This window comes from Choloepus didactylus, chromosome 2 (genome assembly GCF_015220235.1).
Source record: "Choloepus didactylus isolate mChoDid1 chromosome 2, mChoDid1.pri, whole genome shotgun sequence".
Classification (NCBI taxonomy): Eukaryota; Metazoa; Chordata; class Mammalia; order Pilosa; family Megalonychidae; genus Choloepus; species Choloepus didactylus.
In genome coordinates, this window is record NC_051308.1 from 21,375,044 (window position 1) to 21,663,401 (window position 288,358).

General features: G+C 38.8%; 4 protein-coding genes across 13 annotated transcripts; 2 read left to right on the plus strand and 2 right to left on the minus strand.

Moving 5' to 3' along the window:
* The first annotated feature begins 723 nt into the window (after nucleotides 1-723).
* ACTN2 (actinin alpha 2) lies at nucleotides 724-74,955 on the plus strand. 4 transcript variants are annotated; one of them, XM_037821772.1, is made up of 21 exons: nucleotides 724-1,142; nucleotides 29,798-29,912; nucleotides 30,861-30,980; nucleotides 31,762-31,848; nucleotides 37,568-37,655; nucleotides 39,381-39,459; nucleotides 42,282-42,363; nucleotides 46,014-46,099; nucleotides 47,520-47,612; nucleotides 49,395-49,625; nucleotides 51,957-52,104; nucleotides 53,744-53,894; nucleotides 56,246-56,354; nucleotides 57,642-57,782; nucleotides 59,298-59,480; nucleotides 61,614-61,748; nucleotides 62,694-62,873; nucleotides 63,499-63,645; nucleotides 66,418-66,483; nucleotides 67,710-67,868; nucleotides 72,798-74,955. In XM_037821772.1, exons 1-21 carry the CDS (start codon nucleotides 1,017-1,019, stop codon nucleotides 72,954-72,956), a joined length of 2,685 nt encoding a protein of 894 aa, XP_037677700.1. In that variant the 5' UTR covers nucleotides 724-1,016; the 3' UTR covers nucleotides 72,957-74,955. The 4 variants fall into 4 exon arrangements, with proteins under 4 accessions (XP_037677700.1, XP_037677694.1, XP_037677705.1 ...); XM_037821766.1 differs by lacking the exon at nucleotides 46,014-46,099 and adding an exon at nucleotides 44,813-44,898 and having other exon boundaries at nucleotides 866-1,142; XM_037821777.1 differs by lacking the exons at nucleotides 724-1,142; nucleotides 29,798-29,912; nucleotides 30,861-30,980; nucleotides 39,381-39,459 and having other exon boundaries at nucleotides 31,794-31,848.
* Nucleotides 74,956-92,182: 17,227 nt separating this feature from the next.
* MTR (5-methyltetrahydrofolate-homocysteine methyltransferase) lies at nucleotides 92,183-237,437 on the plus strand. 7 transcript variants are annotated; one of them, XM_037821802.1, is made up of 34 exons: nucleotides 92,183-92,470; nucleotides 92,580-92,700; nucleotides 100,309-100,523; nucleotides 116,998-117,087; nucleotides 118,547-118,616; nucleotides 120,342-120,434; nucleotides 121,891-121,997; nucleotides 124,687-124,746; nucleotides 125,538-125,632; nucleotides 131,695-131,795; nucleotides 132,932-132,993; nucleotides 135,399-135,466; nucleotides 137,043-137,122; nucleotides 139,843-139,955; nucleotides 144,168-144,308; nucleotides 147,450-147,635; nucleotides 168,837-169,016; nucleotides 170,400-170,516; nucleotides 170,828-170,968; nucleotides 179,440-179,529; nucleotides 180,614-180,766; nucleotides 181,732-181,839; nucleotides 182,952-183,052; nucleotides 203,286-203,353; nucleotides 203,927-204,047; nucleotides 209,826-209,907; nucleotides 213,081-213,179; nucleotides 214,211-214,286; nucleotides 217,009-217,164; nucleotides 218,836-219,032; nucleotides 221,850-222,050; nucleotides 222,791-222,983; nucleotides 232,290-232,402; nucleotides 232,655-237,437. In XM_037821802.1, the coding sequence occupies exons 2-34, from the start codon at nucleotides 92,667-92,669 to the stop codon at nucleotides 232,739-232,741; spliced, it is 3,798 nt and encodes a 1,265-aa protein (XP_037677730.1). In that variant the 5' UTR covers nucleotides 92,183-92,470; nucleotides 92,580-92,666; the 3' UTR covers nucleotides 232,742-237,437. The 7 variants fall into 7 exon arrangements, 6 of the variants coding, with proteins under 6 accessions (XP_037677730.1, XP_037677736.1, XP_037677747.1 ...); XM_037821808.1 differs by having other exon boundaries at nucleotides 92,183-92,464; XM_037821819.1 differs by having other exon boundaries at nucleotides 92,183-92,464; nucleotides 100,312-100,523.
* Nucleotides 114,003-114,921, minus strand: LOC119523085 (succinate dehydrogenase assembly factor 4, mitochondrial-like). Its single transcript, XM_037821848.1, has one exon. It carries the CDS (start codon nucleotides 114,859-114,861, stop codon nucleotides 114,523-114,525), a length of 339 nt encoding a protein of 112 aa, XP_037677776.1. The 5' UTR covers nucleotides 114,862-114,921; the 3' UTR covers nucleotides 114,003-114,522.
* Nucleotides 128,985-130,121, minus strand: LOC119523078 (rho GTPase-activating protein 12-like). Its single transcript, XM_037821836.1, has one exon. It carries the CDS (start codon nucleotides 129,915-129,917, stop codon nucleotides 129,240-129,242), a length of 678 nt encoding a protein of 225 aa, XP_037677764.1. The 5' UTR covers nucleotides 129,918-130,121; the 3' UTR covers nucleotides 128,985-129,239.
* Nucleotides 237,438-288,358: the final 50,921 nt, after the last annotated feature.

Sequence of the window (288,358 nt, forward strand, 5' to 3'; positions counted from 1 at the left end):
TTTATTGCTGGCAGGTGAGCGCTAACATTTCCTGCCTTTGGTTTAGTGCCTGACATTTTGATATGGTTGGCCCAAGTCCTTTGCCTTGATTTCCGCAGGTGAAGGCAGGGAGGAGAGGAAGAAGAGTGGGTTCTGTAGCTTTTAAACTTTACTTTTTAGAGGCGTGTGTGTGTGTGTGTGTGTGTGTGTGTGTGTGTGTTATCTAACGAATACGTGGAAATATATGGAAAACTTGAATATGCAAATAATATATGGAAAACTTGGATGTGTTGGGGGTGGTCGCGGTACTTCACCCAAGAGGCCGTGCCAGGGACCCCGGACGATCGATAGGTGTCCCTCCCCTCGTCCGCTACACCCACTGCAAGTAATGCCGGGCGGTGAGCCAGAAGGAAGCAGTTTCCGTGGGAGGTGTGGGCTAGCTCTGGTTTTTCCGCCCCTCTGCACATTCTCTGCTGCATTTGCACGCGGCAGAAAGGAGGTATCCGGGCAGCAGCGAGAGCTGGGACTCCTGGAGCCCGGCCGGGTGCTCCGTTCTGGACCCCACGTGGCTCGGAGCTCCCAGCAGGCGCGCGCAGGAGGCGGCCCGACGGGCGGGGCAGAGGGAGCGAGCAAGGCGGGCGCGGCTGCGGGAGGGCGGTGGGAGCGGCTGGGGTGGGGGACCAAAGTGGGGGGGTGGGGGCCGGGTGGTGCCACGTGATAGGCGGCGAGGATATTAAGCTGCGCCGCAGCTGTTCGCAGTCCGAGCTGGTGCTTCTCCCGAGACCCAGCGCCCAGGCGTGCCGCCCGGAGAGGAGCCTGCGCGAAGGTCACCCTGCGCCCGCCTGCCCGTCGCCCGCCTTCCAGCTCCCGCGCCCGGCTCACCCCGCCGCCGTCGCCTCTCCCGACCTCTGCGCACCCCGCCTGGGACACAGCCTCCTTGCCTGCGTTTCTTCGCTGGCCGGGCTGCGTCTCCATCGGTCAGTCAGTTCGTCCGCCCGTCTGAGCCCCGCCGCCGCCGCCCAGGCCACTCGAGCGCCATGAACCAGATAGAGCCTGGCGTGCAGTACAACTACGTCTACGATGAGGACGAGTACATGATCCAGGAGGAGGAGTGGGACCGGGACCTGCTGCTGGACCCGGCCTGGGAGAAACAGCAGAGGAAGGTCAGGAAGGGGTCCTGGTGTCCGCCGTCTGCGGGCTTGGCCCGTGTGTCCCTAGTCCCCTCGCGGGGCTGCGGCCCTTGGGCATCACCGACGTGTAGACTAGCTTAGAAAGCTCTTTATGGTGGTGGTGTTCTGTGTCCTCGTAATCTCGGATGCCCCATTAGAAAGAACACGTTCAGGGACAAGCACGAAACTGGGCGTCGTGTGTGTTCGTGCGAGTGTGCGTGCGAGTGTGGGTAGGTGTGTGTAAGTAACATAAGAGTTACAAAACGAAAGATACTAAAGGAAGAAAAGTGCTGTGTAAGTGTGTTTCTGTTTCTCATAGGAACCTGCATTAGACCAGAATCTGAAAGGAACTCGGGTCTGCTTCTGACCCCTTGAGTCTGTGACCTTGACCACAGAATTATACTCTCCTGGCCCCTTTATGTTTGCTTTACACTAACCTACCACTCACAAATAAAAAAAAGTCAAGTTCACATCGACATCTTTCCAATTTTCACAGGGTTTGCCATAGAGTAATTGAAAATAAAGTGTTTTGAGCTCAGTGGAGAGGGATGCTGTATGAATACCAGCTATTCACTGATAAAGTAATGATTGTTTCACATCTATTTATAGTTCATTGAGGTAAGCACCCAGGGACAAGGGAGTCAGCCAGGTTCTAAAAAACTCCCAGCCTATCCTGGTTGGCACTATTTGGGGGCTCAATGGAACATTCCACTATTTCAAAGTTTCTTCTTGATCCTCTTGGCTGGAACAAGCAGGGAATGCTCCCAGGCAGCTGGATCCCACCTCCTATTTGGGCACAGAGCCTGGCTAGGTCAGGCAGCAAACAGAGACCTGCTAGCCCAATCATGTGATGACAGTGTCATGGCAAAAGCAAAATGCCTCCATGATTCACCTTCCCCCCGCCCTCCGTTTTTCTGGGGCTGGGATAAGGTGAATTTCCCTTCTAAGGGCTTGATTTTAAGTGGGTAACCTGTGTTGATCATACATGTATGTGGGAAGAGCTAATCACTGTGGGTGATTGTGTGATAGTGTACGATGAATAGAGTGGAAAACACATATATCCCATATTTCTCTCCCAATAAATAGTATGAACAGTAAGGAGAGAGGTCCCATATTTGGATAATTATCAAATAACCAAGAGTTATGTTTATATCAAGATTTCTTTTTTCTGCCTAACCTCTGTCTTAAAATACCATTTATTACTATTATTTTTAAAGTTCTAATTTAGCTCTTTTTCAGTCTCTGCCTCAGCTTCTTAAGGCTTCCACCATGCCTACCTTTCTTGGAAATGAAAGAATGGGAGTGATAAATAGAAGTTAAGTCTGTGAAGGGAAAACAAAATAAAACCTAAATTTTTTAAATGATTTATTGTGAGGGAAACACATCACCTGAGGAATATTAATGTGTAATTCCAACTAGTGGGTGTATCATCAGTCAGCAAGAAGTTCATAAGATGTAGTTTTTAAAAAAAGTGACTAATTTTTTTTTGCAGCTTTTTTTTTTCGCTTCTGCAATTTGGATCACATTTTTCATATATGTGTGTGTGTATATATATGTATGTGTATATATATATGTTAACTCCCAAGTTTTTGTTTTAAAGATTGCTTTTTTTTTCTTATGAGGAACCATAAAAGAGGCAAGGCTATCATTTTTAAAGTAATGGTCTAATCATAGTGGGTTTTTAAAAAATTATTTTTAAGAAGTGTAGTAGAATAACACTAGATCTAATGTGAGTTTCCAAAGGGCACATTTGCCTATGTCTTATGCTAATTTAATTTTTGATCTATTCACAATATTTTCTGATTAATGGCATTGTAATTTTTTAAGTTCAGGATTCCTATGTGAATATATTATTATAATTGTATAGCACTTGAAGTGCTGTAAAAAAAAAGACGTCTTCACAATCCCATTTTAAAATAATGCTCAAGTGTTTAAAGTGAGAATTCGCTTTTTTTTCCTTTAAGATAGGTTGAATATTGTAGATACTGGGGGTGAAAAAAAAAAAAAAGGAAAAAACTACATTAAGAAACAGACCTGAAAAGATCCAGAAGTTACTTTATTTCTACTTTTGGTATAGAACCTGCTCAAGTCAGTAAAATAATATTGAACTCTGAGCTCAGTGCAGCCAGAGCAGTGGCCTCTATTTATGTCCTATGAGACAAACGGTTGGAACAGGACAAGGATAAAATGCCATTGTTTCTATTGTGGGCTACCTCTCCACACTTGCCATTTCAGTGATATGCTGGGTATGAGATCTGTCAGCAGATGCTGGTAACACATGATGACGTCTGTGCGTTTTAATGGATGTGGTGTGCCTAATTATATCCACAGTTCAGAGAGTTTCATGGGCTATGGTAATCCTTGCTCTCTGGTGTGGAATTCCTTGCTGCAGAAGGACTTAGTAAAAGAATAAGGCTTTTTTATAAAAGGAAGCAATCCAGAAGATGTTGAATTTAGCATGAGTATGTATAGGCATTTCGCCTTATCTTTCAGGGCTGTGTTTAGTTAACAGGAATAGGGATGATTATCTTTTCTGTAAATAAAACTGCATTTTACTTCATACAACTCATGGGTAGAAGAAAAACTGTAATTTTATAGATACAATATTTAAAATAGTAATGGCATGCTAAAAATACTGAAATGATGAGGCTTACTACTACAGTTAGAGAGAATGTTTTAACCTATAGGAAACAGTTAAATCAGGTTCTCTTGAACCTTTTGGAGCTTTGGTGTCTGGAAGCAGGCTTCTCCTGGAACCAAGGAACACATTCAGCTTATAACTTTACTGCAGCCTAGTCAGTTGGTGACTTGTCAGAGCAGCAATGCTGAATATGTGTGCTATCTCAAGAAGCACAATTCGTTGTCCTTAACCATCCTGGGGAGGCTAGAACAGGCCTTTTAAGGAAATAAAATGTGTTTCGATACAAAAAGGGTTCTTCCATTCTTAATATCTATATGGCTAGATGATCGGTAAACCTTTCTACTGGTTCTAGAGAAAAGAGAGTAATTTATTTATACCACATTGAGTTCTAATTGTTTTTAATAGTCCCCTAAAGAAATTCAAGCTATTTTCCACTATTTACACTTAGATGTACTGATTCACCTTGGAGTACCACTTCTCAGTTCTGTTATCCAGGCTAAAATGTTGCTCTATGGAATCAGGCTGTATGGAAGGACACGTGCAGGAGCAGCTGCCCACCAGGGTCAGGATTAAATAGAAAGCCTGGGAATCTGAGAGTTGCTCCTACTACTTTTTGGTAGAGAGTTACTGATGATTATGGCCTCAAGGTAAAGTCTCTTTTCTCGTGGAAAATGAAACATACTATCGTATACATTTTTCCTCGGAGAAAAGGCACTGATTTCTTTGTTCCAATAAGGTGAACAGTTAACAAACGGCTTTTGAAATTTCTCAGATTCCTGAGAACCAGATGAATCTCAGCTCTTCCTTGTACATTCTGTGTAATGACAATAAAGTCACCTAACTTTTTGAGCCTCAGCTTCTCCATCTATAAAATAAAGATAAATGATACCTGTTTTTCTTGTCTCAAAGGGTCTTGTCAGGATCAAATGGTTAAACTAATTTTAAGTTGAAGGGACTTTATAAAATGTAAAGTAGTCTGTAAAGGTTCCAATATTATTATCCTTGCACAGCAGATATTTTTAATTTTATAGGATGGTCTAATAACAATCAGCACAATGCATGGTCCTGTGAGGGATAATGAAGCACAAGATTTGGTGCTTGGTGAATTTCATGTACTTTTTGTTGTTGTTAATTTTTATGCATATACACATTTATTTTCTCAGAATAGAATCTTAGATTTAAATTGATGGATCAAACATATGTACTTTTTTTAGGGCTTTCAACACATATTACCTTCAGAAAGGTTATAATGATTTATTCCACCTGCCTTTGCCAACCCTGTATATGATCAGTATTGATATAATACTTTTAAAGATTGAATTTACATTCTTGAAAAATTAGAACATAAGAAATTGTTTAACATTAAGTGCCAGAGTGCTTGTTGTATAGAGAATAAAAATTATAGGAGATCAAATAAGGAAAATCATTGTGAATGAAGAAAAATGAGCAAAGTTCTTATAAGGGAGTAGAATTTGGGTTGGGCTTTAATTTGAGTAAACTACATTTTGCCTGAGTGAGAGAAGACAATGTTCCTGGCTAGAGAAATAGAGTAAAAAGCCTGTTGTGTATGTCTGTGTATGTGTGTTTGAGGGAGGAGTGCTAAGTGTAATATAATAATAAATGTTTACCTACCCCTTTTATCACTTTCAAAGCATTCCCATATCCATTTTTGCATGGGATCCTCTCTCCCACCCTGTAAAGTATGCCATCTCTGATAAAAGATGAGGGAACAAGCTCAGAGAAGAAAGGGGAAAGTAACCAAGATGGCCATACCAGGATTCGGGTCTTCTGACCTCTTTTCCATATTCTTGGATGATTCTGCTGCGCATGATGTGTTTGAGGAAGTGTGAAGAGAAGATTGGCTTAACTGAAGCTAAGGTTTCATATTCACATTTAGAGAGAACGTTGGATGGATAAAAACGGAGCCAGATTGCAGAGGGCTTTGTGTGCCAGGGTGAGTGTGGACTTTATTCCACAAGCAATGTGTAGCTCTGGAGGTTTTTTAGTTAGGAAGAGCCATGTTAAAAGTAATACTCCGTTTAAAGTAGTTTATTGCAGTCAGAATAAATTGGAATGGGTAAGGGCCTGAGGCTGGGGGTGGGGAAAACCATGGCAAAAGCCCATTATGGGGCTATCCAGATGAAGTAGTGTGGATTAGAGCTAGGAAGCTAACAGAGGCAGTAGTGAGGAAGGCTTCAATTTGAGAGTGGTCAGGAGGGATTATAAAAAGTATTAAACAATCACGTTTTCCCACTGTAGTCTGTTACATAAATCTAATTAAGCAGATATGATCCTCACCTGAACTTAAAGCACGAGACAGTGATATTGACAAGTAAGAAACAAACTAATGAGGAGAGTCTGTTTATCCACTAGTAGATTGTGTCTAGATGGAAAGTTAAATATTTACAGGATGTGTCATTATTCAGTGCAGGGAAATGAGCTGCAGTGCTGAGGTGACAAGTCTTGTGTCTACATGGCCATTATGGGGGGTGGGGGTGGGGGTGGGGGAGCTGGAGCTTCCGATAGCTTTTGATGTCCAGAGAAAGTTGTTGACAGGCAGGAATGTAAAGGAAGATTAAGTCACAGGGGAGGAGAGGTTCTTGTATGAGCCCTAAGAAACCTCTGTACCTAGAGGGACTGTTATAAATAAGCACTTGATTTGCTGTGGAGAATTGCAGGTGTAGGAGTTATAAGGTGGAAAAATCACTCTTTGTCTTTCCATCCTCTCTTGAGCAGTGTGATGTGTTCTAGAGTCTGCCCTACACCACTAGCCACAAATTCATCAAGTAAGAAACTTCACCCCCAAATAAGATTTTTGGTGAGTGTGGGAGGAGGAATGTAACCCTTAACTGGGAAACTAATTAATGCAGCTTCAGAAAACTGTCAGAAAGCACTGCAGTCAGTTGCTGCAGCTGGGAGACACCTACAGAAAAGGCACAGTTCTGGAATAGGAGGGGGAACTTCTATGATGAGCAGAGGAGTTGATACAGAATACGTTGGAGGACAGTCAGAATTGTACCACTGTTTCCCTGGAAACGGTACTAATTCTTCCAGAAAGAACAGAAAGCAGAGATTAAGGAGAAAGCTTGCTAACTGTGCTAGACAAATTTGAAAGGAAGGAAAATCTTGAGTGCAAGAATTTGGTCTTTGAAGAAGTCTGAGGAAAATTTTTTGCACAAACACTTATCTTTCTGAGCACATGCACACACATGTACACACACACGCACAGAGCCCCCCTCCTCCCCACAGTTTTCTAGATCAGAAACTAGAAGATGTTTTTTACATGCGGCTCTTTTTAAAAGGTAATTTTATTGAGATATATTCACACACCATACAATTAATCCAAAGTATACAATCATTGGTTCACAGTATCATCACAGAGTTATGCATTCATCACCATGATCATTTTTAGAACATTTGCGTTACTCCAGAAAAAGAAATAAAAAGGAACAAGAAAACTCCAAACATCCCATACCCCTTTCCCAACTCCCACATTTGACCTCTAGTATTGCACTCTACCCAATTTTAAGACTTGCAGTAGAAGTAAGTTAACTAAGATAGTGTAGTATTGTCAGAGATAGATATATGGATTAGTGGAACAGAACAAAACATCCAGAAGTAGATCCATACACACACAGACAACTGACTGTTGTTTTTGTTTGTTTGTTTGTTTTTGCTATATAGTCATACAACCATTATCAAAGATCAGGGCTACTGGATTCCAGTTTGACAACTTCAGGTGTTTCCTCTGGTTATTGTAAAACACCACATACTAAAAGGAAATAATCTATATAATGAGTCAGTAGTCACAGTCATTTGTTAAATCCTAATTTCTCAGTACACCTCTTTCCTCTCATTTGATCATTCTCTTAATCTTCAGGGATACCTGGGCAATGACCATTTAACTTCTTTGTGCTGGAATGGGGTGTCGACCTTATGGGGTAGAAGAATGAAATTTGTTGATGTTTTTGAAGAGACTGGTACTTCTGAATTTCAGGACATGCAGCCCTTTTGAAGAGCAAAATATAAATGGAGTACAAGTATGATCATTCATTCTTTCATTCATTTGACAAACATTTATTATGGTACAGCTCAGGGCCAGGGGTAGAGAATTGAGTTGACACTACCCTTAACAAACTCAAGAGTCAGAAAAGTTCAGTGAGAAGCACAGAGTGGGGACACCCCATTCAACCAGGCTGGCAGAAGGAATTAGAAAATTTCCAAGGTACTCCTCTTGCTCCATTCCATACCATGGTGAATAGAAACATTTTCCATCCAGGCACCTAACCCAGAGACCTGGGAGTCATCCTTGACAACAACTTCCACCTCTCAAACCCCTCTGGATCCTATCCCTTCCTCTTTTTATGTGCCACTGCTTTCAATCTTTCTGCATTCCCTGCCAAGATTATGGTGGCAACCTCAGATTTTGTCATGCTTCCAAAGATCATGCTTGTTTCTAGGCTTTTCTCCACGATACTGACAAGAATGTTCTTTATAAAACACAAGCCTGGGAGACGGCAAGATGGTGGCATAGAGAGGCGTGGAAGCTAAGTAGTCCCCCTGGAACAACTATAAGAAACCAGAAACAACTAGTAAATAATCCAGAATAACTGCGGGGGGACAAACGAGACCGTCTACTCATCATACACCAACCTGAATTGGGTGGAATGCGCAAGAACACAGCATAAAATCTGTACGTAAAACCTGCAGATCCAAGTCATGAGACCCCTTCCCCCATAGCCTGAGCTGCAAAGCCTCGTGGTGCCAGAGAGAAGCTCTCTCCCAGCAAGCGAATATAGCTCAGCTGAGCTCCAACTGGGGTTTTAAGTAGTGAGTGTGAACTGCTCACTACAGGTACGAATCCCCAAAAAACAGACAGAGGCTTTGGGTGATGACTGACCTTGGAGAGATGAAGGGTCGCCTTGGAATAGGTCTGAAGGGGACTATCTAGTTGTTTTTCGGCTCAGTGGAGAAAGCCCCAGTCATTTTCAGTTTCCAGGGCTCTGACTCAGAGAAGGGTGGAGACAGCACAAGCAGAGAGAGAGACCATTGAAATGCTAATGACCTCCCCCTAGGGGGTCTATCTTCTCTAAGAGGAAAGGGGTGGGGCCCTTTCCATTCAGAACTAGATCCCAGAGCCTGGGGGAACACTGCCACACCTCCTCACACTAGTCAAGAATTAGAGGCTGACAGGCATCACCTGCTGGGCAGAAAAGCACAGTGACCTGAGGCATCACAGGGTGGAGAAATTTTCTAAGACACACCCTCAGGGAAACCAGATACTGAATATTTCTTCCCTCTGGGACCTGAGCCTGTTCTGGTCTGGGAAAACCTGATTTGGATAACCAAGGAAACCATGCCTAGACAACAGAAAATTACAACCCACACTAAGCAAAACAAAGTTATGGCCCAGTCAAAGGAACAAACGTACACTTCAACTGAGATACAGGAATTTAAACAACTAATGCTAAATCAATTCAAAAAGTTTGGAGAAGATATTGCAAAAGAAATAGAGGCTGTAAAGGAAACACTGGGCATATATAAGGCAGAAATCGAAAGTTCAAAAAAACAACTAGTAGAATGTATGGAAATGAAAGGCACAACACAAGAGATGAAAGACGCAATGGAAGCATACAACAGCAGATCTCAAGAGGCAGAAGAAAGCACCCAAGAACTGGAGAACAAAACACCTGAAAGCCTACATGCAAAGGAACAGATGGAGAAAAGAATGAAAAAATATGAGCAACGTCTCCAGGTACTCAAGGATGAAACAAAGTACAAGAATCTACGTATCATTGGTGTCCCAGAAGAAGAGAAGGGAAAAGGGGCAGAAGCAATAATAAAGGAAATAATTAATGAAAATTTTCCATAGCTTATGAAAGACGTAAAATTACAGATCCAAGAAGCGCAGCATACTCCAAACAGAAGAGTTCTGAATAGGCCTACGCGAAGACACTTAATAATCAGATTATCAAATGTCAAAGACAAAGAGAGAATCCTGAAAGCAGCAAGAGAAAAGCGATCCATTACATACAAAGGAAGCTTAATAAGACTATGTGCGGATCTCTCAGCAGAAACCATGGAGGCAGGAAGGAAGTGGTGTGATATATTTAAGATACTGAAAGAGAAAAACCGCCAACCAAGAATCCTATATCCAGCAAAGCTGTCCTTCAAATATGAGGGAGAGCTCAAAATATTTTCTGACAAACAGACAATGAGAGACTTTGTGAACAAGACACCTGCCCTACAGGAAATACTAAAGGGAGCACTACAGAGTGATAGAAGACAGGAGTGCGTGGTTTGGAACACAATTTTCGGAGATGGTAGCACAACAATGTAAGTACACTGAACAAAGATAACTATGAATACGGTTGAGAGAGGAAGGTGGGGAGCATGTGAGACACCAGAAGAAAGGAGGAAAGATAACGACTGGGACTGTGTAACTTGGTGAAATCTAGAGTATTCAACAATTGTGATAAAATGTATAAATATGTTCTTTTACGAGGGAGAACAAGCAAATGTCAACCTTGTGAAGTGTTAAAAATACGGAGGCATTGGGGGAGGGATGCAGTCAATATAAACTAGAGACTGTAACTAATAGAATCATTGTATTATGCTTCTTTAATGTAACAAAGGTGATATACCAAGGTAAATGCAGATAAGAGGGGGGGATAGGGGAGGCATGTTAGACACTTGACATTGGTAGTATTGTCTGACTCTTTACTCTACTTTGATTTAAGGTTATTTTTCCTTTTGCTGCTTCCTAGCTGTCATTTTTTTTCCTCTTTCTTTTGCCTCTCTACCTTTGACTCTCCCTCCTGCCTTGTGGAAGAAATGTAGATGCCCTTATATAGATAGTGGTGAAGGTGGTGAACACATAAATGTATGACCATGCAGAAAACCATTGATTATTTACTTAGGTTGGAATGTATGGTGAGTGAACAAAACCATATTAAAAAAAAAAAATGGGTTGATGACAAACCTCGAGGGCAATATACTGAGTGAAATAAGCCAGACACATAAGGACAATTATTTCAGGGTCCCACTGATAGGAGCTTATTATAATATGTAAACTCATAGACATGAAATATAAGGTACCAAGATATAGGACGAGGCTTAAGAATGGGGAGCGGTTGCTTAGTATGAGCAGAATGTTCAACTAGGATGAGCTTAAATGTTTGGAAATGAACAGAGGTGTCGGTAGCAAGATGTGAGAACAACTAACAGTGCCGAATGGCGTGTGAATGAGGTGGAAAGGAGAAGCTCAGAGTCATATATGTCACCAGAAGGAAAGTTGGAGGTCAAAAAGATGGGAATGTGTAAAACTGAATCCTATGGTGGGCAATGTCCATGATCAACTGTACAAATACTAGAAATCGCTCCCATGAACCAGAACAAATATATGAAACTATAACTAGAAGTTAATAATAGAGGGGCATATAGGGAGAAAAGTATACCTGTTGCAAACTATATACTACAGTTAGTAGTATTTCAACATTTTTTCATAAATAGTAACAAATGTACTATACCAATACTACGAGTCAACAAATTGAGGGGGGTTGGTTAGGGATAGGGGAGGATTAGCGTTTCCTTTTCTTTTTTTCTTTTTTCATCTTTCACTTTATTTCTTGTCTGGAGTAATGAAAAGTTTCTAAAAATTGAACAAAAATTAAGTGTGATCGATGCACAGCTGTATGAGGGTACCCAGGGGCAAGTGATTGTACACTTTGGATCTTTGGATAATTGTATCTGAACAATCTCAATAAAAATGAAAAAAAAAACTTAAAAAAAAAACTTTAGTACAAGCAAACAAACAAAAAAAAGCCCAAGCCTGGCTGTGGTATTTTCTGCTGGAAGTTTCTCTATGGCTCTTCACTCTGTTCAGGAGAGAGTTTAGAACTCTGAAAGTGGTTTCTGAGGCCATGTCTGAGTTGCAGAAATGAGAACTGTAATTGTTATGTGAGTATTTCTTCCCTGTTTTGCTGTGAAAATATTTATATTTTTGTATTGATAATTATATATATAAATAATTTATTCTCAATCTGAGTTAATAATTGTCTGTATAAGATTCAATCATAGCTTCACATTAACTACTGTTCCCCATTCCCTTGAATATGAATGAGGAATATATAGATACATATTTATTTTATATGTATACATCTTTGTTCTCTTCCCTGTCTTATCCCCTTATCATATAAAATAAGCTGTATTAACTTTACATCTTAGTGTTTAAGTTGTAGGACTAGCCCCTGTCTGTATCTCCTCTTAGGTTCTTAAAGATCCAACCCTGCTCAGTGTCCCTCAGTGTGTTTTACTTGCTCCTTTGCCATATATTTAACCCCTACCTTCTCTACCCACCTTGAGAGTCCCTCATCCTTCAGGCCCTTCCTCCAAGGTCTCATAACCCTGTAGGCCTATCCTCTTAGAACCTCTATCCCTTGATGCTTTCTTTGTCTGCCCTACAACTGTGAGCAGGCTCTGGTCTCTCTAGTCTTCAGGGCCCCACTGTGCCTGCACAGTCTGCACTCACACTGAGAATTTCATATGATTCAACCTAAAACATAAAATATCTCAAAATACTAAAAGAACAATGAAACCACCTACCTTCTAAAAAGTTATTATTTTCATATCTTACTTGACTACAATACAGCAACTTAAAGGTTCCTTATGGCTCTAAAAGATAGGGACTGTTTGATTAGAAGATAGGATTTCTTGGTTCTCAATCTCAGTTATAATTGTCTACATAAGATTCAATAATAGCGTCACGTTAACTACTGTTCCTCATTCCCTTGAATATGAATGAGGAATCTTATTTCCAAAAGAGTTTAGTGTAACTAAGCATATTTGGCATTCTTTATGCTATAAATCCTTGAGCTATACATTTACTAACTCTAATTCATACTTGTTGTTTAATGTTTTTTTAAAAAAAAATTCCTTCAAGTTTTTTTTCTCAGTTCTCCAAAATGATGGAGATCTCTGAGTTGATTTCATGTTGTTTAAGACTGTTGACCCTTCAGAGACAAGCTTCTCATTTAAAAGAAAAATAATCTGCAATTTAGAATTTACACAATTAAAAAAAATCATACATGTAGATTTATTTAAATTGTACCAAAATGTGTCACCATTATTTATGAAAAAAATTCTTGTATCCTAGATCTGATTTGAAAAGACTGTTTTTTTCCCATATTGAAAACCTTTACTCACTTACTAAAAAAACTCCAGATTTATTCATGATTCAGGCAAATATAAATTTAAATTTATGATTTTATGTATAAAAACATGATTTGATTTTTTTTTTTTTTGAAGATGTAGAATACTTAATAGTGGTATGGGTAGAGAATAAATGGAAGAGATTCTGAAGGGTGGGAGTGACACAGGAGAAGAATCCATATACGCAGTATCGATACATGCCATATTCTAAGAAGTTACATGGCCTTGATTTGTCTTTTTTTAATTTGATTTTTGCTAAGGGATAAATATGCTAGGCATGCTCCCTGGGAGTTACTGTGCCTTGGGAATAGATTCTTATTAGTGTCCATTACAATGCTTTCATTGAAAGGCATGATATCTTGGAAAAGACTTCTACTTTTTTGTGATTGTGAGAACCAAATGATCAAGTAGATGAATTTGAGATTGTCTGGTGGGGAATTGGGAAACAGTAGTTAATGTGAAGCTATGATAGAATCTTATGCAGACAATTATAACTGAGACTGAGAATCAAGAAATCCTGTCTTCTAATCAAAATGTCCTATCTTTTATGAAAATCAAGGGATTTGGGGGCATACCCTTGTGAAGCTTGTTGCTGCAAAGGAGAGGCTGAGCCTACTTAGAATTATGCTTAAGAGTCTCCTCCAGAGAACCTCTTTGTTGCTCAGATGTGGCCCTCTCTCTCTCTTTCTAAGCCCACACAGCAGGTGAACTCACTGCCCTCCCTGCTATGTGGGACTTGACTCCCAGGGGTGTAAATCTCCCTGGCAAGGTGGGACATGGCTCCTGGGGATGAGCCTGGACCCAGCATCATGGGACTGAGAAAATCTTCTTGACTGAAAGGGAGAAGTGAAATGAAACAAAGTTTCAGTGGCTGAGATATTTCAAATGGAGTCGAGAGGTCACTCTGGAGGGCGTTCTTATGTGCTACATAAATATCCCTTTTTAGTTTTTAGTGTATTGGAATAGCTAGAAGGAAATACTTAAAACTGTCTAACTACAACCAGTGGCCTTAATTCTTAAAGACGATTGCATAACTATGTAGCTTACATGGCGTGACTGTGTGATTGTGAAAATCTTGTGGCTCACACTCCTTTTGTCCAGTGTATGGAAAGATGAGTAGAAAAATGGGGGCAAAAACTAAATGAAAAATAGGGTGGGATGGGGGGGGGAAGGAATGTTTTGGGTGTTCTTTCTTACTTTTTTATTTATTTTTTTTGGAGTAAGAAAAATGTTCAAAAGTTGATTCTTGTGATAAATGTACAAGTATATGATGGTACTGTAAATAGTTGATTGTACACTGTGGATGATTTTTGGGTGTGTGAATATATCTCAATAAAACTATAAAAAATAAAATAGTGCAGGATATAGTAAAAAAAAGTTAACTGAGAAACCAATCACATTAAATATAAGTCAAAATAACTCTCATTTCAATTAATGTTAGTTCAATGAAACCTCAAATGTGTAAGAATATATAAGTATTTTTGGTTGTATATAGAATAGTGTATCTTCTTTAATAATGTATGCTGGCTTGATATCATTGAATAAAATGAAATTTTAGAAAAAAAAAGTCCTATCTGTTAGAGTCATAAGGTACCTTTAAGTTATTTTATGATAGTCATATAAGATATGAAAATCATAACTATTTAGAAGGTAGGTGGTTCCGTTGTTCTCTATTAGTGTTTTGAGATATTTTATGTTATAGGTTGAACCATATGAAATTCTCAATATTGACCTTTTTGACCCCCAAAATTGTACACTCATATGGTTCAACCCAGTAAAACCACTTTCCCACTTCTGCCTCACTGAATGAGAGATCCTTGACCAACACTGCGTAATAGCCAAGCCATTAAACCACATTCTACCAGTTTCCAGTCTTACTCTAATACCTTTGGTATTGACTTGTGAAGGGAAGGGTGCTGTTGGCTTTTGAAGATGTTTAAAATGTGGGGTTTGAATTGAGGGCTTGATATCCAAGGGAAATATCAAGCAGATAATTGCAGATGAAGAATCGGAGCTCGGAAGAATTGTCAAGGCTAGAGATTTAGGTATAGGAGTTAGCTGTATTTAGGCAATGGTTGAAACTATGGGAGTGGAAAGTGGAAGATCTTCCAGGAAGGTGCTGAGGTGAGCTAATAATGGACTCCTAGATGAAGCAGTGACAGCAACTGAATGGAATGGAATGGAATTATTGCTTTTTTGCATTAAATACATGAATGATGGAGGGAGTTGGAAATTCAGACAACTTGGAACCACTTAAACTGTTAGTATGTCTTTGGTTTTCTTTCTGGAGAAATTTTACCTTGCTATTACATTGCAACTTTATCAGTCAGTCTGAATTTGGCATATGAATTTGAGGTTTAGCTACTGGAACAGAAACCCAGGGATTTGGCAGTGTGGAATGGGATATCTTTTAGCTCATGAGACAAGTTGTATTTTCAAAGGAAGTGAAAAGCTGTAAAATTATGTATGGTGTTGTGTTTAAGTCTGTGACATAAAATTCCTTATGCAATTGGAAAGATGAATGATAGGATTTATTGAGGAAGACTGTATTAAAAATTTGTAAGAACACCGAAAAATAAAATTTGTTTCATCTTTTAATATAGGATTTAACCCAAGATGGATTTTTCTTTTTCTATTTTATCATTTATAAAATTAAGGCAAATGAGATGAATTATTGTCCTTATTAAGGTGATCTGTTTTGGGCTTCTAAAAAATCATAGATGCGCCAATGCTGACACCTCTCAGTGGGCTGCACATCCCACGGCACATGCCTCCAAAACCTGCAAGACCCTCACTCGATGGAAGGGAACAACATCAGAAATTCAGGGATTTTTTTAAAGTAACACTCCATCCTAACATGGGTGGGCTCCACCACATTGGAAGAAAGTGAGGGTTGTGACCCACGGCTCCGGACAGGCCTGAGATGGTGCCCCTTCCCTCCTCACTTAAGACTCCCCCTCCCTCTTTCCGTCCCAGGGTGTGCACTGTGAACGAGCACCACTTATTCCCCTCCCCACTCCAGAGTGTGAGGTAGCCTGAGGCCTACTTGAGGCACAAACAGGAATTCTTGATTTCCAGACTGGGAGACAGCCAGGGGTGCTTGAGCCTAGTTAGATAGTGACAGTTCTTCAGGCATTTCTACCACAATATTGGAATTGAACACATTGGCCAAGTAAATTTTACAATTGGAATAGTAAAACACACACACACACACACACACACACAAACCCTGCTGCCTTTGTGGAAGGATGTGTTATGTCTATGAATTTTTAATTTCTAAACTGGTAGAATGGGAATGTCTGATGAGAATGACAGAAATAAAATAAGAGGCATGGTAAATCTTGTTATTCAGAGGTTTTCTCTAAATCAGTCTCTAGCAGTTGCTTTGTCCTGCAGAAATGCCAAAGTAAGAGGAAAGAGACCACAGGAAAAGCCAACTAAACCTCTCAAATGGCATTTCATAGGACATGCTATTAAGGGCATGTGTTTGGAATTACTGCTGGTATGTCTGAATCAGTTCCAAAAGAAGCCAGAGTTCAGGATGCCTAAATATCTGCGTCAACTCCCTTTTGGAACTAGAAAATGAGACTTTAAGAGGCAAGAGTATAGATTAGAAGTTACCGTCCTACAGGTATGATGTCTTAGGTTAGAACTGTAACGGAGTTTTAGCCTCACACATTTTGGAAAGGCAGTACCAAGAACTTGCTCTACTTTATATTAAAGAAATCCTGCTTTTCTTTTTATTTATTTAACATCTTATTAAGGAAAATTTCAAACATACGCAAAAGCAGAGAGAATGTAATGAATCTCTCCGAACCAGATTGGCCAAGGACAATTAGCCAATTTAGTTTTCAAATAGGGAAAACTAAGTCCTATGAATAGGGGATGTCAAATTCTAAAATGGAAACAAAGTTTTTATGTCTAACAAATACTTTATTCTCTAAACAAAATTATGAAACAAACTGGCATGAAGCAAAACCATGAAATTGACTGATTGGTACTTGTTGCTTTCTGCCGTTTTGGAATTCCTCCCTTCCCCCAGACCCCACAGTTCCTGCTCTGGCCGCCTCAGCCTTCTCCCTGCTGTACTGCCATACCTCAGCCCCCAAATTCTCCCATGATTTCTCATGCCCTTAACAGTATAATTGTCTATTCCTATAAACTAAAGTTTCCTAAGAGCCACCTATCCAGAGATCCCTGACATTTTAAAGATGACCTTTCAGAGACAGTACTCCTGTTGTCTAATTTTGGGAAGGACCCTAATGGTGAATTTTAGCCTTAATAGGAGATGGAATTGTGCTAAGAAAACACTTATGGCACAGGTGAGGCCTTTAATATTCTGTAACTATGGGCGGTTTACCACTATTGGTGCCCATATGTAAGGTCAACACTGATAGGGTATATGCTGTATTTAAGGAGCATTTCTCTTCTCCTGTCAAAGTATTTGCTGCAAACTGATCTTATAAACTCTATTAATAAGATTAGTTGATCTAGTCCTCTCCTGATTCCCATGAGCAATTCTTTTTCTGCTTTGGGTGGTGAGCTTGAATTGGAGACAGGAGGTGAAAACAATGTCTGAGGATGCTGAATTTGATACTGCTGCTTCTCTATTTCCTCCACCACCCCCAGAGTACAGCCAGAGGAAGGAGCTCAACAGACATTTAAAGGGTTCTTTGGGAAAGGTTATTTTTATGGGCCGTCTTGTTAGGGGCAGTCTTGTCAAGACTGCTTCCTGAAGGGGGTGGGGAGACTGGGTTTATTTAGGCACAAATCAGGCCCTCATCTTCTTAGATACGTGAATTTCCAGGGTTGCACCAGAAGTTATGGGGTACTGCATGCATGCATGCAGCAGTTCCAGGACACTTGCTTCCTTACATGATTAATTTTACCCCTAAAAGATGAGAGATTGTGTGGGGAGCTGCGAGCTAGCCACTTGAATTTGGGCAAATCACTTCATCTCACAGGTCCTCTATTCCTTTTACAGTATGAAATGATGAAAGAGGATGGAGTAACTTAAGAGGTAGAGTGACCAAACATCCACATTTGCCCAGGATACTTACAGTTTATGACTGTTGTCCCAGAATAATTATAAATAGCACCTCCTTTGACTCTCAAAAGTGGCCCAGTTTAGACTATAAACCATATTATCACCCTGTTCCGAGGAGATACACAAAGCAACCCTATGGAAAGTGAAAATAATGTTGACAAACAAGTAATTTGCATACAGTATAGTAATGTCTTTTCTCAAAGTACTGGTCTATTTCAGAACTTTAAGAAAATGCAAATATTGTTGAAGTTAAGATTGCTAATACTTTGACAAGTTTATATTCTAGGGACTAGTAATTTATGAATCCTCTATTTTATGAATCTTTTAGAAGATCACACTTTGCAGAGCTGAGGGTGTGAGCTCTCGGGAATATGAGGACAATTGACCCTGCTGGAGGCTTCCAGTGGGCAGGGTTCCATTCTGAAATGTGCGTTGCAGTGTGCTCTTGGTATTTTATGTATTAAATATATGGTTTCATAAATATTATATATACTCACACTTCAGACAATTTGATATTATTCCTGTGTACTAGGTATTAATGCTTATTTTGCACATCTGAAAAACTGAGTTAAACATTGTTTAACTATCTGAACCAAAGTCAAATCTCTAGATCTCTTCTTCTGACCTTTTGTCCTTTCTAAAAATCATAAGAATTTATTATATGTTCAGACACTTGAAAATCCAGGGGTGAAGTGGTGAAAATTTTAAAAATGGGAGGAAATGATTCTTATTTTACTATACAATGATATTGTGTTTAATATAAAATTTTTTCTTATTTATATATTTAGAAACAAGGTGAACTGTTACTATTACTTAAAGGACTTGTTATTCCCTACCAAGGAATCCTGTCAGAAATACTTGGTGTGTGACAGTAGGTTCTATTGCTGTAACTGGTATCTGAGTAACTGGATATTAAGGACTCCAAAGGATTTCTATTTTGTGGGCCTAGGGCTTGGACAATGTGCACCTTCTCCATTAGGATATTAAAATGTAATGTTGAAGCGGAGGTTTTAATGTGAAAGTTCAAAAACTCTTGAAGTAGCACTTCCTTGAGTGATTAACCTCAAAATGTAGGGTTGCTGGATTATATCAAATTTAAGTAGTTTTTTTTTTCCAATTATGAATATGGAGGATTCATGAAGTAAATCCAGCTAGCATAATTAAAGATAACTCTTGGAAGAGCAAAGAAAATAGTTTATGAATCTTAGCTAACAAATTGTATGTACTTTCCTGAATTACTTTTGTAAGATACATTTTTAAATTATTACATAATAATACATGTGAATTGTAAAAAATATATATATGGATAAGAAGTTTTAAAGAGACAATCCAGAGAAAACCAGTATTAACATTTTGCCATAATGGCTAATTGATCACTTTATGCTAGAGTATAGAAGTATGTATTTATTTTATAATATATGATGGTCTGAAACAATGGGTGGGATATAGTCAGCCCTAGGGAAATCTTGATGGTTGAAATCCCAGCCTTGGTTCTCTCCACTGTGGAGTCAGCAGTAACTTTGGAAATGCCTGGCTTCCCTGTTTTTTTTTACCCCATATGTTAACCTGAGTTTTTCCCATATGTAGAGAAAATCTGTGTACATACCTGTCTGTGGGCTGTTCCTTACTTAGAATTGTGCTCTGATCCAGGACACCAATTCAAAGAATATGTATATTACAGAGAGTATGCTGTTTCATTCTCAAATGAATGCTTAAATCCCTTTGTGTAGGCAGCTATTTATTTGGGTCCCTGAAAATAGTAACAGTATGGTGAACGTGAATTAAAGAATATTCATTTTGCTGTCTGTGTAGTACAAGCTGCTTTCCCAGTTGCAGGATGAGCTGGGGGGCAGGTGGCATCAGTGTGCCTTTTTTTAAGCTTTAATTCATCCTGAAGAACAGTATAATAAAAGTACAATAAATGTTGATATTGCCTAAAACTGAGCAACAGTTGGGTCTGCCCTGTCACATATCCGTATCTTGAACATACTTACATAGGCTCCAAGGGAACGAGTTGTTTTGGGAAGCATAGCTCAAGATCAATCATATATAAGGATGTTTGTTGGGAGCCTTAAATGCTTGCTAACCACATAGGTTGTGCCAGCTGGGAGGCTCCTGTGACCCCCACAGAACACCCAAACAGCCCTTAAGTCAGCCTCTGGCCTTAAGAAATCTTTAAGCACGAATGACTGTGCATCAGTAGCTTCTATGTGCTTCTTTGAACTTTCTGCTTTTTACCTTTTAGAGCAAAAATGACTTAGATTTTGTTTCTGAAGCTATTTAATTGGGTTAAGTTTAACTGTGCTTCAGCCCTGAAATAGTTTGAGAAGAATCTGCCTAGTCTTAACTCTTTTTTGTATTTGATAACAGTTTCATTAAGCATCATTTGTGAACTGTCATTTTGATGAGAAAATGGTATGGTATGTCTATATATATATATAAGTATATATATAATTGAAATTTTGTTCCAAGAACTTGGAAACACCCTTTGGAATTAGCATAGAGCTACCTTGGATTGCAAACTAGCATGGGGATAAATGGCTCAGAAATATTTGATGCCTTTGCTATGTTGCTTGACTCTAACTTGGGGATTATAGAGACATAGAAATGAGTAATTTCAGCTGATAAGCAAGAATTAGGAGAATGAGTAATGAGGACTCCTTTAAGTGGTAATAAAATGTTTGTAGGAAATTCACTTGAGCAAGGAACAAATTAACATATGGAAATATTTTAGTTTCTAGATAAAGGTAAGTTCTTTATGAAAAAGAGAAAAGTGTTAAATAATTCAACTGAAACCCAGTATGATTTACTGTGATTGCTATAAGAGAGAACATGGAGACACATATTGGGTTTTAAAAGGAAAGTTTGACGTAGAAAAGGAAAGCAATGAGAGTAAGCCAAGACTTAATGTCATTTTCACAGGACAAGGAAAGTATATTGTAATTTAAGATCAACAAATGATAGGCTTCTCTTAGTTCTGTGTATCATTCTTGTGTATTCAGTTCTTGTTTATTTGCCTTCATTGAAATCAGTAAAGTTTGGATTGGAATAGTGAATATTTTAGCTTTGAATGCTGACCTCTTTTTAGAAGAAAGACTAAAACTAAGTATTAAAAGATAATTCTCAAATAAAGATAAAATCAGATTTCATAAAAATACAAAATGAACATTGGGTTAAAAGTGTTATTTAATTCATTAATGAGGAAAGTCATGAGGTGTTAAAACCAGTTCAAAAGAGGACCCTAAGAATAGACACATTTATAGATCAGGAATATTGAAATGAATGTCCAAATGGAGGCAAAATGTTTTCTTCCACGGGTGGGAGAATGTGTTTGCATGTCTATAGATAAGAATTATTTTGCATTGTCTCAGTTATCTATGAGTTAAGAGTTGTAAAATGGCATAGAACAGGTGCTTTACACAGTGCACAAAATTTCCATTGAAGCCCAAGTTTTCCAAAGAAGCACAGATTTTCCCCAGAGATTGTTTAACTGAACTGTCAGGTACCATGTTATCCCTTCCATATACCATAGCTTTAATGCATTGCATCCTTTTTGTAAGTTGTGGGGGAGATTACATATATCAGAGGCCATTCCTCAAACTGAAATGAGCTAGATTTGGCTTGGCTAAAAAAAACTGAAAAACTTTGGGGTTTTTTTCCCCATTAGGCAGCCTCGGTGTTTAGCACCTTTCTCTGTATATTCTGAGCCAGTTCATGGGCTAAATAGAAGCCAGTATTAGGAGGCTGGCAGTTGAAGCCTAATTTTCACATTTCAGAATTTCTGATCAAAACCAGAACTGGGTAGAATTTTCTTTTCAGGTGCTGGGAGAGTCATCTTTAGCCTACCCACTTGAAGTATCATCTATTAGCCTGATTCTAATTTTAGATACCCTCACCAGTGAGGTTGCCTTTTATTATGTTACAAGGTATTTTTTCCAGCATTGCCACATCTTTCTTAACACTTAAAGGATTCTGCAGTTAAGCATGAAGTGACAATTTAAAACAAAACAAAACCTTGGAACTTGGACAAATACAGAATTTTGGCTCCTTGGTCTTTAAATTTTTTCAATTAAAAAAAAATCTGATTGCTTTCTTCTTTGATCTGTCCTAGAAAGTCTGACAAATAAGATCTTAATTCAGCAAATACTGAGTGCTACTATGTACCAGATACTGTCTGGACCATAAAAATCAAAATAAAGATGCCTGTTTGTACATAGTCACTTTCACCATCATTTTTTAAAATGTTCCAGTGGTGATGATAATGAGAGCTCTTGAGTTGTTTGTGGGCTTTCCTACCCCTTGATTTAAACTTTTTAGGTATACTAAGATACTGTATAGAAAGAAATCTTGAATCCTGCTTGTGGGCAATTTGTTGGAAGGAATCAATGGGGAAAAGCTCCGTCTTTTTGTTTTTTGTTTTTTTTTTAATTAAATTTATACTGATGAGTATCCTTGGTACTTAAGTTAAAGCTTAATTTTGGTGCTTGTTGAGATTCCAATTTATTTATGACTGAAATTGTCACAGTTTAAACTTGGGAGTATTGAAAATTTGAACATGTTCTAGCTCTGTGTGTGTGAATGCAGGTGTACATTGATTCAACAGACCTGTTTTATGCCCTGCTGGGTGCTGGGTTTTCTAGGTGATGCAAAAGGGAATGAGGTAGCATTGGCGGCTACTGTGTTCATTTTTTGTGCCTTTGATTCATAATATGTATGTTTGCAGGCATATAAAAGCCTGGGAAGCCAGTTATGGGTCTTGCTTTTACAGTGCAATGCAATGGAATTTCCTTTTTACAAGAATCAGTTTTAACTCTTGTTCCTGATGTGTTATGAAACAAATCCTGATTCAAATGAAATGCAGCCCATTGTTTGATTTCCCCTTGGTAATAAGTTCTTAAAAATTCACTGGCAAAATATTTTTTTATACCCTAAAACTGATGTCCTGAACATCCTTCTACCCTGAAAAAGTTAAGATATGAAAATTATGTTGTTTGTTCTTCCTGAGTACTTCCTGAAAAAACAGGAAAAGATGAAGACCTAGAAGCTTTCAGTGTTCTTAGATCACAGACCTTGAATTCTCCCTTCTGTCTATGTACAACATCATTAAATGAATTGTGCTAAGCAACAGCATGTTTATGCATAGTTACTGGAGGTGGATATTTCATATGCTCAAATAGACTTAAATCGTGACTGTAGGCTGTCTTTATTTTTCTGAGTTTAACAGTCTTGCCCAACCTAAGCAAGATGACACAATGACTTTGTTCTCTCTTAAATTTAAATCCCAAAGCACCTCAAATTTATTTGAATTGCTGCCACCAATTGCTGTTTTTGTGTGTGTGTGTTTCTATAACATTTATATTTACAAAATATTTGGCAGTCTTTTATAATCATTTCACAGCAAACTAGTTGAGTTAGGTTAAGAGTGTATTGCGTCGGGGAACAAACAAGCCACGGGGGGGATGAATTGACTTGCCCACCCCAGGCACTAAGCTGATAACAGAGCCAGGCTTCGAATTTAAGGGCTGCTGTTTCTCAGGAATTGCTTAACTGAATTGTCAAATGCCATGCTTTCTAACAGGATCTTAGAGACTAAGCAGAGTTTTGTGGGCAGAGAATAAAAGGACTGCCCTCTGTGTAGTTAGATGCCTGGTTATATAAGTTATGAGAACGTTAGAACCCCAAGTGAATTTCCAAGACATTCTGTCAATTGATTGTAGCACATGCAGGAATCTGTAGAAAGTCTTTTACGTAACATAGGTATGTCTTGCTTTAATTTAATTTTGTATTTTGTGTGAGCTGTTGGAAGGTGTACCTGGACACCTGGCAACCTGAAGGTTTAGATTTTTTTTTTCAAAATCAGCCATTGTGAGTGGCTTCTGGGTCCAGAGAACTTCTTGATGTTAGTGTGAACTCCAGCAGAAACATTTTTTAAATGTTTTTTTTTATTATTAAATTCAGTTTTATTGAAATACATTCACATATCATCCATGATGTACAATCCACTGTCCACAGTATGATAACATAGTTATGCGTTCATCACCACAATCTATCTCTGAACATTTTCCTTACATCAGAAAGAACCAGAACAAGAATAAAAAGTAAAAGTGAAAAAAAATAAAAGTGAAAAAAGAACACCCAAATCATCCCCCCATCCCACCCCATTATTTTTAAATGTTTTTAAAAAAATAATTTAGTGTTTGAATGTTTAAATTTAAGGTCTTACTGCTGATTCCTGATTTGATTCTTGAGTTGTTCATTGTTTGGGGCATTGGAGCATTTGGCAGGTGATCAACCATTGCAGTCCCCATTGGGATGTGTGTATCTTTTAGGGTCTTTTTGGCCTAGGGGAGATGCATTTTCATTTGGATTGTAAAACTTTGTGGTGAACCAATATTTTCTACTTTTGCCATATTCATGGATTGCAGGAATTTCTACCCTCCCAGAGGATTAGGCCACGTGTTCTTTATAAGGGCAGACTCTCCTTTCTTAATGCTAATGCTGAAATCACACTTAGTTCAGAGCAACAGCTTTGACCCTCTTCTCTCCCACCTTAACTGGAGATATGTTAAATTTGTGCAGTTTTCTAGAGCACCCTTACTTTTCAAATATTTAAAAAGAACCAGGAAAGGTACTGGAAGTAACTTGGTAAATTGGGAATTTGCGAAGTGGAAAAGAAAACATTATTAAAGTGAGTATTGTAAATAGAAAAATAAATGGAGCACTTTTAGAAAATCGACTTCATAGATTTGTTCTTTTCAGTAGTTTTATGTGAGAGGGTGTTCAGAACCATTGCTGTAGGTATTGTTGGCCGACCTACTATATTTCTTTTCCTCTTGATAATATTTTGAACTGTTACATAAAGTTGTTCATGACAACTGTTGTCCCCGTTTTATGGTTGGAAAAGTGTCAGGACATGAAGGACAAATAATTGCATGGTGTCAGGGTCAGAAATAGAATCCCAGATCTGAGCCATGATTGCAGGCTGGACGTGGCTCCCACCTGCCCTCCCGTGGCTCCCTCTTGGCTACCAGGACTGCTGCCTTCCTTGGTGCCGTGGTTATCCCGCCCCACAGGATGCAGGCCAGGACCAGCGTCAGGGAAGGTTCCGAGTGGGCCTCTTGTTATCTTTACTTACTGAAGAAATTAAATTATATGATACCTTAAAATCATAAAACACTCTGAGAATACCCCCAAATGGTGTTGACCTGCTAGACAGTGCTGTTTTAAAATTGATGGTTTTAAAAGGTAAAAGTTTTCAAGCCTGCTGCAGGCTCTGTCTGAATATCCCCTTATAGAGCATGTTTCCCAGCTCTCAGTAGCCCCTGTTCTGTTTTGTTCAGAAAAGACCCACGCCTGTAATCAGTCTTCATTTTAGGAAATATAATCTGAAATGAACATTTTGTGCAATTATTATTAAAGTAAAAGCTGATCATTGAGGTATAAAAGGAAATTTATACATATTGTTTTGCTAGAATTTTTGTGTGGAGAAAATGGAATAGAAAAGATTGAACAGATAGTCTTTCAGGATCTAGCCCAGCCTTAGAAACCTTACTATTAAAAGAATTAATAATTACTCAGTTGCATGAAATTGATTCATATTCATAGAACTGCATCAGACTGAGGATTGATTTTTGTTTTCCTTAACAAGGTATCCAGGTAATAATCTCTTCCAGGTAGAATTGTGAACTCGTATGGTCAAAGAAGAAGAACATAAAGAACATAAATAATCATGGATATAGCTATTTTTGGTTGAGAGCTTTTTCTTTTTTTCTCTATGGAATAGTCCACATGTAGGTTTTATAGCTATAGGCTTAATTAACTTAAAAAGAAACCAAATGAAAGCTTATCTCAGCAATTCAACAAGGACATAAACAAATTACTATTTTGCCATTAAGCACATTGTGCTGATTGTTACATAATTTCACTTTGAGAGAAGTAGTAGTCTTATAGTTCCTATCATCTAGTGACTTTGCTAGTAAGTCCTTTCATGAAAGAAAGAATGGCCTCTCCTTCCATTGAATAGGACTAAAAATTCTTGTTAACAGATATTCCTAGGAAAGTCCCTCAGCTGATATTTTTCTCCACTGTGTTTCAGTGGTTGAGAAGCATTTTGCGGGGGGCCTCTAGATTCTAATCAGGGGTATAAAGGAGGCAGAGATTTCTGATAGTTTGAAAATCCTTCCATTTTATTGCATGAAACCATAAAACTACAAGTTACCAGAATATGACATTAATCTCAGGCTTGACTGTTCTGCATCTTGTGCTTGGGGAGTTTCCATATTGGGTCCATGAAAAGCTCACGAGAACAGTGTAGACCTGTCCACACTTATGGGACTGGGCACCCTGGCCAGTGACTTACAGGTTGTAATTCCTTATGAGTTACTAATATTTGCTGCAGTTTTCTAAGGAATATACATAGTGAGGCAGTGTATTCAACTGCATGTCCAGCTTTTCCCTTAGCTCTGTCTTGAACTTCTTTGGAGAGCCACTGGAGCTTGAAGAATCTCTTTCCTTTTTGGGATAGATGTTTCTGTGGTTTTCCATCTTGATTCTCTTGTGTGTGGCACTGAAACTTTTTATGTGCCTATTTTCAAGATGTTTAGTATTTATCACTAGATGTGGAGGAGCAGAGAATAAGCTGTTCCCCAGGATAGAGGTAGAGGAAAATTAGAGATGGAAGCAAGAGAGGAGGTTGGAGGACCTCAGATGTGACTAGTTACCTTCTGGGTTGAACTGTGGGCTGTGGATTCATTGGTGTCTTTCTTTGATGGTCTGTGTCTCACTCATAGAGCACCATTTTTCTTAAGAAAGGACCTCTGGCTTGGTAATCTGGTTTGGCTTTGCCAGAAAAATCATATGAACCTGTCTTCATTCCATCTTAATTCTCCAAGATTTAGTTCCCTTGGATCTTAAAGATGAATGTTACTATTCAAACAGGAAGAGAATCCACAAAGAAGTCTTCAGATAAAAGGTGTGGGTTTTTTGTTGTTTTTCTCTCTTCCATGATTAGCAGGCTTTTCACAGAAACAGAGGACAAAGGAAAGTACATAGCAACAGTCTCTCTAGGCTGTGATAATTAAAATTGTAAATAGAATGAAAGTTAAACGTCGTAATAAAGTCTAAAACTCCTTTTCAGAGTACACTGGCCCCTTTGCAAGCTATTATTTCAGAGCTGTTGGAGTCCTTTTTTGTATTTAAGTTGGTTAGTCACCACCTTTATTGGCTCTTAGGAGTGCTCATGAAAGATAGAGAACTTCATTAGGCTTAACTCAACTAAATAAATTGATCTTTTAGTTTAAATTCATTCTCTGGATTTGGACAACTGAGTAATTACCTATGGTAAATTACCTTCATTATGTATACCTATAAAAAGGTAGTATCAAACAGACTTGCACAGTATTTCATAGTGGGTGTCAGGAAGGTTGCATTGATTTAATGAGCAGCTTTAGGGTTATATCTAGAAGTGCCTCTGACACCTTTATGGAAGGGACTTAAATAAGAATGTAACATGGGAAGGTAATTTACAACCACAATATTTGCCCATTTTAAAGTAAAATGTAAATAAAAACAAATCTATAGATATTTTGTATCATTGCATAACCCTGCTATTCTCTTGTCCCTTTCCCTCCAAAAATCAAGTGTATGATTGGCTTCGATATTGTTACTTAAAAAACAAAACAAAACAACACCCCTTAAAAGTAGTTTTGCTTGCTGAAAGGGACCTTGGATGTCTTTACTGGAAGGTTTTCATTATCTGGAAATAACCTAAATGTCTATCAGTAGGAAGCTAGTTCCGTAAACCATGATATATTCAACACAGTGGAATACTGTGTAGCCATAAAAAGGAATGGCCTGTACTGATCTGGAATGATCTAGGTTATGTATTTTTAAGTGGGTAAAAAAGCAAGGTACAAAACTATGTGTATACCATGATTTATGTTAAAGAGAGAAAAAAATGTATGTGTTTGGGGATTTATAGATAAATAGAATATCATTGAAAGGATACACAGATATCATTGAAAGGATACACAGAAGACTAATACCATTTGTTGCCTCCGGGGAGGGAAGCTGGGTAGCCAGGAGGAAAGGGTAAGCAGGAAGCTTTTCACTTTATATCCCTTTGTAACCCTTGAACTTTGAACCAAGGATATGTATTACCATCACAAAAGTCAATAAATAGCATTAATATTTAAATAAATAAATAATAGACTCTTAAAATTATCTTACTTCCAAAAACAAAACTGAATTATCTAGAGAAGCACTCTCCAATAGAACTGTCTGCAATGATGGAAATGTTCTATATCTGCACTGTCTAATACAGCCATATGTGGCTGTTGAGTACTTGAAAGATGGCTTGTGCAACTGAGGAACTGAATTTTAACTTTTAATTTCATTTTTGTTAGTTAATTTAAATAACTGCATGTGGCTAATGGCTACATAGTGATTGGACAGCTCAGATTTAGAGTAAATTTGACTGAGAGTATCTCTTCTGTGTGGACCTGACTAAAGTCTGGATGTGTTTTAGAAGAAACAATGATTAGTTTAGGCTCTCAAGGTAAAATTTATTACAGTAAAATCCTAGAAACTGCCTAGATTTTCTTTTTGTCCTAGACTTTAATGTCATCACATGTTTCCCGAAATAAGTGACAGTTAGTAATGCTTGGAGAATCCTCTTTATTACCAGGAAAATCATATTTATGGAAATGTATGTCTTTTGCAGTCTTATTTGGAAGCAGCCTACTTTTGAGAGGTTGATTTTCTAATCTGTAATATAGACCTTATTTATTTGTCCTCCCCTCAGTTTAAAATGCCAGGCAGGCACTTTGTTCTCAAGCCCAGCAGCTTGTTGACAGCTGTTGTGAGACTAGGGGACAGTTTGCATTCTTAGCCAGCAGCTGCTTGCTGCATTTCTAATCTAGTTTTGGCAGGAAATAGTGCACAAGTGGAAGCCAAGTTAAAAGAAGCTTGAAAAATAAAAGAATAACTTTGGGTGCCACTTAATATATAGTCCATCTTTCTGCTGAAGATTGTTCCAGTAAGCTGTTAAAATGGCTGGGCTGTGAGCCTTGCCCTTCCAGGGCAGGACTGTATGTAGTGGGCTTTGAAATCTAGGGTGTCCTCCAAGGCCTGGAATATACCAGTAGAAGGTTATTAGTATTATTATTTTTGAAATGAATGACTACACTGCAAATTTGTTTAATTTATTTAGTTCCTAGCTTAGAACTGATGTTCATCTAGGATAAACTCGTCGTAGATAATTAGTGTTTATGGGTCCCTCCTCTCTTCTCCTTTGTGCTGCACATTAGCACCCACTCTCTTTGCTCTAAAGTAAGATATTTTGAACATTCTTTAAGCATTATTTATTCATCCACTCTGCAAGCAAGCTTATTTTTGTTATAAGCAGAGAATAAGCACATCCTAATTTAGTCTATCTTTCTTACAGTGTTGTAAAAGGCTTTCAGAAGGTGATGGTATAGGCGTAAATGTGGTACCCTTTTAAACTAAAAGCAGAAATTCCTCAGGTTGGTGTATCAGATAAATGAGTTTTATCTCAAAAGAGTAAATTTTACTAAAATCTCACCTTTGCGACACAAATTGTTCTTTCCGTGAAACTCTTTGCTTTCTCTAGAAGGCCTGAGGAGCTCCAGCCACTTGGACTCCCCAGAATGTGTGTGGTGGTGAGCATTTTCATGAGGAGGGAGTCTGATGAATGATGGTCCTAGGCTAAGCAGTGTTTGATTTTCATTGCAGACTTTCACTGCCTGGTGTAATTCCCACCTAAGAAAAGCTGGCACCCAGATCGAGAACATCGAGGAAGATTTCAGAAATGGCCTTAAGCTCATGCTGCTTTTGGAAGTCATCTCAGGTGGGTGGAAAAACATTTTTCTTAGGTGTTTACCCCATTCCTACCCTTCAATGTTAATCAGTATTTAAGTACCTATTTAAAGATGATTGCATCAAAAGTTCCCTTTTAACCTGACTGAGCAAGAATATCACATTATTGGCAAAGAAATCCTTTTTAAAGAACAGTCTGCCTGGAGTTACTTTTCTTTTCTGAAAACAGAGTGAATTCTGTTTACATTGACTGGTTAAAATATTTGCATTCCTCACCTTGAAATAAAATAAGAGAAAGAGAAAAATGACATTTATATAATTACCTACCATTGCTGGCCTCTACGGCTGGTGTGTATCTCAGAAATCATCTTGTACCCAAAAAGCCAGTGTACGTGTTGGCATAACTCTGAGACCACGCGTTAAAATCCCAACAGGGTTATGTTTGGTCCTGAATTTCAATTGGTTGGTTTAGTCTTTAGACCCTTGAAGATGTGTGACAGAGGATTATGGCATGTCTCTTCTGATCCATAAGATCTTCATAATCTCGTGTCTGAGATGGACCCTGGCAGCAACCTCTGTGATGTGAACTAGGCTATTCTGACTTCCTCTAGTAGGAGCCAACAACTCCGAATGATCCAGGGTCACTGACCAGCTTCTCTCTTTACTCGTTTATCATTTGGCTCGTGGTCCGAACTCAACCCCGGCTCTCCCTGGAAATCTGCAAAGAATATGGCCTTAATAGTATGGCTCCGCTGGTCCATTTGATCTAGAAAGTACATATATACATATGTATATATGTACATATATATATATTTGGTTTGTGTTCCCTCTGTGTTTTGATTTAGAGAAACAAGGCACACGTCAGAAACAGTTAGATAACTATTTCCACTTTAGGAAAGCACGGACTCTGAATTTTGTATCTTCCTCTATCAAAGGGTCATCTGCTCTATGTCTACGCTATTCTTTTCTCACCCGACAGGGGAAAGGCTGCCCAAACCTGACCGAGGAAAAATGCGATTCCACAAAATTGCTAATGTCAACAAAGCCTTGGATTACATAGCCAGCAAAGGCGTGAAACTGGTGTCAATCGGGGCTGAAGGTAAAAGAGGTGGTTGATGGAAGTAGGTCCACTGCTGTTATTGACCTTAGATTGGTGGCGTGGGCCTCCAAACTGATGAATCCACACACACCAATATTTACTGTGCCCACGTGTGTCAGGCTCTCAGCTAGGCACTGGATGTGCAGAGATGAGAGCAAATGGTACAACGAATGGACGACCAGTCTCTAGGATTGTTTGTAAAGAATAGAGTAAAAGATAATACTTGTTCAAACTTATTACAGGAACCAGAAAGAACTTAAATATCACAGTGGCTCTTAATATAAACTACTTAATATGAAGGAAGCAGCCTCTTCCTTCTCCGAGAAGATTAGAAATCATGGTCAGGTTGGCAGGGGCATGGAAATGGCAGGAGAGTGGACAGCCCTGCATCTTATTATGCATAAGTGACTCAGGCAGTTGGGGAGCACTGTCAGAAGGCTCAGGGTAAAGATGACACTGAGAGTGCGCTCTCTGTATTTGATTATTTAAAACCTGCACTCAGATAGTCTTAAAGCTTTGGAAACTCCTGGGTTGTTTTCAGTGATAATACATATGCAAGCTTTGTGTTTATTATTAACTCAGAATTCATTTAAACTTGAGACATTTGGTTATGAATACCATAATTATAACTAGACACACTGCGATGCTTATAAAAAATAAACTGGTCTTTCCATATGTATATTTTCCAGTGGCTCTGAGGTCAAAACTTATACATAGGAGAATGTTACATACTAATAATGTTGTCTTTATATTAACTTGTTGTTATGTTTCTTACCCAAAGAAATTGTTGATGGCAATGTGAAAATGACCCTGGGTATGATCTGGACCATCATCCTTCGCTTTGCAATTCAGGATATTTCAGTTGAAGGTAAAATACATGCTTAAAAATCTGATCGTATTAAGGTATTCAGAGCAATTTTAAAAATTAAGCTTATAAATTAAAAATTTCAATAAGGTATTGTAAAATTGAATAGTCACATAGATGTTTGAAAGAAATATCTGTGGGTTGGAGTTTCGTGTTATATTTGTATTGGAAAAGATGCTAGCAATACTGTTTCATTCTTGGGAGTGGAATCATTTTGGAAATAATGAGCACACATTCAGAACAGAAGTCACTTAAAATGAGCATTTATTGAGCTTTTTTGCTTATGATACTAGTAAGTTCACAATTATGACAGAATTCTTTAGGCTTACAGCTGAAATACTTTTTTTGAGGTGCAAAAAAGATCTATTGAAATCCAAGTTCTTTCTTTTAAATACAAAATTTCTAGATCTCTATTGTCATTTGCCTTTTTGCCTAATAACTTCATCATTGTAATGGAATCTTAGTCTATATTATTAAATGAATCTTAGTTCCATATTTTATGCAAATGTTTAGTCTTTTACTCCCACTGCATTCCCAAATATTTTGATGAATTCACCACTGTTGAAAAGTATCAAATTGACTTTCTTAAAATTAGAACATTACCTATTTAGCCCCCGAATCATAAGACGTATAGCTGCGGAATAGATTTAAGGGCAGCCTGAATTGTTCAACTAGTCAGCCTCCCCTAATATTGTAGCCATGTTCCTGAGCTAGTGACAGGTGGGGCTATCCTTTGACTCTGAAATGTGGTCATTTGGCACACATATATCCACATGCAAAACCACAATCTTGGGAATAAAAAGCATGTCATAAATTGGTGGTATCATTTGTCATTCCATCAAGAGAAACTGTATAAATATACCAAGAAACCCCATCTATTTACCTGTGTACTACCCTCATCAACAGATATGTTAATCTCGCATTTTCGAAGTATCCTCTGACTCTGGTCTTTTAAAGTGATTTTAGTTACTAATTAATCATTGTTCATTGAGAACCTACAGCTTGCCAAACTATACCATATGACATAAAACCTGTAATACTTGATCTGCTTACCCTAAAGGAGTTTATAATCCATTTGAGATTATTCCCTTTTAACACCGAAGACTTATCACTTTTTATATACTTCTAAATTTAAATATTTAAACAATTGAACTCACTTTAAAGAACAAGTACTGTTTTTAAAAATCTTGTTCACATTATTGCATGAGCTGGACTTGGAAATCTTTTTTCCATAAATATTACAGAGGTGAACTTGACCTCAGCTTTTTTTCTGATTGACCACAAATTTCAAATTAGTGATAATATGAATTTAAAACTTTCTCTATTTCAAGTGTAGCTATGAATTTCCATTAGAGGTTTTCCCCAAAATTATCATCAAGGTGCCCAGAATAAGAGAGTTAAATCACAGTATTTTGTAAGATGCACAATAAAAGGGTATATTAACCTGCTTTTCAAAAGAACTAATAAGAATCTTTCCCTGCCGCTGAGATTATAAGAACATGCTCCTACATTATCTTCTAGAAGTTGTATTTTTTTTCACATTTTGAGTGTGGTGGGAGGTAGGGGTAAGTTTCTTTATTTTCATAGGGATATTCAGTTGTCTCAGGATCAATTTGTTGGGGAGATTGTCCTATACCCACTGTTCTTGTTTGCTAATGCTGCTTGGATGCAAAATACCAGAGATGGATTGGCTTTTACAAAAGGGGATTTATTTGGTTACACAGTTACAGTCTTAAGGCCATAAAGTGTCCAAGGTAATGTATCAATAATAAGGTGCCTTCACTGAAGGATGGCCAATGGTGTCTGGAAAACCTCTGTTAGCTGGGAAGGCACGTGGCTGGTGTCTGCTCCAGAGTTTTGGTTTCCAAATGGCTTTCTCCCAGGACGTTCCTCTCTGGCCTTCGGCGCCTCAAAAATGTCACTCTTAGTTGCTCTTGGGGCGTTTGTCCTCTCTTAGCTTCTCTGGAGCAGAAGTCTGCTTTCAAAGGCCGTCTCCAAAATGTCTCTGTAAGCTGAAGGTCCTCTCTCTGCTCCTGTGCATTCTTCAAAGTATCCTTCTTGGCTGTAGGAAGCTTGCTCCTTCTGTCTGAGCTTATATAGTGCGCCAGTGAACTAATTCAGGGCCCATGCTGAATGGGCATGGCCACACCTCCATGTAAATTATCTCATCAGAGTTATCACCTACAGCTGGGTGGGGCACATCTCCATGGAAACACTCAAAGGATTCCAATCTAATCGGCACTAAAATGTCTGCCCCACAAGATTGCATCAAAGAATATGGCCTTTTCTGGGGGACATAATACATTCAAACTGGCACACCCACTAAATAAAAAAACAAACAAACAAAAAAGAACTAGTAAGAAATTAAACATTTAAAAGGAGCAATTTCATTAGCAATGCACCTAAATCTCTTCAAGGAGATGTCCTTCAAGCAGAGTTTTCAGTGTCTAATGCAGTAGATAATAAATTTAACTTATATTTTCATTTGTTTTAGCTTTTCGGAGATTTCTGAACCTCTGTTAATTTCTGTGTGTCTACAGAAAAATCATTTTTATTTGTTTTGATGATATATATTTTGTGGAAAAAAGACTTTGTTATTAGAATTGAATTCTTTGAGGAGCTATCGTCTCCTTCAACAGAACGATGAGCCTCTTCTAAGAAAGAAAATGTGAGATTAATATATCTGTTGATGAGGGTAGTCCATAGTAAATACATGGGGTTTCTTGGTGTATTATACAGTTTCTGTTGATGGAATGACAAATGATACCACCAACTTATGATATGCTTTTTATACCCAAGGTTGTGGTTTTGCATGTGGATGTATGTGTGCCAAATGACCACGTTTCAGGTTCACCCTACACCTCTAGGGAGTGAGGGTATACCAAAATCAGGCATAGAATTGACACAGGCTTGATAACCTTTTGCTGCAATCAGCCTAAAAATGGACTTGGGGTGAGGGAAGCTTAGCTTTGACTAGAGTAAGGAGATAACCTTGTTTGACATTCATTCAAAACCTAAGAGCATTCAGATATACTCAGATAGAAATAAGGTGAAACTCAGTGACTTGTAAATCTGAACTTCAGAAGCAATATTAAAAATTTTATGATCTTTGCCTCTTTTTCTTTTCTAACCTGATAAGTTGCATTTAAGCTTTATAAGATACAACACACTATGGCAGACCAACTAGATATAGACTTCCATATTTCTACATCTACACCAGTTAATATTTAGGGAGGGTGGTATTATGTTTTTTTTTAAATGCAGTTTTATTAAGATGTATTCACACACCATACAAACAATCCAGAATATACAATTGCTGGCTCACAGTGTCATCACATAGTTGTGCATACATCACCATGATCAATTTTAGAACATTTTCATTACTCCAGAAAAGAAATAAAAGTAAAAAAGAAAACCCAAATCCTCCCATACCTCTTATTTCCCCTTGTCTTCCCCTATTATTGACCCATAGTATTGGTGTAGTATATTTGTTACTGTTGATGAAAGAATATTAAAAATTAATGTTAACTATAGTCCATAATTTGCAGTAGGTGCTGTTTTTCCTGTATACCCCTTGTTTCAGTTTGCTAAAGCTTCTGGAATGCAATGTACCAAAAATGGGTTGGCTTTTACAGTGGGGATTTATTAGCTTACAAATTTACAGTTCTAAGCTCATGAAAATGCCCAAATTAAGGCATCAACAGGACAATACCTTTTCTGAAGAAAGGCTGCCAGCATCTAGGACTCCTCTGTCACACAGGAAGGCACATGGCCTGCGTCTGCTGGTCCTTCTCTCCTGGGTTTCATTGCTTTCAGCTTCTAGCTTCGTTGGCTTCCTCTCCGAGCTTCTGTGGGTCTTCTCTTAGCTTCTCTGGGACTTTCACTGTAAGCATCTCTTAATTTCATCTCTCTGCTTCTCTGGAGCTTCTCTGAGCTCTTATCGTTTCATAAAGGACTCCAGTAAAAGGATTTAGACTCACCTTGAATGGGCTGGGTCATAACTCAGTTGAAATAACCTAACCAAAGGATCCCACCTACAACAGGTCTGCATACACAGGAATGGATTAAAAGAACATGGCCCTTTTTAGGGTACATGACAGCTTCAAACTAACACATCCCTCTAAAATTAACTCTTTGTAATAATGTCATACATTTGTTCTGGTTCATGAAAGAACTTTTTTATATTTGTACAATTGATTACAGACACTGTCCTCCACAAGGATTCACTGTGTTACACATTCCCATGTTTTAACCTCAGCTTTCCTTCTAGTGACATACAGGACTCTAAACTTCCCGTTTTCCACTGCATTCGGACACCATTCAGTACTATTAATCATTATCATAATAACATGCTACTGTTACCTCTGTCCATTTCCAAATATTTAAATTCGATCTAGTTAATTATTCTGCACGTATTAAGCAACTGCTCTCCATTCTTTAGCCTCATTCTAAATCCTGGTAACCTGTGCTAATTAATATTTTAATAAAGTCTTAGAACTTTCAATCTTTTTCCTTTAAAGAAGTTTCTAGATAAGAGGCATGAACAGGAGTCATGCAAGTTATTCTTACAGCACATAAAACTTTTGGTAGGTGTGCATTTCAGTTGAGTTATAGACCAATGGGAAGTTTGAACTAGAATGGACAGGTTGGATAAATCATTATAGAATACTTATTTTGATTTTTAAAGAATCAAGTTCAAGCCCTCCTAAGACAGAAGTCCAAGTGCTTGTAGTTCTAAATTGTTAGCTCTTAAATATGGACAAGATCATAGGTCATATAAGTGGCTTTAAGGAACTATTTGGGTATATCTAGTTTTGGGTCCTCTGAGAAGCAGTTACCAAGACTGTATTAGAAGTGCAAGAGATTTGTTGGGGGAAGCATTTGTAACCTATAGAGGGCAGAGAGCAGGAGATGGCTGGGAAAGCCATCAAGCCGAAGGGCAAGACTGAAGTCACCTGGGACTGAGCAGGGGAAGGGAGGAGTCTTGGGGAAGAAGAGTCTCAGACTGCCGTCCAGCTCTAAGGTCTTCCAGCCAGGCCAACGGGGAGCCCGTATGCCTGGATTGCTCATCTGAGGAGTCCTTAGTCGTTGGCTGGAGCACCTGAGGAGATTGGTCGCATCAGGAGTGCAGTGGTGGATTCATAAGTGTGGAGGCTGGGACAGCCAGTTATCTGTACTCGCAGCAGCGCGAAAGCTGAGTGAGCCCTTTTCACAACCACCAGCGTGGTGGTGTTTTAATTTGGTCAAAACTCAAGTGGCCAAACTTGAAATTTACCAGTAAAATCCTTTAAGTATTATAAAATCACTGGGTAAGGAAATAAATCTGAGGACATATGACCCCACTCACACAGTGAATGGCAGTTTACCAAAGGATATAAGTGACAAATAAGATGGATGATAGGTTAGTTAAGTCATAAACTACACACTTTTTAAAAAATGTTTAATGAACAAGGGTAAGTTATCCATAACCCAGAAGTCTGGTTTTAGTAATTTTTTTAATGTTGTTACTTGTGGTTGTTCCTGCATTGTCCTTTTGAAATCCTTAAATGCCATCAGGAGAAATCAGTCACTGGGATCAGGATTCCAACTCCCATCCATTTGCCAAAACTACAAGAAGAGACAATGTTTTTGGTGGTTGACCACCACAGTAATGTGTGTGTTTAGAAGGTGACTAAGCAGTGGATGTTTGCTTCTTGACACTTTTTCTTGGGTTGCATTACAGAAACCTCTGCCAAAGAAGGGCTGCTGCTTTGGTGTCAAAGGAAAACTGCCCCTTATAGAAATGTGAACATTCAGAACTTCCACACTAGGTAAGCAACCAGGATCTTCATATTCTCACTGGAATCCATGGGATATAGGGAGAACAATGTATACTTTCACTAATATTTTTCTCCTCCTGTCTAAGAGGCATTTTACCTATGAAGGAGAACTAAGTGCACAATGTCTGATGCCTTGGATCTCCCAGGGGAAAGTGATTGAGGTTTAGGATGCTGGTAAAACAGCATTGTATTATAAGTCAATAGTACACAGTGCCAGATGGTTTCTCAGAATTTTGAGGTGTAAAAATGTACCTTACTTTGACCCTCAGCTTTTGTTAGCAGAAGACAGGAGTGGCTCTTGCCTTTCAGTAGTGAAAGTCCACATACTCCCATATACAAGTTGCACCCTGATCCCTCTGCCCCAGCAGCAGTTCAAGAAAATAGAAAGACACTTAATCATTCAGTTTTGTTATGCTAGAATTCAAGAGAAGGAGGAAAATTAGTTTTGAAAAATTATAGGAAACTGGACAAAAGAAATTCAAGTATAATATGATTTTGTCATTTGCATCAGTCTTCTTTTTCATGCAGATCTTTTGTCATTGTGTATAAGTAGAAGAGTTGATTATATTTTCCCCTTTGGGTGGTGGACTATCCATGAATATAAACAGGTATGTGGGCAGCCATGGATAATCAGAGAAATAAAGGATAAAGATGAGCCACAAAGAAAAATCAGGGAGGTCTTCCTAGTGAGCAAATATTAGAGTGTCTACCAAATGTTAGGCACTGAGCCAGGCTTGACCATGCAGAGGTAAAAAGGAAGCCTTCCTTGTTCCTATGGCATCCTGTCTAGCAGGTGGCAATTGCTGTGAAGGACTGGGACCTTCTGCCAGTATAAACATCAGAGGTGCCAGAATTCTTTCTACTTACTTCTTGCTTTTCTTCCTCTGGTCCAAGTTTGAGCAACGGTATAGCCCCGATGCTTCCAACCAGGGTTTCCTTCTTCCCCTGACCCTTTGAGGAACTGAACTTCCACTTTCTGCTTTCCCTGAACCCGCTGTCACTGTCAGTAAGCTCAAAGCTTGGAGTAGTCGTAAGGAATTTGTAGTGCTGGTGACTATAGGGAAACCAAAATCCTTCCTGCTAATTGTGTTTCCGCCCCTCCATGCTCTTACCTTTTTTAAAAAAATTAACAAACTTATGAAGAAAGACAGAAGAGTATCTGGTAATAGTAGCTTTTCCAGTATACTAAGAACCCTTGGAAGAAAGTCTGTCCTGGACATTTCAGGGTAGATGTCCTTCTGTGTGTTTAAGAGGCAGACCCTCGGTAAGGGGCAAAAAAAGAAAAAAAAAGACTTGGAGAGGAGACAGTGGAGAAAATCTGGGACTGGAAGGGCATAACAGAGAACAGTAGTGATAGTAATAGAAGAACATCTTCCCTCCTGTAACTGCCGGTTTTTCCACCACAGAACCAGGCTTGGGCAGGAAACAGGGATGGGTCCCAGGTAGGGTGGGCCTGAGGCTCTAAGTGGAAAGAAAAGGAACAAGGGGATGGAAGTCCTCAGCAGGCCCAGGGGAGAAGGGTGCTAAAGGGGCCACAGAGTCTCTAAACTGGGGTAAGGAGGAAGGTACATGGGGCCTTTTGTACATTAAGTCAGACAGAAGCTAGTTAGGGACTACCCGTCCCAAATTTCAGGCAAACATCTGACCAACAGCAGAACCTTGCCACTGATTTATCTTGATTAATATGTACTCCTGTTCTTTTCAACGGTTGTGAAGCTGGAAGGACGGCCTTGGACTCTGTGCACTTATCCACAGACACCGACCTGACCTCATTGACTACTCAAAGCTTAATAAGGTCATTCTGGGTGGCCCAGCATGCAGCCTCTGACTCATTTGCCTCAGCATGCTTCCTGAGAATGCGCACATCAGCAATACCAAAAACACTGGGTTACTTCTGGAAAAAGTCACAGGGAAAGCTTATATTCTCCCAGCTAAGTTTTCATATAAAGAAAAATATGACTGGGTAGCTGGGAACTATTTATCTGTTGTAGTTAGGGCAAAGACAGGACCTAAAGCTACATCACTCTTTGTGTCAAAATTAAGACATGTTTGTTGATTTGTCTTGATTTAATATGAAAGCTCTGTGTAGTGTTTCTTAGAAATTTTACATTCCTGGATTATAAATGTGAAAAGTGAAGCATGTATTTTTCTAGGGGAAGAAAGGTTCAAATACTCCAAGCCTTTTAAAATCTCCCTTTATCTTTTCTGGGGCTTTTCAGTTGCAAACATATTTTCTGAGAACTGATTAACTTCTTTCTCACACGAGGGATACTTGCTATTAGTATAAGACATTAGTTGTAGCTTTAGAAAAGAAGTTGTGTTTTTTTTTTTCTACAGAAAATTCAATTTAGAAAGCTTTAGCTCTCCCTTAAGCTTAAGATTTAGCGTGTTTTAAGTCTCAAATTAGTGTTTGAATTCTTTCCTTAAAAGTAGTTTAAAAATGTAATGGAGAAGAGAAATAAGTATCCCCTCTGAATCTTGTGGTGGGTGATTTATTTTGCCCTAGAAATAATGACATTTAAAGATTTAAAGCTGAAAGCCTTACATGCCCCTGACAAACATTCTTCCTAGTGCTAGTTACGTCACATTTCTTTCCGGTTGCTGGTGTGCTTTAACAGGTTGCTCTACTGTATTTCTGTGCTTGAGCATGGAATCCCATCCTGCTGCATGTTGCCCCTCACCTTTGTGGCATGAATGGCTGTTAGAAGAATGTTTTTGCTTTCACTACCTTTTTAATTATCCCTTACAAACTACCTCTTTTCTGGCCTACAGGGTAATACATGAAGAATTTACTTAATTCTGAAGATGAATATTACAATACTGTAATATTACAAAAGAGAATTGAGCAACCAGAATTTCTTTGCTTTTCAATGTGTATATTTTCTTACGCCTTGAGTTAATTTGAAATGTTTCAGACATATAGACAAAGTACTTTTTCTTTCAGTTAATTTGATCTCATTTGCAAAATGAGGACATTGTACTGGGCAGATCCAGCATCATTAGCAGTTTATAATGGTCAGTTTTTATTACAAAAACTCAATGGACCTATGGTAATTCCATCCAAGATGATTGGGAAAATGATAATAGTAACAATAGCAGTTAACACTTATATAGTGCTTTACTAGACATTGTGTGTGTGTGTGTGTGTGTGTGTGTGTGTGTGTAGGCATGGATATATATACACATAAGATATATATCACAGACATATATACATATTCATTCAATCTTCACAATACGCAGTAACCTATAAAGTAGGTACCCTTATTATCCCAATTTTACAGATGAAGAAACTGAGACACAGAGAAGTTTAGTAATCTGCCAAGGTCACACAGCCAGTAACTGAGTCAGGAAATACTTAATTGCCCCATTTTATCCCTTTAAGGTTACGGTCTAAATGAGATAGCTTTCATAGTCTGAGATTTATTCATTACTCTGTGTTTTTAATGCCAGACTCTTTCCTCTTTCTTACATTTATCTCTTACTCAGCTATTTGGCTTTGCAAAGATTTGCATAAAATATGGAGCTAAGATTCGTTTAATAATATAGCTTTAGTGGCTTTCAATCAAATGATTATAGGCTTTGTTAAAACAACATTTAATTGAAAAAAAAATTTGCCTGAAATGATTGTTTACTCTGAGAGGCTAGGAAATTTATTTGGTTTCTTCATTTAGCATTGTGAATGTGTTTTTGAAGCTTGCACTGTCCAAGTGTTTCACAGTATTAAGATGATTGTGCTCATTGCATAACATTGCAGTTTTCTAAAATATTTTAATGGTTTTGTTGTTAAAATTCATTAAATTCACACACTGCTTTTCAGTTTTATTTTTCTGTCTTGTGTACCCCCATCCAATTTTAGACTCATAATGGTTAAATTCTTTAATAGATCAAAACAAGAAATGATGTCTTTTCATTTTTCAGTATTTCAGTTATATGCTTTCTGGTTAAATTTGTTTTGTTATGCATAAATATTTAACTAATTTCATAGTAAAAGATAAACATAATCTTATGAACAAAAATTTCTTCCCCATTTTCTCTTATAATTTTAAGATTATATCTCTTCTCATCTTTTAACATCATAGAAATATAATTTTTTCTCTTTATAATTATCTTGTAGCATTCTTTTGTAATCTAAAAATTTCACTTAATAGTATGTTGCTTCACTTCTCTATGCCTTAGCTTTCTTGTGTTTAAAATAAGGGTATTGGACTACATGACCTCCAAGATCCCCTTCCAGATCTGCAAAATATATTTTAGAGTGATTTAAATTTTTGTTGTTAATATGGTTGAAAATGAGCTCTGAAGTATGCAGGGTGTTCTTTCTTATCAATAAGAAAATATTTGACATTTTGTCTCCTATCCTCAAAGCATTTGTACTCTTAAATTTTTGCTCACATTTTATGAATTGGATTATGCATGGCTTGTGTGGTTTTTATATGATTTTTGATGTTTCTCTAAACCCTAAAAGTGAATGGGAAAAGATAAGAAGCAAAATTATTTAGACTATAATGATGTGGGTGGATGGAAGGGTCTCCTCCCAAAAAGATATATTAAAAATATTATTTACAAATACTGTTTAAATAAAAAAAAAAAAAACTGGTTATGTTGTTTTTCATGCAGGATGACCCAATAGGAAATATTAACCTGGCCATGGAAATTGCAGAGAAGCACCTTGATATTCCTAAAATGTTGGATGCTGAAGGTGAGATCAAAATTGTGTTTAATAATTTATATAAAAATCTCTGGACTCTAAGTGTTTACAGGAGGACTTTGTAAAACTGTACAGCAAGTTTCATCTGAAGTACTTAGGATTCCTAACAAGTTTCTGTCATTGGTCACATGAGCATTAGACAACTTCATGTGTAGCTTGTTCATAAATTATTTTTTTAAATCCTGCTCAGAAACAGGCCAACAAAACTATAGGGAAGGGGTTTAATAAAAACTACAACTTTCATTAAGAAACAATGCTTCCATGTATGATTTTCAAAGAAAGACTTCCTGTGTTTATTTTTTCAACAACATAATGTATTTTCCTTACCATATTCAGACAAGTTTAGCAAATAAATGCCTTTATGAAGTAGTTAAGACTCCACAAGGTAAAAATCCTTCCTTCCAACTAAAAGTTATAGAACTGACATACAGGATGTGGAGCATTTAGCCATCAGTGTACCATCCAAACTTTCACATTTCATTTTTAATTAGATTGGAAAGAACTTCCATATTTTTTTCAATTTGGCATCACTCATCCCCGTGATTAGTTTCAAATGCCTTTTGTGGCCTTTATATGTGATGAAAACATGTGAGTTTTACCTGTGGCACACCATTTAAAGCACGAATATGTCGAGACCATTCATTCATTTCATTTATTCATGATTCATTTTTCACTCAACAAACATTTATTGAGCACCTGCTATGAGCAAAGCCCTTTACTAGGTACTACAGGTGGTAATTAGATGTATGAGATAGGGTCCTGTCCTCAAGGAGCATATATTCTTATATTGCTGTGTGTGTTGTTGTTAATATTATTGTTCCCTAAAGGCTCATTGCTTTCTCTAATTAGTATTGTTGGGGAAAAGCAAGGAACTTGATTATAGTCGACTTCCCATTCTTCCTTATTTTTGGTGATCTTTCAATTAGGACTCTAATTTAGCCTGCTTATGAGTTTTGCCCTTTAATCAAAAAACTGTATTATTGGGTATTAACTTTCAAATCACTATTCAGAATTCTACTTACAGTTTTTCCAACTCTTAGGCAGAGGAAGTGAATAAAATGTGAAGAAGCAATCTAGAAAATTTCCTTTTCCTCTCTGTCCATCTATCCTCTCTAAGCTAAGTTTACATTGTTGTTGTTGTCTCTCCTTTGTCCTAGCTGTATGGTAAATAACTACTCAGAGTTTACCCACTTGAATTAATAGCCATGATACCAAAGAGAGGAGAAAATAGATGATATTTAGTGAATTCATTTCCAGTTCATTTAAGCCTCCCTAGTATCTTAAAATTGAGTTTCATATTCAGAATTTATTTACAATTATTATTAGGATCACCGTTATTATTATTTCTGGCATTGCTAACATTCTTCTCAGTTCTTAGGTTTTCCCTTAATCTCTGAATCCTGGCCTGGGCGTATATCCATTCTGTTTATCCTTCGCAGCTGGTGGAAAGGGATAACACTGTTTTCATTTCCTCCTCCATTGTGACACATCCCAGTCTCCCTTTATTTTGTTTCATCTTCCATTTTGAATGGTTCAGGAAAATGCTCACATGCTTTCTTATTATCTTAGTATAGTAATTTCTCTTAAGAAGCTGTTAGCAAAGGGTTAAGAACTTGACTGACTTGGGTGTGGAGCATGTTGTGTTATGAACCCCAAACAGATTCCCCCCCATAAGATACCCTCTGTATCTTTACTAGATGCATTTGGACTTACCATCACCACAGCATTATATGAAAAATTTCTTATTTCTGCTGTTTTTTAATTGTGATATCATGCCCAAATCTCCACCTCTCAGATTTCTAATCCCTTTGGCAGATCTTTGCTTTCCTGCCTGCTGCTGTTGACCTTACTTTCTCTCATTCATGTTGGTCTCTGAACCCTAAAAGGAGATTTCTAGTAGCTAATTCACCCACTCATCCATGAGCTGTTATTTGTAGTTGAACTCTTCCTTATCTTAACTATCTACCATGCTTTTAAAATGCTGTGAAAATTGTTTCCCTATTTTCCTCCACAAACCTTTTTTAGGTGAGTGCTAGGTTTAGATTTGTGGGTGCATCTGTTCTGTGTGTACTTGGAACAGGAATTTTGACGACCCCTGGGTCCTCAAAGTGTGCAGCAATAGAAAGTCCAGGGAATGTGCAGAGTGCGCATTCCCAGATGTAGTGTTCTCCCATATTCTAGAGGTCTTATTCCTGCCATGGATGTGACTCTCTTGCTAGTTTAGGGCTCTTCTGGGTTAGCCATGCCCTTCTCTTTGGCAATTCCTGACTTTTCAGGTATGCTTTCTTTGATTTGAGTAACATTTTAACAACAGTGGGAGCGTGGGGTGGAGAGTCTTACTTTGATTTCTCTGCCCCTCCCCTTGAGGCAGCACTTGGCAGAAGCAAAATCCTGATGTAATTAGAACATCCGAGCAGTAAACCTCCTTTTCTCCACACAGATTTAGTATACACTGCCAGACCTGATGAAAGAGCCATAATGACTTATGTTTCCTGTTACTATCATGCTTTTGCTGGTGCACAGAAGGTGAGGATGTAAAACATGAGTTACCTCTCACCCTTCACCTTCTGTGTCTTAATTTTTTCAATTGTTTTCTCTTTTTTGCTCTCCTCTGAGTAAGGAAACCTGTCTGGTTCTGAGAAGGCAGTCATTTGTCTTGTTTAGTCTAGTTTTTTTTTTTTTCAAAACGTACTATTTGTCCATGCAGTAGTAAGCTGTTCATGTTTGTTTTCCAGAAAATTTTCCATACTGTAACACAACTCCACATCTTTTCTAATGTCCTCTGAAAACCAAGTGACTAGGTTTCACTTGGGAATTACAAGGTATTTGTTTAACTTAATTCTGTCTATTGACTGAACCAAGCTTATGAACAAGGTTAAAAAGCAATACACCAAAAAATGGTGTTGTCAAGGTGGAGGTAGAAAGGATGTGCGTTCACATAATTCTGTTTTTTTCTCTTCCAATTGATTATTTCAACAGCTAATACAAATGGTAGCAAAAATCATAGTAAGTACAAGCTGTGTATACCCTTCTCTTTAGATGTTTTGTTACTACTGATTTCTGTAAATGGTGTGGTAAGTACATGAAGAAGGTTAAAAGATGTGCCCTTTCTAGTGAATTTCATCCTCACACAAGCCAGTGCAGTTTACAGAGCAGACAGCTAACAAATTATGAGGGTGGCAGTGGCATGGTGGCAGGAGAGATGGGGCAAGAGAGGTCTGCTGGTATTCTCAGCATTTTGCAGAGTGGCATACATTCCTCAGAGTGAAAGCAGCAGATGACGCAATATGGTCAAAAGACAAGAGCATGGGCTCTAGCAGTCACCAGGAAGCAGTTAATAGCTCTGATAGGCAGCAGGTGGGTTCCCATCTTAATGCACCGACTGTACTTTCCAAAACCCATCAAAGGGTGGGGAAGAAAACAAACCCTTAGGTTGACCATTAAAAATATGCTAGTTCAAATCATTTTGTTTGTGAACCATTTCAGTAACAGTCTTCCTGAGGTTCAGGATTGTGGGCCCATGAAACACCCAGAAATTTGATCAGTGTAAACCAATTTGATCTTCCCTTTGTTCACCCTGGTTTCTCCTCTTCATCTGTGTGTGTGTGTTTGTTTCCTGTGTTATTTTTCCCTCCCTTCAGACATTGTGAACACTCCTAAACCCGATGAAAGAGCTATCATGACATACGTTTCCTGCTTCTACCATGCTTTTGCGGGAGCGGAGCAGGTATTCAACACTCATCCATCTGGGTTGCTGTGCTGCTCTTCTGCATCGGTTTTAATTGTGTGTGTGTGTGTGTGTGTGTGTGTGTGTAATTGGGTATGTGTTTGTGTGCTTCCCATCTTACCTTGGAATCTTTCTAAGTGTTTTATAATGGCCTAATATGGCAAGTTTCAAACTCTGAATACGTTTTAAAAATAGCCTTAACAGATAGTTCCTCAAGTGTTTTTATCTCTTCCCTTCTTTAGTAAATTGTGGAAAACTTTTGTGCTTTAGAAAAAACTAGTGCCATGAAAATTGAGCCACATTCATTGAGTGGTCAAGGGAATATTTGACAAGGAGAATGAATGCCTTTTCAATGCCCTTGTTCTCCTCTGCCTAGAAATTGCCTTCATTGTTCAGTGATTTGTTCTAACATCTTTAAAGACTAATCTTATTTTAAAAGAAATAGTAAAAGGATTAACACTGTTAGACTCTCAAAAAAATGCACATTCCTCGAGACAGTCTGAGGGACATTGTAAGACAATATCCTTCAGCTTTCGGCATATTCACCTGTTCCTTTCTTGTCCCATTGCATATCTCTATTAGAGAATCCTGATAGACTGGGGTGGACCAATTATGTATTATTGCTGTGATCTTCTTAAGCGTAGCACCAGGATGAGATGATAACTGGAAATTCGCCCATAGTTAGGGCTTTAGAGGCAGGCTGTAGGCCCGGAAGCTGTGATAGTCACGTAGCTCTTAATTCCTCACATGATTGTGGTTCAAGGCCCATTGCCTTTCCTAGCCCAAGTTTTCATTCCACAAAACAAGGATAGAGAATTATTTATTATCTCAACAATTTCTTATGTAGAGTAAACAAAGTCTAAAGGCAAACTCAGCTCTGTGGAAGAAAAGGATATCATTTAGTAAGTTCTAAGTGTTCTTTTCAGCAGAATAGGTCTTCAGTGAACTCAAGTACAATGACATACGTATTCAGGACCCAGTGATTTTTGCTTTAAGTACACTAATGTTATTCAAAGAGTTTTCTACTCCATGGTCATGAGATTGATGGAGTATTCAGGTAGACAAGCAGGGATTAATGAGCCTGGTTTCCTTGACCCTTATATATTTCTGTTACTAACTTGCTTGATGTTTTTCAAAGCTTTTGTTTCAGACTAACGGTATCTCCCCATTATTCCCTTACGGTATATTCCGCCTGCCGTGTAAGTCTGTGTGAAAACTGTAAAAAAAAAAAAAAAAAGGTCTGAAATGATTCATAGTATTAAAAAGCCATACCCTCAGTCTTACTACACCCTAGCCTGGAATCTGCACCATTTTCAGCACGCCATCCTCCCTCATAATCTCGCATCCCCTGCCACATTCAGTGTTGTGTATGCATGTCCCTGTCAACAGAGCTGTCCTGTTTACCTATTGTGTTTTACAGGCCGAGACAGCGGCTAACAGGATATGTAAGGTTCTTGCTGTGAATCAAGAGAATGAAAGGCTGATGGAAGAATATGAGAGGCTAGCGAGTGAGGTAAAGGAAACTGGTGACCTGCAGTCCTATCCATACTCACCCAGAGGGTGAGGCATAGAGGGTGAAAACGGATTGTCACTGTTATTTCTTTTTCATTTCTCATCTCAGAGAGAATACAAGTAGGAAAATACACTTAATCTCAGAGGTTGTTTTATTTCATAGCAACTTAATTATTGGCACGAATGTAATCTCAATGGCCTTTCCGGCAATCCCAAAGCATGCAGGTAGTTTGCATGTTGTAAGATAGTAGACTATGATTCCATTCTCAGCTATGTATCTCCAGGGTCACACTGCCCTAGAGGGCACTGCATTACTTGTATTTTGTTTTTTGTTTTCTTTCTTGCCTTATTGGCTACTGACTTCAGTACAACACTCTCCATATTCAGAAGCCTTGCTCCACACAGTGACCCAGTGACAAAGGAACTTGCCTAGCCTATTGTAAGGATGTGGCTCAGCCTTGTGTGTGTATATAAATAAATATTTAGAGGGAAATCTGGGAAAGACAGAGCCCTCTGTCCAAGATATTTGAGCATGAGTTTCTATGGTGCCTTTCCACAGCTCTGCAGCTAGATTATTGGTTAGCATAGTACTTTTCATATTGCTCTTTTTTTTTTGTTCTTATTATAATATAAATAGCAATCAAGCAGTCTTGTCACTACCACCACACTATTTCCCTAATACAAGCTCTGGTCTGAATGAGGTGCACAGCCATATCCTGTCTAAATTGAACCGAAGCACAGGAACACATATTTGAGCCCAAATAATTTTTGCTCTGATATTTGGTCTGTACTGGGAAAAAGTATCAGGACACTGGGAATAAATCTAACCAAACTATGTTTTATATTAATCCAGTATATGATATTGAGTTTATATTTTCATATTACTACTATGGAAAAATTCAATTTGGCTGCATTGTTTTAATGCTAGTGATAAACTTCAGAGTTGAAGCATGGCAAGTACTGAAGGACAGACTGCCCTTAATAATTATATCCTTCCTTTTCTTATTTGGTTCTTTATTTATCCCCCTTAAACCCTTAAACTATGGGTACATCTCTATTTTAACTATTTTTAATCTAATCTGATGACATTTTCCAAGTGTAGGCATAACTGTAAATAAGTCGGTTTTCAACATGTCCTTTCTAAGGCCAAGAAGGTAATTCAAGAGATAGGCTGTCTGCTTCATCCTTACATTTTCACTTAAATCATGTGAGTTTTCTGCAAAACTAGATGTTAAAATATACTTTGGCGTTAAGTCAGTCTCTGGTTTACAAGATATTCATGTAGTAAGTAAATTCATTACTCTTGAGCTTATTTAATATACAAATACATTTTAAGTTAATCCCAACCCTCTGCTGATGTGATTACACTGCATTTCTAAACATGTTAGTTTTCTTCTAAATTTGAAAGCTCCATCCAGCATTTGTCTGCTATTGTCTGGTCCCTGAGTTTCCTGTTAATGTCACATTTTTGTAAAACATGACTTGTGCTGACTTCTAAGTTTTCTACCTGTGTATGGTATCGTTGGGTGATTACTAGTGGCCATGGGTGGATTGTAGATAGGCAGAATAAATGCCATGTCTGAAGACACTGAAGGTATTATTCATGCCACAGTGCATTGAGGTGCCTTTCCCCTCCTTTTAGTCAAAGGTATATACAATCACTCTTCTGTAATTTTAAGAACATTAGGTTAATCCATTCCAAGTTGTTAAAGTGTCTTTATTTTTTAATTGGAGGAAGTTTGTTGGGGGAGTTTTCAGCAATATCTTTGTGTTTGGGGAGCAGCTTTTGGAATGGATTCGTCGCACGATCCCCTGGCTAGAGAATCGTACCCCTGAGAAGACCATGCAAGCCATGCAGAAGAAGCTGGAGGACTTCCGGGATTACCGTCGGAAGCACAAGCCCCCCAAGGTGCAAGAGAAGTGCCAGTTGGAGATCAATTTCAACACCTTGCAGACCAAGCTGAGGATCAGCAACCGACCTGCCTTCATGCCTTCTGAGGGCAAGATGGTGTCGGTGAGTAGCTGAGGGAAGCCCTCTTTTATCCATAAATGCTTTGACCTGGGTCCCTTCTCTGATGTGCCACTGAGGTAGAAGCATTGTTTTCTTGAATCTTTTTCAACTACATGAATTAATTTTGGTCAGGCTACCACTTCCTTCTTGATTTCTTTTCTCCCTACCATAATCCAGTTCTTGATTACTAACTGTCATTGATATGGTGCCTCACAAAGAGCAGGCCTTTACTCAGTGCTAGATGAATGGCCCTCTTCCTCTCCTCCCCCTCCTCCATGACCTTGCTTCATTTTCCTCCACCAGATCTACCAGCATCTAAATCATGTATTCTCTATTCCCTGTGGTTACAACCTATCCCATTAGACTTTCTCAAGATCTTAGTCCTACATTTATCTCCCTCTGAACTGAATCATCCTCATAATCATACAAAAGTGCTCAGGAATCTGCCAAACAAAAATAAAAACCTCCTATGATTCAACATCTCCCTATAGCTATTGTCCTATTTCTCTGTAGCCCGTTCGCAGCAGAACAGTTTGAAAGAATCTTTATGGTACCAATTTCCAGCCCCTTACTTGTCACTTCTATTACTCTTCAACCTGCAGTAATCTGGCTTCTGTCTGCTCCTCCACTGAAAAAAGCTGTTCTTGTCAAAGTCAATAGCTTACATGTTAACTCTCCAGTAGTCACTGTTTATATTCCTGGATCTGTCAGTAACTATGACCCAGTTGACCATTGCCTCCTTCCTGAAATTCTTTCCACTCTTGACACTCCTGGCTTTCTACCTCACCAGTAAGTGCTTCTCAGTCTCTCTGGAAGACTTGGTCTCCTCTAACCCAGTCTCTAGATGTTTCAGGCTCCAGGTTTGGTCCGAAACACTCTTCTCTTGTCTTTACTGTATCCAGGTAATCTCATCCAATCCCATGGCTTTATGTTGATGACTACCAGATTTACATCTCTAGCTCTGACTTCTCTCAGTTCCAAACTCATGTATCTATTTGCATGTCTCAAGGGCATTTCAAACCTTACATATCCAAAGTAGTCCTCCCACAGTTTTCTCTCTCTTAACAAATGACATCACCGTCCTCTAAGTTGCTGAAGCCCCAAGTGTCATCCTTGATTCTTCCCTTTCTGTCACTTTCTTGCATCCAATTCCTCAGCAAGTCCCACTAGCTCTGTTTCCAGGTTATATCTTTAATCTGTGTCCTTCTCTCTACCTCCACTTCCATTGCACTATTCTTAGCCACCATTCAATATTTCTACTTGGACCTTGCAATAATCTCTTAATTAGTTCTCTTTTTTCTTTTGTCTCTGAAAATTCATTCTCCACACAGCAGCCACAGTGATCTTTTTAAATTGTGAGATCATGTCGCCTTCCTTTTCAGAACTCTTCAGTGACTTCCCAACTATTTAGATTAAAATACAAATTCATCATCCTGGCTCATAAGGCCGGAATATGATCTCACCCCTGACTCTCCCTCTCCCCCCACCTCACTGATCTTATCTCCTACCACTCTGCCCCTCACTCACCACACTGAAGCTATACCAGCCTTCGTTTGGTTCTTCCTACACCCCAAGCTAATCCTGTCCTCTGGCCCTTGAACTTGTTCTCTTGGCCTGGAGCCCTCATTCCCCGGTCCTTCACACTATAGGCTTTTTGTCTCATTGATGTCTCTGTTCAGATGCCACCTCCTTAGAGGAGTGTTTTCTAAGTAATCCGTCTGAAGGAGCCACCTCACACCAGGCTCTCAATGTCACTTGGCCTTGTTTTGGTTTTCCTTAGTAGCATTTATAACTATCTGAAATTAGCTTGTTTAGTGAATTACTTATTTATTGTCTCTCTCCTCCCACAATCATGAAAGCTACATGGGGGACTTTATAGGTATTACTTACGCTTACAAGTTTGTCACTGCCACACTCATGTCTGGCACATGCTGGATGCTCAATAAATAGTTGTGGGTGGGTGGGTGAATGGATGGCGGGATGGATGATCTCCATCCTGAGTAAAAATTGTTTGAATTGAGTCACTTTGCAGCTTTTGCGTCTTCTAGCCAGAAAATTAAAATCTTATAAGTCTTTGTCCAAATCTGGAGAAGTGCCAGGTATTTATTAGCTGAAGATAACAACTATATTGGTTTTTAAATCCCCCAGGCATAATTAAGACATTTGGAAACCAAAATAGTTTAATGGTTATTTGGAGAGGTGAGGGCAAAAAAAAAAAAAAAAGACAAGAAAAGAAAAAGGAAAATACCATGAAACACGTAGCATTTATAAAATGAAGCCCAAGAGGCCAGAGTGTAAATGAATGTCCTTTCCCTTTGTCCTCAAATCTTCCAGGATATTGCTGGTGCTTGGCAGAGGCTGGAACAGGCAGAGAAGGGTTATGAGGAATGGTTGCTCAATGAGATACGGAGACTGGAACGCTTGGAACATCTGGCTGAGAAATTTAGGCAGAAGGCTTCAACACATGAAACGTGGGCTTATGGTAAGTAGACTATACTCCGATTTGGGTTTTAAAAATTAGAGTTGAGCTTTAAACAGAAGCCACAATGTGTAATTACTAACTCTATCTCTAACTTCTTGAACCCTGTGGGCAGGTGTCCTCACCTTTTTCTGCTTTGTTCCCTTAGTACTAAATTTCTTCAACAGGTAAAGACATGAAAATTTATTTTCTAGTTGAGCAGATGATACATCTCTGCACAAAATGGTACCGGAGAAGTACTCTTCCCACCCTTACTACATGAGGCCTGGCCGCCTTCCTTCTTTCCCCACTTTTTTCTACTTGATGCAACAAGTATCTTTCTATTCCTAAAGTGTAGGTCTGGCCCTGGCACACACACAAGCTTCTGACAATTGAACAGTTATTAAATTCCACAAAGCAATATAATTTCCCACTTAGAAAATCTACTTGGAAAGGAGGATGCAAGGTATTTTTTTATAGTCTAACTTTCTTTATTTCACTTAGATTCCTCTGTTTCTTTCAGGCCTTGCAAACATACCTGTTTCCATAGCTGTGATAATTTGTTCATAATGTGTTTTGGTTATCTGCTGGACTAAATAGTAATGACCTCCTTGCTGATGTAGAAAAACAAATCCTTTTCCTCATCACATAATTATCTATTTTAAGGAAAAGTCAGGGAGCTTTCCCCTCATTCTTTGGTTGCTTTTTGCTTTATTTTTGTTCAATTGTTTATATTACATAGAAAGGTAGTTAAGATATCACACCCTGGAGCCAGATAAGGTGCTGACAGCTCTGACACCTACCAGCTATGTGCCTTGGACAAGTTCTTAACCTCTGTGTGCCTCAGTGTCCTCTAAGATGGGGATAACAGTAATAATACCCACCTCGTAGGGTTTTTATGAAGATTTAATGAGTTCATATTTACAAAGTATTTAACTCAGTATCTGGCACATAGTTAGTGCTATGTTTTGAGTGTTAAATCTATGAACATTTGCTTTCCATTTCTAGCTTTATAGAATTAAATACTTAAAGACCATCAGCCAGGGATTAAATTAAATACTTAAAGGCCATCAGCCAGGGATTAAATTTGGGTCCAGTTATGATGACCAAAGCAGTCTCTGGATTTGTTAAATATTTATGGGGAAATAGGTGGAGGTCCAGAGAGGAAAAATCTCTAATAAAAAAAAAATGGAATGTGCATTTATCTTCTGAAAGTATAGAATTCAAACAAAAAGAATTGGGGTAGGGGTGGAACCAGTGGGTAGGCAAATGGGATACAAATGGTTTGTCAAACCATCCCAGGTAGCTTTTGTGAGCTAATAATTACTAACTTAACTGAGCATCACACTGGAAAATCAGATACTTGTTTCTCAAAATTATGAATAATACAAATTCGTTTTTAGTGCATACTCAGCATGCTCCCCCTGCCTTTCTTTATCATAGACATGAGCTTTCAGGACCTAAATGGAGCTGGTACATGTTAGTGGGTGTAACAGCCTGAATTCCAGTTGAAATACTTGCCTGCCTCTTCAATACTGTCACTCCGCCCACCCCCCTTCTCTGGGTTCTTTGGAATTTTAATGATCATCAAGAACTTTGCTGATATGGAGAAGCTGATGTGTGAAATCAGAGTATTAATAATCACTGGCTACAACCTTTTCAGGCAAAGAACAGATCCTGCTGCAGAAGGATTATGAGTCCGCATCTCTGACTGAAGTCCGGGCTTTGTTGCGGAAACACGAGGCATTTGAGAGCGACCTGGCAGCTCACCAGGACCGGGTGGAACAGATTGCAGCCATCGCTCAGGAGCTGAAGTATGTTCTATTTCCAGCCCTGCAGCTGCTGACATTTAGCTGATACACTCTTTCCAGTGAACCCCATCAGGTCAGGTCGTAGGTACAATGTAAGGATTCCACAGATAGCTTCCTGAGAGTGTTATCTGGGAGGGACTAGAGAGGCCTGTCTTTCTTTTCTTGCCCTCACCTTAGAGAGAACCAAACTGGGGGACTCCATGCCACAACTTTTCTTGTGTTTTGTTTTGTTTTTTTTAACAAATAGACTGACTTCAGCTTAAAAACTGAAGTTATTTTATGGTAGGAATTAGAACTAGCATGATGAGTCTTATACATTGTTGAGTCTAGGGTGGTTTTAAACTAAGTGGAAGTTATAAGACCCCAGCTCTGTTGTATGGGAGAGACCTCCATGCAGCATTTTGCAAGCTTTTTCAAAATAAAAAGTTTCACCTCCTACTCCTTTCCCTCCCTCATTGCAATCACTGGTATATCTGAAAAATTTTTAGAAACTTTCACATGATGGTAACTTTTAAAAATAGGTAATAAAAATTTATTTTAATACATTATATTTTGAAACTCCCATGTTCCTCACTTTGGATTAGAGCAGACCCCTTAATTAACAGATATGGGCTCTTTTAAATATATCCAATTTTTTAGCCTAACCAAAAAAAAAAAAAACTCTTAATAATTTGTGGTCTTCATATGTATCTGATTTGTATCTATATTCGTGGCCTTTGTGTTGTCTTATTTCTCATGGTTCTTGAATGTTGCTCATTAACAGCTATTTGCAAATAAAAAAAAGGGATGAAAAGAAACTCAAGCTATTTAATCACTCTATAATAGTTCCCACAAGGAATTTGGAATGGTTTTAAGTATTGCCCATAAAATTTAAGTAATAATTTTATATTATTATTATTTCTGGTATCCCCAGTGCCTCTATCTCCATGTAGTCAAGAGATGACCCATATACAGAATTTAAATCTGTGCTTATCTTGCTACTGCTAATTAATGGCGCTTTCCTTTTGACCTTTCCTAAAATAATGAATTGAAGTTTTTGTGCAGTTCCCAAAGTGCATTAAAAAAACTAATTATGCACGGCTCAAAACCTTGAATTTAGGGCTGTGCAAACTACTGGTCTGTTTTTGTTGTTTTTGTTTTTTGGTTGAAACCCTAGGCACATGTATCTTAGTTGATCTCAGGCCAGTGAAGAGCATAGCTATTTAGAAAGCTGCTGTTGGCTCTGGGAACTGGACAAGCTTTAATTAGATGACAGGACCTTCTTACCCACTGAAAATATATCAGATAACACCATATTCAGTGATGGAAACAATAAAATTCAATAAGGACAAGCTTAATATTATTTTAAAAAAACAAAAGCAACAAACTACTTTTGCCTTAAATTTAAGGTTGAAAGAAGAAATAATTTAAGCTTCAGAGAAGTGGATTTGGTAGGCTAGGAGGGAACTTCCTGAAAGCTGTCTTATCTTGGATTATTTTTTAAGAAGTCTCCTGAAGATGTCCTTAAACCTCCTAACAGATGAAAATGTATCCATTTGCATTGTTTTATACTAGAATATTTGAAACTTACTGAGTCCCCTTTTGAATTATAACTAAAAGGGTGATTGGATTTTGTACAGGATTCAAACTTTTCTTCGAGATACTTAGATTAACCTTCGATTCAAGCTTTAATGTTACCTTTGAATTATTTCGCCTCACAAAGGATATATAGACACTTCTGGGGAGGAAAAGTAGATATTTAGAGAGAAACCATTTTGTTCTTTGCTTTTTTCTTTAGTGGCATAAAATAAATCAGAACATCTTTGTCCATAAGTGGAAAGGCTTTGTTCTTCTAGAAATCACTCCTGTGCTAGATAAAGTCACAGTGCCTCTGCAGGCCATGAGCTGCACAACCATGGTGCCCTTTGAGAGCAACCAAGGACACACTGCAGTGCAAGCTGATACCTCCTTCCCCTCTTGACTCATTTTGATGTTCTAGTCCCTGTGGCTTCAGCACAGCCCAAAGGACTGTCTTCCAGGTCAGATAGTTGGCTTAATTTACAGGTACATTGTCATTTATAAATAATGCTCTCTGGAGGGCTGACCAATTAAACAAAGGGAGAATAATGTTAGAGACAATTTCTCTCTGTTTAGAAATCTGTTGGCTGGCAAGAGTCTTACTAATACTTATCGTGGTTATCAGAGAATGATGATGATGCTTGCAGGGGCAATGATTAACAATAGCCTGCGATAACATGACAGTTCTCTCACTTTCAGATCTTTAAAAACAAACAAACAAAAATCATACCTGTTCATTTGAGCTAATTTTCCTCATATCACCTCCGAAAATTAATCTTTGTTTTCACTTTTAATAGTGAACTGGATTATCATGATGCTGTGAATGTCAATGATCGGTGCCAGAAAATTTGTGACCAGTGGGACAGATTGGGAACGCTTACTCAGAAAAGGAGAGAAGCCTTGGAGGTTAAGTCTTTACACACCTGTTGACATGAAATCTTTTAATAGAGGTTCTTTAATTAAGTCACTGTTATTAAATTTCTGGTCTTCTATGGCATTATGTATATAAAACTAAACAGATTGTCTAGTGAAAGGAGCCTCTAATGAAAATGGGGGAAAGAAGAGAATGGAAAGTTGGTAAGCTTTGTGCTATAATTTATCCATACAACAGTGAAGCATGCTTTTTATAAAAAAAATTCCAAGGGTAATGAGATTATGGTATAAACCCATTTTGTATCAAATAGTAATTACAGTGAATTTCCAAAAGTCCTTATATAAGAGTAAATTGAGGTGTGACTGAGTCAGGAAATCAGGAAGAAACTAACTTTAGATGTGCAAGGGGAAAATGGCAACAAATGTTGAAGCAAGGAAAAATTGATATGAAACAGAATCAGGTTGAATGCAGTCTTCTCCAAGTAGAAGACTTGGATATATAGCAGTAAGTAGCTGGTATTTTAACTGTAGCTAATTATCTCTCATCACTGAAGACTCATAGAACATCCATATAAAGAAAGAAATGTTGAGAAAGATAACCAGGCATGTAACAGAGACAGCTCAAATATTTTAGAACAGGAGAAAAATTGAAAGTAAGTGTGGAAGATTTATAGATACAAATGCTTTCCCTTTCTGCTTTCCATCACCTTTGCCATATAAAATAAGCACAGTATTATTCTCTATTGCTTGAAGCCTTGTGATTTCATATGCCCAGAAAGACAAGAGAGAATCTGTGTTAAATCCTGAAAGATGCTTTAAGAGCATTAAACTGTAGTTCCTTCTGTCTTTACTAAGTAGGTGATTTTGGGGGTGGAGGGGGCATACTTCTCTGCACACTGTTAACTATAAAATGAGGAAAATACTTTGAATTTTCTGTTATCTAGCACAGTTAAGGAATCAGATCCTCTAATTTATAAAGTACTGCTTTATTTGAAAGCAAGTTACTATATATAACATATATGGATTCTGAGTTTTCAAAACAGTAGTGTATAGTAGAGTACTTTCAATGTTTTAAAAATAAGGCTACACTGGATGTTATTAAATCCTTCTTTGATTCAGAAGACACTTAAGAGACCTACAGGGCCTCAGCCTAATCATTTGAGCATTTGTTAATCTTGTGTATACATATGTATGTTAATGAGAAAGTTGTGTTTAACCAAATGCCGGATAATAGTTTATTGTTCTGAAATACATATTGACATTTTCAAATAATTTTTAATATTTAGTCTATGATAACGCTTCCTTCTATTTAATCATCAGAGAACTGAGAAATTGCTAGAAACCATTGATCAGCTTCACCTGGAGTTTGCCAAGAGAGCTGCTCCTTTCAACAATTGGATGGAAGGAGCTATGGAGGATCTGCAAGACATGTTTATTGTTCATAGCATTGAGGAAATTCAGGTAATTGACTCTAACTCTGCACTCTTACTGCATTAGAAATGAATTGTAATTTAAACTTGGAGCTCTGTTCATTTGTATTTCTGTTTTTTACTAAGAAAATGTGACAACAAAGCCCAGATTACCCTTTGAACCTTAGATTAAAATGTGTTTTACTGCTATTTGCTGCACCCAATTAAGTAACAGCGAACACATCTAAAAGGTTCAGTTCTTTAATTTAAATAATTGCTGTATCATTAAGCAAAATATAAATGCATATACTCTTGGTGTTCTTCCTGGAAAGATACGAGTTTAATGGCTGTTGAATTAACTACTTTTCAAAATGCAGGCATATTGCTGTTTATTAAGATATAAGAGTTTCTCCGGATCATAAATCTTTGCAAATTAGCACCTTCTGCCTCTCACCAGTCCAAAATGTCCCGCTTATAATTTCTTCTGGAACTTTAACATTGTAAACAGGCCTTCTAAATGGTCATGTTAGGGAGAAGAGTTACTGCTGTCAAACAGCCAGGACCCAGTTTTAGAGACCATTGTACAGTGAATTAGATGTATAATAGAATATAAAGAGAAAAGACTTCATATCCTTTTTTCTCTAAAATAGATGTCATCAAACGGAATAAAAATTACTGAAGGTTGGGATTTGAACCCATAACTGTCTGCATGTAAGGGGAAGGAAATTACTTCCTTGAACATTGCAGTTGTTTTGCAGTCCAAACAAGGTTTCAATGGTATTTCTTACATGAACTCTTAAGAACAGATTAACAGCCTAAAATCTTTTATCTTGGAATAAGGGAGACTTCTGAGTATGCCTTGAAAGCCACACTCAACGCACCAGGTTTTTCCTTTGTTTGTTGAAAGATCTGTCGGCAGCTGATTTGTTGCAGCCCTGAAGTGAGCATTAGCTTCTCACTTGAAGGTGGTTCACATTGGCAGTGAGGTCTTTCTGCAGCTGAACTTAAAGGGCTGCTGTCTTATACAGTAGGGCTAAAGTATACGTTTGATAAATGCAGGTTTTATAGAGCCTAGAGGGAAAGAGTTGGTTTCTGTGGCCTTTTCTTTTTGAGGAGTGGGGGTGTACTTCCTTGTTGTCTTTAGGTATAACGACAGCAAATGTTATGTTCTTTTGTAGCACTACAAATATAAATTGACAATTAGAAAGGGCAGCTAAGTTAAGTTCTGCTTGTCATTGGAGAGTAAGATATAAACAGTAGCCGGAGATCAAAAGTAATAAAAGCAAACATGGTTTAAAAAAAAAAAAGAAAAGAAAAGAAGACTCTGGATCAGCTATAGTTAAGTGGCTGTTAGGCTGTTGAATAGTCCCTGTGTTATCTTTTATCCATTTTTCAAGGAATTTGACTTCGGTATACCAAATAGCTTTTCTACAACATCCAGAATTTGTTTGCCTCCAAAGATTTCTGAAATTATGAAGCTATCTACTTGTGTACAGAAGGGAATACTGAAGCCTGTAAAATTACACTAAATAAGATCAGTTTTTCTCTACCTCTATCTCTGGATTAGAGTCTAATCACTGCCCACGAGCAGTTCAAGGCAACATTGCCGGAGGCTGATGGTGAAAGGCAGTCCATCATGGCTATCCAGAATGAGGTGGAGAAGGTGATTCAGAGCTACAACATCAGAATCAGCTCAAGCAATCCGTATAGCACTGTCACCATGGATGAACTCCGGGCCAAGTGGGACAAGGTGGGTGATTTGAGGATTGGTTATAGGGTGATGGGGCCATTTCTTAAAGCCTAAGTTGAGAGAAGAGGTTTAACCTTGGAGGATTAAAGTGACCCTCTGGTCTTGTATCATGATCAGCCTTTTCATTTATCCAAATGTATTTCTAATTTCACAGGCAAAATGTGTTAAACTTTTAAATGCCATTCAGCAGTTTCTGCAGTTTGTAGAGAAAGCAAGTAGAGATTATTTTTCTTAAGAAAAACCTTACAAATGTTTGCAAAACAGGACAGGTTATGATAATACTATAAGGGAAACTGTTTTTAAAACCCCAATTGAAAATTTGTTGGAATCAGTACTTCATTAAAGAATGTTACAAGATATTGGATGGACAATATCCCAAATGTGCATGAATTTTAAATGTGGAAAAAATGTTTAGAAAACCATACTGTACCTGAGGGACTAAACTATTCCTACTAATTTGCTGCCTTTTAAATTTTGTGAACCATCCACACATTTGATTTTATTCAAAATGGGATAATTCTGGAGTAATTTATTTTCATGGGTTTACATTTTAGCACAGTCATCTCAATATGCTACTACATAGTCTATAAGAAATGTCTACCCTGTGGATTTGAGGTGGCTTACTATAAAAACCCACATGCAGCAAGCTAATTATAAACAATGAAGAAGAGAAATTTTAAAAAAATGATATGGGAACAAAGAGAGCATTCTTCTGAGAGACAGTACTGAGTTACTGTATTTGAGCTTTAAATTTAGCTCTGGTCTTCCCAGCAGCCAAAGTGAAAAGGGAAACATATTGAGCTAAGTCTTTTTATTGAAAAAAGGGAAACATATCAATTCTTAAAGTGAGACAAACTTTTCTCCTGAGTTATAAAACAACTTGGTCATGTATTTTTGTAAAATATACACTGAATAATGTCTTTAGCAGGAGTTTTGCAGAAAACACAAAAAGATTTCTGAAGTAGCTCTTTTGTTTGTTGATTCAAAGAGAAATTAGTTAAAATGTAACTCACAGGGCACATTTCTAAATTGAATGGAAAACATGTAGGCCAGGTACAGTCCTTTCCAGTGGTCCAATATTGTGTAGGAATTCAACTCATAAAAGATAGCAGAGGTTCCTAATTTTTTTGTATCATGGATCATTTCTGATATTAATGGTTGAAAATGCATAAAAATATCTGAGATTACAAAGGAAGCAAATTATATTGAAATGTAGTTATTAAAATATTTAAAAAGTTGGAATATAATTTATGTGCTAATTTATTAACACATTTAAAAAGATCTGACAGCAGTTCTCATAATATCATAATTTTGAAGTAGTGATGAGTATACATGATAAATTGAGATTCAGGCAATAACTGTAATGTTATATGAGAATGTGATTTTTATTGTGATAGAAACACAGTTAACTGCTCAGTACAACTAGATTTGCTTTCCATGTCCATAAGTGAAGGAAATGTTAAATTTCAATAAGAGATAGAGAAAATAAAGATGTCATTTTCCCTCATCCAAGTTAAGAAATTCTCTGCACTTTGGATCCAGTCAGGTGCTGCAGGCTGAGAGCCCCTGGCTGGAGGGAGGAATAGCATCCCAAATGCCGGCTCTTAAATATTCTTCATCTTATTCAGTCTTTCAGCAGGCACTAGGTGGCACTAGATTGATTGCACTCTCACTCTAGTTCATAGAGTAGGGACACTTGGTGAATTTGAAACAAGATTCATCTGCTTTAGATGCTGGATTCTCAGACAGCAAAATGGACATTCTGGAATGAGCAATGAAGAGCCCAATGTGTAGGCCTTCATAATGTATGTGAAGTGCGTGGCTCACAGAGCAGGCTCTCCAAGAATGTTAGTCTCCTCCTCCAGCCTTCTTCTTCCTTGTCCTCCATTTTCATCTCTTTCTTCTTTTTCCCCTGTATCCTCCTTTTGCTTTTGCCATTTCTTCTCTTCCTCTCTCCTTTCACCCCCTCATCCCTTTTCTCCCCATCTCCTCATCTCCACCCCACTCCACCCCCACCCCTTCCCTCCCTCCCTCCTTCCCTCTCTGCTACCCTTGGACTGTTACCTCATATCGTGGACATTCCTGTTGGACTAAAGCCAGTATCTAATCCCAGTTGTTTTGTGGCCCTGACAGGTGAAGCAGCTTGTGCCAGTTCGGGATCAGTCCCTGCAAGAGGAGTTGGCTCGCCAGCATGCTAATGAGCGCCTGCGGCGCCAATTTGCTGCACAGGCTAATGCCATTGGGCCCTGGATCCAGAACAAGATGGAGGTAGGTCAGCACTCTTCACAGAGCTTTTTAAAAGCCTTGAAATAAGTCCATTAGCTGACACAGTCATCGCAGATATGAAACACCCTATGTGATAGTTTCTGGTAACCCTGCTCAGTGCTATAAAAACACCTTTCCATTTTCACTCTGGTTTTTACTCTCTCCAATCCCTGGGCTTTTGTAGACTATGTGTATATAGGGAACTCAGTACTTCATAGTGTATGAAGGGGTCCACTGGAGGAGGAGGAGGATGTTCTTGCTACAGTATGTTTATTTTGCAATCTTGATTTTTTTTGGCCTGTACAAGACCTAGGTTTGAAACCACTCCATCACTAAGGGGGATGTGAAGAATTACACATACTCTGCATTTTGAGAACATTTAAGGAAAGGTGGTCTTCGAACAACACTAATTTCTGGGTTTATCCTATCACCAAGAACAGCCAAGAGGCATTTATTGGTCCACCTATTTCTTTTAGTGATAGCATGTTTACTTTTCCCTTAAAGTGGAAAACATCTGAAAAATAAAAGAAATTCTCCTGATGGAGAAAGCATCCAGTGGTCTTAAATCTCTCTTGCAACTCTAGTCATGCAGCACATCCCCCAGCCACCTCCACAGCAGGGCATGTACAGTTAAGGGGGATTTTAATCCTCACTGCAGTGAGGTGGAAATGACTCATTTCTTACCCCTCATGCTTTTCTCTTTTGGATCTTGGTTGACTTTTTTTTTTTTCCCATTCTGTGGGCTCACTAGAACTAGAGTTTATTTCATTCTGTAACACCACCTCCGTTGCCCACTTCATCTGAGGAAATCAAGCGACTTTGGCTGCTGCCTGGTGCCCGCTTAGTATCTGAAGTTAAATAAGGAATGATAACTTCTATAAAGTTATCTTAGAGGTTGACTAACTTCATTTTTCTCCCTGTTTTTGTGTGTTCCTTTTCATCTATCAGGAGATTGCCCGTAGCTCAATACAGATCACAGGAGCCCTGGAAGACCAGATGAATCAGCTGAAACAATATGAGCAAAACATCATTAACTACAAGAACAACATTGACAAGCTGGAAGGAGACCATCAGCTCATCCAGGAGGCTCTGGTCTTTGACAACAAGCACACTAATTACACTATGGAGGTACAGCAGCCAGACTAGCTTTTATTCTTTTGTTTCTAATTGTGACCATTTCACCTTTTAGTATGCTTTCTTTCACACACTTGTCTCTATTGTTTCCTAAGTTCTACAAGTATAAAAGTTAGGGATCTTTAAGCCCATTCCTCTCAATATATATGCAGAAGCTTTGTGAATTATATCAAGCACCATATAAATGGTAATTAGCACCAGCAGCAACATTGTTAGTCTTGTCACCACAATGAATTGATTATACTTTTACAGAGCAAGTACTACAAACTGGACTGCTTCATTTCCTCCAATTTTGCCCAATTTGATCTCCTTTGGATCCAGCAGATATAATTCAAGACCCATTCTACTACTTGGTAAATGGAGGATATTTTAGTGACAAATGGAATATACATTGTATATTTAATCCAGTGCCAGTCATCACTGATAGAACCCAGTTCTTACTTCTGAGTACTTCCTACTACAGAATCTTGCAAAAAGTAGAACAATAGAATAAAAAACCGTAGAGGAGTCTATCGTAAGCTCATCCCTTTGGATTGACTCTTTTGTTATGAAAATGAATAGACGAGATTGATGTTCTAGAAAAACTTGGAGTTGCTCATTTCCTTTTCTTCCTTGGTAGCACATTCGTGTCGGATGGGAGTTGCTGCTGACAACCATCGCCAGAACCATCAACGAGGTGGAGACCCAGATCCTCACGAGAGATGCCAAGGGCATCACCCAGGAACAAATGAATGAGTTCAGAGCTTCTTTCAACCACTTTGATAGGGTACAGTCATGTTTCTGTTATTTCAAAGGCAATACTGGGAATATTAAAAAATTGTATGAAATAATATTCATACTATCATTTTAAGTCTTAATGCCTTAAAAAGTTTACAAGGAAACAGAATGATTAGGGCCAAAGGAAAATGGTATTAAAATGAAGTGTTAATTTTAAAGCTCTGATGTTGCTTGAGGTGACCTGAAATTTGTTTGCCATTTTATGCATATCACTTAATGAACGCATTTATAGTTGATATCAAAGCTAGATTTGTTCTAAGTGAAAGTGTATCCTAACAAACTGTGGTTATTGGATTTAAGTCTTTCTAAAGGTTTAAATATAAAACTCTGATGCACTTTTCTTAAGTAACGATTTTAGGTAAAGCATCTGATGAAAATTTAACCTACTCTTTCAACATATAAAACTTAAATTTCTTTTTTAATTAACAAAATTGAGTCATGATATGTGTTAAAGAAAATGCACCAACAAAATTTTGGTAAATTTCACAGTAAATATGTATAAAAACTAAGTGCTGCTTTTCAAATATTATCTAGCAGTTTGATTTGAATAATATTGAGTAAAACCACTTTATAAGAAAATTCCCCATTTACTAATCATAAAGCTAACAGTTACTTTTAAGTCCACATTCTAATTTTTAAAGATTACTAAAAATGGACATTCTGTTTCTTAGTACAAGAATATGTTTATGGTTTGAAAATATCTGTAAATGGTTCCTCAGAGGCTTCCTGACTAAGACAGCCAGATTTGGGACTATTAAAGAATTCAGACAGTGGACTTCTCAGGGAGAAAACTGGTGCATAATTAAAATTATATACAAAGATAGATATTGAAGTTAGCATGGCTTCCACACAACTTATTATGTAGAAACATGCTATAATCTCTCACTTGACTTCAATTATTGAAGTTCAAGTCATTTTTCTCCTGTGGAGGGAAGTAATTGATCATCATCCCTGCATAAATCCATCTAGACTTGTTGGAAGATGTCTCTCACTCATTTTAGCCATCTTGTAGAAAACCACATTGATTCAAATCTAGGGTGATGAAACTTTCTTTTGCAACAAAAATCCAGAGGAGGACTATGCAGAACTTGCCAAGGTTAAATGTTTCTTTAAATTAAGCATTAAAGTACTGTGTGTCTTGGGAAAGAAACAAAGTAGCAATAGTGGGGAAGATGTCAGGGTAACTGATCCACTTCATTTCATATTCTCAAAAAATAGTAAAGATAAGAATGGGAAGGGGCACAAGGATGTGAATGTAGGGATTGTTACATAGGCGTCAGAGTTACTGAAGTATTCGAGCTTCGGTGTCACATGGTCAGAGCTGTGCTTCAGAAAAATATGCTTGGCAGTGGAGGATTGGAGAAGGGGTGAAGGAGGAAAGGGGAGTGAGCAAAGGGGTCAGACAGGATGCTCTCATATCAGTTAAAGAAGAGGAACATAACTTCTGGAATGAGGTATGAGGGCTGTGGGAATGAAGAATAGAGGACAGACCACTAATTAATTGTAATAGGAATCTGACAGAATTTAACAGGATTTAGGGGCTGAGAGGGAAACATGAAAAATGACATGGAAATCCCAAGCTGGGAGAACACTGGAGAAGGCTTAGTAAATTGGAGTGCTCATGAGCCACTGTAGCAAAGAGACCCCTGGATGGTGAGAACTATAGTTCTAATGCTTAGGGCTGTAGCCTGTGGGAGTGATCATTGGCAAGAGAGAGCCTGAGAGTGAGGGGCCCGAGTCCTAGGGAATTACTGCATTTAAAGGAGACATAAGAGCAAGAGAAGGAATATCAAGGGAAGTCAGTGGAGAATAGAGTGTCAGTCAAGTAGGGAAGCCACCCACTTTATGAATGTTGCTGAGAGGGCAGGGGGTAGTGAATAAGGACTAAGCACATAGGTATGACAGGAGACAGAGTTTATGTTCATAGAGAAGAGACCTTCTGACATTAGCCTTAGATTGGCTGTTTCATTGGCAAAGGAAAACAACAGAAAATACCTTCTATTTAATAACTGACGACTAATAAAAGTGTCTTCTCATCTTCAAATTTATATCAATGCCTGAACCTTAGCCATCCTTCCAAACCCTCAAGAAAATCTTCAGCGCAGCTATACCCTTCCCACCAAATTTAGGACTTTGCGTTAACACTTCTGTTTCAATAGAGTTTGGGTTACTGTGTGTCCTGACCTGGCCTTTTCTCAGCTCTGAAAGCTAGTGTCCATTCGGGCCTTCTTGCACACTGGTTTGTATAGGCCTTCATTTGATTTCAGATGAGGCTGAGTTTGCCACACTGAGGGGGTCACTCTATACTGCTCCAAGGGCCTGAGAGAATTTGAGGAATAACCTTCCAGTTGTTTGTGTTCTAGGAATGCTGTCATCTTTGGGGGAATTTTACAAATGATGACAACTCAAGGCCGTGAGAGCATTATAATTTCTCAGAACATTTTTGATAGGTTCTGTTATCAACACTGTATATGTTGCTACTTTTTTTTTCCTTGAATGTATGGTCTCCTTTCATTTTTGTCTGGTCTTTACCACCACCACCCTCTTTTTTTCCTTTTAAAGAAATAATTTGGTAACAACCCCGTGTTGGTTCCATCCCTCCTACAAGTAGTCATCGGTGACCTTTATGATCTCCTTGGCAGAACTCTAAGATACCCTCCTCTTACTGAATTTTGTTCATAGTAATTTTGTCACTTTACCAAGTAGTATTGTCATCTTACCTCTCATTTTCACCTTCTCTGCTCTATGTATTTGTCAACAGAGGAAGAATGGCCTGATGGATCATGAAGATTTCAGAGCTTGCCTGATTTCCATGGGATATGATCTGGTATGACAGAAATTGAAATTTTATTAAGATCTGATATTTTATTGAGATTGGATTTATAAGAGATAAATAGCATAAAGATCTTTTTATAGTGTATAGCACATTTGGGATTGGTTAGTTTTCATTTGATAAGAAAATTTTTTCTAAAGATTTGCCTGCTAGTATATAAAAATGACTTCACAGAGTTAACATGTATTTTTATTCAGTAATTGGTCAGATTTTTTCAGTGAAGGAAGAGAGAACATAAGCCTTCCTGATCATTTCTTTTTTTAATAGCTTTATTGAGATCCTATTCACACACCATACAATTCATCCCATTAAAGTGCACAATTTAATGGATTTTAGTATCCTGATGATTTTTTAAAAACTTCTTATTTTGAAATAATTTCACACTTACAGGACAGTTGCAAAAAATGCAAAACCCATACAGAGAACCCCAGCATATACCCCCACCCAGAGAGTCAAAGCCACCAACTTTCAACATTTCACTACCTTTCCCATCTCATTCTATATATCTATCTTTGTATTCCCCTATCCATCTAGCTAGCTAGCTGGATATATTCTAAAGATTTGAGAGTAGGTTGTATAATCATTTTCCTTTAACACTTAATATTTCCATGTACATTTTTGAGAGTAAAGATAATCACTTATGTAACCACTGGTGATTGTTTGTTTTTTTCTTCTAATATTTTAGTAGGTAAAAAGTTTTTAGTAATAAATCAACTAAGAAAAATTTACATTTCCCTGTGGGCTTTGATGGTCCTACTATACTCAACACTTCTCCGCTATGCACTAATGCATATTTTGAACTTAAGTGGCTTTGACCTCTTTCAGACCTTTAAAACAAAGTCTTAGTGCCATCTTCTAAACTGTCTTCTTCTATTTAGCAATATCATTCTTCTCATTTGTAGTCTGATGAAAGGCCCATCTCTGTCTTTGAATTACTCTTCCATAATTATGCTGAGGTCTGGGCAGCATGGGTCTCAGAGAGGAAAGAATTCTGACAGGAGTTCCAGCTTAATGCTACAGCAACTTTAAAAATTGTTTGATGGCAGTAAACCTGTGTCACCCAGAAGGGGAATCTTTTCCAAAGACTGAAGGGAAGCTGGGAATATTTAAATTTTCAAACAAAAGGAACTTACAGGTCAATAGATCAAAAAAATTTCAGAACCACACTGTTGAGCATTGTTAATTGTTGAAGTAAATGCTTCTTTGTAACCTTACCTCAGGGTGAAGCTGAATTTGCCCGCATTATGACCCTGGTTGATCCCAACGGACAGGGCACAGTCACCTTCCAGTCCTTCATTGACTTCATGACGAGAGAGACTGCTGACACCGACACTGCTGAGCAGGTCATCGCCTCCTTCCGAATCCTAGCTTCAGATAAGGTCTGCATTTACTGGTTTTTCTTCTGTTTTGAAAGCAACAGTCTACTGCATCATCCAAACAAAACAGAAATAGCATTGCAAATAAAAACCATTTTCAAACTAGTGCACTTTGTACAGTCTCAGCACTGAATTCAGAAAGTGACCCATAAACATAACAGCCATGTACCCAGAACAGAAAAAACATTCTGTTCCTGGCATTTGTACTTGAGCCTCACATTGAATTTTACAGAAGGAACCAATAGAGTATGTTGGGTAGTTTTTCCTTCTGATTTACTGGCTCAACTCCATTTTACATTCTGGGTTGGTAGATTTGACTCAGAAGGAAGAAACCACACAATTCATATGATATGGAGCTGGGACCTTCTCTTAAGGACCAGTGATCCTGGCATGCCCAGCCTCTGGAATGAAGTTAAATATAGCCATTCAGTCATTAAAAATCTGGTAATCTCTTCATTACACATAGCCTAGAAATTAACTAGGAGTTCAGTTGCAATTTCAGAAGTTTTGAATTTCACTTCCAGAAGAGTAACAGCATCTCAGTATGTATAAATTCACTTTGGGACATGATTCTTTTATCCTGAGTTCTAGCTGAGAGGGAAAAGAAAATTACCACAAAGAAGTTAGGATACTAGGAAGTTAGGATGCATCAGCTGAGCCATAGTCATAACTCTAAAAAAATCAGACAGGTTAAGCTATCTCAACAATAATTAAAAGTTTATTTTAAATTGAATCATTTATCATGGGGTTGGAGGCAGAGCCGAGAGAGGCCAACTGATTTAAAAGTTAAATAATCGTGGCTCATCCAAGCCCTTGAAAAATCCCTACTTTACAAATTGTAATATGGTATTTGCAATTTAATTATTTTGACTCTTCTTACAAGCCAGTTTGTTTTACCAGAAGTGTCCTATTTCCTATTGGACATTTGACATTTAAAAAAAAATGGTCCCTTGTTAAATGTCAGTTTTATTTTGTCTTAGGAGAGAAATTTTCTCAAGTAGCAATGTATTTCTAGTTTTTAAATAAACTCAATAGGAAAACAATTTCATTTTCTAAAAGCATATAGCACATCCATTAAAAAAAAAAGTCATGTGAAGTTAAATATCCCTGTTTTTTCATCAGTGTCTGATTTTTGTCCCTATCTCTTTACCTTTCTGGTATGAATTTTAGATCACAGTATTTTTAAACTCACATTATGGCTCAGTTTGAGAAATATTGCTGATAAAGCTACATTTGCCTTTATGAACTATATTAAATTTCTTCCTGGCAAAAAAGGTGAATGTAGATACACTCCTACAACTAAAACTCAGCTTTTTGTTGGTTGTCTGGTACTATGCTCATTGGACTCCCTACCTTTAATCCTTTTTTTTTTTTTTTTGAATTCAGATGTATTTTTATAAAGACACATTGTCACGGATTATTTGTTGCCGAAGGTTACACTTTATGTTTGAGAATGCTATTTTACTGATGCAATTGTTATAGTACAAATATTATAGTACAGTTACAATCTTTTTTTTTCTTTTTTTTCTTTTTAATTTTTATTGGGATTGTTCAGATACCACACAATTATCCAAAGATCCAAAGTATACAATCAGTTGCCCCTGGTACCCTCACACAGCTGTGCATCCATCACTGCACTTAATTTTTGTTCAATTTTTTAGAAGCTTTTCATTACTCCAGACAAGAAATAAAGTGAAAGATGAAAAAAGAAAAAAAAAACAAAAAAAGAAAGTCGAATCTTCCCATATCCCTAACCAATCCCCTCAGTTGTTGACTCATAGTGTTGGTATAGTACATTTGTTACTGTTTATGAAAGAATGTTGAAATACTCCTAACTGTAGTATATAGTTTGTAATAGGTATACATTTCTTCCCTATATGCCTCTCTATTATTAACTTCTAGTTGTATTGTCATACATTTGTTCTGGTTCATGGAAGAGTTTTCTAATATTTGCACAATTAATCATGGACATTGTCCACCATAGAATTCAGTTTTATACATTCCTAACTTTTGACCTCCAGCTTTCCTTCTGGTGATATATATGACTCTGAGCTCCCCCTTTCCACCTCATTCACGCACTATTAGTTATTCTCACATCTTTCTACTGACACCTCTGTTCATTTCCAAACATTTAAGTTCATCCTAGTTGAACCTTCTCCTCATATTAAGCAACCGCTCCCCATTCTTAAGCCTCGTCCTATATTTTGGTACCTTATATTTCATGTCTATGAGTTTACATATTATAATTAGTTCCTATCAGTGAGACCCTGCAATATTTGTCCTTATGTGTCTGGCTTATTTCACTCAGTATATTGCCCTCGAGGTTTTGTCATCGACCCATTTTTTTTAATATGGTTTTGTTCACTCACCATACATTCCATCCTAAGTAAACAATCGATGGTTCTCTGTATGGTCACATATTTATGTGTTCACCACCTTCACCACTATCTATATAAGGGCATCTGCATTTCTTCCACAAGGCAGGAGGGAGAGTCAAAGAAGGTAGAAAGGCAAAAGAAAGAGGGAAAAAAAATGACAGCTAGGAAGTAGCAAAAGGAAAAGTAACCTTAAATCAAAGTAGAGTAAAGAGTCAGACAACACCACCAATGTCAAGTGTCTAACATGCCTCCCCATCCCCGCCTGTTATCTGCATTTACCTTAGTATATCACCTTTGTTACATTAAAGGAAGCATAATACAATGATTCTGTTAGTTACAGTCTCTAGTGTACATTGATTTTATCCCTCCCCCAATACCTCACCATTTTTAACACCTCGCAAGGTTGACATTTGCTTGTTCTTCCTCATAAAAGAACATATTTGTACATTTTATCACAATTGTTGAACACTCTAGATTTCACCAAGTTACACAGTCCCATTCTTTATCTTTCCTCCTTTCTTCTGGTGTCTCACATGCTCTCTACCTTCCTCTCTCAACCATATTCATAGTTACCTTTGTTCAGTGTACTTACATTGCTGTGCTACCATCTCCCAAAATTGTGTTCCAAACCACGCACTCCTGTCTTCTATCACCCTGTAGTGCTCCCTTTAGTATTTCCTGTAGAGCGGGTGTCTTGTTCACAAAGTCTCTCATTGTCTGTTTGTTGGAAAAAATTTTGAGCTCTCCCTCATATTTGAAGGACAGCTTTGCTGGATATAGGATTCTTGGTTGGCAGTTTTTCTCTTTCAGTATCTTAAATATATCACACCACTTCCTTCTTGCCTCCATGGTTTCTTCTGAGAGATCTGCACATAGTCTTATTAAGCTTCCTTTATATGTGATGGATTGCTTTTCTCTTGCTGCTTTCGGGATTCTCTCTTTGTCTTTGACGTTTGATAATCTGATTATTAAGTGTCTTGGTGTAGGCCTATTCAGATCTAGTCTGTTTGGAGTACTCTCACTTCTTGGATCTGTAATTTTATGTCTTTCATAAGATATGGGAAATTTTCATTGATTATTTCCTCTATTATTGCCTCTGCCCCTTTTCCCTTCTCTTCTCCTTCTGGGACACCAATTATACATACATTCTTGTACTTTGTTTCATCCTTAAGTTCCCAGAGACGTTGCTCATATTTTTTCATTCTTTTCTCCATCTTCCCCTTTGCGTGTAGGCTTTCAGGTGTTTTGTTCTCCAGTTCTTGAGTGTTTTCTTCTGCCTCTTGAGATCTGCTATTGTATGTTTCCATTGTGTCTTTCATCTCTTGTGTTGTGCCTTTCATTTCCATAGATTCTACTAGTTGTTTTTTTGAACTTTCGATTTCTGCCTTATGTATGCCCAGTGTTTTCTTTACAGCCTCTATCTCTTCTGCGAAATCTTCTCTAAACTTTTTGAATTGATTTCGCATTGGTTGTTTAAATTCCTGTATCTCAGTTGAAGTGTACATTTGTTCCTTTGACTGGGCCATAGGTTCATTTTTCTTAGTGTAGGTTGTATTTTTCTGTTGTCTAGGCATCTGACTTCCTAGGCTACCCCCAGACGAGAACAGGCTCAGGTCACAGGAGGAGGAAATATTCAGTATCTGGTTTCCCTGATGGTTTTTCTTAGAGGATTGATACACCTGTGCTTTCTACGCGGCAGGTGCACCTGTCAGCCTGTCACTGCCTGTGTAAGAGGGTGTGGCCTGTGGCTCTCCTCCCCGAGGCTTTGGGGTCTGGTTCCGGAAAGGCAGGCAGTAGAGCTGGGCCCCTCCCTTTCCTCTTGGGAAGCTATGCTCCCTCCAGAGATGTCATCTGCAATATCAATAAGTTCTTTGTTTCTCTGACTCTGCTGATCAAAGTGTTTTGATTTTAAAATGGCTGAGGCTGTCTTTACTGCAAGGCACTGTGGGCTGAAAACGGCTGAGGTTTTCTCCACGGAGAGAGAAAGGGACAGAAAAGCTCCCAGGTTCACCTGTCAGTCAGAGATAGCACCCGATCCTCTGGGCTCCCTGTCCTGAGACAGATATGTCCCCCAACTCTGCCAAGGTCAGTTGTCACCAAAAGCCTCTGTCTACTTGTTGAGGATTCACTGTCTGTATTGAGCAGTTAACATTAAAACTCTCTGTTGGAGCTGGGCTGAGAGGGTGCTGCTCTCTAGCACCACGAGGCTTCTGTGAGGGAGGGGCTCTCTGCTCTCAGTGTGGTCCACAGTTTTACTTACAGATTTTATGCTGTGATCTTGGGCATTCCTCCCAATTCAGGTTGGTGGATGATGAGTGGACAGTCACGTTTGTCTCCCTGCAGTTATTCCAGGTTATTTACTAGTTTTTTGGTCATTTTTGGATTTCCAGGGGGGACTAACAGTCTTCCACTCCTCTCTATGCCACCGTTTTAGCTCCTTCTTTAATCCTTTTTTGAAAATTAAACAAATGTGAGAAATGTATAAGTATTAAACCTTTTATGTTCCCATTGTTTTCTGTGATTGATTTTGCAACACTTCTGCATTTGTTTCCAGCCCTACATCCTGGCGGAGGAGCTGCGTCGAGAGCTGCCCCCAGATCAGGCCCAGTACTGCATCAAGAGAATGCCCGCCTACTCGGGCCCAGGCAGCGTGCCCGGCGCCCTGGATTACGCCGCATTCTCGTCGGCACTCTATGGGGAGAGTGACCTGTGATTCTGAGGTTTTGTAATCGGTGATCCCATTAGAATGCAATAAAAGCAGAAGTCACAGATTGTTTCCTGGAAACTTTGACAAGCTTTATTAAGTTAAGGGGGAAAAATAACAATTTTGAAGCTCAGTAATTGCCAACAATGTAACTTGTCTGAAATGAAGTTTCTGTAAGTATATGGCATAGAGTGCTTCATAAATAGTTTTATTTCTTAATTTTTAGCTAAATTTAATGAAATTTCAGGTTTGTTTTGTTTGATTAACACAAAGTAAATTGCTTGAGCAGTATGAAGTTAGGAGGATCTAGGGAGAAAGAAAGTGAAAAATGTGAATATCCGAAATACCCAAGATTCAAGACTGGGTTGGGGGGGAATCACAAAATGGTAAATGTTTGATATTTTTAAAAAATGCTTCGTATCTAATATGCCTATGTCCTTAACCTTAGGGGAATATATTTGGGATACTAGTGTTGTTATTTTCTTGCTTATCCAAAGATTAGCTATATTTAAGTATAAATGGTACTATAGTTTCTCCAGCTGAATTTAATATTATGATATAGAACTCCCAGGGGAGAGAAACACACTACCCAAAAGATCTTTAGTACTTAAATTTTAAAAAATACTGATTATAGTCAGCTCTTTGTTATTTAGGACTACATAGTCCAATCAGGGGAATTGCACTGCCTTACTTATCCTTCAAAGGATGAGGAAACACTGAAGTCAGTTTAATTGCCAGAGAGAAAGATGAAGTTACTAGGTAAATTGAGTTTTTTAGAATTATTTATTAGAAGTTTTCATGCTTTTTACAGAGCTTGTTAGTACAGGTTTTCAAGAGATGACCCTATATATGTACTCTGTTTTTAAGTAAACAGGTTTCTATAGTAATTATTTATAACAAGACAAGTCAGTAACTTGTACCTTTATAGCTCTCCAGACAGAATTCTCCTCTATGCCTTTAGTTTTATGACCTGTTAAGGAGAAGCCAAAGGAGAACTTACATAAATGATAATTAGTAGGAAAGTTCTAATTCTCAACAACAGTAGAGGTAAGTTATTTCATTCTAGAACCTTTATATGTCTTTTGGCTGAATTCATTTTGTGCAGTATGGATTACTAGATGTTTTTAATAGCATTCAGTTTGTGCCTGCCTCTGTGACTTGACAGTGCATCCTAACAAATGCTGAGTCTGGTTCTGTTAGTATCTAAAACCATGCTCCATTCTAGAGGACAGTACATGTACACCAGCCATTGTCTTGATTTGTTGAGTGTTCATTAATTTTTCTGCTTATGCTCCCGTATGCTGTAACTCCCTCCTCTGTTTCTCCATCTTGTTGACAGCCTGTAGAGAATAAAGCAGAAATCCTTTTTATATCTGAGTCCCTAATTATCAGGAAATGGATTATAAACAAACAAAAGCAGTTACAAACAGCAATTAAAGTGTTACTAGAAAAGCAGTAATGTGCCTATTACCTACAGTCTGTTTCCTCAGATTTTTAAGCGTTCCACCAACAGCTGAAAATGTGATTTTTTTCCATTCATAACTGTCTGGTAATTTAATACTTTTACTACATTGGTCCATTTAGAACCTTTAAACTTTATAAATTTCATTTAATTTGCTTCATTATTAAGCAGTCGATAGTTGCCAAATTTCTGAAATATTTGAGTCCTTGAAATGCCAAACACTTTTGGGGTGGTGTTTAGATGAACTCTGACTGTTTTATTTCAAGCAGGTGCTATATTCCAGCCATAAACATTAAGGAAAAACTTGGAAGTTGTTCTTCCTTTGAGGATACTAAGGGGATTTATGGTGTGTTTTTAGGATGGCTAAAGGTAGCTCATCCACCTAAAATTTTAATTTCTTTTCAATATTCAAGCAAAAGAATGGATCAATACTATTTGCTAATAAATGAACAAAAGAAATAAACTCAGAAAAACATTTAATAAACATGTTTATACTCTAATTTTAGTATTTTTATTTCTGAAGCTGAACTATCAATTAAACTTAATTTGCAAAATAAAAAAGAATCCCTGTTATTATTATTTCAAAGAATAACCAGTCTCTTTGCTTAACCACAAATGCCCTCACTCAAAATTTCCATCATGTTTAAATAGTCTCATTTGTGTTAATATTTGCCTGTCTTAAAGAGTTAGATTCTAGCATTGTTGGGTGGAGGGTAAATTTGATATTGATGAATCAGCATTGACCACTTAGAGGTGAGGGATAAATGAATTAGGAAGCTAAATGGATTGGAAGTTTTAACCAGGAAATCACTTCAGAATCCTGAGTAGATATTAAAAAACATATGCATACTGAGTAGTAACCCAACAATTTCAAGTTGTGAAGGTCTGGACATCTGTGTTTTTTTTAAGCGCCATGGGGGATTCAACCCCCAGTTGAGAACAACTAGATTAGAAGTTAAGGAGAGGGTCATAAGTAATCAAAAAGTCTAAAACAATCACAAATTAGAAGAATCCTTACTAAAAACATTAATACTAGGACAAAACAAATGGCCAGGCAAACTTACCTCCTGGTTTTAGATTGGTGCATTTAGCTTGTTATTCTTTTCTGGATGCCTGATTCATGTGTGTTCATTAAATAAGAATCTGGAGATAAGCTCTTCATAGCCCTTAAGTGAGAGTAAACAAATCTAAATGATACAAACTTGTATTTTATGGAGATGCTAGTTGTTGCAAAACTGACAAACATTCACCCACAGTTCCCCTGGATGATGTGACAAGAAGACTGAGTGTACCCAGCTGTGTCTTTGAGCTTTCTCAACTACCCAGGAACCCGTGCAGTGGTTTGTCCTATCTGAGGCATTTTCATATTTCAGATGGAATCAGCAGAGAAGGAGACATTTTCTTTTCTTTTTGGAATTAACTCAGTCCTTAAACAACTGATAGACCATCATTCTTTTAAAGCTGCGGGCTGGAGGTGGTTATGATTTGTCATTGAGAAGCCCTTCATCATGGATCCCTCCACAGTCTTTTTAAGTCTTTTAGAAGTTATCTCTACAGAAGTTCAAATTTCTCCATTGGTAAAACAGGATGGGCAGAAGAAATGCTGGTGAGTTCACCAATGCAAACTTGCAAATCCTTTTGCATGGCTATGAACTTCTGGGAAACCACAGTGGCAGATACACAGATGCACGACCAATCAGGATAGGTGTTTTCAAGACAAACAACCAGAAATGGAAGAAATTACCTCTGTAAATAACTGTTAGAGGGAGAAAAAAGAGACTCTATGAATCCTGCATGTGGAGAAGACAGTGTCCTTGGTCCATGAAAAATGAAATTATATTATGGTCAGCATCTAATTGTATAATCTCAAAATTAGTTGGATGGCCAATGAGTCTAAACTAAGAAGGGAAGCTCTCATAAAAATTAGATTAAAAATAGTTTTAGCACCACACCTTTCACTTCAGTTGAGTATCTTCTATCCAGAACCTTCCTGAATGCTCGAAGCCTTCATGCTGCCCTGAAATTCAAAGGGCCTCTCATTGCTTGGAACTTTTCCTTTCCGTGACCTGGTCCTTCCCTGACAGTTTCCACTCCTGCATCTCCCCTGGATGCACATTAAAATCTCCAAGGATGCATATTTAAATTACTGATGCCTGGACCCCACCCCAGATCACTTAACCAGAATATTTGGTAGGGGTGAGGCTAGAAGGACACAGTCATCTGTATTGGTCTTCTCAGATTAGAGTAATGTACAATTGGGATTGAGAACCACTGCTCTACACAATCAAATCAATCTTTCTGTCCTTAGGACTCTGCTTTCTGCTCTGTGACTGTTGCTGAGATATGCAAATAAACGCAAGGAAATCTGTGTCTTAATATTAATGAGTGGCCTTAGAGAAACTGCCCACTTGTCCAGCCTTATCTTCCGCCACTGTCCAGAAACACTTCACACCCATCCTTCCTTGGACAATATTATTTCCAAAACATCATCCTTTTTTCCAGTCATTTCAGATATACCACATGTTGGAGAGGTTCTTGGCCCTTCTCCATTGGAGGCAAATCTAGTCATCCTTCCAGGTATAGTTCAAATGGTACCTCCTCTATGGGGCTTCCCCTAGCCTAGCATTAATGATATCGGGTTGTGGTTTTCAAATTGTAATACCCGTACCCAGGGTTATGTGAAGATTTCTAAGTGCTACATGGAAAAGGAAGATTATAATGCATTTCTAGACCTTCAACTTCCATATGTGGTCCTTCTAATGTCATGTGGGTCTCATTTGTCACCCCTTCAAGGGTCTCCTTTGTCACTCTTCTCCCACTTTTAAAAAGAAGAGCCCACCACCTGTCACACATTCTGATCCTTACTCTGGTATATTGACCTAAGGCATAAAAACCTCCCAGGCCCCCAAAGGGTAATTTGAAATATTATTTTGGGGAAGCTCTTATTGAGATGCTTAATCAAGGTACCATACTCCCACTCTGAAACTTTCTGTCTTTTCTTGTCTTAATCATTTTTCTGTCATGTGAATTAGGAATGGGACATTTTGGCCCTTGTTGGCCCATTCTGAAATCATATATATATATATATATACCGTAAAGTATTTGGGGTGGCAAAAATTGGTATTCATTCACTGACCTCACCATTTTCATCCCCCAGTTATTGTCAAAAGAATCAATTGCTCAAAAGGGAGATTAGTGACAGGAAAATCACCGAGCATCCATGAGAAATACTAAACATTGTAATGGTTTTTTCATGTATTTTAACAACCAATTCTTTTCAGCTATTTTCCATAATAATGCTTAGAACATATCATAGCTGCTGTAAATTTTTACATGATTTCTTTTAGATTTGGTGTGTCTTGCACAATAAGGTACTTAAAACATATTTAACAAAGCCTTTAAAATATTTATTCCAGTTACAATCTTGAATTTGTTTCATCTTAAAGTATTTAGTATCTTAGATACCAGACCAGTTAATGTTTAGCAGTCTATAATTTTCTCTTTCATTAAACACACTGAAAAAGCTGGATCTGGATGTCTAACAAAATAAATGGAATTATTTACGAATTTATACATTTTAATTTAATTATTGTCAAATATCATGTTTCAGTACATTTACTGAGGAACAGCATTCCTTTTAGCATATTCCTTGCTTCATGAATAACTTATCATTGTAGACACATCGTATGTTGCATAAAAAAATGAGGAAATTTTTCAAAATGAAAAAATTGTATTAGTACATCATTTCAATCTTGACTTAACTGCTTTTACCAGATTGGTTGCATTATTTATTTCTCAGTGATTTTTATAATATTCCTCAAACTGTGTGTTCGTAGTTACTTGCATGGATAAGTGAAGTCAGATTTGTTTTTATGGCATAAGGTAAGTCTGATTTAGCCAGTTGTTTAGACTGACTTTGGTAATTAGGCTATATCGAGGACATTTTCCATTTTACCAATTGTCTGGATCTGCAGCTCCAATGTTTTGATGGAGATATAATTAAAGTACATGGTATTATAAAAGCATTTTATTTAAAAATTTGTATTGGCAAGATGTATTGAAATTAACATTTTCCCCCAACCCTTGCTGAGTATATTGGATTAAACAGTGAGCCTTTAAGAAGAAAAAAAATAGGTATAATTCGGAGAACCTAAGATGGCAGCTATGTGAGACAGGGCAAAAAACCATCTCCATGAAAAGCACTAGATAAAAGCCAGAAAGTGACCCAGAACACCAGTTCCAGTGATGCACCAGCCGGACAAGGTCTGCAAAATCCACAGGGACTGTACATTTGGTGAAAACAGGAGTCTGCGTTCTGAAACGAGTGAGTGAGCCGGCTGAAAGTCCGGAGGTGCTGTAGTGTGGGAAAACCATGGGTTAGCGTTTGAAGATGGACTAGTTCTTTTTAAACAAAAACAAAAAAACGGGAGCAGATATGGCGGCAAAAACCGTACAGTGAAGCACAGCAGGAACGGGCTGTGCCAACGCCTCAATATCTGGTGTGGAAGATAGCCCTTCTCACACCCACTGCTAATTGTCTTGGAGCCAGGAGGGCAGAGGGGAGCCAAAAGGAGAAAGAAACCGTGCCCCTTGCAGCTATATCCCCGGCAGGCTGGGATGCTCCTGCCCAGGGCCGGAGCCAAGCCCAGAGTCGCACCAAGGGTCCCAGTGTGACAGGGAGTGTTTCCCGCAACACCATGCACACGCCACAATACCGGCCGTGGACAGTGGCCGTTAGTGCACCTATAGCTAATTGTCCCAGAGCTGGGAAGGCGGAGTTGTGCGAAAAGGGGGAAATTAACACGCCCCATTCAGCCATCTTTACAGCAGGCTGGGAATGCCCTTGCAAGGCCCGGTGGCCCAGGACTTCCCTGGGGGGCTGGCGCACACTTGTGACCTCAGCAGAGGTCCTGGAAGAGCATGGCTGAGAAGGGGGACCCACTCAGAAATCCCAGGTACCCTACGCCAATACCAAAGATTTGGGGGTCAGCGGCAGAGACAATCTGTGGCAAGACTGAAATGAAGGCTTAGACTCTTGCAACAGTGTTAAATCTCTGGGAACACCTGGAGATTTGATTATTAAAGCTGCCCTGCCTCCCTAACCACCCAGACACACACCCCACATTCAGGGCGGACAACACTAAAAACATACCCAAACTTAGTGCACTGATTGAACCCCACAAGAATCAGACCCCCACACACCACAAAGACAAAGTTGGGGAGAACTGACTTGAGGGGAATAGGTGACTCACGGACGCCATCTTCTGGTTAGTGAGAGAAAGTGTATGCCACCAAGCTATAGATCTGACAAATTAGAGATTGGTATTTTTCATATCCTGAAAGAACCCTATCAAGTAAAGCAAATACCAAGAGGCCAAAAACAACAGAAAATTTTAAAGCATATGATAAAACCAGACAATATGGAGAACCCAAACCCAAACACCCAAATCAAAAGATCAGAAGAGACACAGTACTTGGAGCAATTAATCAAAGAACTAGAGACAAACAATGAGAGCATGGCACAGGATATAAAGGACATGAAGAAGACCCTAGAAGAGCATACAGAGGAAATTGCAAGAGTAAATTAAAAAATAGATGATCTTATGGAAATAAATGAAACTGTTGACCTAATTAAAAAGATTTTGGATACTCATAGTACAAGAACAGAGGAAGCTGAACAACGAATCAGTGTCCTCGAGGACCACAGAATGGAAAATGAAAGAACAAAAGAAAGAATGGGGAAAAAATCAAAAAAATCGAAATGGATCTCAGGGATATGATAGATAAAATAAAATGTCCAAATTTAAGACTCATTGGTGTCCCAGAAGGGGAAGAGAAGGGGAAAGGTCTAGAAAGAGTATTCAAAGAAATTGTTGGGGAAAACCTCCCAAACCTTCTACACACCATAAATACACAAAGCATAAATGCCCAGTGAACTCCAAATAGAATAAATCCAAATAAACCCACTCCAAGACATATTCTGATCAGACTGTCAAATATTGAAGAGAAGGGGTAAGTTCTGAAAGCAGCAAGAGGAAAGCAATTCACCACATACAAAGGAAACAACATAAGACTAAGTAGTGACTACTCAGCGGCCACCAAAGAGGTGAGAAGGCAGTGGCATGACCTATTTAAAATTCTGAGAGAGAAAAATTTCCAAGGAAGAATACTTTATCCAGCAAAGCTCTCCTTCAAATTTGAGGGAGAGCTTAAATTTTTCACAGACAGACAAAGGCTGAGAGATTTTGCTAATAAAAAACCTGCCCTACTTGAGATACTAAAGGAGCCCTACCAACAGAGAAACAAAGAAAGGAGAGAGAGATAAAGAGAAATTTAACAGACATATAGAACATTACATGCCAAATCACCAGGACACACATTCTTCTCTAGTGATCATGGATCTTTCTTCAGAAAAGACCATATGCTGGGACATAAAACAAGCCTCAATAAATTTTAAAAAATTGAAATTATTCAAATCACATTCCCTGACCACAATGGAATACAAATAGAAGTCAGTAACCATCAGAGACTTAGAAAATTCACAAACACCTGGAGATTAAAAATGAGGGGGAAATGCAATCATTCCCGGATAGTCAAAAGCTGAGGGATTTCATCACCAGTAGATCAGTCCCATAAGAAATGCTAAAGGGAATTGTGCAGGCTGAAAGGAAGGGACACTAAACAATTGACTGAAACCACAAGAAGAAATAAAGATTTCCAGTAAAGATCACATGGTAAATATAAATACCAATACTACTGTATTTTTGATTTGTAACTCTACTACTTACTTCCTACAAGCTCTAAAATACATAAACTGTAATGATAAATAAGTGGTTTTGGACTCGATGTAAAATATGTAATTTTTGACAAGAACTACATAAAGGTGGGGGAATGGAGGAGTATAGGAACATAGTTTATGTGTCCTATTGAAGTTGAGTTGATATCAAAGAAAAACAAGATTGTTATAGATTTAAGATGTTAAATTTAAGCCCCACGGTAAATACAAAGAAAGTATCAGAGAATATGACCATAGAGATGAAAAGTAGAGTATGGGTTACGAGAAGTGAGGGAAGGGGCAATGGGGAGTTAAGAAATGAGTGTAGGATTTCTGTTTGGGGTGAAGGGAAATTTCTAGTAATGGATGGTGGGAAGGAAAGAATTGAAATGAAGGAACTGTAACCCATAGCATCCTTTGAAATTTATTACGTAGCTACTTGTTAAATTGTAATTTGAAAGCTATACCTTTTTGTATATGTTAGATTTCACAATAAGGACATAACTGAAATTCTTGTGCTATAACTCATAATAATTGCAACATTCTAAATGTGATTAATCCCACTAATGAAATGCTAGGGAGGGGTTGGAATGGGAAGATTTAGGCTGTATATATGTTTCCACAAGTGAAAAAAAAAAAAAAGTCTAAATAGATAATGACAATTAAATGCCAAGGATGATCCTGAATGGGATCTAAGGATGGAAGAGAGGAGTCTCAAAGGGACACAGTTGGGACATAAGAAAAAAAAAAGGAAATATAGAATGTAAGCTTTGTATCAATGTTGAATTTCTTGAACTTCTTAGCAGTGTTTAATGGGATTGCATAAAAGAATGTTCTTGTTCATGGGAAATGTATATGTGAATTATATTGTTTGTTCAAGGATGTGTGCAGCTTGCTCTCATATGTTCAGAAGACAGAGCAATAGATGGTGGATGACAGACAGGGAGGAAGGAAGGGAGGGAGGGAAAGAAAGGAATGGTGGTGTGACAGGATGTTAAAGTTGGTCTATCAGGGTATCGGGGGAGGGGGGTCAGGGTATGCTGGAGTTCTGTGTATGGGGTTTGTATTGTTTTTGCAACTGTTCCAGTAAGTTTGAATTTGTTTTAAAATAAAATTAAAAATAAATAAATAATAATAAATACAAAAAATAGGTATAATTCGTAGTTATTTGATAAGTCCAAGGGGAATGGCACAGCAATGGCTTGGAAGAAATCAGGATTCTTAATTGTCTGCAAGGAACAGATTTGCTCCAGTGACATGGATTGCTCACCCTCAAAACTTGCCATGTAGAAAGGAAACAAACTTCTATGTACTTTAAGCCATGGAATTTTAGGTTTCTTTGTTACAGTAGCTTAGCTTTACCCTAAATAACACAGCATTATCCTTGAGAGCTTCCTGACTTGACTGTGTACTTAGCATAATCTGTGTGGCTACATATTCCACTAAACATTTTCGTATTTCTTTTTTCTCCCATCTGATCTTTATCTGCCTTTTAATTATGGAAGATGACACTTGGTACCAAATTTAACAAATTTATGTATTTTACAAATTCTGAATATCATTTAATTTTAAACAATTTTCAGAGACTGTTTTCTCTTCACACACTTTAAAACTCTCTTTTCTGGACTGTTTGACCCTTCATTACCCATCTAACTCTTCCCCATCAGAGTAAATGAGTAGTTTTGCTGTCACAGAGTATGTGCATCACTGGGGTTAAGGTTCTTTGTCCTTCCACATTTCCCCCCCTACCAACCCACCATAATCTTTAAAATAACAATAATTTGTTCCCTTGTTATAAGTCATATTTATTGTAGAATATAACATATATATAAAAGTGATAACTTTCCAAGTGCAATTTAACAAGTAGCAAATTTCAAAGAATATTATAGGTTACAATTCCATAGTTTCAATTATCTCCTTATTATGAAACATATACAAAAAGGTAGTATCTTTCAAAGTATGATTTAACAAGTAGATATATAGGAAATTTCCACAATTATTATGAGTTATAGCACCATAGTTTCAGTTATTTCCTTATTGTGAAATCTAACATATACAAAAAGGTATAGCTTTCAATTACAATTTAACAAGTAGCTACATAATAAATTTCAAAGGATGCTATGGGTTACAGTTCCTTCATTTCAGTTCTTTCCTTCTAATTATTCTAATACCCTAGCAACTAAGAAAAAGAAAATTATATAAAGATTCAGTATTCATAATCCTTTGTTAAATTCCATCTTGTCTATTGCTAACCCATTCCTCTAGTTTAATCACTTTCCCCATCTTCAGGGATGTCTAGGCAGTGACCACCCCAACCGTGTCCCTCCAGCCACGGTCCCTCCTCCATTTTTGTCAGGTGCCCCCCACATACTGTGGAAGACCCTCTATGGCTGGTCACACCCCAGAACTGCAGTCCCTGGTGTACTCCAGCCCTTTTGTAGTTATTCTGACCGAGGAGAAGCCTGTTTCGCCTCACCTACTCCACCATCTTCATTTATTACATTTTGAGAGCATCATTTGTCAATTTTTTTTTCATGAAAGAGACAATGTGTGGTATGGGTCTTGAGAAAGGTTTCATATCTCAGATAAGAAAATCACTAACTGTCTCCCAGTATTCATTATATTCTTTTCTTCCAAATATCGCAAGCCACATGGCTGCCGAACTAGAGGCTACATTTACAACTTTTTCATTTTGAAGCTAATGTGACCACGTGATTAAGTTCTGCCTAATGGGATATGAACAAAAGCAATCTGTGAAATCTCTGGGCAACATCTTCAGAAAGTAAAATTTAATTTTTCTTTTTCCCATCCAACCAGCAGGGATCTGGAGCAGCTGCCTATGGTTCATTTGTCAAGGATAGCAGAGGTACCCCACCAGTCCTGGACTACCCACCTCTGAGAACTGTTACGTGAGAAAGAAAATACTTTCTGTTGTATCTAAGCCACAGTAGTTTGCTATAAAAGCCTAGTCTATACGCCCAAATGATAGTCACATAGCTAATAAGAAGTGGAAGTTTGATTTAAACCCATGTGAGCTTATTTCCAAAATGCAAGGCCTTTTGGTGTCTCTGATTATAAAATTTAAAAAGAATGAAGAAAATGGAGCTCATGAAAGAATATGACAGTACAAGAGAAAGAGAATGCAATCCTGACGATTTGGAGGAAATCATCATTCTGAAAATGATGTACTCTATTTCACTGATTTGATGACATCCTTTCCTCAAAATTTTTAAAAAAAACATTTCAATACCTGTGTAATATGGATGCATTTTACAATTGATGATGTCTTACAACTGCAGTCAGCTGGATGCCAGTCATAACATAATTGTGTGGAAATCTTCCATTGATATCTTCTGGTAAAATAAAGAAAAAAGCATAAGTTAATATATGTTAAGTTCAGTGAAAATAATATTGAAGCCACAAAAATCAATTCAAGGTTATATAAAGTCATGGAAGAGTGGTAGAAAGCCATTAGGAGAAATGAGAATGAGTTGAAAAGAATTAAGTAAAAAAAAAAATGCTGATATTAAGAAAAATAGGTGAGAAAGAGATGAGAGAAAACTTAACATTTCAATAGAAGAACTTAAATCTGTATCAGAAATTGGTTTTAATAAAGCAAAAATTATATTGTAAAAAATGAAAATGGAGATAAATATCACAATTATTCTAGAGATGTAGCAGAAAGCTGGAAGAGAAATAGTAAACACAGATATCATTAAATAAAACTTTCTTGAACTGAATAAGGCAAAGGGCACACAAGTGTACCTAAGGTAAAATTAATGAAAATAAACAAACACCTCAACAAATTCTGATAATATTTTTTAACTATAAAGATGGAGAAAGAAAAAAATAAAACCTACAAGACACCAAGCAAGAAAAAGAGGGAGAGAAAAAAAGTTATCAACAAAAGAATAAAAATTATCCTAGGCTCAGACTTCTCCTCTCTAACTCTAAATGCCGAAGGACAATGCAGCAATCAGGGTTTTAAGGAGAAAAGGTTGTGATTCCAGAATTTAATTTGCAGCCAGGAAGTTCATGTAAGTGAGCAGCAGAAAGACATTTTAAATATGGCAGAGCTTAGAAAGTCTTTTTCCATGTTCCCTTCTTCAAAAAAAAAATTACTTGCAACCAAGGAATGCTCTTCTCCATTCCTGCTTATTACAGTCCTATCTTTTTTTTTTTTTTTTAAACACTCTAGCTCAATCTATCTCTTCCATGAATCCTTCTCTGGTCTTCATAATTAGAATAAATTTCTTCCTTTTTTTCTGGTCAGTAGCCTTTTATTTGTATTGCCATTATCCCATTTATTATGATCTGCCTTGTATTAGTCATTTATATTCTCCTTTTAGTCTATTGTTTTTATTTGCTAAAGCAGCCGGAATGCAACATACCAGAAATGGGTTGGCTTTTACAATGGGGATTTTTTAGCTTACAGATTTACAGTTCTGAGGCCATGAAAAATGTCCAAATCAAGGCATCACAGGACAATACCTGGACTCTGAAGGCCGGCTACCAAAAAGCTTGGGCTTCTCTGTCACATAGTGTGCCAGTTTGAATGTACTGTGTCCCCCAAATGCCATTATCTTTGATGTAGTCTTGTGGGAGAGGTGTTTTGGTGCTGATTAGATTTGCTTGGAATGTACCCCACCCAGCTGTGGGTGATGACTCTGATGAGATATTCCCATGGAGGCATGGCCCCACCCATTCAGGGTGGACCTTGATCAGTGGAGCCATATAAATGAGCTGCCTCAAAGAGAAGGAACTCAGTGCAGCTGTGAGTGATGTTTTGAAGAGGAGCAAGCTTGCTAGAGAGGAATGTCCTGGGAGAAAGCCATTTTGAAACCAGAACTTCAGAGCAGACACCAGCCACATGACTTCCCAGCTAACAGAGGTTTTCCGGATGCCATTGGCCATCCTCCAGTGAAGGTACCCGATTACTGATGTGTTACCTTGGACGCTTTATGGCCCTAAGACTGTAACTCTGTAGCCAAATAAACCCCCTTTTTATAAAAGCCAATCCATCTCTGGTGTTTTGCATTCCACAGCATTAGCAAACTAGAACACATAGGAAGGCACATATTGGCATCTGCTGGTCCTTCTCTCTTAGATTTTGTTGCTTTCAGCGTCTGGCTGATCTGTCTCTCAGCTTCTCTGGATGCTTTTCTTAATTTCATCTCTTAGCTTCTGTATGTCTTTTATCCTCTTATAAAGGACTCCATTAAGAGGATTAAGACCCACCTTGAATGAGGTGGATCACATCTCAATTGAAATAACCTAATCAAAAAGGTCTCACCTACAATAGGAATGGATTAAAAGAACATGATCCTTTCTGGGGTACATACAGCCTCCAAAATACCACATCTATATTGCAAGCTCTTTGGGGTAGAAATCCTATTTTTAACATCTTTGTTTTCCCCAATGCAACGGACACAGTGTTTATTCACTTGAGGCACTCAATAAACATCTGTTTTTCTAAAGCTCTGCTGTCCATATTATGCATTTTGAGAATCTGAACAATGCCATAGGTTGCCACTTCCTTGAAATTAAATTAGTTCCTAAGAAAAAATTCTAATATTAACACACTGTAATATCTTTCCTTAAAACCATTCTTCTGTTCTTGACTCCCTGCAATGTACATTAGTTGTTTGACAAATACAATGAATGAATAATGGTAAAAATGAATATTGTAAAAAATGAGAATGGAGATAAATATCACAATTATTCTAGAGATGTTGCAGAAAAGAGAAATAGTAATCACAGATATCATTAAATAAGACTTTCTTGAACTGAATAAGACAAAAGGCACACAGTGTACCCAAGGTAAAATTAATGAAGAAAAATGTACATTATTTAATTTTAATGTGTTTAAGCAATATTTCATTTTTGTGAGACATCCAAATTAATGGTTTTAGTTTTCATAAGAACTTTTATATTGGGGTCCTTCAGATCAACTGGCCATCCAAGTATACAAGCTACCTCAAATGCTTTTTGAAGTAGATGTGATATAAATAAAAAAAAAGATGGAAAAATTAAGCTTGTGTTTGAATAAACGTTAGATATTTGTTAATCTAGTGGGTAGCACGATCTATTGGGAATCAGGTGAGATCAGCAAACATAGAAAAGTACACTGTAGTGGTATTACATACTAAATATAAGCATGTAATTTATTTTGGATTAATTCTACAGGTTAAAGAGATGATTGGCTTAAAAATCCTCTTTGTCTGTAATTTCAGAAGTCTTAAGCTTGCATCACATGATGTTTTTCCATGAGTGTTCTTAATTATATATCACATATATTATTGTCCCACTTCAATGAAAAGAAGAATCCTAGTTGAGTGTCACCAGAGGACTAGTTGGTTACCCAGACAAAAGATGGATGACTCTGAAGTCTGGTGTTGTCAAGCTATGACAGTCTGAAGCACCCAATTTCTATTATAGATACCAACTACACCTTCATCTCAGGAACAAGGTTAAAGATCTCACTAGCTAGGTGGACATTTCTGAGTTCCCTTCTCTGTGCCTCCATTTCTACCCATTACTCATCCCCACCCTGTGCCCCACATTTTCTGAGAGATGCAGTGTTTCTTTTCTAGCATCAATACCTTTAATCAAATTACAGTCAGCTTGACTTGAGGATAACTTTGTTTTATTTGATGTTAACCCAGTGAAACTTGTCTTACCATTGGCAAATAAAGGAATCAAATCTCCAATTTTAGAGAATGATTCAAAGCTTTCAAGCTACATACTTGTTAAAAGCCATCTCCCTGCTCTGCCTTTTATAAAGAGTTTGCTGTGAAAGTTGAGCTAGTAGTGTTCATTTGATAATACCCAAAAAATTGTGACTGCCAGATTACTCTAGTCATTTAGGCCTGCAAACGTTATTTATTGACCTGCCATTGTGTACCAAGTACTAGATGTTGCTGTAGATACAGCAGTGTCCAAGACAGAAAAGGTTCCTAACCTCGAGGAGCTCAGAAAGCTCTTCTACTAACAATTTGGGGCTGATATTTAGTGATCTTTCTTTAAACATTAATTTTTTATCTGTCCCAAACAGGGCAAGTAAGAATAATCTCTTATTGAAAATGCAGCATACTTAAAATTCCAGGGTGAATTAAGATGGCATTTGCTTACATATAAGGATGCAGCAACATTTTATAAACTCATGTTATACTCGAAATGGAGGCCAGTGCATCTGAGTAAAATTTAAATTATAAGCAGTTTGCTGTGTCCATTTTTCTAGGGTGAGGGTTTTTTCATCAGCTTTTCGAAAGGAAGTACAGCACTAAGGGCATGAAAGCTGAAACCAATTTTCCCAGGTTTGAGTCTCAGCTGCACTATCTGTTAAAAGTGTGACCTTGGGAAAGTTAAGTTCTCTTTACCTTGGCTTTCTGGTCAGTAAAACAAGGATTATAATAGCATCTACCTTATAGAGTCCCTCCTCCATAGCACTCATCTTGCTTTATATTGATATATTTCAATATTGTCTGTCTTCCCCCACTAGGATGTTTGGCCTGGGTCTGTTTGTCTCATCATTTTAGTTCCAGCGCCTGGCATATAAAAGTGTCAATAAATATTTTTAAATAAATGAATGAATGAATAAATGAACAAATAGCAACCCAAACAATTCATAGGATTTTAAAGATTCAACCTCTACACGCCAATGTTCCAAGAATGCTTATCTTGAATGACTCTGAAATATGTCCCAAATAGAAATCATAGGTTTCAAATTGATTTTTGGACTTCACTTTCAAAAGAGGGTCAAAAACAATAGTGGGTAGTTCACATCATATGTTTGAATCATCTCTATTTTAAAATTTGCCCTTTAAAGACAAACAAAAGTAAAATCCTAACTTAGTCTAGACTGTTGAATATTTTAAGCATTGAACATTAACCAATTTCTTCTTGTAGTTGAGACAAGAATTTGTTCTCAATTAACTTTTCATTTAGAAAATTATTTCTGATTGCCCTCCTTGCTTATTATGGAAATTTGCAGGATTCAAAAATAAGACTTTAAGAAGTGTTTGTCAGATCACTCTCCTCTCCTAATATCTCATTTTTTAAAAGTAAGATCCATTAGCGGTTAACAGTTTAGCTCTCAGTTTACCATCTTTAGCTGAATAAGTAACATATTCTTGTCTATTAAACAAAAATATTCAACCGAATTCTTAGGCAAAAGGGAGGAAGGGAGGGAGGGAGGGAAGGAGGAAGGCAGGCAGGAAGGAAGACAACAAACAAAATCCATAACCAATAAAAAAGCAAAGCCTTCCATATCTTGTTTGGACTTTCCGACAAATCCTTGCAATTAGACTCCCAAATGTCCCCCTCTCTGTCTTTTGAATACTGATATTTTCAGTATTTTTCAGTAGTTATAAATAAGTCTTTGCTTACTTAACCCATAATTTGCTTCATTGAGCTCTAGGATTGGGCTGCCTGGGTTCCCACTCGATTGCTCCCTGGTTGTATGAGCCCTTGGCACTTTATTCTTGATAACTTCTTTAAATCTCAATTTCTGGTCCGCTAAAATAGGGATGAATATGAACCCTGTCTCATAGGGTAAGATTAAATAAGAGATTACACATAAGAGCTTAAGAGTTCAATACATGATTTTTTATCCAATTAGATAAAATCCATTTCTGCATTCATTTCAGTTGAGTTATATCTAAATTCAAATGCTAGCGTAATTAGCTAGGTAAAAGATTAACTCTCTTTTGATAATCAAGAATACTTTTGGAGTGAGTGGAACAGGTGGCACAAAATGGGCCAATTGATACTCCCCAGGTGTCAAGTCTTAAAGAGACTTCAGCTCTCTCTGCGCAGAGCTGAAAGAGGGCATGAGGCCTTCCCAGGCTATTGGTTACAATAAAATAACTGCAGTTTTCATCACATTCTTTTTTACTTCCTGGTATCTGGTGGCAGAGCCATATCCTACAGACTCAGTAAGTACAGCTCATTTAGCACAATCCATATGGAAAATGATAATGGTTGTTGACCTGTATGACTTTAGGGGCAGGTTTAAATCTTCAAATTATTTGAGGATTTGAGGGAAGTCAGGTAGCCGGGCTCAACCTTGTGGCAAAGTCAGGCATCATTTAGGGAAACCGAACTGCCATTCTGACAGACTCTGGGGGTAAGAATACCTTGTTCTAGATCTGGCCCTAAGTCTATATTCTGAGGCCCCTGACAAACAAGACACAAAGAGTGACCTAATGGGTTTGACACACATAACCAAGCCCAGAGAATAATGCATAACATCGGAACACCAATTTACTACTGACCTACAGTGATAGTTGGATATTTAAGTTTACCGATCAATACTTCTAACTATGAAGAAAAACCAACTGGAAAAGACCCCACCCTCCACCCCACCCCAATAAAGTGGTTGTTAAGAGCCTCACCTCTGAACAATGTGTTTGTTAAGATGAGCTTAATGAGGGTTCGAGTCGGGAATGGGGTATGGCACACCAAAGAAAGATAGTAGGTTCTCTTCTACAGGGTTACAGACCAGAAAGAAGCTTTGCTTCCGTAGTCCCACCCCTTGCACCCCTACAAATGTAAGTATTCTTGGAACTTTTAAGTTGCTTGCATTTTAGTACTAGGAATGCACTGCCTTTTGGACATTATGCATTCCTTTACTCTTATTTATTACCCTTTTACAACTTCAAGAAAATACTGGATTTGGTCAGTTTAACCTGAGAAAGTAAACTTTTGATGATTTGCTGAGAAGAGACTGACACACAAGTCCTGGAATTTATGCTAGGAGAATATGAGGAGGGGGATGGTCGATGACTTAGGTGCCCGCAAGATGAACAAATTCTGCAGGATAGAAGATAATTTAAAAACTATCCCAGAGAATCTTAACAAGGTCTTTGGCCAATAAGGGCTGTCATCCCTCACAAGCTCTTCTTTGTTTCATACTCACCCCACCCCCTCCACTTTTTCCCTCTTCAAGTCAGCCCATCTTTGATATAAATGATTTATAAAATTAATGATATAAATAATAAATTATTTGATAATTTTTTTTAGATTTTTAAAATCAAGATATAGTTACATAGAGTAAACTAAGGATGCCATGCAAACTAGTGGGTTCTTTTTCTAAGTTTCGTAACTTTCATAATTTGGTCTCAATTTTATTTTTCTAAATTCATCTGCTTTTCTTTACATCTACCATGTTCAGTTTTACAGAACCCTCTTTTATTTTCAAATTTTCTCAATTGCTTTGTTCTACACAGAGTTTCTCCTGACTGGAATGATCTCACCTGGCACACACAGTCTTCCTTCAAGACTCAGCCCTTAAGTCATTTCTTCTTTGAAGCTTCCCCCAATACCCTTAGAGAATTTCTGCCCCCTGAACACCTTCAGTTCTTTTGGCACACTGTATTGAGGCTCTGTTTTCTTGGCCAATTATTTGTCTAATTCTGTTGTGAGTTCTTCCTCCAAGACCGGGATGGTTGGTGTGTTGTACGCAGCTTGTCTTTGTGTCGTTAAGTGACGGACGCACAGTAGGTACTCAATAAATATTAACTGTCAACAAGTGACAATATCCATGTACGTACTTCAGTTTTTATTGCTCGTTCACGTGATCTCATTTAATCCACACTACAACCTTATAAAATAGTAATTGTCCTAAGACCTCTCATTTCCTGTTAATAGTGTAAAGTGAAGACTAACAGGTTAAGTGTCTTGCCCAGCGCCAGTCAATAACTAAAACGGAAATGGAACCTCGCCTTCTTACTCCAAGTTCAGGGCTCTTGACACACCGAAGTTGTTCAGGCCAGAGCGCACTTCGCACCACGATTTTAATTTGGAAAGGCTGATCCCGCTGCAATTCGGACACTCTGCGCAGAGATGCGCAACACTACGCACTACATCCCCCAGAAAGCCCTGGAGCTAAACCTCAAGTGATTGGTTGGGATCGTTCAGCCAATAAATGTGTGACAAGCTCCTAAAGACCAATCAAAGGCTAGAGGGGGCGGGACCTCCCAAACCGGGGGTAGATTGATCCCTGAAACGCACAGCATTCTGAGTTGTCCCAAACCTCTAGGGAACTGAAAGTCCAGACAAGGCAATCCGAAGGCCACGTTGTCCTACTCTTCGGGTCCACTCCTTCGCCCTCCCAGTGACTCCGCCTTTGGCGGCGCCCGGTGACCGCTGAGCCGACGACGAGGACAAGCCGGGCAAACGAGGGAACCCGTGCGCGCCCACCTGTGGTGGCCGAGAGCTCGCCTGTCATCCCCGTGCTGCATTTGGGCCCCGCGGGAGGCGGCCGCGCGCCGAGTCCTGGTAACGGTGAGGCCCGGGCGCTGGGCGGGCTCTCGGCCGTGGGAGGGCCCTTTTGTGCCCCTACCGCCCCGGGGCCTTCTGAAGGCGTTAAAAAGCTCGGACCCCCGTGTGGCAGGCTCTCCCGGCGCTGAAGTGTGGCCATCACTTGTGGAGATACCGCCTTGCCCGCCGCGCCGCCAGCTGGAGGAGGAGACCCCACGGCATGTCACCCGCGCTCGGAGAGCTGCAGCAATCCGGTAAAGCTGCGATTCCGTCTCCGCGGTTCGATTTTGTGTTTTGTTTTGTTTTTTTGACCCACGCTGTGGCCTCGTAATCTCTTGGATAGTTCTCGTGACCCGGAGATACCGGTAAAGGTTATTCCGCTAACGCCCGGCGCTGTGGGCATCGCCTTTTGAATTTTGTGGAGGAGCCCTGAGGCCCACGTTTTTGTTGTTTTCCTGGCCGCCTTCCCCGACCAACATCCCTTTTTCTCTAGGCAGACAACCCGTCAAAATCCGCAAAGCTTCCTCTTCCCGTGGTCTCTAAATACATGCTCAGCATCAGACTAATTCTGCCTTTGCGGTTAGGCGTATTCAACATAACATTTACCAAGGCCCTATTTATTTATTTATTTATTTTGTACGATTTAACGTTCTTATTCAATAAATATTTATTGAGAACTTGCTGTGCTCAGCCGAAGAAAGTTCAGGTGCTGAGAAAAGGTAAAGAATTCCAGAGAACTATTTAAAACTACATTGAATTTTTGTTTTCCACTCGATGGGTTAGAGCAATTCCGCAAACTCCAGTGTGCCTTCAGTCACTAATGAGTTTGTTAAAATAGCGGATACGGAGGCCCCACTTGCATATACTCACTAGGTCGGGGTGGGGGGTAGTAATCTTCTTAAGTGATTTTGATTTTGGTGGCTCAGGCTGGGATCAACATTTGAGGGGAAAAAAACAAGCACAAGAACTGACTATAATTACATCAGGCTTTATAATGACCTCAGGGGTCTCCATTGTCATCCCTGATTATAATTTGGGGAAAAATACACCCTTAAAAACAGGTAAGTGGGGTAGGGGGTGTAGAGAATCAGTAATAAAGACAGCAATAGCTGTCTATGACAGCCTGAGTATGTGCAGCTCCAAGGAGAGTAAATACTAAATTGGTTGAACTACTCTGGGGAAAGTTACCAGAGATTGACTGATGACCTACTGTTTCTAGGGTTCTGATAAAAGGGATTGGAGATTGTGCTTGAAACTAGTGGAACTGTGACTGAGACACATTTTATCACTGTTGCTATAAAATAAGACATCTTTTTCAGGAATATCAAGTATTGTTTGAATAGTATCTCTTATTTTATGACCTCTTGCCTCCTTCTGTCCTTTTAATTTTAGAAAGTAAGTATGAGATTTCCCCTTAATCTGAATATAGATAGCTGTATGTGCAGTAAAATGCTTCTGAAGATTTAGAAGCCTCTGAATCCTGCCTGATCTTTTACACAAAGTGAAAGGAACCCTCTAGAGTCATTTGCATCTAGCCAAGTCCCCTTACCCCAAGGCTCACTGCACAGTTGAGCACCAAGTCAGGTTTATCTTAGTCTAGCCGGGCTTCTTATGGCACTCGGAGCCAGGCCCTTGGGGCTAGAAAAAACTTGCTTTTGCTCCTATGTGGGCAACTTGCATGTTTGAATTCCTAAAAACCCTTGGTCACCTACTGGTATCCACAGTCTTAATGAGGCATTTTAATGAAGAACTGGAAATTCCTGAATTTCATGGTTGAGTCTTAAGGCTAAATGTCCATGACCTCAGACCATGGTTGTGTCCACTGGAGAAGGAGGCTGTTGGGCCAGCAAACACCTTTTGAGAGAAAATTTTAACTGTAGCTTGTAAAGATTGCTTGGTTTCATCCTTGTTTAACACTATACGTATTGACAAGAACATAGTTGATGAGCGATTAGTGAAAGAATGAATAAATGAATCAGTGAATTGACAGTAATATATATCCAGTCCTTTCTGGCTTATTAAAGTCAAAGGGGAAATAATATATTTATAAAATGTAAATAATGCACAAGCAGACAGATGCCTACAACATGTCCCTAGTAGTTGCAAGCTAGAAATTAGAGAACCAGGAATTTATGTGAGAAGTACCATGCAAAGACTTGCAGGGCAGTAGTAAGCTGGTCTTTAATATAGGCAATGTAGGAAACGTGCTGTGAAAGCATTCTGATCACTTGATTATAAGGCAGAAAATAAAGATTTATTTTTCTTGCTAAGTGCGTTCTCCATTTAGCCCAAAGGAAATGGGAGTTCTAAGTAAATCACACCAATCATGGGGTCATTTTGTCTTTAGAGGAGATGTGTTCCTGAGTGTTCTTGAGACTGCAGTTTATTACTGAAATGTACATATTAGGGATTTATTGGCTTATGCCTTTATCTTTTCATTCTTTTGGGTGGTTCTTAAAGGTGTTGCTACCTGACTTACCTCAACATCTAATTGATGCTTTAACCAGTTAATCCCATGTCTGTTTATTCTTTGGAACACTTATTATGAATCAAAATACCATCAGTTAAGAAAATAAATGTTAAAAGCAGAAAGAAACATCACCCTGAATAAACAAACCGCATTTTAGTGGTAGATCCTCTAAAACTGTGGAAGACACAGACTTTTGAACTCACCAGCCAAGAACATTCCTTGGGGGCTCTCTCTTTTAGATTGCAGTTTCTCTGTCTGTCTGTCTGTCTGAAATATAGAAATATTTCCAAGACTGTGTTAAAACTAGTCAGCTGAATGGAGGAACTGCAAAACTATCTGTGCCTTTATTTACTTTAAAAGCGTTAGGGAGAACCTGCTGTATTCAAAACCTGACTAGTCAAGAGTAAAATAAAAGAACTAATGAACTGAATCAAGACAAATAGGAGGGTTTTTTGTTCTTCACAGTATAGCAACATTTCAGCCATTCTCAATTTGAATGCCCACTTTGTCAAGAGAAGAGATTTGCCAAGGTGATTTATTCTTAGGAGAAGGTTCTGGAGGGGCATGGTAATTAGAAGCCAGTGAAATATAACCCCCTACTGGAAAAGCGGGGGGAATATGCAATGATAAGAACAGTGTACATGTACTCAAACAAATCTTTGAGAAAGAGGGCCCCTAAGTCTCTTTAAAAGGGAAATCTCTTATATTGTCTCCTAAAGGATAAATAAGCATGTGGACAATTATGGAGCAATGGATTTTTTTAAAGGATACAGTTGCGAAGGATTGAATTTTTGTATTCAATCCATTCAAGTTCCCATTCAGTTGTTTTATTACACGTTGCTTTTTATTATTATTCCCCGTTATCTATTTCCTGAGGTTACCTCCAACTTGCTACTGCTACAGGTATCCTCTTACATGTGCTCTTATGGCCCTATGTGAGACATTCTCTGGAAATATACCCAGGAGTGAGATTGCTGGGTTTTATGCATCCTTAATTTTACTAAATTTAGTAAAGTGGTTATACCTGTCTGCTTTTCAGTAAGCACACATGAGGGTTCCTGTTTTTTGTTTGTTTGTTTGTTTGTTTGTTTTTGGTATTATTCATTCTGATAGTAGTTGCCCAAGTAAAGTGGGATACCTAGTTTTAATTCACATCTGAGAGCTAATGAGTTTGAGTATCTCTTAATGTACTTGCATGTTATTCAGGTTTCTCTTTTCTTGACTTGCTTATTTATATCTTTTACCTACTCTTTCTTTTTGATTTCTCAAGTGATTTGCTGGAGTTCCTTGTACATTTTATGTATTAGTCCCCTTCAGTTTTAGACATTGCAGAATCTTCCCCTATTCTGTCATCTGTTTTTACTTTTGTGTAGGCTAGCCTTCATTTACCTTCATTTTTATGTAAACAAATTATCTTTATTTTTTTCTTTAACATTATAGATTGGGCTTTTGTGAGTCTTATTGAGAAATCCTTCACCATCCTAACTCAGAAAAATATTCTATATTTTACTTGAATTATTTTTTATTCTATGGTTTTGTAGTATACCTTAATTAATGGGATAAGTTGCCCCTTCCTGTTCTACTTTTTCAAGGTTAATTTAGCTCTTTTTGGACCTTTAATCTTCCACATAAAAGAAACTTAACAAAATTATTCTCTAATTTTAAAAAGCCAGATGTATTGCTTGGAGTTAAAAAAAAAAATACACCTTTGGTCTTTTGTTTATGGTGACTCAACAAACAAGATCTCAGATTTTGTGTGTGAGAGGGTGAGGTTGTTTGAGGATGAACAAAGGCTTGAAACAAAGTTTGTATTTCTGGATTGAAAAGTGAGTACACCGTGAGCCTCAAGGAAAAGTGCTCGGACTTGTCTTATTCAAAGTAATTATGAATATGGGGGAAGCAGTAGAGGTACAGTGACATTGTCAGATTTGTAGTGAGTAAGGAATTGCCAAGCCAATAGGGATAAATAGCCTAGAAGAGAAGCACATGGGAAAGACTGTAGGAATTTGTACAAAGGCAGAAAACTAGAAGAGATAGGCCATGGTGGGCAAAGGTATGGCATTTTTATATGTTGTTATGTTAATTTATCCTTCTTCCTGTCCCCATTAAACAGATACGGTGTGTACTTGCTCAGTGGAGGAGATGAAAGGGGAAAGACATGTAAATGATATGATGAGCCAAGAAGGAAAATCCCTTTGCTGATGACAAAGAATGTATTGCATTGTCTGTGGATTAGATTGTGTTTTTCTCTAGAAAGTTTGAATACCTTAATAGATTCTACATGCATAATCTGCTTGCCCCCATCTTCTAGGCAGCCTTATGATCAGTCACCCACTTAAGCTCACAGGATCACATTTCAGGGTGGATTGCAGCTACATCCTTTTAAGAAGAAAGGAATTCAGTTGGCATATAGGTTAAAGTTTTTAGTTCTCTCTCTCTTCTCATTTGAAACTTATCTCCATTTAATTGTTTTCATTATCGTAGGCCCTGTGATATGGGCAGGGTTGAAGCTCTTCCTTTGTGCAGAAACATGGAGAAGCCTTGTCCAAAGTTCCATAGCTATCTAGGAGAGCTGGGACTAAATTACTCCTTGTCCATCATTAGCTTAATCATTTCAAATTCTGGATGCTTATTAGCTGATAAGATAGTCACATCGTGAGATGTCCAAATTAATGATATATTTGAATTTGCTTTGTTGACTATAGGTTGAAATGACTGGGCCATTCCCTGATGCTTACCTGCATTTCTATTATATGTATGTCATTAAGCTCTACCTTTTCTCTACATTTTCTGAAAAGTAATTTTTGTTTTCCTTTTGTATTTGAAATACCCCTGGCCAATTCATTGGATCTTAACTTTATACCTTTGGGTTTTTTTTTGATTTGATTGTTTGTTTTGTTTTGTTTTGTTTTTTGTTGTTTTTAATTAGGGAAGTGGATTTACAGAAAAATCATGCAGAAAATACAGAGTTCCCATGTGCCCTCCCTATTATTAACATTTTTCATTAGCTTGGTACCTTTGTTACAGTTGGTGAAAGAATATTGTACTTTTTTCAGGAAGTATTTTCTCTCATCTGTAAGTTCAATAAGCAAAATTAGCCCAAAAGCTGGCTTTGAAAAAGAATAGTACCCCTTAAAAGAAACCTAATGCCATTTGGGAAAGAAATAAGATATTGGCAAATTTTCCTTGAAGGTTTCAGGATGCCTAGCTTACTTGGAATAATTCAGTCAAAATAGCTCTGTAGCTACTGTGTAAGCCCCTGCTTACGTATTGTGTACCTGATACACTGGACAGCAAGACAAGGCAGAGTTAAATTTGCATCCAGTGCCAACTTGCAGACATTCATACATTACTGGTTTGGGTTTTAAATGACATTCACCTTTTCTTTCTCATCTTTTTTCCTTTTATTTTTTTATTTTTTGCCATCTCAATTCAGGCAATATGTATTGAACACTTAGGTTCCAGATACTACCTTTGACATTACTAAGTATAGAGTTAAGTTGTCTAGACAAAGTGTCTTCCTTCAGGGAGCTCTAATAGCTTAGATCCAGCCCCACTTATGAGACCTCTGCTCTTCTCTCAGAGAGCACAGAAGAAAATGTTGACCAGATGGGCTGGTATCCTTGTAGCTTGTTTTGAGTAACTTGTATTCCCTTTGGTAGGTAGTAGGGAGCTGCGGAAGGTGTTTAAGCAGGGGGAGCCACTGATATAAAATTGTTATCTAGGAAAATTCATCTGATGGTGGTGCATTGGATGGATTAGAATACAGTGTGACAAGGTATGGTGGTGATCTCTTACCTTTATAGGACATTTTGATAGTTTATAAAGCCGCTTCATGTCTGTGATCTCATTTAACCTGTAATCTGACTCTCTGAAGTATGTAAAGCAGTTATTGTTTTTATTTTGCATAGATGCAAATTGAAGCTCAGAGAGAATGTGTGATGCCTGTGATGTGCAGTAAGGGCTTGAAGAGAGGATTTTGTGCTAGGGATGGAAGGTGCAATCAACTTGACGGCGTTTTGAAGATTGAATCTATAGAGCTTGGGATCTGAGTAGATGTTGGGGGTCAGGGAGAATAAGAAGTCAAATAATATTGAGATTTTTAAGGTTAGGCTTTTGGGACAGTTGATACTATTCCCAGAAATAGGGAGATAAGACAGAAAATATAGCAAGTTTAGTTTTTGGTATTAGAGTGAGGGACAGGTGGGTATTCTAGGTGGAAATATCAGGTAGACAGTTTGGAATGTCGGCCTAAGATTGGGGCCAAGTTGTTGTTTTTTTTGTTTGTTTTTGTTTTTGTTTTGGTTAATTAGAAGGTCATTGGTTTCCTTAGAAAGTAATTTCATAGAGCGGTGGAGGAAGAAGCCACATCAAGAAAAAGAATTGGTGGTTACTGAAGTATAAATAGATGGAGGAGTGATGGGAGATGTGGTGGTGGTGGTGATCATGTGCTTCTTCCTTGGGTGCAGAGAGAAGGAAAACAGAGTGAGCAGAGTTGCAAGAGGACTTTGAAGTGGAGGGGTATAAATTTGAGGAGCTCCCAGAAGAAGACATCTTTGTGGAGGGTTAGGCAGCATCGCTTGCTAAGAGTAAAAAAGATGAGAAGGATTTGGTGCTAAAAGAAAACAGAGGTTTGGGACAGCAGACATGGGAAATGTGGAAAGGCAAGAAAAGAAGAACCAAAGAAGAGGTTCAACATTATGAATTTTCAGTATCTCTTATCAGCATAGTTTTGTGACTTTCCACTAGTGCTTGGAAATCAGAAACCAGGATTGGAAAGAGTAGGCAGTGGAGGCTTTCAGGACTAAGAATTAAGAGACGTCAGGAAGCATGGGAAAGGAGTTTGAGGGTGTTAACCAGTCACTATTTCATAGATGGAGCAGAGGTGAATAAAACCCTGTTTGTAGGCCATTATTAGTGCTGGCAGTAGGTGGGGGAGATGGTCAAAGCCAACAGCTTAAATGGCGGTTTGGAATTATTGTTGGTTTTCAGTTATCCATGCTAAATCTCTAATAAGGGAGCATTTGTACAGAATTAACAAGGAAAGAGAGCCATGACTGCTTTCTTCAGTATCCTGGCCTAGATTTGTGTCACACGAGTCGTTGCTGCCTGCTTTCCTTATCTCTGAAACAGGCATAACTACTTTTACCTTGATTTGTTGCTTCACCGTTGATTTTGTGCTGTGTACAACCTTTTATTGCATTAGACATTGTTATGATTCAATGAACATATTTTTGGTCAACATTTTTCTAATGATGTGAAGTTATGAGCGCACCTTTTATGAGTTCCATTTGCTCCCTATTAAGAATTATTATAAATTATTCCACACTTCCCCTCCATGCATCTTTTTCACTTTTCATTCTTTAAAGTCAGATTTTTACTTTCTTTAAAGCAGGTATGAAGAAAAACCTGCAGGATGAGATTGAAGCCATTTTGCAGGAGAGAATTATGGTGCTGGATGGAGGGATGGGGACCATGATCCAGCAATATAAGCTAAATGAAGAATGCTTCCGAGGACAAGAATTTAAAGATCATGCCAGGCCACTGAAAGGCAACAATGACATTTTAAGTATAACTCAACCTGATGTCATTTACCAAATCCATAAGGTAATGTATCCACAACTTATTGAACATACATTCTGTCATTCAATGAGCTGTTTTGTATACCATGAGCCAATTACCATGCCCACTGCTCTGGAGGATATAGAAGAAAGAGGTGATTTATTCAGAAAACAGGATGGGGACTCAAATAAAAGTCATGCACTGTGTTGTACACTCGGGATAATGAGCTGAGGAAGGTCCATTTTCTGTCCCAGAGGCATTTACACTCCAATGAAAAACAAAAAAGTCCTTGACAAATTAGGCTTTTCATATATACACTATCTTATTTAAGTCACTAAAACAGCCCTGATGAAGAAAAAGCAGAAAGGTGGTTATTAGTATTCTTATTTTGTAGGTTTGGAAACTGAGGATCACAGACATTAATAGCTTGCCCTGTATTATGAAGGTTTACTGACTTGAAATCCCATGTTTTTTCATTCCATTTTTCTGACTCTGATAAAAGTGACTAGCCAAAAATAAAGAGAACAGAGCAAATGTTCCAACCCAGCTCTTGAAGGGCTCGGGTCATTGCAGCCCTAAGACCAAAGAACATGCCAGGCACAGAGTCAGAGTCAGACATGGGTTTATTAGGACTTAAGAACAGGAGAGGTTCCTCAGTGGTGGCCATCCTAGGAAAATGGAGTTAGTGCTCCTCAAGGGCAGGGAGGGCTAGGGGCAGTTTATAAAGGTTTAGGACAAAGACATTCCATTTCTGTGAGAACAGTTTCAGCAGCTTGTGACATGGGTCTAGAGGTTTGTTATCCACAGTGACCAGGGGAGCGGAGTTTTAATGCTTTGTTTATGATACTGTCTGTACATTCTTTCCCCTTCTGAGGTGGTCTCATGACCTTTAATTTCTGTTCCACTTAGGCAGGCAGCTATGTGCAGTGATTTACTCTCAATAGGGAGGGGGAACTCAGACCCTGGGTCCCCACAATCCACCCCCACGCAGCAGGCTATGTTGACCATAGGACAGACGTTGCATCCATATGCCACAACAACAGTATAAGAGACAATAGAACACTGAGAGCCTCACACACAGAGATAACGCTTCAAAGAGATGCCACCATGGCCAAGAAGGGGAATTAAACCATTTAGACAAGGGGTCTACTGATAGTTGATCAGTATTATATATGTGCTCTTGCATGTGATTTAAAACTTGTGAAACATTGTGCAAATGATCAGAAATATATGCACAGCACTGCACATTAAGGCACAGGTGCTGTCTTGTGCTGCAGTGAGGATATCTAAGGCCATTCTGTTCTATAAAACTACTTTTCTAAGCTGTGTGATTTCTTCATTTAGCAAGGATATAGCTTATTTGGAATCATTAAGTGCTTGGGCAGTGTAATAAGCTAGAGCTGCCACATGTTTTTCAGTAACTATTGCAGCTCCACCTGGTGCAAGAATGGCTAAAGGACACCACCACCAGGGAGTGCATTTTATTCTATATCTAGCTTTGACAATTTCCCAATTACTAGGAGTATAGGGTAAAGAGTCATATAAGGTAGCAGGGACATAGGGCTGACCCCATATACAATGTCCTGTCCAGTTATAAGGTAAACATAGGGCCAACCATATTGCCCATAGGTCCATAGCCATCTCTTAGGGGAAGGCTGTGCCCCTTGTTGGTGGTGGTGATATTTTGCCTGTGGAAAAGACTACTGTTTTGTAGTTTAACATTAAAATTACATAATTTGGGGGGTAGCCACCCCACATCATGAGTTCCATCAAGTCACTCCATACAGATGGGGCAACATGGTCTACTGTTACAGCTTCTGCAATCAGCCACCCTAAACCATCATATACAGCATACCCAATACGGGTCGGGGCTTGTTCACCTGTTCCTGCACAAGGGAGGAGATGTAAGCCCCAGTCTCATTATAGGATGGTAGTTGGATTTCAGTTTTAAATGAGAAGATTATTTTCCAGTTTTTCTGATGCACTGAATTCTGCCAGGCTAGCAAGGTATTCAACGCAGTCCAGTTCACAGGGGTCACAGTCCAAGGAAGGCTGGTAGCTCCTGAAGATGGCAAGTCCACGCAAAGCTAACATTGGGTTTGATTGTGGGCATGAGTTACTGCTGAAGCCCACTGTAGGAAGGTGTTTGCTAGGGCACTATGGGCAAAAAGAAAGATGTTTATGGGGAATAATAAGGGATAACTCCTGCTGATCTAACAATATACATGCTAGCGTTCCATTGGTTGATAACAAAGTACAAGGGAGAGGAACATTATGGGGAGGTTTAAATACCAGATATCCCCCCCCCACCAAATCTTGAGTGTCTTCTACCATTACATCAGTTGTTAATCTGGGCATAGGAAGGGTCCACATAGTCATGTATAAAGTTCCTGTGGAAATAGGAAGACCCCAATTGGTGATAAAGATTTTAACAGACATTTTGTGTATAAACTGAGGTTATATTTCAATATTTGGGGTAACTCCTATTCCCCGGGGACCTAGGATTCCTAACCAACATGACTGCATAGGCAGACACCAAGGTCAGTTGACCTTGCTTTCCCCATTTTGTATGGTCTGAGGTACAGGCAATAACAAATTATTATCATTTCCCCTTTTAGGCTGTATAGTGACTGGCCCTTTAATTTGTATTCTCAATACCTGCTTGGGTCTTTCCATTAGCATTTCAATAGGAGCTGGGGCTGAAGCTCAAGGTGTTGCCTTTAGGTGGGTTAGGGCCTGATAAAGCCTTTTAGTCCACTACTACAAGGCTCTCTTCTCATCCTTAATCTATTCCTTTAACAAACCATCATTATTTCAATAAGGCCTGCACTTGTGGGATGGTAAGGCAGATGGAACGTCCACATGATGTCCTAATCCATGGCCCAGGATTGGGCTATTTGTCCAGTGAAAGGGGTCCCCCAGTCACTGTCTATTTGTGTAGGTATGCCATATAAAGCACTCATTCTTTCCCAACAGTGGATTGTGGCCTGTTTGTTCACCTTTCCCACCAGGAAAGCTCACAAAAGTCCTGTCAGTAAAAGCATACCCTGAAAGCAGAAGGGGACCGATGTAGTCCACTTTGCACTGGGTCACCAGGATTTGTGGCCAGCTGATGTGTCCCATCTGGTGTGGTAGTCTACATGATTGACACAGGGAGCACAAAGGGCACTCTCTAGCGATGTCCACTAGCTGCTGGCACATGATTGGCAGCTGGAACTGTTGGGCCATATGCCACAGGGTTTGATACCCTCGGTGTCCGCTTTTCCAATGAAGCCATTTCGCCGCTTCCCTGGTTTCAGCTATGCTCCTCTGAACCTATGTGAGTGCATCTGCTTCCATATTCCTGGGTAACATGTTGGGACTGTGGGCAGACATGATAGACAGTTACCTTTTGTCATTGGCAGGTGTCCCAGATGTTTTTCCACAATTCTTGTTCCCGGAGGGGATAACCTATGACTATCCATTGTTCCTGCTTGCAGGTTGCCATCCAGGTTGTAAGGCCTTTGTAAATAGCCCAGCTGTCGGTACAGACAGTTAACGTGTCTCCTGGTTAATACACTAATACCTCTATACTGCTCTTAACTCAGTTCATTGACTGCTTTGCATAGTGCCTGTCTCCCACCATATAGTATCAGTACTGGGTTGCACTGCCGCAACTGTCCACATGGGAGGCTGCCAGCTAATGGATCCATCAGTGTACCAAGCAGTCTTGGGAATGACACCCATGCTTTCTGTAGCGGGCATTTCAACATCTATTTCAGATGCAGGATCTTTAGCTGTTAAATGTTCTATATAGGACACTGGTCTGAGAATCTCATGCATTTCTGCACTTAGAGGACTGGTATTGAAAATGCAGCGCTTTAATAGGTAGGCTTTCCATTTGGTCAGTGTGCTTAGTTGGGCACTGCCAGAGTGTGTCTAAGAAGCCATGTCAGTTATCCATCCCTGAAGAGGGATGGCTGTTTTCAAGGTGACTGTCAGTCCCTCCATTTGCAATAAGGCATTGTATGCAGCACATAATTGCTTTTCTAGGGGGCTGTATCTCAATTTTGCCCCTTCCCATATTGTGACCAAAAGCCAAAGGGCATTCGTTTAGAATGTTACCTCTCCCACAGACCCCATCCAAAGCCAATATCAGTGCTGGCTACATCCAATTCACAGGGCAGGTCTGGATGTATGCCTGCCAGTGCTTGTGCCTTTGCTGTTGCCCTCTTTGCCTTTTCAAAAGCATCCTGTCAGTGGGTATCCCATTCTCTGAGATGGCCTTTCCTAATCAAAACATACAAAGGTTTTAACATTTGGGCTAAGTGAGGAACAAAAGGTCTCCAATACCCCAACAACCCCAAGAAAGCCATTAGTTGTTTTGGTGTTTGTGGTGTGGGGAAACACTGCATCTTATCAATTACAGCAGAAGGTACAGTTTTTGTCTTAACTGACCATACAGCACCCAAGAATTTGACAGAGCAGCCATGGTCTTGCAGTTTGTCATGAGTGACTGCCCTTCCCCAGCTCTCAAGGTGAGATAGTGATGAGCCTGAGGCGGCTTTTAATTCTGAAAGAGTGTTACTGGTTAATATGACATCATCAATATAGTGAAATACAGTTACACTTGGAGGACTTTTCCACTTAGCCAAATCCTTTGCCACAAGACTGTGGCGGATGGCCGGGCTATGTACATAGCCTTGGGGAGCACACTGAAAGTCCATTGTTGGCCTCTCTAAGAGAAGGTGAATACAGGCTAGCTTGATTTTTCTAGGGTGATACTAAAGAAAGCATTAGCAAAATCTAATACAAAATGATATTGACACAGTTGTGTACTAATTTCTTGTAACAAACCAGTGATGTTTGGGACTGCAGCATATAATGGTGGTGTTACTTTAACTCCTGATAATCTACTGTCATATGCCACATTCCATCAGGCTTTCATACTGGCCAAAAGGACCACTGAAAGGCCTATGGGTGGGTATTATTATCTCTACCTGCTCCACCTCTTTGATAGCGGCTGAGATTTCTTGGTGGCTTCCCTGAAGTTTATATTGTTTTGTAGCCATGACCCTCCAAGGTGGGGGTACTTCTACAGGGGACCATTTTGCCTGCCCCTTTAAGACGGCTTTGATCACTACACCAGAGGCGGAATTCCCCTAGAGGGGTATGCAATGTGGCATTCTGTAGAAGATCAATTCCTAGAGTGTATTCTGTTATAAGGGAAACATATACCCTATACACTGGGGGGACAGTCTCCCAATTTGAAAGTTAGACTGTGCTGCTTTGCCTGGATCATTTCCTCCCCATAGCTGTCTATTGCCAGAACTGGCCCGTGGAATCAGGCTGCATTACCATAAATTAAAGTATATTTGTCTCCCGTATCTACTATTGCTGACACTTGCTGCTGGCTTGTAGGGGACCAGTAAATGATTAATTCTACATGTGACCTCTGATCCTGGGGTTCCCCGGCTATTGTTCGCATCTGGGGATCCTGACTTCCCCAATATGGAAGAGGGAAAGAGGCTTGCCATGCCTCTTCTGGGGGAGTGGAGGGCTTCTGGGTTCAGGCTCTGTATGAGTTAGGATTCTCTAGGGAAACAGAACCAACAAGAGGTATCTATAAATATAAGATTTTATAAAAGTGTCTCAAGCAACTGTGGGGATACATGAATCCAAATTCCATAGGGCAGGTAGCAACTTGGCAACTCTTGATGAACTCCTCAGGAGACGCTGGCTAGCTGAAGAAGTGAAGGTCTTCTCTCTTTCTCTCTTAAAAGGCTTCAACTGATTGAATTAAATCCAGCTGATTGGATTCTCTCATTGCAGAAGACAACCCTTCCTTGATGTAATCAGTCACAGCTGCGGCCAATTGACTGATGATTTAATAAACCAGCCTTCTGGTTTATTAATCAGCCACAAATGTCCTTGCAGTAAGGGTTAGGCCAGTGCTTGCTTGACCAGACATCTGGACACCATCAACTGGCTGAGTTGACACATAAACCTAACCATCACAGGCTAAGAAGGGTGGTTTCTTTCCTGACTTCCTTTCTCCTTTGGAGGTTTGGGAGCTCACTTTAGTAAATCTTGGATCCTTAGGCAGTTTGCTCCATAGTTTTACCAGGACTACATCAGGTTGCCTATCTGTAGTCCATATCTCTTTGCCTTCAGCAATGAGATCTGCTTACATCTGCTTGTGAGATACTAGATTAGGGCCTTCATGCCCCTGGGAAGACTTTTCAATTGCCCTTACTCTGTCCCTTTTTTCCACAGCCTCTCTGCCTCTCCAAGGTCGGCTATGACTGGAGCTGCAAGGGAAACATGCTGTCCTACTAGCAGATTTAGGATAGACAAAAGAGGCCCTTGGTAATGGTTGGGAGCAGTTTGCAATACCATGTCTTTCATTACTGTGTAAAAACTTCAGTGTCAGGACCTACGAAAGCCCAAGCATAAATGGCGTGCTTCATTCATCTCTTCCCTTAAAACATCTTGAATCTTCTCCATAGCATGCCTGTGGAGGGGTATTGTGCAGTGTGTCCCCTTCATTAGGACATAATAGCCTTACACCCATCAACCAGCTATACCAGTAAGGAGGTGGTTTTTGCATTAGCTGAGGTAGCATACTAATTCACTCATCTCCACTGCAGAAAGCACCACGCCCTCTGTTCTAGTCTCCCATGACCTCAGAATCCAATTGGGTAGGGACTCCTTTGTTTTTTTGTCTATACTGCTGCCCTAAATTGTCTAGTTCAACAGCAGTATAGTCTCTTAGTAACATGTAATTTCTGATCAGGAGGTTGGAATTGCTGAACCCCAGGGGGTTGATCTTGTGATGTTTTCCATTTCTGTTGTATTATGGGTCACACCTGTTGGGGCTCTTCATCCTCCTCTACCTCCCATTTCTCTTCAGAGTTTCTGGGGTCCCACACTTTGGGGTCCCATCCTGGAGTAGCTAAAATCCTCTGAACTCGAGCCCGAGGCAACTTATGGCCTTTGACTCAGGTATATCTGCATCCCAGAGTCTCTAACTGATCATCCACTAGGAGCAGGCATTCAGTCAGAGAGTCCTTCATTTCTGCCTGAGCAAGGCACATATTTCTTTCTAGTTTTATTTTCTCCTCTAAACTGCACAGTAGCTTTTGCTGCTTGTTCTGCCTCAGTGGCCATCTGCAAGGCTCCTAATGGGCCATGTTATAGCTGCCACTATTTGGTGGTCTGTTTTGTTCTTACTCAAATTTAGTTGTCCTGCTATCTGTTGCAAAACAGCAGCCCTGCTGGAGTTTTCAGGGCATCCCTATAAACATGCAGTGGTCCCTATTTGTCCAGGAGGGCAGCCACCCTTTCCCACATGGACAATATAGGCCAATTTGGATTTCTCCCATGGATTCTCCCTTCTCAAGACTCATGCCCGCTATGGCTGGCAGCTCTTTGGTTTCCTGGCTGGCTCGGCAATTGTTCTAACCCAGCTCTTGAAGGACTTGGGTTGATGCAGCCCTCAGACCAAAGAGCACAGTAGGCACAGAGTCAGACTTGGGCTTATTAGGACTTAAGAACAGGAGAGGGTCCTCGGTGGTGGCCATCCAAGGAAAATAGTTAGTGCTCTGCAAGGGTGGGGAGGGCAAGGGGCAGTTTATGAGGGTTTAGGACAAAGACATTCCATTGGGTGTGAAAACAGAGTTTCAGCAGTCTCCTGACACAGGGATCTGGAGGTTTGTTATCCAGGGTGACTAGGGGAGGGGAGTTTTAATGCTTTGTTTATGATACCTTCTGTACATTCTTTCCCACCCCTGGGGAGGTCTGATGACTTTTAACTTCTGTCACCATTATGTAGGCTGCTACATTTGACTTTTTTAAATTAAAATAAAACAAAACAAAGAGTAGAACTAAATTGTTTTATAGGTTGTCAAGGGAATTTCATAGAATTATCAGACTAGAAGAGATAATGAGGTGATTTAATTGTTTTCTTGATCAGGAGGAGAAAGTATATTTACCAGTCAAGTGAGATAGTTTTATCTTCTGGAGAAGGGCATTGTTAAAGGCATTTCAGACTCTTAAGAAAAAAGAATTACCTAAACAAATCACTTAGTGATTAAGTGAGTCATTGAGTGTGGAAGGGGTCATTTTGCTAGATGGGTGTATCAGTCAGAGGTCTCCAGAGACATAGAACAAATAGGGTATATGCATATAAATTCAGAGATCCAGTGCAAGGAATGGGCTCATAGGATTGTGGGAGCTGGCATATCTGAATTCTGTAGGGCAGGCTGGAGGCTGGAAATTACAGGAAGAATAATGTTGAAGTATTGAGTCTGCATTCCTTAGGCTGGAAACTTAGGAAGGTGTGGAGGGTATAGTCTTGAGGCAGAATTCCTTCTGATCCCTTGAGCCCACTGTTCCCACTCATAAAACTTCCACATTACTAATGGTAATCAATCTCCTGTGCTTAAAGTCAACTGATTATAGATGCTAATTCCACTTACAAAATACTTTCATGAGGCAACTAGGCCAGCGTTTGCTCAAACAACTGGCCACCATACCTACCCAATTTGACACATAAAAGTAACTATCATGGTGGTGAAATCTTTGTTCTAATTATGAGGTAGAATGGTTTTCAGTTGAAGAAAAACAAAGAATGCATTTCCGTTGGTCATCATAGGAATTGTAGACATTGGAAGATTTAAAACAGGTCATTGAAGAGTTTTTGTTCTGCTGAAAGAATGGTAGCTGATTTTTTCTACTAGGCCTCAAGAATGTGTAGTCAAATCCCGCTTTAAAATCCCAATGTATTGCAGATTTGGAAGTTCATCATGGGTATAAAATGTTTCACCTTGTTATAAATATCAATTGTTATGATGAAATTATAACATTTGATACAACATGCCATATGCCTTATTATTATTCACATGGATTATCGCTACAGTGTAACTCTGAGGACAGAAATTTATCTGTTTTTCACTGCTGAATCCATACTACCTAAAATAGTATCTAGCACATAGTAAGTACGAAGTAAATATTTGTTGGAGGAACGCATTCTTGTTGTATGGATAGCTATATAGATGGAACAACAATGATCCCATGATAGGTGCATAATTTAAATACAATAAGGTCAACCTGACTCTCATTCCTGTGGGAATACTTAATAAATGGAGTTCTTTGAAGGCAGGGGCCGTGTTGTATTCATGGACAAAGAAGGGGAAAAGATTGGATTGTTCTCAAAATTAGTTGTTTCTGGAGAAGTTTAGTGATTGTAGATCAGAGCCCTTTATGTTTAATTTTAATGGAATGTCCAGATTTTATTCAAAATGTCTGTTACCTATAGAATTAGCTGTTATTGATGTCTTCCATTAATCCTAACAACTTTATCCATGAGAAGACTGTAGAGCAGAGAAATTAAGTAGCTTGACTAGATCACACATTTTTTTTAAGTTGGTGAGAATAGGTGTTTTAATTTCCTTTAGCTGCTAAAGCAAATACCATACAATGAGTAGGCTTAAACAATGGGAATTTATAAGCTCCCAGTTTTGAGGGTAATAAAAGTCCAGATCAGTGTGTCCTCAAGGTGATGCTTTCCTCCTGAAGACCCTGGGGCTGGCTGCTGGCAAGCCTTGCTCCTTAGCTTGTCATCTGGGAAGGCACATGGTGGCTTCTCCTGGTCTTTCCCTTCTCTTCAAGGTTCAGCTTCTGGCTGCTCCCTCTGTGGCTTTCTCTCTTTATCTGAATTTCATTCTCTTATGAAGGATTCCAGTAATAAGATTAAGACCCATCCCGATTGAGGTCTTTACCACACCTTTACCAAAGTAACTTCAATCCAAAGGTCCTACTTAAAATGGGTTCACACCCACAGGAATGGGTTAGGGTTAAGGACATGTTTTCTGGGGTACATACAGCTCCAAACCACCACAAGAGAATTGGAATCCACGGGTGTCATATCCAGGAGCTCATGGGTAGGGAAATTGAGACAGGAGAGAAGGTAGAGAAGGAGAGTGAAGAGCTAAAAAATAGACTTTTTAAACTTCATATTATGGAAATTTTCAAAAGTATGTAAAATTGGAGACAATAGTAACCAGAAATTTATGAATATTTTTCCCTTTTTAAAAGATAAAACGTCATTGTAAAAAAAAGTCTCATTAGAAAAGCATAGAAGAAAAAATAAAAATTGCTTGTAATAGCAATATCAAGGCAGCTACCATTCACATTTTTTAATTTGTATTTTAGTCTGGTTTTGAATACTTAGATTTTTAAAAATGAAATTGGGATTACATTGCTTCATACTGTTTTTTTGTTTTTTGTTTTTTTTTCACAATTGATATTAAGTATTTATTAATCATAAATATTTATCAATATTCACAAGAACACAGCCTCACATTCATGGATAGTACAATAATCTTTATAATTCATTCAGGTCAAACATTCCAAGCTTAGTGAAGGTGGGGCAGCTTTAGTTCCAGTATTGTGCAGAGATAGATGCCCACCAAAAAATACTCTTCTCAGGGCTACTTGTATGTCCAGGAATCTTAATTATATCACTCTGCTTGCTCCATATCTTCTTGATCAATGTCCAGGGAGGATTACAGCAAAATCAGAACATGTTTGATCATGGAATGAATACTTAATTAATAAATATTCCACAGAGTCAGTTTTGATTTAAAGAGGTGAAAATTCAGGTATTTGAAGAGTCATTTAGTACCAAAAGCCCCAGAAGTGGAATAGTCTCACCAAAGTTATGAAATTCCCTTTGGTTTGTTTGGGGTGAAGTACCTGTAATGCATTTAGTCCTCAGCTGCCTTCTGGAACTGTTCTTAAATGCAAATCAAACCCACCAGACTTTATGCCAGGATGGGAGGGGCTCTGTTTCATTCATCATCAAATCTGAAGAGCCTAGCATAGTATCTGGCACAAAGTGGGCAACTGACATTGATTAAGTGAATCAGCTGAATGAATGAACTTTCCAGGCACTTTGATACATATACCTTCATTTTACTTTCCTTCCTAATTGATCAATCAACATTGGTTAATTGCCCCCTGCCATTCTTATGCTGTACTTAAAAAAAGTACTCTTCTGAAATTATTAAAATTGCTCACACATCATTAACTGCTATTACAAAACTTGCTCACTGGAAACTACTCTAGCCATCCAACTAATATTTGTTATTAGATACCAGAATATGGCTTTTAAATTTGTTCTTAAAAGTTCAATAGTTAACATTATATTTTGACTGATAGTAGGTCATAGCAACTGACATCAAAGAAAGAGAAAATGCTGGACATAATTCAATTCAACCAAAATCCCTACTATGTACAAGGTTTCATGGTATGAGTCTTACATATAAAAGGTCAACTTATTTCCCAGAATTCCCTCAGAGTCTTAGTTTGCTAGGGCTGCTGAAACCAAGTATGATTAACTGTGTGGCTCAAAATAACAGAATTTTATTGTCTCCCAGTTCTGCAGGCTAGAAGTCCAAAATCAAGGTGTTGGCAGGGCCACACTTCCTCTGAAGTCTATAGAATTCTGGTGTTGGTTTGCCAGCAATCCATGGTGATCTCTGGCTTGTGGAATAATTCAATCTCTGCCTCTGTTATATGGCTGTCCCTTCTCTGTCCAAATTTTCTGTTCTTATAAGAACACTAGTCATACTGGATTAAGAGACATCCTACTCCAGTATGACCTCATTTTAACTTGCCCAATTCTATGCATAATTACTTTATTTCCAAATAAGGTCACATTTTGAGGTACTGGAGATTACAAATTCAGCATATCTTTTTGGGGGTCACAAGTCAATCCATAACACCAAGCAATGTAAAATTATTTAAACTATGATTATACTGCAAAAAGCCAGTGACATTTTCTGAAAACCTGCTTATAAGTGTGTTTTAAAAATCATCCATATTAACTGTAACCCATAACATCCTTTGAAATTTACTCTCTGACTAGTTAAATTGTACTTGAAAGTTATCACTTTTCAGTATATGTTAACATATATATATTTGAAATAATATGAAATATATAACATTATATTTCATAATAAAAAATGTAAAAAAAAAAATCATCCATGTTATTTTGGATTCTTTAAGAAACAGATGCCAAGACTGGATTAAAAGTAAAAGAGATGTATTGGGGGAGATATCTGTGAATGATAAAAAGGAGGAGCAGGTAGGATCTGACAATGGTGAAGGAGAGGAAAGAAAATGAGAATTGGGTAGGAAGTCTTGGATTGCAGCACAGTCCTAAAAAAATTTTGAGCAGGCCTATGGGGAGTTGTTGAACCAAATTCACCCATCACAGGAAAGGGCTGGCATTAATAGCATCCAAATGCTCAGTCACTGGTGGGGGCCTCAATAAGAACATAGTAGTGGATGCCAAAGGGCAGCAGCTGGGGTTCTCAGTCAACTTTTCTTTCTGAAGGAGGAGATGTGAGCAACAGATTTCCATGAAGCTCACATTATCTCATGTTCCAAATTGAGAGTTCTCAAGTTTTTTCGTTAATGTCTGATGGAAATAAAGACCATAAATATTTCGGTAACTGTCATGAAATACATTACTGTTAACAGAGATTAAAGATTCTATTATCTTCTTACAGCTCTTTGGTTGTTATATCAGCTCTTGGTATATAAATTGTCTTTTCTCTATCACATATAATGATGACTATAACAAAACACAAGACTATACAATACAAAATAATTTGAAGTACTATTTTTGAATTAACCTAATAAAAACCTTCACTAATCTGGGCTAATTGGAGGCTGATTAAATTATAGGATATTTTAAAAGTAATGTGGTTATTACTTCACAACATACACAGTAACTGCAATCAGAACAAACACTGACTGAGAGACAACTGATATAAAGGCCAAATGACTAGTCCTTATTTGCACACTATTAGTATGTTTCTGGGTAGAATATACTTTTTAAAAAATTTATTTTCTTAAATAGGCCTCCTTACAATCTCCTCAAATAATATCACAAAATTATCAGCCCATGGCATCCTGCTTTCCATAGGGTCTGCTAACCCTTTCTTCCTAGGTAATTCAAGAGTAGCCTGGAACTGAAGGCCCAATCTCTATCCACATGAGGCCAAGGACCTGTAACAAAGGAAACCTAAGGGAACCCAGCAATTCCTGACCTTCCCTCATTCCAGATCTGTAAACTGGACTTGACTTTTCCTGACCTAGTTATCAAGGCCAGAGCATAGGAGCTTTTGAGTCATCAAATCTGACTAGATTGGCAGATTCTATTTTCTGCTTTTCTCATATTTGCCCTCTGTACCTGAATTTTATGTTTTACAAACTTAACATATTTGATCTCAGTTCACCCAAGCAAATAATCACTATTTTTCAACTAATGATTTTTAAGTGTTGCATACATATAAAACAATTCCAACTGAAGTATTTCAAATTACTGTTTCTTAATTTTCCTCCCCAGATAGTCTAAATACCTGGAAAAATATATTTATGATTTAAGAATAGCCAACATTTAATGAGAGGTATGTGTTATACACTGCCCCAAGTGGACTACATATTTACTTATTTAATTCTCCCTCAAACCACCCTATGAAGTGGAACTATCATTATTTCCAATTTACATATAAGGATACCAATGCATACAGAAAGTAAGTAACAAGGTCACATGGCTAGTAAGAAGTGGAGCCAGGTTTTGAAGCAAGTAATCCAGCTCCTTGTCAAAAGATTTTCTGTAGTTACTGTGGCCTACTCAAACTATAATGCATTATTTAACTCACATTTAAAAAGTCACTGTTACCTAGCACATGGTAATGGAATTTAAAAAATTATTTTATTTTCATTTTACAAGTAACTAATTTAAACTGAAAAATGCTGAAGTAAAAGTTTGCAGCTCTATAATCACTTCCATACCTCAACAGATTTAAAGTCATATGTGCTAATGTAGAAATATTTTCTTTCCCAATTTATAGTAGCGCATTTTCTTCCAAAGCCATCATATATATTTTTAAACACATTATAGAAATCAGATGCCTTAAACTATGTAAGAAATAAAATAATAAAAAATAAGTTAATTCAGAAGTACATATTCAGAAAAATTATACGTGACTTAAAAGTCAATACAACGTCCTTTACGTTCCCAATCTCCATATCGAGTGGGCTCTGGGCCCCTGGGTCCACCCTTTTCTTTGGTAACAGGATTAACATCATCAGGAAATTTTTCCAGTGGTTCTTTCTCTAAATGGGAACCTTCTGGTACATCAAAACGACCTTCTGGTAACTTTGGCTTCTTAAGGGATTGTTTGGCAGGTTCAGACTTTCCTCCTAGAGAACTCGTTTTCCTCAAAGAATGCCACAAAAGGGGTGATCTTGCGGTTCTCCAGGCTCTGGCCTGAACACGGTTGAGCCGTCCCGCAAGGCCCAACGTGGTCATGGCGCGGGATTCCATGGCTTGCTCGGTGGCCCAGTTGGGGGAAAAGACCCGATCGTGACGCCGAGCGAGCCCCACAGGGCCGGAAGGGGACGGACCTCCGTGGAACTCGCTTCATACTGTTTTGTAACTTATATTTTTCACTTAACATAGCAGAAACATTAAATATTCTGAAATATGGTTTTACTAACTTCATAATCTATTTTATATATATATATCATCGTGTATTTAATAATCCCCTTATCTTATTCCTAAGCATTAAGCTTGTTTTCAATTTAAAAAAAAATAAAAAATTTTAATTATTCTTTCTTATTAAAAAAAAAACCCTACAGGTAAGAGAAAATTCCCATTTACTACCACTCCAAACCTCAGAGATAACCACTGATATTTGTTGGTTATTGGTTGGTTATTAAGTCAGATCCTTTTGCTATGCATTTATAATTTATATATACATGTATATAGGTGTATACATATATATACACACACACGTGTATCTGTAGAAAACACTTCTGTTTGTGTGTAAATGTTTTAAATTTAGTGGTGCCATCCTTTATATAACATTGTGTCTTTTTTTCCTACTCAACAGTGCATATTTTCCATGTCAATATATGTAGATATATGCGATGTTTTTTAGCTGCCACATAACATGTAATAAAATGGCTATATTGTAGTCTATTTAGCGGTTTTTCTATTGATGGACATGTAGAATGTTTGTGGCTTTTTGTTATTATAAATGTGTAAATCTTGGTCTTCATTTCCTAGTTCCTTCTGTGAACAATGTTCATCACCTTGAGAGAGGTTAGGTTTACTTGCTATTAGAAACTCAAGGAGGTCGAGAGAGTCTGGTATGCTGTTCAGATCGAAGTTGAGATGGTGTCTGTGCTGGTTTAAATCTATTAGGTCCCCTGTAAAAGCCATGTTCTTTGATGCAATCTTGTGGGGGCAGACTTATTAGTCTTTTGATTAGGGTGGGACATTTGATTAGGTTGTTTCCATGGAGATGGACCCCACCCATTCCTGGTGGGTCTTAATTAGATCTCTGGAGTCCTTTAAGAGAAGCTGAGAGAGACATTTTGGAGAGAAGCTGAGATATGTAATCCAGGGTTTGCCCCTGGGAGAAGCTAATGGCTGACACAGACCCGGACACTTGGAGACGCTGGGAGATGCAGACAGAAGGACATTTGGAGATGAAGCCCAGAGTTTGCCCCAGAGAAGCTAAGAGAGAATCCCCAGAGGCTTAGAGAGAAACGCCCTGGGAAAACAAGCAAGGATGCACAGAGGCTGAGAGAGAAAATAAGAGATACAGAAGCGAAGAGACATTTTGGCGAAAGCCATTTTGAAACCAGAACCCGGGAGCAAAGGACCAGCAGACACCAGCCATGTGCTTTCCCACCTGACAGAGGTATTCCGGATGCCATTGGCCTTTCCTTAGTGAAGGTATCCTCTTGTTGATGCCTTAGTTCAGACACTTTTACGGACTTAGAACTGTAAATTTGTAACCAAATAAATCCCTTTATAAAAGCCAATCCATTTCTGGTATTTTGCCTAATGACAGCTTTAGCAAACCAGAACAGTGTCCAAAGAATGAAACTGGAAGACAGGTTTCAAACAGGAAGAATAGAAGGGTGCCAAGATCCTCAAGGTTCCAGTAAAGGTACAGAGCTGGTTCAGAGGGACTAGAAGATGTGAACTGAAAAATTAAGAGAGGACATTTCAGAACGTGAGATCTCAGAGGTAGAGATCTCTGATTTTGGTGGGATCAGATGGCACTAAAGCAGGGAAAAAGGAAGGAAACAAGCCTAACTTTTGTTGAGTACCCATCAGGTTCTGGTCACTTGATATGCTATCTTGTATTATACAATCACCCTGTGAAGTAGGATTATAGTAATTTCAAAGGAGGAAACTGAGCTCAGAGTTTACAGAACTTGACTAACACACTGCCTTATCCTGTGAAATTTGTCTGAATTCATATGTTCTGTGCTTATTTTACACATTCCTTTCTGTGAAATTCTTATACCTTTTTGCATCTCTAGCCTCTAGTGCAGCTACATTTAGTAAGTGGTCAAAAGATGTTTGGGGCTGATGATGACAGAAAAGGCATTGGGGGACAGGGATTCTAAAACTCATGAGCATGAACATAATTCTCTCTTGCAGGAGTATTTGCTGGCTGGGGCAGATATCATTGAAACAAATACTTTTAGCAGCACAAGTCTTGCTCAAGCTGACTATGGCCTTGAACACTTGGTAAGAATCCCAGTTTCCCTCCTATCAGAGACACTCCTCAGCATTTGCTACATTGGTAGTTGTTGGTGAGAAAACCACACAAAGTTGCATAGTCAAGCCTAATGCCTAGTTATCTCTTGTGGTCAGACAGGGGAAATGGTTTAAATCTCTGTTGTTTATAAACATAGCAGCCCATTCATTTTCTAACTGGCTTCTTTTATGGGAAAGTGATAATTAAATAAAATGATACTTAAGTAGTGGCTGTTGATAAATACATAATCTGACTGTATGCATACCATTTTGTGAGGACTTTTTAAGTATTTGCTGCCAGATTTGGTTCCTTTTTTAAAAAACTCGTTGCTTGCATATTCAAATTTTGTAAGACATTAAAAACGATGGGAATGCATAGTAGATGCTGAAGTCTCCATTTCTATATGGTACTTTTCCAGACACTTGCCTCTGCTTTTCATGCCAGTAGTCCTGAGTGATCTAAGAGTCTGAATTTCTCTGATGATACTGGGGCTTTGTGAGGTCAGGTGTCTTTGGGTTATCAAGGGAAAGTGAAATTGTGTTCCAGTTACTTCTGTCATTTTAAGGCAGGAGTTGGCAAACTTCAGAAGGGGCCAGATAGTAAATATTTGAGGCTTTGCTGCCTACATACAATCTTTGTTGCAGCTACTCACCTCTTTGTGGTGCAAAAGAAGCCATAGTCAATATGTAAATGGATGGACTTGGCTATGTTCTGGTAAGACTTCATTTACAAAAATAGGCTGTGAGCTAGGTTTACCCTGCAGGCTTTATTTTACTAACTCCTGTTTAGGATATTCTGCTTTCTTAATTACTGGAGCTGAGGACCCAAGGCCCTTAGAATTAGAAGAGATCTTGAAGAACGCCTAATCCAGGACCTCCTAACCTGGTCTGTGGAAGGGCTTTATACTTTTATATATATCTGCATACTTGCTTTTTAATTCCTCTTGATGAGGTTACTGGCCCTTTATCACATTCTCACAAGGTTAATAATCTACACAAAATAAAGAACTACTGATTCCAACCATTTTTCAGTGAATCAAATCAAGACCCGAAGAAGCTGTTAAGGAAACTGCCCAAGGTTTCAGTTAGGCAGGGACAGATCTAGTATTAGAACCCAGGACTCCTGCCTCTGAAGCCAGTGCTTTTGCCATTTCATATTTTCATCTAATTCTCTGAATATTTAACCACATCAGCTTGTTCTCTGAAATGCCATTTGTCCAGAGATTGTCCTTTTTACCAGTCAGCTCTTGGTTCAGGGAAGAATCTAAAAGCAGTTCCCATGAACCCTTTCCTTTCCTTGCTGCCTTCTTTGCTAAGATTTCATTCAGACCTCAAATTAATTCACTCTGACACTTCCTTGAATAATACTGGGTGTTCGATTATCATGAATTTCTTCTTTATTGCATGGAAGAAAAGAAGGGCAATATAACATTTGTGGTTGATGTGTTAGGCCTACCGGATGAACAAGTGCTCTGCAGGAGTGGCCAAAAAAGCAGCAGAGGAGATAACTCTCCAGACAGGTAAGAAACATTCTTTTCCCTTTTTTGCATGATGATTGACCTACCACTAGCAACACTGCAGACACTGTATCCTGGTAGGTTACTTCCCTGCAGTTTTCATTATCAAGTATTCAGCCTCTCTCTGAATTGATGCTATCCGTGTGGGCCTTGGGTTCAGGGATTGCTCTGTGTTTATGCTGCTCGAGGTTATAGCTTAACTTTGTGGCAAGAACCATGGATGGTTTCCTTGTCTGTTTAGAAGTAAACTGTTTTCTTTTTTCTCTCTGTGGAAGCACATCATCAGGTTATTAAGGTAACATGCATGCACATGGTTCTAAATTCAAAACGTACCCAATCTTTCATTATATTGGATATCCTTAGGCCATTTTACATTCTTTTAAAACCGCTCTCCTCTCCATAATTGACTTGTTTAGGTAAAGAGATAACTTCCTTTATACTGCTGATGTCCTTGAAGGCTCTGTGCAGCACACAAAAATGTGCAACATTAGATTTGGTATTGCTGGGACTTGGAAATTCGTCCCCAAAATAACTAACCTTGTGGCTGGGTGCCATAAGAACACTTGCACACCAGCTGGTAGGGAGGCTTTGAGAGAGGGAAAGAATAGAAGAAATATATGGAGCCTCCTAAGATTTGGAAATGTGAAATTATTGCCAGCAGGAAAGATGCAAAGCAAGATTGTTAGAAACTTAGACACATAGCATAATAATGAAGACCAAAGCAATTTTCAGTAACTCTGTCTCTAGGAGAGAATGTTTAAATCTATGGAAAAGCATGAAATATTACCAAACAGATTCATAGGTCAGAGAATATTGAACCCACTAAAACAAAGAAAGGTAAGAACATTTTTCTTATACCCACATTATTGCTTAGGAAAGATAAAGAATATTTGTGCCCTGTAATCTGTCCAAAGTCTGAGTTAACCAACCAGTAGTGTTCTCCAGTTAAATTGCAAAGCATAGACCAGGATATTGAGTGGTTAAAACCAGCGAAGTTAATGAGCAGGATAACCCCTGGCTTCTGTTAAGATATGTGAAATGAAAACTTCTCAGGCTGTTTTAGAATGCTCTAGGCTCTAGCCTAGAAAAAAGGTAATTGCCATTTTGTATAAAAGTTTTGAAAATAAGGTTCAATCTGTTTCATACTTCAATTTCAGGCTTTATAATTATTAATCTTGATTTAATATTTTTCTCTGGTGAAGGGCCTGCAATGTAATACTAGAAAACATTTCACATTGAGCACTCTTAAAAGTAGCTTTTATAGGACCTTCAGTGTTTCTTAAGAATAGAGGGATAATTTGTCCAAGCATAGCTGTGGTGATAGAAAAGAATTACTTACTGAAATCCTTGAGGCCAGACATTTAGGAATTCAGAGATTTTGGGGTTGACTTGGTGCTAATATGTGCATAGCTCCTATGTTACATAATTTCCCCACTGGGTTCTGGGGCAGCCCCTAGAATCAAACACATTTCTGCAACAGTGTCTATGAATTGTACCAGTAAGTAGGATAAAGACTATAACTAGCCCCTTATTAGTTCAGGAGTGGTCAAGTTTTTTTGCCAGATGAATTATGAAAAAAATTTGGGTTTTCTGAGCTTTCTGGATTTCAGAGTTGTGGTTAACAGATTGTACATCGGTGTTCTAGGGAAAATCTTATAGGCTCTTGATTCACAACAAAAAGGTTCAACTATTTATAGATTTCATGCTCCTTTTTTTTTTTCCCCAAAGGAATTAAAAGGTTTGTGGCAGGAGCTCTGGGTCCAACTAATAAGACACTCTCTGTGTCTCCATCTGTGGAAAGACCAGATTACAGGAACATCAGTGAGTACTTACCATTTATAGTAGTTGACCTTGGACACATGCCTCTGTGCTTCAGTTTTTTTCATCTGTAAAATGGGAATAGTAATAGAATCTACTTCAGGGTTGTTGTGAATTAATCCGTGTAAAGTGCTTACTGTAGTGCTGGGAAAATAGTAAGTAGACATATAAATAAAAAGCTGCTATGTTATTATTAAAGCTTGCTTTCAAATGTATATAGTGTTGTAGTAAGTGCTTCTTTATCAGCCTGTGGAATTAAAATCAATACAACTATAGCCTAAAACAAACAAAAAGGGGAGGGGGGGAAGAAAGGAAAGGTTTAACCTGAAAAGTTGAGCAAATATGGGTACTAGGACTCAGTCTATTATAGAATAACCCATAATACTCCCATTTAACTTATTAGAAAGCAGTCAAAACCATAAAAACATAGTAGCTGAATTTGAGATGCATATTACTAAAAATCTAGGGACCTAGGAATCAATATCTTAAGCATGAAGATTCTAGAGAACAAAAAGAATTAAACTATGAGAGCTTAATAATAATGATACTGTGTACCTCAGGGAGTATGGTTTTTGGCTATAGAATTTTCCATGTAGTGGTATCAAACTTTTTCCACTGGGGAATTGCTCAAACCTGGCTCGTATGCTCAGTGCTCTCTTAGGTCTAGATGTGACAGTGGGGAGCTAATATTTTCTTTTCTCTTGTGCTGTATGATAGAAAGTAAACTTAATACAGCAAGCGTAAACTTGCTGTTTATGCTTTTCTATTGAAAACCTGAGGTTTTTTTCTTCTTTTTTATTTTGGTAGGGTTGCTAGAAAGAAGAGAGAGAATCTCTCTTTGGTAGGGTTGCTAAAAAGAAGAGAGAAAGAGAGAATGGAAACAGAAAGCTTAAGTTTCTAACAAACATTTTACCTAGGTGTGATAGAATGCTTTTGTTTGAGATTAAAATTGCCCATCAGACAGGTTCTCTCTCTGATAGAATTGGCTTGAAAGTCCAGGAGTTAAATCCCTGTTACAAGCTCACCATGGATTGCAGTCTTTTACCACAGAAAGTGGGGAGGTGACTTGACCTGTGATGTATCCAAATCTATTTGATGCCTTTCTGTAATTATTCCTCATGCTTATCTCTTAATTGGTGATAAAAACGATCTCTCCAAAGAATTGTATATTTTAAGGATGTTGAGAATAAGGTACAGGGTTTAAGAAATTCATATATCTTCCTTCTCACTAACTCATTCTCAGCTCATACAGATGACTTGTATTCAGCTTAGTTGTTTACTTTCCATCACTGCCATATTTCTTTATCTGGTTTCTTACAAAAGGCAGTGTTGTCCTTAAACTGTGTATTTTAAACCAGCAATAGTTAATTCTCAGGTATGAGATCTGAACTCAGAATACCATGGGATCTTTCAGAGTATATTGATGCCTGACAAACTGGGTGTGATTCATTTTTTGTAGCATTTGATGAGCTTGTGGAAGCATACCAAGAGCAAGCCAAAGGACTTCTAGATGGTGGGGTCGATATTTTACTTGTTGAAACTATTTTTGATACTGCAAATGCTAAGGTAAGTTGTGGGAGAAAAAAATGGTTAAGGCTGGGGTGGGATTTGTGATGAATCCACTAAAATAGTGAGAAGACAGTAATAGCCTTTATCAAAGTTAAATTATTTGTTGCATTTTATTTTTGAATATTTTTAACTGAGTCCAGTAAAATGGGAAAAACTTTAAAAGAACTATTTTTATAACTTTGAAAAACTTTTCCAATTATGAAAACATTTTTCACATATAACTGTTATGTATGTATATCTACACACACAAGCATAGGTAATAAATGCATGCACATGGTTCTAAATTCAAAACGTACCTAATTGTATGCAGTGAAAACTAGTATCTTTTTCTCCCTTTCCAATTCTTGGATATCTAGCTCTCTTCACCGAGGCAGGTACAATTACCAGTTTGTGGGTCTTGGTGGAGATTCTCTGCAGATACAAGCATGTGTGTATAAGTGTTTTTGTTTTCCTTTCCATCACTAAATTTAAACATAGCCTACTCTGCATACCTGTAATGTAATGACCAATTTTTTTTTTTTTTAAATAAAATGTCCTCCTTTATTTCTAATAATATTTTGGGTCTTAAAGTCTATTTTATCTGATATTAGAATTGCCACTCCAGTTTTTTAAGGTTGCTGTGCTGCAGTAAATATCCTTCTATATATGCTTTTGCACAGTACATGTATAGGATAAATTTTGACAAGTGAAACTGCTGGGTCAAAGGATATGTGCATAGTTAATTTCGATCTTTAGTATCAAATTGCCTTCTTTGGAGATCGCGTTAATTTATACACCCATCAGCAAGCAGCATACAATGATTCCAGTTTGCCACACCCTCTCTAACACCATGTGTTATTAAACTTTTTGATCTTTTCTAATCTGATAGGTGAAAAATGGTATTTTTCTTACCATGAATGAGGTTAACCATCTTTCTTTAGATTTAGAACCATTTATATTTTGTTTTCAGTGATGTATGTCTTGTGTCTTTTTAAAATTGGACTTTTGGTCTTTTTTTATTGAGTCCTTTGGTAAGGAAATTGGGCCTCTTGTCAGTGAGTAGCAAATATTATCCTCTGATTTGTTGTTTGACTTTTGACTTGTGGTAGTGATATCGTTGTGATTTTGTTTGTTTGTTTTTGTTTTTCAAAGGTGCAGGAAAATTTTAATTTTATATGGTTGAATTTGTGGAGTCTTGTTTATTTTAGAAGGCAGGGGATTATACTTAGGACATTCACCGTCCCAAGATAAGGGGAGGAAATGTTCCTTTTTGTCTATGGTACTTTTACAATTTCATCAAATCTTTAATCGCTCAATTATTGTGGAAATAAGGCCACAGACTCAGAATTTTTTATTACTTACTAAATTATTTGCTTGAAGGAAGAACGAGGAGAGCGACTGCCAGCCAGAGCTATCCTAACTCATTCTTAGTCCATCAGTTTTATGGGTTTTCTTTTTTACACCTTTCCAGAAATTGTTTTTTGAATCTCAAGTAAACAAATTATAACTTGAAAAGTAATTCAGGTATATATTTTTAAAAAAGAAAAGTAATAATGAACAAGGTAAGGCATATATCTGAAATGGGATTCAGGTATACCTTTGAAAAGAGTCCAATGTTGTCTAGATTAGGAATGAGGGGGATATAAAAATGAGGGATAAAGCATTAAGGATATATTTATTTTGCTCAGTTTTTAAATTTTAGAATGTGCAACATAAAGTTCTTTTGATTATAGAGGGACTGGTTTCCCTCATAGTGCATCTGGAATTTATTTTGGAGTGAGGAATAGTTAGATATCTGTTTTTTCTCTCTAGGGTTATGTAGTTCTCTAAAACACTATGTATTCAACATTCTGCTGTTTCCCAGTGATAGAAATGATATAAAATGTCACCCTTAACATGAGACATTCACAAGTGTATTTGGCTCTAATGTATTCCAGTAATCTATGTGACATTACTGTACTCTTATTTACTGTAGCATTATAATATGACTGAGTATCTGGTAGGCTTAGTTAACATTTAGATCCCCATTCCCTTCATTCCTTTTTTTCCCCCAGAACTTTCCTGGCTATCCTTACATGTTTTTTTTTCATAAGCTCTTTTTTCAAAATTTGCCTGGTTCTAGAAAAATAAATTATGATACTGTCGATTTCCGATGTGCAGAGTCGGGGGATCTCATCATTACACTGAAGGTACATATTAATTACAGGCTGCATTCTGTTTTCAGAAAATTAACTGAGAAAATTTGCACATCTTAGAATCCGGAAGTATAATAATAAAAAGAAAGAAGTTGTGTTGCCTGGAACTTAAAGCATGAACTGACCAGTGCAGAGTAACATGGGATTTGTACCTTTATAACCCAATCTAAGCTCACACCCTTTCTTGCAATGATACAGCACTATTGGTTCATATCCCTACCATGTATATGTAAGGATGGGGAATATAGGAGTTCGTCCTTCCTTCCTCCCTTCCTCCCTCCCTCCCTCCCTCCCTTCCTTCCTTCCTTCCTTCCTTCTTGAAAGAAGGAAGAAAGAATAGCTCTTCATAGCCTCCAAAGAGAAAATAAAAGGTTATAGGTAAACTTTCAGTCAGCTTGATGTATATCTTATCTGAAGAGGTTTTGGAACAGGGAGCATTGTGATCAGGCAGTTAGATTGACCTTGAACCAATCTCTTAGAAGTAAAGATGTTTTCCCTTTTTACCCTGACAGGCAGCCTTGTTTGCACTCCAGAAACTCTTTGAAGAGAAGTATGCTCCTCGGCCTATTTTTGTAAGTTCTAAAATGTTTGCTTTTTAAGAGATGAATTTTTTTAAAAAATTTATATTGTCATTTTGAGGGTAGGGTTTTTATTTCCTTATATAGTGGAACTATTAATAATATCCTTTAGGAACCACCTACTTCAACTTCCTCTGCTCACTGTCCTCCCACCTCCAATTCTAGACCAATAGCAGTTTTATCTCTGGAAATGCTAAGAAAATGAATGAAGAAGGGGTTGGTGTAAGGTAATCTGTTCAAAAGAAGCCTGGATTCGTTTGGTCCACTGAAGCCAAAGGCTTAGAGACTCATTAGGGCCCAGGGAGAGATGGACGTACAGGCAGGTTGCAAAGTACCCAACACTGGAGAAGACAGCAGACTGTCAGTTGTTAAATCAATAGGCAGTTCTATATGAGAGTCATAAGATTGTTTGGTGAGAATAGAATAGAATCAATGCAAGAGGTGTTAAATCAGATGTTTAACTGCAGTAAGCTAGGATAACCTGAGGTATCTATGGGAAAGTCTTCTCTAGTGGAACTAGAAGTATGAATTCTAAAGCTTTTTTGGTTATTCCTTTTGCCTCAGTGACTTTTCTTTTTCTTTGTTTCTGTGACTTACCAACCACCACCCTCTCCCACCAGGTGACTTTTATTAAACATGCTGCCTTTGAATTTGAATTTGAGTTCCACAGTTCTCTTCCTTTCAAGAGTACAAAAAAAAGTCAGTTTGTTCATTTTATTTTGTCTTTGTGACCATATACTTAACATGAGTCTGTGTTGCTGACTTAGTTCACTTTGTTAATGCAGGTATCAGGGACAATTGTTGATAAAAGTGGGCGGACTCTTTCTGGACAGACAGGAGAGGCATTTGTCATCAGTGTGTCTCATGCAGACCCACTCTGGTGAGTGTGATCATCCTTTCCTTGACGTGGCTCCTTTGTGGAGGATCTTTTATGATGGCTACAAAATGTGACCTGGCTGGAGGTGGCTGTTTTTCAGTTGCCTAGGAGGGATTGCTTCTGCATATTTCCAGTGTACCACTTCCACAGTATTTAGGCTTTTCTCTAAGGGCTATAAAAGAGCACTACCTAAATGGGTCAGTTTAAGGAACTGGCAGAGTTGACATACTTCCTGGGCCAGCCAAATGGTTGCCTTTGTGTCTTCAAGTATTGTTCTTATAGTCGAAGACTATGTTTGGCCTGGTAACACTTTAAAGCTATTATCAGTCCCTTACACTTTTAGGGCAGTGCTTCACAAAATTTTTCCTTCCCTCTTTATGTTGCAACCAGAAACAGTCTAGCTTTGGAATAAAGTCAGAATACTAAAACTCATGTTTTTATCTTAAAAATTAATGTGGTTTTTACATTCTACTCCAAATTATTGCCATATTTTTTCTTTCCATTTTTCATATCAAAATGTTTTAAATTACATACCTTGAGTGAAATGGAAGCTTTAAGAGGATATACTGTTTATATCCTGGGCCTATCCCATGCATACACTATTCCTTCTGCCTGGTAGCTATGGCTGTATATTTCCCAGCCCCCACCTCCTTCATTTGGCACAACTCCTGAACTCATCTCGAGCATCTGCTCTATGCAGCCTTCCCTTTCTCACCAGCCTAGGGTTGTGTTCTTTCTGAGAGCACTCTGTTTACCTTTATCATAGCATTTGCTGTAAAAAATAATAGTAATAAACATTTATTTTACACTCCAAATTATCTCCATATTTTTTCTATTCATTTTGTTGCCCAGTGTTGTACAATTTGTTGTATGCCACGCTCTTTTCTAAGTGCTTTTTTTTTATGAGTTATGTTTTTTAGTTCTCACAACAACACCTTGAGGTTGTTAATGTTATTGACACTCTCATTTTAATGATAAGGAAACAGACTCAGGTTGTAACTCACCCAAGGTCAAGTAAGTAGTGGATCTCAGGATATGAGCATGCTCTTAACCAGTGTTATACTACATTTTTTCAATTACGTGTTGCTCAGTTTTTTCACATTTGAATATTTCTAATTTCAGGGTACCTTACGGTTGATTTAATGTGGTAGTATGATTTCTTAAGAGCTGCTTTAATTTAGTATGCATTGTTACACAATTGATGGTACCTGATAGTCAAGAAAATAATTATATTGGATTGGGTTATGATTGCCTCCTCACCAGCTTAGCTTTTCCAGAGCTATATCTATATAATTTTATTTCTCTAGTGTTTAATAAAGTTCTTGGCATAGTAGGGTTGAATAACTTTAACAGAGAGACAGAATACAGGAAAGTTGTAGGAGTCTCTGAAGACAAACTTTGTCTAGTTTATTTGAAAACAATTTTTTTGCCTTTTCCCAAACATTTTGCACATTCCTTCCTTCATTTTCTTTTTTCTCCCCTTTCCTTTGCTAAGTCTTAATTTTTTACCTGCTTAGTGCCTCTAGATATTAGCTGAAATCTCTATATTGAACAAAATGTCACCCCAGGCTTCCTGCAAACCTTTAGTTTGCTGAAAGTTCTCAAAGAGTGCCTTTAGAGGACGGTTTCCCAGTGCCACTGCTTCACTTGCAGGAAGCCAAGGATGAGATTTTTATTGAGGTTCTAAATAATTTATTTTCCTTTTCTTTAAGCAAACATACAGTAAATTTGACTTTTGATCCATTTAGTCGTTAATTTTCTTTTTTTATTACTCTATAATCCTTCCTAAACTTTTAACATTTATCTACAGCCCACTCACAAGGAGAGAATATATTTGGTTTCCATTGTATTCTGAATCTTGTAGACAGAAAGGGACAATAGGTGACAGCCCAGGAACTGATGAATTTTATCAGATCCTATTATATTGTTCTCTGTTTAGAAATCTGAGTGGTGCCTACCTAGTTTTATTCCAGTACAGTACTAAGAGTTGATACCAGTGTCGAGGAGTCTGGTTAAGAAAATAGAATAATTAAAATTAAAAATAAAATCTATATGAAAAGGTGAACAGTTAAGAAATCATTGCTTTCTGATTTTGATTTGGGATTGTCACACAAATGTAAATGTAAGTGGGACAGAACTTTTATATTATTATTGCTGTTGTTGATGATAATGATATTATTATATCATTAATTCATCAAACATTTATTGAGACCCTACTCTGTTCCCTGGAATACAGGCAAATGTGAAACAGTTCACACTTGGAGAAATATATAAGTAAATTACAATATAAGAAATAAATAAGTATAAATTAGAATCTGGCAATACAGGGGATGGGGTAATGGTGTTGCTTGTGGGATTCAGGGAAGGCTTTACAGAGAAGGCTTTGCAGAGATGGTGGCATTTGAGCTAGGTTTTTTTTTTTTTTTTTTTTTTAATTTTTATAATTCCTATACATGATTAGAAATGTAGGATTAGAATGTACTCTGAGACTATACAACACAGTTATATACATAAGCTACAGGACACGGAGTCTTTAGCCTATATTTACATCAATGTCTGTTTCCACAGGGTCATACCAAGTACTCAGTATGGCACTATATTTAGTTAGGATTGTTAACTGCAGTTCAGTGTAGTACAGAGAACCCCAAAATACCCTGAACTGACTTGTGCTAAATAAAAACTCCAGTATATCACAGTGTTTTAAGTAATATTAGTGTGCTGCCAAAACAAGCAACTAGTATCCAGTAAGGATGCTGTGCAACACAGTAGAAAATGGCAAGCCTTCATCCAGGATTATATCTGGGCTATAAAATGAACGTCAGCACTCAAGACTGCCACTGCATGCAGAAACCGAGAAGAAGAAATACACAGGTTTCAAAGTGGATATACTTCATTTTGTTTCAAATGCCCAAGAGCATTTTTAAAATAACTGATAGCAAGTATTATTCTATCAAACGATGAACCTACAAATCATGAGAAAAAATTCCTTTTTATCCAGTTTGAGGAAAAAAATTGTCATATCCTCCCAAATTATCCAGTGTATAATAAGCCTGATGAGAATTGCAAGGTTTGATTTTTACTTAAATTCTGAGTATGAAATGCAAACATTCAAGATAAAATTAAGCTAAGATTATACACAATTACATCAGCTTCCAAGAAAGCAGCAAATATGAGGGCTTAACACACATCTTGACTCTTTTCTTTTCCTTCTGATCCCTCAAAAAAGTGCAAAATCAAAGAGTCACTGCTTTGTCCAAAAGTAAAATACATCATGTATAGAGATTTGAAATCTGATGGAATCCAGCTTCTATTACGCAGGTTCTGTCTTCAATAAGAATCAGTGTCCAAAGATGGAGTTTAGTTCCAGAAGAATTAATTCCACAATCTGATTTTGGTGTACAGTATGAACTGCTATATTACCAGTCTCTTTCTCTGGCTTTAATAGAGTGGGACCAAAAACAATTGCTATACTCTGATAGGTCATTCGGTTTTTTTCTCCATTTTCTACAACTCTTCTGAGATGTCTGAACAGAATCTGCATTGTATCTTGATTAGGCTTCGGCAACTGTTTGATTAAGTCCTTAACAGCAGCAACTCGCTGTCTTGGTTCTTATTTAATTGCATTGACAAAATCATTAAAATGATTAAATGTAAAAAGAGGTTCCGGCAGTTCTCGAAAAAACATTTTGAGTGCTCCAGTAATGACATGAATATCTTCCCATTTACTATCATTCAAGTCCAGTTTCTCATCGTGGTTGACTGCAAATCTCAGCTTCTGGATCACTGCAAGGTTGCCACTTACTCTGTAGATTCCGTCAACATCCAAACCGTGTTCTTCAACATGTTCAATGCATAACTTCACAAACTTTGGCACTGTGCCATTCTCTTTCTGACAAAGATTAGCAAGACTGGATCCAAATACCTGATCTTTAATATAACCTTTTTCACGAACAGCTTGCAAAGTAGGGCGTCGTGTAAGAAACTTCTTTAAATTTTTCTTGGTTTTCTTCTGTTCTGAAGAATCTATGCTAACTACTTTTGTGGGACGAAGTTTTTTAGGCTCCTTATGGTCTTTTTCTTTATCATGTTTTTCTATTGCTGGTGAATCTGGTATCTCCTCTTCAATTGCTTCATCAGTGTCTACTGCCTTATTACTGATAGTACTACTAATAACTTTAAGCCAATCACTAATAACAGCGTCATTATCGGACTGAATTAGCAGTTCTGTTCCTTGACGGGTTTTCAGCTCAAGTACATTCTTTTTGCTGGATTTGTCCTTCGAAGCCATCTCTATCGCTGCCCCCTTGAGGTCCACCGTGAACTCTGGTTTGGACTGATTACTCCCGAACCAACTTGTGCTACTTCCTTGTGTCTTCGTAAAAAGTAAAGATAAACCCTGCAACACTGCCCAAGAAGACAACCAGTTCTTTTGAACCTTTTTCCCTTTTTCAGTAATTTTTGTTACATTTAATAATCCATATTTCTCTTGACCTGTATCTTGGTGCTTTGGTGAAGAGGGAGAAGACTCGTTTTCAGGAAAGCAGGGCTTTGAGGCAGTTGGAGACTCCTTGTCATTGGTGTCTAACACAGTCGTGCTGTGCCTCATTAACACTATGGGCTCCTGCAGACGTCTGTCCAGGCTCCTACTTTTAATTATTTCTCTCTGCTGCTGGGACGAAGCATTATACTTTGGCAGTTCCCACTCTGACCGAGAGCCATCTGCACTGTAGTAATATTGTCTACCTTGATCATCAACATGCTTGAGCCACTGGATTGTTGCTGATGTTCTCACAAACATTGAGGACTGGCAGTTCGATGTGCCGATGAGCTAGGTTTTTAAAACACAAATAATTATTAAGCAAAGAAAGTTAGGATGGATGTATCAGAGAGAGGAGTAGTAATGTAAGAACTGTATAGTTTACAAACATTTTCATATATTTCATTTGAAATTCACCACAACTCTGAGAACTGATTGGGCATTATTTTCCTCATTTAACAGGTGAGGAACGTAGGTCACTTAAGGATTAAGAAGATGAGTTGAATTAGGTTTGGAGCTAAGTTTGGAAAAATGTCCAGCATCCTTTCTAATTATACCAATGGTATTTAAAATTTATTTTGAAATAATTTCAAATATACAGAAAAGTTACAAAGATAATACAGAGAGTCTTTGTTATAACCTAATGTTAACATCCCACATAACTATGGTACATTTGTCAAAACTGAGAGTATATTACTATTACGTAAACTCCAGACTTTATTCAGATTTCATCAGTTTTTCCACTGATGTCCTTTTTATGTTCCAGGATCCAATTTAGGATACCACATTGCACTCAGGAATCAGACTAAATGAGTAAATGAATGAATGAATGCGAATATAACTAAGTAGTTTCATAGTTGATTCCTGAATCTTAAATGTCCCAGGGGCCCCCTGTAGGGTAGGGTGCAGTGTTGAAGGTTTCAGGCCCACTACCCTTAATTCAATTAAAGCAGCTCTGCTTTGATCTGTTTGGAGACCACAGTAAGTTTTATTTGAAAAATGAGCACCCTTGAATTTACAGATAAAGAAGTCAGCTAAAATTTTAAGAGGACAAGTTCTTTGTCCACGGTTACCTAGGCAATGAGTGGAGAACAGATTTGAACCCTGAACTTATGGATTCCTAAGGTAACTTCTTTCTACCATTTTATGCTCCTTCTACCTCTACGGTTTTCCTTTTCCCTTCCCTTGAGGATTGCTTTCAGGTCAGATATTTATTATTAGCAGTGGTAGTTTGCTGGCAGTTCTGTCCCACAATATACCATTAGCTAAACTGAATATATTTAAAGAATCACATCCACAGGCAGGGTCCTTTAGATATCAGGTCATTGGAAGTTGGAGGCGGGCAAAAATATTCAATGCTGCAGGGGACTTCAGTGAGTTGGCTTTGACTGTAGCTGAATAAGCGTGCTTTGAAGTAGATCAAGAATAAATGTCTTGGTTTTAGATATATTCCTTTCTTTATTGTAACTTTTTATATAGGTAAATGTTTTGAATGGAAGATGATCTAATTATCTTTTTGTTTTTCCAGCATTGGATTAAACTGTGCACTGGGCGCAGCTGAAATGAGACCTTTTATTGAAACTATTGGAAAATGTACAACAGCCTATATCCTCTGCTATCCCAATGCAGGTATGTGTTTCAGAGGTGGTCACATGTGGAGAACACAAATAGACAAGACAAGGAGTAGATATGGTAACAGATCTTGATTAAAAGTTTGTTTGGCAGGTATCGGCACATAGTTGACATTCAATAGGAATTTTCTAGATGAAGGGTGTATTTGGGTATAGACCAGTATTTCCCTCTAGATTGAAGAAGCAGTTTGGCTTATTTTGAAAGCTTCAGAATTGGACATGGCTTCAGAGAATGAAGCCCAGTCCTATAATGACCAGAGCCTTGCCATTGGTGGCAATGCTTGTCATGTGGATGTGGCCAAAGAGATGGGCACAAAGAAGAGAGGGAGCCCTCACCTCTTTTCCACTGCATTAGCAGAAGAGCAGAAGAAAAATCCTTCGTATTGTTCCTTTTTTTCCTTTTTAAAAGTTAGAACTTCTAGTTTACTGTATGTCAAAATTCCTGAGATATTTGTAGACAGTTCTCAAACCATCCAAAAAATATTGGTAGTCCATTCCGGGTTAATCAGATTTCTGATTAAAGTTTTTGAGCACTGCTTAGCTACTTAAGGCTGAAAATCATTTCCCACTTTTCTTTCTCCACATATATGCTTTTTACAGTACAGTAAATTTTATTTCCCACTAGGAGTAAGGTAACTGAAAAAGGATAGTAAACAAAATCAGAAATTGGACAGTTAAATGCTAAAGTCTTACTTGGGAACATTTATTTGAAAATAGACTGGTTGTATTTTGTTTTGTCCTTATTAGCATAGCATGTGCTCATTATTTCAAAGTATTGGTGATAATTTACTCCCAGCCTGCTCCCCCTGCCAGGCAGCTGTGTAACAAGAAAGAATTTCCTTTCTGGGAAGAGGCTGGAGATGGAGGTATTTTCTTCCATATAGCAGGGACTCTTTTCTTTCAAATGGAAAAGAAATGTGTGAATGTTTATTTTCTTTTGTGGGATTTGTTTTGTTTTGTTTTGTTTTGGTATGGCATCTGTGTGTAAATGTTAAGAATTATTACTTAGTTTTGCAAGAAATCACTATTTAATTATAGATAAAGTTTTTCTAACTTTTTAACCCAAAGCTTTAAAAATGTGATGTCTGTTTGTTACAGTAATTTCTAATGATGGTTGAAATAATTCTTTCTTAGGTCTTCCCAATACCTTTGGTGGCTATGATGAAACTCCTCATGTGATGGCCATGCACCTAAAGGTCAGGAGTCCTTTTTTCACTTGGGTTCTTAAGAGAAGGAGATAGGGAATTTTAGATTTGGAAGCAGAATTTTTTTCCCAAGGAAATCCCAATGTATATAAATGTCAGGGAGAGGAGCTAGCTGTCAGCATCCTTATCCTTGAATGGTACTGGTGGCTGTTAGAAAATTCCCAATGCCAGCCTGTTCTAGTTTGCCAATACTGCCGGAATGCAAAGCACCAGAGATGGATTGGCTTTTATAAAAGGGGGTTTATTTGGTTACACAGCTACAGTCTTAAGGCCATAAAGTGTCCAAGGTGACACATCAGCAATTGGGTACCTTCACTGGAGGATGGCCAATGGTGTCCAGAAAACCTCTGTTAGCTGGGAAGGCACATGGCTGGCATCTGCTCCGAAGTTCTGGTTTCAAAATGGCTTTCTCCCTGGATGTTCCTCTCTGGCTGCAGTTTCTCAAAAAATGTCACTCTTAGTTGCTCTTGGGGTATTTGTCCTTTCTTAGCTTCTCCAAAGCAAGTGTCTACTTTCAACGGCCATCTTCAAACTGTCTCTTGTCTGCAGCTCCTGTTCTTTCTTCAAAGTGTCCCTCTTGGCTGTAGCTCCTCTTTAGAATTGTCACTCACAGCTGCACTGCGTTCCTTCTGTTTGTCAGCTGATTTATGTGGCTCCACTGATTAAGGCCCACCCTGAATGGGTGGGGCCATGCCTCCATGGAAATATCTCATCAGAGTTATCACCTACACTTGGGTGGGGCACATCTCCATGGAAACACTCAAAGAATTCCAATCTAATCAGCACTAAAATGTCTGCCCCACAAGATTTCATCAAAGATAATGGCGTTTGGGGGACACAATATATTCAAACACAACCCAAATTAACAAACTTGACTCTCCACTGAGACATTGCTTACTCTGCAGCTTTCCAAGTGCTGGCTTTCCCCTGCCATCCCCCCTACCCCCGAACCACTGGAGATGTGGTAGGTGTCCTCCTTGGTCTTTACTGTCACCCCTACCCTTCTCTGTTTCTCACATAGACCTCCCCATCTTTGAATCCTTGGTCATTAGACTACACTACCTATTACCCCTCCTTATTGTACTCATCTACTAACCCTTGGGTTTCTTTTCCTCAGTCTTTGAGTTTTCACTCCTGGCTCACTGACACTCTCTCCTAAATTATTTGTGACTTAATTCTTATAATTTCAGTATCTCATGTCGATGATCTTTACCCTGACTTCTTAGTTCTTTGATTTCCTCTCTCAGTTATCTTGTCCTTCATTTACCAACCTATGGTTGAATCTAGACCTGCACTGTTCAGTATGGTAGTCACTACCACATGTACACACTGACGAGTGTGGCTGAGGAACTGAGTTTTTAATATTTTAAAATTTTAATTTAAATTTAAAAACTGATATTCATTATTTGGAAACACATTACCCTGATTACATATATTCAGCTCAGCACACGGGTAAAATCTTTAATATGATCAGTTAGACAAATAAATCTTTCAGTGCATTTTGAGTAATGCAAAGAATTACATAGGATCTGAAGTGTTCTCTGCTTTTAACCTTAGATCTGAAGCATATGAAAGCATTATATCCAGACTTAAGTATGTTTAGCTCTTTTCTTTTTTTTTAAATGCAATTTTATTGAGACACATTCACACACCATTTAATCCATCCAAAGTATACAATCAGTGACTCACAGTATCATTATACAGTTGTGCATTCATCGCTACAATCAATTTTAGAACATTTTCATACTCCAAAATAAAGAAAAAAATAAAAAAGAACACCCAAAACATCCCATACCCCTTATTCCCTTCTATTATTTATATATTTTTTTGTCTTTATTTTATTACTCATCTGCGCATCCACTGGATAAAGGGAGTGTCAGTCACACGGTTTTCACAACCACACAGTCACATGACAAAAGCTGTATACTTACACAATCATCATTAAGAATCGTCTACTGGATTACAGTTCAACAGATTCAGGTATTTCCTTCTAGCTGTTCTAACACACTAGAAACTAAAAAGGAATATCTAAATAATGCTTAAGAATAACCTCCAAAACGACCTCTCAATTCCACCCAAAGTCTCCCAGCCACTGAAATTTTGCTTCGTTTTCCCCTTTCGGTCAGGAAGGCATTCTCAATCCCGGTCTCAATGCAGGGTCCAGACCATCCCCAGGAGTTGCATCGCACGTGTCAGGGTGATTTACACCTCTGGGAGTCAGTGTCCCACACAGCGGGGAAGGTAGTGTGTCTGTTAGCAGAGCTGGCTGAGAGTAGCTCTCTTCTTAATGTCAGCCTAGTTATTTAGGAAATGTGGATCTCCTTTCTGCTGAATTGGTAGTGGTGAGTTTAGAATTCAGATGAACTCTTTGAAACTTTTTCTTTTTCTAAATACAGGAATTTGCTATGGATGGCTTTGTCAATATAGTTGGTGGATGCTGTGGTACAACGCCAGATCATATCAGGTAAAAATCACCTGTGAGATATTTTAACCAATAGTTACTTAATTAATAGTTAAAAAAACAGTTAATATTTTAAATGAAAAATTCCAAAGATAAAAGTGTAATAATAATAAAACAAACTCCCAGGTGCCTGTTACGGAGTTTCCATAATCGTCATCATTTTGCCATTCTTATTTTGTCTATCCCCCTTCCCTCCCCAACTTTTTTTCTCCCTGGGATATTTTAAAGCAAATCCTTGAATTTTACTCTTAAATATCTGAATTATATTTGAATTCTCAAAGAGAGAATGTTCATATTTTTTGTGGGTATATACGTGCTTCCATGTATTCTCTCATGGGAGGAAAAGACAATAATACTACAGGTGTTTTGAGGTCAAGAGAAGTGTCTTCACCTTGCTCAGCTCAAAGTCATTGCTTAATAAACATTTTTGAGTGAGTATATGAAGGAAGGAAGTATGAAACAAGAGCATGTTTAACATGTGTTTAATTCCTTTTAGTTTTATGCCCTACAGGATGACTGGAATTCAGTGTACTAGAAGATATTTTAGAACTTTTTTTTTCCTGGAGTGATTGATGGCCAAATTTTGAGCTGTTTCACTATTCTGAGTCTGTTTTCATGCTATAATATGTTTACAATACTGAATTACATAATATTTTAATGCTTTTTTGGTTCCTCTTAATAAATACAATTTTTAAACATCATTTAAAAATATTTGAAAGCTATCAGTAGTTAAATATAGCTTATCTTTGGATCATGGGCTGTCTTTCCTTTTTTTTTTTTTAAGGTTATCTTTTTAAAAAGAGCAGTTGCTTTAAAAATACTGTTTATACATATTACATATATATTTGCTGTTTTTACTTTGACAAATGCATACTAGTTTGTGGGGTCAGTAGAGTGAGGAATTCTTACTGGTCCTATTAAATTTAGTGGAGTAGCCAGAATTTTTCTGGTTTCTCAAAGGCATGATTCATCAAAGTTGATGAGGTTAAGGAAGACATTAGTGACTAAAACAAAAGCAAATTTTAGAAATAATTATTTTGGAACTTTAGTGCTTTGTTACTGTGTGCCCTCCCTACCATTTACATGCTATGTTTGGAAAAATACAGACCCTCAAGACTTAATTCCCTCTATTGCTAGCACCAGCTCTCCTATTCACTCCTTCTGAAAGCTGAAGCCCCCCCCCCCTTTTTTTTAAATAAACTATTGATTAAGAAGGAAGTACATATTTCATGAGTAGATTTGACAGTGTGAAGGACATCTGTGGGTTTGGGAAAAGAGGATGGGAATTTGAGGTTTGCATTTGCACAAAGCATCACATGTCTCTAGGTTTATATCCCTGAGCACAGAAATGGGTACAGTTCACAGCAGACTTGTAGTGATATAAAAGTTAAAGTTTATAGATTAATTTTCTACGTTACTGAGAAAACTAAAAGGCCTAATTGTTGCTGCACATTTGGAAATAGGTATATAATTAGTGTATAATTATGTTAAATAAATTTAATTGTATAGCTTGAAATTAGTTTAATTAAATTTGTTTTATTATGAGTTATTGGATATAGTGTTTTCTGTTTCCGTTCAGGGAAATTGCTAAAGCTGTGAAAAATTGTAAGCCTAGAGTTCCACCTGATACTGTTTTTGAAGGGCATATGTTACTGTCTGGTAAGTCATAAAGACATGGTTTTTATGATGTCAGAAACCATTTGTAGAATGTATGTAATATGTTTATTCTAGGTGGTAGTGATGATTGTGACAAGCAACTTGTTTATTAGGTCAAAGGAGAATACATATTTTTCTTGCCACCTAAAGGAATTCTAGTGAAGAACCCTTTGTTTTTCTAGGGGGAGGGTGGGGTGAGGAGTAGGTGGTGGGAAGACATTTACTTCAGCATAATTGTGAAAGAACCTATGCAGGTGATTTGACCAGGTAGCATCCTTTGTTAGAAGTAGACCTCACCTAGTCTTGTCTCTCTTGCACACTGCTTTGAAAGCATACCCTTGGCCACACCCTAATAATTCTTAATAGATTTGTTGCTGGTTATTGAGAATTCCAATCTGCTGAGACCCATTGTTTTGTTAAGGCAGCAGTCTCTTCCTAGAAAATTTTGTTTACTCCCAAAATATTGCTATGATTTTACATTTATCATTATCATATGTTCGGAGTTAAATACCAAAGAGTTGTGATATTTATTATTCTGTTTGGTTCTCAACAATCCTGTGAGGTAGGCAGCTACCCTTTTTAAACCTGAGTTTAGATGATCAAACAAGGAACAGTATTAGTAAAATAGTCCATTATATCAACTGTTAGAAAAATAACTGTGTAAATTTTATATTTTTGCCTCAGTACTTTACTGAAGTATTTAGTTGGTATTTGTAAGAAAAAAATGTATAAACAGATTCTTAGAGAATCTGCAAGTAACTCATATGGGAATTGTGTAACTTAAAAATTTAACATCTTTCTAAATTGAAATAATTTTTGTTTCTTAAGTTATTCTAAGAAAAGTAGAATAAAATACAAGTAATAGGAAACACTCAGAACATACTGCATAGAATTAATTCCAATGAGTGAGTGTAAAGTTGGGTTAGAAAACTTCTCTTCAGACTAGCCTTTTCTTCTTTTTATACTCCAGGAGGCAGAGGATGAGATTACGGGAAGCAGGATTTATGATTTATGATTAACATCCCCTTCCCCACCAAAAGTGTGGCCTTTGTTAGAGATGTGGCAGGAAAGTTTATTTTATCCCTGAAGTTTAAAGCTATACGTTGACTTCATCCAAGGTCTAACAAATGAAAACGTTCAGTGTTTTCCAAAATTGAAACAAGAAGAGAAACATTTAGATGTGAAATTTTTTGGTGTTTATATGTAAGAATGAAAGGATCCTTTTACTCCAATTTGAATTTTATGAGATATTTCTAATTGGTTTAAAAATCACCTGCAATCAGATTTTAAAAGGATGACATCAGAAATGCTCTTTTAAATTGTTCTTTTATAAATTGCAAACTTGAGAGAAATGTGGGTTTTGTATCAGATATTTCACATTCATAATAGATAGAAAGTACCTTGTGTGAAATGTTTTTAGGGAGATCACCTGGGAACTCTTTCTCATTTAAATGTTGGCAGTCCTACTACCTTTCCTGCAGAACCTGACTAAGGATCCAGGGATACCCTGAGAATAGTATGGAATTGTAGGTCATGAAGATCCTTACCAATGGAGAGGGAAATCGTTAGCCAAAACTGCAGTCATTGAACAAATGACCTGGAATAGTTTTATAATTACCCATCTTAAATTAATTGTTTTTCTCTCCCTCATATCTGTTTCTTCTGTAGCTATTGCTTTGGCATAGAATTCAAAAGCCATCTTCATTTATTAGCAACAATAATAACAGCTATGATTGCTGGTACTTATTTAGTTTTTTATCAGTTTTATCTAATTTCATTTTTACAATAACGTCACGAGATAGATATGTTTACTCTCTCTATTTTATAAGCTCAGGCCAAGGAACTTGCCCCAGGTTGTTTACAAAGGTGATAGCCAGGCAAGGATTTGAGCCCAAGGCAGTCTCCAGAGCTTGACTGTAACCATTCAACAAGACTGCCTTTCTTAATACTTTAAATATAATGAGTAGAACAAAAACAGTTCACAACCTTTTCTATAGTGATATAGTGTGTTTTTACCTCAGTATAATGTGTCCATATCTATTATCTGATAATTACTTCTAAATTGGCCTGTGACAGGGCAGATGTGATTACCCTGTGGCAAAAAAGGAAACAGGTACAAAAGCCTTAAGTGACTTACCTAAAGTTGGTTCATTAGTGGCAGAACTGTCACAGTAACTTGTGTCTCCTAAATCTCAACCTAGGTCTTTCCTTGTGACCCCTTGCACACATGTCCAGCTGATTATGGCTTCTTGCCCTTCAGTCAAAAAGACGAGATAAAGTTCTAAACACACTTTTTGAAAGATTAAGGAAGCTTGCTCCATTTGGTTTCAGGCTAATGTCTGAGGAGAGAGCTGTGGAGCAATCGTGTTTTGATACTAACTTGTGGCTTTTGCCCCAGACTCTTTGTTTAATAAGGGATATAATTTTTCCTTGTATCTCAGAGGTGGTATGATTCAACACTTTGAAGACATTTGCAAGATAAAACTCTGAAATATTTCTTCTTTTGAGAGTTCTGGTTGTAAATGTAGCTGCAACAAATAGCCTTTACTGTGTTTGAATGTCATTAGGGAAGAAGGTGTGTTTCTACATTAGATTTCTTATCTAGTCAGATGAGCTGTGACACAGTAACTTCATTTCTTTTTCATGAGAACATTTGTTTTCTGTCTGTCTCATTTCATCCGTATGCAGTTTCAGAAATTTTTCAAAATGCTTCTCCTTTTAAGGTTTAGAACCCTTCAGGATTGGACCATACACCAACTTCGTTAACATCGGAGAGCGCTGTAACGTTGCAGGATCAAGGAAGTTTGCTAAACTCATCATGGCAGGCAACTATGAAGTAAGCATCTTAATAAGACCCTACCCTGAGGCATCTGCCGTGTTTTTTGGCTAGACAGCATGTAAATGAAACAACCCTGCCTTTGACAGTGTTATGCAGAGTTGCTGGGAAGTGTAAGAACAGTGAAGTATGTTCACAGCAAGGCGGGCTGGTAGGAGGATGATGCTTCAAAAAATCAAAAGCTGCTACTGTCAGTATTTATCAAAAAGTACTATGTTCGGAGCATGAAGTGGGATGAGATGGGGAGAATCCAGGTTTTAACTATTTCTATCAATTGTGAAATAAGTTTTAAAATTTGAGAACAACCTCATTTTGGTTTTTCACAAATTCTTCCAGGAAAAAGGAAAGCCAAGAAAATTTCTATTCAGTTCCTCATCACTGCATCAAACAGTGACTGATGATGACATTATTTTGTTAGTTGTAGACTAAAATAAGCAAACAAAAAAATGAAGAAATAGGCCCTCGCTTTTGAAAGTTTTGTGTTAGTTTTAGCCATAGTGTTTTTAGGCTTAGTTACTGGGTGAATAAGCAAAATTTAATCCAAATGGGGCCTATCCTAAACGTCTGTTAGGTTTTCTTTTTCTTATGCCAATATGAAGTTAACAATGGAGGAATTTTGTCTGGGCTTTAATGATGATTTGTGATACTATCAAACTTCTCTCCTTTTAAAGCTTTGCAGTCTTTAGGAAATAGGTCTTCCAGATACCAGGGTCAAAGCAGACGTTATTTTAATTTCAAGGAAAGGACCCATTTGTCATCCTTATGTACCTGTTAATTATTACTCCATGCTATCTCTCAGATGCGTCTTCCTTCTCAGTGCCTCTGCTGACACATAAATAGGGCCTGCTTACCTCAGGCCTGTATTGGGTTTGTAGATTCCTGTCCAGTTCTCCTTCATTCCTGCTCCTGGTCAGTGCCACCCTATACTTCCTTCATGGTACTCCCCCAGTCAGAAGCTTTCACAGGGTGGCTTTTTTTCGCATATAAGATGAAGTCCAAACTCCTTACCCATCATTCAGTCCTCTCCGTTTAGGCACCAAGCTGCCTTCCCATCCTGATCTGCTTTCTGAACAATTCAGTAGGCTTGCATTTGCCTCCATGCCTTTGTTCATGTTTGCCCTCTTCTGAAATACCAGTGACCCTTCCTAGTTATATAGTGTAATTAAATTTGCAGTTTTTTATTTATGTTTTGATTCTTATGACCATTCTGTGGTCTATTTGACAGCTCTAAGATTCAGTGGATTTGACACTGGGAGCAGAGGGCATTTTAGGCAGACGCAAACAGGTAGGAATAATAATATCTATCATTTGTTGGTGTCATATTACATGCCAGGCGCTGTGTTAAGTGCTTTCCATCATTACCCATTGAATAGTCACAGACCCATGAGGTAGGTACTGTTCTTAGCTCCATCTTACAGATGTAGAAATGAAAGCTTGGGCAGGCTAACTTACCTACTATTTCACTGCAAGTAAGTGGAAGAACCTAAGTATAACAAACTCATGCTCTTAACCACTCTGCTTCTCTGTCTAGTGGAAATAGTAGGAGGAGGCAGTAGAAGCAGGATGGTGATAGATCGGAGTGACTCCTCATTTGATTCTAGTTTTCCATGACTTAATGATCCCTCAAGGCTCTGTAGTATAATGGAAAGAATACTGATATGAAATATGTTCTAGTCCTGCCTTTTTGTAAAACTTGTATATCTTTAAATGATTCACTTCGTCTCTCTGAGCCTGAATGAGAAGGTTGGGTCTCCAAGTTTCCTTGTAGTGCTGTTACTTTGTGACTTTTATGAAATAGATAGGTCAGGTATGGGCATCTCCATTTTCCAGGTCTTTTGACTGCTTGTGTAATCATGTTTTTATTCTCTCTCCTCTCTGCTTCTTCCAGTCCGTCCCCAGGGGCTGGCTGAAGACTCCAACCTCTCCCTCTCATTTAGGTTTTTCCATTTCAGTCCACAGAGACCTTTCCTTTTCCTTGATGTTTATGTAATCATTTGGCATTTGATGCACAGGTTGTATGGCAGTGCTGGTAGCTTTTTATATACCTGTGTTAAATCCTGCAACTAGATATAAGCCCATCAAGAACAGGAATTGTGACTTATACTTCCTTTTATCCTTTTTGATATAAGCCACTGTCCTAGTTTGCTAATGCTGCAGAATGCAAAACATCAGAGATGGATAGGCTTTTATAAAACGGGGGTTTATTTCACTACACAGTTACAGTCTTAAGGCCACAAAGCGTCCAAGGTAACACCTCAGCAATCAGGTACCTTCACGGAGGATGGCCAATGGCGTCCGGAAAACCTCTGCTAGCTAGGAAGGCAGCTGGCGTCTGCTCCAAAGCTCCGGCCTCAAAACGGCTTTCTCCCAGGATGTTCCTCTCTAGCAAGCTTGGTCCTCTTCAAAACATCACTCCCAGCTGCACTCTCTTTCCTCTTTGAGTCAGCTCATTTATATAGCTCCACCGATAAAGGCCCACCCCGAATGGGTAGGGCCACGCCTCCATGGGAACATCTCATCAAAATTATCTCCCACAGCTGGGTGGGGCACACTCCAAGCAAATCTAACCAACACCGAAACTTCTGCCCCACACAAGACTACAAAGATAATGGCATTTGGGGGACACAATACACTCAAACTGGCACAGCCACATTGCTGACATTGGGAAAATTTTTTTGATTTACTGAATTTATTCATGATCCTTTTTCTCTGCATAACTCTGGGTCACCACAAGTGGTGTTTCCTTGTGACATAGGCCAAAAGGTCTCTCATGCATATCCTATGACAATGACAGTCATACATTTCTATTTGGTTTTCTCAGGCTAAGGAAAAATCACGGCACCGTCAGCATCTATGGTTGATTTTATCTGTACTTAATTTCATTAACACTATGAAGTAAGTGTACAACAAAGACCTTAAAAAGTTTATTGAACATGTATATTGTGCCCAGCACTGTTCAAAGAAGAGTGAAAGATACATAAGACCATTTTAAACTTGCAGATTAAATAGATTTTAAATCTATTTGGAAGAGTAAACTAATACTAATAAAATCATGAAGAAATGTTCATGTAATAAGCCATGTGATAATGATTACATTTGCTTTAGAAGTTCAGAGGTGGCAGATGATTGTGGAATGGGCAGTGTTTCCCAAATGTGTTCTATGGAATGCTGATCCTACAAGATATTTTGTAAATGGTCATATGTGGGAATTGCTGCATGTCATATCCTGTTCTTGGAGGATTACAGTATATAATAACATGTTTTAAAATTTGAAAAGCCTTCCAGTATAAAAACCTGTTGAACTTTATTTAATTAAAATTTTTTTCATGTCATTCGTATTAATAGTCCATGATGGATGCTTTGCATGTTTTGCAAACACTGAAGAGTTACATGAGTTTTGGATGATTTCTCTAGGGATCTTTCTTGGAGGAGGTGGGACTTAAGCTGGGGCTTAATGTAAAAGGGAAGGGGAAGGTATCCCAGACACAGGCAATGACATGATTCATGGAACAGAGGTGGAGATGGGCAAAGAGATGTTACAGAAGTCATCAGGAAGCAGGCCTGGCCCAGTGGAAAGGGCCAGTGCAGGATGATTGGGAAGTACAGTTGGATAAGAAGGTAGGGTCAGGCCACAGAGGCCCTCGGATGCCACGCTGAGGAGTTTAGGTTCTTTATAAGCCTTAGTGGATTCTGAGTAGTGAAATGATGCAATGGAAGAAATGTTTAAGAAACGCTGATCTGTGGTGATTGATGGGAAGAGAGAAGTCCCCGTATCAGGAAGCTTGGCTAGGAGTTTATTGTAGTATTTCAGGTATGGGGTATGCAGGATCAGGGCAGAGAGTGAAGGCAGTGGAGATAGGAAAGTTATAAATTCAAGGGTTCTCCATGGGAAAAAGGAGCAGGACTTGTTAATCTACATGTAACAGCTGAAGAGTAAGGGAAGAACCAAAATGACTGAAGTGTAAAGGAAGAACCAAAGATTATAAAATGCAGATTTTTTATTTTAAAAAAATTGAACAAGTGATGCTGAAGTTACTAATTTTTTTTAAATATGAATGAGTGATTCTTTAGACATTCCTCATGGGTTTAAAATACAAATGGTAGTTTTTCTCTTTTAATTAGTCTAGTATAATTTGAAAGGACTGCTGGGGATAGCAGGTTATCTTGAGTCACACCATCCTAATGCTGCTGCTTCTTTCATTCCTCCCTCAGGAAGCACTGAGTATTGCCAAAGTCCAGGTGGAAATGGGTGCCCAAGTGCTGGATATCAACATGGATGATGGCATGCTAGATGGCTCAAGTGCAATGACCAGATTTTGCAACTTCATTGCTTCTGAGCCTGACATTGCCAAGGTTGTACAAAGTTTATATTTACAAGGAAATTTACATGTCTTACTCTGTCACTCATTTAAAGTTGCCAGTTGTCCCATTGATCTGTCAGTTTGTAAACTGGTGTTTTGTTTTCCTGAATTGAGAGCTCAGTGGTTTCTGATTATCAGCTTTCTTGATTAATGGGAGCCTTTTCTATATAATCCAGACTTCAGAGAGGGTTGTGATTTCAGCTGGCTGTTTCCAAGGCTTCTGTGATTGATTCACAAGAATTGATTGGGCTTCCCCTTGTGACTAGGCAGACTTAAGATCCCACTTTTCACATTTCTGAAGGATATACTTACCTTTTCCTACTAAATCATTGGTTTCATCCCTTATGATACAGTTTGTTACTGCAGGAAGAAGAGACCTTTTTAGGCATGTAAGATTAAGACAAAAGAACAATTGAATGTACGCTTTGTATGACTGCATGGTATGTGAATATATCTCAGTAAAAATGAATTTAAAAAAAAGGTTAAGACAAAAATGTAAAACAAGATTAAATCAAGGTATTTTATTATATCAACTTATACATTTGTTCTTTAAAAGATGAAAGTTAATTTTTGTGTTAATCCTTTTTAAATTTTTAGACGGGTTCTAAAAATGTTAAAAATCTCGCCTCATTTCTCTGCTATTAAATTTGTGATAAGAAGTGATTTTTTAGGTTTTTTGTATTTTAAAGGGATTTCCTAGTTGCGTTCTTCAGGTATGCTTGTCAGTTTTTTATTAGACTTAAGCAAATGCTTGATAGTCTTGTGATAAGCACTGAATTACATTACTCCATCCTTTGTATCTTAAAGCACTTGACTAAAAGAAACCTCATTGCTCCTCTTCCAGTGAGAAAGTAAGGTGCAGAGAAGCCACGTAATGTCAGAATCAGAGGTGGAGCCAGTTGTTTGTTTCAGCAGCAATAATGGGAAGAGGGCTGGGCCGGGACTCAGAAAACTTGTGTTATAGTCCCCAGCAAGTCAATTAACTGTTGACCCTCAGTTTCCGTCTCTAAAATGGAAATAATCATACCTAACTTGCCTGATTCATGAGTTGTAGATCTGAATGAGTGCTTGTATTTGAAAGTGCCCTCTTAACTGCAAAGGACCCCATGTAACTTGTTAAAATACATATTTCTTTGTTATTCTTCCTGGTTTTGACCTACTATCAAAATTTATTAGAGGCCCAGTTTTTTTTTTTTTTAAAGCTGCCTTTTTTTAAAAAAATTCAGTTTTATTGAGATATATTCACATATCCTACAATCATCCATGGTGTACAATCAACTGTTCACAGTACCATCATATAGTTCTGCATTCATCACCCCAGTCTATTTTTGAACATTTTCTTTACACCAGAAAGAATCAGAATAAGAATAAACAATAAAAATAGAAGAGAACACCCAAACCACTCCCTCCCATCCCCCATATTTTTCATTTAGTTTTTGTCCCCATTTTTCTGCTCATCCGTCCATACACTGGATAAAAGGAGTGCGATCCACAAGGTTTTCACAATCACACTGTCACCCCTTGTAATCTGCATTGCTGTACAATTGTCTTCAAGAGTCAAGGCTACTGGGTTGGAGTTTGGTAGTTTCAGGTATTTACTTCTGGCTATTCAAATACATTAAAAACTAAAAAGTGTTATCTGTGTAGTGCGTACAAATGTCCACCAGAGTGACCTCTCGACTCCATTTGAAATCTCCCAGCCACTGAAGCTTTATTTCGTTTCATTTTACATCCTCCTTTTGGTCTAGATGTTCTCAGTCCCATGATGCCAGGTCCAGATTCATCCCCGGGAGTCATATCCTGCATTGCCAGGGAGATTTACACCCCTGGGAGTCAGGTCCCACGTAGTGGGGAGGGCAGTGAGATCACCTGCCAAGGTGGCTTAGTTAGAGAAAGAGGGCCACATCTGAGCAACATAGAGGCCCAGTTTTGACCATGTGGGGTAGAACATAAAAACATGTGATCAGCACCAGTAGAGTTGGGGTATCAAACTGTCAGCAAGCTCTTTAAAACACTGATCCAGTGTTGTCATTGCATTTGACCCTTTTCCGAGCTAACCTCTCATTGCTAGCATGATAAGGAGAAGCAAAACTAATAGTTTCCATGTTCTTTGCTTTGCTTTCCTTTGGAAGTATGACTGAATGCCTAAGATTTGGGAAGCTCACGGAAGAGTTGACTGCTTGTTCTTCAGTTTGCAGTTGACATGCCTCCTGGCCTGGGAAGCTATCCCTGCATGTTCCCTTTCCTCTCTCCTGACTTTCTTAGTGGATTGGTGGATTCTGAGTAGTGACACGTTTTCATGGCCCAGGGACATGTTTTCATGGCCATGGATGCCTCTGTTGTGCTCTAGCATTACAATTGACATTTACAATGTCATCACTTGTTTATTTCTTTAATTTTATAAGCTCATGATAGGCACTTAATTATTTATTGCATGACTTAAATAATAGGGCCTAGATTGGCTGCCCCATTGCATTTCTCTACACAATGTAATCCTTCCTTTAAGCCTTTGCTTTCACCGTTCCTGGAAAACAGGTATGAATGGAAGGAACCTATTCTCATCTGCACAACTTCAATTTTGTCCTTTATTTTAGTTATAGCTATTTGTTACATATTACATTTACTTTTCCTTTCCAGTGTTAAAACTCACATTTTTTTTTTCAGCCAATAACTTGGTTTTCTAAAGAGAAGATTAAATTTGAATAACTTGGCTAGAGGGTTGTTCCCTAAGGGCATGAGGCTAAACATCAATCACAGAGTCCAGTCAAGGATGTCTGAATCCTATATAAGGTGTTTGCCTTGGGGATTTGGTGCTTGTAAAAGGTAAACTAATACTGCAGCTATTGAACAGTCCTTATTGATTCCATTCTGATATATAGCTCTGATCTTTGAATTATAAATTTCTAGCCCATGCATGGGAACTCTTGTAAGACTGAAATCACTCCAGATATTTTGGGCTCCTGCTTATTTTTTAACTTTAAGAATGAATGTATTAAAATCCTGTCTCTGCCATGCTACTATTATTAGTTTATTGTTTTCCTAAAGAAGAAAGAGGATATATTTCGGTGCCCTTAGAAGGGAATTTGCAGTGACTTGTGGCCTTTGAATGATTTTCCTTCCCTTCTAACCTCAGGTGCCCTTGTGCATTGACTCTTCCAATTTTGCTGTGATTGAAGCTGGGTTAAAGTGCTGCCAAGGGAAGTGCATTGTCAATAGTATTAGCCTCAAGGAGGGAGAAGATGACTTCTTGGAAAAGGCCGGAAAGATTAAGAAATTTGGAGCTGCTGTGGTGGTGATGGCTTTTGATGAAGAAGGCCAGGTGAGTGATTTTATGTATTATTTTGTTTTTACCTGGCTTTATTGTTGAGCACAGGCTAGACACTGTGGAAGAGAACAGAGTCCAGAAACATCCATATATATGAAAAATTGATATATAATAAAGTCTTTACTTCAATGAAAAAAGATTGAGTTATTCAGTAGGTGTTATTGGGACAATTGTCTATCCATTTTGCAGAACATAGAGTTATAATGAAAGTGACATCCCAATTTTATTTAATAAAAAACTATATGGATATTTATATATGTCTATCAAAGCAAAGAAAAAATTGGTAGTTGTTAATTGGAGATTACAGGTTGCATGATCTAACATGGGGAGATACTGATTTATTTATATAATTGAGAAGTACTGGGATTATGTGTACTTTCTTTCCTCTTTTTTTTATATTTTAGAAACAAAATTGTTTTTAATAAATGCTTTATTGTTTTTGTTGAAAAGATACATTTTCGTTGTGAGAAAAATTCAAATAATCCAAAATAGTGCAAAAGAGAAATAATTTTGATCATCAATACATGCTGAACCTTACCTAATACCAAACAGGCACAGATGTATGCTAAAGCAGTTTTTCCTCCCAACATATAAATATTCTTATTATTTTGTTATTTCATGTGAGGAAACTAAAGCACAAAGAAGTTACATCACTTGGTCTTGTCAAACAGCTTCGGACAATCTTGAGGTCTTGTTCAAGGCTTAGAAGTCTGGTTTCATCAGGGGTCAGGAAAGAGTTGGCTATTTTAGAAAAGGTGATCCTGTAAGGTCTCTCTGAAGAGGAAACATTCAAGATCTGATAAATGAAATATGGGAAAGAGGTATGTAGCCATCTAGGGTAAGAGCTTAAAAGGCTTCAACAAATTGGAAATTTTGTATGAATGAGATTGTGTCTGCTATTCTATTATTTATTTGTTACTAATTTTTAGTGGCATAAACAATGGCCAGTGAATATCCTAATTCATGTAGATTGACTTTCTTAGATTCAATTCCTAGAAGTGGAATTGCTAATCAAAATGTGTATACATTTAAAATTTTGATACACATTGTTAAATTGTCCTTCTGAAAGGTTATATCTAGCCATACTTCCACTACTTATTTGGTATGGTGGGACCTTTTTTTTTTTAAATTCAGTTTTGTTGAGATATATTCACATACCATACAGTCATCCATGGTGTACAATCAACTGTTCACAGTACCATCATATAGTTGTGCATTCATCACCCCAGTCTATTTTTGAACGTTTTCTTTACACCAGAAAGAATCAGAATAAGAATAAAAAATAAAAATAAAAAAGAACACCCAAATCATCCCTCCCATCCCACCCTATTTTTCATTTAGTTTTTGTCCCCATTTTTCTACTCATCTATCCATACCCTGGAAAAAGGGAGTGTGATCCACAAGGTTTTCACAATCACACTGTCACCCCTTGTAATTTACATTGCTGTACAATTGTCTTCAAGAGTCAAGGCTACTGGGTTGGAGTTTGGTAGTTTCAGGTATTTACTTCTAGCTGTTCTAATACATTAAAACCTAAAAAGTGTTATTTATATAGTGTGTAAGAATGTCCACCAGAGTGAGCTCTTGACTCCGTTTGAAATCTCCCAGCCACTAAAGCTTTGTTTCATTTCATTTCGCAACCCCTTTTGGTCAGGAAGATGTTCTCAATCCCACGATGCTGGGTCCAGATTCATCCCTGGGAGTCATATCCTGTGTTGCCAGGGAGATTTGCACCCCTGGGAGTCAGGTCCCACATAGAGGGGAGAGCAGTGAGATCACCCGCCAAGGTGGCTTAGTTAGAGAGAGAGGGCCACATCTGAGCAACAAAGAGGCACTCAGCGGGGGACCTTTAGGCACAATTATAAGCAGGTTTAGCCTCTCCTTTACAGTAACAAGCTTCATAGGGGCAAGCTCCAAGACAGAGGGCTTAGCATGTCAAGCCGTCAGTCCCCAATGTTTGTGAGAACATCAGCAACAATCCAGGTGAGGAAGTCCAACACCTCCTCATCCTCCTCCAACTCCTTAGGGGGGCCCCGAATATATATTTTTATTCTCCGCCCAAATTACTTTGGGATGTGTTACTTTTTCATTCTAACCTATACAGACCTACCATATCTCATTTCCTCTTCAAAGTTCCATGTAACTGTGGTGTTTGAACAAACTGACTGTAGAAGTTATGTTGTTTAGAAAATATAGATCCTACACCAAATAAACATTTCTTTCCTTGGTCTCAAATGGAAGTTGACGTTTTAACATACAGTCAATTTCAATCTTTACCCTTTGGCCTGATTTGTCCTAGTCTTAACCAGATCTGCTTCATTCATATCTCTAATTGAAGTCTGGGCTCTTTTTCAGTTTTGTTTTTTTTTTTTTTTTTAACAGTTGCTGTATGCGTTAATACTGATATTCATATCTGCCTGGCTTTAGTTCTGAGTTTCAGGTGTCACACAGATACCCAATGTTCCAGAGACCAATCAGGTTATACACAAAGGGATCAGCATCTCAGAGTTTAGAAATAGCCATTACAATTCAGGAATAGATGTGACTGCTGTAAGAGCTTACAATCTAGAGACCAGTACAATGATCGTTTCCCTTTTAGGCTGTGCTCTAAGATTCAGTTCAGAGTTTACATGTTGTAATTAGTCCATATTGGTGAGGCATTATAGTGTTGCCTTTGTTTCTGGTGTATTTCACTCAAAATGCTGTCTACAGGATCCATTCACCTCATTGTGAGTCTCACAACTTCACTCCTTCTTGTAGTTGCTCAGTGTTCCATTGTATGCTTACACCACAGTTCACCGTTCTGTTCCTCAATCTATGTACCCTTAGGCCACCTCCACCCACTGCAAATCATGAATACTGCCTCCATAAACAACAGTGTGCAAATGTCCATTCATGTCTCTGCTCACAGATCTTCCAAGTACATACCCCATAATGAGGTTGCAGGACCTTATGGCCTCCACATACTTAGCTTCTTGTGGAACCACTACAGTGACCTCCAGAAAGGCTATGCCGTTCTGCCTCCTCATCAACAGTAAATAGGTACATCTCTCTCTCCATATATTCTCCAGCACTTTTACTCCTATTTATAGTTTTTTTCTACAGTTTTATAGAGATATATTCACATAGCCTGCTGGGACCATTTGATTTCATTTTTATTTTTATCAAAGTATATTAGCAGAGAAAGAGTGAAATAGTTCTGTAAGGCTTATGAAAAACAGAAACCCCCTAGCTCCCTTTCCCTTTCCAGATTCCCAGAGGCAACCACTTTCCACTTTTCTTAATTGATTCTTTTAGCATTTACCGCCTTTTCTTCAAATTCCAGTTTTGGTTATTATCTATTGACTTCCTATAGTAGTTAGGGATTTAGCTTTGTTCACTATCATCCAATGCTACCTCAGACATCTTTATTTTTTCCAACCTGTCCTCCCCATGTAGTTAATTTTGGGTATAACTATTTTCAGTGTTTACATTATTAAAGAATGTGAAAGCTGAGCCATGTAGTATACCATGATTACTTTTCCTTTCCTATATCCTATATATTTTCCATGAAGTTAATAATTACCTTTTTGTTTCCTATATATTTCACCCTGTGCCAGTTTGAAGGTATTATGTCTCCCAGAAAAAGCCATGTAATTTGATGCAATCTTGTGGGGCAGACGTTTTAGTGCTGATTAGATTGGAATCCTTCGAGTATTTTCATGGCGATGTGACCCACGCAACTGTAGGTGATAACTCTGATGAGATAATTTCCATGGAGGTGTGGTCCCACCCATTCAGGGTGGGTCTTGATTACTGGAGCAGTATATAAGCTCAGACAGAAGGAGCGAGCTTGCTACAGCCAAGAGGGACACTTTGAAGAAAGCACAGGAGCTGCAGATGAGAGACAGTTTGAAGACAGCTGTTGAAAGCAGACTCTTGCTCTGGAGAAGCTAAGAGAGGACAAATACCCCAAGTGCAACTAAGAGTGACATTTTTGAGGAACTGCAGCCTAGAGAGGAATGTCCTGGGAGAAAGCCATTTTGAAACCAGAACACACCCCCAAACTATTCTTTAGTTGTTTAAATCTCCAGTATCAAGTATGTCTAAACATATCAAGTAGACTGTCATTTTAACAACTTTAAGAATTCCCTCTTAGTTCTTCTGACATGCTCTAATCTAGAGGTGGCTCACGTAGGGCCAAGGCACTGTTGTCACTGAGATGTCCCTTCAGCATTAACTTGGGAATTCTTTTTGCCTTTCTTTTAGGTTTTTATATCTCATGATCTCCTCATTCTTGGCTTAATCCCTTATTTAGTGGAGTTCATCCTCTGGTAGTTTCTTGTGAAAGAAAACAGGGAAGATAAATATTTTTGAAACCTTGCATGTCTGGAAATGGCTTTATTCTACTTTCACACTTAATTGATAATTGTCTATGTAGAGGATTTCTGAATAGCACTGCTCTGTTGTCTTTTGGTTTTCATTGTTATAGTGAGAAGTCCAGTGTTAATTTAACATTCGATCCTTTTTGTGAAGCCTACTTATTTTTCCTTTCTTTGGATGCTTCTTAGATCTTCTATGTCCAACGTGATCTGAAATCTCAGGATAATGAGCCTTGGTGTGGGGTGTAATTTCATCTTGCTTTCTGAGCACTCATTAACCCTTTTAATCCAAAAACTCATGGCCTTCAGTTGTAGGAAGTTTCCTTGAATCGTTTTATTCTCTCCTTTGGTAAATGTATTATTCAAATATTGGATGTTTTGGACATGTTGCTTAATTTTTTTTAATCTTTTCTCTCCTGTTTTCCAGCTCTGGAATTTTGTAGGAAAAGTACCTACATCAACATTTATCCTCCAAATTCTCTATTTTTTTTTTATTAGCTCTTTTTTGTTATCTAATTTTCCTTTAAAAAATATATGTAGCAACCTGTTACTGAATTGTTTAATGAGTGCAAGTATCTGCTTTCATTTCTTCAAAAATATTTTGAGCACCAAGTATATACCAGGCCCTATTCTAAGCTCTGAGATGACAACAGGGAATAAAACAAAGTCCCTGTCCTTGTATGATTTATATTCTTGGAAGGTAAAAAGAGAGAATAAATTCAAAAGCTAAATAAATATATGTTATGTTGGATGGTGTTGAGTGCAGTGGAGAGGGTATATTTTATACCAGCATGGGTATATTTTATATAGGATGGTGATTTTATACAGTGTGGGTATATTTTATATAAGATGGTTAGGGAAGGCTTCATGGATAAAGTCAGATTTTGGCAGAAACCTGAAGGAGGTGAGGGAATGAGTCATGTGAAAACGTGGGAGAAGAGTGTTCTGGGCAGAGGGAGTGGCAGGTACAAATACCCTAAGGGAGGCCGGTGTAGCTGGAGCAGAGAGGAGAGAAGGAGATAGGAAGGATATGAAGTTAGAAAGGTAGCAGGCCAAATCATGTGGAGCCGTGTAGACCATTGTTAAGACTTTGACTTTCTCTCCAAATAAGCTGGCAATCCACTGAAGAGTTTTAAACAGAGGAGGGAACATGATCCAACTTATGTTTTAAAATCACTCTGGTTCTTTGTGAAGAATGGTCTGTAGGGCAAGGCGGAACTATTTAGTTTACTATTGTTGTAATCCAGCAAAGAGATGATGATGGCTAGGACCATTGTGGAAGCAATAGAGGATGTGAAAAGCCATCTGTTTCTAGATATATTTTTAAGGTAGAGTCAGTCAGTCATGAAGTTTGGGTTTGGACGTATTTTTGCCGTGCCTGTTGGACATCCAGAATGTTGAATGTGCAGTTGTGTAGATGAGTCTGGATTTTAGGTGTAAGATCTGGCTTGAAGATAGAAATTTGAGAATTATTTCTGTTTAGATGGTTTTTAAAGCAGTGAGGCTGGCTGAGCTCACCAAAGTAATGACTGTAGAGAAGAGATCCTAGGGCTGAGTGTGACTTGAAACCCCAGTGTTTAGTGGTTAGGGAGAATAGGTGATAACAGCACAAGGATTGGGAAGAAACAGCCTGTTTGGAGGCGAACCAGAAGAGAGGGTGTCCTGGATCCAAGTGAAGAACAAGGAGGGCTTGATCAATTGTTTAAAGAGCTGTAGATAGGTCAAGTAGAATGAGGTCCAGGAAGTTACCATTGAATGTAAAAATAGGATCCTTTGTGATCTTGATACACTGTTTCCAAGAAGATGAAAGCTTAATTAGAGTAGGTTCAAGAGAGAGTAGAAGAATTGGAGGTAGCAGGTATAGGCAACTTTTTTTGAGGAGTTTTGCTGTAAAGGGGTGCAGAGAAACAGGATGGAAACCAGCAGGGGATATGCAGTTAGGGAAAACTGATGTGTTTGTGTGTGTGTGTAAGATGTGACAACATGTTTTTCTAAGCTGATGAGAATGATCTGGTAGAGAGGAAGAAACTGATGTGGGAGAGAAAGGGGGCAGTTGCTAGACCCCTGACCTTGCTTAGTTGAGAGTGATGGAGATCTGTGTAAGAGTGGAGGGGAGTGGCATTAGATTGGGAACGCAGGCAGTTTGTTCACAGTACAGGAGAGAAGGCAGAGTAGAATATAGATAGATGTGCTAATTACATTTTCTGGTTGTCTCTGCTTTTCAGGGAAATAGGAATCAAGGTCAAGAGTGAGAATGGCATTTTATGTACTTTGCTTCTCTGTGGTGCTTACCCATGAGTGTAAAGCAGAAAACTTGGACTGGGAAAGGTTCTCACCACTAGAGTTGTTTTTTTTTTTTTTTTTTTTTTTTAAATATAGATATACCTGGGCTCTACCCATGGAGTTTCTGTTTCATTTGGTCTAGGATGAAGCCTGGCATCAGTATTTCTAAAAATCCTTAGAGGTGACCTTCACTTATACTTTGGTTGAAAACTGTCAGCGGAGTTTAGCTCACTTACTTAGTCATAGCAATCAACTGAGGTAGCTGTTATGCCCATTTTACTGTTAGCCAAGGTCAAATTGCTAGGACATGATAGAACCAAGTTTTGATCCCTACTCTGCCTAGTTTAAGACTGATACACTTTTCCAAATCCTGTATTATCATGCTTTGTGTGTTAGCCCTGTGTAGTCTTGTTTGTGAATAAGCTTTCTCAATTTAGATTTGAATGTGACCACAAATGAAAAGTAAATGTTGGGGAAAAATAAATAAATAAACTTGCTAGTAATGAATGAAATGCAAATTAGAGCATTATTAAGGTAGTGTTTCATCCCTACTAAATTAGTAAAAGTAAACTTGAAAATTGATCAAGTTTGTGCTGGTACAGTAGGGGTAAGTAGGCATCATCCATTGAAGATTGTAGTATAAAATGGTACATTCCTTTTGAAAGACAGTGTAATACCTGTCAAGAGCCATAAAAATGTACATACCCTTTGAGCCAATACTCTGATTTCTGGCAAATTTTCCAAACAAAATAATTCAACAGTTTGAGAATACTATAAATACTGGCCCAATCAAGATGGAGGAGTGAGACACTGGAGGGCTCCATCTCCCCAAAGAAGTGTTGCACAACCAGCAAGAACTGGCAGAAATATCTTTCTTAAAGTTCCAGAAAACACATAAAAAACTGTAGTAACAGCTCAAGCACCAAATCAAGAAAAAGGCTAACTTAAAAGCATAGGATCTTGTGGTGCCTGGCTGGCCCCTCCCTCACCCCCCGCTGGCTGGGCATGGAACCAGCCTGCACTCCCAGCATGGATCCTTGGTCCCAGTTCCAGAGGAAGCAGAGTAACCCTTGTGAACCTACCAGGAGCTGTATGTCTATCCAGTCTGTGTGTTTGTAGCCTGAGAAACTTGCCATCCTAGAACTTGCCCCGAATGTAGAACTCTGTGGGAGAGCAATGACGTTGTGTTGTCTGGGACTGTAGGATATGATACACAGTGCAGTACCCAGGACTGTGAGGAAACTCTTTCCTAGGGAAGAGGGGACATTCTGAACTGTGTAAATGGGGGAATAGGTGGCCCTACACAGGCACATGCCCAAGACAAGATGCATTCTCAAAAAGGGCCAGGAGAAACCCCTGTGCTTTAGCCTAGAGCTGTTCTCTAAACTCACTGTATGGATAAGCCCTAAAAGGTGTGTTCTTTCTTGCCTTCCTCTTTTTTTTTTTTTGTTAGCTCCTGGCAATCAAAGAAAGCTCTGCCATACCACTAGCTGGCTACAAGCGTAAGGAACAGATGCCTCAGAGTCTAAGTTCCAGTAATAATGCGTTAAAATACTAGAATGTCTGGGTTTCAACAAAATGTTTCAAAACATACAAAGAAATAGGGAGCAATGGCCCAGTCAAAGGAGAAGATAAAAGCATTAGACACCATTAGTGAAGAGAACCAGACATGGGACATACCAGGCAAAAATGGTCCTAAATGTATTCAAAGAGCTAAAGGAAAACATGGGCAAAGAACTAAAGGAAATCAGGAAAATGATAGATGAACACAAAGAGACTATCAATAGCGAGATGGAAATTATGAAAACAGAGCTGAAGATCTCAGTAACAGGAATTAAAAATTCCCTGGAAGGCTTTAAGAGCAGATTGCAACTGGCAGGAGAAAGAATCAGAGAATGTGAAGATAAGACATTTGAAATCATTTAGTCTGAGGAGCAGAAAGAAGAAAGAATGAAGAGAAAATGAACAGATCCTTAGGAACCTGTGAGGTACCATCAAGCTTACCAATATATGCGTTGTAGCAGAGAGAATATTCAGAAAAATAATGGCTGACGCCTTCCCAAATTTAACAAAAGACATGAATATACACATCCAACAAGCTCAGTGAATTCCAAACAGGGTAAAACCAAATAGACCATGCTGTGGCATATTATAATAAAATTTTTGAATGCTAGAGATAGAGAATTCCAAAAGCTGCAAGAGAAGCAGCATTCACATACAAGGGAGCTGGAATAAGATTAAGTGCCAGTTTCTCACTGGAAACCATGGAGGCAAGAAGGCAGTGGACTGACATATTTAAAGTGTAGGAAGTTAAAAAATTGCCAACTAAGAATTCTGTATCTGTCAAAACTGTCTTTCAAAAATGGGGGAGAGATTAAGACATTCCAGGTAAACAAAAACTGAAGTAGTTCATCCACCACTAGACTGGCCTTACAAGAGATGCTAAAGAGAATTCTGTAGGTTGAAAGGAAAGGATGTAGACAGTAAGGTTGAAGTTTTATAAAGAAATAAAGATCTCTAATAAGGGTAACAACAGGTAAATATAAATGCCAGTACTATTGTCTTTTTGATTTGTAACCCCACTTTTTATTTCCTTCAGGATCTAAAAGGCACATATGTAAAATGTAAAGATAAATCAGTGGTTTTGGACTTTTTTTCCATACTTTTTTTTAAAAAAACTCTATAGTAGCAGGTCCTCCAGTGTCCCTAGGCCCATCCTGGCTACTTATTAGAATTACTGAGGGACTTTTTTAAAAAATACCATTGCTCAGGTCTAATCTCAACTCAGATTTAATTGGTCTGTAGTGAGGTTCAGATATTAGTATTAAGAAGCAAACAGAAAAAGCCCCCCAGGCTATTGTAATGTGCAACCAGAGTTTGGAATTCTTTCTGATATAGTAAAGCCCCCATTCTGTTCTTTCACTGAGCCTGTATTCTGGACTGTGGACTCCACAAGCATGATTTAGGCCTTCTAGTATGTTTATCTCCAGCTCTGGCTGAGAAACAAGACCAAAAGAACCTTGGAAAATCTAACATGATCTGACTGGCTACCGACAAAGGTCTGTATACTAAAGTTCTGTTCATTCTGAGATTCATCTGTTTATTCAACAAACAGTAGTTGTCTTTAATGTGAGGAGTACCATACCGGGTGCTGAGAGAAGAATTTTGTCAAGGGTGTTACCCTTACGGAGCTTTTATTTTACAATTCTCTTCTGACCCTAGAAATGAATTCCTGTCCTGTGAAGACAGGGTCCTGCTTGTTCCATTTATATTTTGTCTTCTGATTTGCAGCTGTATGACAAACTCTGTCAACCATCAGTCATTGTTCAGAGAGAGAAATGGCTAAGAACTTGGATTGTTGATCTACCAACCAAATTAAGTTATCAAGAAATGGCATGGTAGCTGGGATATTGGCTGCAAATGCCCATGCCTTCTCTCATATTAGCCTAGCTGGGCCATAAACTCTGTTTGAGCCTCTGAGGAAGGGTAAATTAAAGTTAAGACTCAAGGCAGCTCTGGGTTATCTGCTCTGGTCCGCGTTCTTCTGGGCCTATATATTGGTCTTAACTTTATCACGCAAACTGAAGGAAGAGGAAGTAAGTTATTTTAAGAAATTACCGTAAGGAAAATGAGAGCTTGCCACCTTCAGTAAAGCCTGGAGCAGAGGTACTGCAAAGCAGACTCCATGTTTTGCCTTTGTTAGACCCCTTAGCCTGCTCAGTCATGGGGACACTTCCCAAATAGAGGTGAAAACCCCACCTGTGGCAGGAGGCAGAGAGAGATTAAAGAAACAACAAAGAGTTGATAATGAGTACAAAAGTAGGTAAATGGTCAAAATAATAGATTTAAGAGTGAGTTCTTTTCATAATTTCTCCACCACTCCTTTCACTCTAGAGGGCAGTGGTCTAAGGCCATCCCTGGGCTGTGTCAGTATCCCTCCTCCTCTTCCCCTCTGAGTTTGCCAGAGAGTTCTCTTTGGAGGTCAGGGAGTGCTTCGTTAACTAACTTACTGTTTACATCTACCTTCAAAGTAGTCGGTTTGGAAAACTGCTATGCATGTTTCAGTGGTGTTGGCCATTTTTCAGGAATATTTGTGACATTTACTTAGAATTGCCCTTCAGAATTGTATGTGCCTTTTTTCTTTTTTCCTACCCCACTGTGGCCCCTGGTAACCTGTATTCTAATTTCGGACACTATGAATTTGCTTATTCTAATTATTTCATGTTGTGAGATCATACCATATTTGTCCATTTATGTCTTCTTATTTCGCTCAACATGATGTTTTCAGGGTGTATCCACATTGTTGCATGTATCAGAACTTTATTCCTTTTCACAATCCAATGTACATATATGCCACATTTTGTTTATCCATTCATCTAATGATGGGTATTTGGGATGCTTCTACCTTTTGACTCTTGTTAATAGTGCTGCGATGAACATGGTGTACAAATATATGTTCAAGTCCCTGCTTTCAATTATTTTGGATATATACTTCGAAGGAGGATTGTCAGGTAATGTCATAATTCTATACTTTCTGAGAAATCGCCAGTTTTCCACAGTGGCTGCAGCATTTTACATTGCTACCAAAAATGAACTGGTGTTCCTATTTCTCCACATTCTCTTCAATACTTGTTATTTTCTGTTTTTTACATAATGGTAGTCATTCTAATGGGTGTGAAGTGGTATCTCATTGTGATTTTGATTTGCATTTTCCTAATGGCTAATGATGTTGAGCATCTTATGTCTATCCAAGTCTTTTGCCTGTTTTTTAATTGTTTCTTTTTGTTGTTGTCTTTTTGTAGTTGAGTTCTAGGATTTCTTTATATTTTCTGAGTATTAAATCCCTATCAGATATGTGTTTTCCAAATATTTTCTCCCATTTTGTAGGTTGTCTTTTTACTTTCATGATTAAGTCCTCTGATGCAGTCCTTTGATGTTTTTAATTTTGATGAAGTCCCATTTATCTGTTTTTTTTCTTTTGTTGTTCATGCTTTTGGTGTAAAGTCTACGAAATCATTGCTTAATTCAAGGTCCTTATGATGCTTCCCTTTGCATTTTTTCTAGGAGTTTGGCTCTTATACTTAAGTTTTCTGATCCATTTGGAGTGAATTTTTGTGTCTGGTATGGTAGGGGTCCACCTTCATTCTTTTGCATATGGACATCCAGTTTTCCCAGCACCATTTGTTGAAGAGACTCTTCTTCTCCCATTGAGTGGACTTGGCACCCTTGTCAAAAATCAATTGGCCATAGATGTGAGGGTTTATTTTTGAACTCTCGATTCAGTATATCCTGGGCTTTTCTTGTTGAGAGGTTTTGATGACTGATTCAGTCTTTTTTTTTTTTAAATTCAGTTTTATTGAAATATATTCACACACCATACAATCATCCATGGTATACAATCAGCTGTTCACAGTACAATCATATAGTTATGCATTCATCATCACCACAATCCATTTCCGAACATTTTCCTTACATCAGAAAGAATCAAAATAAGAATAAAGAATAAAAGTAAAAAAAGAACATCCAAACCATCCCCCCCATCCCACCCTATTTGTCATTTAGTTTTTATCCCTATTTTCTACTGATTCAGTCCTTTCACTTGTTACCGATCTGTTGAGTTCTTCCTTCTTTTGAAATGATGTAGGTAGTTTTGTCACTGGGAAATTTTCCTTTTCATCTAGGTTATCTGATTTGTTGGTGTACAGTTGTTCATAGTATCCTCTTATAACCCTTTTTATTTCTGTAGGTTCAGTAGTAATGTCTTCCCTTTCATTTCTGATTTTAGTTATTTGTGTCTTCTCTGTGTTTCTTTGTCAATCTAGCTAAAGATTTGTCGATTTTACTGATTTTTTTCAAAGAACAAACTTTTGCATTCATTGATTCTCTGTATATTTTTTTTATTCTTTGTTTCATTTATCTGTGCTTTCATCTTTGTTCTTTGCTTCCTCTGGCTATTTTGGGTTTAGTTTACTCTGGTTTTCTAGATCTTCCAGTTGTGAGGTTAGGTCTTAGATTAAGATCCTTTTTTTAAGGTAAGCATTTAGAGCTATAAATTTACCTACTGAGCACTTCCTTTGCTGCATCCCATAAGTTTTAGAATGTTATATTTTCATTTTCATTCACCTAAAGAATATCGTAATTTCCCTTGTGATTTCTTCTTTGATCCATTGGTTAAGAGTGTGTTGTTTAATTTCCACGTATTTGTGAATTGTCCAATTTTCCCTCTGTTATTGATTTCTATCTTCATTCCATTGTGGTCTGAAATGATACATTGTGTGATTTCAATAATTTTAAATTTTTTGAGATTTGTTTTGTGACCTAACATATGGTTTTTTTTTGTGACCTAATATGTGGTCTGTTTTGGAGAATGACCCATGAACACTAGAGAAGAATGTATATCCTGCAGATGTTGGGTGAAGTGATTACACACATATATATATATATGTATGTATGTATATTAGGTCTAGTTAGTCTATGGTGTCATTCAAGTCTTCTGTTTTCTTACTGATCTTCTGTCTGAATGTTTTGTCTGTTATTGAAAGTGATGTATTTAAGTTTCCTACTATTAATATAGAACTGTCTGTATCTCCCTTCAAACCTGTCAGTTTTTGCTTCATATATTTTGGGGCTCTGCTGTTAGATGCATATATACTTATAATTGACACATTTTCTTTTTGAATTGACCCTTTTGTCCATGTATAGAGACCTTCTTTGTGCTCCATGTTTTTGACTTAAAGTCTATTTTAACTCCAATACTAGTATAGCTACTCCTGCTTTTCTTTTGATTGCTATTTGCATGGAATATTTTTTCCATCCTTTAATTTTCAACCAACTCGTGTCTTGGAATTTAAAGTGAGTCTCTTATCAACAACATGTGTTATGTCATGCTTTTTTATCCATTTTGCCAAGCTCTGCCTTTTGACTGGAGAGTTTAAGCCATTTACATTTAAGGTAATTACTAATAATGCAGGAGTTACATTTGCCAGTTTGCTATCTGATCTTTGTAAGTCTCCTACCTTTTTTGTCCCTCAATTCTTCTGTTAATGCCTACTTTCATATTTGTCTGATTTTTTTGTTACCATTTTTAGTCCATTCTCATTTTCTTCTGTGTGTATTTTTCATATATTTTCTTTGGTTACCGTGGGGCTTAAATTTATCATTCTAAATCTATAATAATCATGTTAAATTCAACGGCATGCACAAACACTGTTCCTATACCCTTCTGTCCTCCCATCTTTTTGTTTTACATGTTACATATTGTCTCTATATATAGTATGTCCAAAATAATAAATTTGTCATTACTTCTATGCATTTGCATTTCAAAACTTTTGCCAGTGTCTTTATTTCTTTATGCCACTTTGATCCACTGTCTAGTGTCCTTTCCTTTCAGTCTGATCAATTTCCTTTAGTATTGCCTTCATGGCAGTTCTATGGTGATGAGCTCTCTTAGGTTTTATTTACCTAGGAATGTCTTAATCTCTTGCTCATCTTTGGAAGAATATTTTGCTGGATATAAAATTCTTGGTTGCCAATTGTTTTCTTTCAGCACTTTAAATATCTTGTGCCTTCTTGCCTTCAGGATTTATCATGAGAAATCCTCCTTCAGAGAAGAGTTTCCTGGTTCAATCTTTAAGGCTGTCATTCGATAGATTGGCCACAACATGCAGACACCTGAGTATTTGCATAGGGGTTACTCTGCTCCCTCCAAATTAGGACCAGGAACCTACAATAGGAGCCAGCCTGTCTCCACATGAGCTGTGCTGGGAAGGGGATGGGGGTGGGACCAACAAGGGTGCCAGGTAGTCTTTCCTGTTGTTTTTAAAGCTGGGATTTCTTAATTTGGCATTTGTCCATTTACTGCAACCCTTTAACTGTGTGCTGGAGTTTTGAGGAAGATAACTCTTCCAGTTTTTGCTAGTTGTGCAAAGATTTAGGGGCAGGGAGGGGGCGGGTACGGCAGCCTGGAGTGCCTTACGTTGCCATCTTGGTCAATTTGCTATTTGTGACTTATTTTTTTGTATTCACTAATGATAGCATTCATTTATTCAGAGTAAAATTGTTTTTTATACAAACAGAAATCTTTCAGAGTGTGCGGTCGCAGTTGATTCGTCTGGGGGGAGGGCGGCCGGTTGCTGAACCCTCGGCTCTCGGCGTTGCTCGGAGGGTACCGGCGGCGGGGGCTCTTTCCCGGAGGCGAGGGCGAGGCGGGGGACTGGGCCCGGTCCCCGGCGGAGGCGTGCAAGGAGGGCGGCGAGAAGGAACAGGCGGGACATGGTTCTTTGAGGGTGAAGAAGCCAAGAGAGAGAGAGCTTTATTAGGGGAGAGTACAAGCTTATATCGGGCGGTTTAGAGGGCAGGGTAGCTGTAGGGGTTAAAGGCTTGGATTGGTTCTGAGAGAGCGCGGAGGTTGATTGAAAAGGGGCGAAAGTTGCTCCTGTAACGGTGTCCGGCAACAATGTATGCGCACCGGTGGTGATGGGAGTTGCACTGGCAACGGGGAGTGTCCGGGCAAGATAAGGGGGTGGGGAAAAGGCGGTTCCCTCCGGCAAGCCTCCCCTAACGGTGGTATTTTGGGTGAGGAAATGGGGCCTGCCTCCGGCCTCACTTTCCCAGGCCTGGGGGGCTGTGGAGGGCGCTGTCGCCCGTGCCCACCACCCTCCCCAGGGGCGGATCTGGTCCCCTGGCCCAGGCCCGCCAAGTCGAAGCACGTAATCAGTATCCCGCATTTCCCCCTTCTGTTCTAATTGAAGGAAGAAGCTTACCGGAGAGGCCCGCTAAGGGATGAGGGAAGGGGGAGGCCGGGGAGGGGAAAAGGGGTTGACGGTGGCTCAGCGAGGTTGGAGCTTGACGTTGGTGTGGCGCCCGGGCGCTCGACAAGGGCCTCGCTGCTTGCGGGATGGACGAGGGTGTTGACGCTGAGGAGGGTTAGCTTCTTCAGTGGAGGCAAGTTGTTGATACTGGACTTGCACAAATGATGAGAGGACAGCATTGGTATTGGCCTGGCTTTTAGCAAGTTGGCGAAGTCTGCGGATAACCCAGGGTCCTAGGGTGAGAGCTAGAATAATTATTAGTAGGGGGCCTATGAGGGGGAGGAGGTAAGGGAGAAGGGAGGTAAAGATGTGGGACCAATAGTTGGCAGCTTCACGGTCCCTTTTGCGCTGTTCTAGTCCCTCTCGGACTTTCTTTAGGCTGTCTTCGGCGAGACCTGTGGAATTGGCATAAACACAGCATTCTTCTCCTAGGGCGGCGCAAAGGCCTCCTTCTTTGAGGAGAAGAAGGTCGAGACCTCAGCGGTTTTGGAGCACTACCTCAGAGAGGGAGTTAACAGAATTTTTAAGATGGGAAATAGCGTTTTGTAGGTGACGAATGTCCTCGTCAACGGCCGCCCGGAGGTGAGTTAGGGCGGAGCCTTGACTGGCTGGCGCAGCGATTTCGGTGCCAGCGCCTGCAAGACCTAGGAGGGAGGCAATTGTGAGGGCGGTGATGGGCTCTCGCTTTTGCAGAGGGGCAGGAGCTGCAGTTCTTTCCAGGCGGAGGAAGAAGTCTTCCTCGCTGTGGTATAGGACCCTAGGGATAAGGACAATTAGGAGGCAAGTTTCTTTAGTTATATTGATGGTTTGCACGTTAAGGCAGGGGGTAAGTCCTGTAGAGGAGCACAGCCATTGGGAGGAGTTGTGGGGAATAAGAAACTTGGCAGAGCTGCTGGGAGAGGAGTAGTTGGCACAAGCTGTGAGGCTGGGAGAGTTACTTGAGCGAGGACGGATGCACTTTCCTGTAAAGGAGACTGAATGAAAAGTTAGAGGGACGGCAGAGGTATTCCAATTGCATTCCGAAGGGCTGTTCTCTGTGTTTTCTGAAAAGGAGAGGTTGGAGGCAATTGGTTCATACAGGGGGGAAGAAGTGGAGAGGCAAAGCCAACAAGAGGAGGGAAGATTGGGGTTGGAGGAATTCACTGAGGTGAAGGCCGCTTGGATAAGGTCGAGGAGGGGAGAGGAGTAACGAGAGGGGGGCAGAAAAGGTTGGGGTGGTGGGGTTGGCGATGCGTTGTTTGCAGCTGAGGTGCGACTGGTTGGAGCTGAGGTGCGGTTTGAGGGCTGTGGAAAAAGGGGGTTCACTCGGACTGGGGTCCAGGCCCAGGTGTACTGTTGTCATCTGGTGCACCAGGTTGCGAAGACGATGGCGTTCTCGTCTCGTTAGACGCGTGGTTGCTGGTGGCGGGCCGGATTGCCCTTTCTGGGATCCAGATTGGTTGCGCTGCATCATCTGGGAAAACACAAGCAAACCCGCGCCCCTGGGCGAGGAGTGGGGAGGGACCCTTCCAGGCATTATTCTCTGGGTCCTTCCAGTAAACCATCGGGGCCTGGGTGGGCCTATACGAGGGCCCCCAATGTTTATGTAGGGGCGAAAGCCCTTCCTTATTGAATGTGAGTAGATTAAGGTGAATAAGGGCTGCTATGATAAGGTCCCCTGGAGTTGCCTGGGGGAGCATTGCCCTTTCTTTTTCAATTTGTGTTTTTAAGCAGCGATGGACTGCTTCCACAATGGCTTGTCCCTGTGGATTATAGGGGATGCCGAAATGATGGGTGATGTTATATAACTGAAGAAAGGCCGCAAAGGAGGCACTGCGATAGGCAGGCCCATTGTCCGTTTTTAGGTCCCAGGGAACTCCCATGAAGAGAATTCCTTGTCTTAGGGCCTTGATACAGTGTTTGGCCGTTTCCCCGGCAAGGGGGACTGCATAACACATGGCCGAGAAGGTGTCAATTATTACATGCACATATTTGAGGCGTCCAAAGGACGGAACGTGAGTTACGTCCATTTGCCATCTAGAATTGGGTTTTAGGCCTCGTGGGTTGACTCCCTGAGGTTGCAGGGGGCCAAGTGGCGCAAAGGGCGCACAAGTTGCGCAATTGCGGACAAGATGTTTACAGGTATCTAGGGGGAGGCCACATAGATGATGTAACGACGTAGCCGAAAAGTGAAACCTGGAATGCAATAACTTGGCCTGGTTAACAGCATCCCCCGGAGGGGCTGCCGTGTGGGTTAGCATAGCTTGGGTATTCTGAGCTGAGACCGCTTGGTTTATTATACTATTGCCATTAGCCAGGGGCCCCGGAAGGCCTGAGTGACTACGAATGTGGTTAATGAACCAAGGATTCTGTCGATGCTCCAGGATGCTTCTGAGGTCAGAAAGTGCTTTATCAATGGCCGAGTCTCCCGGGAAAAAGGTGGAAAACGCGAGGACTCGGCAGACCTGATACGTGTAGAGGCTATCTGTGAAAATGTTTACTGGGTGGTTGCAGTGGGCGTTTAGTGCGTATGACACCGCCAGAATTTCCCCCACTTGAACTGAATGAAGGTTGACATAACTGAATAGGCGGGGTTCCGGGTGGTCCTGAGAATAAGAGAGGAAGGCGAAACGGGTTTTGGAGGCGTCAGTGAAGACAGTAGTGGCACCCGGGATGGGTGCAGAGGAGGGGAAAAGATGGAAGGGGCTGCGGAAGGGAAGCTTGGCGAGTCCCTGTAACAGTCGATGGCTAGGATAGTGGCAGCTGAATTCCCTCTGAAATCCTTCTAAGAGGATTTGCATGTCCGGGTTATCACGTATAAGCAGGCGGGTTTGGCCTGCGTCCAGGGGCCAAACAATTTTTTCCGGCGGCTCTCCGAATACATGAACAGCCAGAGTGACTAGATCTGAAGCTAGGCTGATTTAGAGCCACACTGCGGGGCAAATTTTCCTAAGCCGGAAAAAAAAAGTAGAGGGCCTGGCACGGGAGTGGGGGTAGGGGCAGCGCTGTCCTAAGGGTTGCCTTGAGGTGTAGAAGGCAGCCAGGGGTTGTTAGTCGGCAGGGTGGGAGGAGCGGCGGCAGCTGCCGGTAGCGGCTCCGAGGGGGAGCTTGTCGAAGGGGAAGGCGGAAGTGGGAGGCCCCAAGCGTCGCAAGATGGCGGCGTGGTGGGCGTGGCTAAGACACAAGATGGCGGACCAGCCCCGCCCTGTGAAAGGGCGGGGTCTAAGGCACAAGATGGCGGACTAACTCCACCCTGTGAAAGGGCGGGGCTTAAGGCATAAGATGGCGGACCAGCTCCGCCCTGTGAAAGGGCGGGGCCTAAGGCATAAGATGGCGGACTAACTCCGCCCTGTGAAAGGGCGGGGTCTAAGGCATAAGATGGCGGACTAGCTCCGCCCTGTGAAAGGGCGGGGTCTAAGGCATAAGATGGCGGACTAGCTCCGCCCTGTGAAAGGGCGGGGTAAAGCGCATGCGGTTTCCAGCCCGGCTTAGGGCTGACGTCATCACTAGAGCACTTCCTCCCCTCAGTGGAAGAAGAAGGAGGAAGTTCGCCATTTTGGAGCAGTCTGGGGGGGCGGTTGCAAAGAGGTACACGGCGCCAAACAAAGAAAGAAACATACAAAGGACTACAGCAAAGTAATGGAGGGAAAGAGGGAGAGCGTTAGGAGGAATGGGGGTTATAGAAGAAAAGGACGAGAGGCAGCCGGGATAATTGGGGAAGGGAGGAGCGGCTCCGGAGCGGCGAGGGAGAGGCGGCCCCTGACGCGGAGCGGCGAGGGAGAGGCGGCCCTTACCTTGCAGGCGAGGAGAAGGGGAGCTGGAGAGGTGTCCGGGCGAGCGGGTGGCGTCACTGGACCGCTGCGTGGAGAGGACGTCCAATTGCAGGTGCCCCACGTTGGGCGCCAGTTGCGGTCGCAGTTGATTCGTCTGGGGGGGGGGCGGCCGGTTGCTGAACCCTCGGCTCTCGGCGTTGCTCGGAGGGTACCGGCGGCGGGGGCTCTTTCCCGGAGGCGAGGGCGAGGCGGGGGACTGGGCCCGGTCCCCGGCGGAGGCGTGCAAGGAGGGCGGCGAGAAGGAACAGGCGGGACATGGTTCTTTGAGGGTGAAGAAGCCAAGAGAGAGAGAACTTTATTAGGGGAGAGTACAAGCTTATATCGGGCGGTTTAGAGGGCAGGGTAGCTGTAGGGGTTAAAGGCTTGGATTGGTTCTGAGAGAGCGCGGAGGTTGATTGAAAAGGGGCGAAAGTTGCTCCTGTAACGGTGTCCGGCAACAATGTATGCGCACCGGTGGTGATGGGAGTTGCGCTGGCAACGGGGAGTGTCCGGGCAAGATAAGGGGGTGGGGAAAAGGCGGTTCCCTCCGGCAAGCCTCCCCTAACGGTGGTATTTTGGGTGAGGAAATGGGGCCTGCCTCCGGCCTCACTTTCCCAGGCCTGGGGGGCTGTGGAGGGCGCTGTCGCCCGTGCCCACCACCCTCCCCAGGGGCGGATCTGGTCCCCTGGCCCAGGCCCGCCAAGTCGAAGCACGTAATCAGTATCCCGCAAGAGTGCAATTTGGTGATTACGTTGTATGTTGGAGTTGGGAATTTGATCTGAAGACAGTTTCCAAGACAAAGTTTAGAAATTTTTTGAGTAATGGCCATATTCATTCATTCATTTATTCACAAATAATATTGAGCACATACTCAGTGACAAGCACTGGGAATATAGCAAGACTGATAATCTAGTTGGAAGAGACAAGTTAGATTAATGATAAATAAGAAAGCAAATTATAAAAAAAAAAAGCGCAAGTTGCCAAATTAGCATAATTTCAGTAAATGAGAGATACTCTGAGGAAGGATAAAGCAGGGAAGGAGGATAGAGAATGGAGGTGGCAGGAAGGTGAAGGTAGGGCTGGTTTAGAGAGGGTGATTACAGAAGACTTCTCTAATGAAGAGGCATTTGGTCAGAGACCTGATTGATGTGAAGGGCAAAGCCATGCCATGGTGTGTTCTAGGCAGTGGAACCTTGGCAGATTTCAGGATCATCAAAGGGCCCAGGATGGTAGGAGTGAAGTAGATGAGGAGGTAAAAGATAGGAAATGACATTAGAGATATAGCCCTTGCTTTAAGCATGATGGAGAGCAACTAGGAGGGTCACTATTTTGAGAAGTAATAAGAATGTTTATTTATGACTTAGGGTCGTGGCTTTTTTTTTTTCTTATTCAACCTCATTTTTAAGATTCATTTATGTTGTTTGTAGCTGTAGTTTGTTTTTATTAATGTATAATATTTCATGTTAATAAGCCAGTGTTGTGGGTGGGAGATGGAGTAGAAATATATATCCTTATATTTACATAGACTGTTATTGCAGGAATATTTAAGAAAGCAGTGGCCAAGTTACTGAGGGTGATAGATTAGAATCCTGCAGGCAGCTCCAGAGAAGGAGGAACACTTATTTTTTATCCTGTCCTTTTGTAGTGTTTGTATTTTTATCACATGCATATATTGTTAAGAAGCCCATTAATATGCCATATATGTGTGTATAAGATTAGATTTTTGCAGAAGCAGTATAGCTGTTGTGCTGATGAAAACACAAAGGAATCTTTAAACTGTTTCTCCCGCTGAGATGATTTGATAAATGTTGAGGAGCTGTTTGGCATATGGATTTCTATGAAATCTAAGCATTGATACTTAAGTACTTTTGATGAGTGAAATGTGCTTCTGCTTTCATAGATCACATTTCATCTTTCTATTTCAAATTACAACTTTACTCCTCTCCCTAGGCCACAGAAATAGACACCAAAATCAAGGTGTGCACCCGAGCCTACCATCTCCTTGTGAAGAAACTGAGCTTTAATCCAAACGACATCATCTTTGACCCCAATATCCTCACCATTGGTACTGGGATGGAAGAGCACAACTTGTATGCTGTTAATTTTATCTATGCAACAAAAATCATCAAAGTAAGTTAAAGAACTTCTCTCTTCTACCCAAGACATAGTTTGAATTTATCTCATGGCTCCAGTGTATAGGTAGAACAAATGTATGTATTCTGACTGGGAACATTGACAGTCTTGTTCTTAGGTAGTAAATTGTTTTTCTGAAATTTAAGTGCCTTTAATTTTTTTCTTTTATTTAATCTTATTTTAAATTATGATGTATAGCACACACAATGGAGAAGACATGTAACATAAATATAAAATTAATAAATAATTTTGAAGCATATAATAGCTTCCATTTAGGTCCCCAAATAGAACATGACTTGTCCCCCCACCCCTGTGTCTATCATTTTCTGATTATATTCTTATCCTGAATTTTATGAAGTAATCATCATCCTGGGTTTTCTGATATTGTTTTCTTGTTTATCTGTATAATTTTATTCCTTATATAAGTATATCTAAACAAGATAGTTTCGTTTTGTCTGCTTTGGAACTTAAAATAAATGTAATCCATAAGATTCTTATATGCCTTTTTTTCCTTACTCAGACTCACTTTTCAGGTTTATCTTTGTTGCTTGTAGCTGCAGTTTGTTCATTGTTATTAATGTATAATATTTCATCATATAATTAAACCACAATTAACCTTCTACTATTGATGGACACTGGGGTTTTTCCAATTTTGGAACACTACAAGCAATGCTGCTAGGAACATTCTTGTATATGTATCTTAGCACATGTGCATGAGTTTGTCTATAGCATATACCCTGAAGTGGAATTGTTCGGTCAAAGTAATGAGTAATGGCAAGCTGTCTCCCCTCATGCTTGAGCCAGTTTTTACTTTAACCAACAGTTAATGAGAGTTCCAGTTGTTTCACATACATACTAATGCTTGATGTTGTCATAAGGTATGGTGGGAACCTCAATTTCCTATTTTCCACTATAATCAATTATGTTTATAGTGAACTAGGAAGTCTGTTCTTTTAGCTTATGGTAGCCTTCTGGTATCTGGTATCTCCAAAAAGGAACTTCTCTCCTTCTCTCCTCCTTCCACATACCCTCTTCCTCCCTCCCTCCTGACTTCCTTTCCTCCTTTTCTTTTATACAGCAAATATTTTCTGGAACAGTCACTATGTATTGGCCCTATCTTGGTCTCTGTAGAGGTATACAGAGATAAAGTAGAATTTTGTATTTGCCCTTAGGGAGATTAGAGTCTAGTAGGAAAAACTATGAAGGCAGTGTCTTTGTTACACTATAATGTGTCAAACTTTTATCTGTGTCTAGCTCTGAGTTACTGTTGAACTTTATTATGCTCTTTTCTTTCTACTCTTCTATATAAAACTTAAGAGAAGTAATATCGCTGCTTTTAGTAAAATGAGAAATCTTTTCACATTTTAAAAATTTTGCCAGGAAACGTTGCCTGGAGCCAGAATAAGTGGTGGTCTTTCCAATTTGTCCTTCTCCTTCCGAGGAATGGAAGCCATTCGAGAAGCAATGCATGGGGTTTTCCTTTACCATGCAATCAAGGTATTGTAGAAGACCTATTTGTCCTCTTGAAACCAGCTTTGATTTAGGGCAGGGGTTGGCATACTTTGGCCTGCAGGCCAAATCCAGCTTCCATTTAGCTTCTGTAATTAAAGTATTTTTAGAACTCAGCCACACCTGTTCACTTACATATTGCCTGTGGCTGCTTTTGTGCTACAGTGGCAGAGTTGAATAGCTGCAACAAAGACTGTATGGCCTAAAATATTTTCTATCTAGCCCTTTGTAGAAAAATTTTGCTGACCCTGATTTGGGGTATCCCTGGAAATCCTCATTTTCCTTTCTGTTGCCCTTAGTTTGGTATGGATATGGGGATAGTAAATGCTGGAAACCTCCCTGTATATGATGACATCCATAAGGAACTTCTCCAGCTCTGTGAAGATCTCATCTGGAATAAAGACCCTGAAGCTACTGAGAAGCTCTTACGTTATACCCAGGTAGAGAGAAAAGTGTTCTAACAGATAGCTTTTTCCTATCTTTGACTTTTATCACTCATTTATCATTATTAGACCTTCACTGTAGAATAGAAGTAAGTATCTGCCTATGTGCTGGATCACTGAAGATTTCTCCAAAAAGTTCAAGAGAAGGTGTTTGGGCGAAGAAGGAAAAACAGACCATACCTAGGCTGCTTCAGTGTTCTGAACTTAGGTTTCTTTAAATTTATTTTAAAATATAAAATTTCTTTTTCTCATGCTAAAGTAACATATTTATTGTAGAAAATTAGAAAACACAGTGTTCCGGTTTGCTAATGCTGCCCATTATGCAAATACCAGAAATAGATTGGCTTTTATAAAGGAGGTTTATTCAGTTACAAAGTTACAGTCTTAAGGCCATAAAGCGTCCAAAGTAGGGGGGGTACCTATACTGAAGGATGGCCATTGGTGTCTGGAAGACCTCTGTTAGCTCGGAAGGCTCATGGTTGGCCTCCCTTTGCTCCCAGGTTACATTTCAAACTGGCAATCTCCAAAATGTTGCTCTTGGGGCATTTTGTCCTCTCTTAGCTACAACTCCTCTTTAAAATGTCACTCTCAGTTGCTCTCCTTAATGTCACTCACAGCTGCTCTGAGTTCCTTCTGTCTGTCAGCTCATTTATATGACTCCGTGATCTAATTTAGACCCACCCTGAATGGGTGGGTGTTCTCGTTTGCTAATGCTGTTGGAACGCAAAACACCAGAAATGGATTGGCTTTTATAAAGGGGGTTTATTTGGTTACATAGTTACAGTCTTAAGGCCATAAAGTGTCCAAGGTAACACATCAGCAATCGGGTACCTTCACTGGAGGATGGCCAGTGGTATCTGAAAAACCTCCGTTAGCTGGGAAGGCACATGGCTGGCATCTGTTCCAAAGTTCTGGTTTCAAAATGGCTTTCTCCCAGGACATTCCTCTCTAGGCTGCAGTTACTCAAAAATGTCACTCTTAGTTGCTCTCGGGGTGTTTGTCCTCTCTTAGCTTCTCTGGAGCAAGAGTCTGCTTTCAATGGCTGTCTTCAAAATGTCTGTGTAAGCTGAAGCTTCTCTTTCAGTTCCAGTGCGTTCTTCAAAGTGTCCCTCGGCTGTAGCTCCTCTTCAAAATGTCACTCTCAGCTGCACTGCATTCCTTGTGTTTGTCAGCTCATTTATATGGCTCCAGTGATTAATTTAGACCTACCCTGAATGGGCAGGGTAGCACCTTCATGGAAATTATCCAGTCAGAGTCATCACCCACAGTTGGGTAGGGCACATTTCCATGTAAGCAACCTAATCCAAACGTTCCAACTTAATCCCCACTAATATGTCTGCCCCCACAATGTTGCATCAAAGAACATGGCTTTTTCTGGGGGACACAATACATACAAACTGGTACAGTGGGACAACACCTCCATGGAAATTATCAATCAAAGTCAGCACCAAAAGTTGGGTGGGTCATATAGCTCCGTGGAAACATCCAATCAAAAGTTCACACTCTAACCAGAAAGATTGATCAGTCTGCCCCCACAGGATTGCATTAAAGATAATGGCGTTTTGGGGGCCACAATACATCCAAACCGGCACACACAGGAAAACAGAAGAAAATAAAAATCATTCATAATCCCATCACCCGAAGTTAACCACTCTTAAGATTTTGTTATAACCTTTTAGTTACTTTTTTTTAAAATATCACTCATGGATATATATATATACACACACAAGTTTTTTAAAATAAGACTATACTCTAGATGATTTTTTTTTGGTAACCTGTGTATTCAGCAGTATGCTGGGAACACCTTTCCATTTTATTAGACAGTTTTCTACTTTATCATTTAAAACGACTATTTTGTATTTTCTTGTGTGGTCACATTATTACCCAATCTCCACCGTTGCAAGTTTATGTTTGCGCACCTGTTTATATTAGAATCTGGTCCATCTGTGGCAAGGTTCTGCAATTCAGTGTTTGAGGTCTATACACATTTATCTGTAAGAGTGAGAATAGTTATAGTTAATCCAAAAATCAATTCCTTGTTTCCCATGTATTGTGTGTTGGGCAGTGCTCAGCACATTAAGTATCTCTCTTGGGTGTTGCTTCTAAAATTCAGTTTAAATAAAGATGAGCTCTTTACTTCCAAAAAACTTGCTTTTTTAACTTTTTTTAAAGGAGCGAATGCAAAGGAAGAGATATTTTTCACAAAGCCTGTTGAAGTAGTAGAATGCTTCTGTGTATATTGCCAGCTTTGTTAATGTTTTCCCTGTTAAAATCTGAATTGAACTCTGGTAGAAATGTAACTTTTCCTTGTCCAGGTAAGGGTAATAAAATGTTCAGGATGGTTAGGACAATCTAGGATTAATGAAATTTTTTATGTATCAGTGTTATTGGTGGCAGAATTTGGATTTCTGAAGCTGCTTATTGGAGTCTTAAGCTCAGCAAAGCTGACTGGAATTTAGACTCTGCCCAGTGAACACATAATGTGCCTCTTGATTGCTTGAAAATGTTTCTGGCTTCTTAATGTGGACCCAGGACAGAGTGTCTTAGGTTTGGGTTATTGCAAATACACATCAAGCTCTGCTTCTCAGCTCATTACATAAGTAACAATCCCTAAAAGTTTCTTTCCCTTTTATTTCCACAGCTGTTTCTACTCATGTAGACAAAGTGCTTAGCGTTTTCTTATGCTTTGAACCTCCAGGATATGTAAAGGTTTTCATTAGCCTTTGGTTGTTAAACCAAAGTTTTAGTTTAGTTTCCGGTTGGTTTCTGTTGAAGGCTAAAAGGATATCATAGCCTCCTATATTCATAAAATTGTCTGCAAGGATTCTCTCACTTAGGAAAACTGAGGCTCCTTATTAGTAAGAGTGTTCACATTTAAGGTTTTGTTGGCATTGTATTTTATGACAGGCATTCTTTTTTGGTCTGTGTTCACTATTTGCATTTGTTTACAAGTTTTGTTTCTGTATATGAAGCTACGCTGCCAAGAGGTTTTGCCTCTTGAGGCATAGCCACATTGAAAATAATCTTAATAGCAACTGCAAGAATTTAACAATCCATCAGATAAGAAATTGCTTCCATCTTAAAGTAGCCACAAAAACTATTAAAAGCCATTGACTCCTCTGTCAAGTAGACTAAATGTCTAAACTCAAGGTGACTTCCATTATCATTAAGGGAATCAATAAACAAAACAGATATACTTAAACACCTCCTGGCAGTCACCAGCTCAATAGCAGTTCATGAGGAGACACTGATTACAAATGGAGCATGAAAAGGAGGAATATTATGAGGCAAATAAGAGTCAGGGTTTTTTTTTCCTTTATAAGAGAATGATTATCACTTTTTGTTATTAAATATTGAGTCTTCAGTCAAGTTCCTCTCTGAAAGATTATTGAAAAGGGTGGAAAGAGCCCTGTCTCTGATCTTCCGAGGATCTCTAATCCCATGTTTGGGTAGTAATGGGCTTCATTGAAAAATAATTTCCATAATTTGGTTCAGAATATCCTATGGTGAGTAAATTATTTTTTAGTAATAAAAAGTTCCAGATTTCATGGTACCATAAAATTCACATGGAATTTCTTTATTAAGTGTACCCTATTGAAGGACTAGAAGCATCTCTTGCCTTGGATAGGATCACTGTTGAATGACCTCTGGATGGTCAGCATATTCTTCATATTTCTCTGAAAAAGATTCTCAAGCTTTCAAGTTACCTGTTCCTTGATCTAGCATTGATCTTTCTCATTGCCATTTGAGCTTATGCTTTTCTTTGGCTTTCTCTAGAGCAGTTTATTCCTCTTGATGTGGTCCAATTTGATAACAGGAACACAAAAGGATCATCCTGAGTACTCTAAAGCAGAAACAACACTATAGCAGTAGGGAATCATTTTTCTCATCAACTTTATAGGTGTACAAATAGAAGGAGAAGCCAGGTGGACATGAAAATTAATTGGTCAGTTTGTTTGGTAGGTTTCTATGTAATGAACTTCCATAATGTGCCAGGTGTCTGTCTTAGTGTGCAAGAATATTGTGGCATCTTGTATTCAGATAATGGAGAATGGATGCCCTTATTGAATAACTATTTAGAAAGATAGGCTCAGCATACCATCTTGTATTTTTTTAATTTAAGAAGTTACAGATTTACAGAAAGATTGTGCACAAAATACAGAGTTTCCATATTCCAGGCCCCATTTTAAATATTTTACATTAGTGTGGTATCTTTGTTACAATTAGAGAATATTATTAAATTTTTTATTAGCTGTAGTTCATAGTTTACATTAGGGTTCACTGTTTGTATTGTACAGTCCTATGGTTGTTTTTTGTTTTCTTTTGTTTTTTAATTTTTTGTTCCAGCAACATATATACCACCTAAAATTTCCCCTTTTAGCCACATTTAGATATGTAATTCAATGTTGTTAATGACATTCACAATGTTTTTTACTATCACTACTATACATTAGTCACACTTTTTCATCGCCCCAAACAGAAACTCTGCACCAATTAAGAATTGATCCCCCATTGCACGCCCCTACCACAGCTCCTGGTAACCTGTATTCTAGTTTCTGACACTATGAATATGTTTATTCTATTTCGTATCAGTGAGATCATACAATATTTGGTCTGTTGTGTCTGGCGTATCACACTCAACATGATGTCTTCAAGTTTCATCCATGTTGTTGCATGTTGTTCCAGTTTGCTAATGCTGCCAGAATGCAAAATACCAGAAATGGATTGGCTTTTATAAACGGGATTTATTAAGTTACAAGTTTACAGTTCTAAGGCCATAAAAGTGTCCAAACTAAGGCATCAACAAGAGGATTCCTTCACTGAAGGAGGGCCAGTTGTGTCTGGAACACCTCTGTCAGCTGGGAAGGCATATGGCTGGCATCTTCTGGTCCTTTGCTCCTGGGTTCTGGTTTCAAAATGGCTTTCCCCAAAATGTCTCTGGGCTTCTGTCTCTCTTAGCTTCTCTTAGCTGTTCCGGAGCAAACTCTGGGCTTCATCTCTTATCTTAGCATCTCCAAATGTCCTTCTGTCTGCATCTCTGAGTGTCTCCAAGCATCAGCGTCTGTGGGCTCTCGAGCTCTGTTAAATATTCCAGTGAACTAATCAAGACCTACCCTGAATGGGTGGGGTCCATGCCTCCATGGAAATAATTTAATCATAGGTCTCCCCCACAGTTGGTGAGTCACATCTCCACAGAAACAATCAAACAGGCTCCACCCTAATCAAGACTAATCATTCTGCCACCACAAGATTGCATTAAGAGCATGGCTTTTGTGGCGGACATAATAGATTCAAACCAGCACAATCTGTTTACCCTATCTTTTCGCAAGAGTGTTTGGAACACACTAACTTGCTTTTACACATCAAACTCCATGCCCTAGGCAGGAATTGTCTGATTGTGTGGCTGACAGTATAAATGGAATTTACAGGTTTTGAGTGGTGTGAATGTGAGCATTAAAGGACTTTTTCCTTCTTAAATACCATCTTGTTTAGGGTTTTTGATTTGTGAGAAAGGTCTTATGTCATCATTATTCCAGTTATCACCCTGGTCCTAAATCTTGGCATTCTTCCCAATTCTTTCCTTCTCTTCTTACACACTTATACATTGTCTCTCACTTAATGCCTTTATGTTTGTTCTTCTACTCCCTTCCTGGTACCACCAGTCTAGTCCAGGCCTTCATCATCAAGTGAGTTTATATGTACAGTGAATAGGTCCAGCCAATGCATAGGGTCCTTTCTGATCCTTTCTGCGCATGTGACATGCTTGCTAGTGGCCCTGGAAATTCCCCTGTTTGTGCTGCATCCAGCTATCCCTTGCCCCAGGCAACCACTTGATTGCTCTCTCACAGTGTTCTGTAGATCTCTGTGATTACCTTGTACTGGCAGGACAATTTTTGGATAGACGAGTCCCTCAGGTCATCACCAGACAGACTGCCAGACATACAGTACATGCATCTAGTATGTTTATGAAGGTTACACTATGTTCTAGTTTGCTGATCCTGCCAGAATGCAAAACACCAGAAATGGATTAGCTTTTATAAAAGGGGGGTTATTTGGTTACAAAGTTACAGTTTTAAGGCCATGAAGTGTTCATCAACAAAGGGTACCTTCACTGGAGGATGGCCAGTGGTGTCCGGAAAACCTCTGTTAGCTGGAAAGGCAACTGACTGGCGTTTGCTCCAAAGTTCTGGTTTCAAAATGGCTTTGTCCCAGGACATTCCTCTCTGGCTGCATTTCCTCAAAACTGTCCCTCTTAGTTGTTCTCGGGGTGTTTTGTTCTCTCTTAGCTTCTCTGGAGTAAGAGTCTACTTTCAGCAGCCATCTTCAAACTGTCTGTCCTCTGCTGCTACTCTCTCAGCTTCTGTGCATTCTTCAAAGTGTCCGTCTTGGCTGTAGCTCCTCTTCAAAATGTGACTCTTAGTTGCTCTTCAAAATGTCACTATCAGCTGCGCTGAGTTCCTTCTGTTTGTCAGCTCATTTATATGGCTCCAGTGATTTAATTTAGACCCACCCTGAATGGGTGGGGTAACACCTCCATGGAAATTATCCAATCAGAGTCATCACCCACAGTTGGGTGGGGCGCATCTCCATGGAAACACTCAAAGAATTACAATCTAATGAATACTGATATGTCTGCCCACACAAGATTACATCAGAGACAATGGCATTTTGGGGGACATAATACATTCAAATCGGCACACCCTACTTCTTCTGAAACTGGACAAGGCATCTGTGCTGTGTTGAGCCAGAGAGGGGTAGGGTGGCAGCCAGTAGGGTACCACAAGATTCTACTGCTTTTAAATAGTCCTTTTCCTATTTTGGCACTTGCCCTTTTACTGCAGTCCTTTAACTCTTTTCTCAGGCTTTGAGAATGTTGTTTCTGCCAGTTCTTGCTGGTTTTTCAAAGCTTCTTTGGGGAGACTGAGGCCAGAAGTGCCTTCTTTATTGGGGCCTAAACATGCTTGTTTGAATCTTACTCTGCAGCTTCAGAACTTTGAATATCATCCCTCTCCCCACTTCCTCCTTTCTTTCCAGAAATTGCTTGAAAGGTTAAATTCAACCTCTGCAACTTGGATTCCTGGCCATTGTGATTGACCTCTACTATGTTGCACAAACATTGCTTTAGCGAAATCAGTTTTTATTCAGCATTAATTTATTCAGCTAATATTTACTGAACTCTTGTTTTGTGCTGGACACTCTACTGAACTTAGAGGATCTAACTTGTAAAAGAGATGTGCTGGTAACCTCATAGAGTTTACAGTTTAGTGAGAGATCCAGTTATATATAGAGGCAGTGTGTAGATGGTATCGTAGGGGAAGAAGAGGATGCTGTGAGAATGCTTAGAAGGGACACTGGATCCAAATGTAGAGCTGATGAGGGAAAAGTTCCCAAAGGAAATGACAGGCTCAGATGAGACCTGAAAGGTAAGTAGAAGTTAGCCAGGTTTGGGTGCAGTGCTGGTGGTTGCTGCCAGGGAGGAATATTTACATCTAGCCAGTGCCTGGCATTGTACTAAGTGCTAAATAAATACATGTTCAATGAATGAATATGAAAGAGATGATGGAGAGTATAAGAACCTGAAAAGTTTAGGATGGCTGAACCTTGTTGGGAATGGCAGAAGATAAAGTATAGGAGAAAGCCAGTTTAGTGCATTGTATGACACAGTAAGGAGTCATTATTATTTTCTGAGATCACTGGGGAACTTACAAAGAGTTTTTTCACAGGGGAGTGATTTGATGAGGTTTGCATTTTGGTCCCTTGGCTACAGTATGGAAGATGAATTAGAGACCAGAGTAAATCTGTGCAGTGGAGACCAGTTAATTGCTTGGATTATGATAGTGGAAATGGAGGTGGGTAGAAGAAATATTGAGGAGGTGTAGTCATTAGGACTAGATGATTAATTGAATTTGAGGGATGAAAGGAGAGGCAAGGATAATTCCTACATTTCTGGTTTGGGCAGCCGGTATCACCAATTGAGATGGAGGAAAAGATAACGTAAATTAGTGTCTTTCCTATTTCCCTTATTATATGGCAAAGTCCTTGAAAGCATAGACCACATCTTAAACTTCTTAGTGTGCCCACCCCCAGAATGATGTCTGACTTAGATTTTACAACCTCTTTTTGTATGTATGTGGATAATGGTCTCCCTTGTTGAGAGCTTAGACTGTTCATCAGGTTTGGAATATAGCTTCTCTTACTGTCCTGGAAATATTTTGCCCTAAGTTGTTATCTCTAAGAAAGAAGTAAAGAAAAAAATGGAACCTCACTCTGTCTCTCTACTTAAAGTTCAAATCTGAAAAGTTTCTATCTTTTCCTCTCTCTTTCCCTCACACATTTATTGAGATCTTAATTCATGTTGGGCAGCTTAAGCAGGGGCTGAAAATATAAAAAAGTAAGATACAGTTTTGCTGTCACAAAGATCAGTTAAGTAACCTATCGTACCCATCTCTGTTCTAATTTCAATTCAGACACATGGTAAAGGAGGGAAGAAAGTCGTTCAGACAGATGAGTGGAGAAGTGGCCCCATTGAAGAACGCCTCGAGTATGCCCTTGTGAAGGTGAGTTATGGGAACACTGTGTGAGCATGAACCAGAGGGCTTGGAGGCTCATCGTGGCTTTCTGATGCTGTTGCTGGAGGGATGGCTCCTGACAGCAGCTGGAAGGAGATTCCCTAGACTAGTGGCTCTCAAGCAAGGGCAGTTTTGCCCCCCCAGGACATATTTGGCCATGTCCAGAGACATTTTTGGTTGTCACATTTGGAAGGAAGGAGTGCTACTGGCATCCAGGGGTAAGGGATGCTACTGAACATCCTACAGTGTATAGGGCAGCCCTGCCCAACAAAGAGTTACTCAACCCAAAATGTCGGTAATGCCTAGATTGAGAAATCCTGTCCCAGACTAGCAACTTCAGCGTGTCAGTAAGTCAGTCCTGGCTCTTTTGCTAATTGGAATTTCAGGCAAGATAAATAAACTCTTGGCTTCAACTTCCTCATTTGTGAGTTTGGAGAATTTTAGAGTTCTTTAATAAGGCTAGAATTTAATTTTAAACTTCTTGGACCTTTTTAGATTCACATATTTCAGTTAGTGGAACTAGTCAGCCATGTCCAAGGATCTTTGAATTTGGGTCTTTGGAAGAGTACAGCTTGATCAGTAAAGACAGGATAAGTCAGCTGAGGTTTCATGGCTTTTAACTTTCATCTCAGGCCCTTGGCCGTTGTTATACCTCCCCCACTCCCTTAACATTGCAGTAAGAAAACATACTAATTTCATAGAAGATATTTATTAAGGTATAATTTATTAAATTACTAGGATACAAAGTGCATTTTACTATGAATTGAGACTTGTACTCCTCTCACATCTCATTTTTACTGAGTATTTATTTTGTGTCAGTAATAACAGCTAAGCACTTAGGTTATCTCAGTTAATCTTCAAAATAATCGTATGTGTTAGATTCTATTGTGATATTTTAATTGAGAAATCTGAGGCTTAATAAATTGCCTAAATTGGTGATAGGAGTCACTATTTGAACCTATGCAGTCTGATTTCCAGAATCCACACACTTAAGTGTTTCTCTGATTGTTTTGTTGGTTGTTTGAACTTAGCGTCAATTTTTTATGTAATTTTTAAAATTTCTTTTTTGTAGGGCATTGAAAAACATATTATTGAGGATACTGAGGAAGCCAGATTAAACCAGGAAAAATATCCCCGACCTTTGAATATAATTGAAGGGCCCCTGATGAATGGCATGAAAGTTGTTGGTGATCTTTTTGGAGCTGGAAAAATGTTTCTACCTCAGGTTGGCAAAAGATTGGGAGAAATTTTCACAATTGAATTGTTTTGGGGGGGGGTGTCTTTTAATAAATAGTGAGTTTGGAAATATTTCTCAGGTTTGAATTTGGATAAGAACTCAAGGGCAATTAAGATCTGATTGTCTCCTCTCTAAATGTATTTTGGAACAACGTCTGTCTGAATGTATTTTGGAGCAAAATCCATGTTTTAAGTGGTATGGAGGTTAGTGGTCATCTGGAAATTCTCAGCTGGTAATCTTCATGTTCTAATCTTCAGTACCATCTCTTATGACCAATGCCTATTTCTCTCCCCCAACAAAATTAAATAAAACCCAAGATAAATGTCAATAATATTAAGATTTGACTTGACCAGTTGGTATTCATTTTTAAGGATGCATGTTTTGAAAAAAAATTATTTCTGTTTTAAGTTGTGGTACATTAAATGATATATTTCAAGTAAACCCAGAACCCTTATTTTTGTTACAACAGCTACTAATTATATTAAAAAAATACTTGTTGAGCATCTGGGTTAGTGGCTGTGAGGCATACAAAAAAACTAAAAGGCTCTTTTCTTGCTTAAGCTTAAGGCTTAGTTATAAGTGAATCATAATGCTGGAAATTCAGAAGAGAAGGCTGGTAATGGGTTCATGATATAAAAGATCAAAACTTCAAGGATGTGTAGAGCTTAGAGAAGTGATGGAGGGCATTCTAGGCAGAAAATAAATCAACACGTAAGAATTTGGAGGACAGAAATTGCATGCTTTTGATTTCTAGTCTTGTCTCTTTCTGCTTGTACTTCTTTCACTGGTTTTCCCTAAAGGAAGCTTATTCCTTATCCTGCATCACTGTTAAAAGTGGACTCTAGCATGTGGTGGAAAGCAAGCATTCCTAATTTGCGCCAAAATTTCACAGTTGACCGTTAACAGCCATTCAGTGGTTTGATAAAGATGCCTGACGTTGTGTATCTTCCCAGGTTATAAAATCAGCTCGGGTCATGAAGAAGGCTGTTGGCCACCTTATTCCTTTCATGGAAAAAGAGAGAGAAGAAACTAGAGTGCTCACTGGCACAGTAGAAGAAGAGGCAAGTCATTTTGTCAAGATCTGAGGGCCCTTAAGAAATTGCTTGGGGTGGGGATAGAGATCTGAGTGGTTGGACTTGGCTACAGTTGTCATTGACAATGCAATAGAGATCTAGCATCTGTCCCTTCTATTATCAAGTATCAGAATACACTGCGATTTTCCTTTGAATGTGGTAGCTTTATGAATTTCTCAATATGGGCATAATATTTTAACCATGCTGGTGATTTCAAGACAAAATCAGTTCATTTATTCATCCACTATGTACCCTACTATGTGCCAACTACTGGCTAGGCACTCAGAGCTACAAAGATGAATAAGACTTAGCCCCTGCCCTTGAAGTAATTGAATAATGTTTGGTTTTGGAATACTCTTTAACCGAATGTTCTATGTATAATTGCAGTGTCCTTTACACCACTTCTGGATTCAAGTTAATTCTTGTTGGCTGCATCATCTTAGTAAATTATTACTTTTTTTGACCTTGTTTAGTTCCCTGTGGGGCTCAGTCAGCTTTTGCCTCTGGGATTCTGAATTCTTAAATTGATCAGAGTGTGTGAGTCATGAAGCGTATTCATAAAAATCCCATTATCCTTTCATACCTTTTTTATTTTTATAGTGAAAGTACATAGAACAATTGTGTTAAAGAAATGGGAAGATAATCAGATGCCCCTCTGCACTGGGCTATTGTGGTTGTTTTTCCAGATTCTGCTAGGACCTGTGCAGTTAACAAACTCCTCCCTCTCATCCCTTCCTCTGCCTTTACTGCTAACAATAAAATCACTTGCCAGTCAGATTTTGGGGGGTTAAGGATATGGACTTCAGCTGTGGGACTGTTTTGAGTGTGAACATAAACTCTTCTTTGAAGTAACAGAGCCCATGATCCTCGGTGAATACTTTAGCCCCCTAAGCTAACCTCCTAGGAAGGCCTCCTTTGAACTGTTAGAGCTTACAGCTTTCTACTTGGAAAACACATGATTTGAGTTCTGTTTTTCTCTTTGAGGTTGCCTTGTTTGTATTAAATTGCTTTCTTTGCTGGGATCTGTCTGACTCTAGAGCACTAGATGTTCTGCTCTAAAATGGTTACAGCTATGATTAGCTGCTTGGCTTACTCCCCAGGACCCTTACCAAGGCACCATCGTACTGGCCACTGTTAAAGGTGATGTACACGACATAGGCAAGAACATCGTTGGAGTAGTCCTTGGCTGCAATAACTTCAGGTACATTGAGACCTTACATCTTACCACCCCTTTTTTATCTGAAAAGGAAAGCATTAGCAGGGTAATTATTTTTTGGGTGGGAGGGGTGGGGTATGGCAATGGATATTGAGGTTATTTTTTATTTCTTCTTTTTGCTTACCTGTGTTTCCAAATTTTCTACAGTGAATGCATCTCTTCAAATGAAATAACTTAATAATTATTTATGTGCTATGTGTTCAGTAAGGACAAAAAAATATAGTGAAAGCTATTTTTTAAAATGCAAGTAGGGTTAAAATAGCCAAGAAACTTCTTGGGACTTGAGCTTGGTTGGGCAGAGGCTCCAGTGGCTGGAACGTTGGGATCCTACTGTGACCTTTATCATCATACAGTGGCATTTATCATCTTCCCTTTTTCCTGTTAATAAACTGTCACATTTTGGGGCTGAGATCTTATGAGACCCTGGCTAAATGGATAGTTTTATAGAAAGGATCTCTCTATCTTTACAGTTCTCCCTTTACTTAGGTTAAAATAGGACCAAGAGTGCTTCCTGGTAGTGATGAAGCTGGTTTTTGGAATGTTGTATCTCATTATAGTGCATAAATTTTCATAGCAAAATCATTTCCATGTTAGAGCTGGTAACCTGTAATAGTAAGTGCATGCTTTGCTCAGATTTCACCAAATTCTTTGTAATGAAAGTCCTAGTATAACTAAAGCCTTCTTTGGTCCCTGACCAACCCACAGTCATTTTCAGTCATGGACTTCTTTCTAACATGCTATTTTCTCTATAGAAAAGAGAGACTTGACTGGAGCTATAGCTGTGCCCTTTAGAGTTCTCCTCTTCTGTTGTCAAGTGACAATTACCCTTTAAGCCCCCTCCCTACTGTCAACATTTCAATCCGTCTCTGCCTTCACAGCTAATTAAATACAACTGAGAACCACTGAGGAAGGCTGGAGATAGAGGAGCAGGGTCAGAATGACACCTTTTTTCCTCTGTTTAAAAGCACTTCTGTTTGCCTGCTCACTCACTGTAAAAAAGATTTAGCATCTCTCCTAGTCCTAGAAATAAGTAACATTCTTTCTAGCAATGTATTTATTATTTTTAAAAAAGGTAAAGTTATGGAAGATGTAGTAGAAGTTGTTATAATGGGATATTGCCTTTACATAATAAGTATTTGGATATGCAATTTGCTTCCTGAAATCTACAGGACATTTCTGATATTGCATTCATCTTAATTAGTTTAAATTCAGTTCAGTTTAGTTTAATAATTGTTTGTAGGTCATCTACTACATACCAAGCATTATACTTGGCTATATTTAGTCATCTTTTCTGCTTTTAAGAAGTTTACTGTTCTTAGTACTAAATAGGCAGGTTACACATCCAAATGTGATGATGGGACAAGAACTGTCAAAGAAGATGATTCTAGGTAAACTTCCCAAAAGCAATTCTTGAGCTACCACTGGCATGTTTTTTCATTTTTTTTCTTTCTTTATTTTGGTCAATGGGTAATTAGTTGAGAAGATCATACTAGGAAAGTTTTCCTCCCAATAAGGACATTTTAAAAGGCTGGGAAGAATCATGGCGTTTCTCCAGGGTGCTTCTGGAAGTGAATGTTAACAGTTGTTAGCATTTAGTAGATTATGCACTGCTTATTAAACTTGAGGCTTTTCTCCAGCACATCCAGTTCTTCTGTCTTGTGCATTCAGGGGCTGCTTATTTTTGCTAGTAAATCTAACCAGAGAAACATCTGATAAAACTCTAATTTCTTTTTACGAGAACATAAGTGGATGTGGAAACTTGGTATCCAAAAATCAAACACCACTTTGGATTGTGTCTTATAATGCCTAGATTTAATTTACCATTGGTGAGTTTAATTGCATGGTATAGGCTAGTGAAGTACCCCTGGAAATCTATCTTACATAGTAACGTATACTTTTTCTGGGCAACACTTTTCTAGGCTGCTATGCCTGGATGAATCATCAAGCTAGTGAGTGAGTCTAACAAACCACCCAGTATCAAATCCTAATGCAACTTTTTTGTTCCCAGCTCTTTGTCACTGATGCAATAAATCTCATAAAATAAGAATGTTTTTTCTTTATGGAGAAAAAAAGTAAGAAGGACTAAAATTGATCTTTCTGTTTAAACCCAAAGCACGCTTTTTTCCTTAGGAAGAAGATAGGATGCAATAGAATCTTCTAGCTCTAGAGATGTATCCTCCAAGAGTCTTGTAATAACCTTAACATTTGTCTACCACTTCACAATTTATGCTTTTATATAACTGACTTTTCCTCCTTTTCTTTGGTCTTTCCTTTCTTTTCTTTTATCCTTCCGTTTCTTTCATGGTTTTGATCCTGCTCTGCCTGCCTAAGGATTATTATTATATTTCTCATTTTACAGATGGGAAAACCAAGGCTTAGAGAAGTTAAGTGATTTCTTCATGATCACACAGCTAGAAAGTAGAAGGTCATACCAGGGTTTCTGATTCCAAAAGCCAGGGCTCCATGTTATGGCAATTTATCTTGCAGTCTTATTTGATTTGCAAACAACTTTAACCACACTGTCTGATATCATTATGCTAGTTAAATTCCCCTTAAGAATTTAAAAAGTAATTTTGTCAGTTTTGCACAATATGTGGTACAGAAATAATTTAGAGTATTTTAAAAATATTCTTGGTCATCTGGTGGACATTCTTATGCACTATGTAGATAACACGTCTTAGGTTTTAACATATTGGAATAGCTAGAAGTAAATACCTGAAACTACCAAACTCCAACCCAGCAGTCTGGACTCCTGAAGACAATTATAGAATAATGTAGATTACAAGGGGTGACAGTGTGATTGTGAAGACCTTGTGGATCACACCCCCTTTATCTAGTGTATGGATGAGTAGAAAAATGGGGATAAAAACTAAAGGACAGATGGGTTGGGATGGGGGGGATGATTTGGGTGTTCGTTTTTCACTTTTATTTTTTATTCTTGTTCTGGTTCTTTCTGATGTAAGGAAAATGTTCAGAGATAGATTGTAGTGATGAACGCATAACTATATTATCATACTGTGGACAGTGGATTGTATACCATGGATGATTGTATGGTGTGTGAATGTATTTCAATAAAACAATTTAATAAAAAAAAAAATTCTTGATCAGATATTTGCTTATATGAAAGTTGATTTTAAATATAATCTCTAATAATAATAATTATATAAAAAGAAATGTGTACTTTTCCCATTTAATAGATAATGCACTGTTTTTTTTTTAATTTAATAAATTTTATTTTGAAATAAATTCAGTCTTACAGGAACAGTTGCAAAAACAGTACAAACCCTATACACAGAACTCCATCATACCCCAACCCCCCTCCCTCGATACCCCGATCCACCACCTTTAACATCCTGTCACACCACCGTTTCTTTCTTTCCGTCTCTCTCTCCCTCCCTCCCTATCTATCATCCATCATATATTGCCCTGTCCTCTGAACATATGAGAGCAAGCTGCACATATCTTTGAACAAATAATATAATTCACGTATACCTTTCCCATGGACAAGAACATTCTTTTATGCAATCTCATTAAGCGCAGCTAAGAAGTTCAAGAAATTCAACATTGATGTAAAGCTTACATTCTATATTTCCTTTTTTTTCCCCTTGTGTCGCATCTGTGTCCCTTTGAGCCTCCTCTGCTCCATCCTCAGATCCCATTCAGGATCATCCTTGGCATTTGTCTTCTATTTAGACTTTTTTTTCTTTTTTTTTTTCAATTGTGGAAACATATATAGCCTAAATCTTCCCATTCCACCCCCTCCCTAGCATTCCATGCACTGTTGACTTGTATAAGAAAAATTATGATAGTATCAACAGAGATTTTAAAATTATGTGCCATACATCTAGTGTTTTAAAAAAAATATGGATCTGGTGGAAAGGCTGATGAGGCATATTTATATTTTAATGGATGGCTCTTAATTCAGCGTCTAGTAAGAGTAAAAATTAAACATTATATGATTAAGAATGAAAGCAATTTGAAATTGTATGTTAAAGTGGTCAGTTAAGTGAGGAAAATGAATCTGAGTCAAAGATATACTAATCCAGTCTCTCCTAAGTGCATCACAGGCTCACTTGATAGTTATTCAGAGGCTTTCAACTTGCCATCTCTTAAAGGGAAGACAATTCAAGAACTCATTTTTTTTTAAAGCAGAACTGAAAACACACTCTGTTAGCACTGCTTAACTACAGGTTGAAAAGCATCATTGAAAGCTGTAGACCGGTAGGGTACTTCCATCTAGAGATCACATGTGCCAATTGCAGGAGCAGCAAACAGAAGCTACCACTTGAGTTAACTGAGAAATAAAGGATGAAGTGACAGCACATATCAGGATGCAGATGCACAGCTAGTTTTATATTCATTTTTCAACTCCTTCTGGAGAGGAAAAAGGACTTTTTCTATTACAACATTTGTTTTCAAAATTCTATGTATTCATAAATAGTGCATACAAAAATACACTTTTTTTCTGAGTTAAAAGCCCAAATTAAATGCTGTATTCCAAGCACTGTAGAAATATGGTTATAAAATCAACATTTTCCATAACTTTTATTTTTATTTTCTTTTGTCTTACATAGTACAAAATTCGTGAATGTGTATAAGGAGAGGCCTATAGGCATAGGATATGGCTCAAAGAGAAGAAGGGGAGCCACAGGAATGTAAAGGGAGATGGGGATGTGTGTGGTTGGAAACAAGAAGTTATGGAAGAGGAGACAGGGAATGGAAATGGGTCATGGGAAGAAGGGCAATAGCCACAGGAGGCTGGGATAGATCTGACGCATGCTCTCCTCTCTGGGCCTCATCTCCTGTTACAGATCCTTCATTCAACCAGAGTTTCCCAGGGGCTTTTAACTGGTTCATGATTCTAGACAGTCCTTATTTTTCCTTCATCTGGCCAATACCTACTTATTTTTTCAAAATTCAGCTCAGGCATCGCCTACCTGGAACGCTTCTAATTGTCATCTAGTTTGGATAGTGTCCCACTGTAAATTCCTCCACTGTAGCATTTGTCACACTATAGTCTAATTCAGAGCTTGCCAACAGTTTTCTCATTTCAGTGGGCTGAGAAAGTGATCCCTTACCCTTCGAGGTAGGTCCAGGGGTAGCTTTAGTCCCTAGATTGGTGGCCACTGACTGTGAACAACCTCCTATATGTATCTAATTTCATAAATATTACTTTTGATAGGTGGAAAAAGTTGGGAAGTGCTCCTTTAATCAATGATGTATTTGACTGTTTCCCCAGCAAGACTTCTTGAAGGCAGACTAATAACTTAGAAATTCACCTTGCATCCCCTAGTACACTGTTCTAAGTCCTCTTCTTACCTCACTGACCACTCTCTTTTGCTGATTTCTCCTTCTCACCATGACCCCTAAATAGTGGAGTGTGCTGAGTGAGGCTCAGTCCTTGGACCTCTTCTCTGTCTGTCCTTACTGCCTCAATTAGTGCTTCTCATACTTCAATGTACCTTTTAATTACCTGGAGATCTTAAAAGTGAAAATTCTGATTAAGGTAGGGCTGAACCTGAGATTCTGTATTTCTCATGAACTTCCAGGTAGTGCTGGTGCTGCTGGTACAGGGACCACACCTAAAGTTACAAGGCCTTAGGAAAGGCTTAAGTCATTTCATCCAATCTCATGACTTTCATACCATCTAAGATGCTGACAGGTCCCAAGTTTATATCTCCAACATGGATCTGTCCCTGAACTACAGACTTCTACATCCAGTTGACTACCTGAAAGCTCCATAATATTGGCATGGGGTTGGAGGTTCTTTTTAAAAAATGTTATTGTAGCAAAATATATAACATAAAATTTCCCATTTTAATTGTGTAAGTCAGTGGTTTTAATTAACATTCACAATGTTGTGCTACTACCTTCACCACCATCCATTACCAAAACTTACTCATCATCCCAAACAGAAATTCTGTACTTATTAAGCAGTAACTCCCCACCCTCTACCCCCAGCCCCTTGGTAACCTCTGATCTGCTTTCTGTCTCTATGAATTTGCTTATTCTAGATACTTCATGTAAGTAGAATCATACAATATTTGTCCTTTTTGTTTGGCTTATTTCATCAGCATAATGTTTTCAAGGTTCATCCATGTTGTAACCTATATTAGAACTTGATTCCTTTGTAAAGACGTAATATTTTGAAAACTGGACGGTTTTCCACCATCTATGGATATCTTCCCCCAACTTTCCCCTAGTCACTACGTGGCACTTAATAGCAACTCTCTTTTTCTTGCTGCTCAGTCCAAAGACCTTGAGTCATCGACTCCTCTCTTTTCTCATATCCCATATCTAATCCATCAGCAACTCCTGTCAGTTCTTCTTTCATAATATTTCCAAAATTTGATCATTTTTTACTACTTGTATGCTTCCATTCTGGGGCAAACCATTATCAGTTTTTGCCTGGATTTTTGCGGCGGCCTGACAAGTCTCTGCTTCTACCCTGGACTTCCTCCAGACAGAAAACCTCCAGTCTGCCATCGAGGAGCCAGTCAGACACAAGTCAGATTTCTTACTCTGTTTAAAACCTCCAGTGATTTCACTTCTTCTTAAGTAAAATCTAAAGCCCTTACAGTGACTTACAAGTAGACACTACATCAGGGGTTGTAACTTAGGAGCATTTAAAAATACTAGTTGCCTGGGCCCCATCATGGCTAATGAAGTCACAGTCTCTGGAGGTGTCTGCAGGATCTGGCTCTCTCCTCCCTCTCTGACCTCATCCCCCACAACTTTCTCCTTTATCTGTTTCTGTTGCAGCCACAATGTTCTCCTTACTTTCCCATAACCAAGGCATGCATGCATATAAAAAGCTCCTGAAATAAATGCTGCTTAAAATAAGGGGGAAAAAAAGGGAGAGCAAGATAATTCTTGCCATCATACTGATGATTTTTAATTGAATTTTAAAAATATATAAATAACATTGGAAAAAAACATCTTTGAAATGTATACCTTTTGTTTTGATTTACAAGCAGTGTGCTTCTTTGCTTAGTTTTATTTGCAATGGTCTATACTTAGCCATTGTTGAACAATAAATTCAGTTACCCGACTTTCTTCAATATGTTAAAAATTTAAGAAAAGTGTGATACCATCTCACTCCTGTTCACACCTGCAATGCCACATCATTAAAACCTGCAGTATTTGTTTTCAACTGTATCAGGGCTAACAAAGCTGAATATAGTTACCACTGATTTGAAATTCTTTTGCTTTGTACTGAGGATTCCATGCGTAAAACATCCAACAGTATAAAAGAGCATATAGTGAGGATCAAGGGGTCCAGCACCCGCTGTTACCAGCTGATGTTATGTCTTGTAGTATTCTGTTGCACTGATTTTTTTATAATTTAAAAAATTTTACTTGTTTAATTTTTGAAATTGTTGATATCATGAAATAATTGAAAATGCATACTGTATTTTTTTAATTTTTATTTTGAAATAATTTCAAACATATAGGACAGTTGCAAATACAATACAGACCCTATACAGAGAACTCCAACACCCCACCACCCCCAGATATCCGTATCTACCAATTTTACTTTTTGCTACCTTTGCAGTACCTTTCTTTCTTCCTTCCTTCCTTCCTTCCTTCCTTCCTTCCTTCCTTCCTTTCTCTCTCTTTCCTTCCTCCCTTCCTCCCTTCCTCTCTTCCTCCCCCCTTTCTTTCAACTGTATCTATTATCTTTCTATCAATTTTCTATCTACCCATTTATCATCTTCTGAACATTTGAGAGCAGGTTGCATATATCGTACTCCTTGAACTTATAACACTTCCATGTACTTTTCCTACAAACAAGGATATTCACTTATGTCATTAACTTAACTGCAGTTAATTCAAGAAAATTAATATGGATATGAAGCTTAAATTCTATATTCCAATTTTGCCTTATGCCCCCTTTGAGCCTTTCTCCTCCATTCTTAGATCACCTCCAGTATCATATATTGCATTGATTGTCATTAACTCTTAATTATCTTTTTTTTAAATTAACTATATAAAAAATTTTTTTAAAAGATATACCATAAAAAAAATTTCAAACAAACCATAACAAGGGAGTAAGAAAAAGACAACTAACCTAAAATAACTACTTTGCTTCCAACATGTTCCTACTCTACTCCAGGAAAATAATGTAATATAGCAACATTTCTGTGAACTTGTTCCTACCATACCTATCAAAATTAACAAACCATAGTCATTCCTGGGCATTCCCAGAACATTAAATTTACCCATGATAGCTTTTCTGTTCTTACTGGGTTATCGTTCCCCCTTCATTAATTGCTCTCTATCGCTAGTTCCCCTACATCCTACATTATAGGATTATTTTAGGAGTGTGTTGTTTAACCTCCAGGTATTTGTGAATTTTCTAAGTCTCTAAAGGTTATTGACTTTTAATTGTATTCCACTGTGGTCAGAGAATGTGCTTTGAATAATTTCAATTTTTTTTAAATTTATTGAGGCTTGTTTTATGTCCCAGCATATGGTCTATTCTGGAGAAAAGTTCTGTGATAACTAGAGAAGAATGTGTATCCTGGTGATATGAGATATGATGTTCTATATATGTCTGTTAAATCAAATTCATTTATCAGATTATTTAGATTTTCAGTTTCCTTATTGGTCTTCTGTCTGGTTGGTCTCTCTATTGGAGAGAGTGATGTGTTGAAGTCTCCCACAATTATTGTGGAAACATCCATTGCATCCTTTAGTTTTGCCAGTGTTTGTCTCATGTATTTTGTGGCACCATGATTGGGTGCATAAACATTTATGATTGTTATTTCTTCTTGTTGAATTGCCCTTTTTATTTGTATGTGGTGGCCTTCTTTGTCTCTCCTAACATCCTTGCATTTAAAGTCTATTTTCTCTGAGATTAATATTGCTACTCCTGCTTTCTTTTGGCTGTAGCTTGCATGAAATATTTTTTCCATCCTTTCACTTTCAATTTCTTTGTGTCCCTGTGTCTAAGATGAGTCTCTTGTATGCAGCATATTGTTGGTACATATTTTTTTATCTATTCTGCCAATCTGTGTCTTTTAATTGGGGAGTTTAATCCATTTACATTCAATGTTGTTACTGTGAAGGCATGTCTTGAATCAGCCATCCTATCCTTTCATTTATGTTTGTCAGATATATTTTTTCCCTCTCTCTCTTAATGTCCTTTAATGAACTAATATTGAATCTCTTTAGTACTGAATCTTTCTCCATATCTCTCCCTCCTTTCTTTGTTTCTTTGTTGGTAGGGCTGCCTTTAGTACATCAAGTAGGGCAGGACTTTCATTAGCAAAATCTCTCAGCATTTGTTTGTCTGTGAAAAATTTAAGCTCTCCCTCAAATTTGAAGGAGAGCTTTGGTGGATAAAGTATTCTTGGTTGGAAATTTTTCCCTCTCAGAATTTTAAATATGTCATGCCACTGCCTTCTTGCCTCCATGGTGGCTGCTGTCACCACTTAGTCTTATGTTGTTTCCTTTGTATGTGATGAATTGCTTTTCTCTTGCTGCTTTCAGAACTTGCTCCTTCTCTTCAGTATTTGACAGTCTGATCAGAATATGTCTTGGAGTGGGTTTATTTGGATTTATTCTATTTGGAGTTCGCTGGGCATTTATGCTTTGTGTATTTATATTGTGTAGAAGCTTTGGGAAGTTTTCCCCAACAATTTCTTTGAATACACTTTCTAGATCTTTACCCTTCTCTTCCCCTTCTAGGACACCAATGAGTCTTATATTTGGACATTTTATTTTATCTGTCATATTCCTGAGGTCCATTTCAATTTTTTTTATTTTTTTCCCCATTCTTTCTTTTGTTCTTTCATTTTCCATTCTGTGGTCCTTGAGGTCGCTGATCCGTTGTTCAGCTTCCTCTAGTCTTGTACTATGAGTATCCAGAAACTTTTTAATTTGGTCAACAGTTTCTTATATTTCCATAAGAGCATATGTTTTTTTATTTACTATTGCAATTTCTTCTTTATGCTCTTCTAGGGCCTTATTCGTGTCCTTTATATCATGTGCCATGCTCTCATTGTTTGTCTTTAGTTCTTTGATTAATTGCTCCAAGTACTGTGTCTCCTCTTATCTTTTGATTTGGGTGTTTGGGTGTAGGTTATCCATATCATCTGGTTTTTTCATATACTTTAAAATTTTCTGTTGTTTTTGGGCTCTTGGCATTTGCTTTACTTGAGAGGGTTCTTTTAGGACATGTAGGATTATTCAAAGATGAATCTCTACAATTTTTCAGATCCACAGCTTGGTGGCGTATACTTTAACCAGCAGATGGCATCTGCAAGTCACCTATTCCCCTCAAGTCAGTTCTCCCCAACTTTGTCTTTGTGGTGTGTGGCAGTCTGATTCTTGTGGGGTCCAATTGGTGCACCAAGTTTGGGTGTGTTGTTGGTACTGTCCACCCAGAATGTGGGGCATGTGTCTGAGCAGTTAGGGAGGGAGGGCAGCTTTAATAATCAAACCTCTCAGGTGTTCCTGGAGATTTAAGGCTGTTGCAAGAGTCTAAACCTTCATGTCAGTCTTGCCACAGATAGTCTCTGCTGCTGACCCACAAGTCTTTGGTATTGGCATATGGTCCCTGGGATTTCCGAGTGGGTCCCTCTTCCAAGCCGTGCCCTTCTGGGGCCTCTGCTGAGGGGAGGTTGTGCTACATCACAAGTGCGCGCCATCCCTCAAGGGAAGTCTGGGCCACCGGCCATGTAGTTGTGTTCCCAGCCTTCTGTAAAGATGGCTGTGTAGGGCATGTTAATTTCCCCGTTTTTGTACAGCTCTGCCTTCCCAGCTCTGGGACCATTATCTGTGGGTGCGTGAAAGGCTATTGTCCACGCCTGATATTGTGGCGTGTGTGCATGTTGCTGGAAACACTTCCTGTCCCACTGGGTTTTTTGGCACGACTCTGGGCTGTGGCTCTGGCACCAGGCAGGAGCGTTCCCTGCTCGCCGGGAAGATGGCTACAAGGGGTGTGGTTATTTTCCCCTTTTCTCTAACCTCTGCCTTCCTTGTTCCAAGACAATCAGCAGTGGGTGCACGAAAGGCTATCTTCCACACCAGATATTGAGGTGTTTGCTTAGCCCGTTCCTGCTATACTTCACTGTGCTGTTCTCGCTGCCATATCTGCTTTTGGGTTTTTTTTTTTTTTTTTTTTTTTTTTGGCTCAACATGGATTTTTATTCATTGTGGTGCAAATTTCCAGTTTTCTTGCAAATCATCACTTGTTTTGATATTAAGTAATGTTTGTTTTTTTTTTTAATCATTTTATTGAGATATATTCACATACCATGCAGTCATACAAAACAAATTGTACTTTCGATTGTTTACAGTACCATTACATAGTTGTACATTCATCACCTAAATCAATCCCTGACACCTTCATTAGCACACACACAAAAATAACAAGAATAACAATTAGAGTGAAAAAAGAGCAATTGAAGTAAAAAAGAACACTGGGTACCTTTGTCTGTTTGTTTCCTTCCCCTATTTTTCTACTCACCATCCATAAACTAGACAAAGTGGAGTGTGGTCCTTATGGCTTTCCCAATCCCATTGTCACCCCTCATAAGCTACATTTTTATACATCTGTCTTCGAGATTCATGGGTTCTGGGTTGTAGTTTGATAGTTTCAGGTATCCACCACCAGCTACCCCAATTCTTTAGAACCTAAAAAGGGTTGTCTAAAGTGTGCGTAAGAGTGCCCACCAGAGTGACCTCTCGGCTCGTTTTGGAATCTCTCTGCCACTGAAGCTTATTTCATTTCCTTTCACATCCCCCTTTTGGTCAAGAAGATGTTCTCCGTCCCACGATGCCGGGTCTACATTCCTCCCCAGGAGTCATATTCCACGTTGCCAGGGAGATTCACTCCCCTGGGTGTCTGAGCCCACGTAGTGGGGAGGGCAGTGATTTCACCTTTCAAGTTGGCTTAGCCAGAGAGAGAGGGCCACATCTGATCAACAAAGAGGCATTCAGGAGGAGACTCTTAGGCACAAATATAGGGAGGCCTAGCCTCTCCTTTGCAGCAACCTTCTTCCCAAGGGTAAAACTTATGGTAGAGGGCTCATCCCATCAAACCACCAGTCCCCTATGTCTGTGGTCATGTTAGCAACCATGGAGGTGGGGTAGGCGAATACCCCTGCATTCTCCACAGGCTCCTCAATGGGGCACTACATCATTTTTTTTTCCTTGTTTTTCTTTCTTTCTTTTTTTTTTTTTTAACTTTCCCTTCTTTTTTAAATCAACTGTATGAAAAAAAAAGTTAAAAAGAAAACAAACATACAATAAAAGAACATTTCAAAGAGACCATAACAAGGGAGTAAGAAAAAGACAACTAACCTAAGATAACTGCTTAACTTCCAACATGTTCCTACTTTACCCCAAGAAAGTTACATAATATAGCAACCTTTCTGTGAACTTCTTCCTACTATATCCATCAGAAATTAACAGACCATAGTCATTTCTGGGCATCCCCAGAACATTAAAAAGCTTATCTGTTCTTCTTGGATTATTGTTCCCCCTTCCTTAATTACTCTCTACTGCTAGTTCCCCTACATTCTACATTATAAACCATTTGTTTTACATTTTTCAAAGTTCACATTAGTGGTAGCATATAATATTTCTCTTTTTGTGCCTGGCTTATTTCACTCAGCATTATGTCTTCAAGGTTCATCCATGTTGTCATATGTTTCACGAGATCGTTCCTTCTTACTGACGCGTAGTATTCCATCGTGTGTATATACCACATTTTATTTATCCACTCATCTGTTGAAGGACATTTGGGTTGTTTCCATCTCTTGGCAATTGTGAATAATGCTGCTATGAACATTGGCGTGCAGATATCTGTTCGTGTCACTGCTTTCCGATCTTCCGGGTATATACCGAGAAGTGCAATCGCCGGATTGAATGGTAGCTCTATATCTAGTTTTCTAAGGAACTGCCAGACTGACTTCCAGAGTGGCTGAACCATTATACAGTCCCACCAACAGTGAATAAGAGTTCCAATTTCTCCACATCCCCTCCAGCATTTGTAGTTTCCTGTTTGTTTAATGGCAGCCATTCTAACCGGTGTTAGATGGTATCTCATTGTGGTTTTAATTTGCATCTCTCTAATAGCTAGTGAAGCTGAACATTTTTTCATGTGTTTCTTGGCCATTTGTATTTCCTCTTCAGAGAACTGTCTTTTCATATCTTTTGCCCATTTTATAATTGGGCCGACTGTACTATTGTCATTGAGTTGTAGGATTTCTTTGTATATGCAAGATATCAGTCTTTTGTCAGATACATGGTTTCCAAAAATTTTTTCCCATTGAGTTGGCTGCCTCTTTACCTTTTTGAGAAATTCCTTTGAGGTGCAGAAACTTCTAAGCTTGAGGAGTTCCCATTTATCTATTTTCTCTTTTGTTGCTTGTGCTTTGGGTGTAAAGTCTAGGAAGTGGCCGCCTAATACAAGGTCTTGAAGATGTTTTCCTACATTATCTTCTAGGAGTTTTATGGTACTTTCTTTTATATTGAGATCTTTGGTCCATTTTGAGTTAATTTTTGTGTAGGGGGTGAGGTAGGGGTCCTCTTTCATTCTTTTGAATATGGATATCCAACTCTCCCAGCCCCATTTGTTGAAAAGACCATTATGGCTCAGTTCAGTGACTTTGGGGGCCTTATCAAAGATCAGTCGGCCATAGATCTGAGGGTCTATCTCTGAATTCTCAATTCGATTCCATTGATCTATATGTCTATCTTTGTGCCAGTACCATGCTGTTTTGGCAACTGTGGCTTTATAATAAGCTTCAAAGTCAGGGAGTGTAAGTCCTCCCACTTCGTTTTTCTTTTTTAGAGTGTCTTTAGCAATTCGAGGCATCTTCCCTTTCCAAATAAATTTGATAACTAGCTTTTCCAAGTCTGCAAAGTAGGTTGTTGGAATTTTGATTGGGATTGCATGGAATCTGTAGATGAGTTTGGGTAGAATTGACATCTTAATGACATTTAGCCTTCCTATCCATGAACATGGAATATTTTTCCATCTTTTAAGGTCCCCTTCTATTTCTTTTAGTAGAGTTATGTAGTTTTCTTTGTATAGGTCTTTTACATCTTTGGTTAAGTTTATTCCTAGGTACTTGATTTTTTTAGTTGCTATTGAAAATGGTATCTTTTCCTTGAGTGTCTCTTCAGTTTGTTCATTTCTAGCATATAGAAACATTACTGACTTATGTGCATTAATCTTGTATCCCGCTACTTTGCTAAATTTGTTTATTAGCTCTAGTAGCTGTATCGTCGATTTCTCAGGGTTTTCTAGATATAAGATCATATCGTCTGCAAACAATGACAGTTTTACTTCTTCTTTTCCAATTTGGATGCCTTTTATTTCTTTATCTTGCCGGATTGCCCTGGCTAGCACTTCCAGCACAATGTTGAATAACAGTGGTGACAACGGGCATCCTTGTCTTGTTCCTGATCTTAGAGGGAAGGCTTTCAGTCTCTCACCATTGAGTACTATGCTGGCTGTGGGTTTTTCATATATGCTCTTTATCATGTTGAGGAAGTTTCCTTCAATTCCTACCTTTTGAAGTGTTTTTATCAAAAAGGGATGTTGGATTTTGTCAAATGCTTTTTCAGCATCTATTGAGATGATCAATTGATTTTTCCCTTTCGAGTTTTTAATGTGTTGTAATACATTGATTGTTTTTCTTATGTTGAACCATCCTTGCATGCCTGGAATGAACCCCACTTGGTCATGGTGTATGATTTTTTTAATGTGTCTTTGGATTCGAATTGCAAGTATTTTGTTGAGGATTTTTGCATCTATATTCATTAGGGAGATTGGCCGGTAGTTTTCCTTTTTTGTAGCATCTTTGCCTGGTTTTGGTATTAGATTGATGTTAGCTTCATAAAATGAGTTAGGTAGTGTTCCATTTTCTTCAATGTTTTGAAAGAGTTTGAGTAAGATTGGTGTCAGTTCTTTCTGGAAAGTTTGGTAGAATTCCCCTGTGAAGCCATCTGGCCCTGGGCATTTATTTGTGGGAAGATTTTTGATGACTGATTGGATCTCTTTGCTTGTGATGGGTTGGTTGAGTTCTTCTATTTCTTCTCTGGTCAGTCTAGGTTGTTCATATGTTTCCAGGATATTGTCCATTTCTTCTACATTGTCCAGTTTATTGCCATACAGTTGTCCATAATATCCTCTTATAATTTTTTTAATTTCTTCAGGATCTGCAGTTATGTCACCTTTTTCATTCATTATTTTGTTTATATGGGTCTTCTCTCTTTTTGATTTTGTCAGTCTAGCTAGGGGCTTGTCAATCTTGTTGATCTTCTCAAAGAACCAACTTTTGGTGATATTTATCCTCTCTATTGTTTTTTTGTTCTCTATGTCATTTATTTCTGCTTTAATCCTTGTTATTTCTTTTCTTGTACTTGGTTTAGGATTGGTTTGCTGTTCATTTTCTAGCTTCTTCAGTTGATCCATTAGTTCTTTGATTTTGGCTCTTTCTTCCTTTTTAATATATGCGTTTAGTGCTATAAATTTCCCCCTTAGCACTGCTTTTGCTGCATCCCATAGGTTTTGGTATGTTCTGTTCTCATTTTCATTCATCTCTATATATTTAGCAATTTCTCTTGCTATTTCTTCTTTAACCCACTGATTGTTTAGGAGTGTGTTGTTTAACCTCCAGGTATTTGTGAATTTTCTAAGTCTCTGATGGTTATTGACTTCTAATTGTATTCCATTGTGGTCAGAGAATGTGCTTTGAATAATTTCGATCTTTTTAAATTTATTGAGGCTTGTTTTATGTCCCAGCATATGATCTATTCTGGAGAAAGTTCCGTGAGCACTAGAAAAGTATGTGTATCCTGGTGATTTGGGATGTAATGTCCTGTATATGTCTGTTAAATCTAATTCATTTATCATATTGTTTAGGTTTTCAATTTCCTTATTGGTCTTCTGTCTGGTTGATCTATCTATAGGAGAGAGTGATGTGTTGAAGTCTCCCACAATTATTGTGGAAACATCAATTGCTTCCTTTAGTTTTGCCAGTGTTTCTCTCATGTATTTTGTGGCACCTTGGTTGGGTGCATAGACATTTACGATTGTTATTTCTTCTTGCTGAATTGCCCCTTTTATTAGTACGTAGTGGCCTTCTTTGTCTCTCAAAACATCTTTGCATTTGAAGTCTATTTTATCTGAGATTAATATTGCTACACCTGCTTTCTTTTGGCTGTAGCTTGCATGAAATATTTTTTTCCATCCTTTCACTTTCAGTTTCTTTGTGTCCCTATGTCTAAGATGAGTCTCTTGTATGCAACATATTGATGGTTCATTTTTTTTGATCCATTCTGCGAATCTATATCTTTTAATTGGGGAGTTTAATCCATTTACATTCAACGTTATAACCGTGAAGGCATTTCTTGAATCAGCCATCTTATCCTTTGGTTTATGTTTGCCAAATTTTTCCCCTCTCTCTATTAATATCCTTTATTGTACCCATACCGAATCTCTTTAGTACTGAACCTTTCTCCAAGTCTCTCTGTCCTGTCTTTGTTTCTCTGTCTGTAGGGCTCCCTTTAGTATCTCCAGTAGGGCAGGTCTCTTGTTAGCAAATTCTCTCAGCATTTGTTTGTCTGTGAAAAATTTAAGCTCTCCCTCAAATTTGAAGGAGAGCTTTGCTGGATAAAGTATTCTTGGCTGGAAATTTTTCTCACTCAGAATTTTAAATATATCGTGCCACTGCCTTCTCGCCTCCATGGTGGCTGCTGAGTAGTCACTACTTAGTCTTATGCTGTTTCCTTTGTATGTGGTGAATTGCTTTTCTCTTGCTGCTTTCAGAACTTGCTCCTTCTCTTCTGTGTTTGACAGTGTGATCAATATATGTCTTGGAGTGGGTTTATTTGGATTTATTCTATTTGGAGTTCGCTGAGCATTTATGATTTGTGTATTTATGTTGTTTAGAAGATTTGGGAAGTTTTCCCCAACAATTTCTTTGAATACTCTTCCTAGACCTTTACCCTTTTCTTCCCCTTCTGGGACACCAATGAGTCTTATATTTGGACGTTTCATATTATCTATCATATCCCTGAGGTCCATTTCGATTTTTTCAATTTTTTTCCCCATTCTTTCTTTTATGCTTTCATTTTCCATTTTGTCATCTTCCAGGTCACTGATTCGTTGTTCAACTTCCTCTAGTCTTGTACTATGAGTGTCCAGAATCTTTTTAATTTGGTCAACAGTTTCTTTAATTTCCATAAGATCATCCATTTTTTTATTTAGTCTTGCAATGTCTTCTTTATGCTCTTCTAGAGTCTTCTTGATTTCCTTCATATCCCGTACTATGGTCTCATTGTTCATCTTTAGTTCTTTGAGTAGCTGCTCTAGGTGCTGTGTCTCTTCTGGTCTTTTGATTTGGGTGCTTGGGCTTGGGTTATCCATATCGTCTGGTTTTTTCATATGCTTTATAATTTTCTGTTGTTTTTGGCCTCGTGGCATTTGCTGAACTTGATAGGGTTCTTTTAGGGTTTGTAGACCTATTGAAGTCCTTATCTCTAATTTATCAGATCTACAGCTTCGTGGAGTACACTTTCTCTAACTAACCAGCAGGTGGCGTCCACGAGCCACCTGTTCTCCACAAGCCAGTTCTCCCCTGCTTAGCCTTTTTGGTGAGTGGGGGAGTGAGTCTTGTGGGGCCCAATTGGTGTACCAAGCTTGCGTGTGTAGTTGGTGTTGCCTGCCCTGTATGTGGGGCGTGTTTCTGGGCAGTTGGAGAGGGGGGGGTGGCCCTAAAAATCAAATCTCCCTGGTGATCCTAGAGTTTTAAAGCTGGTGTAATAGTCTAATCCTTCAGTTCAGTCCTGCCACAGTTTGTCTCTGCCACTGACCCACAAGTCCTTGGTATTGGCGTATGGCTCCTGAGACTTGCAAGTGGGCCCCTCTTCCAGGCTGTGCACCCTGGGTCCTCTGTTGAGGGATGACTGTGCTATGTCACAGGTGAGTGCCGTCCCCTCAGGGCAGTTCTGGGCTGCTGGGCTGTGTAGGGAGGCTCCCAGTCTGCTGAAATGATGGCTGAATGGGGCTTTGTTAATTCACACTGCTCCACCTTCCCAACTCTGGGACAATCAGCTGAGGTTGCAGGGAAGGCTAATGTACACGCCCAGTTTTGTGGTGTGTGCCTGTTATTTGAAGCCCTTACGTCACACTGGGTTGTCTGGGGCAGCTCTGGGCTATGGGGCTGGCGATGGGCAGGAGTGTTTCCTGTCCACCAGGATGGTGGCTGTGAGCGGACACCCCCTTTTTCTTGGGAAGTTGTGGTGTTTAGTGAATTTTCTCAGCCACTGAATTATTGCCTTTTGTCTCAGAGCTCTCTTAGTTCTGCTGTTGACTTGACGTGCCCAAATTGAAAGTCTTTGAAGCTTTCTGTATTGGGCTTCTTAGAGTAATTGTTTTAGAAAAAGAAAAAAGGATTAAAAAAAAAAAAAAAAAAGGGTCCTCCTCTGAGATCTAATGGGTTATTGAAATGCTAAGAGACAAAGCAACCATGGCCATTAAGGAAAGGTCCACAGGGCAGAGAGATCGGCTTTTCTTCGGGATTTGCATATGCGCCTTAGGGCCTGAGCTCCGCCCTTCCCCTTTCTGTGTTCACCAGAACTCTAAAAATCCTCTGCTTTTATTTTAGAGTTTTTCGTGTTGTTTTTTTTTTTTTTTTCCTATGCCTGTCTCCTCTCTGCTGGGCTGGCTGCTCACAGATTCTCTGGTGTCTGGTCTCTGTCTATCTATGGTTGGAGTCTGGATCAGTAGAATGAGTTTCCGATAAGAGCAGCCACTGCAGTTCTCCCTTCTCCTTCCCGGAGCTGACAGCCCCTCCTCCCACGGGACTGAGCCTGGCAGGGAGGGGCGCGGGTCCCCTGGCGGCAAAAACTTACAGATTTCGCTGATCTCAGCAGTCTGACATTTTCATGAGTGTTGTATGAAGTATGCCCAAAGACAGATTGCTCTGTGGTGTCCAGTCCACGCAGTTCCTGGCTTTCTACCTACTTTCCTGGAGGAGTAACTAAAACATACAGCTTACCAGTCTTCCATCTTGCCCCGCCCAGCCTAGGGTTTTTTTAAAAAAGAACCAGTCCACCTCCAAACGCTAACCCTCGGTTTCCCCACACCTTAGCATGGCTGCCAGATATTCAGCGGCTTATTCACTCGTTTCAGAACACAGACTCCTGGTTTCACCAAGTGCACGGTCCCTGTGGATTTAGCAGACCTTGTCCAGCTGGTGCATTGCTGGAGCTGATGTTCTGGGTCACTTTCTGGCTTTTGTCTGGTATCTTTCACAGAGGTGTTTTTTTGCCCTGTCTCTCCCTGCCGCCGTCTTTTAGGTTCTCCTTCATACTGTATTTTTTTAAACTTCTTTTAAACAAACTCACAATAAAACTATGTAAAAATGACTGACACTATGGATACTCTCTAAATCTAAAATAGAAAAGTAGTATATAGAGCACTTTTCAAGACAGAATATTTATTCTTTTCTCTGAGTTCTAGTAAGCTCTGTCTTCCATGAATTGAAATTCCTCTGGCATTATTCTGTTTTCTCAGAACATGCTCCAGGCTTTCTCTGACCCCAGTTCTTCCCACTTTCCTTGTCATGTGTTACCCACCTAGAATCAGCTTTTCTTTTGAGTCATCCTCATACCTCTTTTGGTAGACTGCCCCCTGATTCATTCTTTTTCCTTCCTTCCTTGCCTTAAGTGACCAGGTTTCTCTGTCATCCACTCTGTGTGTGTGCAGGAACTGACCCTTTCTTGATTATCCTTCTCAGTGGCTTCCATGTACTATCTTGTTCAATAGATATTTCTTGAATGAACTTTTCCAGCATTTTTGCTGACCTAATTGCAAAGAGAATGGATTTTAGTGTCAGATCCTTGTTCCGATCCCACTCTGCTGTTAATTAGCTGTGTGACTGGATAAGTTGCTTAACTTCTCTGTGCCCTTCCTCATTGAAATGGAGCCCATGGTAGTCCTGTCAAACAGTTGCTGTGAGGGTTAAATGAGATTGCTCATGCAAAAAGCTTAGCATAGTGCCTGGCCTGTGGTAAGTGCCTAATAAATGGTAGTTGCAGTTGTGGTGGTGATTGATTATTTAGTGAGCATTTCAATGTGATTCCAGTTTATATGAGAGTAGTATCTAATGCTGGAATAAAAATGTTCGTTTCAGCTTTGTCTCTAATAGTTTATCCTTAAATTTTCTCCCGTCTCATTTCTATGCCTCAGAGTTATTGATTTAGGAGTCATGACTCCCTGTGATAAGATACTGAAAGCTGCTCTCGACCACAAAGCAGGTACTGTGCAACTGTGCTGCTGAGCATTTCACTAAATGTTGTTTATCCCAAGTGTCTGCCTGTCAGTTAATAGTAATGCCCCAGCCCTCATGGGATCTGTGGGACATTCAGTCAAGCAAATGCCAACTCCTCCATGGGGCTACTTTTATTGCCATTATAATGAGGGCTGAGAGAAGTGGTTAAGTGGAACTCCTTTATAGCTCTGGGGAATGGAGACAGGCTTATTACAAGACAACAGTGTGGTATTAGATTTTTTCCTTTGTGTAGAGATTTTTATGCTTCTTTGGGCACTGTCACATGTTTGAATCTGAAAGGCTTCCCCAAACTGTGACAATTACATTTTTGGAACTTTAAGCTACAAATCATATTTAATTTACTTCTACTGCAAAGCATAAATTGAAATCCCCCAGTCAGAAAAGATATTTTTGAATTAGAATTTGGAAATTCATGTTAGATCTTGTGATATTAATTGCAAAATTTTAAAAATAAGTCTTCTTCATATTTGTCCTCTTTTTCAGTCATCCTCCTTTTCACTGTCTTTTTTCTTTTCTTTCTTTCGTTAAAAAATTATAGATATAATTGGCCTGTCAGGACTCATCACTCCTTCCCTGGAGGAAATGATTTTTGTTGCCAAAGAAATGGAGAGATTAGCTATAAAGATTCCACTATTGATTGGAGGAGCAACCACTTCCAAGTAAGTCATGCTAATACTTTACTTGAAATTTTCTTAAATGCTGGTGTTTAAAAACATGATAAAAGTAATTTTCTTTGTCTTATGCTTACTACATTGGCTCCTTATTATATAAACCCATGAACTTTGCAATCTTCAACTGGACAAGAGTCAGGATACTTTTGGAGCATGCCATACAGTAAACTCCTTTGTGATTCTTTCACCCTTTGTCCTTTTTTTTTTTTTTTAATTCCTTTTGTTGCAATTATCTTTTCCTTAATCTTCTTACTTCCCATCCAGTTCTTGAAACTTCTAATGAACTCTTCACTCTTGAAATCAAACTGGGTAGAGAAGTTCATGTTTAATGAACGACGACTGAACTTTTGCCCACTTCTATCTTGAAGCCAGTGTCTGATTGAAAAACTACAATTTCCCTTGGAGAAACTGAGAACTTGTAATTATTTAGAGACAGAAAGCCAACCTAGCTAGAATGAACTCAAAGTTCAGTTTGTGAAAGTTTCTTTTGGAAAAACAAAACCAAACAAAACATTTCGGGGACTTTTGAGGTAAAAGATATGGGGGCAGGGGGTGGCATTCAGTCTGATAAAAAATATCACAGAGGTTGGGTCAGAGGTATTCTAGAGTTCCTTAAGCCATTTATAATCTGAATTGATCATTTCACAAGTAGTCACAGTTTATGTATCATTTATTCATTAGCTGTTACTCATATTTGAGGAACTCAACAGTTTGACTATCATTGTTCACATTAGAATACTAGGTTTGTTTTTCCACAAAGGACTTATCCACTGAGATATGTGGCAGAATTGTTCTCAAAGGATATGAGCATTCATTGCTAACAGGGTTTTGATGGACAAGGTTTTGGGTTATTGATGATTGTAGTGTGAATATGGATTAGCTTAAGTAAAGAGAAAGGTAAGGGAATCTTTGAACTATTGTCAGAATGAAAGGTCTTTAAAAACAAATAAATATTTAAATGAGCAGGCATAATGAAATGCATTGAATTATGTTAAATGTGATGCTGGTTTCAAAATAAGAATAATTTTATTTCATAGGACACTAAGAAGTTCAAGCTCAGGAAACCACATATTGCTACTTGTACAAATTGGAACATTACCAAATAGTCCATTGTATTGTATCTCTTAAGTCATGACCATCAGATTAAAGAGGCTTTCAAAAAAAAAAAAAAAATTCAGAAGTGTCTTCCAAAGCAACATGACTGGGCTTTCAAGGTACATCATTGGAAAAATCAGCCATAAATGACTCTCACCATTTTAAAACCTGATATATATCCACTTAGAACTAATCAGATAAGAAATCACCCACCATCTCTTCATGTTATTACAAAAAAAATCGATTTTCTTTGTCTGATAAACAGTCACGTAGTAAAGTACACAAATCATAGGTGTACAATTTGATGAGTTTTTACAAAAGTGAACCCACCCATGGAACCATCCCCAGATCAAGAAATAGAACATTAATGGTACGCTAGGAACCTCCCTTGTTCCTCCACTTAGTCATCCTTTCCAGTGAAGGTAGGTCTCACTGTTCTGTCTCCTACCACCATAGGTTGGTTTTGCTTCCTTTTCAGCTTTTTATAAATGGAATCATATCATATGTATTTTTCCATGTGAAATTTAATTTCCCTCAATATCATGTCTGTGAGATCCAACCTTTTTGATGCAGTAGTTTTTCATTTGTTTTTTTTTTTTTTTCATTGTGGGATAGTATTCCATTGTATAATATACCATGACCTATTTATCCATTCTGCTGTTAGTACACATTTGGATTTTTCCAGTTTGGGGCTATTACAAAGGGTGTGGCTATGAACCTTCTTATATATGAATTTTAGTACACATATGTATGCATTTCTGCCCTGAAGCAAAATTATGGGTCATAGGATATCCATATGATCCATCTTCATTAGATATTACCAGGTGGTTTTCCAAAGTTATTGTATCCATTTACACTCCCACCAGCAATTATGAGAGTTTCAGTTATTTTATATCCTCTTCAATTTTGTCTATTTTAGTGGGTGTGTAGTAATGTCTTTTTTTGTGTTTATTCTTTATACTGGATACAAGTCTTTTATGATAAATATGTATTGCAAATAGATTCTTCCAATCTAGTTATCCTTTTCACTGTCTCTTAGTGGCATCTTTGAATATCCGAAGACACTACTTCATTAAATCAAACTTAAATTTTTATGTTTTTGAAACCTAGGTTTAAAAGATTAAACTTAATTTTTATGAAGTCTGATTTATCAGTCTCTTCCCTTAATGGTTAGTGCTTTTTGTGTCTATATAAGATAGCCATTAACTTCAAGGACAGCAGCTTTACTAGAAAGCATTCAGGACTTTTAATATCTCAGAAGCCCTCTGAGAGCCCTAATTATTACCTTTGTTTAGTCCTGTCGAACCCCTCATTGGTGGCTCAGTTCCTTCTTTTGCTAAGTGTATTCGAGCAGATGATAGCTCAGGACTCCCAAGTTTTTACAAAAGCACTTATCTAAGGGGCTAGACCCTCACAACCTTTCCAGACATCAGTGCCCTGCAGTCGCATGGCAGAATTAGAACTATAACCCCAAAACACTCTAAATGAGGTTTACGTCTATCCAGTGGGTGGATTCTTGGAGAGAGAGAAAGAATTTTACAGGTTTGGGGTCCAATATGAGAGAAATGTGCTTGGAGTATCTCTTTTTAAAATCTGCACCTATAAGAGAATAGAAAACAATATTATTCAAGAAAACTGAATATTCTATATTGAATATTATTCTATCTATAATATAGATGGGGTTTGGTGTCACAAGCTAGAAATAACTAATGGAATTATATCCATCCCAGCTAGTTAGCCATGAGAGGGAAGAGCTGCAGAACTTCTCAAGGGCGTACCATCTGGCAGTATGCTCTCAGTTTTTAACTGGTTTATAGCCAATAACTACAAAAAGGTTTTTCAATTATTTTGGGGTAACTTACTTTGAAGAATTCAGCAGAAAGTCAATTATTCAAAGCTAGAAGTAATTTTCTGAGGTGTTTGTTGGTTGGTGTTGTTTTTGTAAATTCTGAGAAGTAAGATGACAAATTACATAACTGAGTTTACTTTTCTCTTTGCATTGACCGCAGGGAAGCTTAGAGCTTAGGCCTGTGTGTAGGATTTCATGGAGTGAATTTATATGCTAATCTCACTCCCGATTTCATTTTAATTTTTTCCTCATTATTTTCCTTTTTACCCATTGTCCTCATCAAATTTAAGTTACTTGGTTATGATGTATTTATGTAAAATTCCTTAAGTAATTTCTGGAATAAGGTCTGATATGAAATAAATGCTTGGAGTGCTTGCTGTTTTTCAGAGTGTTTTAAAAAGATCTCAGATTTTTTTTCTTTTGAGCTTAACACTGTCATGACCATTTGGCAAGTATGGGAGATGACTAAGTAAATCCTAAATGGGAATGATTTAGCAGAGGCAGGATCTGAGATTTACCCCCAGATTTTAGCCCTTTGCTTTTGTTATGTAGGGAGGAAAGATTCAGATGTTTTGCATCTTCTCAGATTTCAGAATGAAATCTTCCATCTAAAGAAGCTTACAAGAAGAAAGAAAATGAAATCAGTATCAACCAATAAGGAAACCAGAAGCATTGCTCAAATTTGATGCCTCTGTTCATCTAACTCTAATTTTTATGCTGCAAATTGCTTTTATTTATTTTTTAATAGTGGATTCCAACAATTTCTTCTCAGTGCCCTTGTGCTAAATACCATCAAAGAGAAAATGGCTAAAATTGCCCTGAGAACCCTATTGAATGCTTAGTAAATGTTGTGTTGGTTTTAAGATTGTACTGGTTCTCATTAAAAGAAAAGTCATCTAAGCTACTTTACGTCTGGCTTAAAGTAATGTTTTTTTGAGAGCTCCATGAAGAATTAACTACTGAGGTATATTCTTGTGCTCAAGGAGCTTCCTATTGGAAGAAGAGAAAGCAAGCTTAGTCTGACTTATGTTCTGTTTTGAAACTGAGAGCAGCTTCTATTTTATAACCTTTCCTGCTGTTTGAAATACCCAAGCGATCTTGCTCGTTTCTGTGTACCACAGCAGGCACAAGACAGTCCTCAGAAGGCAGTGGAGTTCATTTGGCTGTTCCAGGCCCATGGTTGGGCTCCTTTTGCTTCTCTACATTCCAGCCTCCTAACCCAAAAGATGTCTCTTGCATGAACTGACTTATACCTGAACTTCAATTTTTTAGCTCTGTTCTTGTAATTTAAGGCTTTAGTCTTTTGCTTCTTGTTTTCATATGGAGATACTTTTGGAAAGAAGGAACAGGTTAACTCTTCTTGGTCTTGTCTGTCTCCTTATGGATGAGTTTTTAGAGCCATCCATGAGAAGCCTATTAAAAACACATTAACATATTTTACCTTTAATTTTCTTGGTTTTACAAAAATTACTTCAGTCATACATGCTTATTGGAACATGTCAAACAATTCAGTGGCATGTAAAGTGAAAAGAGTCTATTCCTTCCCACTTTCAGTCCCACCTCTAACCCCAATATAACCAGTGTTGACACTTTGATGTATCTCCCTCTGTGTTTTTTCCCCAAGTATACAGGAACTTATATATACAGTGCTTTATTGGGGCAGGTTGAGGGCGATGGCATTGGAATCGTACTAAACACATTGTTCTGCTATTTTTTTCCCTCATATAATAGTATATTCTGGACATCTGTCCAAATAAGAATACATTTTAGTTGAGGGAAAAAATGTGAGGTTACCTAACTTGGTAGAGTACTGCTACTTTGGGGAAGAAAGAAGGAGAGAAGACTGGAAAGCTCTGCATGAGTATTGTGGAAACTACTGTTTCCCCCCTTCTATAAAGAAATCATGACAAAGACCACACTTCCAGTGCCATCGTTAGGGCCTCGGTTTAACTACAGTAAGGAAATGTGCCTACATTTTCAGTTCTCACTTTAATTTGTTGTGTTCTATAATGAAATAGCAGATATGTAGCCTACGCTTTTGCTATAATCATTCAGTAATCAGAGGGCAAATTTGTTTTGCACTTTAGTTAATTAGGTCATTTTAAGGATTAAAGGGTGTTTCTTCTCCAGTACTAACATTTTCAAGTTTGGCAATAGGGATTTGGGGCTGAGCCAATCTCAGTATAAAATATTTTTGTTGCTTTTGCCTCTTTGTTGTTTTGTATTGCATTTTGGGTCTTGGGTTCCTTACTGAAAGTACAGGGTGGGGTTGAGGCCAACAAGTGTTGGCATCTCCCATCAATAATGAAGCAGCAATTAAAGAGCAGTGTCCTCTGGTGACACTGACTCCTCTGCTAAGTTCCTGATTCTTCAGGAGTCTGGCTGGTATCCCAGTTCATTTGTTGGAAGAAACTCAATTCAACCTTTTTGAAGCAAAGTGTAATTGCCTGGGACTGGTTGCCTCCTTTAGTTCAGACAAACCGCTAGTGAGCAGGAGGTCATGGGGTTGGTACCCAGTTGGCAGAAAGCTGGAGACAAGGTCTTTCCCATTTTGTCACAGAGTTCTTTGTAGCCTGAGCCAAACAGTTCATGTCTTTTCATCTTGGTTTCCCCATCTTCAAGCAAACAAACAAACAAACAAAAAAAGGAAAGTCATTCTTGTTTTACAAGGGAAATCTGAAGTTCAGTATTTGTGAGTACCTTGAAATCTTTCTCTGGAAAGCACTGTAGAAACATATTATTTCTAATGGTTCTGAACAAGAGTTGTGTAGGAACTCTCAGTGCTGATGGATATGTTTTTCTTCCCGACCCCCTCTTTTCAGAACCCACACAGCAGTTAAAATAGCTCCAAGATACAGTGCCCCTGTAATCCATGTCCTGGATGCATCCAAGAGTGTGGTCGTGGTAAGTATGAAGTCTTATATTCTATTTCAGATATATTCCTAAGAGAACAAAGAGAGCATTAAGAATTCAGGGTATTGTTGAAGATCTTCTATTTATTTTTGTCCAATTCTATGTTTTAAAAAATGTAAAAAAGCAGTCCATGCTTTACAATAATGCTATTGCAATGTCTGCTTTGCTGAAAGGAGATCCAGATGACTATGTTCTGTGCTTTCAAATACCATTTACTGAATTAAGCAGCCAGATGTGCTGGTCTGAGTAACAGAGGAATGGCACCAAAAAAAACACCTTTGACATTGGCATCAACCCAGAGAGAGATATTTCAGCTCTTTGCAAATGTAAATATACACTTACTTGACACTGCTGTCAGAGTTAAAGGAATATAGAATTTTAAACATGACCTATTTCCAGATAGAAAAAACACTTAACTTTAGAATGGGCCCACTGACCCTACCCAAAGACAGAAAAACATTCACTAGACATTCAACCCCAGAATAATAGAGTCTGTTTCTCAGTGACTGTTATATACAACATGCTCAAGTGTCTTTCCCTGCTTTTCTTTTTCATTGAGGCCCACGTCTTAAAGTCCTGTCTTATTATATGCTTCATTATTTTCACTGAATAATAGAGTATAATACCTTGAGGGAATCTAAGAGATCATGTGGTTCATTGGTCTTCAAGTTTGTTTTAGCCAAACTGAAAGAGTTAACAGAGTATGGACCTCACTGAAAGCCAGGCAGAGGACTAGGCTTTATGTATTTGTGCTTGTTGACAATTTGGTCCAGCCTGGCAGCCAGCACTGGTTGACTCTTTTCATAAACAAAGAAATGGTCACTTTTTAAAATAACTCAAACATAAGTCAGATTTGGGTAATTGTTAGTGACACTTTTCAGGAATGAAAGGTATAACTTATGTTGGTGGTTGTTTCGGGGTGTTTTGAAGTAACTGAAATGAACATGGAACAGGACCATGCTTTAGATAACTGTCTAATAGTTGAAAAGATTCTAAAGTGTAAGCAACTACTTAATGGTTGGAGATTTAAACCTGCAGGTGCTATTTGCTTTTCTTTCTTCTTTAATAAAAAAATAAGTTGTCAATATTTAGTTCTTTTTAAATTGTAAAGTATTTTTTCAGTTTATTATGTCTTCTTTTGCTTCTCATGTTTTCTGACTACTCTGATAGCAGGTAAAGGTGCTCTCTTGGGAAAATAAAAGAAAGAAAATAAGAGCTATAATATATCTCAGTGATTGGCATGCAACCACTATGATGGACTTTGATTATTTATTTATTTTTTTTGGTGGAAGGATCATGTAGATCAGCCCCTATATTGGCCATGAATTTGTTTTCATCAAGCAAATCAGATTGGGCAGGAATGGTAATTCATCTCAGTTGGCTTGTCACTATGGCTCTGGGAGGAAGAGGCAGGGGTGTGGAAGGTGCCAGCAAACTGTGGGGTTCTGTTCTGTCTATTTAATAGTGTGCCTGTATCAGGGTATTGTAATTACTTCTTCAGATTTTAAGGAAACCCGAATTTTGCTTTCTCAGCATTTATAAGCTAGCAGAATGCAAACAGTGGTTACATGTACTCTGGGGAGCTCAGAAGGGCATGGCCTTGTTGTCCTCGTTTAGTTCTGCTTGGTTCTCCAGCTAAGGATTCCACCAAGGCAAGTTTACTACAAGCCTAGGAAATTCTCTGTGGTGTGAACATCATTTGGAAACCTATTTTTTATTTTTAGGCTTTCCACAATAGCCTTTTCTGATCATATTCCTTAACAAAGTGATTTTATGTTTTACCAACTCATAGGTGATTGGATTGTTACTAGAGATACTTAGAAAATTCACATAGAATTATAGACTAATAAAGCTGGTAGGTACTTTGGCCATCATCCAGTTTAACTTCCTCAATTTCAGATGATGATAATTAGCTTCTCTGCTTTTTCATGTTTTAGGCAGTCCCATTGGAGAATTCAGGGATGAAGCAGTGCTGTGATTTTTGAACTGATGTGATCAGTAACAGCCATTTCTTCTTTCTTTGTAATTTTATTTTGAACTTTGATGGTAGTTATTCGTCCTGATAAGCATAGTCGTAAACAATTGTAGTTTTACAATTTATCGAGTACCCTCAAAATTTGCAGATCATTGATTTCCCTTCTTATTTTAACAGATCACATTTCTTTAACCCCATGACCTGCTGACTATGGAGATTAATCTCATTCCTTTAGTAAATATTTGTGAGGCTGCACTTTGTATGGGCCAGGCACTGAATTAGGTACCAGGGATATGAAGATAGTTAATGTCTGATCCAAGCCTTCAAAGAGCTTATCTTCTAGTAAAGGAAGTAGATACTTACTACTAAAAGCCTTTGGTAAGTGCAGTAATGCACAGCATATCTGTGAAACCCTGAAGAAAGGTACCTAACCAAGTATATTGGGGATCCCCAACACCTCCCTCAAGTTCAGTGATTTGCTAGGATTCATAGAACTCAGAAAAACTGTTAGATTCACAATTATGGTTTATTACAACCAAAGGATACAGATTGAAATCAGCAAAAGCAAAAGGCACATCATCAGGTGGAGTCCAGGGAGAGACTGGATGCAAGCTTCCAGTTGTCCTCTCCCAGTGGAGTTGTACAGACAGCACTTAATTCTCCCAGTCATGATGTGTGACAACACACACAGACTATTGCTAACCAGAGCAGCTCACCCAAGTCTTAGTTCTCAGGGTTTTTATTGAGGCCCATCACATAGACTTGGATCACCCATATGACTGACCTTAGTAACTCAGTCTCCATAGATACAGTAACATAGATACAGTGTGGCACAGTACCCCCACCATAAATCACATTGTTAGTATAGACTACCTTATATGGCCCAGGGCCCCAAGTATACAAAGATACTCGTAATAAACAGGATATTCCAAGGTCTTAAAGGCTTTTTCTTAGGAGCCAGCTAAGGGCCAGTGTTTTCTCTGGAATGTACAAGGATTGAATATCCCAAGCCTGTTGAGTTGACCCTTTACTGCATACCCAGGCAGGAATTAGCAAAATTGGTGAAGGGAAAGGAAATGATATTAGGGAAAGTTTTCTGAAGCAGGTGCCACCAGAATTAACCATTACCACACATTTTTAACCTTGTTTTGTTGCTCTGTGGTTATTGAATTTTATCTTGCATTTTCAGTGTTCTCAACTATTAGATGAAAATCTAAAAGATGACTACTTTGAGGAAATCATGGAAGAATATGAAGATATTAGACAGGACCATTATGAGTCTCTCAAGGTAAGTGAAAGAAACAGGTCCTTGCTTGTTTTTGGTAATAAAATTATCCAACAGTTTATATCATGCCTTCATTTCCTGTTTTGAGGAGGGTAAAGATTTAATATCATTTTAGAGAAGTCCTATTTTCTAGTTTAAATCAGAATTCTTTCAGTGTCTAAGTGCTCAATAATTTTTGTTACATTAAAATCAATTTTATTACTTCAGCCAACAACTTATTGGGTGCCCAGTAGGTGTTAGTTGCTGTGCTAGATACCACATGAATAAAACATGAGCTCATACCCAGCAGGAAAAACAGGAACTTAAACAGTATACTGAAATGATTCCCAGAAGTCCTTATTCTTGAGGAAATAATGGAAGAAAATGAAGACAAAGGACCACTGGAAGCTTCTCCCCTAGAGTTGCTTAACATTGACTGTGCAGAAGTAATGTTTCAGGAACCATCTCTCTAGATAAGCTTCAGTGAATCAAAGAGTGGATATAATTACTCTAGAGAAGCCATTGGGATATTTCTCCCTGGTTATCTGCCTACAGGGCTTTTCTGAGGACATCTTGGGATTGTTAGGCAATTGAAATGAGATAACATCACAAAGAAAACAAACATTTTGGAGATGCTGACTAACCCAGGAGACTATACTTGGCTTTTTTCCCCCCTTCCTAAGTTTGCCCACAGTTGACAGTTTCTTAGTTCTGCCTTGTGGCTCTAGAGAGTTGGATGCAAGCCAGTTAACACCCCAGCCTCAGGTGTTCTGAAAGTACAGGCTGGGATACCTCTATTACTTTTCTTACCTCACAATTAACGTTATATTTTTATATCAACATTTAATGGATGTTTATTGACTCTTTATTGTTGTTCTCCTACTGATGCAAAGCCATAATGGATGGAAAAGGAAGAGCTTTTTACAATAAGAATTTTCATTAATAAAAGTATTTGTTTTCCTTCAAAACTTAATGTTCTGGATTTCTTGAACATGCTTTCGTAGTAGCTGATGGAAAGTGAAGAGGCTTGACTAATTAACTTTTTTTTTTAATAGGAGAGAAGATACTTAACGTTAAGTCAAGCGAGAAAAAGTGGTTTTCAAATTGATTGGCTGTCAGAACCTCATCCAGGTCTGTTTGATGGTTGGTTAGGAAAAGACTGCATTTAATAACATGTAATATGGTGAAGGGAGTATAAAATTAAACAGGCAGCTGGTAACTCTTAATTATGTCTGATGATGATGCCAATGATGATTGAAAAATAAAAGTAAATAAATAGGTACTATTTATGGGGAGCCTATCATATGCCAAACACTGTCCTGAGATTTACCTACACCAATCCCACTGAGTCCTTCAGACAACTCTGTATTGATTCTGGGTATTGTCCCTACTTTAATTTGAGGAAACTGAATATCAGGAGGTTTAATAACTTAAAAAGTTACTAGGATTCTATCTTTGATCTGTCTGCCTTCTAAACCCATGTTCTTTCCCTGGTGTTGTGCTTGCAGCTTGCAAACAAGTTCTGTAGACCTGTGTAGGTGGTGCCATAACTGAGGTGGCCTAGGTCTCGGACAGGCCCAGGTACCAACATGGAATGTGTGAAATTGAAAACGCCTCAGCATTTTCCAGATTTTTAAAACATTTCAGCAAAGGCAGGATCCCCTATTTCTTATTTTCTCTTCCATTCTCTTTCTGGATGCTTCCCTCTTTTTTTATTTCTTCCCTTTTTTTATTTCTAGCCGTCTTTTCTGCCTTAAATAAGTGTTCACAAGGGAGTGAAATATGTGAGATGTTTTGAGAGGCTCAAAGAGGCATGAGGTACAAATGTAAAACCTAGACACGATGAACAGAGGTTATATTACTTGAATCCTTATTTCCAAAGTAATATCTCAAAACAGCATTTGTTGCCCATGACATCTGTGTTCTACAAATGCTCAGCAGAGTTCAGAGCATTAAACTGGAGATACAGGTATTCTTGGCTCTAATTTCATTTCCACTGAGTTCAGTGTGGTTTAGTGGAGAGGGTGCTAGATTGGGAGTCGGGAGACCCAGCTACTAATCCCATCTTTGCTGCTGACTCTCATTCACTGAGTGACCCTGAAAATCTTATTCCCACTTGTGACAGTTTTTAATTTTTAAAAAAGGAGTAAACTGTATGGGAATATTGTGAAGATAAAATAGGATACTATGTGAAAACTTTTGAAAAATATAAATCACTGTATAGTTCTAAACTATTATTATTAGCTGTTTACCTTTCACTATGAAACTGAAGTAATAGTACAAGGTTAAGTCTATTTTAACCAAGTCCAGCATCTAAAAAATATACTGGGGCAGTGTCCTGAAAGCATGTGGTTGTGCGAGGCCAGCTGTGGCAACACATTTTGAGTGGCCCCACTTTAAATCCCCAATGTGGGCCCATTGAAAGGCTCTTTACCTGCTTTCAGAGGGGCCTCCCTCAGAAATTTTTTTGAGGATAATCCAGTCCTGGGGTAGTTTCTAGAGGTAGGTAAAAGGAGAAAGTAGGCTTCTTCACTCAAAGTCCTTGGAGGTAAAACCGCAAACAAATCTTAAACTCTGGAAAACAAGCTTATTCTAATATAAAGAGCTTCCTTTAATTCCTACAAAACAGGATGTTTCTCCTTGCATTTCTAGAAAGGATAAACTTCCAGAAGGATATCTATGTTTTCTTTTTAGGTTCTCTACTAAGGGGACTATATAGACTTTGTTACCCAAAAAAGCAATATAATAGAATGTTTACAAAGAAGGGATTATCCTGTGCAGTAGAAAGATGTCAAGGAACAAATAGGAAAGAGTTACCATGAACAAATGTGAAAAGGTAGAGATTTTAGACAAAATTAATAGGCTATTCACGTTTTTCTTTTCCTATGCACTTAACCTCTCACTTTTACCATCAGATGAGAGAAAAATGTACTTGTGAGAGTATCCATCCTAGAACACCTGAGATTGGGAGCATAGGATGTTCTCTGATTCATACTTTACAGATCAGGAAACTGAGATACGTGAGGAATATAATCATAGCCAGCAGTGGAGTCAGCACTTCTGACTCTAGCCTGACCTCCAGCCACATGATGGGGTGGGACAGTATTACTGTCCCAGGGAAGCCCAGAACGCCGTCTGTCTCTGCAGTCTTTACCAATATTTAAAGCATGAAATCTTTTAGACTGATGAAAAAGTATAAAGAGTAATATGTTGAACATCCATGTATACCCACTGGCTTAAGAAATAAACTTCCACCCTGTTTTAATAAAATGAAACAATACATATGTAGTAGAAGTCCCCTGTGTACCCCTCCCTGATCACATTCTTCTCTCTGCCCTGCAAAAATAAGCGCAATCCTGAAGTTGATGCTTCATTTCCCTGCATTTCCTTATACTTTCACTATATGCATGTGTATCAGTTGACTGTATATACATAATTGCTTCGTGGCTTTAGACCTTATATGAATGGCTTACTTTATATGTCTTTCTGCAGTGGTCTTTATTTTATTATATTCTTAATTTATGTAAGTGAAAATTAAGCTTTTTTTCTTGGGCAGGTGGTGGGGGTGGAAGGGTTGAGGGAGGAGTTTCCAAGGATGATGTAGTCAGCTGCATGGGAAGAATAGTTTTATTTACAATTCGACACAAAATTACTCCTTCTCTGAGATAATTTAAAGCTCCCCTCTTTGTAAAACAACTCCTACGGGTGACAGGAGTGAGGGAGAGCGTGGGAGTCCACAGAGCAAGTAAAGCACTGGAAAGGAAGGCCTCTCCTAGGCAGTGCACGGTGTGGAGGGGTGCCCAGCACCAGGCCCCCGGTGTCAGCCCTGACAGCCTGCATTTCTTTCCTGTAGTGAGGCCCACATTTATTGGGACTAAAGTCTTTGAAGACTATGACCTACAGAAACTGATGGACTACATCGACTGGAAACCTTTCTTTGATGTCTGGCAACTCCGAGGCAAATACCCTAATCGAGGCTTTCCCAAGATATTTAATGACAAAGCAGTAGGTTAGTTCAGTAAGTTTTTCCTTTTTACCTCTGATATTCATGACATAGTGTTGTGACTTTGAAGACAAGAATAGGTGATGAGCAATGGATTTGTGTTTTGCAGGATAAAGCTAACTTTTTGTTTACCTACCCAGCTTTTTAATGATCTTTTAACTGCTAAGGTTCTTATCATATTGACTAAATTTGGCATTTCGTTTATTCATTCTTTTAATAAATGTTTATTAACATCAGTTATATGCTAGGCTCTGTATTGGGCACTGACGATATACAAAAGGATACAATATAATCCTCTGCCTTCTTATAACTGACTACTGGTTGCAGCTGACAAGTAAATGGGTAGTTCCCAAACAGCACGCCAAGCTCTTGCTGTGGCGCTGAACACAGGCTTCTGGGGAAACATCAAGGGGAGATGAGATGTACCTCAGACTGGGAGGTTAGGGAAGGCTTCCTGAAGGAGGTGGTGTTTGAACTGCTTTTTGAAGGTTAAGTGGGGTTATTGAGACTGGGACTGAGGATGTGAGGTGGTGTTGAAGCAAAAGTTATTCCAGACAGAGAGGACAGTAAGTGAGAAGGCACAGAGACATGTGCCTATATGGAGAGCTGCAAGGAGTCCATTGTGGCTGGAGCATCATGAGGAAGGTGAATTTTGTGAGATGAGCTAGAGAAGTAAGTATATAAACTGCTAATTGTTTAATGATGAAGGAAAAATAAACTATGTTGTAAATAGAGTGCCTGGGGAGTATTTCTAGTCCCACCCCCAAAGATGTAGACATAGGATCACAATGCTAAACCATTCAAAGGATTAGGTAATAACCAGATAAAAGCAAGATGGAGGAGTGGACAAATAGAGATAAGGTAATAATGCATTAGGGTTGAAAAGAGACTGAAAAACTGGCCTCCTGCCAGTTTCATGGAGGGGCTCTCAGAAGATCTCAGAGCTAGTCAGGGTACAGCAGTGGGGAAAGGAAGTTCCCATTCTAAGCTGTCCTTGAGCAATGACAGGCAAGCAGTAGAGCAGCCTTAGTAGCTATCTGGCAGTCACTTGCAAAGCTGGACAGGCCATGGCTTGACAGAATGAATTGAAAACACTGCTGGCTCCTCAGAGTGAGAAGAGCAGCTGTCTTCTAATACACAGATGGAAACAAGGAGAGAGTATTCCGAGAGCTTGTCTTCCACTGTGCAAACGAAAATCCCTTCTCTCTGCTCCCTTGAGCTGAGGTCGTTGAGTAGCAGTGCTAAAGCTACTTAAAAGGGTTTGGGGTTACACTTCACTTTCCAACCTATTTCATGTCCAGAGAGATCACTGTGAAGTCAGTGGAATTATGTGTGCATGAGGAAGGTCAGTGGTTGAGGAATTTGGCACACCTTTTTTCTCTCTGTCTCATAGACTGGGGGAGCCACAGATTTGGCTCTCTGTCTTTTGTTAAATGGAAAAATTTAAGTGGCTTGAGCTAGGAGAAGCAGACTGTCCAAGCTGCACTTAGCAGGAACCACTAAACCCTAACTCCGCCATCTTAAGTTGTGCTGATGACAAACATTGATGAAACATTTGAAGGGGAAATAGTTGAAGAGAATAAATAACTAAAGAGGGCTATTGATTTTAAAAAGAAACATTCTTTGCTGCTTATCATTGGCATATTTAAGTTAATTCTTATTATATTTTCATAATAGGTGAAGAGGCCAAAAAAGTCTATGATGATGCCCAAAATATGCTGAAAGCACTGATCAGTCAAAAGAAGCTCCAAGCCAGAGGTGTGGTTGGATTCTGGCCGGCACAGAGTGTCCAAGATGACATTCATTTGTATGCAGAAGATGCAGTGCCCCAGGCTGCAGAGCCAATAGCTACCTTTTATGGTTTAAGGCAACAGGTAAAGAAAGCATTATTGACAGCTAATATTCTGCTTCTAATTTTGGGGTTTAAGCACTAAACAAAACATAAATAAGAATTAAATAAGAAATCTGGGCTTTGTGTCAATGATAGATTCTGCCTCCCTCCATCACCCCAAATGACCAATGAAAGGCTTGAGCCCTGGGCGTTTGTCAGGTGGGTGGAGAGGAGCCAACATGGGCATGAGAGGCAGGGCCTCTTATGGCAACAGCATAAGTTGAGGTGCTTGTTATGTTCAGCGGGTGAATAACAAACATTGCTGCTGCCACAGGTGCTCCCACATCAATGTTCTCAGTCTTTAATTATCTTTCAAATAAGAGAACCTTCCCATATTCAAATAGCATTGGTTTCCATATATGTCTCGTATTTTTAAAAAGAGTCTGTTTGGTGGCTCCCTTTCTCAAGGGAAGACACGAGAAACCAACATTAGCTGAATGTCTACCATTTGCCAGGTGCTTTGTAGGGTACTTTAAATACCATCCAGTTTAATTTTCACAAAGTCCTGTTGTGAGGCAGTTTATGTTTCCATTTTACAGAGGAGGAGATTAAGGCTGATGGAGATTGCCCAGAGTTTCACAGCATAGAGGGGAGAGCCCCTCATCTGCATCCCGGATGGCTTTTGTTTCACTGCACCAGAATAACGGGCTTTTCTCAGGCACAGCTCCTCCCTCTTATATGCCCTCACTTTTAAAAATTCAAATATCGTATGGCTGTCCTTTAGCTGCTATAAAAAGTAGTTGTCCTAATCAAGAATTTGAATAGAATTCACTAGAGTCTTTAGAGAATGGTTGTAGTAAATTATTTTTGCGAAGTTTATCATTTTCAGCCCTTCAGAAGTGATGGTGATACATTTTATCACAACCTCAATATATTCCAAAATGACAGACATTTTTCTTCCTGCTTGTGTGATGTGTGATGTGCTCAGACTCTGTAAGGAGTGCAAATCGTGTACTTTACTCCCTTTGGTACCAGCATCTTGACTGCATTTATAAGTTAGAGTTCTCCTGATTCAGATATTTAACCATAACTATATCTAATGGGATTCTTAAATTTGACACCTTAAACAGATATCATTGAGTTAAAGGAGGACAGCTCAATCCTTGTTGTATACAACGAGGCTCAGGTGCAAAAGAATACACAGTAGTGGAGCTCTAATAGTGAGTGCCAGTCCCTTCTCTCTAGGGAATTGGTGTCTTTTCTTTTATAGGTATAACTAACCTAAAAAACCTCTGCCCTGGTTTGATCTTTGATCATTCAAGTCCTGTGTCCTTTGATCTCTTTTTATGTCCATCACCATTCATGACCCAGCTCAGTCTGTGATAAACTGTACTAGGGCATTTGCTATAATGAGTTCTCAGAGTTTGCCTTTTTAACAATCCCTGGAAAGGGGAACTGGACCATGCACATCTATTACCTGTTCTGACATATTTCTTTCTGCTGTTTCTTCTGCTACACTCTGGAAAATTCTAACCACAGTGACTTATTTCTCTGGGAGTCTTCTGTTCTGTATAGGCTCGGATCACTGTCTTCTTGTGGGTCTCTGTGACCTGTCCCTCCCTGTGGTGCAGGGAAGCTTTGTATTCCCACTCTGGCTTCTGTTAGCAAAGGACAATTGATAGGCAGCAAACAACTGGAAAACAGTTCCTCCATGCACAGCTGTCATCACGCTCTATGACATTTCTATGTACCATTTATTAAACATCTCCTTGCCTGCAGCCACCTAACTATTTTCTGCCCAGTGTAACTAGGCTGCTCTTCTTTCTGGGGCTGGCAAATAGCTCTGGAGCTTCAGAATTGGCCCCTCACTAATTGATCAGTCCCTGAGCAGTACCACGTAGTAGTCAAGAGTGGCACTGGTTGTGGTATCAGCTTCCTGGTCCTGCCATTGTTTGGCTTTGAGCTAGTTGATTAAGCACTCTGCCTCATACTTTTGACTGTAAAATGGAGCCAGTAGTATTGCTTCACTTCACAAGACTGTTGTAAGGATTAAATTGGTTTAATTCATATAAAGCACTTAGAACAGTGCCTGGCATATAGTAAGCACTCAGTGAATATTGGTTTTAAGCTTATTATCTTCTCAGCAACTATCTGTTCATTGTGTGATCTGTATAAGACCTTAATTGCCAGCTTAGTAGGAAGGACGAGTCAGACATCAGCTGAAAAGGAGAGTGGGTTAGGATAGGTACCTGGGTTGGTAGAGAGAATCCCAGAAGCAAATCCTGCTGAATTCTTTGTTTTCACACTGGTGCTGGGGCATCCATAGCTGTCTGCAATACCACCATCCATGGCAAGCAGCACGTGGCCTGTATGTTGCTGACCCTGGCAGTTTGTTGGACGGCTTCTGGTGATGTAAAATGGAGGATTATATGTTGAATGGGCACCTGTCAAAAAAAACTCCAGGGTGGAATTTGATCTTGACTTCAAAACACTTTTGGGGAAATAATTTATTTTTAATACAATGTTTATGGTTCTGGTTCCTTGCACAGTGCCTGTAGGCACTGAGTAAATGTTTGGTTAGTGTGTGAATGAGTAAAATTAACTGGTTTCTTGACTAGGTTATGTCATGTCATATATGTTTTAAAACCTCATTTTATTTGTTTATTCAACAAATATTTATTAAATGTTCACTATGTATCAGGCATGATTCTAAGTGTTAGAAATGTAACAATGAACAAAATAGACACACATCCCTGTTCATGAAGCTTATGTATCTTGAATGGTACTAGGTGAATTTCCATTATGTGTTGATGCCATGTCCAGGCTAATGACCTCCTCCACCCGTTCACTGGTTTTTAAGGCTGAGAAGGACTCTTCCAGCACAGATCCTTACCACTGCCTCTCGGACTTCATAGCTCCTCTGGGCTCTGGCGTCCGTGACTACCTGGGCCTGTTTTCCGTGGCCTGCTTTGGGGTTGAAGAGCTGAGTGCGGCCTATGAGGAGGAGTGTGATGACTACAGCAGCATCATGGTCAAGGCGCTGGGGGACAGGCTGGCAGAGGTGAGGCTCAACAGTGCACCTAGAACAGAACCCAGGCACCGAGTACCAGAAACAAACCCACCCGGAAAACCACGTGTTCTCTTTTCTTTTTTTAATATTACACATCTTTTTAAATCATGTATTCCCAAATTGTTCTCACACATCCTCTTTTGGGCAAAGAAAAGCCTTTGACAATGCCGTAGTTGGTTATCACCCTTAAAACCGTGACCGGTTTGTCTCATTTCTGAAGCCTCCCTTTGCTTGCTGTGATATGACATTTTCCTGAGGAACCCAAAAAATTAGAAACAGATTTCTGTTTCGTGGCCCTTGTTCTAATGTTGGTATGTTCTATAGATTCTTCATGTTCCTGTGTATAGAATCAGGGTAGTCTAAGCCATAGGGTGGTCATCTCCCCTTTTCCTGGGGCCAACTGTGAAGGAAATAGCAGCTATAATAGTCCCAGCTTCTCTTTAGGGTCAGTTGAAGTTGTAGACTGACCCTCAGAAAAAATACTTAAAAATTTAAGGGCCCAGAATCCTCAGATCATACTTCACTGTCCAGTTTGAGGCCAAAATTGAGCAATAGAGCAGCTAATGAAGGTGCAAATGAGTCAAGAATCCAGCCTGCCTCCTCTTGTCAAATTTTCCGTGTGGTCCAGGTGCAGGAGGCTGCTCCCAGATGGCTTTGATCAGGGGGTGGAGGGAGGACTCTGTTAGGGTCTCCTCCCTCTGCCTAAGCATGCCTGGTGCTTTGGGTTCAAGGCCTTTGCAGAGGAGCTGCATGAAAGGGTTCGCAAAGAACTATGGGCGTACTGTGGCAGTGAGCAGCTGGATGTCGCGGACCTGCGAAGGATACGGTATAAGGGCATCCGCCCAGCTCCCGGGTACCCCAGCCAGCCTGACCACACTGAGAAGCTCACCATGTGGAGGCTCGCCAACATCGAGCAGGTCACAGGTATGTGCCCAGGAGGAAGGCGGCTTGTTTCTTTCTTTTTTTTTTTTTTTTAAATCTTCATTTTATTGAGATATATTCACATACCACGCAGTCATACAAAACAAATCGTACTTTCAATTGTTTACAGTACCATTACATAGTGGTACATTCATCACCCAAATCAATCCCTGACACCTTCATTAGCACACACACAAAAATAACAAGAATAATAATTAGAGTGAAAAAGAGCAATTGAAGTAAAAAAGAACACTGGGTACCTTTGTCTGTTTGTTTCCTTCCCCTATTTTTCTACTCATCCATCCATAAACTAGACAAAGTGGAGTGTGGTCCTTATGGCTTTCCCAATCCCATTGTCACCCCTCATAAGCTACATTTTTATACAACTGTCTTCGAGATTCATGGGTTCTGGGTTGTAGTTTGATAGTTTCAGGTATCCACCACCAGCTACCCCAATTCTTTAGAACCTAAAAAGGGTTGTCTAAAGTGTGCATAACAGTGCCCACCAGAGTGACCTCTCGGCTCCTTTTGGATTTTCTCTGCCACTGAAGCTTATTTCATTTCCTTTCACATCCCCCTTTTGGTCAAGAAGATGTTCTCCGTCCCACGATGCCGGGTCTACATTCCTCCCCGGGAGTCATATTCCACGTTGCCAGGGAGATTCACTCCCCTGGGTGTCTGATCCCACGTAGGGGGGAGGGCAGTGATTTCACCTTTCAAGTTGGCTTAGCCAGAGAGAGAGGGCCACATCTGAGCAACAAAGAGGCATTCGGGAGGAGGCTCTTAGGCACAACCATAGGGAGGCCTAGCCTCTCCTTTGCAGCAACCGTCTTCCCAAGGGTAAAACCTGTGGTAGAGGGCTCAACCCATCAAACCACCAGTCCCCTATGTCTGTGGTCATGTTAGCAACCATGGAGGTGGGGTAGGCGAATACCCCTGCATTCTCCACAGGCTCCTCAAGGGGCACTACATCTTTTTTTTTTCCCTTGTTTTTCTTTTTCTTTTTTTTTTTTTTTTTTTAACTTTCCCTTCTTTTTTAAATCAACTGTATGAAAAAAAAGTTAAAAAGAAAACAAACATACAATAAAAGAACATTTCACAGAGACCATAACAAGGGAGTAAGAAAAAGACAACTAACCTAAGATAACTGCTTAACTTCCAACATGTTCCTACTTTACCCCAAGAAAGTTACCTAATATAGCAACATTTCTGTGAACTTGCTCCTACTATATCCATCAGAAATTAACAGACCATAGTCATTCCTGGGCATCCCCAGAACGTTAAATAGCTTATCTGTTCTTCTTGGATTATTGTTCCCCCTTCCTTAATTGCTCTCTATTGCTAGTTCCCCTACATTCTACATTATAAGCCATTTGTTTTACATTTTTCAAAGTTCACATTAGTGGTAGCATATAATATTTCTCTTTTTGTGCCTGGCTTATTTCGCTCAGCATTATGTCTTCAAGGTTCATCCATGTTGTCATATGTTTCACGAGATCGTTCCTTCTTACTGCCGCGTAGTATTCCATCGTGTGTATATACCACATTTTATTTATCCACTCATCTGTTGAAGGACATTTGGGTTGTTTCCATCTCTTGGCAATTGTGAATAATGCTGCTATGAACATTGGCGTGCAGATATCTGTTCGTGTCACTGCTTTCCGATCTTCCGGGTATATACCGAGAAGTGCAATCGCTGGATCGAATGGTAACTCTATCTCTAGTTTTCTAAGGAACTGCCAGACTGACTTCCAGAGTGGCTGAACCATTATACAGTCCCACCAACAGTGAATAAGAGTTCCAATTTCTCCACATCCCCTCCAGCATTTGTAGTTTCCTGTTTGTTTAATGGCAGCCATTCTAACCGGTGTTAGATGGTATCTCATTGTGGTCTTAATTTGCATCTCTCTAATAGCTAGTGAAGCTGAACATTTTTTCATGTGTTTCTTGGCCATTTGTATTTCCTCTTCAGAGAACTGCCTTTTCATATCTTTTGCCCATTTTATAATTGGGCCGACTGTACTATTGTCATTGAGTTGTAGGATTTCTTTGTATATGCAAGATATCAGTCTTTTGTCAGATACATGGTTTCCAAAAATTTTTTCCCATTGAGTTGGCTGCCTCTTTACCTTTTTGAGAAATTCCTTTGAGGTGCAGAAACTTCTAAGCTTGAGGAGTTCCCATTTATCTATTTTCTCTTTTGTTGCTTGTGCTTTGGGTGTAAAGTCTAGGAAGTGGCCGCCTAATACAAGGTCTTGAAGATGTTTTCCTACATTATCTTCTAGGAGTTTTATGGTACTTTCTTTTATATTGAGATCTTTGGTCCATTTTGAGTTAATTTTTGTGTAGGGGGTGAGGTAGGGGTCCTCTTTCATTCTTTTGAATATGGATATCCAACTCTCCCAGCCCCATTTGTTGAAAAGACCATTATGACTCAGTTCAGTGACTTTGGGGGCCTTATCAAAGATCAGTCGGCCATAGATCTGAGGGTCTATCTCCGAATTCTCAATTCGATTCCATTGATCTATATGTCTATCTTTGTGCCAGTACCATGCTGTTTTGGCAACTGTGGCTTTATAATAAGCTTCAAAGTCAGGGAGTGTAAGTCCTCCCACTTCATTTTTCTTTTTTAGAGTGTCTTTAGCAATTCGAGGCATCTTCCCTTTCCAAATAAATTTGATAACTAGCTTTTCCAAGTCTGCAAAGTAGGTTGTTGGAATTTTGATTGGGATTGCATTGAATCTGTAGATGAGTTTGGGTAGAATTGACATCTTCATGACATTTAGCCTTCCTATCCATGAACATGGAATATTTTTCCATCTTTTAAGATCCCCTTCTATTTCTTTTAGTAGAGTTATGTAGTTTTCTTTGTATAGGTCTTTTACATCTTTGGTTAAGTTGATTCCTAGGTACTTGATTTTTTTAGTTGCTATTGAAAATGGTATCTTTTTCTTGAGTGTCTCTTCAGTTTGTTCATTTCTAGCATATAGAAACATTACTGACTTATGTGCATTAATCTTGTATCCCGCTACTTTGCTAAATTTGTTTATTAGCTCTAGTAGCTGTATCGTCGATTTCTCAGGGTTTTCTAGATCTAAGATCATATCATCTGTAAACAATGACAGTTTTACTTCTTCTTTTCCAATTTGGATGCCTTTTATTTCTTTGTCTTGCCGGATTGCCCTGGCTAGCACTTCCAGCACAATGTTGAATAACAGTGGTGATAGCGGGCATCCTTGTCTTGTTCCTGATCTTAGACGGAAGGCTTTCAGTCTCTCACCATTGAGTACTATGCTGGCTGTGGGTTTTTCATATATGCTCTTTATCATGTTGAGGAAGTTTCCTTCAATTCCTACCTTTTGAAGTGTTTTTATCAAAAAGGGATGTTGGATTTTGTCAAATGCTTTTTCAGCATCTATTGAGATGATCAATTGATTTTTCCCTTTTGACTTGTTAATGTGTTGTAATACATTGATTGATTTTCTTATGTTGAACCATCCTTGCATGCCTGGAATAAACCCCACTTGGTCATGGTGTATGATTTTTTTAATGTGTCTTTGGATTCGATTTGCAAGTATTTTGTTGAGGATTTTTGCATCTATATTCATTAGGGAGATTGGCCGGTAGTTTTCCTTTTTTGTAGCATCTTTGCCTGGTTTTGGTATTAGATTGATGTTAGCTTCATAAAATGAGTTAGGTAGTGTTCCATTTTCTTCAATGTTTTGAAAGAGTTTGAGTAAGATTGGTGTCAGTTCTTTCTGGAAAGTTTGGTAGAATTCCCCTGTGAAGCCATCTGGCCCTGGGCATTTATTTGTGGGAAGATTTTTGATGACTGATTGGATCTCTTTGCTTGTGATGGGTTGGTTGAGGTCTTCTATTTCTTCTGTGGTCAGTCTAGGTTGTTCATATGTTTCCAGGAAATTGTCCATTTCCTCTACATTATCCAGTTTGTTGCCATACAGTTGTTCATAGTATCCTCTTATAATTTTTTTAATTTCTTCAGGATCTGCAGTTATGTCACCTTTTTCATTCGTTATTTTGTTTATATGGGTCTTCTCTCTTTTTGATTTTGTCAGTCTAGCTAGGGGCTTGTCAATCTTGTTGATCTTCTCAAAGAACCAACTTTTGGTGATATTTATCCTCTCTATTGTTTTTTTGTTCTCTATGTCATTTATTTCTGCTTTAATCCTTGTTATTTCTTTTCTTGTACTTGGTTTAGGATTGGTTTGCTGTTCATTTTCTAGCTTCTTCAGTTGATCCATTAGTTCTTTGATTTGGGCTCTTTCTTCCTTTTTAATATATGCGTTTAGTGCTATAAATTTCCCCCTTAGCACTGCTTTTGCTGCATCCCATAGGTTTTGGTATGTTGTGTTCTCATTTTCATTCGTCTCTATATATTTAGCAATTTCTCTTGCTATTTCTTCTTTAACCCACTGATTGTTTAGGAGTGTGTTGTTTAACCTCCAGGTATTTGTGAATTTTCTAAGTCTCTGATGGTTATTGACTTCTAATTGTATTCCATTGTGGTCAGAGAATGTGCTTTGAATAATTTCAATCTTTTTAAATTTATTGAGGCTTGTTTTATGTCCCAGCATATGATCTATTCTGGAGAAAGTTCCATGAGCACTAGAAAAGTATGTGTATCCTGGTGATTTGGGATGTAATGTCCTGTATATGTCTGTTAAATCTAATTCATTTATCAGATTGTTTAGGTTTTCAATTTCCTTATTGGTCTTCTGTCTGGTTGATCTATCTATAGGAGAGAGTGATGTGTTGAAGTCTCCCACAATTATTGTGGAAACATCAATTGCTTCCTTTAGTTTTGCCAGTGTTTCTCTCATGTATTTTGTGGCACCTTGGTTGGGTGCATAGACATTTACGATTGTTATTTCTTCTTGCTGAATTGCCCCTTTTATTAGTACGTAGTGGCCTTCTTTGTCTCTCAAAACATCTTTGCATTTGAAGTCTATTTTATCTGAGATTAATATTGCTACACCTGCTTTCTTTTGGCTGTAGCTTGCATGAAATATTTTCTTCCATCCTTTCACTTTCAGTTTCTTTGTGTCCCTGTGTCTAAGATGAGTCTCTTGTATGCAACATATTGATGGTTCATTTTTTTTGATCCATTCTGCGAATCTATATCTTTTAATTGGGGAGTTTAATCCATTTACATTCAACGTTATAACCGTGAAGGCATTTCTTGAATCAGCCATCTTATCCTTTGGTTTATGTTTGTCATATTTTTCCCCTCTCTCTATTAATATCCTTTATTGTACCCATACCGAATCTCTTTAGCACTGAACCTTTCTCCAAGTCTCTCTGTCCTTTCTTTGTTTCTCTGTCTGTAGGGCTCTCTTTAGTATCTCCAGTAGGGCAGTAAGTATCTCTTGTTAGCAAATTCTCTCAGCATTTGTTTGTCTGTGAAAAATTTAAGCTCTCCCTCAAATTTGAAGGAGAGCTTTGCTGGATAAAGTATTCTTGGCTGGAAATTTTTCTCACTCAGAATTTTAAATATATCATGCCACTGCCTTCTCACCTCCATGGTGGCTGCTGAGTAGTCACTACTTAGTCTTATGCTGTTTCCTTTGTATGTGGTGAATTGCTTTTCTCTTGCTGCTTTCAGAACTTGCTCCTTCTCTTCTGTGTTTGACAGTGTGATCAGTATATGTCTCGGAGTGGGTTTATTTGGATTTATTCTATTTGGGGTTCGCTGAGCATTTATGATTTGTGTATTTATGTTGTTTAGAAGATTTGGGAAGTTTTCCCCAACAATTTCTTTGAATACTCTTCCTAGACCTTTACCCTTTTCTTCCCCTTCTGGGACACCAATGAGTCTTATATTTGGACGTTTCATATTATCTATCATATCCCTGAGGTCCATTTCGATTTTTTCAATTTTTTTCCCCATTCTTTCTTTTATGCTTTCATTTTCCATTCTGTCATCTTCGAGGTCACTGATTCGTTGTTCAACTTCCTCTAGTCTTGTACTATGAGTGTCCAGAATCTTTTTAATTTGGTCAACAGTTTCTTTAATTTCCATAAGATCATCCATTTTTTTATTTAGTCTTGCAATGTCTTCTTTATGCTCTTCTAGGGTCTTCTTGATTTCCTTTGTCTCCTGTACTATGGTCTCATTGTTCATCTTTAGTTCTTTGAGTAGCTGCTCTAGGTGCTGTGTCTCTTCTGATCTTTTGATTTGGGTGCTTGGGCTTGGGTTATCCATATCGTCTGGTTTTTTCATATGCTTTATAATTTTCTGTTGTTTTTGGCCTCGTGGCATTTGCTGAACTTGATAGGGTTCTTTTAGGATTTGTAGACCAATTGAAGTCCTTATCTCTAATTTATCAGATCTACAGCTTCGTGGAGTACACTTTCTCTAACTAACCAGCAGGTGGCGTCCATGAGCCACCTGTTCTCCACAAGCCAGTTCTCCCCTGCTTAGCCTTTTTGGTGAGTGGGGGAGTGAGTCTTGTGGGGTCCAATTGGTGTACCAAGCTTGCGTGTGTAGTTGGTGTTGCCTGCCCTGTATATGGGGCGTGTTTCTGGGCAGTCAGAGGGGGGGGGTGGCTCTAACAATCAAATCTCCCTGGTGATCCTAGAGTTTTAAAGCTGCTGCAATAGTCTAATCCTTCAGTTCAGTCCTGCCACAGTTTGTCTCTGCCACTGACCCACAAGTCCTTGGTATTGGTGTATGGCTCCTGAGACTTGCAAGTGGGCCCCTCTTCCAGGCCGTGCACCCCGGGTCCTCTGTTGAGGGATGACTGTGCTATGTCACAGGTGAGTGCCGTCCCCCCAGGGCAGTTCTGGGCTGCTGGGCTGTGTAGGGAGGCTCCCAGTCTGCTGAAATGATGGCTGAATGGGGCTTTGTTAATTCACACTGCTGTACCTTCCCAACTCTGGGACAATCAGCTGAGGTTGCAGGGAAGGCTAATCTCCACGCCCAGTTTTGTGGTGTGTGCCTGTTATTTGAAGCACTTCCGTCACACTGGGTTGTCTGGGGCAGTTCTGGGCTATGGGGCTGGTGATGGGCAGGAGTGTTTCCTGTCCACCAGGATGATGGCTGTGAGTGGACACCCCCCTTTTCTTGGGAAGTTGTGGTGTTTAGTGAATTTTCTCAGCCACTGGATTATTGCGTTTTGTCTCAGAGCTCTCCTAGTTCTGCTCTTGACTTGACCTGCCCAAATTGCAAGTCTTTGAAGCTTTCTGTATTGGGCTTCTTAGAGTAATTGTTTTAGAAAAAGAAAAAAGGATTAAAAAAAAAAAAAAAAAAAGGAAAAAAGGGCCCTCCTCAGAGATCTAATGGGTTATTGAAATGCTAAGAGACAAAGCAACCAGGGCCATTAAGGAAAGGTCCACAGGGCAGAGAGATCAGCTTTTCTTCGGGATTTGCATATGCGCCTCAGGGCCCTTCCCCTTTCTATGTTCAGCAGAACTCCAAAAATCCTCTGCTTTTATTTTGGAGTTTTTCGTGTTGTTTTTTTTTCTCTATGCCTGTCTCCTCTCTGCTGGGCTGGCTGCTCTCAGATTCTCTGGTGTCTGGTCTCAGTCTATCTATGGTTGGAGTTTGGATCAGTAGAATGAGATTCCGATAAGGGCTGCCACTGCAGTTCTCCCTTCTCCTTCCCGGAGCTGACAGCCCCTCCTCCCACGGGCCTGAGCCTGGCAGGGAGGGACGCGGGTCCCCTGGCCGCAAAAACTTACAGATTTCGCTGATCTCAGCAGTTCCACGTTTTCATGAGTGTTGTATGAAGTATGCCCAAAGTCCGATTGCTCTGTGGTGTCCAGTCCACGCAGTTTCTGGCTTTCTACCTACTTTCCTGGAGGAGTAACTAAAACATACAGCTCACCAGTCTGCCATCTTGCCCCGCCTCTCGTTTCTTTCTTTTTAAATAGAAACATTTTTATCAAAGTAATGGCACATATGGTTAAAAATTTTAAAACTATGAAAGGGCTTATAGTGAGAAGAAATCATTTCCGATCCTATCGTTTCTCACTTTCAGCTGTTTATATGATATTTTATCTCCATACCACTGAATAATATTCTTACAGCACCATTTTCAAATTTATCAAATTTAGTTATCTTCTCTTAACCTGTAACAGATGGGAGCTTACCTTACTTATACTACCCCATCCATACCTCTTCTGCTCCATTTTCCTAGTAAAGGTGTGTTTCTGTTTTAATTCTTCCATTCATAACCTTTCATCTTAATTCATATTTCACCTTCATTTCACATTCCATTGGTTTTGGAAGGATCTCTGGATACTCAGTCTTGTGGGGTTTCTACCCTCCCATCAGCTCTCCTCTCTCTACTTTTACCCAGTCAAGGTTAATAATGTTTATATTTTCTTTTGTAACCATAATTCTCTGTTTTTTTCCATGGATTGATTCAAATAGTTGAAAAATCAGGAATTAGCACTTGTCCTTTTGAGAAAGGAGGCAGGGGCCCACGGCTCAGCAGGATATGCATTGTTGCTGCCAGAATGCTAATCAGCATTTTATTGTACAGTTGATATATTATATTGTATGGTTGTATAGTTTTATTGTATAGTTGATACAGTTGAGATGAGTCAGTATAAGTTCACAAGTTTTAGAGGGATTAATCAAAGGCATGCAGTCAAACCCGATAAAGTTAAAGGAATCTAGATTTAAGTGTGAACATGTGAGGCTGTGTTGAATGTGGGGTAGCAGAAAGCACTGTCTAGGAGTCATGAGATCTGGGTTTGAGTCGCATTTCTGCCATAAGCCATCTAGGCAACCTTTGACAAGGCACTTACCTTTTGTGTTGCTGTTCCATTGTCCATAAAATGAGTGGCTTGGACTAGATGGCCTTTATGGTCCCTTTCGGTTCTAAAATTCTAAGAAAAAGTATCCTTTCTTTCTAAGTGCGGTTGTGGACTGACTCTTCACTGATGGTGGGCCTCCCTAGTGTTCTTGCCCCATAGGAGAGCCCTTGAAGGACCATTCATGGTGCTTTATATACAGGGTTATTGCTCCTTGTGTGAGAAGGTTGAGGCTTAGAAGCAAATTGTAACTGAGCTTGAATGACTGGGGGTAAGAGTGTAGGGGAGCCAATCCCAGGCCTGTCCTCGCTGGAATAGAGGATATTTGCATGTCCTGATTTTGTTCCTTGGCAGGAATTTGCTAGACTAGTCTGCTCACAGCTTTCATGCTGTGTCAGGTGTCCACCCTTAAGGCATGTGTTCACTTTCATTCACTTGTTCAGCAGATGTATTAAATGCCTGCCAGCTACCAGGTACTATGCTAGGCACTGAATAAATAAACATGTTTCCCCATATTGCTTTTTCCAGGCATTAGGTTAACAGAATCATTAGCAATGGCACCTGCTTCAGCAGTCTCAGGCCTCTACTTCTCCAATTTGAAATCCAAATATTTTGCAGTGGGAAAAATTTCCAAGGATCAGGTAAGTTAGCTGCTTTACTGTAACCTAGATGCCTGTCTTGTTTTAAATGGAATTCTAGAAGCTATTTTATTTTAAATATGAATGAGAATAAAATGAAGGGAAATATCTGTCCCTATTTAACTCAGTAGGTTGCTATTAAGACAAGAAATGGAATGTTCTTAATGTTTGGGGTTTTTTTTGACCAATCCTATGGAAACTTAAATTAAAAAAGTTATCACTTTGTTATAATAAACTGCTTCTATTCTTTTACAGATTGAGGATTATGCGCTGAGGAAGAACATGTCTGTGGCTGAAGTTGAGAAATGGCTTGGACCCATTTTGGGATATGATACAGACTAACTTTATTTTTACCTTTTGTTTACTTGATATCTTCAAGGAAACAATGCAGAGTGCCTTAAGAAGAACAACGAAATAAAACCATCTACATCTGGTTAACATTTGCCTTGCTTCAGGTTTGGAAAACTGGTAAAAATCCATAGAGGTTCAAGTCTTCCTGTGGTACTTGGAAAACATCCTGAATGAAGAGCCTGGAGCAGAACTGTGGTGGTATCTGTGGTTCTGCAGGATGGGGACAAGCTGGAGAAGAAATCTTTTGCATTTCAAAGCGAGTTACTTGGTTTTTTTTTTTCCATTTTTTACCTTGTATCTAGAAGGCCACTTCTCCCATTTTTTTTTTCCTCTTAGGAAAAAAGCCTGAAACTCAGTTAAATAGAAAAATGTGACCTTGTGGCAAAGTGACATGGTGAGAAATGGGGTATTTTATCTAAATGATTACAATGGGAGACTCTGACAGGGAAGAAAGTATAACTCTGCTCTCCAGAAGACATCATTTTCTAAAGGCTCAATTAAATGGTTGCAGAACCCCCGTTGGCAAAAGGCACGCTCTCACCACTTGCTTGTAAGAAATACTCAAGCTATTTGCACCAATGTAGTCAAGTATAGTCATTTTCTCCAAGCATTTTTGTTCCATAATTTCATATTCCCTCACCTCCCCTCCAAAATATAAAAATAAAAATGAAAGGAGGTGGGGATCCTCTCTGCTATTAACTGGTGGTTAGCGTCATCTGTCAGTTGTTTTTCATAATTGAGCAGATTCTCAGCCAAGCCATGGTATCTTGGGCAGAGTTGGACAGGTGAATCTGGGCAGGGCATGGTCCCTGCCCTCAAGAACAAGGATCGTTTCTGCCTTTTAACCACATGTTGTTTTCCTTCACTTCCCTCTTTTATTTGTCTAAATTAAAATTCATTCTCTTAGGCTTAGTATAGATCTTAACTTATCTATAAAGTCTTCCTTTTCATTGCTCACCCATCTCCAAACCCATGCAATTTGGGAATAGCACCTTGACTAGTTCTCTGTCACTTCATGGGAAATGGTTAAGAGCATGGGCTTTAAAGTCAGCATACCTGGATTCAAAGTTCAGTTTTGCCACTTACTTACCATGTGACTAGGCAAGTTACGTAAGCTCTCCAACACTCAGTTTTCTCATTTGTAGAATGAGGACTGAGATGATACATACAAAGCAGCCAGCACTGTACCTGGCACACAAGTAAATGCTTAAAAATGGTAGAGCGCTATAAGGAGGTCCTCTAGAGCTCAGCACAGAGTAAGAACTCATGGAAAGGGCAAAAGAGATGAATGGAGGGAAATGGTGAAAAGATATTGAGAAATTATATGGATTAGAATCCAATTACACTGGCTGGGAAAGATGAGCTGTCTCCTATAACATAAGCACCATTGCTCCTGGTTTTCTGTGTGACAGAACCCTCCCTCGCCTCGTGCGACATAAGCTGGCTTTGCCCCAAAAGCAATCAGATCACATTTACATTGGAGGGGTAAAAGTACATTGGAGGTGAACGGGAAAAAGCCCTAGAGAATCATAATCTTACGTCTGTTTTATGTGCATGCTTACTTTCAGAGGAACATGCCTCTTAAGGCATTATTTGCCATTCAAGTGAAGAGAATTGTGTGTGTTCTTTAGGTTCATTTAATTTGTGCTAGATAGAGAATGGGACTTGGTTTCATGGGACAATCAGAGAATTTATTTTCTGTTCCATAGCAGGCATATTATTCTCCTTAAAAATAGTTTTAATGCATTTTATCTGAAGTACAATTGCTAAAGAGTCTCCTGATTTCATTAATCATTTACCTTATCTTCTCCTGGTTGTGTGATAGAATGACTTCCTTATATTGTTGATATAATCCTACGACAGATGGCTTTTTTCTCCTGAAGATAAAAAGAATCTGTGCAAGTCTGAGTGCCTATATTTACACCAAAGAATATAAAATAAAACATGAAGTTACCCTCCTTATGTCAGGAGTGCCAGAAACAAAGATCTTTAAAGGCAGTTAGGTTAACATTCCAATCCTGGGGTCTTCTATACCTTAACGACTATATACATCCAGAATATTCCCTTATCAACAGTATCTATACCTCTAACATAAACTGACTTGCTCTCATCATTTCTCATTTGTTTAATCTTTGCTGAAAGCTCCCATATTTATTTTTTCCTCAAAGGAAACACTCATTCAGAATCTTCCCTACTCTGCTGCTTGCTCCGCAGTCTGTACTGAAAAGGCTGGTTTGTGGGATAATGGTTGAAATCAAGTTTTACAATATCCTATTTCTCCTTTGAGATAGTCTACTATTGCCACCCTCCATTCGGAGCTAAAATTCAGTTAAAGAATCATCTCCTTTCTATTTCTCTGAGGCATGCCCTCAGCAAATATTTGAATGCCAGCTGTCTTCTCCCAATTTCTCCTTAACCCAATGAAGTCAGGTTTCTTACCCACCTCTCCTTTTACTAATGATCTCTTAATCATGATATCCAGTAGCCTTCCCAGTGGTTTTTCTTCTCTGGAGTTTGGATAATATTGACTATTCTTTGCTCAAAGCTCTTCTTTTCCAGGTTTCCCCTTAACTTCACTCTTCTGGTTAACCTTCTGCTTTTCTAATCATTTCCCTGACTTTTTCATAGTTTCTCTCCCTCTGCCCACTTAAATACTGGTGTTCCCAGGGGTCTGTCATTAGCTGCTTTCTTAATCTGTACAGTTTCAATGGGCAATCTCATTGAGTACCTTCAGGGGTCAGTATTTCCATCCAGACTCTCCTGAAGAACCTGCTATATGTTTTATAGCCTTATCCAGTAAGGCATACAGACATTTCAAACCGATAATGGCCCAAACCAGTCTCATTCTCAGAATTCTTGATATATTCAATAATTTTGCCACCATGCAAGCAGCAAACCTCAGATTTACCCCATGTCTTCTTTCTCTTGGACTCTTGGAGTTACCCCTAAAAATTGCACATAAGAGATAAATTTATCCTACCGCAGTTGGGATGGAGGTGGGGATGGTCAGGAAAGGCAGTAATTGAGGCCTGATTTGGGATTTGAAGGATAAAGATGAAGAAGCCTGGGAGGAACAGATGAAGAACTATCTATGACCATGAATAGGAATATTAAATGTTGTAAAGAAATCCACGTCTCTACCAAACTGGTCTATAGATTCAATGCCATTTCCACCAGAAATTCCAACAGTTTTTTTTGTTGTTGTTGTTAAAGTTGACAAACATATATTTAAGTTTATCTGGAATACCAAAGGACTAAGAATGGCCAAGATGCCTATAAATACGAAGAAATAACCTTACTAGATAGAGTGGGGGTTTTTCTGTAGAGATCGTTTCATATGGTGTAGAGGTAGGCAACCTGACTTATGAAACAGAAGAAGAAGCCTGGATACTGAACTGTGCATATGTTGAACTTTGAAATATGGCAGAATTAGCATGCAGATCAGTGGGAGCAAGCACTACTGCTCCATAAGTAGTAGTAGAACAGTTCTAATTGGTTATCTATATGGGGAAAAAATGAAACTTGATTTCTGCCTGACACTTTATGTAGCAATGAATTCCAAATATATTGAGTTAAATGCCAACTGGAAAACTTTTAGATGTTTGCATGAAAAATTCTTAGGGTGGGAAGGAATTTCTTTAGACACAAAGCACTATCCATAAAAAGAAAAGATGATTAAAACAGTTGTTTTAAAAATAACTTCTGTTAAGCAAATAAGCAATTTCAAGTAGGTGAAAAGACAAACCAGATCTTGAGAAGAGATATTTACAACATAAATAACTGACACGGAATGTTAACCATAATATTAAAAGTTTCCTATTTTTAAAAAACCTTAATAGAAAAATAGGAAAGGCTTGAATAGGCATTTCACAGAAATGGAAATATGTAAGGCTTATAAAAAAGATGTTCCACAGCATTGGTATCAGGGAAATATGAATTAAGATGACAACGAAATTCCATTTTCCATCCATCAGATGTGCAAAAATTAAGGAGTCAGATAGTACCAGGTGATAATGAAGATCTGTGGGAACTTATGCATATTTGTGGGTAAACAGGCACTACCAGTTTAGAAAAAATAATATCTCACGAAGTTGAACATTTGCATGCATGATGATCTAGTTTATGACCCCTAGGTACAACAGGAACTCTTACATGTATGCACTAAGAGGTGTTTTCAATAATATTCATAATAGTTAATATTCATAATAGTAACATTTGCAATAGTTAACTGGAAAAACTGCAATGTCTGGCGATAGAAGAAGGGACAAATAAATTAGATATAATCACTAAGATAAGTCTGCAGCTATACCTCACAATATGAATGAATTTTGGGAAATAAGAAGAGAAACAAGTTCTAGGAGACCACATATGGTGTGATGGTATGATACTATTTTTATTGAGCACAAAAACAAACAAAACCAAAGAATATGTTGTCCAAGTTGACATATGCGATAATACTATGTTGTAGAAGATAATAATGGAACAATATCCAAGTTTGGAATAGTAGTTACCCATGGAAGAGGGGGACAGAGATGGGATAGGAAACAAACTCATAGGTAGATGTAACTTGTTAGTAATGTTCTAGTTCTTGAGTATGGTGATGGTTTATGGGTGTTCATTTTATTACGCTTTTTAACGGTTTTGTGTGTATTAAGTATATTGTATTCTATACATGTATTAAATATATTGTAAAAAATAAAAGCAAAAAGAAATGACAGAATCTGGGATGGTGAATCTGTGTATAATGTTTTGCACACATCAAAATTTTTTTAAAGAGAGAAAGAACATTTTTGCTGGAGTGAACAGCAGGTACAAATCAGAGAGGCAAGAGGGCAGAGCATCTGCAGATCTTCCAGTAGTCTCATTGGGCTAGAGCAGTGTGCAAACTGGGGTTGAAGGGGAGATGAGACTGGAGAGACAGGATCTGGATGGTAAAAGCGCATGCAAGCTGTGCTAAGGATTGGCCTTGATCCTGAAAGTGATGGGGAAGAACCATTAAAAGATTTTAAGCAAACTTTCTTGTTTGTAAGATGAATTTGAAAGGTAAGTGAAAACAAGACAGCTGGACCAGGGTTGGCAGAGGGAAAACATGTAAGCAGTTGTAATAATCCAGGTCAAAAATGAAGCAGTGTTATGACTGACTCAGTGACCTGCTGGTGGGGGCTAAGGGAGAGGATGGTGCAAAAGTGGGAAAATGGCAGCTCCCAGATATCTGGCTTTGATGAATGAGTGGATGGTGGCACCATTTGACAAGATGGAGAATATATGAGGGGAGAAGAGATGAGTTTTGGACAAATTTGATGTGACTGGGCTGAGTATGGGCAGTTGGATATGACTTTGGAATTTAGGAAAAATGTCTAGAGATAGACTTGGAAGACTTCAGTTTGGGAATGGAGGTGTGCCAATTGAGAAGATGAAGAGAAGAGATCGCAAGATGGAACTTAAGTTTTAGGACTAGGGAAAATGGGAGGAGTAGAAGCCTGTAGAGAGCAGCTGGGGGGTCAAAGAAAATTAGGAGAGTGCAATGTGAAGGTAACCAAGGGAAGTGAGTTTCAAGGCATGGTCAACAGAATCTAATGCTACAAAGAGGTCTTATGATGTGATTGAAAAGTGCTCATTTCACTTGTGATCCTTGCAGTAGCAGTTTCAGAAAAACTTTGGTGACCATTGCCAGGTGGCATTAGCTTGAAGACTGAATGGGAAGTGAATATTTGTTGATTATTCAAAGAAATTTGGTTAAAAAGGAGGAGAGATTGGGCAGTCACTGGAAGAGAAGGTGGGATTGAGAGTGTTTAAATAGAAACAGGCTGATATGCTGAGAGAAAATTTCAGCACAGAGGATTGGAAACTAAACCCCCCCCCCTTTTTTTTTTTTTTTAATTTTAACTTCCGGAGAGACTGGACTTCCACTTACCGGTCACAAACACTATAAACCTAGATGTTTCCCCTGACCCCTCTCTTTTTCTCAAACTTCATATATATTTGGTCCTCAAGCCCTGATGATTTTCCCTACAGATATTTCTTAAATCCATCTTTTTCTGTCCCTGCCCTGTTTTAGATTCTCATCATTTCTCCTTGACAACAACCCAGTCTGTTGGGTTGGTTTCCTAGCCTCTTACAGCTGTAAGAGTGCATTCTCTGATCCTTTATGCCCCGTTTCAGCTTTTCTGCTTCCTAAACCAGTATCTCCCCATTGCCTAAAATATATCCAAGCAGCTTGGAGAGGTGTGCAAAATCTTCCACATTTTGAGCCTGCTTCATATAGTAGGTCCCTGAAGCTCTAAAACTGCCTGTAAGGTTTCCCTTCACACTGTCCCCTCGACCTAGAATAATCCCTTTCAACCCACCACCACCATCATGAACTTCAGGAAAGCTTCCTACTCCCTTCCTCCCAAAGCTGTGCACCCTCTTCCTTTTTTTATGCAATTTTATTGAGATATATTCACATAACATACAATCATCCAAAGTGTACAATCAGTTCACAGTATCATCATATAGTTGTGTATTCATCACCACAGTCAATCTGAACATTTTCATTACTCCAAAAAAATAAAAAAGAACATCCAAAACATCCCATTCTCCCCTCCCCCTTTGCTCATTGACTTTTTAAAATACAGTTTTATGGAGATACATATATTCACACACCCTAAAGTCATCCACAGTGTACAATTGGTTATTCACAGCACCGTCGTACAGTTGTGCATTCATCACCAGAATCAATTTTTGAACCTTTTCCTTACTCCAAAATAAGAATAAAAGCAAAAAAGAACACCAAAAACTTTCCATCCCCTCCATCCCACCCTATTCTTCATCTAATTTTTGTCCCCATTTTTCCACTCATCTGTCCATACACTGGTTAAAGGGAGTGTAAGCCACAGGGTTTTCACAATCACCCAGTCACACTGTGCAAGCTACATGGTTATGCAATCATCTTCAAGAATCAAGGTCACTGGGTTGCAGTTCAACAGCTTCAGGTAATTCCCTCTAGCCATTCCAACACACTAAAAACTAAAAAGGGATATCTATATAGTGCATACCCTCCAGAGTGACCGCTCAACTCCATTTGAAATCTCTCAGCTACTGAAACTTTATTTTGTTTCATCTCTCTACCCCTTTTGGTCAAGAAGATTTTCTCTGTCCAACAGTGTGCACCCTCTTGCATCCATACCACCTTGCATGTTTTGTACTGCCCTCATCTTAATGTAATAACCTTTTCTGCTTCTGGACTGCAAGTTCTTTTAGAACTTAATTCATTGTTGAATTTATGGTGTCTAAAATAGTGCTGATTCATAATAGGTGCTCCATAATGTCAGCTTGAATGAATTGATGCAGAGATCCTCTCAGAGGGGTGGAGACTTGTAAGGAGAGCGTTTGTAAAGCTACATGAGGGCAGGGATCACGCCTCACTTATGTGGCTCAGAACTCCCAGAGCCTAGCTCCATGCCTCCGTGTAGTAGTTAGTTGTTCCACCAAATTGTGTTATGAGCAGAGGGGAAGCCAGGAGTGGTTTTCTCTTGCTGAGGAGACGGGGGCATAAAAGTCCTACCACCCTCCCTCCAAATCTTCAGGATTTCACATTAGAAGAAATGACCCTATTAATACTCTGTTTACTGCCTCACAAAGATAGCACTTTGGCAGCCCTGAAGAAAACCGCGTCACTTCAAAGCTTACTTGCTATGAATCAACCACATGTATTTTCAGATTATAGAACAGGAATCATTCCATTGTAAGAATGTGGGTTTTGAGGGAAAATATGCTAGTATATGCATTTTAAAAAGCCTAAAAGGATACATATGAAATTCTTACATGGTTGCCTTTGGGTAATAGGATTGGGGGACCAGGAACAAGAGTTACATGGTTTGGGTATGTCTCATTCTTTCTGCACTGTTTCAAATTCTTACAACAAGCATATTTTATTATACTTTAAAAAATAGTATGGCAATAAATCCAACTTGAAATGGATGTTCTTTTGAATAATCTGGGTGGAACATTGGGATTTAAATAAATTAACCCCCAAACTCTGCCCATTTTCAACACTTGTAATATCTACTTCCGTTTATACTCTCCATCATTCAAGTGCAATTTTTCAAATATATCTTTTGCTTCATCTCTTAAGTATTATTTTAACCTTTCGGAGTCTCAGAAAGCAAGAAATCTCTGTAGTCATTGATAAGGAAAGAATCTTGGATTAAGTGATTTTCAAGAATCGAGAGATTCTATATTCTATGAAATAGAAGAATCAACAGCCAGGTAGACTAATGAATGATTTTTTTTCACAAAAGGCAGTTTTTGGTTTCCATGGTGCAAATAGATAGATGCAATCTACTAAGCATGAAACTTCAGCAGCAGAGAAGGGAACTTTGGACTTGACTCAATACTGTTTATTCTTTCACCCAGACAGAAACTCAGAATAGAGAAAAATGACATTTCATTCCAAATTATCTGAAAGAATTTCAGTGCTTATTTTTAAGCAGGTCACATTGTTTGTTCTGTTATAGAAAAAAAGAGATATTTTGTGTATATTTTCAGTAAAAACGTGAAATCTAGTCTTGGTGAATAATGATAAATGTTATTAATTTAAAATATTGTAACCTGATCTGATTGTTGTTTGTTTTTAATCCTGTTGAGATGAACACATCAAGAAAATTTAAAGGATTATAGTGAAAAGAAGTTGCTTCAAATATGCTTGGCTTTTTTTTAAAACAAAACACAACTCTTCAAAAGAGGTAGCAGCAATTAACTCCCAAACATTTTTCAATGGTTTGTCTTATATAAAGCCTAATTCTTATTCTCACATTGCTCTGGGCAAGTAATAACACATCCATTTTTTTTTATTAAATTCAGTTTTATTGAAATACATTCACACACCATACAATCATCCATGATATACAATCCGCTGTCCACAGTATGATAACATAGTTATGCGTTCATCACCACAATCTATCTCTGAACATTTTCCTTACATCAGAAAGAACCAGAACAAGAATAAAAAATAAAAGTGAAAAAAGAACACCCAAATCATCCCCCCATCCCACCCCATTTGTCCTTTAGTTTTTATCCCCATTCCTCCACTCATCCATACACTAGATAAAGGGGGTGTGATCCACAAGGTCTTCACAATCACTGTCACCCCTTGTAATCTACATTATTATATAATTGTCTTCAGGAGTCCAGACTGCTGGGTTGGAGTTTGGTAGTTTCAGGTATTTACTTCTAGCTATTCCAATACGTTAAAGCCTAAGAGGTGTTATCTATATAGTGCATAAGAATGTCCACCAGAGTGACCTCTCGACTCCATTTGGAATCTGTCAGCCACTGAAACTATTTCATCTCATTTTGCATCCCCCTTTTGGTCAAGAAGATACTCTCAGTCCCACGATGCCGGGTCCACATTCATCCCCGGGAGTCATACTCTGCGTTGCCAGGGAGATTTACACCCCTGGGAGTCGGGTCCCACGTAGGGGGAGGGCAGCGAGTTCACCTGTCGAGATGGCTCAGTTAGAGAGAGAGAGGGCCACATCTGAGCAACAAAGAGGTACTCGGGGAGACTCTTAGGCACCATTACATGCAAGTTTAGACTCTCTTTTGCAGTAATGAGCTTCATAAGGGCAAGTCCCATGCTCGAGGGCTCAGCACATCAAACCGCCAGTCCCAATGTTTGTGACATCAACACCAGTCCAGGTGAGGATGTCCAACACATCGGCATCTTCCCCCAGATCCTTGGGGCTGGGGAGGGGGAGGCTGTAAATATATTTTTTATTATCTGCCCAAATTACTCTGGGATGTGTCACTATTTCACTCCAGCCGATACTAACCTATTGTATCTCACTTCCTGTTCAAAGGTCCATGCAGTTGTGGTGTTTGAACAAATCGACTGTAGAGTTGTACCATTTAGAAAATTTAGATCCTGTACGAAATAGATATCTCTTCCCTTGGTCTCATATGGAAGTTGAAGTTTTAAAACACAGTCAGTTTCAACCTTTACCCTTTGGCCTGGCTTGCCCTGGTCTTAACCAGATCTGCTTCATTCATATCACTAATTGAAGTCTGGGCTCTTTTTCAGCTTCTTTTTTTTTTTTTTTTTTTTTTTTTTTTGACAGTGGCTGTATGCACTAATACTGACATTCATATCTGCCGAGCTCTAGCTCTGAGTTTCAGGTGTCACAGAGATATGCATTGTTCCAGAGACCAATCAGGTTATACGCTAGTGGATCAGCATCTCAAAGTTTAGAGATAGGCGTTACAATTCAGAGATAGAGTTAACTGCTGTAAGAGCTTACAATCTAGGGACTATTACAATTATTATGTCCACGTTAGGCTATGTTGTAAGATTCAATTCTGAGTTTACACATTGTAGTTAGTCCATATGGGTGAGGCATCATCCCTCTCACCATGTTTTCTCCAACACTTTCACTCCTATATATATATTTTCCTACAATTTTATAGAGTTATATACACATACCATACATTTATCCACAGTGTACAATCAGTTGTTCATGGTATCATCATAAAGTTGTACATTTATCACCACAATCAGCACTTGAACATATTGATTGCTACAAGAAAAATTGTTTTTTTTTAGCAATAAGAAAAAAATGATAAAAAGAAAAATAACATGTCATACAATACAATATACTAGTAAGGACAGCAAATAACACCACTACCAAGAATCCCATATTCCTCCCCTATATCCCCCTCTCATATACATTTAGCATTGGCATATTGCCTTTGTTACATTTAATGGAGGTATATTACAATGTTACTGTTTACCATAGACTCCAGTTTGCTTTGATTATGTTTTTTCCTGAATACCATCCCCTTTTCAACTCTCTACATGGTTGACATTCATTTGCTTTCCCACATGCAAAAACATTTTTATATTTGTATATTTAGTAACAGTCATTGGCCACTCCAGTTTTTGCCACGTTATACAGTCCCAGTCTTTTATCATCTATCTTTACCTCTGGTGTCATACATTCTCCTATCCCACCTCTTTCAGCTTTACTCACAGACATCTTTGTTCAGTGTACTTACAATACCGTGCTAACATCACACAGTATTATGCTATCTATTTCTGGATCTATGCAATCAATCCTGAATGTTCTGTAGTCCTTCAGTATCAAATGCCTGGTCTCCGCCCTCTTTCTATCTCCTGGTCGCCTGTGTTGTCAGCTTTTAACTCCCAAAGTTTGTTCATTAATGTCTGTTCATATTAGTGAGACCATACAGAATCTGTCCTTTTGTTTCTGGCTAACTTCACTCAACATAATGTCCTCAAGGTTCATCCACATTATTACATGATCCGTGTCTTTGTTCTGTCTTAAAGCTGCATAATATTCCACCATGTGTATATACCACAGTTTGTTTATCCACTCGTCCTTTGATGGACATTTGGGCTGTTTCCATCTCTTGGCAATTGTGAATAATGCTGCAATAAATATCGGTTTACAAATGTCTGTGTCTTAAGCTTCAGTTCCTCTGAGTATATACCTAGCAATGGAATAGCTGGGTCATATGGCAAATCTATATTTAGCTTCCTGAGGAACCTCCATACTGTCTTCCAGAGTGGTTGTACCATTCTACATTCCCACCAACAATGAATAAGTGTGCCTTTTTCTCCACATCCTCTCCAGCACTTGTCATTTTCTGTTTTTTGGATAATGGCCATTCTGGTAGGTGTGAGATGATATCTCATTGTGGTTTTGATTTGCATTTCCTTAATAGCCAGTGAAGTTGAGCATTTTTTCATATGTTTTTGAGCCATTTGCATTTCCTCTTCAGAAAAATGTCTGTTCATGTCTTTTGCCCGTTTTTTAATTGGATCGTTTGTCTTTCTATTATTGAGATGCAGGATTCCTTTATAAATTTGAGATATTAAACCATTATCTGATATGTGGTTTCCAAATATCATCTCCCATTGTATAGGCTGCCTTTTTATTTTTCTGACAAAGTCCTTTGATGTACAAAAGTGTTTAATTTTGAGGAGATCCCATTTGTCTATTTGTTCTTTGGTTGCTCGTGCCTTGGGTGTGAGGTCTAAGAAACCACCTCCTATCACAAGATCTTTAAGATATTGCCCTACATTTTCTTCTGAGAGTTTTATGGTCTTGGTGCTAATGTTTAGGTCTTTGATCCACTTTAAGTTAATTTTGGTATCAGGTGTGAGATGGACATCCTCTTTCATTCTTTTGGAAATGGATATCCAGTTCTCCAAATACCATTTATTGAACAGGCTGCTCTTTCCCAGTTGCTTCGGCTTCACTGCCTTATCAAAGATCAGTTGTCCACAGATGTGAGGGTCTACTTCTGAACACTCAATTCGATTCCATTGATCGGTATATCTGTCCTTATGCCAGTACCATGCCGTTTTGATTACTGTAGCTTTGTAATATGCTTCAAAGTCAGGTAGTGTGAGACCTCCCACTTCACTCCTCTTTCTCAAGATATTTTTGGCAATTCGGGACACCTTACCCTTCCAAATAAGTTTAGTTATTGGTTTTTCTATTTCTGTAAAGTAAGTTGTTGGGATTTGAATTGGTATTGCATTGAATCTGTAAATCAGTTTAGGTAAAATTGCCATCTTAACTATATTTAGTCTTCCAATCCATGAACATGGTATGGTCTTCCATTTTTTTAGGTCTTGTTCAATTTCTTTTTGCAGTTTCTTATAGTTTTCTATGTAAAGGTCTTTTGTGTCCTTGGTTAAGTTTATTCCTAAATACTTGATTCTTTTGGTTGCTATTATAAATGGGATTTTTTTCTTGATTTCCTCCTCTTGTTGCACATTACTTGTGTATAGGAACACTACAGATTTTTGCTTGTTGATCTTGTAGCCTGCTACTTTGCTGTATTCATTGACTAGTTCTAGTAGCTTTGCTGTAGATTTTTCTGGATTTCCTACATATAGAATCATGTCATCTGCAAATAGTGAAAGTTTTCCTTCTTCCTCTCCAATTTGGATGCCTTTTATTTCTTTTTCTTGCCTAATTGCTATAGCTAGAACTTCCAGCACAATGTTGAATAACAATGGTGATAGTGGGCATCCCTATCTTGTTCCTGATCTTAAAGGAAAAGCTTTCAGTCTCTCCCCATTGAGTGTGATGTTAGCTGTGTGTTTTTCATATATTGCCTTTATCATATTGAAAAAGTTCCCTTCTATTCCTATCCTTTGAAGTGTTTTCATCAGGAAAGGATGTTGAATTTTGTGAAATGCCTTTTCTGCATCAAACAAGATGATCATGTGGTTCTTCTGCTTTGATTTATTGATGTGGTGTATTACATTAATTGATTTTCTTGTGTTGAACCAGCCTTGCATACCTGGAATAAATCCTACCTGATCATGGTGTATAATTCTTTTAATGTGCTGCTGGATTTGATTTGTGAGTATTTTGTTGAGGATTTTTGCGTCTATATTCATTAAAGAAATTGTTCTTTAATTTTCTTTTTTTGTAGTATCTTTGTCTGGTTTTGTTATTAGGGTGATGTTGGCTTCATAGAAAGAGTTAGGTAGCTTTCCCTCTTCTTCAATTTTTTTGAAGAGTTTGAGCAGGATTGGTACTAATTCATTCTTGAATGCTTGGTAGAATTCACATGTGAAACCATCTGGTCCTGGGCTTTTCCTTTTTGGGAGCTTTTTGATGACTGACTCAATCTCTTTACTTGTGATTGGTTTGTTGAGGTCATCTATTTCTTCTGGAGTTAATGTTGGTTGTTTATGCTTTCCTAGGAAGTTGTCCATTTCATCTAAGTTGTCTAGTTTATTAGCATATAGTTGCTCATAGTATCTTCTGATTATCTCCTTAATTTCTGCAGGGTCGGTAGTTATATTTCCTTTCCCATTTCTGATTGCATTTATTTGCATCTGCTCTCTCTCTTTTTTTTTTTTTTTTTTTTGTTAGCCTAGCCAGTGGTCCATCGATTTTATTGATTTTCTCAAAGAACCAACTTCTGTTTTTGTTGATTCTCTGTATTGCTTTCCTGTTCTCAATTGCATTTATTTCTGCTCTAATCTTTGTTATTTCTTCCCTTCTGCTTGCTTGGGGTTAGTTTGCTGTTCTTTCTCTAATTCCTCCAGGTGAACAGTTAACTCTTCAATTTTTGCTCTCTCTTCTCTTTTAATATAGGCATTTAGGGCAATAAATTTCCCTCTCAGCACCGCCTTTGCTGCATCCCATAAGTTTTGATAAGTTGTGTTTTCATTGCCATTTGCCTCGAGGTATTTACTAATTTCTCTTGTAATTTCTTCCTTTACCCACTGGTTTTCCAAGAGGGTGTTGTTTAGCCTCCATATATTTGTGAATTTTATGATCTTCTGCCTTTTATTTATTTAATATTTAAATAAATAATATTTTAATCTCTCCCTCATTTTTGAAGGAAAGTTTTGCTGGATATAGAATTCTTGGTTGGCAGTTTTTCTCTTTCAGTGTCTTAAATATATCATGCCACTGTCTTCTTGCCTCCATGGTTTCTGCAGAGAAATCTGTACATGGTCTTATCGACCTTCCCTTGTATGTGATGGATTGCTTTTCTCTTGCTGCTTTCAGAATCCTCTCTTTGTCTTTGACATTGGACAATCTGACCAGTAAGTGTCTTGGAGTAGGTCTATTGGGATCTGTTCTATTTGGGGTACGTTGTACTTCTTGAATCTCTAATTTTCTGTCTTTTATAAGAGTTGGGAAATTTTCAGTGAATATGTCTTCTATTACTCTTTCTGCCCCTTTTCCCCTCTCTTCTCCTTCTGGGATACCCATAACATGTATATTTGTGTGTTTCATGTTGTCATTCAGCTCCCTGAGATCCTGCTCATATTTTTCCATTTTTTTCACCATCTGTTCTTTTGTGTGTATGAATTCGAATGACTTGTCTTCCAGTTCACTGATCCTTTCTTCTGCCTGTTCAAATCCACTGTTGTGTCCCTCCATTGTGTTTTTCATCTCCTCCATTGTGGCCTTCATTCCCATGAGTTCTGCCATTTGTTTTTTTAAGTTTATGAAGTCTTCTTTATGGTCATCCAGTGTCTTCTTTATATCCTTCAGCTCTTTTGCTGTATCTTCCTTCATTTCATCGAATTTATTTAGGATTAGTTGCTGTAAGAAAGGAATAAGTTTAGTTTTCACATAGAGACAGCATGGAATAAGGGAAATGGAGGCAAAACCAGTTTAAACAAGCCCCGTGATAAAGAGAAGAAAGAATCTGCCAGCCCCTTATATGAAAAAGTAACCATGGTTGCTGGAAGGTAAAGAAATATGAGGTAAAATCAGAGGCGGGAACTCACAGCAAAAAGAAAAATTTTTTTAAACTAAATCAACTGTCTGGGATAGGCTGATCAGTTCAAAATCTCAATAATGAGCTAGTTGGCTCTCTTGGATTGGCTGTACAAAGTTAAAATCTCAAAAGATGAATTAGTTAGTGTTCTCGGATAGTCTGTAACCTCTGTAGTACCCAGTCAATGGGGAAACACGGGAGGGACTTGCAAATTAGGAGTAGGAGATTTAAAGATCGCCATTCTCTTCCTCTGGTGCGCCAGCCTGCCACATGTTTGGCTGGATGCCCTATCTTGCAAGATTGTAAATAAATTCTTTTCTCCTCCAAAACCAAGTAAGCGTTTATTCCCTTACAGATACCGCTTTATTTCCGAGAGTTGCCTCCACTCCTGTATCTCAGCTGAGCTATTAGTTTGTTCCTTTGGCTGGTCCATGTTTTTGTGTTTCCTAGTATGGCTTGTTATCTTAAGTTGTCTAGGCATCTGATTTTCTTGATTAGTTTATTTTGGAGCTTGTTTTCTGTCTTTTACCTAGTGGTTTTCTTGTTGGTTGGCTTTGTTCTCTGGCCTCTGTTATTCAGTTCAACTTATTCTAGACCTCTAACTTAGGTTCTACTTAGTTGATCAGAATTTTTCCCCTCTTGTTTTTTCTGTTTCTTGCTCTGCCTCTATGTAACCTTTTTGTGAGTGGGTGTCCTCAGATATGGTCGACCCTAGTCAGATTTTCCCAGTCTAGTGAGGCCCAGGTCTCATTGGGAGGGTATGGAGTTTTCCTGAGAATGAGACCCTCCTATGAGGCCTTTAGAATTGGTGCTTTTCCTCTCCTGTCCAGCAGGTGGCACTTGCCAGCCCACAGCTCCCCCACCAGTGTAAGGAGGTATGGGGACTTTAGTTCTCCTGGTGACTCTGATCCTGTCGGGGGCGTGGCTGACTGAAGCCAGAATCTGAATTCCAGCCCCTGGGATCTGAGTTCCCAAAAGGAGGACTGCCAGTTGAGCTGGACCTCCCTCCACTCTCTGAATCCTCAGAACTCCAGTTATCTCTCAGGGGCACTATTCCCTTCTCTCCTCTCCTCTTTGGGGCCTCTCCAGGTAGATTCCTTGGTCAGCCTGAGTTGCCAATTAAAGACGGGGGTGGAGGTCTTCAGTAGTGAATACGGAATTCAAAGACACTGTGGGTACTCTGTCTCCCCCAAGCACAGCCTAGTCCCTCAACCTGGGCTTTCCGATAGAAAATAACCACATATATTACTTTTAGATTAAAAAAAAAAAAAAATAGAAAAGAAAAACAAGAAAAAGAAAAAAGAAAAGAAAAAAGAAAAGAGTCTCTTAAAAGTCTTTCCCCAGCCTGGAAGTTTTGTCAGTGTCAGAATAGAGCATTTAAAGATATGCTTTGGGCTATTGTCTGATAATTACTCTCCAACAGCTTCAGTTCCACCCCTGCCAGGGGCTATTGAAATGCAAAAAGATAAGGGATCAGTGAGAAGCCAGAAGGAACAAAATGTGGGGGAAAAAAAAAATGGCTTTTTTGGAGTCTGGGAATGGTTGCCCGCTTTTATGTGCCCCCACTTCTTGGAGCCCAGCCCTTCTTTAGCACCCCAGCTCCCAAAATTAGTTAATTAATTTGTTAATTAATTCTACAGTTGAGGCTGGGTTGAGCCTCCGTTCTTGCCCTCAGCAGATTGCTGTTTTTTTGTTTTTTTTCCCCCCCCTTTCAGGGAGCCAGCAGCAAGACAGTCTGTGAGGTCTGGGTGGGGAGGGGCGCCAGACCCCTGGTCCGGGGAACTTACAATGTTCGCTGCGATCTCAGCTTTTCCTCCAATTCCAAACTTGCGTCCAATGTGTGACTGGTTACTGGAGACCCCGAAAACACTGTTTCATATAGTTCTTGGGTAATTGCCAGCTGCTCTAGGGGAGAGACGAAATTCTGCTCCTCACCACTCCACCATCTTGCCCCTAACACATCCATTTTAAAACCATTGGGAAAATCACAATGAGATACCTCCTCACACTCAATAGAATGGCTATTATTTTAAAAACATCAAACAACAAGTGCTGGTGAGGATGTGGAGAAATAGGAACCCTCATACATTGTTGGTGGGAATATAAAATATTGCAGCTGTTGTGGAAAATTTTAAACATAGAACTACCATGTGACCCATCAATCCCACTTCCATGTATGTACCCCAAAGAATCAAAAGCAGGGACTTGCATAGATGTTTACACACCAATGTTCACAGCAGCATTATTCAAAATAATCAAACGAAATGTGGCATATACACACAATGGAATATTATTCATTCTTCAAAAGGAATGAAGTTCTGCAACATGAACGAACCTTGAAGACATCATGTTGAGTGAAGTAAGTCAGAAATAAAGGGCCAGATATTGTGTGCTTCCTCATGAAAATATGCAAATTCAAACAAAGTACAGTATAGTTACTGGGGTGGGGTGGGGTGGATGGGGTATGGGCAGTTATTGCATAATGGGTGCAGAGTTTCTCTTTGGGGGGATGGGAAGGTTCTGGTAATGGTTGTGAGGGTAGCACAACATTGTGAATGTGATTAATCCCACCAAATGGTATGCTTGGGAGTGGTTGAGATTGGGTTTTATGTTTTATATACTTTTCCACAATTTAAAAAGACAGAGACTAAAGAGACAATAACAATTAAATGCAATACATGATCCTGGGCTGGAACTCAAAATGGAGGAGAAAATACCCTGAGGGATATTATTGGGACAATTGAAAGCAATGGAATATAGACTGTATGCTTTATATCAATTAAATTTCATGATAACTACTTAATGAGGTTACATAAGTGAATATTCTTATTCTTAGAAAATGTACATGAAAGTAGTATGTTCAAAGAACATGATGTATGTGACCTACTCTCAAAAATTTAGAAGAGAAATGATAGAATGATAAATGTAGCAAAGTTGGTAAATCTGGATAGGAGATACATTGGAGTTTTCTGTATTGGTTTCAACTGTCCTGTAAGTTTAAAATTACTTAAAACAAACAAACAAGCCCACAGGAAAAGCGGAAGTACAGTTAGTTTAAGTGATAGTTTTTTTCATTATCAGAGACAGGAATGATTTCTGATTGGCAAAATCCCATTTCTATCCATTGTGACCCCAAATTAACTAAATTTTGAATAAATTTAGGGCTCAAATATCATTAAATGGGTACATTTATTTAAAAAACCTACAAATAAACAAATCAGTGAGTTATATGATAGAAAGAAAGAAGTGGGTCATTTATGAGTTTTTTAATCCGCCTCAGCTAGGCATAGAGATGAATTTGGGTACATGAATTTAGAGTAATTGTTTCATGCTCTGATTGCTCTTTATTACCCAACAGACCATGTGAGTCAAGAAAAAGACCCTATGAACCTCCTACTCCATTTGCTACAATTGATCATTAGGGGAAAAACAGACAAAAACAAACCTTTACCAGAAAGTTGGCGCCAGGGAGGCATAGTACCTATTCTATTTGATAAGCTGCCCAAGGAGGAAGAGCATATGCCAGAAGCAAAAATTTAGAAATTCTGCCTGGCATGTAATGGGAACTTAAATATTTGTTGAATGGATGAACTCACATTAGTGGACTGAAAACCTAGAAGCCAGCTGTGCTCTCTGGAGTTTTTCCATGCATATCCAGAAATTCACTGCACCTGTCCAACGTGAGGGAACAAACAACTGCCTAGAAGCAAATCTGATGCATCTGTCAGTGGCCTTTCCAAACCTACAAGTCAGCTATCACTGATACTCATAATGATGACTCATAAGTATTGCAATATCCCTGCCTTTTGAATCATCAAATTCATTAAATTCAGTATAACTTCAGTATTAAGTACATTTTACCATTCTGATTACTGTATTTGAAGGTTGGCCACCCAAGGATGATAAATATGATCCCTCTCCTTTAACTGGAATAATAATTAAGCAAAATTCTTCCCCCACTATGCCAGATAACAGAGCATTTCTTGCCACTACCATTACGTGGATAAAGAACCAAACCTGACATTGTTTAAACGAGGGGAAGGAGGGCGGTGCAGAGTGAGGAAGACGGACTTTAAGGGTGAGTGAAAAGATGTTAAAAAGAGTGGTTACAAGACGAAGGAGTGCATTGTGACAAGGATGCTAGCACAGGCTCTGGAGAGCTGGTGCATGGCAGGGTTGAGTCATTTATTGCTGTTGGCATTGAGGGGGAAGAAAAATGCTAATTTTGGATGGTTTGTACTGGATTAGAAGGAGTATCTGATTGAAGAAAGCTGAGTAATTATTGGGTTTTATCAAGCGAAAAGTAAGAGCATGATGTTTGGTTTTGGTTTATTCAAACAGTGTGCAAGGTTGAAGGGGATGGGGAAAATTGAGATTGCTGGATGGTGGGAAGTGAGAATAAATCTTATGAAGGATTTGGTAATATAAGTAGCAAACATTTGTAGCATATTTTGGGGGAAAAGGAGTAGGCAAGAGTAATGGAGTCATGACTGCCTTCTGTAGGGAAAAGGATGTGAGTGCTTGTTCCCATGGTGATGGTGTGTTGTTCCAGTTACTTTGCTATTTGCATACAGGCCATTTCTGTTACACCTCGCAGGTAAACGTCTGAGAAAACTGTGCTATTATATTGTAGATTTGATTGGTACCTTGTTATTAGGGCCATGCTAAGATTTGCAGCAACAGGGGAAAATTCATTTGCATCTACCCTTTTTAACTTCTCTTCCAGTGAGCTCCAACAAAGGTCATGTTAGAGAGGGGAGATTACTGGCTGCAAAAGTTTCTTCTACTTTTGCTTTGGCTGAGATTCCCAAGAAGTGCAGTATTTGCTATAATATGGCAGCTGTGCATTCATGCGTATCATTCATTTATACATTAATTGATTAAATATTTATTGGACCAGGGAAAAGCTGAGGTCACAGGGGCTGAGAGTTCCCAAATAGAGTCAAGACGCTGTCCTGGAGGTTTCTCTTATGCATCCTCCAACTAGACACCCCAACTGGCCACAGTATGCCATGCCCTTACCAAAAGTAGTCCCCAAATACCTAGGTCCCTACCTGAGATTCAATAAAAGATTCACTCGTTAAGTTTTATCTCTCAGAAACTTAAATCCACCAGAGTGTTCCTATACCAGACAAGTCCTAAAACCCAGAGGCAACAGCCTCTTTAAGAACAACAATCAGATGCAGCCCCTTTCCCCACACTGTCGGCACCCCCTTTCAGTATGAACAAGTTAGGGTGCTCACTGCCTAGACACCCCTGAAGATGGAGAAGGAGATTAAGTGAGAGGAAGGGGTAGCAACAGACATGATAAGATTTCGCAAAGGTCTATGAATACTGAAAGTTTACATGTATATGTTTAGATGCTGGGGTGTTGGAATAGCTGGAAGGAGGTAAATGACATGGTGGAGCTGTAACCTATAACATCCCCTGAAATTTGCTCTATAGCTGCTCATTGAATTGTGCCTTGAAGGTCTTCACCTTTCTGAATATACATTATATTGCATAACAAGGAAAGAACTGAAACTATGGAACTGTGACCATAACAATTTTTGAAATCACCTGTATAACTGCTTGTTGAGCTGTACATCAAAAGTTAACACCTTTCTGTATGTGTTATATTTTACAATAATGAAAACAGCTGAAGTTGTAGAACTGTGACCCATGACATTCTTTGAAATCTGCTCTCTAAATACTTGTTAAATTGTACTTTGATAGTTATCACTGTTAGGTATATGTTAAAGTTCACAATTTAAAAATGCATAAAAAATTGATTGATTGATTGATTGGACCAGATCGTGCACTAGGTACTGGTTATACTATGGTGAACAAGAGAGTTACTTTCCCTGCCCACATGGAAAATAACTGTCTATGCAATTTGTTAGTGAACTATACTGCCTATGTATATTTCAGACTCTATCTTAATATTTTACTGCTCTTTCCAAGCGCTACTACCAATAGTTTTGAAACCTTTGACCTTTCTTTTGCTTTGCCCCCTTAGCCTCCAGTTTTAGACTTCATCAAGCAAGCGCAGTTTCATTTCTTATTGTTGAGCCCAGGTTGAAACCAGTATGCGGTGCACTACTGTTGAAAATGTTGGTACAATGCCCTGTCTACAGAGCTCTTTCTCAAGATTGATCTCTTTATTGCTATGGCATAATCAGGTAAGATGGCTGTGTGTGTGTGAGAGAGACTGTTATATTCTTTATTTTAGAAGGAAAGGTTTGTGATTAGCCATTGTGCGTAAATATGATCTACGGTGGCTTCCTGAATGCAGATCCAGCAGCAGCTGTCAAGCTTCCACTCCTCCTTATCTCATTGTGATCTTTTGGGAACAAGAGTCCCCAGACATCTCTCTCACCCTGCAGATTAACAAACAGCACTTCTGAGGAGTATTTACTGATAAACATCTGCTTTCCAAAGAGAAACCATTCATCTAACAAACTACTCTTCAGAGATTTAATAGATGCAACTTGCCTTCCTGCTGTATCTCTCAATTATGATTCCCTTCTTTGTCCTCCTCTATTTTTCTTTTCCAAAAATTTGTTTTTTGAGCATTGGTATAATTTCCAAGGGTCAGTTAAAGCACCTACCTCACTTTAAAACATCTTTTTTTGATCAGTCATTAAAGGATGTTTATGTTGAGTACAATCTACAGAAGTACCTTGGTTATCACATTAAAATATTATATCCTTAAATGCCTGTTAAAGATAAATAAATGCCATTGACCACCAAATAAATTTCTATGACTAACTCCTTCAGTTTGCATGTTTTGGCCATTCATTGGTCATTTTTGTGCCATATTTATTAGGGTGGATATTGATTTTTAACTTTACTTACATGATAAGGTACATGTATTATCTCCAAATTAGATACTGGAAATTTTTTTTTATAAGCTTCAATTCTTTTTTAATTCAGTTTTATTGAAATATATTCACATACCATACAATCATCCATGGTATACAATCAACTGTTCACAGTACAATCATATAGTTATGCATTCATCACCACAATCTATTTCTGAACATTTTTCTTACATCAGAAAGAATCAGAATAAGAATAAAAAATAAAAATAAAAAAGAACATCCAAATCATCACCCGCATCCCACCCTATTTTTCATTTAGTTTTTGTCCCCATTTTTCTACTCATCCATCCATACACTAGATAAAGGGGGTGTGATCCACAAGGTCTTCACAATCACACTGTCACCCCTTGTAATCTACATTATTATATAATTGTCTTCAGGAGTCCAGACTACTGGGTTGGAGTTTGGTAGTTTCAGGTATTTACTTCTAGCTATTCCAATACATTAAAACCTAAGAGGTGTTATCTATATAGTGCATAAGAATGTCCATCAGAGTGACCTCTCGACTCCACTTGAAAACTCTCAGGATAGTGGATATTTTAAAAGGCTAGAATGATCTTGTTTCAATTTGCCAGGCATATTACAAATATTATACGATGTTGACTAAAACAGAATTTATTGGCTTATGGTTTTGAGGCTGGGGGACACATGAAATCGAAGCATCAGCAAGGTGAAGCTTTCTCCCCAAAGTCTGTAACATTCTGGTTTACAGCCTGTGGTTCTTGGAGTTCCTTGAATTGTATTCCTGCCTCCCATCACATGGCCGTGTCCTCGCCTTTCTCTTCCAGTTCCGTAGACTTCTGGCTTCCAGCTCTTCCCATTCGCTTTCTCGTACTATGCCTGAATTTCTTCTGCTAATAAAACCAAATTAAGGCCCACCCTCTTTCCATTAGCCATGCCTTCACTAAAACCAACAATGGGTTCCCACCCACAGGGACATGGATTAATATTAAGAACATGTCCAAATTGTCGTACATAATTCAACCTACAACAGATCTCTTCTGCTTTCTTTGTATGTTTTTAGAGACTGTAAAGAATTTGAAGAGAGCAGAACTTTAGAAAATTTGTGTTAACTAATGGTCTGATCTGGCATGAAAGGCTGTGGGAGGGGACCTTGGAGTCAGATGTGCTGATTATATTTTCAGTGGAGAGGTTTGGCTTAGCTGTAGTGTATAAATAATATTCTGTGTGGTTTCATAAATGCCTCAAACTTCATGCCTCCAACAATTAATAGCTGGGTGACCCTGGGCAAGTTCTGCAGCCTCCCTGAGCTGCAGTGTCTCCATCTGTGAAATGGACATGATGGAAAGGATTTGGCACAGTGCTTGGCTTTAAATTCCATCTTCATTAACTGAAGAACAATAATGAAGAAGACCCTTGGGAGATGTTTAACTTTCTCAGTTCTCCACAGAAGCCGTGTTTTACAAAAACAAAAAACAAAATACAAAAAAAATGAATGTGACACGTCAGATGTACCGTACGCATTTGTTAAAAAATGTGTAAATCTAATCATGAATGCATAAAGTGGCACAAAGGAAGTTCAGGGACATGAGACCTATCACTGGTGAGGCTGGAAATTTACCTGAGGAAGCTGTAAACTTCACAGATGAGACAATTGGGGTTATGAAAGTCGTGCTGCAAATTAAGAGAAGATGCCTTATTGGGTTTTGTCAAATATCTCATAACTGTAACAACTCATTTTGTGAACTAACTGTCTCTATTTAAGAGATTTTCTTTTAATTTTGGCCGGGCTCAATCCTGAACAAAGTCAAACGTGGGCAACTCCTTTTGGTTTCACTGCTATAGCCAGTATTCCTGTTACAGGATTAACATCTTGCAAATGAATTCCTTTGTCATCAGGAGAACTATACCAGACATAATAGGTAGTTTAGTGGGCCCCAGCCCACTCCTGGAAAAATCACACCAGATACTTGAAGCTATATTTACATTTAAAAATAGGTAACATTTTTCATTAAAAAAATTTTTCATTGCAAAAAATTTACAAACATATAAAAATAGAAAAAGGAAAACAAAAACAATTCATAGTTCTATAATGCACATCTAACTACCATTTATGTTTTGTTGTATTTCCTTGCCTTCCTTTTTCCTTTCTTCTTTCCTTCTATCCATCTATCCATTTGTGGTGTGCTGAATAATGGCCCCTAAAGATACCCAAGTCCTGAACCTGTGAATTTTACTTTTATGGCAAACAAGATGGATATTACTTTATATGGGAAAAGATGTGGTTATTTATATTGAGGATCTTGAGATGGGAAAATTATCCTGGATTATCCAGGCGGAACCTAAATGCAATCAAGTGTCTACAAAAGGGAGGCAGAGGGAGATTTGACACAGAAGAAGACGGCAATGAATGTCACAACTGAAGCAAAACACTGCACTGCTGGAGGAAGGGGCCATGAGCCAAAAGAAAGCAAGAAATACAGCTCTAGAAGTGGGAAAAAGCAAGAAAATGGATTCTCTCCTAGAGCCTTCAGAAAGAGCATGACTCTACCACACCTTGATTTGGGCCCATTTCTGACCTCTAGAGTTGAAGGGGATAAATGTGTGTTGTTTTAGATCACCAAGTCTGTGGTAATTTGCTACAACAGCTATAGGAAATGAATACATCATGAATTTATCACTCTGTGTATCTATTAACCTGCTTACCCATGTCTTTTTTTTTATGTAACTGTTAATGTGTATATATACATAAGTATTTGTTTTCTTTTTTTTACAGGCAGGGATCATGACATTTCTTTATTTTGTGTCCCTTCCTCCAGGATGAGTAATTCAATAGTCCTCCAGTATATTCTTGTTAGCCGTCAGGAGTAGGAGCACAATGGGACGCACGCAAGGATTTGTGGAATATCTCTTCTGCCTGATTTTCAAGCCCCTATATTAGGTTCTTTGATCAGAATATTTGGAATTGGGTAAGGAAATCCACAACTGCTGGTAGGTATGGTAAGAATAAGAATACTAAAAGGCACTCAAATCAAATGGAAATCATTCTTATATATTAGGTTGGCCCATATGAAACTGCCAATATTTAACTGCTGAAACAGCAGTATCATGTGGTACAACCTAATAATATATATGGTATGTTAACATATATATGTTAAAAATACATACATGTGTATATACATATACATATACATATATATTTTTAACATATCCAGTCTGTTCCCAATTTGTTCCTGTACTCCTTCAGCTGGCTGGCCTCATGACATCAGCTGGAGGGATATACTACGACAGAAATTAGTCATTAGTGTTCTCCTCGGAGGACAGTCTCTGAGCAAGATGTCTGATGTCAGCAGGCATCGCAGGTGCTGTGCGTCTTTGTGAGACTGAATTTATAACCTAAATGTGTAACTTGTCTGTTCAAGTTCCACCAGTTTACATGAAATACAAAGGACAGCAGAACATGTTAAACACCACCACAGGGATGCTGTCAACAGTTATAGATGGAGGAAAATCTACAGGACAAAAAATTTGGTTTCTTCAACTTTATATTTTCCAACAGTAATTTGTCTGTTAAGAGTTTTTGTATCTACTAGGATCAAAAATTTTAAGTTGTACCTTTTAAAAAAATTACTCTTTATATCTAAGTTTTCATATTATTTGTAGAAAGTTGTGCAAAGTAGTCTCCTATGTTTTTTTCCTTACCTTTTTCTGCTTGTCAGTAATTCCCTTTGTCACAGGTAATTTTGTGTATTTGTGTTCTATCACTTTCTTCTTGGTTAGGTTAGCTAGTGGCTTGCCCGTTTCATTGAGTTTTTAAACGATCTTTTTTTTATTTGTTGTTCTCCTGGTTTTCTGTTTTCTAAATCATTAATTTGTTTGTATCTTTATGAAATCCATCCTTCTGCTTTCTTTGGTTTTCCTTTGTGTTATGTTTCTAGTTTTTTTAACTTGGATATTTAATTCAATTATTTTAAAATTTTTATTGCTATGGTATTTAATGCAATAACATTTCCTCTGATAAGTGCTTTAGTTGTATCACACAGATTATGATATATACATGTTTTCATTATATTTATTTTCAAGAAATTTTGCATTTTTATTTTAGGTTTCCCCTTGAACTCAAAAGTTAATAGTGTGATTTGTTTGTGGCCTAAATATGGTCAATTTTCTTGAATATTCGATTGGAGTTTAAAATGGAGGGGTAGTTTTTATTATTGGGGTCCAGAGTTTGATATATACAGTTATCCTTTCCACATCACAGGGGTTAGAGGCATGGCATCTCTGTGATCTGGAAAATCTGAGTAAAATTTTTTTTTCAGGACTTTAGGAAACTCCCTAGCTGCCTCTTGATCAGCAGACACTGCCTCTCCCGGTACTTTTATGTTGAGTAGGCTAAACCTTTTTTTTTTTTAATTCATTTTATTGAGATATTTTCACATACCATACAGTCATACAAAATAAAGCGTACATTCAATTGTTCACAGTACCATTACATAGTTGTGCATTAATTGCCAAAATCAGTCCCTGACACCTTCATTACCACACACACACACAAATAACAAGAATAATAATTAAAGTGAAGAAGAGCAATTAAAGTAAAAAAGAACACTGGGTGCCTTTGTTTGTTTATTTGTTTTTTCCTTCCCTCATTTTTCTACTCATCCATCCATAAACTAGACAAAGGGGAATGTGGTCCATATAGCTTTCCCAATCACATTGTCACCCCCCATAAGTTACATTTTTATACAATCATCTTCAAGATTCATGGGTTCTGGGTTGTAGTTTGATAGTGTCAGGTATTTACTTCTAGCTATTCCAATTCATTAGAACCTGAAAAGGGTTGTCTAAAGTGTGCGTAAGAGTACCCACCAGAGTGACCTCTCAGCTCCTTTTGGATTCTCTCTGCCACTGTAGCTTATTTCATTTCCTTTCACATCCCCCTTTTGGTCAAGAAGATGTTCTCCTTCCCACGATGTCAGATCTACATTCCTCCCCGGGAGTCATATGCCATATTGCCAGGGAGATTCACTCCCCTGTAAACCTTTTTTTTAATTTTTCAAATCAGCCTTTGCTGGCCTGAAACTCCATAGGGATAGACCCTTTACCTCATCTGTGGTTTCCACAAAATTCCCCCAATATTCCCAAATAATTTCTTATGCCAACCCATGATATATTGAAACCATGATGGGGAATGTTGCAATGTGGAAGTGATAACTGTATTTATAAAATCTCTTATTGATGTGTTGTTTAGATTTTCTATAGCCTCACTGATTTTTCATCTACTTAATTGTCTTGAACTGATAGAAGTAGATTAGGTCTCCTATTATTAGTAGATTAGGTTTCTGTCATTTCAAGCTCTCAACTTTTGTAGTTTTACTTTATGAAAGCTGTTGCTGTGACATTTGGTGCATAAAAAAATCAAGAACTATTACATCTTAATTGTAGCCTTATTAATTGCATAATAAGTGTTTTTTTGGTAAAGAAATAAATATACAAGTTTATTATTTGAGAATTAACTTTCTTTTTAAGTTGTGCTTTATGAGAACTGTGGCTCTCTCTGGACACTGAGAATACAGATTGTTTCCATTTTCTTCTTTATTCTTTTCTATGTTTTCCAAATTCTCCATAATATTCATGAATTACTCTTTTTTTTTAATTGAGATTTTTCAGATACCATACAACTATCCAAAGATCCAAAGTGTACAATCAATTGCCCATGGCACCACCATACAGCTGTGCATCCATCAACAAAATTAATTTTTTTTTCAATTTTTAGAACATTTTCACTACTCCAGAAAAGAAATAAAGACGAAAAAAAAAAGGAAATTCAGATCCTCCCATACCCCTAACCATGCCCCCCTCCATTACTGATTCATGGTTTTGGTACAGTACGTTTGTTACTGTTGATGAAAGAATGTTAGAATACTACTAACTATATAGTATATAGTTTGCAATAGGTATATATTTTTTCCCTATATGCCTCTCTATTGTTAACTTCTAGTTATAGTGACATACATTTGTTCTAGACCATGAGAGAGATTTCTAATATCTGTATAGTTAATCATGGACATTGTCCACCACAAGATTCACTATTTTATACATTTCCATCTTTAACCTCCAACTTTCCTTCTGGTGACATGCATGACTCTGAGCTTACCCTTTCCACCACATTCACACAACTTTCAGCACTGTTAGTTATTCTCATAACATTCTACCATCACCCCTGTCCATTTCCAAACATTTAAGTTCACCCTAGTTGGATATTCTGCTCGTAACAAGAACTGCTCCCCATTCTTTAGCCTCATTTCTATATCTTGGTAACTTATATTTCATTTCTATGAGTTTATATATTATAATTAGTTCATATCAGTGAGACCCTGCAATATTTGCCTTTATGTGTCTGACTTACTTCACTCAATACAGTGCCCTCAAGTTTTCTTCATCAACCCATTTCTTTAGAGGTGGTTTTCTTCACACACAATACATTCCAACCTAAGTAAACAATTGTTGGTTCCCCATATAGTCACATATTTATGTATTAAGCACCATCGCCACTCACTATATAAGGACATCTCCATTTCTTCCACAAAGATGGAGGAAGAGTCAAAGAAGGCAGAGAGGCAAAAGAAAAAGAGAGAAAAACAAACAAATAAAAAAAAAGTACTTGATAGCTAGAAAGTGACAAAAGGAAAGATAGCACTAACCTAAAGTAGAATAAAGAGTCAGACAACATCACCAATGCCTGGAGTCCCATACCCTTCCCCTATTCCCCACTGCCCCCCCATATGCATTTAGCTATTGTATATTGCCTTTGTTACATTAAAGGAAGCATAATACAATGTTTCTGTTAATTCTGGCCTCTAGTTTGCATTGATTGTCTTTCCACCCCAATCCCATCCTCTTTTTAACACCTTGCAATGTTGACATTCATTTGTTCTCCCTCATGTAAAAACATATTTGTACCTTTTATTACACTCCTTGAGCACCCTAGATTTCCCTGAGTTACACAGTCCCAGTCTTTATCGTTTGTCTTTTGTTCTGGTGTCCCACATGGTCTCAGCTTTCCTCTTTCAACCATACTCACAGTCATCTTTGTTCAGTGTACTTACATTGCTGTGCTACTATCTCCCAAAATTGTTTTCCAAACCTCTCACTTCTGTCTTTTCCTTTCTGTCCGCAGTGCTTCCTTCAGTGTTTCTTGCAGAGCAGGTATCTTGTTCGCAAACTCTCTCATTGTCTGTTTATTAGAGAATATTTTAAGCTCTCTCTCATATCTGAAAGATAGTTTTGCCGGATATAGGATTCTTGGTTGGTGGTTTTTCTCTTTCAGTATCTTAAATATATCACCCCACTTCCTTCTTGCCTCCATGGTTTCTATTGAGAAATCTGCACATAGTCTTATCAAGCTTCCTTTGTATATGATAGATCGCTTTTCTCTTGCTGCTTTCAGGATTCTCTCTTTATCTTTGATGTTTGATAATCTGATTATTAAGTGTCTTGGTGTAGGCCTATTCAGATCTATTCTGTTTGGGGTACGCTGCACTTCTTGGATCCGTAATTTTATGTCTTTCATAAGAGATGGGATATTTTCATTGATTATTTCCTCTATTATTGCTTCTGCCCCTTTTCCCTTCTCTTCTCCTTCTGGGACACCAATGACATGTAAATTCTTGCTTTTCATTTTGTCTTTAAGTTCCCAGAGATGTTGCTCATATTTTTCCATTCTTTTCTCTGTCTGTTCTTTTGTGTGTAGGATTTCAGATGCCTTGTTCTCCAGTTCCTGAGTGTTTTCTTCTGCCTCTTGAGATCTGCTGTTGTAGGTTTCCATTGTGTTTTTCATCTCTTGTGTTGTGCCTTTCATTTCCATAGTTTCATTTCCAAAGTTTCAAACTTTCAATTTCTACTTTATGTACGTCCTGTGTTTTCATTATACGGTTCATCTCTTTTGCCATATCTTCCCTAAACTTTTTGAATTCACTTATTATTAGTTGTTTCAAGTCCTGTATCACAGTTGAAGTGTAAGTTTATTCCTTTGACTGGGCCATAATTTCATTTTTCTTAGTGTAGATTGTAATTTTCTGTTGTCTAGGCATGGTTTCCTTGGCTACCCCAATCAGGCCTCCCCAGACCAGAATGGGCTCAGGTCCCAGAGGGAAGAAATATTCAGTATCCGGTTTCCCTGAGGGTGTGTCTTAGAAAATTGGTACACCCTCTGATGCCTCCGGTCACTGTGCTTTTCTGCCCAGCAGGCGGCGCCTGTTAGCCTATAATTCTTGACTGGTGTAAGTTCTGAATGAAAGGCAGGTAGTAGAGCTGGGCCCCAACCCTTTCCTCTTAGAGAAGATAAGACCCCCTAGGGGGAGGTCATTAGCATGTCAGTGGTCTCTCTCTGCCTGTGCTGTCTCCACCCTGGTCTGGGTCACAGAACTGGGAACTGAAAATGGCTGAGGCTTTCTCCACTGAGCTGAAAAAGAAACAGATAGTCCCCTTCAGACCCAGTCCGAGTTGACCCTCCGGCTCTCCCAGGTCAGTCATCACCCAAAGCCTCTGTCTGTTTTTTGGGGATGCGTACCTGTAGTGAGCAGTTCACACTCGCTACTTAAAATCCCAGTTGGAGCTCAGCTGAGCTATATTCGCTCGCTGGGAGAGAGCTTCTCTCTGGCACCACGAGGCTTTGTAGCTTGGGCTTTGGGGGAGGGGTCTCACGATTTGGATCCGCAGTTCTTACTTACAGATTTTATGCTGTGATCTTGGGCATTCCTCCCAATTCAGGTTGTTGTATGATGAGTGGACAGTCTCATTTGTCTCCCTGCAATTATTCTGGATTATTTACTAGTTGTTTCTGTTTTTTTTCAGTTGTTCCAGGGGGGACTACTTAGCTTCCATCCCTCTCTATGCTGCCATCTTCCCAACCCCATGTATAATAAGTGTTTTGCTGTTGTTTCCTTTAACACTATTTGTTGTGAATTCTGTTTCATCAGATTACAGAGTTGAGACCATTGCTTTCTTTTATTTTCATTTGTCTGGTAATCTTAGTTCATCTTTCTATTGTTAAAACTTTTCTATCTCTTTTGTTTTAGATATGAGTCTTTTTTATAACATATTGCTGGATTTTGCTTTGCTAGTCAATCTAAAATCTTTTTTTAATAGTTGAGTAAAGCCCATTCACAATTATTGATATGACAGTGATGTTTGACTTTAGTTCCGTCATATTGTTAAATGTATAAAAATACACATATTAGTGAAAGACTCAATAGTTCTGTAGATGAATATTTTTGACAATATATTTTATTTCCTCTCTCTCTCGTGCGCTCTCCTCTCTCTGTCTCCCTTGGTATAGATTTTGGTACTGAGAAAGTTCTGTAGTTTTGTTCTAAGTGTCACTGTGGTAGAAGGATCCTAAGATGGCCCCCAGGACTTTCAGCCCCTTGATGTTACTCTCCTGATTATGCTATGCTGCATGGAAATGTACTACAGGTTACTAAGCAGTTGACCTCAAGATAGGGAGATTATCCTAGTGGGCCCAAACTAATCACATGAGTCCTTAAAAGCAGAGTATTTCCCCTGGCTAGTAGCAGAAGGAAAAGTCATAGAGATTCAAAATGTGAGACGGATCTCACACAAGGGAGGGTCTCTGTTGCTGGCTTTGAGATGAAGTGGGCCCTGGTGCAAGGAACGGAGCGGAGACTCTAGGAGCTGCGTGGTCGTCAGCTGACAGCAAAATAAGAAAATGGGAACTTCAGTCCTACAACCTAACCTCAAGGAACTGAAGTCTGCCAACAACTTGAATGAGCTTGGAAGCCTATTCTTCCCTGTACCCTCCGGTTAAGAGCCCAGTAAAACCCACACATTGATTTTGGCCTTGTGTGCCCCTGAGCAGAGAATCTAGTTGAGCCCTCTGGACTTCTAACCTACAGAACTGTGGGATAAGAAATAGGTGTTGTCTTAAGTCACCAATTTGTTACGCAGCAATATAAAACTAATACAACTACCTGTAAATTAATATCTTTATAAAGCTTAGTGATATATAGTTAAAGTTTTAATTGGTTATCTACTATTAGAAATATTTATGTTTGCTACTATCCCCTCCTCCTTGTGGTATATAAAATAATGACCCCTCAAAGATGTCCACATCCTATTTCCTGAATACGTTACCTCAAATGGCAAACGGAACTTTGCAGATGTGATTAAGTTAAGGATATTGAGATGGGGAGATTATCCTGCGTTATCTCTGTGGGTCAAATGTAATCACAAGGATCCTTATAAGGAGGCAGGAGGGTCAGAGTCAGAGCAGTTGTGATGATGGAAGCAGGAGTCAGAGTAACGTGAGGTAGAGGACATGAGCCAAGGAATGCAGCACCTATGGAAGCTGGAAAATGGAAGGAAACACATTCTACCCTGGAGCCTCCAGGAGGAATGCAGCCCTGCCAACACCTTGATTTCAGAACTTCTGACCTCCAGAACTGTAACACAATAAATCTGTGTTGTTTTAAGTCACTAAGTGTGTGGTACTTTATTACAGTAGCAATAGGAAACTTTCTTCCTTTCACTCAGCATCTACTTTGGTGGAATATTTTCTTTTTTTTTTTTTAATTCATTTTATTGAGATATATTCACACACCATGCAGTCATACAAAACAAATCGTACATTTAGTTGTTCACAGTACCATTACATAATTGTACATTTATCCCCCAAATCAATCCCTGACACCTTCATTACCACACACACAAAAATAACAAGAATAATAATTAAAGTGAAAAAGAGCAATTAAAGTAAAAAAGAACACTGGGTGCCTTTGTTTGTTTGTTTGTTTGTTTTTTCCCTCCCCCATTTTTCTACTCATCCATCCATAAACTAGACAAAGTGGAGAGTGGTCCTGATGACTTTCCCAATCCCATTGTCACCCCTCATAAGCTACATTTTTATACGATTGTCTTCAAGATTCACTGGTTCTGGGTTGTAGTTTGATAGTTTCAGGTATCCACCACCAGCTACCCCAATTCTTTAGAACCTAAAAAGGGTTGTCTAAAGTGTGCGTAAGAGTGCCCACCAGAGTGATCTCTCGGCTCCTTTTGGAATCTCTCTGCCACTGAAGCTTATTTCATTTCCTTTCACATCCCCCTTTTGGTCAAGAAGATGTTCTCCGTCCCACGATGCCGGGTCTACATTCCTCCCCGGGAGTCATATTCCACGTTGCCAGGGAGATTCACTCCCCTGGGTGTCTGATCCCACGTAGCGGGGAGGGCAGTGATTTCACCTTTCAAGTTGGCTTAGCCAGAGAGAGAGGGCCACATCTGAGCAACAAAGAGGCATTCGGGAGGAGGCTCTTAGGCACAACCATAGGGAGGCCTAGCCTCTCCTTTGCAGCAACCATCTTCCCAAGGGTAAAACCCATGGTAGAGGGCTCAACCCATCAAACCACCAGTCCGCTATGTCTGTGAGCACATTAGCAACCATCGAGACGGGGCAGCCCAATACCTCTACATTCTTGGTGGAATATTCTCTTACTCCCATTTAGGACGTACAAGGCAATCAACAGATTTATTCCGTTTTTTATGTACGCTCTCTATTCTCTTCGCAATGCCTATTTTTTTGACAGTTGTACAGATTCTACATTAGAGATCATATAGCCATTATATATTATACTCTCTCCCTAATAATCATCATTTAGCTTTCATTCTACAGGAAAATACATATTTAATATCCATTACCAGTGCCTATATAAATATCTCTGCAATCATTTTGGTTCTTCTTCTCTAGTAGATTACTCAGAAAAGGCCCTAGGGAAAAATATTCACTGAGTTTTTATATTTTTATATTAGTTCTTCCATGGCTTTTGTGTTTCAAAGTCATTTTGGCTGGATATAAAGGAAAGCCATGGCTGATATTTTATTTCTTGAATATATTACTCTATTGTCTTCTGGGATAAAGCATGACTTTCAAAAACTCTGGTTACAATCTAAAATTTTGTCCTATTGTTAGTGCCTTGATCTTTTTGCCTAGATATTCAAAGGTAGTTTTTTTTTTTTTAATTTGATGACCAATAGTTTTATTAGAATTTGTCTTGATATTCGCTCTCCTGGGTCAGTTTTCCCAGATATATGGGTACTTTTTAAGTTGTTTTATTGCAGAAAGTTTTCTTTAATTATGTTTCTTCTGTTTCATTGCTTTGGTTTCTTTTCTGAGGTGCCTGTATGAGTGTATTGGATTTTCTTTTCCTATAGTTTATATCTATCATGTTCTCTTAAATATTTTTTAAGCTCGTTCTTATTTTTAAATGAAAACTTTTTTTTCCTCCCTTCCATCTTTTATTCCATGAGGAGAAAGCTGTATTTAGAGAGAACTATGGAGCTCTGCAAAGGGTCCCCCTTGAATCTTCAGGTAAGTACTAAGAAGCACATGGATGGAGGAGAGTATCTAATCCTGGGGAAGTAACCATCCGTTAATATTACAGGGAACGTTCCTTTGGAATTCATAAAGGGCAGCCAGAGTAGAAAACCTTACAACTCATGAGGCACAGGATAGAGTTTTCAGAAGGGTTTTGTCTTAGTATTGGGAAAAAATATCCCTAGACTAAATGCTGCTCTGGTGTCACTTAATAAAACTTAAGTAAGATTGAAAAGGAACAATAGTGTCTTAGCCACATCCCAAAACAAAGCTCCAGAATATTAATATCAGTAAAAAAATATTCAGTGCCCAGCAAGGTAAAATTCTCAATGTCTGGGAACCAGTAAAAAATTTACCAGGAACTTCAGCGGAAGATGGTGTAGTAGGAAGCTGTGGTGCTCACTCCTCCAAAAACAGCCAGTGGGCAGGCAGAACCTGTCTGAAACACCTGTTCTGGAGCTGCGGAGGCCAGGGGAGCATTATGCAGCATCAAGGGAAGAGGGTGAGACACTGTGGTATAAAATTGTGAGTAAATCACTCAATGGCACCGGCCGTTGGGATTGTATAGACTGGGACTGTATATCTTAGCAAAACCTAGAGTGGTCAATGATGGTGATTAAATGTACAAATATAAGAATGTTTTTAAATGAGGGAGAGCTAATGAATGTTAACATTGAAAGGTGTTGAAAATTGGATGGTATAGGGGAAAAATAGAATCAATGCAAACTAGAGTCTATAGTTAACAGTTAACATTGAAAGATACCTCCATTAATTGTAACACAGGCAATATACCAAAGCTAATGTCTATAAGAGGGGAGTATGAAGAAGTAATATGGGATACTTGGTGGTAGTGATATTGTCTGACCTTTCCATTGTATTTTATTTTTATTTTTCTTCTATCTTGTGTATTTTTATTCTTCATTTTTTTTTTCTCCTTTTCCTCTTTATTTGGGGAGGAGATGGAAATATCCTCATATAGATTGGTGGTGAATGCATAATTATGTGACTTATACAGGAATTATTGATTGTTTACTTGCAGTGGATTCCATGGTGTGTGAATAAAACTGTTAAAAAAATAAACAGAGGGATACAAGTGCTGGAGCAAATGTGGAGACAGGGATGTACCTATTCCCTGTTGGTAGGGACATTGAATGGTGCAGCCCAGCTGGAGGGCAGTGTGGTGGTTCCACAGGAAGTAACTAAGGGGTTGCCATATGGTCCTTAAACCCTGTTATTGGGTATATACTTGGAAGAACTCAGAGAAGAGACATGATGGACATTGCACACTGGTGTTTGTGGCAGCCATATTCATGATTTGCAATGGACAGATGTGGCCTAAGGGTACATCGACTGATGAACGGGATGGTGAACTGTGGTGTACACATACAATGGAATACTGAGCAGCAGCAAGAAGAAATGAAGTTGTGAGGTACGCAACTAGGTCACTGGACCTTGAGGACAGTATGTTGTATGAAATAAGCCAGAAACGAAAAGACAAACATTGTAACGGCTCACTAATATGGACTAACTATAATGTGCAAACTCTGAGAATTGAATCTGAGAGCATAGGTTATCAGGGGAAGGCTTATGGTAAAAGTTCCTAGACTGTAAGCTCTTACAGCAGTCACATCTATTCATGAGTTGTAATCGTTATCTTTAAATTCTGAGATGCTGAGCTATTTGTGTGTGATCTGGTCGGTCCCTGTAACTTTGGGTATCTGTGTGAAACCTGAGAATCAGAGCCAGAGTTCAGCAAGTATGAATTTCAGCATTAACCATACAGCAAATGTTAGAAAAGATGAAAAGGAGATCAGACTTCAATTAGAGACATGAATGAAACAGAGTTGATTAGAACTAAGGTAAACCAGACTAAAGAGAAAAGGATTATATTGATCGTGTTTTAAAACCTCAACTTCTGTATGAGACCAAAGGAAGAGATGTTTATTTGGTGGAAAAGCTATACTTTCTGTAGTGTGCTATATAATTTAACTTGTATGGTCAGTTTATTCAAATACAATAATTCTATGGAACCTTGAATCGAGGGCAAGATCTGGTTGGTGTACAGGGTAGCATGAAACCCCAATACATTCCAGAGTAATTTGGGCAGAGAATAAAATGTATTTGCAAAGCCCCCTTGAGGGCCTGGGGAAAATTGTGGAAACATTAAACTTTTCCACCTGGGGAATTCCTGATATTTTCACAAGGATTGGGGAATACCACTGTAGTAGGCCAAGTCCTTGATCTTGGGGCTTGCCCTTAATGAAGCTTGTTACTGCAAAGGAGAGGCAAAGCCTACTTATAATGGTGCCTCAGAGTCACCCCCAGAGAAACCTCTTTTGTAGCTCAGATGTGGCCTGTGTCTCTCTAAGCCTACTCAGCAGGTAAACTCACTGCCCTTCCCCCTACATGGGACATGACCCCCAGGGGCATATATTTCCCTGGCAACATGGGACATGACTCCCAGGGATGAGCCTGGACCTGGCATTGTAGGATTGAGAAAGCCTTCCCGACCAAAAGGTGTAAGAGAAATTAAACAAAATAAAGTTTCAGTGGCTGAGAGATTTCAAATGTAGTCGAGGTCATTCTGAAAAGTTTTCTTATGCATTATATAGATATTCCTTTTTGGTTTTTAGTGTACTAGAATAACTAGAAGGAAATACCTGAAATGTTGAACTGCAATCCAATGTTCTTGATTCCTGAAGACAATTGTATAACTATATAGCTTGGATGGTGTGATGTGTGCTTGTGAAAACCTTGTGGCTCACACTCCCTTTATCCAGTGCAAGGACAAATGAATGGAAAAAAGGGGACAAAAAGTAAATGAATAATGGAGGGGGGAGTATGGGATGTTTTGGGTGTTCTTTTATACTTTTATTTTTATTTTTATTCTTATTTTTTGGAGTAATGAAAATGTTCAAAAATGGATTGTGGTGAGGAATGTACGACTGTGTGATAATACTGTGAACAATTGATGTTCACTTTGGATTACTGTATGGTATGTGAATAAATATCAATAAAATTGCATTAAGATTACATTAAAACAAAAAAAGGAATGTCATAAGGATTTTAAAAGTTGAAACAAAATTGTCATGATTCACAGATGCTGTGATTATCTACATATAAAAGCTCCCAAATCCACAGAATTTTACAAATAACAAGAAAACTTAGCAACAATGCTCTCATTATAAAATCAATGTAAAAGTCAATTGCATATCTAAATAAAAGCTAAACTAATATAATATTTAATATTAATATTTAATCTAATTTAACATTAATCAATATTGATCTAATATTAATAGATTAATTTAGTTTAATCTAATTTAATATTAATCTAAACTAATATTTAAATCTAGTTTTTAAAAGATGCCATTATAATAATAGCAACACAATCTATAAAATACCTAGAAAGAAATCTAAAAAGGATGCGCAAAGTTGATTTCCAGAAAATTATAAAATGTTATTGAAAAACATTAAAGAAGGTCTAGGAAAATAAATAGAGAAATGGCCCGTGGTAATAGGTAAGAAACTCAATAATCTAAGGTGACCAATCTTCTCAATTGATCTATAAACTAAATTCAAATTCAATAAAAATACTAATGAATTTTTCTTGTATCCTGATAAGCTGATATGAAAATTTTTATGGAATGGTAAGAGGCCAAGAGTAACCAAGAATAAAATGATAAGAATTGTAATACCAGATATTAAGGTTTATAATAAAACTGCAAGAATGAAAGCTGGGCTGTTTGTGCAGGGATTGACATATTGGCCAATGGTCTAGAATGGAGAACTCAGAAACAGATTCACATATAAACAAAAGGTTAATATGTGACAGGGGTAGAATTTCTTATCAGTGGGGGGATAAAAGAGAGCACTTTCAGTACTTGGTGCTAAAACAACTGCTTATCCACACTGTGTTGGTTGAAAGTGTGTGCACAAATCTTTGACATCCTCTTCAAAAGATGGAGGCTAATTCTTCTTCTCTTGACTTAGAGACTCTCTTCTAATGAATAAGAAGAAAATGAAAATGATGTGCAACTTTGGAGGTCACACGTCTTTCCATTGCTCTCCCTGTTTGATTGCCCCTTCTGGGGAAAGTTATCTGTCATGCCATGTGGACATGCAGGCAGCCTATGGAGGCCTGTGTGGCCAGTAGTGATGAGCCATATTGGAAGCATATCTGTCATCCCCGGTCAAACCTTCAGATGACTTTAGCTCCTGCCAACATCCTGCCTACAACCACATTCAAGCCTTGGAACCAAAACCATCCAGCCTGAATTACTGACCCACAGAAACTGCAAGATAATCAATGTTTGTTACTTGGCCACCAAGATTTGATAATTTGTCATGCAACAATAGAGAATTAACATATATATTAAAAATATGAAGAAGATAAAATAGCTGTCTATCTGATACCACACACTCAAAACAGTAATTCTAGATGGGTTATGGACTCAAATATAAAAACAAAAGCGTTAAAACTTATAGGAGAGAATATGGCAGAATATCTTCCTTACCTTGAGGTAGGAATGGGTTTCTTAACTCAGAAAAAGCATTAACTGTAAAACAAAAGATTGATTGATATATTCAGCTGTCTTTATGTTAAGATCTTTTGGATATCAAAAGTCACTATAAAGTGAGAAAACAGACAATAAACTAGAAAACATATATGTAACACATCTGACAAAATTTTTGTATCCAGAATATAGAAAGACCCCCAACAAGTTCATAAGAAGGCAGGTGATCCAATAGAGAAATGTTAAAGACATTGTTCTAGTTTGCTAATGCTGGAGAATGTAAAACACCAGAGATGGATAGGCTTTTATAAAACGGGGGTTTATTTCACTACACAGTTACAGTCTTAAGGCCACAAAGCGTCCAAGGTAACACCTCAGCAATCGGGTACCTTCACCGGAGGATGGCCAATGGCGTCCGGAAAACCTCTGCTAGCTAGGAAGGCAGCTGGCGTCTGCTCCAAAGCTCCGGCCTCAAAACGGCTTTCTCCCAGGACGTTCCTCTCCAGCAAGCTTGCTCCTCTTTTAAAACATCACTCCCAGCTGCACTCTGTTTCCTCCCCCGAGTCAGCTCATTTATATAGCTCCACTGATCAAGGCCCACCCTGAATGGGCGGGGCCACACCTCCATGGGAACATCTCATCAGAATCATCTCCCACAGCTGGGTGGGGCACAGTCCAAGCAAATCCAACCAGCACCAAAAACATCTGTCCCACAAGACCACAAAGATAATGGCATTTGGGGGACACAATACATTCAAACCGGCACAGACATGAAGAGATGTTTCATAGACAATTAAATGTTTGGCTGATGAATATATGAATAATGCCCATTTTATTTTAAATTAATTAATTTAGTTAATTAAATTTAAATTAATCAAAATTAAAATCACAGTGGAATCCCATTTCACACTCACTAGATTGGAAAAAAAAATTAAAAATTTTGACAATATCAAGTGCTAAACAGGATGTGAATCAAGGAGAATGTTGATGGTAAGAATGTTAATTGGCACAACTATATTGAGTTGCATAGCTTATGGCCCACTTCTGTGGATATATACGTGTACTTTTAAATATATGCATTGAGAGACATGTAAAAGAATGATCATAGTAGCAATGTTTGTATTGGTTAAAAACTGGCAAACACGTATGTCCATCAATAATAGAATGGATAAATAAATTTTGGCATATACTCATATAATATTTTACAGCTGTAAAAATACGAAAACATGGGTGAAACTTAGAAATATGTTAAGAAAAATCAAGTTCCAAAAATACTCCATCCAGGATGATAACTTAGTCACATGGAACAGGGAAGAACAGGTCAGTACATTGCAATCAACACTCATGAATTGACAATGGGTTAGGGGATTATGAGGTAGTTTATGATGTGGGTATCTTGTCTTTCATATTTTTGAACATACTAATGAAAATTATTTTTTAATTCAGTTTTATTGAGATATGTTCACTTACCATACAGTCATCCATGGTGTATAATCAACTGTTCACAGTTATCTTCAAATAGTTGTGCATTCATCACCCCAATCCATCTTTGAACAGACTGTGTGGGTCAGTCTGTTTCTCCTTTCGTCATTCTCTTAGGGGTAGCCCTTTGGATTTCTCACTAAAAGCCTAGGGTGTTTACCAGTACTCATGTTTTTTGGGTCCTTAACTCCAATTTTTGTCTTGAATCTGTAGAAATCTCTGCTCACCTTTTCAGTTTTCCTTTGCACTTCTGGAATTGACAAAAGAAAGAGGCTGGCCTGATGAGTTTCCCTTCTCTCTTTAATCTTGGCCACACAATTCTGCACTTGATAGCCCTCACATGCCTTCAAAGAGACGTTTTTGTTTTTATTCATTTTTTTTTTTTAGCTTTTCTGGTTGTTCTCAAAGGGAAATTTGGTCTGAACTACTAGTCTGCTATTGCCAAAGCTGGAACTCTCTGGTATGACATTTTTAATCTGAATTCTAAAATATTATAGCATTCAGAATTCATAAACACTTTGGATACATGAGAATTCATTGTAATATTGATCAGAACCTTGATAATTACATCCTTTAATATATGTTGATTCTCACTGAGGATTATGCTAAGATCATATTCTCTGTCTAACAGATTTTGCTTTGCTTTGGAGTTACCAAACAATGCCTTTTGAAAATTCTTTCCTACAAGAAGTAACAGTGGTTTTCTAAAATGTATGCATACAGTAAGAGGAATTTTCTGTCAAAAGTAGGCATAGTCTTTGGTGAGGCCTGAATTGTCTGGTGTTTCCACTTTAAGCCTCTTTACTACGTTTCTGTTTCTGTAGAGCAAGAGCAGATCCCAGGAAAGTAATTTTTCTTTTGTAGAAACTTCTTTATCTTGCAGAAAATGGTAACTCATCAAACCTGCTGCAGGAGGCAACTTTTCAACTCTCAGTCAATTTGGGCAACGTTAAGCATCCATCAAATGAAGGACTGGGAGTGATAACCCAAAAAGTCCTACTAGGCAACTAGTTATTGATTCTATGTTCAGCTTGATGGATGAAAGTGCAAAGGCAACAAGTGATTGCAGAAAGCACAAACCTGGCTGCCTGCCAACTTCTTGTGTTAGGCAGGACTTGTGACTGGAAAGCACCATCTTTGGTTTTTGCCAAAAAGGTAGTCCCCTAATCGTGATCAGAATTTGATCCAAGCTTGAGGGCTGTTTTTCCCAGACTTTCCTTGGAATTTTAAGAAAAGCCTGGAGAGTAGTTAACAATAAAACTCAATTACTTTCAGCCTGGCAGTTTGAGGACCACTGTAGTGGGAGTTATTTTGGGGATGAAATTTGTGATTTAAACTAAGAAGAAAAAATTGGTAAGTTAATAGTATGGAGGAGATTGTAGGAAGCGCTTTATATTGTTTAGAGACTACACTCTTTTCAGGGACTTTAGAAGCATCAATTCATGTTAAAGTAATAAATGTGTTAATTACAGTTGATCATTTCAACTCATTAAGCCAGTACCACCAAACCTCTCATTAGCCACACCACATTAGTGGTTGTGAATGATTACTGGTGCTGTCCAAGGACTCCTGTGGTCAATCAGCTGTTATATGACTGGGCTAGTCTTGAGCAGAATCAGAAAATATGAGACTGGCTGAGAGTCCTTCTGTCTTCCTTGCAGCATCCTTCTCCCTAACCCTATTCCTATAGGTTTTCAGTGATTTAGGTTTTCTGCCCTAATGCTTCTGGAAGTTTTCTTTGACCAGTTACCTTAAGAAGGATCTCTTAAATGAACTGTGCTTTATTATGGCACTTGTGATGGCGTGTTTTGATGACTTATTTAGTATTGATGACTACTATACTGTAAATTCTAGTTGATAACTTTTTATTCACTAAATTAATGTATAGTTAATGAAAGGTGTAAATGACTGCTGATACTTTATCTATTCCAGTCATTAAATTTTTTTGCAATTTTGTTGAGATATAATCACACAACATACAGTCATTCAAACTGTACAATCAGTTGTTCACAGTATCATCATATAGTTGTGCATTCATTACAACAATCAAACTTTAAACATTTTCATTATCCAAAAAATAAAATAAAGATTAAAATAAAAAAAAATCCAAAACATTCCATTCCCCTCATCCCCGCTATTGTGTTCAGTTACTTTTTTAAAATACAGTTTTATTAGACATATTCACACACCCTACAGTCATCCACAGTGTGTACAATCATTCACAGCACCATCATACATTTGTGTGTTCATCATCAGAATCAATTTTTGAAACTTTTCCTTACTCTAAAATAAAATAAAAGCAAAAAAGAACACCTAAATCTTTCCAGCCCCACCATCCCACCCTATTTTTCATTTACTTTTTGTCCCCATTTTTCTACTCATCTGTCCATATACTCCAAAGGTAGTGCGAGCCACAAAGTTTTCACAATCACACAGTCACACTGTGCAAGCCACACAGTTATACAATCATCTTCAATAATCAAGGCCACTGGGTTGCAGTTCACCAAAGTCACTAAATTTTTTTTTTTTGGTGATTTTTATTTTATTTTTTTTTACATTTTGTTTTGAAATAAATTCAAAGTTATAGGAACAGTTGCAAAAACAATACAAACCACATACACAGAACTCCAGCATTCCCTGACCTCCCCCGATACCCCAATCCACTAACTTTAACATGTTGTCACACTGCTATTTCTTTCCGTCCCTCCGTCCCTCTCTCCCTGTCTATCATCCAGCATCTATTGCTCTGTCTTCTGAACATATGAGAGCAAGCTGCACACATCCTTGAACAAACACTATAATTCACATATACACTTCCCATGAACAAGAACATTCTTTTGTGCAATCCCATTAAGTGCAGCTAAGAAGTACAAGAGATTCAACAATGATACAAAGCTTTCATTCTATATTTCCTTTTCCTTATGTCTCAACTGTGTCCCTTTGAGCCTCCTGTCCTCCATCCTCAGATCCCATCCAGGGTCATCCTTGGCATTCAATTGTCATCTAGTTAGACTGACTTTTTTTTTTTTTCTCCTCAATTGTGGAAACATATATACAGCCTAAATCTTCCCATTCCACCCCCTCCCTAGCATCCCATTAGTGGGATTAATCACATTTAGAATGTTGTAATTCTATCACCCTCCCACCATCCATTACTAGAAATTTCCCTTCACCTCAAACAGCAACCCTACACTCATTTCTTAACTCCCCATTGCCCCTTCCCCCATTTCTCTTAACCCATACTCTCCTTTTCATCTCTATGGTTATATTCTCTGATAATTTCTTTGTGTTTACTGTGAGGCTTAAAATTAACCTCTTAAATCCATAACAATCTTGTTTTTCTTTGATACCACCTTCACTTCAATAGGACACATAAACTGTGTACCTATACTCTTCCATTCCCCCACCTTTATATAGTTCTTGTCAAAAATTACATATTTTACATTGAGTTCAAAACCACTGATTTGTCATTAGAGTTTGTGTATTTTATATCATGTAGGAAGTAAATAGTGGAGTTACAATTCAAAAATTATCGACTTCTATTTGTATTCCATTGTGGTCAGAGATTGTGCTTTGAATATGTTCAATTTTTTTTTTTTTAATTTATTGAGGCTTGTTTTATGTCCCAGTATATGGTCCATTCCGGAGAAAGATCCATGATCACTAGAGAAAAATGAGTGTCCTGGTGATTTGGGATGTAAGGTTCTATACATGTCTGTTAAAATTCTCTGTATCTCTTTCTCCTTTGTTTCTCTGTTGGTAGGGCTCCCTTTAGTATCTGAAGTAGGGCAGGTCTTTTATTGGCAAACTCTCTCAGCATTTGTTTGTCTGTGAAAAATTTAAGCTCTCCCTCAAATTTGAAGGAGAGTTTTGCTGGACAAAGTATTCTTGGTTGGAAATTTTTCTCTCTCAGAGTTTTAAAGATGTCATGCCACTGCCTTCTCGCCTCCATGGTGGCTGCTGAGTAGTCACTACTTAGTTTTATGTTGTTTCCTTTGTATGTGGTGAATTGCTTTTCTCTTGCTGCTTTCAGAACTTGCTCCTTCTCTTCAGTATTTGACAGTCTTATCAGAATATGTCTTGGAGTGGGTTTATTTGGATTTATTCTATTTGGAGTTCGCTGGGCATTTATGCTTTGTGAATTTATATTGTGTAGAAGGTTTGGGAAGTTTTCCCCAACAATTTCTTTGAATACTCTTCCTAGACCTTTACCCTTCTCTTCCCCTTCTGGAACACCAATGAGTCTTAAATTTGGACGTTTTATTTTATCTATCATATCCCTGAGATCCCTTTAGATTTTTTCAATTTTTTTTCTCCATTCTTTCTTTTGTTCTTTCATTTTCTATTCTGTGGACCTCTAGGACACTGAGTTGTTGTTCAACTTCCTCTAATCTTGTATTATGAGTATCCAGAGTCTTTTTAATTTGGCCAACAATTTCTTTTATTTCCATATGATCTATTTTTTTTATTTAATCTTGCAATTTCTTCTTTATGCTCTTCCAGGGTCTTCTTTATGTCCCTTTTATCCTGCTCCATGGTCTTCTTCATGTCTTTTATATCCTGTGCCACGTTTTTGTTCCTCAATTGTGATTGTTTGATTAATTGTGCCAAGTACTGTGTCTCTTCTGATATTTTGATTTGGGTGTTTGGGATCGGGTTCTCCATATCGTCTGGTTTTATCATATGCATTAAGATTTTCTGTTGTTTTTGGCCTCTTGGCATTTGCTTTGCTTGATAGGGTTCTTTCTAGTTGTAAAAAAAAAATACCAGTCTAATTTTTCAGAAATACAAGTTGGTGGCGTACACTTCCTCCAACTAACCAGCAGATGGCGTCTGTGAGTCACCTATACCTCTCAAGTCAGTTCTCCCCAACTCTGTCTCTGTGGTGTGTGGGGAAATGATTTTTGTGGGGTTCGGTTGGTGAACTCAGTTTGGGTGTGTCGTTGGTGCTGTCCGCCCTGAACGTGGTGCGTGTGTCTGGGTGGTCAGGGAGCCAGGGCAGCTTTAATATTCAAACCTCCCAGGTGTTCCTGGAGATTCAAGGCTGTTGCAAGAGTCTAAGCCTTCATTTCAGTTTTGCCCCAGATTTTCTCTGTCACTGACCCACAAACCACCGGCATTGACGTAGTGTCCCTGGGTTTTCCGAGCGGGCCCCCCTTCTCAGCTGTGATCTTCCAGGACCTCTGCTGAGGGAACATTAAATTTTAATAGAAAGGATTGTAAGCTCCTAGTGGATAAAGAGTAGGCCTTGTTTAAGGTGCATTCCAGGGTATAAGATAACATCTGGCCAAAAAAATTGGTTGCTTAATAAATAGTAATGAAAATAAAAATGGTGCCACTCTCTTAATCCCAAAATGAGAAAGCTTGATGGAAGAATTGTGGCCTTGGCAGAGAGCAGAAGTTTGCATGAGCATCTTATCAGTTGCACCTGGAATCACATGGTCTCACACTGGGAGTCCAGAAGGGGAAGATGCTCCTATGAGTAAGTCCCTTTGACTCAGACCCAGCAGAGCCACATGCAAACAGCTGCCTCACAGTAGGGTGTCTGCTGTCATTGAAAGTGTCCAAGGAGAGTCAGAATGCTGTCAGAGTCTCTGGATGAAGTTTCCTCCATTGAGTGGATTATAGGAGCTACATGAGCTCCAAAGCTCTGTGGATTGTGCACATATCCAATCTCTCATTCACAGAGTGACAACAGTGGGCTGCCATTATACTCTACTAAGGGCTCAGCATTAACAAAGAAGCAATGAGAACATTTTCCAACCAGCACCTGAAATGCTTGTTGCAGCTAGCTGGGATGCTCAAGCATATAAATCAATTCCTATCTTAATTAGTCAGTGTCTGCTGAACACCCTGAAAATGGAAAGGGCCACATAATGATAGTTACGTAACAAACCTGCAGCTCTAGCGCATCATCTGAAAATCCTTTCAGTAACTTTGTTCTGATGATCTGTCTTTCCCATCTCAGAAATGTGAACAGATTAAAGTAAACAATTAACAAGGAAACATTTCAAAATCTCTCCTACTGCTCTTAGATGATGTAATTTGGCTGAGTGTTGTATATTTACTTGAGTTGATTTAAAGAGGGAAAAAGAAAATCATCTGGCACCATGAAAATCAGCCAGTGAAGTGTCTAGAGGGTGTGATATTTTTACAAAGCAGTCCAAATCCTTTACACAATTAGTTTAGAAGAAAATATTCTTTCATCTCCATGTCTAAGTTAAAGGTTTGTTTTGGAAATGGAAGGAAAGTTCATGATTCACTCTTGTCCAACATTGAAATGGAGATGGCTGATTAAAGAGAGAAGCAAGAGGGTGATGAAGGTAAATCAAAGGGCTTGCGTTATTGATGGGGGGTGGGGAATGGGGGGAGGGGGTCTTAGCCCTCCCTGTCAGCCTTCTATCTCAGCTTCATACAACCTCATCCATGGACAGTGGGGACAAAGTCCTCATCAAAGCCCTTTTTTAGGAAGGATGTTTGAGCCACAAAAGACTTATACAAGCATGTTTGGAAGCTTCTGGGTAGGTGTGCTTGTGTGCTCACAGAAAATAACAGTGTTACCTCTAAGGATTTTTCAAGCTCATCAAGGAGAGAAAAAGTTTTTAAGAGACTGTGAGGATACAATAGAGGGCATAAGACGAGGGGCAGGGGTGGATCTGAGCCCACTGCTATGCTATAGAGTGGTTGGAAACATGAAGTTAAAAGCCGTTCATTCATACATTCATTCAACAAGTATTTATTGAACATCGATTATATGCCAAACATGTTAGGTGTGGAAGATACAATAGTAAACAAAACAAAGTCTTTGCTCTCATGGAGCTGACATTCTAGTGTTAGAGAATAAGTGAAGGAAAACAAAAAATAATGGAGAGAAATAAATGCGAAGGAAGAGAAATTTGTGGAGAATGAAGAGAAAAAGAGAGGAGAGAAGAGTGGATCTAATACTCTGTCTTTCTTTCTCTCAGGTCCCCTGGCAGCTCACCTACACTTTGCTTGGGGCAACTCGGCTCCCATGTTGTCCCCACAACAGAAAGTCGCACTTGCATGCAACCAGTTGTTCTTTTTTTCACACCCTCCTCAAGTCCATCAGTAAATACAGTTCCCTCTACCATCAAATATAACCCAAACCCAGCTCCTTTTCATCCACCTCTGCCACCATGCTCATGTCTTCCTGGGCCACCATAATGGTCCCCTCTGTGGACTGCTGCTTCCATTCTGGCCCCACTAGGGTCTGTTTTCTGCACAGTAGGCACAACACTCCTTTTTAAATGATCACATTGCTCCCCAGCTCACCACCCCTCAGTGGCTTCTCCACTCATTCAGAATGAGGTCTAAGTCCTTGTGAGAGCCCACACAGCCCTGCAAGATGTACCTCTGGTTACTTGTCCGTCCTCATTTTCTACCAGTTCATTCAGCTCCCGCCTCCCTGGCTGTGTTGTTTCCTTCTCCCATCTCAGGGCTTTCAAACATGCTGTTCCTTGTGCTGGAAAGCTGTCCGCAGTGTCCTGTGGCTCACTCCCAACTTCACTCAGGTCTCTGCTCAAATGTCACCTCTTAAAGGGACATTACTTGCCAACTCCTAAAACGGAAGCCCCGCTATCCTCTGCCCAATCACAATCTAGTTCCCTAATCTGCTTCCTTCACAACACATATCACTACCTCATTTTACACTATATGTTGATCATTTGTCTGTCTCTACCACTAGAATGTCAGCTCCATGATAGCAAAGACTTTGTTTTGTTTACCACTGTATCCTCCACACCTAACATGTTTGGCATATAATCGGTGTTCAATAAATACTTGTTGAATGAACGTATGAATGAATGGCTTTTAACTTCATATTGTGATATGCAGTTTGCTCCCCTTTACCTTGGTTTTTGTTTCTGAACATGTAGGTGCACTCTCTTCCCTCCCCCACGCCACCCAGTGCCTACCATTTGGGGAGATCCGAAGTGCCTAGGAATAAAAGTAACTGCCATTTCTTAATGCTCCTACTGTGTACTAGTCACCATGAGAGGAGCTTTTAATTGTGCTAGTAATTACTCAACTACTTGGGTAATGAATTTATCAAATTGCTGCCTTTATTACTATGAAGTGGGAATGAGTGACAGGCTCTAAACTTCTTGGTGTTCCTCATAAGAAAATGCATTTATTAAGATTTGGTTTTCATTGGGTTTCCTAAGATGGTGACCAATCTGTAAGTTTCATTTTTAAAGATCTGTTTTGTTTATTTGTTTACAAGGAAAGTTTCATAGTCAAAGACCCATTCCCTCAACATGAATAGGCCTTGCAATCCGTGGACTTTTTTTCTCGGTTGGGATTTCCTCTCTCCCAAATAGATAGTGTATCAGTCCTACCAAACAGTGTCGGAATGAAAGGGCAGCCCCTCACATCCATCTCACTCTCAGCCCTTAACTATCCCTCCACAGCTCTGCTCACTTCAATTTTTGATCTGACAGCTTTTCACTTACAATTTAGTCAACACTCCTGAGCCCCTAAAGTGGCTGACAGGCTAAGAAGTACCTTGGTTTATTCGAGGGTGTGGTGGCAGGTTCATCAAGCTGCTGTTGACTTTAATTAGTGCTCCTCCAGGCTGTGAAACTCGGCTGCCTCAAGCTAGTGACACCAGAAAGCTGTGAGCATCTTTGGAATGCACTCAGAACATTAGACACCACAGGCAGCCACTACAGCCATCTCTGAGGATTTCCTGGAGTAGTTTTATGTAAATAGTGATCCCGATGGTGAATGGACGGTCCCATCACTCTTCTACTTCCCCCACCTCCCCAAAGTCCTGTAATAATGTAGCATTTTGAGTATGTGTTGTAGAATTTGAACTCATAATAAAACTTGTTTGGAGGAACAATTAATTAAATGTCCAACCGGGTTTAAAGTTTAGTCAGTTCTGTTCATTTGGGTGTGCTCAGTTCCACTTGACTAACAATGTTCTCAGTCTCTCAGGTACATCTTTTCCCTGCCTTTTCTCCCTTAGAGAGTCAATGGAACAGGGGTGTACACGGAGCAGGGTCTGGTTTACACACCTCGCACACCTCATGTGGGGAAGAGATGGAATCCTTGACAGCATCTTCTACCTCCTCTGGTCTTTGGGGTCACATCTCTTGTCCATCTGGGAGCTGCTCCCCCTGCTAGCATTTGCAGCTCAAGCCTAAAACTGTAACTTGTCAATTGGCCTTTCTCTCCCCGGTTAGGGCCTAGTCCTGTGGGACTATCTCCCTTTTAAAGCCTGACTGTGACTCCCACTGGGGGTCACTGATGCTGGCTACAGAACCAAAGTACCCCTGCTCTGGTGGTCTCCTCTGGTCAGCTCCTCCCTCCAGACTCCACCACTGGGGGTTGTATACACCATGCTTGGGCTGCAGAGGCTGGGTTAAGCAATAGTCCAAGGTTGCTTGTGTGACCATGCTGTGTGTGGCCAAGTTTACTTTGATATGGTGACATCCCAGGTCAGTCCTGAGAAGCCTGTTTCTGTGGCCTCCTTCCAGAGTCCCAGATCAGAAGAGGAGGAAGAGCATCCCTCTCCTCCTCATCCCACAGTCCTTCAGAGTGGAAAGGCTGCTTTTCTTATATCTCCTTTTAGTCATATCCTGCTTCTGCTATTTGGAACTCAGGTTGTAGAGTTATTCCCACCGTGTGATAGTCATAGGCAAATGAATTATCTTGTGTTCATTGTGGGGGTGACTCTGACCCAAATCATCCAGGCTTGATGTTTAATACACTAATGGAAGAGATAAGGGAATTTAGAACATCCTGCCTTGAAGCTGTAGTTTGATTGCAAGACGATTGCTTTAGTAGTTACTTAATCCTACTTTAGACGTCAAAGCTGACTCTTAGTTAAATCTTTCTCTTTGCATTTTTCGGTCACATTCTTAGTCTTCCCCCAACCCTCCCTTCCACCAGCTTATGCCCGGATGCTCCGGACCAACTATGAAGATGGTCGTGCAATTAGAAAGGTAAAAGGTGAAGTATTACCTATTTTTAAAATATTACTCCCAATACAATAAATTGATGAGTGTAGACAGTAACCTTTGGAAGGAAAAGACAACCTTCTCAGTCTCTCTCTGTTTCCCAAGGTGATTTTTGTTCAAATATTTGTTGAAACCCATGAATCTTGACTTACAACAAAAATTGCAAAGAGAATCTGGGTGTCCAGATTGGAGAGAGCTAGATATGAATTCAGAAAAAATTGCAATTCAGGGGAGAAACTGATTTTTCAGGAAGCTAAGATAGGATAGGATGAAAGCAAATGTAGACAGAAGATGCGATGGTTGGAAGTCTTGATATATGATGTTCTCCTCCTTCCTCTCCCCACCCCACCCCCACCTCCACCACCAAACCTTATCCCATCTCTCCCTTTGTTTTTCCTTCTCTTGAACCTGTCTTCAGGACCTGGAACTGAGGTTAGAACTATTAGTACTTCAGTTAATTACTTATGATTTAAAAGGGCTCTTGTGGATTGATGCAGAGATCTAACTAAACTTTGTGTTGTTTTATTTTTAAAATAGTATAGCACCATAAAAAATACTTTTTACTCATATTCCTACCCCTTTAATACAACTAATTTCATTTTATTTATCTATAATACCCTCTTGCTGCATCAATGTACATTAATATTTCTGTAAATTTTAAGCTTGGTGCATGTAACAAATATAGCTTTTACTCCTTCACCCAATATTATATCATAAACATTTTCCATGTGACTACATAATTTGCATCATAATCATTTTTGGTATTTGCATAATGTCACTGCACACTTATTTCTCATGGCTTATCTAACCATTTTTCTGTGTTGCACAATTAGATAGTACTAGTTCTTCGGTTTCAAAAGGAGTCATTGAACACCTTAGCTCTTTTCTCCTGTTGAATTGGTCTCTCAGGGTACAATCTTGCAGGAAGATTCCTGGGCACAATGATTATAAACACTTCCATGGCTTTTGAAATGTATTTATAGCATTTATCTAACAGGAAATGAGTTACAAATTTTCAAATAAACTGACACACAAATATAATTATATAACATTGCTGTTTTTCACATTTGGGACTGCTATTCTGTATTGCATTTGTACTATATAAATTTATACTTCTCTGAGTCCAGGTACACCAAATTTATGAATGTCTTATGAATAGTGTATTCTTGGCTTTGAGGAGCTACCACATCGGGCTTAAGGGCAGGGTCTCTGACTCCTCTCGGCCTCCTTAGTCCCCAGCACATTCTCATGCTGCTGAGAACACGAATAAGTGCAGTTAGCTGGGTTTTGGCTGCGTGAGGTGGGGCAGGGGAGGAGAGGTAGTGTCTCTGGTGCACTGCTATCTTTTTGCAGAATACCCGTAGGCGGAAGGAGTAGGAAGTGTTGTCAAGGCCCGAAGAAGCAGGACCCAGCTGCTTTTCAGAGCTCTGCAAGGAAATGGGAGGTTTCCTCGTGAGCTGCTGTCGATCCTCCTTCAGGTGAAGCCACAGTTTAAATATCTCACTAATGGAGTTCTCTGGAGGAGAAGATATTTGATTTTCTCCCTGGACCTGCTGCCAACTCTCAGATACTTTCTACAGCTGGCATGGCTGCCAATGAATGTGTCCAGAGAGGGATATGAAAGAAGGAAGATGGAAATGGCTCGCTCTGTCTTTAACTCCTTCCTTCCTTCTCCTCCCTCCCCCCCTTCTTTTTTAAACATTTAAAAACTCAGAACATTTTCCTTTAAGGGAGCAGCCAACTTTATATGGCACACTCCAGAACAAACCCTATAAGGAGCAATGGGAAAGTTCCAGCTTCCAGCCTTTCTCCCCAAAGTTCTATGCTGGCAGCTTCCCCACCCCCTCTCCTAAGCCTTTCACCAACTAAGATTAAATTAACACGTAAGCCAGTGGGCGATGAAAGGGAGAAGCTTGGACTAACAGTACGATAACTGTTTTTAATTAGCTGTGGAAGGAGAATAATATTGTCCATCTTGAAGTGGTAGGTGGTGAGGCTGGGCTTGGCTCTTAAAGAAGTGACAGAATTTTACCCCAGAAGTGGTGCTGTGTCAGATGGTAATGACTATATTCCCCGTGTTTACTAAAAACCATGTTGAAAACAGGATTACAACAGTGCCTGGCACATAGAAAGTGCCAATAAATGTTATCGTTGATGCACGTCAGGCACTGTATCACGTGCTTTATGTGTTAGTTCATAACCTCCCAACAGTGCTGCAAGGTATTTCACAGCAGTCCCTGGACACAAGTGGCTCTAACTTCTGTCCACACCAAATCCTTAGAAATGATAGAAAATATATTTTGAAAAATAAAAACTTGCAACTGAAAACAAGAATAAGAAGAACTCATGGTGACTTGAAGGCAGGGAGACCTGTAGCCCTCAACATATGTTCCTGAGATTGACACCGTTCATGCTCCAAGGCATTTCTCCACATTTCTCTCACAGTCTTCAAAACAAAAGGCAACTTCTCCTCCCCTGGCCAAGCGGTAATATTCAGGGAACCTGTCTTCAGATAGGAGCAGTGAGTGTGGGAGAGATAGGGCAGAGCTCCAGGTGAATAAACAGCACACTCACAAGGAGCAGCACCTGTGCCAAATAATCGCCACCTGGGAACTTATCCAGCCATCCCGACTTTCTTGCTTTACTTCCACTGAAATCTGAGCATGTCCAAGTGTGGTGGTTTGAAGCTATATGTGTCTCAGAAAACCATGTTCTTAAAGCTAATCCATTCCTGTGAGTGTAGACCCATTGTGAGTGGAAACTTTTGATAGGTTATTTCAGTTGAGGTGTGCCCCAGGTGGGTCTTAATCCTTTTATTGCAGTCCTTTATAAGAGGATGAAACAGGGAAAAACACACAGCAGCACAGAGAGAAAGATACAGAAGCCTAGAGAAAAAGCCACAAAAGCAGAGAAGAAGCCACTGAAGCCAGAAGCTGGAATCAATGAAACCCAGAAGAGAAGGGAGAGACCAGCAGTCGCCACCATGTGCCTTGCCATGTGGCAGAGGAGTCCTGGATAGCCAACAACCTTTCTTCAAGAAAAAGGTATTGTCTTGATGATGCCTTCTTTTGGGCATTTTCACAGCCTCAAAACTGTAAGCTTGTAAGCTAATACATCCCCATTGTTAAAAGCCAGCCCATCGATTGCTGATTTTCCTGCAAACATTGAGAATATAATGGGCCGAGCCCTTGATCAGGGGGCTTTCCCCTGAGAAGCTAGTTACTGCAAGGGAGAGGCTAAGCCCACTTATGATTGTGTGTAAGTGTCCCCCAACCCCCACCGCCAGAGAGCCTCTCTGTTGCTCAGATGTGACCCCCTCTCTCACTAAGCCCACTCAGCAAGTGAACTCACTGACCTCCCCCCTACTTGGGATATGTCTCCCAGAGGTGACTCCCCTGGCAACATGGGAAATGACTCCTGGAGACGAGCCTGGACCCAGCACTGTGGGATTGAGAGGATCTTCTTGACCAAAATGGGGGAGAGAGATGAAACAAAATAAGGTTCCAGTGGCTGAGAGATTTCAAATGGAGCCCAGAGGTCACTCTGGAGGGTATTCCTATGTTCTCTATAGATATCACTTTTTAGTTTTTGGTGTGTTGGAATGGCTAGAGGGAAATATCTGAAGCTGTCAAACTGCAACCCAGTGACCTTGATTCTTGAAGAGGATTGTATAACTATGTAGCTTGCACAGTGTGACTGTGTGACTGTGAAAACCTTGTGGCTCACACTCCCTTTATCCAGTGTATGGACAGATGAGTGGGAAAATGGAGACAAAAATTAGATGAAAAATAGGGTGGCATGGAGGGGATGGAAATATTTAGGTCTTCTTTTTTGCTTTTATTTTTATTTTGAAGGGAAAGTTTCAAAAATGATTCTGGTGATGAATGCACAACTGTATGATGGTGCTGTGAATAATGTACACTGTGGATGACTGTAGGGTGTGTGAACGTATTTCAATTAAATGGTGTTAAAAAAACTAAATGAACAATGGGGGAAGGAGGGGAATGGGGGATGTTTCGAATGTTCTTTTTTATTTTATTTTAATTTTATTTTTTGGAGTAATGAAAATGCTCAAAGTTTGTGATGATGAAAGCACAGCTGTATAATGAGTCTGTGAACAATTGATTGTACACTTTGGAGGATTGCATTGAAAAAGCCAGCCCATTTCTGACATGTTGCATTTCATCAGCTTTAGCAAACTAAAACAGATTTTTGTACCAGAAGAGTGGGTTACTGATATTTTAAGTATCAAAAATGCTGGAAGGCTTTATAAATGGATGAGGGGTAGATTCTGGAAAAATTGTTAAGCACGTGATAGAAAAAGTCTCTTGCTTTGAAGAGAGTGTTGGTAGAAATATGGATGCTAAAGGTTATTTCCAAAGAAGTCTTAGAAATTATGGGTGTGTCATTGCCAACTGGAAGAAAGGAGATCCTTGTTTAAGGTGGCAGAGAATTTGACAAAATTGAGTCCTGATGATGGATGCAAGGCAGAAATTGAAAGTGATAGCTCGGATATTTAGCTGAGGAGATTTCCAAACTAAATGTGGAAAATGCAGCCAGGCTTCTCCTTGCATCTTATAGTAAATGCAAGAGGAAAGGGATAAGCCGAGAACTGAATTCCTGGTTACAGAGAAACCAGAAATTGATGGTTTGGAAAACTCTGAGCTTCCAGAAAGTGATTACCCAGGTAATAGTGCCCCATGTAAGGATTTAAGTGAACATGGGACCAGTCAGCCATTTCAGTGCAAGTCAGGATTAGAAATGCAGTCATCCAGGAAGGATCAATGGAAGGTCCTCCTGTCTGAAGGTTGGGACCCCTGTGTACTGCATGTGAAACCAACAAGTATTTTGCAAGATCTGTATGAATCTAACCACTGCCAGCTATAACTAAAAGGCAGAGAAAAGGGGAAGATTGAAGGAAAAATAACTTTGAGGGCAGAACCATGGAGGCTGAGGTCTGGAGTAATGGCACATTGGGCCAGGAGAGTGGACTCACCAATGTATGTGGAGAGGGTGAGTATGCCCTGGAGCTTGCTGAGGGAGGGCCTTCCATCCTGTTATTCAGGAAGACTGTTACCACCCCATTGTTCAGGAAGAGTGCTGTTGCTCCAGTCTTTAGAGAGGTGGAGCACGTTACCTGGGGATTGGGAAGA

Bases quoted from the DNA above. Each gene is read 5' to 3' on its own strand.
- ACTN2 (XM_037821772.1), top strand. From the start codon at position 1,017: ATGAACCAGATAGAGCCTGGCGTGCAGTACAACTACGTCTACGATGAG. The intron at 37,656-39,380 runs GTAAGCAACCAG...ACGGTTGTGAAG, and splicing joins ATTCAGAACTTCCACACTAG to CTGGAAGGACGGCCTTGGAC. The intron at 57,783-59,297 runs GTAATTGACTCT...TCTCTGGATTAG, and splicing joins ATAGCATTGAGGAAATTCAG to AGTCTAATCACTGCCCACGA.
- LOC119523078 (XM_037821836.1), bottom strand. From the start codon at position 129,917: ATGGCTTCGAAGGACAAATCCAGCAAAAAGAATGTACTTGAGCTGAAA.
- LOC119523085 (XM_037821848.1), bottom strand. From the start codon at position 114,861: ATGGAATCCCGCGCCATGACCACGTTGGGCCTTGCGGGACGGCTCAAC.
- MTR (XM_037821795.1), top strand. From the start codon at position 92,667: ATGTCACCCGCGCTCGGAGAGCTGCAGCAATCCG. The intron at 125,633-131,694 runs GTGAGTGTGATC...TTGTTTTTCCAG, and splicing joins TCTCATGCAGACCCACTCTG to CATTGGATTAAACTGTGCAC. The intron at 131,796-132,931 runs GTATGTGTTTCA...ATTCTTTCTTAG, and splicing joins CCTCTGCTATCCCAATGCAG to GTCTTCCCAATACCTTTGGT.